At 39.5% G+C, this 288,358-nt stretch overlaps 1 protein-coding gene and 1 pseudogene across 8 annotated transcripts; one reads left to right on the top strand and one right to left on the bottom strand.

Annotated features, from left to right (window-relative positions):
• Window positions 1-135,285: 135,285 nt before the first annotated feature.
• STAG2 (STAG2 cohesin complex component) lies at window positions 135,286-276,068 on the bottom strand. 8 transcript variants are annotated; one of them, XM_058713540.1, is made up of 35 exons: window positions 274,798-274,919; window positions 274,373-274,503; window positions 224,293-224,436; window positions 220,168-220,246; window positions 215,483-215,647; window positions 205,672-205,768; window positions 200,942-201,018; window positions 197,668-197,872; window positions 195,364-195,515; window positions 192,932-193,005; window positions 191,441-191,564; window positions 190,540-190,638; window positions 190,329-190,408; window positions 184,481-184,588; window positions 182,772-182,883; window positions 180,785-180,902; window positions 180,281-180,384; window positions 178,713-178,805; window positions 178,491-178,580; window positions 177,675-177,878; window positions 175,668-175,738; window positions 175,258-175,345; window positions 175,088-175,168; window positions 173,189-173,281; window positions 166,674-166,848; window positions 161,431-161,570; window positions 159,836-159,937; window positions 156,773-156,921; window positions 155,142-155,270; window positions 150,396-150,619; window positions 146,711-146,900; window positions 146,510-146,620; window positions 143,374-143,500; window positions 141,918-141,995; window positions 135,286-137,213 (listed from the first exon to the last, which is right to left on the bottom strand). In XM_058713540.1, exons 3-35 carry the CDS (start codon window positions 224,334-224,336, stop codon window positions 137,190-137,192), a joined length of 3,807 nt encoding a protein of 1,268 aa, XP_058569523.1. In that variant the 5' UTR covers window positions 224,337-224,436; window positions 274,373-274,503; window positions 274,798-274,919; the 3' UTR covers window positions 135,286-137,189. The 8 variants fall into 8 exon arrangements, with proteins under 8 accessions (XP_058569523.1, XP_058569525.1, XP_058569522.1 ...); XM_058713542.1 differs by lacking the exons at window positions 274,373-274,503; window positions 274,798-274,919 and adding an exon at window positions 275,943-276,068; XM_058713539.1 differs by lacking the exons at window positions 274,373-274,503; window positions 274,798-274,919 and adding an exon at window positions 275,368-275,601.
• On the top strand, window positions 224,850-225,601 carry LOC131502135 (large ribosomal subunit protein eL37-like; annotated as a pseudogene).
• Window positions 276,069-288,358: the final 12,290 nt, after the last annotated feature.

Raw genomic sequence — 288,358 nt, 5'->3', positions numbered from 1 at the left:
TGCTAGAAGCCTTCATTATGTCTAGACTTTTCAATTAACAGGAACCAAAATATTTATTTATTTGTTTGTTTGTTTATTTATTTATAAATTATATTTCACTTCAGAGAGTGTTTGCACATGAGCAGGAAAGAGGGGCAGAGAGAGAGAGAGAGAGAGAGAGAGAGAGAATCTCAAGCAGGCTCCACGTTCAGTGCAGAGCCAGATGCAGGGCTTGATCATGACCCTGGGTTCATGACCTGAACTGAAATCAAGAGTTGGACTCTCAATCAACTGAGCCACCCAAGCACCCAAAAAAATTTATTTTTTAAGTCAGTTTTCAATGGTGTTTCTGTTACTTGCCACCAAAAATATCCAAAATGATATAAATACATTATACTAGCATTCAACCTGAACTGCACATTAAATTTACCCAAGGAGCTTCTAAAAATACCTATGCCTGGATCTCTCGCCCAGAGATTGATTCAAATGTTCTGGGTGTGGGATCCTGGCACTGGTATTTTTAAAAACCTCCCCCTAGTGATTTTAATATGCAGTGAAGGTCAAAGACTATGAATATATTGTACAATATATATGTTAGATATACATAAAAGGTTGGAAGAAAAATATGTCAAAGTTTAGAAGGATAATTCCTGGGTATTGAGACTGCACATTTTTTTTTTAGGCATAAAACAATGATCCTGGTTCTGTGAAGCATCATCTGCCTAAAAAGCATGCTATATAGGCTGGAAATGGTCAAGAATATCCAACTTATTGGCATCTTTGTGGAAAAGTTTTACCTAGGGTATTTGATTTTTTTTTAATGTTTATTTATTTTTGAGACAGAGAGAAAGAGTGTGAGCAGGGGAGGGGCAGAGAAAGGGAGACACAGAATGCGAAGCAGACTCCAGGATCTGAGCTGTCAGCACAGAGCCCAGTGTGGGGCTTGAACTCACAAACCGCAAGGTCATGACCTGAACTGAAGTCGGATGCTCAACCGACTGAGCCACTCAGGCGCCCCCCCTAGGGTATTTGATTTCACACAAATGTTTAATATTAAATTGTCATAGCAAGTAATAATTCTTTTTATAGCTAATGCCAAAACACAACTGTTCTTTATTAATATCTAATTCACCCCAGAGTTTATTTGTAAAAATAGAATTTTTTTAGAGAACATAGAAAATTCATATATATATTATCGAACTACGAATCATTTATAAAATGTATATTTTATAAATCTACATTTATTCTTAATTTATAAATTTGTAATTTTTATAAATATGATTTATAATATAAACAGAATTTGTTTATAAAATATTAATTTTGTAAATATACAGTTCCCAATATAGATATCCTGTAGCTTATTTATAGAATAGATTTCTGAATATAACTTCTAAAATCAATTATAAATTGTTACTAGAAGAGGGAGAAAAGAGGCATTCTGAGGCCTTTCTTTCTGGATTCCTGGTTTCCCATTTTGAACTCCAGAAACCAAAGGAAAGATTCAATCCCTAAGCATAGAAGAGCTTCCTTGCTGTGCGTGCTTCCGAGAAGCGCACGCCTGATAAGCTCACAACTGTTTTAAAGGCAGAAGAACTCAATTCATTGTAGGGACTCAATAAATAGCAGATGAACGGGGAACTGAGCCTCCCGCTACTACATTGAACTGCTCCGTTCTCTCCACACTTACAGTTGAGCCTCTTTCCATTTGCGGTAACCGAAAGCAGTAACAGTCAAAATACAGCGGGATAATATATCATCACTTCTCTAAGATTTCGAAGCTCATTAAAAAATATGTTGTCCAAATGATCCAGCAACTGTGTTTTTGTGGTGCATCCACAGAGTGAGAACATATTCTGATAGCATGTCAACAAAGTGTCAGACCCCATGAGGGATACTTGGGAATCATTTACACCATTCTGTTCAGTTGGCTGGGGGGTTTTCTTACAAGGTGTTGTTGTTGTTGTTGTTGTTGTTGTTGTTGTTGTTGTTGTTTTTGAGCGAGAGGGTGGTACAAGTGAGCAGGGGCAGAGAGAGAGGGAGAAAGAGAGAGAGAGACAGAGAATCCCATGAAGGGCTGGGAGACAGAGAGACAAGCGGGGCTCACCCGAAGCAGGGCTCGAAATCATGAACCATGAGATCATGACCTGAGCTGAAGTCAGATTCTTAACTGACTGAGCCACCCAGGTGCCCAGTTTTGTTTTGTTTCTTTTAATATGACTGTAAACCATTGCTATTTCTGAAGGCTCCTCCTGGATCATCAAACCATGTCAGCAGCAGATTTAATGCTTGATTTAATGTGTATTTATTCAATATAGTCAACAATTATCAAGTCATTTAAGTGGGAGGTATGGAGAAGGGCACCTAAGATAAAGCCCTGCTTTACTCCACTTCCAATTATAATTTAAACTGCCAGGTATTTTTTACCCATTCTGATTCTTATAGAATTGTCTCTTTTCAAGAAATTCAAAATGTACATAAAACTTTAGAAGATAACAAATACATATATTTTCATCATACAGAACTGAGGATTGTTAATATTGTCATCAATGCTTCCGGTTTTTAGACACGCACGCACATGCACACACACAGAATGTTGCACTGCAGAAATCCACAAATGCTGTAAATCAGGGTGTTTTTTTTTAAATTCCAGGAGAGCTGGTTGTTAAACATTTATCAGCACACTACTGCTCATATATAAAAGAAAGAAAAGCTTACAGGTAAATTTAGCTCATCATGGACCCACACTCTCAATCCCATAATCCTTCCCCCTCATCGGAAGCAATCGCCGTCATTAATTTGGTGTGCAGTACTCCAGAACATACTCTATACCTTAAATGTATTCACGTGCACCCATGAACAGCAGAGGATAGTCTTGTTATTTTAAAATGCACATATACTGCAACTTGCATTTTTCACTCAACATTTTGTTGCAAATAGATTTAGATTGTTCTTTTTATCTACTATTTAGAAGTCTATCCTATGAACATACCTTATTTTATCCATACATGCTTCTATTGGTGAATACCTAGGTTGTTTCCAATGCTTTGCTATTGGAAACAATGCTAGAATGAATGGTCCTTGTCTATATGTACACAAGTTTATCTGGGTTTATATGTGGAAATATAATTGCTGGGTTATATGCATGTTGTCAGTTTAGTAGAGATTGTCAAATTCCTCTCTCAAGTGTGCAAAAACAATTTTTGCTTCTCCTTAACAGGAGTCATTGAGAATGCTCTTTACTCCATTTTCTAGCCAAGATTTGGTACCGTCAGATTTTGTTTTTAATTTTTTTAAACATTTATTTTTGAGAGACAGAGACAGAGCACGAGCAGGGGAGGAGCAGAGAGAGAGGGGGGACACAGAATCCGAAGCAGGCTCCAGGCTCTGACCTGTCAGCACAGAGCCCAGTGCAAGGTTCGAACTCATGAACCATGAGATCATGACCTGAGCTGAAGGCGGACGCTAAACGGACAGAGCCACTCCGGCACCCCTGTCAGCCTGTTGATTTTCGTCAGCCTGATGGGTGTAAAATGACATCTCATTGTGATTAGTTTTCATTTCCCTGGTTGCTAGCGCAGCTGCACATTTTTTTCTCATATTTATCGGCCATTCATGTTTCCTACTTTATAAATCCCCTCTCCTTTGCTCATTTTTCTTATGGGTTGCTTGCTTTTTCTTCTTGATTTATAGGAGTTCTCAATATACTCTGGATACTAATACTTGTCTTTTCACTTTGTTTACGGTAAGTTTTTGGTTTTTGGTGTAGGACTGGGTGAGAAGCAAGTACATGTAGCCTCTGCGGGCTTTTTCAGGATATAGTCTGCGGGCGCGGTGGTCAGAGGACATGTTTCACTCGCCCGGGGTGATAGCTACCTCAAAAGACAGCTTCTGAGGCCCCAGGCTCTGGCTGGCAGAAGATCTAGAAAGGGTAGACTTCTATCTGCTCCAGCCAAACTGAAGGTTTCTCCAATTGCTCCTTCTTATCTTCTCTCTAGGCCCTCGCACGTGCCGTGGAACGCCCTGCAGCCCCCTGTGTGCCACCCCCCCAGAGCACCTCTGACGTTCTCTCTCTTAGCACTCACCACTCTGCCCGGCGAGAACTTGTTAGCTTATACGTGTCCTCCACTAGACAGCAAATGTGCTGTGAGAAGACAAGGGGTTTTTTCCGCCTGTGTAGGGAGTGCGCGCAGTAAGACAGCGACAGCTATACTGAGGGTCAGAAACGGTTTGAAGTGTCCATCCCACGACAAACCCCTAGCGCTTGCCAGGCACCTGCTAGTGATATAGACCCCGCCCTCGCCAAGGTCACAACCAGTTGGAGAAGACAGACTCCCACCTGCCGAGCACAGTACACGGATCTAAGAGTCTTGACGGGGAGCAGCCGAGTCGTGTGAACATGTGGAGGAGGTACACGTGTTCGGGCAAGCAGTGGGAAGGAGTTTGGAAGATTCTCTCTCTCAAACATGGAGATAAGCCAAGAAGAGATGATTATTTAATTTTTTTCCCAGCATTTATTTTTGAGACACGGGAGAGACAGAGTATGAGCAGGGCAGGGGCAGAGGGAGAGGGAGACACGGAATCCGAAGCAGGCTCCAGGAAAAGATGATTGTTTAATAATCAGGCCCTTAATTAAAGTGTCAATGAAATCCTCCCTAGCAATACCAGGGGCTGCTTTTGGCTTTCTCAGAGTATGTCAATACATGAGTGTGACCACGTGTTTTTTTCCTGGGTTCAAGTTACAGCAGCACCTATTCGTGAATTCCCAGCATGGGCCCAGCCACGTGTCTCAGCTTTGCCTGTTAGCTCACAGAAGAAACACAAGGGTCACCCACTTCCCACATCCTACTTGCTCTACACTACATTCACTCCCTCCAGCTCCAAAAGATCTCCCATCCCCACTTTTATTTTTTTAATGTTTATTTACTTATTTTGAGAGAGAGAACAATAAACAAGCAAGCAGGGGAGGGGCAGAGAGGGGGGGGAGAGAGAGTCCCGGACTCAGCACTGTCCGTGCAGAGCCCAAAGCGGATCTCACGATCCATGAGATCATGACCTGAGCCGAGATCAAGAGTCTGACCCTCCACCACATGAGCCAGCCTGACGTCCCCCTACTTTTATTTTCATCCTCACCCCCAAACCTGGACTCCCTACCAACCTTCAGGAGCCCCTTCCTTCCAGCAAGCTGAAAATAAGACCGTGGCCTCACTACAGTCTGCTCCCATTCAGGGTTTCCTTGGTGTCAAGTACGCACTGGGGACAGGCTGTGCCCTGACAACTGAAGAATGGGTAGGAGCCAGCCATCAGGGATCCTAGGGGAAAGCTTTCCAAGCAGAGAAAGGAGCTATTGCTACATCCTCATGGTGAGGTAAACTCTGGAATGCTCTAAAAACTGACAGAAAGCCAGGAAGACAAGAGCACAGCAAGTGAGGGTACCACCGGAAGGTTTAAAGCAAGGAAATGATAGGTTTTCCACTAGTTTTTTTTTGTAAACCTCCCTGGAATCTGCCAGTTCTCACCATACAGGTGGGATTGAATAAAGTACGTAGTCCAGCCCAGAGAGAGGCTCTGTACGCAATCAGGGATTTCCAGAAGAAGTCCACCAAGGATAAAGTTCCAGGGTATTGTCAAAGGAGGACTTCAGTCCAAGGAAAGCAGTTTAGGAAAGCACAAGCCTGGGAGAGGGAGAAACATGCTACTCAACTCTGTCACCACCCCTTCTCCGGCCATGGTTCATTGGCTCTTCCTGAGTCACACTGCAAAGCTTTTTCCAGTCTCTAGCCCCAGAGTAATCAGCAGCCAAGCATTAAGGCCCAGACGGGGCCAAAATGACGTACGCAGATTGGAGCAAGCTCAAGTTTATATGTGAGTTGCTGTCTGGGACTCAGGTATGTGCACCTGCATGGGAACACTCTTCACTCCCAGAGCAAGGGACAGCCCGCACATCTCTAGTTAGGAGTCATTTCAATTGAGTATTACATCATTGACACAGCATAACAGCCTTCTGGGTCATTTTTCTATTATTCAAACATCTGTTTCCTCTCTTCTCCCCTTGTCGCCTTCTGGGGTCCAGGAGCCCTCTTTTGCACATGGTTCCCTTCCTGAAAAATCATTCTTATTTATTTTGCTGGAACTAGAGAAGAGTTAGAAGCTCTGACCCTTTCCCTTCAGGGCTCTGCCTCTCAACTGTTATGGCCTCTGACACCACAAAGGTGTTGGAAACAGAGAGAGCTTCTCTTCTCTCAGGGACAAGAAGCCCTATCGGAATTTTGCTTATGACTCACTGTTGTGTTCACAATGCCTGCCTGCCGTTTGCTTGAACGGGGCCTGATTTCCTGATCTCTGGTCTATTTAGAGATACAAGAGCATATGTCACTGGTGGCCATGTTTTGTAACCAGCTCAACTCTCCAGTAGACCAGGACAGGCCCAGCGGCAAGGTAGAGTACCCCAGATTGAACAGCCCAAAGAACCAACCCTCCTCTCAAAAGGAGCCAGTGCTTTGCTGCAAAGACATATGCCCAAAAACTCTAGGAGTCCTTCTCCTCAGAACTGAAAAAAGGAAAAACCAATCACTGGGAGTTTATTCTGAGCAGACATCCATCACTGGAATAACAAAGCGCACACTATTTACCGATGAGATGTGATGTTCAACTGGAAACAATAAGAGATGTTTATCTGTATTCAATTTTAGATCTCCTAACAGACGGAATTATATTTTCATCAGGTGATTTTTTAAAGTCTGTGTTCAGCTCCCTCCCACTCTTTCTGAATCTGATACAAAGCCGATACTTTTCAATACCGCTTGGGAGAAGCAAAGAAAGAGGAAGTCTGAGGGACAGCAGTGGGTCAAGTATGCATTTGTGTGTGATTCTATACATCTAAAATCCTACCTGACCTCTCCTTCTAACTACTCAATCTGCTGGGAAGACGGACGGCATTAGAAGGAGAAAAATATAACTCCATCTCCAAAGCAGAAAGCAGCCATTTGCTTTCTGTTTCTTACTTACATAAAATAACTTGGTCTAATACTAATGGAAATGCTACCTGTATGCCAAAGCCTTCTTTGTTCCCTTCAAGAGCTGAAAAGCCACCTAAATTCCAGGCACAGCATATGAGACCACACAGAACACGTTTCATTCCAAAGCCCCTTCAGCTCGTTTTTCTCTTCACAGGCACATTTCTTCATGTCCCTCTATACACCCACACATTCTCCCAGTTCCCTCTAAGAAGTGTGTCATGAGAGAGAAAGGTTATCAAGATTTTGTTTTTCGGGGCGCCTGGATGGCTCAGTCAATCGAGTGTCTGACTTCGGCTCAGGTCATGATCTCGCAGTTCGTGGGCCCCGCGTCAGGCTCTGTGCTGACAGCTCGGAGCCTGGAGCCTTCTTCCGATTCTGTGTCTCCCTCTCTCTCTATACCTCCCACACTCGCACTCTCTCTCTCTCTCTCTTTCAAAATAAACAAAACATTTTTTTTAAAGATCATATTTTTTCAGCTTTATTGAGGTATAATTGACAAATAAAATTATAAGATATTTAAAGTGTACATTGTGGGGGTGCCTGGGCGGTTCGGTCAGTTGAGCATCCGACTCTTGATTTTGGCTCAGGTCGTGATCCCACGGTGGTGGCATCAAGCCCCACATAAGGCTCCACACTGAGGGTCAATCCTGCTTGAGATTCTCTCTCTCTCTCTCTCTCTCTCTCAATCTCTCTCTCTCAATCCCTCTGTCCCTCCCCCCTCTAAAAAATAAAATTAAAAAATATTTTAAAATGTTAAAGTGCACATTGTGACGATTTGATATAGGGGTACATTGTGAAGGATTTCTCCCATCTAGTTAATTAACCTATTACTAATATTTATATATATATATATTTATATACTAATATTATATATATATATATATATAATATATATATACACACACACACATTATATATAAACATTTAATTTCTACCCTCAGAAGATTTCATTTATACAATACAAGGTTATCAGCTATGGTCACCATGTTAAACACTAGATCTTCAGACCTTATTCATCTTACAGCTGAAAATTTGTCCCCTTTGCCCAACGTCTCCCTATTTCCCCTGCTCCCCAGTCCCTGGCAACCACTTTTCTACTCTATTTCTATATATTTGGCTTTTTTTTTTAGACTCCACATATAAGTAATACATGCAGTATTTTGGCATAATTCCCTCTAAGAAACATCTCGTGAAAGGGAAAAGTTGTCAAGATTGTATTACCAAGGAGTGGAGATGGGAGTACTAAGTTTCAGTCTTGAGCTACTTGTGTTTTTCACTTGTTTCCAGGTCCCTTCCAAATCCTCACTAAAAGAGGAACAAGTCTCTTCTTTGAACACCCCTCCCAGGCCCAGGGCACTGAAGCACTTCCTCATTTGACTGGTCACTTCCTCGGTCCAGTTAGTTCCACGCGATTGTGGGTGTCATTGCTCAGGTCTGACCTTCCGCTGGCCTTGAAGGTGAGGCTTTACGTACCACGGTCTGAGGCATGACAGCTTTTGATATAAACCTAAGAACTAAAAATATATTCTAACTTACCCAATGAAAGAAGAGGGGGCATCGCTGGCAGAGCCCAAATGAGCTCCTGTCTTTACGTGGGGGAGGGGGGAGGATCCAATAAGAGAGGAAGATGCCTACCTGTGGAGACCAGAAACTCCAGAACAGCCACCATTTATTAAACCCTTTCTATGTGCTAGCGACTTTGAATGTATTATCTCATCTGAGTTTTCGAACAATTTTGTGAAAGAAATTGTGCTTTTAGCCGCCCATTTGACAGATGGGGGGACTGAGGAACCAAAACATTGAATTATTCACTCAGGTCACACACAGCTACTTTAGTGAGACAAGAACCATGTTTTCTCAGTCTTTGAGCACTCCTCCCAGACCTGCTGCCCAGCCCAAACAGCTCCAAAAGTCTCTAATGATCACTAGTTATAGCTATCTTTGATGAATGCAGGGGAGGATGGGAGAGTAGGGCCCCATGTGCTTTCCATCCCTTGCCCTGTGACCCCAGTGAAGTTCCTCAGAACCCTCAGCACTCTATGAGACACGGTTTTAGAAGCTGGACAATCCCACTTCACCCAGCCTGCTCCCTTCTCCCTTGGTTAAGCCCAGTTGGGTCTGTTTGGCCTCGCTCTTTTTAATTTATTAAGTTAAAATTTATGTAACATATGGGGCGCCCGGGTGGCTCAGTCGGTTAAGCGGCCGACTTCGGCTCAGGTCACGATCCCGCGGTCCGTGAGTTCGAGCCCCGTGTCGGGCTCTGTGCTGACGGCTCGGAGCCTGGAGCCTGGAGCCTGTTTCGGATTCTGTGTCTCCCTCTCTCTGACCCTCCCCCATTCATGCTCTGTCTCTCTCTGTCTCAAAAATAAATAAACATTAAAAAAAAATTTTTTTTAATAAAAAAAAAATTTATGTAACATAAAATTAAACATTTCAAAGTGAACAATTCAGTGGCGTTGAGTACATTCACAATGTTGTACAACCATCTTCTCTATCTAGTTCCAAAACTTTTCCAACACTCCAAAAGGAAACCCCATACCCATTAAACAGTTCCCCGTCTTCCCAGGCCCTGGCAACCGCCAAGCTACTTTCTGTCTCTATGGATTTATCTATTCTAGATATTTCATATAAATGGAATATCCGATATGTGATTTTGTGTCTGGCTTTTTTCACATAGTGTAATGTTTCTGAAATTTATCTACTCTCTAGCATGTATCACTATTTCATTCTTACGGATTAATACCATTTCATTGTATAGATGTATCACATTCACCCATTGATGGACTTTTGGGTGGAGTCCTCTGTAAGGAACTAGAGTCAACTTATAGGAACTCTGGACCTGAGCCTGTACCACCTTTTAAACCAGGGATTTCTCAAGTAGGGGCAATTTCACCACACACCCTCTGCCACCCTGGGGACATTTGGCAATGTCTGGAAGCATTTTTGATCTTTACAACTGGGGGTGCACTACCAGCATCTAGTGGGTAGAGGCCAGAAATGCACTTAAACATTCTACAGTTCAAAGAACAGAACCCACAGTAAAGAATTGTCTGGTCCAAGTGGGAAAAGAAAGAATGAAAAGTATTTTTTTTAATGGAATTATCTAGCCCAAGATGTTAATAATGACAAGGTTAAAAAACTCTGTCAGTTTAATCTGAGATCAGCTGACTTGCCAGAGGTTCCAGAGAGATTTGACAGGATAGACACCTGTTCCTAGGTCGGATCACTTTGACTCTCTTGAAACTGCAGTTGTATAAAACATTCAGGCATTTGACATACGTGTACTGAGCACCTATTTATCGGATAGACTCTGGCCTGTCTCAAAGTATTCACAACCCAAGTTTCAGATAAAACCATTTATTTGTATAATATATATTATACATGAGATGTTATAATGCTAACAAATGTACTTCCTAGGGATGTGAGGTTTTCGATGCTAGCTTTTTAAATTGGGGAAACACTGAGAAACTAGTTACTACATCTGCAGTATATTGTGTCAGTTACCATTTCAACACAATAAACCATGTTATTTAATTTGGCATCCCTAAATTTGTGAACTCACGTTTCTGTGACTTAGTGCTCCAGGCCTCAGCTATTTGTGTAAGAGTTCACAATGGACTTTATAAACCTTAAATCTCATCTTTTTAGACTGATTCTTTCATTTCTTTTAAAAAACTGGAAAAACCATGCCCTTTCTTGTCTTCATCTTGTTGTGGTAGCGGTCTTGTGTTTTGAGTTTTTGTTTGTTTGCTTACTTAATGAAAAGGGGAGAAATTCAGTGGCAATAGAAAACCCAGAAACGGACCCACAACTACACGGTCAACTCATCTTCAACAAAGCAGGAAAAAGAATATGCAATGGAAAAAAGACAGTCTTCAACAAATGGTGCTGGGAAAACTGGACAGCAACATGCAGAAGAATGGAACTGGGCTACCTTCTTAAACCATACACAAAAAAGAAATTCAAAATGGATGAAAGACGGGGAAACATCAAAATCCCAGGAGAACACAGGCAGCAGCCTCTTTGACTTCAGCCGGAACAATTTCTTACTAGACACATCACCAGAGGCAAGGGAAACGAAAGCAAAAATGAACTATTGGGACCTCATCAAGATAAAAATCTTCTGCACAGCAAAGGAAACAATCAACAAAACTAAAAGGCAGTCTACAGAATGGGAAAAGATATTTGCAAATGACATGTCTGATAAAGGGTTAGTACCCAAAATCTATAAAAAAACTTATCAAACTCAACACCCAAAAAACAAATAATCCAGTGAAGAAATGGGCAGAAGACATGAATAGACACTTTCCCAAAGAAGACATCCAGATGGCTAACAGACACCTGAAAAGATGCTCAATATCACTCATCATCAGGGAAATACAAATCAAAACCACAATGAGATACCACCTCACATCTGTCAGAATGGCTAAAATTTATAACACAAGAAAACACAGGTGCTGGTGAGGATGTGGAGAAAGGGAAACCCTCTTGCACTGTTTGTTGGTGGGAATACAGAGTGGTGCAGCCACTCTAGAAAATAGTACAGAGGTTCCTCAGAAAGTTAAAAATCAAACTACCCTATGACCCAGCAATTGCACTACTAGGTATTTACCCAAAGGATACAAAAATATAGATATGAAAGGGTACGTGCACCCCAATGTTAATAGCAGCATTATCAATAGTAGCCAATCTGTGGAAAGAGCCCAAGTGTCCATCAACTGATGAATGAAGAAGAATCGGTATACATATACAATGGAATATTACTCAGCCATAAAAAAGAATAAAATCTTGCCACTTGCAACAATGTAGATGGACATAGAGTATATTATGCTAAGCTAAATAAGTCAAAGAAAGACCAATACCATATGATTTCCCTCATATGTAGAATTTAAGGAGTAAAATAGATGAACATATGGGAAGTGGAAAAGAGAGAAAGAGAGAAACCATAAGAGACTTTCAACGATAGAGAACAAACTGAGGCTGGCTGGAGGGGAGGTTGGCAGGGGGGATGGGCTAGATGGGTGATGAGTATTAGGAGGGCACTTGTTACGATGAGCACTGGGTGTTATAGGTAAGTGATGAATCACTGTATTCTACTCCCGGAACCAATATTGCACTGTATGTTAACTAATTAGAATTTGTTTTTTATTTTTTATTTTTTGAGAGAGAGAGAGAGAGAGAGAGAGAGACAGGGAGAGAGGGAGAGAGGGAGAGAGGGAGGGAGGGAGGGAGGGAGGGAGGGAGGGTACGTGGGGGGGGGAGGGGCAGAGGGAGAGAATTTTAAACAGGCTCCATGCTCAGCACAGAGCCCCACCCAGGGCTGGATCTCAACCATGAGATCACTACCTGAGCTGAAATCAAGAGTCAGATGCTTAACCAACCGAGCCACCCGGGTACTCCAAACTAGAATTTAAATAAAAATGTAAAAAGAAAAAAATTCAATGGCAAGGGAGAAGGTATTATATGAAAACCTAAACTATAGGGGGTGCCTGGCTGGCTCAGTCAGCAGAGCACGTGACTCTTGATCTCAGGGTTGTGAGTTTGAGCCCCACGTTGGGTATAGAAATTGCTTAAGAAATAAGATGTTTAGAAAAAGAAAACCTAAACTCTTAACACAGGACAGGTCAAAACTGCCTCTCCCCTCTCCACCCACTGTGCAAGACAATTACGTAAGCAGGCCCGTAGGAAATGCAAAGTGTCGACATCTACCACCCCCCACTTTGCCAAGCCCCTACCACATTGTTTCATGATTAAGAGGAAATCTTGATTGGGCCATACCCTAAGTGTTATTGTGAAGCAGGTAGTCCGTCCCGTTGAGACTCATATCTTATTTTATTGCTGCCATGGGAGATTAAAAATTAAATCATAATATTAAATATTTTCATAAAGGTTAGATAGGCATGTTTGATTTCTTTATTGCTCTATTGAATGTCAGAGGCCAGAGCATTCACAGAGGACTGACAGTGAAGAATGATGGTATTTATGAAACAAATGTCATTAAGTTTACTTTGCAGAAGATGCATTCTTGACTTTACCTAGAAAATTATGCACAAATTAATGTCTATGATAAACTTGTTTCTTCCCGCGTGAAGATTGTTAGTGTCCACTAACAGATTCTAGATTGTCTACTTGAAAAACCATCACAACAAAGTCTATCTAAAACAATGAATGAGGGGCGCCTGGGTGGCTCGGTCGGTTAAGCGTCCGACTTCGGCTCAGGTCATGATCTCACGGTCCGTGAGTTCGAGCCCCGTGTCAGGTTCTGTGCTGACAGCTCAGAGCCTGGAGCCTGTTTCAGATTCTGTGTCTCCCTCTCTCTCTGCTCCTCCCCTGTTCATGCTCTGTCTCTCTCTGTCTCAAAAATAAATAAACGTTAAAAAAAAAAATTAAAAAAAAAAAAAAAAAACAATGAATGAGTCCCATTATGGGGTTTCTTCTAAGCTGGGCATATATGTAGGCAGGGCCACAAAACCTCAGTGGGCTCCTTGTTCACACAGCTGAGGAAAGCAGTGAGGCCCTCAGCAAGGCTACGAAATTGTTCTTCAGGGCTCAAATCTCAAGTCTCTGTGTTCTTCCCCCACCCCCTGCCTCGGGAGAAGGGTAAAAATAAGCCACTATAGAACTGAGTCCAGTGACAGAGCCAAACCAGCAAGGCTGGTCGTGTGAGGTGAGGGCAGACATCCAAAGGAGAGGTCGTTCAGCTCGAGAGTATGGAGCCTCAAAATGGAAGCACATTAGGGGGAGAGTATGTGGGTACATGTCTTTACTATAGGACTTCTCAGCATCTTTAACATCCTAAGATGCACTGTGACTGTCCAAGAAAGAAGATCGTTTATTCGGCGAACATTATCTGACCATTTATCAAAGTATATTCCTCTCCTGTGGGACCCATTGGTTTCATGGAACACAGTTTAAGAAATGTTGCCACAGGCACATATATGCAGAAATCAGCAAGGCGTCTGATAAAGTTCCCATAATACCCTTGTGAATAATACAGAGCACTGAGAAGTGGATAAAAACATTCCTGTAGGGCTGCCAGATAAAATCCAGGATAGCAAATATTGCATGGAACACACATAGATTAAAAAATTATTCATTGCTTATAAAAAATTCAAAATTCAAATTTAACTAGACATCCTGGGATTTTTGTCTGTTCGTTTCTGTTAAATCTGGCAAGGCTACACTCCTGGTGAGGTTGGTGAGTCTCCTGACAAATATCTTTTCTTCTGTCTTCACAAGATACATTTCATTCCTAACCAGCAACCCATTGTTCTACTACCATGAGCCACAGTCCAAGCCCTTCTCAGCATTATGAATGTGGTCAACTGTTAATTTCCATCTTCTCTGCCCAAGTCATCCCGTTTATCCCATGAAAGAAATTAAAATGCTACATGTACTCCAGGAGCACCTGGCTGGCCCAGTAGTAGAGCACGAGACTCTTGATCTCGGGGCTGTGAGTTTGAGTCCCATGTTGGGTGCAGAGATCACTTAAAAATAAAATCATAAAATGTTACCTGTGCTCCAAGCCTCTCAAGTTTTACGTCCAACTTTAGAATCACTAAAGAGCCAATTCGGTCTCTTTTTGACTATATCATTTATTCCCACATGAATCAGCGGGTACGGATAGAGGTCAGTGAGCTCAGCCAATCCTGGCTGAAGGAATGTTGTGGCAGTCCTACATTGCCCTCTATCCTCCTCATTCATTATTCAACACACAGATCCTGACCACCGAGAATGCACGAGGCACTGTGCTCAGCACTGGCTCTGTACTAAAGCTGCACAAGGCCAATACAGTCGCTGCCTACATAGAGGTTACATTCTAGTGGGGAGAGAAGAGGGGAAAAAGCAAACAAGTAAATAACCTAGATTGTTTCAGAGAGCAGTGAGTTGCTATGAAAGATGGCACAGGACTAGGACACAGACAGTGAATGGCCTGGGGCGATGCTGGCTGCATTAGATGGGATGCTCAAGGTAGGCTTCTCTGAAGAAGTACTATATAAGCTGAAGAATGAAGAACTACCAGTTCAACATACCAAGATGGATCCAGGCGGAACACAGGCCACAAAGAGGCCTAGAGTCAGTAACAGGATCAGTGCTCGCGCGGCCTGGCACAAGTGTCCCATGACCCCCAAGATGTACAAACTCACACATTGCTCTCTTTCCACTGGAGGACAACAGCCTCCAAGGCTGAAGCGATGGAAATGGTTCCAAAAATAGGTCCCGAAGGAACAGAAAAGCAAATGGCACTTGACCTCGACTGCCATTTAATACAAGAGAGAAAACACAGAGGCAATGGCTGGAGAACAGCACTTTTATCACATACAGCCTTTATTTTCAAGGAAGTTCTGGAAGTTCTCACCTCAATCCTACTGTGATCTTTCAGATTCCCTCTCCCTGGCTTGCTCCTTGGGGAAAAAATGCAGCAGTGTTTTTTGGCCTCAGCACACAAACCAGATGATTTGGCTCCAAGGAGTAGAATAAAAATGATTCTCCAATCATTCGGGGAACTTTCCCCTCCCTAGACTGGGCGGCAGAAACAGTGACAGCGATCAGTCCTCAAATTGCTCTTAAGCTCATCTTGAGTTTGAGCCTTTTACATTTACTTTTAAAAAGACTCCCCCAATTACCTGCTTTTTGAGGTAACAGAATGATCAACTGTTTTCTCATAGTTTGGTGTGGTTTACTATGAAGTTGCTAAAAGTGAAGGCGGCGGCCAACTGAAAACTTGAGTGTCAAATACCACAAGTAAGAGATGCAGACTGACTAATGTAGGTTGTTTCAGAGTGGTATTTACAAAATGTAACACAGTGAATGTAGGCCAGATATGGAAAAGAAGATAAACGAAGATCCTGCATGTGAATCATGTATGAAAAATGCATAAAGTTACTTTAGCTTTCAGAGAAGGGGAAAAGGTATCACGACTGCCAAAAGGTGCTTTTACGTAAGTTTTCGAATAGAAAAGGACACATTGGGGGCTCTTCAGAAGGCTGGCTGGGTGTTTTCCAAGAACACTTTTGGGGTAACAGCAAGCAACTTAGTGAACTTACGATCGTCTGACCTTCTGCTGCAGGATTTCAGGAGCCTTACCTTGTCGGCGTACCCAGAGTAAATGCGATCTCCAAAGTCTTCCCAGTATTCATTTAACGGCGTGCATCAAGAACCTTTTGTGTGCCAGACTGTGTTCTAGGCACTGAGATGTGGTGTGAGCAAGACAGATATTAACAAATCCCTTCTGATGGGTACATTCTGTCTTCAATTACGTCAGTACAGCTACAACCTAAATATCTCTGATTTCACAGGTCTTTGACGTCACACAACTTTTTAGTGACCAAATCTGAGCATTCATCCCACATAACCACAGAAAATCTAGTCTTTTACCAAATTCCTCTCCTTGAGAATTTTTGAGAGTCCCTAAAGGATACTTACACATTCCTTAGACCCATCCTAGTTATCCAGCACAGCACATATTCAGTAAATAGGAGTGAATGAATTACGATAATCCCTCGTATTTATGTTTACAAAGCACTTTCATGGTTCTTTCACCTTAATTAATCACTTAATATGTGCAGTGTAGAATACATGACTCTGTGGGGGACTCTTCCCACCTTCAAGTGGTTCAAATCTCATTTGTGGGGGTCAAATATATACATAGGACAGCTAAGACTCCAAATGACCAATATAGTTAGTATTGCAGAAGAATTCAACAGGGCGTTCAGTAGCCAGGCAATGGTAATAGGAGTTCCTAACATAGCAAAAGGAAAAGACAAGATTTGGAGTTGTGCATCATGCTTAGGGCCCAATGGGAAGACCCATCTGACTGGAGCTACCACCGATGGGAAGGTGAAACTTGTTTCAGTATATGAAAAGAGCTATTGCAACAAGATTTGAGGCTAGAACAAAATCAGAATGCCTTTCCAAAATAAGCTATGGCAACAGGGAAGAAGGAAATAAATCAATTTAAAGTATCTAATCTCAGGTTGCAACTAGATTCCTAAATCAACCTTGTCCTGATAGGTCTTTCTCACTATTTATATTCAGTTCAACAAGTATGAACCGAGCATCTAGGATATACTTACCTGTCAGGCACAGCAGGCATAGGAAAGAAGCATCAAGCACCTAGCTCGGTCCCTCCTACCTAGCAGGAGGTAACAGACTGGTAGGTAATGCTATTATTATTGAGTACCTGCCAAATGCTAGATTCCTTGCTAAATGCTTCCCATGAATTTACACGAATTTAATGCTCTCAACCACCCTGAGAGGTAGGTATTAGCATCTTCATTTTGTGGATGAAGGAACTAAAATTCAAAAAAGATTAAATTAACAGAACGATGCTGAAATTACTTGCCCTGGGTTACAGAGTCAGCAAGCAACCAGTGGAACTAAGATTCTAATGAAGGTCTGTCTGATACCTTTGCTTTTAACTACTACCCCATTACCCAGGGCTTACATGCATAAAACAATTAAGGAACAATACCAGACCAAACCACTCAGCACTTCTCATTCCTCTCTGTGATCCTGTGTGTTTTGTGTGACTGAAGGCAGGTTCGTGAGGGGAGTGAAATGTGCTATAGGGTATTATCTTGAAATGATCTCTCTGAGAACTAAAGGTGGGTCAAGTTAGAGATAGAGAGTCTACAAAATTTCAATCCCTCCATACCAGGATTCATTTCTCCCTCTCCAGTTATTGACCTGCACTCATTCTCCAGTGCCTTTCCACCTCTACTCCTTCACCTTGACCTACCTTTAAGACCTCCTAGATGTGTAGCCTTTCGGTGGTCTACCTTGAGCCAAGGGTGTAACATATAATAGTCATAGAAGTTGGGCAAGGGGGATAGCATGTCCCTTACCTAAAATATCCGTTCTCTAAGCCAGGCCCTTGATGAGAGTTGGGACAGATAATTCAAGCTTATGTTCACTATCAAGCATCTGAAGCAAGTAGGTGGTCTAGTTCAGGGGCCTACCAAATTTTTAACTCAATCAGTTAAAGCACAGAAAAGCACATACTCCAAATAAAAGTAAATATAAATTTAAAAATTATATATACATACAACTATACCAATATGTTGCATACATTACGATATCAACATACAAAAACATGAATTTTAAAAGATGAGAAAAATTAAATAGTATTTAAAACAGACTATTGTGTATTAATGGCACAAAAATAATTTTGTCCTCACTTAAAAGTATGCTTCAGCATAATTTATCAAATGAGAATAGTATGACTTAACATGGTTCTTTGATTTTTGAAATCTTATGATACATCCATTTGAAGGACTGGTTCTAAATTCAGGTTATTTCCATACTAGGTATTAATGGATATCTTGGTTGAAAAAAGGGGTCACAAAGACACATAGAACCAAACAGAAGAAGTGTACCATTGTCTATGCTTAATATATACATCATGAGTGCATTTTTAAGAATTTCATACTCCAATCATTCAAAGGTTTTTATTGTAATTTGTCTAGTAAATCTCTGTATTTCCCAGTGTCGACCAGTTATGCCTGCCAACTAATCAGCAGGTGTGATAGCTCAATAGTTTGAAGAAATGGGTTCAAATTTTACTAAAATTCTTCACTTGAAAAAGTTTTAAAGAGGTTAGAAAGATCTTTCCCAATTTTTAAAATTGGAAGTTTGGCAATTCTTAAGTGACAAAGCAATAAAATCACATAAAAAGTAGAAACATTTTCCAGTTTCCATGTATTATTTTTTAACTCATTGAAAGTTTTTAATTCCAGTTAGTTAACTTACAGTATCCATTTTTAAAATACATTTTTTTTGAAAACAGTACTTTTCACTCGTTAAAATTCACCTTGAAGGGATAGATTAAGTCTTTTTTTTTTCTTCTATCTAGTATCTTCTGGGTATCATACAATTGCCAATTACTCAGCAAGTAAAAGTCAGCAAATTTGGAACTCAATCTTTGTTCAAACAAAGAGGTATCTTTAAGTTCAACAACTTCTAAAGTCTTTTCGCCAAGATAACTAGGGAACCCTCTGGGTGGTACAAAAGATTTCCATGGTCACTCTCCTTAGAAAAAAATTCAAACAATTCTATGATTTAGATATAAGCCATCACCTTCTCCCTGCACAGGTAAACCACAGTATGTTGCGATATACTGAAAGCAAAACGAGCGAGGCCACTACCGAGAATCACTCTGAATTGTGAAACATTCTTCCTCCATGGTGTTGATGGACATATGTGACACCTCTAACCCAGAGATCCAAATGAGTAGGCAGGGTCAATCGACAGGTTAAACATTAGTAAGGCTTAATTTCTTTGTTTTTTTAGGTAAAAAATAAGTGTATATTGTAACGTTTTCCCCACACCCAAATAGATCATCCTGCACACCCTCTACGGGTCTATACATCTACCACTTTGGAGACCACTGGCCTCGGTTACTAATTAAGTGTAAGCCATGAACTCTGAAGCCAACTGAGTAGGGGGGTGGTAGGGAAAACATTTCACTAAGAATTCAGAAGCTCCCACAGTGTCTCGACCAGGGGAAGGCCATCCTAGGTCTGCTCAGAAGTGGGCTGAAGGAGCGGCTAAGACAAAATAGGATCAGTGGCTAAACTTGATGCTACAAGTGCTGAAAACAATATTTTCTTTTTTTTTTTTAATTTTTAACATTTTTTTCCTTTTTGAGAGAGAGAAACAGAGTACAAGCAGGCGAGGGGCAAAGAGAGAGGGAGACACAGACTCCAAGGCAGGCTCCAGGGTCCGAGCTGTCAGCACAGAGCCTGACGCGGGACTCGAACGCACGAACCACAAGATCACGACCTGAGCCGACGTCGGACGCTTAACCAAGTGAGCCATCCAGGCGCCCTTTAAAACAATATTTTCAATTCCATACTAAGAGACATACTTGGAAAAGTAACAGACTTATCTCTGAGAAAAGCTAATAAGCAAAAAATTTTATATAGACTACAACACATCTAAAACATATTACTAATTGCTAACATTTCTAATGCTTTCTGTAGACTTAAAACAGTCTCCTGCTTCCTAACCTGTTTACCTATGAGGTAAGTATAGTCTCATCTCCACTTCCTTTTTTTTTTTTAAGCTTATTTATTTATTTTGAGAGAGGGAGGAAGGGGGGGGGGGGAGGGAGGGAGGGGGAGGGGCAGAGAAAGGGAGAGAGAGAATCCCAAGCACATTTCGCACTGTCAGCACAGAGCCCAGTGCGGGCTTGAACTTATGAAGCACGAGATCATGACCTGAGCCGAAGTCAGATACTTAATCCACTGAGCCACCCAGGCACCCCTCATCTCATACTCTTCCTTTCTAAGTGAGGAAACCGAGGCCCAGAGGGAAGACTTCACTTGCCCAAGGTTGAACACCTACAGAGTGGCAAAGCCAGGCTTGGGATACAAGCGTTGCTGCGTCTTCAGCCTCCAGCCTCACAGGGAACAGAGATGTGCCCTCCTGGGACCAGCAGTTCAATTCCGACACAGAACTATTGACTTCCCCTTCAGGAACTCCTCCACTCCTCTTTGGGTCCTGGCCTTCAAATCTTAAACCAAATGCCTTATCCTGGCGCCCTGACTTCCCAGACACTAATAAATCCCCTGAAAATGTATACTTTACTGTCTGCAATCCTCAATCCTCGTGGGACCAGGAGCAACTCTGGAAATGTACTTAGTGCACAACAGCATGTGCAACGTGATGGGTTTTCACCTACGGCGTTTGCTTCTGCTTATTCCTCCTACCAGACCATGAAGGGCTGCAAAGTGGCCTGTGGTCCATGCATTGGGGGCATGCAATGGTTCCTCTTAGTTACCCTCGAATAGCCCCTAGGACTGGGAGGCAATGCACAGAGTAGGAACTACTACAAAATTTTATCATCTATGACATATGTGGATAGAATAAAGGTGAAAATATTAAAATTCCTTTGGCTTTAGCACTTTGAAACTTAATGTAGCATCCTTCATAGAACTAATTTGTTCTTCAAGGCAGCTTATTAATGGAAAAGAGAAATGGAATATTCCTAAGGGAATAATTTCAGTACAGATGAAGGTCAGCTAGTCTTTCCTTTAAAAAAGTGTTAATATCGCAGCGTGGCACAAAGGAACATGGCACACATTTAGCATATTTACCTGCATCATTATCATGTACATGTGTGTACATATATGTATATGTTTATGTGTGCGTGTATATATGTATATGCGTGGATGTATATATATGTATACATATACGTACACACAAATAAATATTTTTGAAAAATAACATGTGAATACCAGAGCAATTGTAATGATTAGAGAAGCTATAGAGCATCACGGAAAAATATGGGTTAAATTAACAGTGCAAACCTGGGCAAATTAACTCTCAGCATCAGTTCCCTAATCTTTAAAATGGCAAAATAATAATTTCTATCCCCACTGGATTATCAGGAAGATAAAATAACTAATGTAAAGTCCTTAGCACACTGCCTGGCAATTACTAGGCACTCAGTAAATGTTAGCTTTTAAAAAAAAAAAACGATTAGCTATTATTATTACCATTGTTATTCTAAAAGCAAGAAAACAAAAAACCCATTTCTTCTGGAGTGAATTGACAAAGGCCTACACTATCACTGCAGAAAGCTATTTTATCTGGAGAAGACTTGAAGAGTATGGTCCAATAGTCCATGAATGGATTTGAGGAGGACAAGGCTGAGAAGTTCTTTTCAATGTAAGTGGAACACTGACCAAGGAGAAATGGGCAAAATTCAAGCAAAAGGGACATAGTTGGAAATAAAGTTTCTTGACCTCCCGGGAAATGGAACGAGTTACTAAGAAAGCTGGTGGGGTCCCCATCCCTAGATACCAGCCAAAAGTTAGAAAATATCCATTTGTCCAGCACAAAGCAGATCTCAGGTCCCAAGTATTCTATTTATGAATCTCCACTACATCATATGCCCACCAGCTGTGATGGGAAATTTCCCTTATCAATCTACAGGGAAACCATACCAGGACTCTGGCTTCTGCCTTTGAGAAGGCTAATTCACACGACCACAATGCTAGCGCTCTGCCCCGGCACCATGAAGATCATGATCCCCAGGTACACCTTCCCAGTACCATTACCACTTTCACCTTTAAATGTCATCATCTGAAGAGATTAATGGGCACATTAAATTTTCCACCTGCAAATGAGCAAATCCAATTTTTTTCAGATGACTCAAGCTGCGAAGTAATCTGAATTTTCCATCCAACACTGAACTCAGAAAAGCCAACACCCACACCCACATGGGGTTTTGTTAATTTTTTTTTTTTTACCCCAAAGCAATCTAAAAAGTACATTTCTTTCTGAATACAAGAGGCCCAGTTGCAGAAATATCAAAGTGAGATGGGATTGTGACATAAAATTAACTATTTTGTGTCAAAGAGGTATCAATGAGCAACACAGCATTAGTTTTGGCCCTAGATTTTGAGTTCTGGGATACTCTGTAGGTCCAATGCTCCTTCTATATTCTGAGGGTTAGATAAGCCTCTGGACCGATTTTACTTCTACATTTCAAATAGTGGAGTCCTACATTTATTGAGATCCCACCCATCTTCACAGCTTCTTAGAGTAGATTGCCCCCAGTTTCACAAGAAAAAAGAACTAAATACTCGGTGAGGGGTTTAGCAGATTGCGAAAGATAGCTTGGAAATAGGACTCAAGAGGCAATTTTGTTTTGAGAAGTAAGGTCCGTTTTCAGGATGCAAGACAGGACCACACCTAGGACACAGAGTACAGAGAACGCGATCAGGAAGCTTTGCTTTCCAGATCACTTTATTCGCTTGCAAAGGATGGTGCTTCCGGCTCTCATCGCACACTAGACCATTCTGCTTCTAACCTACATATCTCGGTTATTTCTAGAGACGTGACAACTTTTCTAACGGCTAATCTCTCCATTCACGTCATACGCTTCACACTCCTGACTTTGCCCCCACTTTCTGTGGGGACCGGCTGGGGTGTTTAAGGAAGCCATTTGAGATGTTCAGGCCAAGGATGCCTCGGAGGATCATCTTCTTGATTGATTCTTAGCAAACCTCTGTGGTCAACCTGTAAATTAGAGGATATGAGAGAGAAGCCAAACAGCACATGTGCACTAAATACGGCCGTGCTAATCTGTATGGGGCCAGCTTTGTGCAAACACACAACTCCCACACACAGATGGACAGATGGGCAGACAGATACACACACACACACACACACACACACACACACATCCCTACCCTATCCCGTGGGTCCTACACTGCCGTCCAGTTCTGCTAGGCCAATTAGATAAACTGCTTTGCAGCAAGGCTCTGATAACTGTTTCCAGCTTAATGTGTCAGTGTCGCTCCCCATCCAGCTCCCTATACTTTAAAGATAGGCTCCAGAACACACACTATTTTGTTTCTTTTTCTAATGGAAGGTTCAGGCCTTGGGGCCTGCCTGTAGGGGAAGAATTTGGCAAAAGCAGATCCTTTCCCCACACCCTACAAATCACGAGGCTTGGGTGAATGCCTACTCCCTCGACATAAAGCTGGCTCCAAGTCTGAACGCACACATATGGTGTCCAGCTGCCTCTCACTTCAGAGTCAGAGACTTGGCCTTCCTCTTGTCTTCCCCAACCTACATTCCATCACCTCCTCATAGATCACTGATGGGAGCCATATGTTCAGAATTTACATGTACTGTATTCACAACGGAAAAATCCAGTCAGACTTCTGCAATAGATATCTGGATGTCAACTTCATTACATTTCTCTGGACACAGCGCAAAGCCATTTGGCAGTCGTGTGTCTCCCCATGTCTTATAAAGAGTAAAATAATAATTTTTGTACTTAGGTAGACTTCCTTCACTGTAGATTCCGAAGACTTTTGTAAATATTCTCACCAGCATGTGACTCCCTTTCATCTGTTTAGACCAATCTATCACTTCCAGAGGTGAAACTTAACTCTTTACAGTTCTAAATACACTCCAGTCTGTCCTCACACAGAAAAATATATACACATACAAGTAGTGTGTCATTTGTCATTCGGTTGCAGAAGCCTACACTCTAGCCCAGACAGATGTTTCCCCATCCCCTGCTCTGTGCCAATTTAGCACTTGCTTGTACCGTGACTTCTCTGGTGCTCTGATTGCTTCTGATGTATTAAGACCATCTTGCCAACCATATTGCAACATCCTTGAAGCCCCTCCTTACACGGCCCATAGAACCTACCACGGTGGGGAGCATACGGTAGGAACACGAGAGTGAGCGGATGAATCAAATTGATCTTCTTAATCTATTCTTTTTAAATATTGGGGAGGACGTTTCAAAATAAAACCAAGGCACACGGGTAGGAGGAGAGTGTGATAGCATCCGGGAGTTTTCTGGGGAGATGATTACACGAATCCACACGTGTTAAATTCAGAGAACTGTACATTTCCCCAAAGACGATTCTACTGCAGCTAATTTTAAAACTTAAAAGAACATATCAAAGCAAATACATGAACAAACTACTTTATGCAGTTCTTTTTCACTAATCTTAAAACTTACTCTAATCCTTGTTTCCTATCCAGAGCTGAGTAAAATGTTTCTTTCCAGTCACCCTGAATGTCTTAGAGTCACGTTACCCAAAACACGGTTTAGAAATCTGGGACAAGCATCACATAGGTTCCAGAGGCCTCTGCTCTGAAATCAAGGCTATCTTCTGAACCCTGCCAGACGTGACAATATCCAAGCTGAGAACACTGAAGGTCTAAGAAGTCTATTAAAATGACAGAGCTTGGACTAGAAGCTATTCCAAAGCCAGCGCTTTTTCACCGTACCACAGAGGTCAAACAATATAGGATTCTTCTATTTATAGGTTTATAGCCTTCCTCATACCACCAAGGATTTGAGACAACTTACAATAATATATACAATAAATTGCATATAGAAGTAGTATTAACTACAAATCAAGACCAGGGGGAAAAAAAAAATCAACAAAGCCAGAGGGAAGAGGAAGACACATATATTCAAGCCAGAGAGTCCTACATGGTTAATAAAGTTGGAGCTGCAAATTTGGCTCTGAACATCCTGGCAGCCAAAGCAAAATGATCATGTTTCCACATGACCGTTTACCAGATTTGTATTGTCCATGAGGAATAAAAGCATACCCGTTCCTCAGGACAAACAAAGTGTTTCCTAGTACTCAATTCTGAAATTTCTCACATGGGGATGTCATAGAGAGGACACTGAACAATAAAATGAATGAAGTCTTCAACAACAGCCTTACAATAGGTTTAATTAGTTCTGCAGGGTTCTAAAAAAAAAAAATCCTGCAAATAAAAATGTTCCTGGGTCAAACAAGTGTGATTTAAGCAAATTAACTGCCTTACTCTGAGACTCAGTTTCCCCATCTGTGAAAAATAGGGGTTGGACTAGTTGATCTCTTAATTCCCTACCAGCACCAACATTCTTTTACCCTGTGACTTAATACATTTTGTTTCTCCCCCCCCCCCCCCCCCCACGTTATGGGATCCTTTCCAATGTGTTTTTATTGTGTGTATGTATGTAGGCTAGATAGGTCTTCTGTGGTCTAGGGCAGGCAGTTTCTATTCTGCGTCCTCAAACAAAGCCAACCTCAAATGTAGACATAACAGCTTGCAATCTGATATAGTTATCTGTGATCAAAAGGGCTCCTCACAGCCTCCTGACACCCGCCTCAAAAAATCAAAAACAATAAAATCTTCTCCGCAGGCCTTGAGGCCAGAAAGCCTGCTATTCCTTGGCCAAAGGGTAGTCGAAAGAAAGATAATATTTGTTGACTATCCACTATGTGCTAGATACTTTACATGGATTTTATCTCATTTATTATTTACAAGAATCCTAGGAGTTGGGTATTATACCCCCATTAAGAAACAGGTTTGTGGTGGATCTGTATTCTGTCAACTTAGCTAAGCTAGAACTAGGGTCTCTAGAATCCCCACCTCTATTCCAAATAGTTGAGATTTAGCATGGGCCAGGAGAGAGATTTTACATGAAATTTGAGAGGTAGAAGTGAAGTAGTGGCCATCATTTTTTTTTTATACCCAGATGATAGGTGAAGGACAACAGGTGCTATTCCAACTTAGTCACATTATCTTAAAAAAAAAACACATCCTGGCTCTTGTTTTTGGCGTTTTGGCAGTGTCTGAGCCCCCAGCAACCACTAAGCTTCCTCCTTCACCTGCTCTGAATTTATGGGCAACACGCACAAGCCACAACTCCTCCCTTCCAATGAGATCTCCTTCTTCAGCTTCTCTGACTCGTGTGTGTTTAGCTCCATAATGAAGGGCACCACCTTCTCCTGCAGGACACTCCCATCTTTGAAGCTGGAGGCGTAGACTTTGTTCTCCTGCATTCCAGCTGGTCCTCATAAGTTCTAGCTCGACCTAGCTCTCTCCTACTTCACGTTCATCTTTCCCAGTATGTCCTGCCGACTTCAAGTCCAAAATCAGACGCAGAAGCAACAGTCTGATGTGAACTGTTTAATCAGCTCCCACAATTGCAAGGTCAAATCCCCAAAATAAATCCTTTGTTTTATATACTCCTAATGGTTCTGCCTCTCTAATGGAATACTGACTGATTCAAGGTTCAGTGAAGTAAGATTATGTGCCCAAGTTCACAAAGCTGGGAGCAGAGCTGTAAATTAAAATAGGTTTACTGACTCCAAAGTCCATGCTTAATTGCCTAGGTAAGGAATTGGCCATTACCTAAGCTCTGATGAGAACTACTACTGATTTTCCCAGGGAGATAGTAAGCAATTGTACTCAGAACTCCAAAACCCCTTCTTGCTTTATTTCCTGCCATTGAATTTATCATCATTTAACATATTATATATGCATTGAACTACGATATTTTTTTTTATTTTTTATACTTATTTTGAGAGGGAGGGGAAGCACAAATAGGGGAGGAGCAGAGAGAGAGGGAGAGAGGGAATCCCAAGCAGGCTCCACGCCATCAGCACAGAGCACCACAGCGGGGCTCAATCCCACGAACCGTGAGATCATGACCTGAGCCAAAACCGAGAGCCTGACACTCAACCAACTGAGCCACCTAGGTGCCCCTGAACTACTATAGTTTGTTCATTGTCTGCCCAGTCCACCAAAATACGATCTCCATGAGGGCAGAAATGCAGATTTCTTTGGTTCATTGATATATCTCCCGTACCTAGAAAAATCTTTTGCACATGGCAGATCCTCAATAAATGTGTGTGGTAGAATGAAGGGAACTGTAGGATCCCAGCCAACAGGGACAGCACTTCAGGGTAACAAACACTAAAAGAATCCAAATTTAATCAAGAAAAAATTATTATAAATGTTCTGAATATCAGTCGTTCTGAAAACAAAAGTTAATGGTGAGAACAAAGTGTGCTAATAGTGTCAAGGACTTATCAACATAATGAAAAACCACCACTAATAATGACAAAACAAATGTATGGTCCATGATAACCTGCTGTCTCTGACATGAGCTCGGTGTTGTGATATGGCTCCATTCGTAAATAGCCCTGCTTGTAAGTCGGTCATCCTGGACTTCTGGCCTTTGTCTCCTTAGGAAGCAACACTTAGAGGACAATGGGAGGAAGCACAGACACAAAATCATAGACTGTCACAGCCAGAAGTCCTTCAAAAATAATCTTTCATGATATAGGTGAGGAAACACAAGCCCAGCAAGAAGGACTTGCCTAAGGTCACAGAGCTAGATCTCGGTCTGGGTCTCCTGCTATCTAGAATCGAATCTCTCTGTGACCTCTCTAAAGCAATAAAAGGAGAATAATAGTACCTACCTCAGAACTGACATGAGAAATAAAGTAACTCATGAAAGACACTTAGCTCAGTGCTGGGCACATAGTAAACATATTAGTTACCTCTCCCTGCCCAAACACACACACACACACACACACACACACACACACACACACCCCATAACCTATCAATATAAATCTTTCCTCTTCTCTCCTCCTTTGTCTACATACACACACACAACTCACTGGTGTGTGTGTGTATATATATATAAATAAGCTTTTCTACCTGCTTTAACTATCTTTTGTGACAATGATTCTGGAATCACTTTAAGAATCTGAGGAACCCCAATGAAAATGCAAACTTCAGAAACAGGGACACTTATTTGCTGAAGAGACATTCAGAGCTGGGTTTCTTTAGCTAGCATATTCCACTGGCACGTTTAAAATTGGAATTGTTTACCAAAAGTGCATTTACTGACTACCATTTCAGGATGAGGAGCAATGGCAGAGTTCCAGGCACACCTGCATTCATTTCAAGCCATCTGGAAAATTCCTGACATCCTCATTTCCCCCAGTGTAAGTTTGATGGTCCCCATGCTGTTGTCTGCCCTCCAAAAGTTGATGAAAAGGAAGTCACTTTTCAGAGGGGAGTTCTACTCTGAAAGGACGTTAGCAGAATCTCTACTAAATACGGTGTTTTTCTAGGAGATTTCTGAAGGCACAAATTAATTGAGAAACGAGGTAATCACTGGCAGTAGAACGTGGTGGGGAAGGGGTAAGTAATGTGCTTCCAGCTCCTCCCCCAAACATCATTCTGTAGATGACCACATCTTCTGCCACTTCTTAAAGCTAACTCTGTTGGGATTACCTTGAAGATGTTGCTAGAAAACTGAATATGCTCTCCACAGCCAGTGAAGTCTGTCCAGAAAACCACGGTGAGAGCAGATACCTGTCTCATACTTTAAAGGCAAGACTGAGTTAATGTTCCTATTTCCAGTCATCAATCACCAGTAGTCAGTCCTAAAAGACTGCCCTTATCCACATCTATCAAATGTAAGGGCATTTCATCTTGTGCTTGCTCCTCGGGTCTTGACAGGCAAGGGGAACTGAAATTCGGAGCAGGTACCACTATACTCCAGTGGCAGGGTAGAAGGAAAAAAGAAAGGGAGGCTCAAGTCTAATTCCTGGGTCATCCCATGATCACATAAGCCCTAAAGCCATCACTAGATCCTCCCAGACACCCCCAGCTGCTGGAATAGGACTCTACGTATTAATTTTCAAGCTTAAAAATTTCTCTTGTCCAACGTCTACTGTAAGGCACAAGAATCCTACGTGTAGGAGGGATGTCACTAGAAACTAGAGGGCTCCTCCCTGAAAGTAACTAATGATTTGGCAAAAACTGCCCGATTCAACTTCTGAAGAACTTTTGAACACAAAAAAAATCAAAAACTGACAGTAACCAGGGGAAGACTTGAAGAAAGAAGAGGCTGTTTTATAGTAACAGAACACTCTGTTATTCTAAATTGCCCACCCACCACCCCCACCCCACAGATTGGCAGTGGCTATGTGAACCACAGCCTGCGCCCTTGATGCAGATTTGCAGCGCCAGGGGAAGCAATATGGACCTTATTCTCAAAAAGTTGGGTCTTAACCTGTCTGGCACTTCCTTCAAGGACCAGAGCAAAGGCTACCCCTTGTTTTGCCCAACTCAGAGTTCCCGGTGCTAGGACTGCTTCCTAGGCAAAAGCACTCCAAAAGGTACAGGTACTGGCTGTAGCAGTCTGGGGAAAGGAGCAACATTTGGGATAAGATATAGACCAAGAAGCCCGGAAAAGAAGAGAGTAGAAAAGGAGCTACATGTGGAAATAAGGGCTTTTAAAAGCTCCTGTGCATACCAGGGACTGGAGGAATGCAGACACATGCCCTATGTGGGATGCATACTCAAAAAATGAGAAGACCCTAAACTTTAACCTCTGGCTAGCCTTCAGGCTCTGCACAAGTAGGAAATAAAGACTAAGAGTTGTAAATAGCTAAGCATTGAAGGAGTCCCTCAGCACAGAACCAGTCTGCAAAGACTAGGAAAATAGTTCTTTTTCTCCTTTTTTTCTCTTCTTTTTATCTTTTGTTGGCTGTAGTCATTTAAGGTAACTGTCAAAATACCGGCTGACCGCTAAGCTAGTAGAACAGAGACTTTAGGAGCCACATGTGATAAAGAATACAGACTTTACAAAAATAGTTTAGAAAAGCCCACACCAGACAACAGCAACCAATTCTGGGTAGGGTGGAGAATCTGATTTCCAGAATTGCCACATGGTAATATTCAAAACATCCAGTTTTCAACAACAAAAAATTACTAAGAAAGTTGGGGCACCTGAATGGCTCAGTTGGTCAAGCGTCCGACTTTAGCTCAAGTCATGATCTCACAGTTTGTGAGTTTAAGCCCCACGTCGGGCTCTGTGCTGACAGCTCGGAGCCTGGAGCCTGCTTCAGATTCTGTGTCTCCCTCACTCTCTGCCCCTCCCCCGCTTGCACACTCTCTCAAACATAAACGTTAAAAAATCTAGGAATGCAAAGATACAGGAAAGTATGATCCATCTATAGGGAAAAAATTAATTGAAACAATTCCTTAGGAAGGCCAAGTGTTCAACTTGTAGACAAAGACCTTAAGCGAACTGCCAAATATGCTCAAAACCTAAAGGAAACGATGGACAGAGAACTAAAGGAAACAGAACAATGCCTCAACAAATAGAGTATATCAATGAAGGGATAGAAAATATTTAAAAATATAGGAACTAAAATGAAAAAATTACTAGAGGGATTTAGCAACTGAGGAAGCAAAAGAATCTGCAGAAGAAAGAATCAGCAAATATAAAGATAGGTCAGTTGAGATTATTCAGTCAGAGGAGAAGAAAGTGGAAAGAGTGAAGAAAACTGAACAGAGCCTAAGACCTATGGGGCACCATCCAATGCGTGACAATGTATATAAACGGATTCCTAGAGGAAGAGGAGAGACAGAAAGAAGTATAAAAAATATTGGAAGAAGTGTTGGCCAAAAACCTCCCAAGTTGGATGAAAATAAGAATCTTCACATCCAAGAAGCACAACAAAACCCAGTCATGATAAATCCAAAAATCTCCACACCAAGACACAATAGCTAAATTGTCAAAAGACAAAAGAATCTTGAGAGAAGAGGGAAGCTCCCCAGAAGATACGAGGGATCCTCAATAAGCTCAACAGCCAACTTCTCTTCGGGAACCATAGAAGGGGTAGAAGAACATATTTAAAATTCTGAAAAAAAGTAACATAAAGTGATAATTCTCTGTCTAGCAAAAATCAGTCCTCAAAAAAAATCAAGGAAAACTTAAGGAATTCCCAGGGAATCAAAAATTGAGGGAGTTCATCACATGCCACATAAGACATGTTAAAGAGAATCCCACAGGATGCAATCAAAGCACCCTAGACAATAACCTGAAGATATATGAAGAAATGAACAACAGTCAAGGTAGCTACATCACCAAGTATAAAAACTGGCAGGGGCGCCTGGGTGGCTCAGTCATAAATGGCCAAAAAGCAAACGAGAAGTCACAAATGCCCAACCAGCACACAAGAAGATGCTCAATGTCATTCGACGTTAGGCAAAGACGATTAAAACCACAATGAGATACCGCTTCATTCCTACTAGGATGGCTATAATAAAAAAGAAAGAAAGAAAATGGCAAGTGTTGGTAAGAATGTGGAGAAATGGAAACCCTCGTATATTGCTGGTGGGCATGTAAAATGTTGCCGTTCAGTGGAAAACAATTCGGCAGTTCCTCAAAACTTAAACAGAATTACCACTGTGACCCAGAAACTCCACTCCTAGGTATATACCCCAAAGAACTGAAAACAGGTACTCGATCAAACACTTGCACATGAATGTTCACAGGAGCACTATTCACAATAGCCAAATGTAGAAACAACCTAAGTGGCCATCAATGGATAAAAAATGTGGCATACCTATACGGTAAAATATTATTCAGCCATAAAAAGGAATGACATATTGATACCTGCTACAACATGGATGAACCTTTAAAACATTATACTAAGAAAAGAAGCCAAGGGCACCTAGGTGGCTCAGTCCATTAAACATCCAACTCTTGATTTTGGCTCAGGTCATAATCTCACAGTTCACGAGCTTGAGCCCCACACTGGGATCTATGCTGACAGCACGGAGCCTGCCTGGGATTCTCCTCCCTCCCTCCCTCTCTCTCTGCCCCTCCCCGACTTGTGCTTGCTCACTCTCAAAATAAAAATTTTTTTAAACGCCAGACACAAGGGGCGCCAGGGTGGCTCAGTCCATTAAGCATCCAACTTCAGCTCACATCATGATCTCACGGTTCATGATTTCAAGCCCTACCTCAGGCTCTGTGCTGACGGCTCAGAGCCTGGAGCCTGCTTCAGATTCTATGTCTCTCTCACTCTCTGCCCCTAACCCACTCGCACTCTGTCTCTCTCAAAAATAAATAAACATTAAAAAAATAAAATAAAATAAAAGCCAGACACAAAAGGTCACATATTCTATTATTCCATTTATATGAATCTTCCAGAATAGGTATAGCCAAAGAGAGTGAAGTAGATTAGTGGATTCCAGGGGCCAAAAGAGCAGATAGGGAGAAAATGAGTGGGGAATGACTGTTTAATGGCTATAAGGTTCTCTTTGAAGGTGATGAAATGTTCTGGAATTAGATAGTAGTGATGCTTACACAGTATTGTAAATGCTCTAAATGCCACCAAATTGTACACTTTAAAATGATTAACGGTCCATTTTATATGAACTTTACCTCAATAAAGAGAATAATTTTTAAAAATTCTGCTACCGAAATGTGGTTGTGCCTTCCTCCTGTGAGCCTATTATAGGCATGTTGTGGTCAAAACCTTTTATTTGTTTACTTATTTATTTATTTACAATAAAGATTGATTTTTTTAAGTTTTATTTGCTTATCATGAGACAGACAGAGTGAAAATGGGGGAGGGGCAGAGAAAGAGGGAGAGAGAAAATCCCAAGCAGGCTCCACAGTCAGCACAGAACCCAATGTGGGGCTCGAACTCACAAACCAGGAGATCATGACCTGAGCTGAGACCAAGAGTCAGACACTTAGCCTACTAAGCCACCCGGGCACCCTGTGGTCAAAACCTTTTAAATGACAGATTGCTGAGATATTATCAAGCTTACAGAGCAGGTCGTGTGAACTCTGTTGTCACTGCCATTAATGAACATTCATTTAATAAATGTTAATGTGTATGACAAAATTCAGTCCAAGACTTGGCTTCATTATAACCCCATAGGGATATTGTGAAAAGGTAAATAAACCGCACCCATCTCCAACTCCTACTTCTTTGCCAGCCACCATTATCTCCAAAGGGGTAAGCACATGGATACAACCAAATTGATTAAGGCCAGTTTATAATACATGGTATGTGCTCAAAGAATGTTATTAAATTTCACAATGAATTTAATTAGGACTCGCTAACGTACACAAGAACAGTGGAATGGGAGGGGGTGATTAGGAGACTTTCCGAATAAATCACATAGGTTTCACCCAGCAGAGGAAAATCATATGGAATACGGGCTTCAGAAGCCCGCCACCACACCTGCAAAGCCACGAACACTGCCAGGAGCGGGATACCTTTAGGCAATAATAGAAGGTTAACGCTTAATCAGAGAAGCAAATTTACTAATTCCCACTGGTGAAAGAATGTTTCCTTGAAGCCAGATTGTGTTTAAATTCCATTTAAAAGGATACATCCTTACATTTGCAAAGGCTTTTCACTTTCCTCAGCACGCTCACCTGGCTAATCATTTATTCCTTCCACACTAATGTGAGATAGGTAAGGCAGGCATTATTCCTATTTCACAGATGGCAAAACTGAGGCACAGTGAAAAGGAATAACTTGGCTAAAGGCACACACAGCCTGAGGTCTTCTAATTCTCTGGCCAAGGCTTTTTTTCGAGTGAATTTCTAGCTATATATATTCAGGTTCAAATGTGTTCCAGCCAATGACAACATCACAACTGAGATAAAGAACCAAACAATTAAACAAAAGAAACCAAAATAGTGTGAAGCCACAGAGAAAAATACATGATACGTTTTTCTCCACTTTTCACACTTTTCTTCATCTCCATTTGCAAAATCTCCGTGCAACAACTTTGGTGGCATTCAGAGAGAACAGCCAAATAGAGATTCAAGTGGAAAAATCATACCTCCACCACTACACAAGCACCCCACCATACCGGAAGCCCAAGCCATTTGGCCTTTACCAGTGTGACGAACAGGCCACTGAATGCAAACCCAGAGCTGCAGCAAGTCAGGCCTCCCCGCCGGCCCCCAGAGTCAAAGCAATAGAAATTGGTGGGGAGAGACTTCTCTCCAAATAAGATCACCTGCACCTCTGCTCCAGGAACCAAGCATGGGAGCTGCTGACTGCCATGGAGTTCCTCTTCATCGACGTTCCAGCTCTTTAAGCTGCAAACAGTTCCTTCCTCCCAGCTCCTGTAGTACAAAATTGGCAAGCATCCATGCAGTGCCTTCTATACTGGCTCAGTGTACAAAAAAATTCAGAAGGGCACAAGAGAAGAAAATGGTAAGTCCAGTGTCTGCACTTAAAAGACCTTTACTATTGGGGCTCCCGGGTGGCTCAGTCGATGGAGTTCGGGTCATGATCTCACGGTTTGGGAGTTCAAGCCCCACGTGGAGCTCTCTGCTGTCAGCACAGAGCCCGTTTCACATCCTCTGTGCCCCCCCCTCTCTGCCCCTCCCCTGCTTTTGCTCTCTCCAAAATTAAAAAAAAAAAAATTAAAAAGAGAGCTTTACTATCAAGTTGGGGAGAAAAGGTACTTATATTCATGAAACAATCAGGCCAGAGTAGAGGGCATTAGATAATAAAAGGCTAAGCTATACCGTAAAAGAGGTGACATAAAAGGCCAGAAAAGAGGCAGGGAGAAAAGGAACTTTTAAAACCCTAAATAACCCTAGGAGTTAGAAACCAGTATTATTCCCACTTTACAGATGAGGAAGCCGAAACTCACAAAGGTTATGCAAACTGCCAAGGAAACATAGGTGGTAAGTGGCAGAGTCAGGAGTTCAACCACGATCTGTCGGAATCCAAGAGCACTGGAGTAAGCAGAAACGCCTCCTTGGAGGCACTAGGGCCTGAACCGGGCCTTCAAAGATGAGAAGAGCTTGAACCTTGAAGGACTTTGAAAAAAACAGATGAGAATGTGGTAGCCATCAAAAGGCACTGTGCAGGGGCACCTGGGTGGCGCAGTCGGTTAAGCGGCCGACTTCAGCCAGGTCACGATCTCGCGGTCCGTGAGTTCGAGCCCCGCGTCGGGCTCTGTGCTGACAGCTCGGAGCCTGGAGCCTGTTTCCAATTCTGTGTCTCCCTCTCTCTGCCCCTCCCCCGTTCATGCTCTGTCTCTCTCTGTCCCAAAAATAAATAAAAAAAAAAAAAAAAAAAAAAAAAAAACGTTGAAAAAAAAAAATTTAAAAAAAAAAAAAAAAAAAAACAAAAGGCACTGTGCAGAGTCACATAATGAAGGCGGCGTGTTAGGAATAGGAGTCTGGCGTGATGTGCAAGAGGATCTAAGAGAGTGAAAGACTGGAATCGGGAAACCAGCTGTGAGCGGTTACAGAAGGCGGGCACGCAAGGCTGCAGGGCAGCCTAACCCAGGAGAGAAGGGAATATAGTGGAGTAGAATTAAAATATCTCAGGAAGAAAAAAAAAAAAAAAACAGGGTGAGGTGACTTTAAAAATAGGGGTAAAGGAGATGGATAAAAAAAGATTCCCAGAATTTGAGCCTGAAATACCCGGAGAATGCTAGTACCACGTGATGGAAATAATGTCATCGGGAAGGGAAGCAGGCTGGAACACTTGGTTTGGAACAAATTGAGATTGAGGTGTGGACCAAAAAAATCCAAGTAGATATGCCAGGAGACAGTTGAAGAAATAGGTCAGGAGCTCAGATGAGGTCAGGGCCAGAAGCGGCCCGTCTCCACACACAAGTGCTAGTTGAAAGCATGCATGTTGATTAGTTACTGTGGCAGGCATTGTGATTTGCCTACCAGAAAGCTATTCCTCACTTCTTCCTTGCTTACAGAATCCCAATTCTTTTCCTAGAACGGACACTCCTGTTCTTAAGGGAGGCTGGGAGCTCTCATGCTCCAGAGGGGAAGATCGGAGGGACTGGTCTAGACCACTGGTTCTCAGCCTTGGTTGCACAGAGGAATCACCTGAGGAACTTTAAAGATACTGGTGCCCGGGTCCCACAGTCGGAGATCCTGATTTAATTGCTCTAGGATGCCCCTGGGTATGGGCTTTTTAAAAGCCCCCTCCAGGTGGTTTTCATGTCCAGCCAAAATTGAGATCCACTGGTCTAGGCCAATCATGGGAATTTCATTCCCCTTGTCAGTGATTGATTTAGGTCATCTTAGCCCATGAGTCCTGAAGAGAAGTTGGGAGAGGGCATAGAAGGTAGGTTTCTCTTACTCATAAATGCACTGCCGGAAACCGTCTTGCAGGAATATGCTAAAGATGGCATGTAAAAAGACGGGAAACACCCAGGTTCTTAATGAGCTTCTCGAACCACTGGATCCCCCTCTCTTTAGATATCTTGTTTTAAGAAATAGTATTTGTCCTCACTGTTTAAATCATCTTGAGTTTTTGGTTACTTGCAGCTGAAAGCATCCCAACTGGAAATACACGTAGATATCTCTGCCATGGGTTTCCATAAAAATATTTCATTTACACTTCAGATATGAATTATTCATTGATTTCATTCATTGATTTCCTGTCTGTCTCTTTCCCTAGCTTTTGAGTTCCCAGAAGACAAGGACTGTGTCTAATACCTTTCTGTATCCCCAGAGTACAGTATAGGTCTCCAAACACAAATATTTAAATGTTAAAAAAAAATGTGTGACGGATGGATGAAAGAGTATACAAAGAAAAGAGGAGAGGGTCAATGACTGTGTCTTCAAGAGAATCCACAGTGAAGGTGAAGAAAAGAGAAAACCAGGAAATACGAGAGAGATGTGGTCAATGGGAGAGAGGAACAAGAAGCATAAGGCTCACATAAGGATCATAGAAGCCAAAATATTTTTTAAAAATTTAATAAGCTAAGGTAGTCAGTGTCCATGGGGAGACGAGAAAAAAATAGGAGGGAAGAAAAGGCTATTGAGGTTTGGTGAGAAAAAGCTACCTGGGGACCTCTGGTACATATTTTCCCAAGCAGCCCCAAAGCCTCAGGAGGAATTACCTCTCAACAATTTAAGTTACTCATCCTCTGCAATGGAATCTTTGGTGCAATCAGGTGCTCGAGCTGAAATTACAATTCTTAATGTAGCATTAATGGAATCTCAGTAACTCTGTCTTCAGTTTGGTTTCTGGTGACGTCATCAGCTTTGGGGACCCCCACACCCAACAGAAACTAGTTCAAAGTCAAGAGTTATTACCATCATCCGTGAAACAAGGTTAAAGTATCCTTAGAGAAAGAAGGTATCAAGTTTTCTCTGCAGGAAAGTGAAGAATTGGGGGTGTCAATTTCTTCAAACACAACATAGCACCTGTCACAAATACATCGGGTACTATGAAAAGGTCAACTGCTTGAAGCCTTACTTTCTTGCTCACCAGTCAACAGGGGGTTTCCCAGGGTAGCAACACTCTCATTTAAGATATTCTGGAGCCCTAATTTCCATTTCAAACAATAGGTTATCTCTACTTTTGATTAAACAAGTAACTAACCCATTGACACGGACTTCTGCATGACTTTGGTGTCTGAGAATAAGATGTTTCTGGGAAGGAGTCTTGAGGAAAGTCCCCTTCTTCAGCACACAAGCCCTTTCTCTTCCTCCATCCAGGAGCTTTTGCCACTGCCCAAGTAGAAAGCAATAGATCTTGTAGGTAATAAGTGGCCTCTGAGAATTCTGTGAGATCTAGAGGAGCCCATTCTAACCTCTAAAAATTTAGCTGAGAAATGTCAGGAACTCCCCAAATCCAATGAAGTTTGACCTCAGCATAGTCTCAGAATAGTAGGATTGTATGAGAATGCTTAATACCATAGTCCAGTGTTTCCCATTGTTCCCTGTGGTAAGTAAAATAATGACCCCCCAAAGATGTCCATATCCTAGTCCCCCAAATCTAGGGAACATGTCACATTACACAGCAAAAAGGACTTTGCAGATGTGATTAAGTTAAATGTCTTGAGAAGATTACCCTGGATTATCTGGGTAGGTCCAGTGTAATCACAAGAGTCCTTATAAGAGTGAGGCAGGAGCATCAGAGTCAGAAGATGTGAGGACAATAGTGGAGAGAAGGAAACGGAGAGAGAGTTAAAGACGCAGGGCACCTGGGTGGCTCAGTCAGCTAAGCACCTGACTCTTGATTTCTGCTCACGTCATGATCTCACGGTTCGTGAGATGGAGCCCTGCATTGGGCTCTGTGCTGACAGCACAGAGCCTGCTTGGGATTCTCGCTCTCCTTCTCTCTTCCCCTCCCCTGCGTGCTGTCTCTCTCTTTCTCAAAATAAAAAAAAATAATAATAAGATGCTTATGATGATGCTGACTTTGAAGAGAGAGGAGGAATATACAGATGGCCTCTAGAAGCTAAAAAAGGCAAGAGGACAGATCCTCCCCTAGAGGAGGAACATGGCCCAGCCGACACCTTGATCTTAGGACTTCTGAACTACAAAACTGTAAGATAACAGATAATTTGCTACAGCAACAAGAGGAAACTAATACACTTGCCATCATGACTTCTTTTGAATAATACAAGTAAGTCATCAGATGAATTTATGGTCTCTAGCCTTCTTTCGGAAATTCACAGGGCACATTGGTTCACTAAAGATTCCAAGAAGTCCTTTGAAAAAGAAACCTATCTAAGTCTAACTCAGTGTTGAAAACATGTTGAGTTGCAACCATCAATTATCATCTTGCAGAACAACGTTCCTTTCTCAGAACACTGGTTTGAGGCAATGCTGTTGATCAGGAATCACGCAGTAACTGGACTGAAGCGGAAGATAAACGTGTTAACCAAAGGAGACTTTAGCGTTGAGATCTAGACAGCACTGAGTCAAAGAACAAGAAACTCTCAACACGTTGCTCAACTGGCCCAGGAAAGCTCATTCTCACATACAAATCAAAGTAGTTAGTACCTGCTCTCTGACCTATCTGTAGGGTGGGGCTATCATAGGTGGATGGCCAATGCCATTCACATAATCCCAGAATGGAATGAATACATCATGGGAATAAAATGCACGGCATGGGGAACATAGACAATGGTATAGTAATGACATTGTATGGGGACAGGTGGTAGCTACCCTTGTGGTCAGCATGGCGTGACATAGAGACTTGTCGAATCACTATGTTATACACCTGACGCTAATGTAACATTGTATGTCAACTAAGAAAAGTTTGTAAAGATAATCCAAGGAATCCCCTACTTCTCATTCCTTGCTCCCCAAACAACCTTCTTCTATTATTAACTTTCCCTTTCAAGTCTGGCCTTACCAGCTGACATGCCAACCCCAGTCTGATTACCAGTTATCTGTACCCCCTGAAAAACAAACCAAATAGAATTCAGGCTTTGTATCGCGATCCCTTGCGGTTTAGATTTGGTTAGCAGGAGTCCGGCCCCATGAGATTACTGACCTCTAGCTCTGACAAAGTTTCTGGGCCTAACTAGTTAGTACCTGACTAAATTGCTAGACAGACAAACTTCCTTTTTTTCTGTTTTTTTTCAGACAAACGTTCTAAATGACTCCTCTACCTTGCCTCACTCCCCTAATTGCCACATCCTCTCAGGGCTAACTTCCTGGTCTGTAACAGCTCTGTCACCATGCCTAGGACAAGGTCACTGGCAGTGTGTTCAGTTGACTGAGCTCACCTGCAGGATGAGGTGAAGCAGTGTTGAATAGGAGCAGGAGAGGGCTACTGGGGCAGGGAACAGGGGGCAATTGGGACAGATGTGAAGATCCTCCCTTCGGACCGCTGCAACGAGTGTCCATGAGGCTATGACATCCATTACCCCATACTGATGGAGGGAACAGGTCAGAGCAGAGACAACAAATAGTACCACGTGCCCGTTCTTATCACTTGGTACAAGACAAGTGCAGAGTGGAGTCAAGGTTCTGCAGACAGCTCTTGTCTTCCCAATGCTTCATTTCTAGGACTTTTCCCTCCCCTTCCTCTATCCACATGATACCAGTGGGGACCCCATGTTCCTGCAATGGGACTTGCTGCCCTCTGTCCGTGGTTTTGTTAAAGCCCTCTTTTATGAATTACATCTGGTTTTTTTTTTTTTTAATTTTTTTTTCAACGTTTTTTATTTATTTTTGGGACAGAGAGAGACAGAGCATGAACGGGGGAGGGGCAGAGAGAGAGGGAGACACAGAATCGGAAACAGGCTCCAGGCTCCGAGCCATCAGCCCAGAGCCCGACGCGGGGCTCGAACTCACAGACCGCAAGATCGTGACCTGGCTGAAGTCGGACGCTTAACCGACTGCGCCACCCAGGCGCCCCATGAATTACATCTGGTTAGCGAAAGTTGACCCCCAGGAGACTGAGTCCAGGACTGGACACCTAACCCAAACTGAGCTAATAAATTCCTTCCAGTGGGATTTTTTTTTTTAAATTCAGAGAGAGATCAGCTTCTCGCTCTGGATGGTTAGTTTCATCACAATGGAAACTTGGGTGGTATTAGACCCCATATTTTCCTCCATATGGTCTAGAAAGAGAAAGCTGATCTAAAGGAAGAAGAATGAAACACAGATACAAAGACGTACAGAAGCAAGTGGTAGAGAATCTACATACGACTTCTCCCATAGTCCCAGTTCATCTCTGAAGATCACTTACATTCAGAAACTTGGGTTTTGTGAGACACCCCTGAATCCATACCAAAAAAAAAAATCTCCTTTTTGTTTAATCTGTAAAATTGGGAGAATAGCACTGCCTTCTACGGTTGATTTAAAAGAGTCTGGGGGCACCTGGGTGGCTCAGTTGGTTGAGTGTCTGACTCTTGATTTCCTCTCAGGTCATGATGTCACAGCATGTGAGTTCAAGACCCATGTAGGGCTCCACACTGGCAGTGCAGAGCCTGCTTGGGATTCTGTCTCTCCCTCTCTCTCTCTGCCACTCCCCTGCTTTTGCTCTCTCTCTCTCTCTCTCTCTCTCTCAAGACAAATAACTTTAAAGAATAAAAATAAAAGAGTCTATAAACTTGTAAATTTATAAAGCCTTTAGAATGCTACCTGGTATAGGGGCGCCTGGGTGGCGCAGTCGGTTAAGCGTATGACTTCAGCCGGGTCACGATCTCGCGGTCCCTGAGTTCGAGCCCCGCGTCAGGCTCTGGGCGGATGGCTCGGAGCCTGGAGCCTGTTTCCGATTCTGTGTCTCCCTCTCTCTCTGCCCCTCCCCCGTTCATGCTCTGTCTCTCTCTGTCCCAAAAATAAATAAAAAACGTTGAAAAAAAAATTAAAAAAAATAAAATTAAAAAAAAAAAAGAATGCTACCTGGTATATAGTAAATGCTACAGAAAGATTTATTTAAAAGTTTCCTTCTGCCACTTGCAACCAAGAATGCCCTAATTCATAACTGAGGGATCCAAAGGCACCCCCGGGCTCAATGAGAAGGAAGGCTGTGATCAAATAAGTATCTACCATGAGACCAAAAGGGGGAGAGCAGAAACATAAAGTATAAGAAGTACATCCCCCTTCATCAACTCAAAATACAAATTTGAATTGCCTTCACTGTTTAAATTCTGGCTGAGGTTTTATACGCCCATGTTGACAGGAAATCCAGCCTTTATCTTGAGGTCCCTTCGAATACACAGTGTCCAATACACTCCCTGAGACCACTGGACAGGCTTGGCTGCTGGACTGGATTATGTGCCACAGGGACAACGGAACCTACTTGCCCCAGAGAAAACCAAGATGAAATAGACCCAGACTCTCCAACTCTTGCACGTCCCACGATCTTTGCTTGTGGCTGAAACTTGCCCCCAAGAGGGGCTGTGTTGAGGCAGATTCTGCATCTGGGGCTTCAAAGACTTGGCAGCAACATCTCCCAACCTCTTCACCGCAGATCCCCCAAGGGCCCAGGCCAGCCACCTGGTCCTGTCTCCTACACTCATGGTGCTTTTTATCTCAGGAGCTTCACTGCCCTTTCCCAATCCCTAGAATGAGCCAGGACCACCCTAGTCCAACCCAACACGTTACACTAACTTTGGGCCTTGAATAGGGGCCTTGGGTCAGGATCTCAGTCAGAAATTCAGGACTTTAACCCCAGTCTCAAATACAAGCCCCTGGAAATGTGCCCTTATGCAAATTCCCCTCGTTCCCTCCTGACAGCTGTAGGTGTCCTAGGTCATAGTGTGCTTTATATTTTTGTAACTCAAAGGCCATTTCTGCAAGCTGCCTAGAAGAAAGGAAGAAAGCCTCAAAGGGAATCAACGTGTTCTCTAAAAACTGCCGGTGACCTCCATATGGTAGCCCCCCTGCTTAGGAAATAAGGGACCCACAACACAGATTTGCCGTCCCTGGTCAGGGGATGGAGAGACACGGGCACCTAGAAGAAGGGAGGAAGCAGAGTAGTGAAAGTTGATGCAAGAACAAGGCTAGAAGCAACAAATCCACACTACAATCTCGTGGATCACCGACCTAAGGCAGTAAGTAATAATAAGAGGGGTTATTATTTCGAGGGATTTCTCCCTAGAAAGCTGAGAGCAACACAGGTTCACACACTCATTGAAGGAGCCCTAGAAGGGAGCCCACAGACCCTGGGGCAAGAGGTCAGGGAGGCTTTCTGCCTGCTTGTTGGCAACAAGAACTTCGCTCCCATCGGATCTATTTATTGAGGTTGCGCCAGTGTGTGGTCCCCAGGCCAGCAGCAGCATCACCTGGGAACCTGTTAGAAATGCAAATTTCCAGGCACCTCCCCAGACTTGCTGAACCGGAAACTCTGGGGGTGGGGACCAGCCATCTGTGTCTTAATCACCTCCAGGTGATCCTGATGCAGGCTCGAATGTGATTACCAATGGCCTAGATCTATTTTAATCAACAAGCTCTGTGCTTCGTGCTGGGGTGGGGCTGCCAGATAAAACACAGAATGCCAAGTTAAATTTGAATTGCAGATAAACAACACTAATTTTAATGGAAGTATGTGCAAAATATTGCCTGTGATACGTGTATAGAAGCAATCGTGTATCTGGAAGTCAAGGCATATCTGGAGTTCAAATTAACTGGGCATCCCGTATTTTTATTTGGCATGGGGGATTCCTTTAGGCCAATTATGTTTAAGAACAGACACAGGGAAAGCTCTGAAAACTGAGAAGTTACCCTTTTGTAAGAGACATTTACATGTATAAGAGAAATCTCCATTTGTAAGGGTGTTTCCCCCTCAGTACCCTGAAGAGAAGGACTCTAAATCTCCAGAAACTCATCAATAGTGGAGGCCAGGACATAGATCTGCATAACAATCATACCCTTGTTTATTGTGCTTTTCCAGATAGCTTCCCATAACTGGCTCCCCTCTCCCTCAACATCTCTCGTCTTTCCCTGGAGATGAGGTGTTGGCTTGAGCCATTGCTGGGAGTTTTCCTGGGTCTCTCCCATGTATACACGAGGTATACGTGTTATTAAATCTGTTTTCTCCTGTTAATCTTTTTGTTGCAGGGGATCTTGGTCAAGAATCTAAAAGGGTAGAGGGAAAACAATTTATCCTCCACTACACCCTCAAGATTCCCCCACCCCCAGATCACTTGGGCGTGCAAAGCTTTGACATAGAGAACAATCACAAAGAGCGTGTACTTGAGAGTGTGAAACTTAGATCTCAGGAGAATTCTAAGCAAGCTCAGAGCACTGTGGGTCGGGCGGGGTGGGGCGGGAAGAGCTGTAGGATAAACCTGAAAAGAATGTGGGAATTGGATTTGAATTCACAGTTCAGACTCCAGGGGTCCTAGCTGCTGTAGTTTCTGGCGATGAGACTTGGTTGTTTTGTTTTGTTTTGTTTTCTTCACTCTCTGACCAAACTCCTGCCTCGTGGCCACAAGTCACATTGGTGTGAATTAGAAAAAGGTGCTCTTTCCGTGGGTCACCTGACTGCAGAACTTGGAGCACGGACCCCAGGCTAGAGTTGAGCCCCCATTCGATGCTTTGTAGCAGCTCTGAGCCATTTTGTCTGCCTATGTGCTGGCTAACTTGGGCCCCTTCCAATTGCTTACACTTGTCTGCTTTGTTTCAGGGTCCTGGCCATCAATGAGGGGGCCCCTACCCCCCACTACCCAAGGCTCGCTTTTCTAAAGCCATGTTTGTCAAAAGCACCCGTGTGCAAATTCCTTTGTTCATAATGGTGGCATTCAAGTTGAATTGCGCATGAAATTGTCTTGCTAAAGAAGCAGCTTTCTCTATATAAAAGGGGGCAAGAGAAATTGAAGGATCTGATTAGTTAATAAGAATTCTGAGTAGTCAAATTCCAAATTAGCATAAAACAATTTCTTGTTCAGAGCACGTGCAGCGCCAGAGTAAAAGAATTCTTTTCCTCCTTTTTTTTTGTGAAAGCGTTTTGTTCTAAAATAGTATAATCACAATAAGACATTCCAATGTGTGAATTATAGTATATTAAGTCATGACTAATTGCATTGATTTGCATTCTGGGTTTTTTAACATCTGTGTGGTAATTATCCTAATCCAATTTGTTATGCAGATACAATCAATGTTATGTATGTTAGTGTTTAGGGCCCCTGACACAATTTCCTGTAATAAAACAGAATGAAATACAAAGGTAGCTCAGGTGGAAAGACAGACACATCTTTTATAGATATCAAGCTCTCTTTCTTGATCTCTAAAATTAGCTGGGGCGGGGCAGTGGATCAAGCAAATTTCATTAGCATTTTCAAAGGAAGCCCAAGAAGAGAGAGAGAGAGAGAGAGAGAGAGAGGACGCACAAGCGTGCTGTGCTCCTGAGAAAGAGCAAGCTGTATTAAACCTTCAGGAAGACTTTTTTCTAACAGGCTGTGGCTTTCAGAAGCTGCCAGAAATAAAGTCCTGACCTCACCTGATAATGAGGCAATGAGACCACGTTCTGCTGACACAGTGCTATTTCAGTAAGGGTTGCGTCTTACCTGAGGGTCCGGGTTTAGCTTTAAACCTTTCATTTTCCTGTCCTTTTAGGAAAAAGATAGGATTCTGCCTAAGATCTCCCAGAAAGTCCTAGGAATCTGGGGCATAGACAATGTATCTGAGCCACTTTTAGGCACAGGCAAAGAAAGCAATTGTGTGTAATTTGTGGGCATACGAGAGAGCCTTTACTCAGAACACCTCCAGACACACACACAGGCACGCACCCTTGCTGCCCCCCTCAGATGTCTGAATCTCCTACTTTGGGAACATCCAGTCCTTTAACTTCTGGATTTGTCCGCTTTTTAAAAATGCCAGTCTGCCTCATCAAAAATATAAACCTAAGAGAGCAGTACCTAACCAGCCTCTTTCAAAATGAAGAAAGTAGAGAGAAGGGGACCAGATGTTTGAAGGGCAATAGAGACCCTGAAAGGGTTTAAAAAAAAAAAAAAAGAAAATCCTGAGAGGGGCAGCTCCTGACTGGCTCAGTCAGCAGAGCTTGCTACTTTTGATCTTGGGGTCGTAGGTTCAAGCCCCATGTTGAGAAAAAGGGCCTGAAAAGCAAAGGTGGCAGATATTACAAACAATATTCGCTTATTCTGCCATTTTGCTGAGTACACAAGTCCTGGCACTCTCCAGGGGTGAAAGGGACCCATGTCTGTGGAAAAGGGAGCAAAGTAGATATCGGATCCCCCCTCTCCAACAACCAGTTCTCACTCCTGTCCACGACGTGGCTGATACTGAGAATCCCCAGGAAAGCTTGTTAAATATACGGGTGCATAATCTCATCAATCCAGATTTAGTAAGTAGGGGATGGGGCCTAGGCAGAGGGTTTTTCTTTTAATCTTTATTTATTTATTTATTTATGAGACAGAGGGAGAGGGAGAGAGAGAATCCCAAGCTGGCTCCACACCATGAGCGCAGAGCCCAACACAGGGCTCGATCCCATGAACCACGAGATCATGACCTGAGCCGAAATCAAGAGTCGGACACTTAACCAACTGAGCCACCCAGGCGCCCCCAGTTTTCACTGTGCTATAAACAGGTGCCCCGGGCAGCCGTATTTTTAAAGCTACTCCCCAGGAAACTGTAGTGGATCGCTGCAGTGGGCAGCCACTGGTCAGCCAGGTTCCCCACCAGGCATAGCTGCCCAGGTAAAGGGAGGCTACAGTGGGGCAGCAAACGGCCAACAGAAGCAAAACTGTGCTCCATCTGATTAAGCCTGAAAAAGACTCCCTCTTTCACTGAAGTTTAGTCAGCCTCTTCTAAGCCCCCTGACCCCCATTCAACTAGGCCCTGACTTTGGCCTGTCTTTAGCAAAGAATCCTGCTAAGTCAGTTTAGCAAACCCCCCTGCCACCGCCAGAGATATCTGATCACACTTGCTATCTGGTCAAGTGCCCCGTCCCCTCGCCTTGACTTCTAAGTCCTTGGCTTGCCTTTAGCAAAAATCCTGTTATCCCAGTTTAGCAAGAATTCCCTCACCCTCCATGTCTGTCTTAGTCAGCTTGGGCTGCTGTAACAAACTACCATAGATTGGATGGCTCAAATAGCATTCATTTCTTACTGTTCTGGAGACTGGCATGTCCAAGATCAGGAAGTTGGCAGATTCAGTCCCTGGTGAGAATCCTGGCTGGCTGCAAGCCACCTTCCCGCTGCATCATCATATAGGAGAGTGCGGGAGAAGGGGAGGGAGAGAATGCTGGTGTCTCTTCCCCTTATAGCGAAACTCATCCCTTCATGGGGGGGGGGGGAGCTCACCCTTATGACCTCATCTAAGTAATCACCTCCCAAAAGCCCCATCTCCAAATACCATCATAAGAGGGTTAAGGCTTCAACATATGAATAAGGAAGCAGACACAAACATTCACTCCAAAATAACGCCTACTCAAATCCCTCGAAGTAATTTTGTATCCACAGACCCCCTCACTCTGCTCATTGGCTATAAATCCCCACTTGTGGTTGTTACATTAGGAGTTGAGTTCAGTCTCTCTGTCTCTCTCTGTCTTTCTCCCCTACTGCAATAGTGTTGAAGAAAGTCTGCTTTACCATTTTAACAGGTGTCAGAATAATTTTTCTTTAACAAGTCCTTAAAGGAAAAAACTGCCTCCACCAGACACCAAGGCTCCATTTAGCCAACTATTCTCTAGTTAGTCAAGACCCGCTTCAGTCCATTAAACAGGACCCCAGTGCCTCCAACCTGGTGCCTCATATATAAGCAGGAAAGAGTCCGCTAAGGATTGGCAGTTCTTGATGGGAATTTGTTGCCAGTATCTGTGAACAAAGGTATGAAATTCCCACCATTCAAACAAGGATTTACTGAGCACTTACTCCAGGTCTTGCCCTGTGCTAGGGGAACTGGGGAATAAGAGTAGATCCCTTTGCTCTCAAAGCTCATAGAAAAGCAGGGAAAGGAGACAGGTAAACAGACAATTACAAGACACCTGAAGGCTGTGACCAGCTTAATGTAACCATTTGCTGGGAGGTGAGGAGCCAGAAATTGGCAATTAATTGGCATGAAGTCTTCCCGGGATCGCATTTCTGAAGTGATCCCTTCACCTCCTTTACCCCTGCAGAGCCGCTTCTGCGCCGCTTGTCCGACAACCTCCCAGAGTAAACCTGTTTCCAAGAGTTGCCTTGTGCCCGCTCCCCAGCACACCGACCCTTCCATGGCTAACCTCTGCCTACAAGACAAAGCCCAAACTTGTTAACCTGCCATTTCAAGTGCTCCGTAGTCCTCAAAGGACGGCTTTATCCCCAGGAGTACTGTCAGTCAGCAAGGCATGCCGGACATCATCTTGTAAAGTTAGAAGACAGAACATTCCTCCGATTCCTGTGTCTGCACTGTCATCACTGGACCTTGGACAGTGGCAAAAAAATCATAATAATGCCGGAGGGGCTTCCCGACTCCAGAAAAATGAAAGAGACTGAGCTCAAAAGGGAAGAGCGGAAGAACAAATGTGAGGCAGAAGAGAGCCCATGAGGCACATCTTGGCAGCTGTGATGCCTGCCCTTCCTAGAAACCGAACTTCTCTACCCTCTCCTAAAGGCCAGGTGTGTGGGATTTCAGTCAGGTGCCACTCAAACACTACCTTGCAGAGAAACCTCGAGGCTTCTCTCGGCCTCCATCTCCTCACCACAAAATGGAGAGGATACTGCCACCCCTCTCTCTTCAGAGACAACAGGTGAGAGTGAAGAGAGACCAAAGAGAATGCTCTATAAGCTGTAGGCAGCCATTCCGGTATGAAGGTTTGTTATTACCATTCTGATGGGCCCTGCAGGGCATGTCGAAGAGGTTTAAAAAAAATTTTTTTTAACGTTTATTTATTTTTGAGACAGAGAGAGACAAAGCATGAACGGGGGAGGGGCAGAGAGAGAAGGAGACACAGAATCGGAAGCAGGCTCCGAGCCATCAGCCCGGAGCCCGACGCGGGGCTCGAACCCACGGACCGCGAGATCGTGACCTGAGCCGAAGTCAGACCCTCAACCGACTGAGCCACCCAGGCGCCCCTCGAAGAGGCTTTAGAGCAATACAAATGAGGGCAATAGGTTGCTTCCAGGCATAGGAGCAAGGAGAGGGGACAATACTGACTCAGACATGGGTTCTCCAAGTCCCCTCTCACCCAGGGCCCGGGTGCTTGGTGGGATAAAAAGCCTCTGCCACCACCCTCGCCACCACCCTCGCCCGACCCTATCAATATGGCAGCAAAGCACCTGCTGTATTGACCACAGATGCCAAGACCTAACCACACATAATCACTCAGCGGCCTCCCCTTTCTTTTTAAAAGCTTGTCAGTATTATTCTCAAAATCCTGGTCCTGGCACGCGCAGAGAACCATCCACTGATGGGAGGCAGTGTGTCGATAGTCTTAGCAAACCTCTCTTCCTTCCTGAGTTTCAACCTACAGAAAGGGCCACGGGCTAAACAGACAACTAAGCGAAGTGTGTCTGGCACGTCTGCGACTTTTCTGCAAATTACTCCCCACCCATCAAAATGTCCCCACCCCACACTCCTTTCGGGACCCTGCCCCGCTGATGTGACATATGGGCCAACAAGTGAACAGCACACTCGCTCTGAAGGGGAGGAGGCATCACAGGCTCGCCGCAAGTTCCAGAGGGAAATTTATTTTAGGGGTGGCAGGGCACGGAGCCTTGTCAATCTCCCTATAGCAGCCATCTGCCAGTAAGGAGGACCCTACTTTGTTAGGCCTCTGAAAACCCGCAACAATCTCCTTTGGTAATCACTGTCAATCACTTGGCAGCTGGCCCCAGCCCTGGGGGATTTTGTGGGAATGCCTGTTAATCAGTATCACAGAGGAGGGCTGCTGCGGAGTCCTATTCTGTGGCTCTTATTTGGAAGCTCCTTTATGTTTTTCTTCCCCTGTAAACAACACATCAGACTGATTTGGTAAGGACCAAGGTCTGGAGACAGAAGCTGCAGGGGGCTACAAGCCAAATACTGCCTTGGCGTCTTTCCTCTCCCTGCCGTGACTCGGGGCTTCCGGAAGGGGTCTGCAGGCCTAACACAAAGTCCTGAGCAGAGTCTGCAGCTCTTGAAACATCAAAGCATCGGTAGGAGCCTGAGGTCAGGTGGGGCTGGAGGAGTGTGGGCGTGGGTGGTAGTCAGCAGAAGAGGCTTAGGTCAGAGTTTAAAGCCAGATTTAAAAAGGGCTGAAAGTGCTATCCTGTTCACCAATCAAGCTAAAAAGGGGAATGGACAGGAAATTGGAGACAAAGATAAATGGAGACCCACCCAGGAACACAGGGGCATGCATTCAGATCGTCCTCTGAGATGGCCGTACCATCTAAATGCCTTTTAACCTATTAAATACACAGACTCTAACCCAGCGGTATACAACGTAACTCTCTGTGATGATGGAAATGTTCTATAAATGCACCATCCCACGGGGTGGCCACCAGCCACACGTGGCTATTAAGCGCTTGAAGTGTGGCTGGTATGACTGAGAAAATTAATTTTTAATTTCATTTCATTTTAATGCATTTAAATTTAAATAACCACATGTGGCTAGTGTCCACCATATGGACCAGCACAGGTCTTGGAGTCACCACACTCTCTGGGTTCGAATCCCAGCTCTACCTCTTGTTGGCGGGGAGACCTTGGAAAATCACCTCACCTCTCTGTGGCTTAGTTTATTCATCTGTGAAATGGCAATAATAAGGGTCCTCACAGAACTGTTGTGAGGATTATATGAGTTAATGTATGGAAAGCGTCTGATGTATAATAAGGGCTATAATTTTTTTTCCCCAGTTCGAGACGCTCCATAGAACACAGTCCCTCAGCTGCTCTGAGGGGTCTGCAACAGAAGAGAGCCCCTTTACTGGTGCAGAGATATCGAGTGGAAGTTCTATGCTCTTCCTACAACAGACTTTAGAAGAGATGCGATTCAAATCATTTCCCTCATCGTGAAAGCCTGAGAACAGTGTGTATGTGCTAAGGTGCTAGAGAAAGTGCTCAACCCTAGTCACTCCCTGGACCTAGTACCTCATCAAAGACACACAGAATATTCCTCCTCTTTCCAAGCGCATCCAGTTACAGATATGTGAGACAATTCTGGCCCACGTTACCGTCCTCGGCAGTGGGAGAGACAGGGAGGTGTAGCCATGGAGATCTGAATTTGAATCTCAGCCTAGCCGTTAACTTACAGGGTGAGATTAGGTCAAGAACTTACCTTCCCTGAGCCTCAGTGTCTCTATCTATAGAATGGGAGTATAGTCATTCCTATCTTCCAAGACTGGTGTGATGATTGAAGAAAATAATGTAAGCAAAGCACTAGATTAGCCCAAACACAAATCTGCTAGGTTTGAGGAGCACAGTGCCTGGAAGCGGCTGTTTTTATCCATACCTGTATGTTGAATGAGAACCAATCCAAAGTAAATAGGTAAGTGAAGTTATTTCACAGTCCATCATCAACAACTCTCTGAGCTCAGCTGGATATAAGGAAGTCTACTTTCTTTTGCCTTCCTATAGCCCAGAGAAGTGGAAATCAATTATGAAGCCCCGACTAAAACCCAGTCCTACTGCCTCCTAGCCCCAGGCCAGGCAGCACCACAGAGTCCCTTCAAAGGGCCTGCTGGCTGCTAATTTCTGATGGGGTTATAGTGTTTATTTTTCATCAATCACTCTCAATGTAGGAAACAGAAGTACAAGTTACTTCATTAGAAGCACACGCACATAACGGGATACATCTACATATTAAGCAGGCAACTGAGAGTCTAATCTTTCTATTTTATGTACAGCTGTAATCATCACTCAGCATCAGAATGCTTGTTAAATACTCAAGATACTACAGAGAACTCTCAAACCTTTGCTAAGTGCAGGTGACAATTTGAAAGTGCTCCCATTCACAAGCTGGATGCATCCCATGTCCTCTGGTGACCACGTGTGCAGGTGCCCCTTGAGTTCATTTGGGTCACCTTAAGCATAGACAGAGGTATGAATACAGGTCTCTTGGGTCCCTGAAGTTCAGTGCGTCTGATTAGGTACCTATTCCATACAGGGAGCAGGTCTCTGTTGTTTTGTGCATTGTGTTGTTAGTTTTGGAAGCGAAGCGGAGAAGGGAGACAGAAAATCTCAGAGCCCTGAGCAGCAGAGGGACTATTTGAGTCCAGTGCCATCTGCAGTTGCGGGAAGAAAGGTCAGCAGTGTGGCTCCGCAGAGTACAGAAAGGCAAAGCGAGTGCCTCGGAGAAACCTGCCCTTCTTTTAACACTGTTGCCTCAGACCAACTCTAAATTCAGCCTTTCTACTTGAAAAATAACTTTAATTCAGAATCCAATAAATACCAAACCAGACAAAGACATTATCAGAAAACTACAGCCCAATATCCCTCATGAAAATAGACCAAAAAAATCCTCAGCAGAATATCAGCAAATCGAATTCAGCAACACATAAAAAGGATAATACCTTACGACGGAGTAAGGTTTATCTCAGGAATGCAAGAGTAGCGAACATTTGTTCGGTAAACGTTTGAACATCAATCAATGTAATTTATCATATCAAAAGGATGAAAAATAAAAACCCTGTGATCATATCAATTCATGCAGAAAGGCATTTGACAAAATGCAGATCCATTCATGATAAAAACTTTCAGGAAACCAGGTATAGAAGGGAACATCCTCAACCCGACAAATGGCATCTACAAAATTTACCCACACCTGACATCACACTTAATGGTAAAAGACTGAATGTTTTCCCCCTAAGAGCAGAAGCAAAACAAAGATGTCTGCTCTTGCCACTTCTATTCAACATTGCACTGGAGGGTCTAGCCAGGGCAATTAAGCAAGAAAAAAGAAATAAAAGACACAAAGATTAAAAAGGAAAAATTAAGGGACGCCTGGCTGACTCAGTCAATTAAGTGTCGGACTTCGGCTCAGGTCGTGATCTCACGGTTCGTGACTTTGAGCCCTGCATTGGGCTGTCTGCTTTCAGCACAGAGCCTGCTTCAGATCCTCTGTCTCCCTCTCTCTCTGCCCTTCCTCCATTCGTGTGTACACGCTCTCTATCAAAAATAAATAAAAACATTTAAAATAGAAAAATTAAGACCCTATTTATTTAGAGACATCATGGTCATCTACCTAGAGAATCCCACACAGTGTACCAAAAAGTTACTAGAACTCACAAGAGTTTAGCAAAATTATAGGACACAAGGTCAATAAACAAAAATCAACTGTATATCAATTGAAAATTGAAATTTAACAAACAGGACAATTTACAATAGCATAATAAAAATGAAGTACTCAGGGATAAATCTAACAAAACAGGTGCAAGATTTCTATGCTGAAAACTACGAAAACACTGATGAAATAAATTAAAGGAGACCTAAATAAATGGAGAGGCATACTGTGTTCATGGATCAGAAGACTCAATAGAGTTAAGATGTCAATTCTCCCCCCAAAGCGGTCTATAGATTCAACACAATCTCAGTCAAAATCCCAGCAGGCTTCTTTGTAGGAACTGACAAGTTGATTCTAAAATTTTTATAGAAAAGCAAAGGAGAAAAAGAAAGACAGAAAGAAAGAAAAGCAAAGGACATCAAAGAGCCAAAACCATATTTTAAAAAGAACAAATTTGGAGGACCTACACTACCTGATTTCAAGACTATGAATCTACAGTAAACAAAACAGTGTGGCATTGGCATAAGGCTGCATATATAAGTCAATAGAACAGATTAGAAAATCTATAAGTAATCCTACACATGTGTAGTCAGTTGATTTTTGACAAAAAGGCAAAGACAATACAGTGAAGAGAGGACAGTGTTTTCAACAAATGGTAGTGGGACAATGTGACATCTATATGTAAAAAAAAAAAAGAACCTCATATCATATATAAAAATTAACTCAAAATGGATCATGGACATAAAGCTGAAATATAAAACTTCTAGAATAAAACACAAGAGAAAACTCTTTGTGACCTCTGGTTAGGCAAAGATTTCTTTTTTTTTTTTTTAATGTTTATTTATTTTTGAGAGGGAGAGAGATACAGAGTGTGAGTGTGTGGGGGGTGGGGAGGGGCAGAGAGAGAGACAAGCACAGAATCCAAAGCAGGCTCCAGGCTCTGAGCTGTCAGCACAGAGCCTGACGTGGGGCTTGAACTCACAGACTGTGAGATCATGACCTGAGCTGAAGTTGGACACTTAAGCAACTGAGCCACCCAGGTGCCCCAGGCAAAGATTTCTTATATATGACCAAAAAAAGAATGAACAGTGTATGAAGAAAACCAATAGATTGAGCTTCATCCAAATTACAAACTTCTGCTCTTCGAAAGACAGGGTTAGAAAATAAAAAGGTAAGCCACAGACTGGGAGAAAATACTTGCAAAGCACATATCTGATAAAGGACTTGTATCCAGACTAGATAGCTCAAAACTCAATCCAGAAAACAAACAACCCAACTAATTATTAAATAAATAAATTATAATAATAATTAAATAAATTATGAAATAAATAACTATTAAGTAAAAATATTTAAATAGACACTTAACCAAAGAAGAGACATAGGTGGCAAATAAGCACACTGAAGGGGAGCAAATTGTATGACCCCAACATACGCCACTTTGGCATGTGGATTATTTCGATCAGAAGGCAATCAAGACCTAGCAGATTCAAGAAAACCTTTTCCTTCTCCTTTAACTATCTAAAAAAAGTTAGATACAGGCTCAGAGAGAGAGCTATTTCCAGAGATAATTTTTATCTGGATGACCTATCTGGATGGCGGGACAAGCATTTAATCACCATACATCTGCTCTAATTATTGTCCTGTGAATCACCCTCCTCCCCTTTGAAGCCCTAGGCGCTTATCCCATCTCTTAGCTCGAGTCGGCGTATAAGCCTCAACTGCCTGTCTTTGAACCTCTTGTGTCTTTGTGGGGTTTCTGTACATATGAAATTAAATTTGTTTTTCTCCTGTTAATCTGTCCTTTGTCAATTTAATTATTAGATCAGCCAAAGAACTTAGAAAGGGAGTAGGAAAATGTTTCCTCCCCAACAACATGAAAGGACACTTGACATTATTAGTCATTAGAAAAATGCAATGTCAACCACAATGAGAAAAAATACACCTCTGTTAGGACCCTTAAATTGAAAAGATTGACCTTTTGCACGTATTTGAAAGGATGCAGAGAAACTAGGACTTTTATGCATTGCTGGTGGAAATTCACAAAGAGACAGCCATTTTGGAAAGAGTTTGGCAGATTCTTTTTTTATAAAGTTAGGTATACTAACACTTACCCTATGAGCCAGCAATCCAACTCCCAGGTATTTACGCAAGAGAAATGAAGATATATGTTCATGCAAAACTGTACATAAATATTCACAGCAGCTTTATTAATTATCACTCAAGGCTGGGAAAAACTCAAATATCTATCAACTGGTGAAAGTGCAAACAAATTATAGTACGTCCATACGATGGACTGTTATGTGGCAATTAAAAAGGGATGAACTAAAACATAGATGAATCTCAAAAGTATTATGCTAACCAAAAGAAATCAAACCCAAAATCCTACATATTGTATGATTCCATTTATATAACCTACTGGAAAAGTAAAAACTATGGGAATAGAAAATAGATCAGTGGTTGCCAGAGGTTGGATATAGGGAGAAAGGACTGACTGCAAAGGGGCACAAGAGAACTTTTTGGGGTAATGAAAATATTCCATATCTTGATTGTGTTGGTGGTAACACAACAATATACCTTTGTTGAAATTCATTGATCTTGTACACTTGAAAAAGGAGAATTTTACTGCATGAAAATTATGCCACAATAAACCTGACTTTAAAAAACACAAATGAGGAGTGCCTGGGTGGCTCAGTCGGTTGTGTCCAACTCTTGATTTCGACTGAGGTCATGATCTCACGGTTCGTGAGGTTGAGCCTCGTGGGGGGCTCCTCACTGACAGTGGGAGCTTGCTTCAGATTCTCTCTCTCTCTCTCTCTCTGCCCCTCCCCCTGCTCACACATGCTCTTGCTCTCTCTCTCGCAAAATAAATAAACATTTTTGAAAAGAACATGAATCATACTAGTGAGCCTGTGGTAGAGAAAGGGTCTATCAGGCTTGCTTGCTTAGCTTTCTAACTGAACCAAATGAGAGTTTGTCCACTCAGTGCGCAGAAAACCAATAAAAACTGACACAGAGCTTTTGCGGTGAAGAAAGATAGGTGATTTATCGGTGTAGCTAATGCTCAGAAGTCCTGACCTCCCCAATGGCTTGCAAATGAGGGTTTTAAGGGCAAAATTTGGGACGGGAGTCTTCTCAGAAGGTGGATGCAGTCGATTGGAGGCCCATGAGGTTATGCAAGCAGGTGTTCTGGCCCTACTTCGTCTGGGCCTCTGGAGGTCTTTTCCCTCTCAAGAGACTTAGACTCTAAACAATAACTTTATTTTTTACATTAGAGATTTCATTAGGTACATGTGATTATATCTCTAGGGTAGTGTTGATTAACTACTTGTCTTACAGTTTCGTTTGAATGATAAGCAAGCATTCCTATCTCTTGAGCCTAGGCCTACATGTTCCTTGGGCAGTCCAGCCATACCTGGGGGTGATGTGACCTGTCGTGTTCCTTCTTCCATCTGAACTGGCAAAATGGATGCCGGCTCCTGCTTGTTTCCATACGGAAGGGTACGCATGGCTAGGGGAAGTGTCTCCCATTCAGAAAAGGCTTCCTTCATTGGCCTGCTTGCCAGAATGCCAGCCCTGGCAATTTTTTAAAGTTTATTTACTTATTTTGAGAGAGAGATAAGTGAGCAGGAGAGGGGCAGAGAGAGGGAGAGAGAGAGAGAGAGAGAGAGAATCCCAAGCAGGCTCCGTGCTATGAGCACAAACCCCATGCGGGGCTTGAACTCACTAACCATGAGATCAGGATCTGAGCCGAAACCAAGAGTTGGAAGCTTAGCATACTGAGCCACCCAGGCACCCCTAACCCTGGCAATTCGGTAACAGCTGGGCAAATACAGTTAGGGAAGAATGGGGGAAGGGAAGAGAGTCAGCATTGCACAGTTGTCTAGGGCACAGGTTTCGGGTGTTTTTTTTTTTTTAATTAAGTTTTTAATTTTAATTCCAGTATAGTTAACATACAGTGTTACATTAGACTTAGGACCCAGGTTTTGACATCAGACTAATGTGAGTTCAAATCCTAGCTTTGCTCTATCCAAGTTGTGTGACCTCGGGTAACCCGCTTAATGTCTGTGATCTTCAGTTTCCTCACTTCTGAGACCGGGGCAACAGGACTCAGTCATCGCCCAGCCTACGTGAGAAGCTCTCGTACACTAACACAAGCGAACGCGCCTGGGACACATGTATAACACAGCGATGAGAGATAACGTAGGAAGTAATGTGTATGAAAGTGCTTGATAAATGATAACCATTCTTATTCCTAAATCAAAAGATTATGTGGGGTAGAAGGAGAGCAGTCTGGCTGGTAGGAAAGATGCGTGGGAGGCATCGGTGGTGCCTCCACCTGCAACCACATTCAACTCTCCACTTGTGGCATTACCCATTCGGTACGTGACCTACATTCCGGAATTTCCAGGACAGCCACTGTTCTAGTCCATCCGTTCAGGGCACCACTTGTCAGAGCCGGGGAAATAGGAGGAGCACTGTAGTTAGAGGACACATTCCAAGCCTCTCCCACACCCACGGTCTTGATTTCTCTTTCCTCCCCACCTCATCATTGGGGATTTGCTCAGACTTCTTTCATATGAAATCAAACAGAACTGGAAGGTTAAGCTCCTGGGTGGGGGTGGGGGGAAGGGCAACAAAACTCCACCACCTCCGTACAACACATTTGAACGCCAAACAGAAATGGTTGAGAGATCACCGTTATTTGTGTTCTGGTTATCTGTGCCACCCCTGCCCTCCCCGCCTCCCGCCTCGTCCTCTCTCTTCTTCTCCCCTCCCCTCCCTTCTCCGGAGGGGGCTCTGGTTGAAAAAACATTTGTCTCCCAGCTGATCGACTGGGACGGAGAGGAAGGCAAATGAATTATTTCGGTTCAGCAGCGAGCGTGAGCGTGAGTTTTTCGGTGCCCCCCCCCCCTTTTTAATTAATGAACAATCTGGCCCGTTGCTGCTCCCATAGGTATGCAAAATAGCTTCTTCATTTGAAATCCCTGTTGTTGAATGCACTCGGTGGGGCACAATCACATTGCCGCCCCCTGTTTTGCATAAGAAACCGCTGTTTCCAAGATAAGAATCTTTTCATTTAGCCGTCGTGAGCTCATCCTTTTTCCTGTGCATTGTGGCTCCTGCTCCTTTGAGTCAATACCCAAACAATGGCTGCCGGCGCTGGCTCGGGCACCCTCCTGCCCCCAGCCCCGGAAGACAGAAGGCAGCGGCCTCCGGAAGCCTGCCTAGGCTGGCAACGCAAGTTCTTTTCAGGCCTCAGATGTCAAGAGGGCAAGAAACAAGAAGATCCGAGACCTCTGAAAACCTTCCGCTGGCTTTGCAGCCGACCCTGGGAAAGAAACCCTGAATGGCACCGGGTGGGTGACGGGAGGCCGGGGGTTGGACGGGCCGTGCCCTAGGATCGTGAACTTAAACAGCCTGGGAAATCTGCGGACAGGGAGTGAGGCACCCCCAGTGTGCAGAGCAGCTCAGCCACTCCTCCTGTGTCCCCGATCAGCCGACTGCATCCTGTCCCTGCCCTTTGGTTTGGAACAGCCCCGCCCACAGCACAAACCACACAATGGCAGCGCGCTCCAATCAGAAAGTGGAAGGAGACGCAGATTCTGTGGAATGCAAACCCTGTCTTCCTCCCGCAGGTGGGTAAATCGAGGCCCAGGCAGGGAGGCAACGTGCTCGATAACACTCAGACAGCTCAGTGAGGAGGTGGGTGCATCAGATTCCAGCCTCCTGCCGTTTATTCCACCACACACTGCTGCCTCTGGAGGGAATCAATAACATTTGTGTACAAAGCACTGAGGAAAGAGACAAGAAAGGAGATTAAATGAGATCACGGTAAACTACAAAGCCTATACAAACAGTAGGGGTTTTATTGTTAGCCTCTTCATTTGTAGGAGATATTTTCAAAAGATCCAGGAGAATAGCAAAATTTAACCTTTACCAGTGTGAAAGGGGTCTGCAGAAAGCCGTGAGTTTCCAGAGGAAATGTGTGTAGTCACTTTACCTCCGGGAACAGGGCTACACGGTTGCATCAACTCGGCGCTCCTTATTTCCCCTTTGGTGAGACGAAATAATGCAACAAAGAAGCTTTAATCAAACCATAGATAAGGAACGTATATCCAGAAGGAGGCCAGATGCACTGAGGCCCACAAGAAATGGGAAGGCAAAGGCCATGCCTTTAGAGAGGTTACAAGCTGGTTGATGAGATGTTTTGTCTCTGCAATTTGATCATAAACCCCTTCAGGGCAAAGGCAGTGTATCCTTGGTAACTTCAGGAACACAAAAGCTCACAGTAGGAGTCTAGTCTCTCCTTGCTGATTGGTTGGTGGCCTAGGATAGACAAGACCTCCCGCACTGACTCTGAAGTGTTCCCAGCATTGCCGTTTTCTCCATGTTTGATATAGAGGGACCTTTATTACATTTCAAACAAACAGTTCCCCTGGAGCCCTAGAAAGCACCAGTGAGGCCCAGTATGTTCAGCCCTCTGTGGCCCTCAAGATGGGAGGGAGGCATTTTCTTCCTACGCACCAGAAAAAGTAATATTTCAATGCCACTGATGATATTTCTGAGTAAAACCACAGCAGGAAAATCAGGACAGATTTCCCTCATCTGCCCGTCAGTTTTAGGGCAGACATCCCAAATCCTAGATCTAAAAGGAGCACTAGAGGGGAAGGCAGGATACCTGGGGTCACAGCCCAACTTGGACCCTCATTAGTTGTGAGATTTTGGCAGCCACCTCTCTTCTCTGAGCTTCAGTCTCCTCACCTGTAAAATGAGGCACCGACTAGACCAAAGTTTCCCAAACTGAGTTTTTGAAGTCTAAATCTTTTCAAATATGGGGATTTGGGGGAGCGGGGGCAATAATACATTCAGACAGTGGATTGTTATTCAGTGCCCCCCAAAATGGGCTTAGGAAACCACGAAAATACATGGAGGAACTTTAAATGCAGGTCACTGAGTGAAAGAAGCCAATCTGAAAAGGCTACATGCTATATAATTCCAACTCTATGACATTCTGGAAAAGGCAAAACTATGGAAACAATAAAAAGATAAGTGGTTCACAGGTGTACGCGTGGGGGAGACAGATGAATAGGCAGAGAACAGAGGATTCTTGGAGCAGCAAAAACGCACTCTACGATCTAATAACGATGATTATATGTGCAACACCAAGAGTGAGCCCTAACGTAAGCTATGGCCTCTGGGTGATGATGCGTCGATGTAGATTCATCCTTTGTAACAAATGAGCCACTCTGGTGGAGGAGATGTTGATAATGGAGGAGTTATACGTGTGTGTCGGAGCAGGGAGTATGTAGGAAATCTCTGTAGCTTCCTCTCAGTTGTGTTGTAAACCTGAAACTGCTCCATTAAACAAAGTCTTTAAAAGAAAAAGACAAGAACCACTGGACTGGATGACTATTTCTAGTTAAAATATTTCATGATTCTATGAAATCCAATTTTTGTTCACAGGAGCTGCTTTAAAAGGAACCAGGGCGTTTCCTATTTTTTTTTTTAATGTTTAGTATTTTGGGGCACCTGAGTGGCTCTGTTGGTTAAAGCGTCTGACTCTTGACTTTGGCTCAGGTCATGATCTCATGGTTTGTGTGTTCGAGCCCCACATCGGGCTCTGCACTGACAGTGCGGAGCCTGCTTGGTATTCTCTCTCTCTCTCTCTCTCTGTCCCTCCCCTGCTTTCTCTCTCTCTCTCTCTCTCTCTCTCAAAATAAATAAACTAAAAAAAATTTTAATAAAAAATACAGTTTATTATTTTGAGAAAGAGAGCATGTGCACCCTGCTGTCAGTGCAAAGCTCGATGCAGGACTCGAACCCACGAACCATGAGATCATGACCTGAGCCGAAATCAAGAGTGGGCCGCCCAACTGACTGCTATTTAAAAGAATCCCACTTCCAGTTAAATCTGGCAAATTGAATACACACACATAGCTCTTTCCTGAGACCCCACAAAAAAGACATTAAGGAATTAAGAGGCCAAACACCATGAGGACAAAGGAAACAGGAGGAAAGCCTACAACAGGCAAGACAACAGACCCCGGCCCACCTCCTACAAAATGTGGAAACTAGCCAATGGATAAATGAGCAGTAACTGACTTAGGAGGCTAGAGAAGGCTTGAAACCTAAGGAAGATGTTTGTACTGCAAACCCTAAAAGGCTCAGGAATTGAAGGTACCAGGTATCTCTGAAAGTGGGAGTTTTGGCATGGAGTTGAAATCGGGATGATTGATTGAACATTTTTACAAGGAACAATTAATCCCCAGACCCCTTCCTTGATCCTGGCAAAAGACTGAACACTTCAGCCAAGCGCAGCTGAGGGCCCACCGATATGCCATGCTGAAAACAGACTAAACTGAAGTCTGCATTCTGAACACTGAGACCTCCAGCCCTTCCCTTGGCTCAGTTCCCGAAATACTGACAGCCAGGTTTACACACTCCAAGCAAGAAATTGGAAGATTCTGCTCTGAATCCGAAACTGACTGAACCCAGAGAAATAAAGCAGAGGTGATACTGGAAAAATAGGCAGAGTGTCAGATGTAGGGTCTTGTAGGGTTTGGCGATTTTAGTGGAAGAGCCAGAGAGTCATCCAAGGGTTTTAAGTAAGAGAAAAACGAGCTCAAGTTTGCATTTCTAAAAAGATGATTATAGGGTGCCTGGGTGGCTCAGTCGGTTCAGCATCTGACTTCAGCTCGGGTCATGATCACATGGTTTGTGAGTTCCAGTCCCGCATTGGGTGAGCTTGTGCCCCGCTGCAGGTAAGCACGAACTCAGCTTTGGGTGAGCCCCATTTCTCTCTCCCTCTCTCTCTCTCTCTCTCTCTCCCCCTCCCTCTCTCTCTGCCCTTCATGGGATTCTATTTCCCTCTCTTTCTCTGTCTTTGTTCACTTACTCCCTCTGTCTCTCTCAAAAAATTAAAAACAAAACGAAAAAGATGATTATAAAGGAACTAGTGTGGATGTTCACAGACAGAGGGCTCTGAACCATGTGTCGGACACTTTTGATCATGCTGAAATACAATTGCTTACCTTCCCTTTCGTCTCCCATTCCAAGCTTGGAGGAGCCAGTGGCAGTGAAGGGGGCTGCCTCACGGAGACACATCAGTGGCATTCCTGCCTGAGGACGTAGACTTCTAGGGAGGGGGACAGGAGGCGCATGCCCATTGACACCAAGACTGCATAGAGACACATTGGGAGTGTGTCTGTTGGTGCCCAAAGACATGGGGTGCTGAAGCAGTGTAAGATGTCACATGGAAGGGCATTGGCAATGTGTCTGCTGCTTTGTGAGAATGCAGAGTGCTGGTGACAAGGTGCAGGGCAGGTGGAGGAGAAAACTAATGTGCTTTGGAGATTGGTCACATTAACTGAGCAAACAAGGGAGGATTATAAGTGCCATGCTTCTCACCGTTGGAGAAGATCGCAGAAACATGGAAAGGAGCCAGACCAGACTGAACCCCAAGATTCTGACTTGAAATTGGAGGTTTTTATATGAACCCATGCTTTTTAAACATACACACTTATACTTAGAGAAATGGAGAAATAGTTATAGGTGTGTGTGTGTGTGTGTGTGTGTGTGTGTGTGTGTGTGTGTGTTGCAGGCACTCTTACAGACTAGCTCTGTTTACAAGAAGGCCTAGAAGCAATGACAGCCCATTGGTAATGAGCACCCAAGTGTCCGGGTCATGGTTTTTCTATACTACCCTCCACTAAAGGAAGTGCTCAAAGAATCATGGGAATATGCCAAAAGAACACAGATGCCACCTGGAAAGGGATTCCCAACTGTCGAGTCTGGGACAATTTGAGCATCAAAATAAATAATGATAACAGTGGATTATAACCAATTATATAAAATAGGAATCCATGAGTCCACATTGGCATAAACAAATAAATGAATAAACAAATGGGGGATGGGCAGACTATATTTCACGAAGATACCCACCACAGTGTATTCTATGCTACATACTGTTCTTACAAAGAAATGTTAACAATGTAATTTTCCCACTGAGGGGTGAGGGTTATGTCCCCTTCCCCCACTGCGGGTTGAGAACTATGTCCCCTTCCCTTGAACCTGGGTGCGTACTTGTGACCACCTCAACCACAGAATACAATGAAAGTGAAGCTACGTGACTTCTGAGAGAGCATCAGAAAAGGGCCGTGTGTTTCCACCTCACTCTCTTGAGATGCCTGCTATTGAGCTTCAGCCACAATCCTAGAATAAAATCAAGCAGCCACATGGAGAGGCCTTATGGAGGGGGTCTGGTTGACGTCCCTAAGCCGGGGTCCCAACTAAAAGCCAGCACCAACTTGTCAGCCATGTGAGTGAACCACATAGGAAGTGGATCCCCCAGCCCCAGCTGACACATCACCTTGCCCAGATGCAGATTCGTGAGCTAGAGAAATGTTGTTGTTTTAACCCACTAAGTTTAATAAAAATGGTTTGATACACAGCAATAGAGAGCTGGAGCATGGGAGAATCCCTTCTCTTCCTTATAGGAGAATGGCAGCTAATAAAATGTCGGCAGACTGATTGATGGAGAGAGAAGATCACTCTGGGCACCATGACAGTAGTGGTTGATTCAGGAGCCTAAGGGTGGTGGCTAGAGGATTGATGAGGAACAGCACGTTGGCAATATCTCCCCATAAAATACTAACTGTAGAGAAAAAACATGGTGTCTTTAGGGTGGAGAAACCAGCAGCCACCAACATGGCCATGTGATCAAGGTTGACATTCCAGTGAGAAGAGAGGTTGGTGTCCTGTGCCCTCGGATGTGAGGTGCTGAGAAGAGCATGGCACTATTTCTGGGGTATTCCTGCCAAGAAAATGTAGCCTGAGTCTAGTCCTGAGGAAACGCACGTGGGTCGTCCTACAAAATGTAAAACCAGTAGTTTCTAAAACTGCCGAGGACGTGAAAGATCGAGAAAGACTACAGAATTATTTCAGGTTGAAGAGCCTGAAGAGATTAAACGACTGCATGTGAACGCACGTTCCTGGATGGAATCCTGGAACAGGGAAAGGGAAAAGAAACACTGTTGGGGCAGTCGGCACCATTTTTAATGAGCTCTGGGGACTGGAAAGAATGGCAGGCAAGCCCACGTGCAGTGATCTGTTAACAGTTAGGAAACTGGGTGAAAGGGACATGGAAGTTCTCTGTGCTGCACTTGGCTTTTCTGCAAGTTTGAAATTATTTCAAAATACACTATTTTTCAAAACCACACAATTGCTTATGTTACCAAACCATTTCAGATCAAAGTCTCATTGCTTAATTTCAACCACTCAACCAAGTCGATTCTTCAAGGCAAAGAGGCAGAGATACAGAATGCCTAACCCCAAACCACAGGTATGCAAATCACACTGCCAGCCAGGCCCTGATTCATACTAATTCATCAACATTTCCATGCCCAGTGCTACATCAGCTCTCTCAAGTCCGACCAAGAAGGCAGGGTTGCAGGCTACCCTTCCAGGGCTGCAGGTGTTCATTGCACAAAACAGCTCCGCCCCTGATGTGATGCGACACAGAGGTACTCCTTTGTGGTGATAGTCTTTATCTGTCATCTGTTAGTCTTTGGCAAAACTCGAACATCTCCCTTCGTTGTCCTTCTAATTCATTTTCTGCCCCATTCTTCCTTCTGTCACCGCGTTCCCTGCTCCTGATGCCCTGATGGCTAAGGCTGGGGGTGGGGGGTGGATTTTGAGTCTTACCCTCCTCAGTTAGCATCCTACATGGAGGGCCTTTCCTGTCTTCCCTCCAAACATGTGAGATGTATGACAGGGATAGCCAAATAGTAAGTAACTATATGAATGAAATTTAACAATACAAATAATTAAAGAATACAAATTAAATCACAATGTGGTAGGCTTATTTTCAATTAGTGCCAGTCTGGGGCACCTGGGTGGCTCAGTCAGTTAAGCATCCGACTTCGGCTCAGGTCACGATCTCACAGTTCATGGGTTCGAGCCCCACGTCGGGCTCTGTGCTGACAGCTCAGAGCCTGGAGCCTGCTTCGGATTCTGTATGTGTGTGTCTCCCTCTCTCTCTCCCCTCCCCTGCTCACACTCTGTCTCTCTCTCTCTCTCTCTCTCTCAAAAATAAACATTAAAAAATAATAAAAAGAATAAATTAGTGCCAGTCTTTATGGCAGCATGATGGCAATATCTATTTAACGATCATGAAAATACTCATGCCTTGTGTCCTACGCTTTGATACAATTGTCTTACTTTTAGAACTTTCCCCAGAAAGTTTATTCAAAAGATAAAGAGTGTTATTTGCAAAATTGAAAAAATGCACATCATATAAATGTGAGATATTCATACATTCTTTCAACAAATATTTCCCGAGAACCGACTATGAACAAAATATATACTAGAACAGAGTGATGTTTAAGTTTTACGATAAATTGACAAAAGGAAATGTTACATAACTGCTAATCCACTGAGTAGAAATACTCATAGGAAAGTGTTTATGAAATTGAACAAACTAGAATATGCAATTTTGTAGACCTTATATAAAAACTGTGTATGAACTGTAAATTATAATAAATCCAGAAACTTCATTAGATGCTTAAGTATCTCATCTGATTGCTCACGGAAACTCTAGTATTACTGCCCCCATGGTAAAGATAAGGGAACCGAGGCTCACAGGGATTATGAAAATACAATATTAGAATGTTAGTTCCCCAAGCTACTGTTTTGTCTGTCTCGTATACTGCTGTATCCCCAGCGTCTAGAACAGGGCATCTAGAACAGGCCCTCACATATAGCAGACACTCAATAAATAGTTCTTGACTGCCTGCAGTGACCGAACAGTGATTTGGACCCAGTTCCCCTATCTGGGAAAATGTCTTCATTCCAATAAGGTAGACCCACCAGGACTAGGGGGAATGGGTTCTAAGATGAGTTTGGGTAGCTTCTGAGTTCTTCATTCTTCGTGTTTTGAGGGCCTCCCAGCCTTTTCTCTCCTTTCCTTTCTCTTTTACTGCCTGCCCTCTGGTGGAGGTTCTAATGAGTAGCAGGAGTCAAGGAAGAAGGCCAGGGTCATTACTGACTGGACAGATTACTTATGTGATTAACATCCAGCTTTGTCAGTTTCTCCATGGTATGGAAATAGCCGCACAGATTTTCATCAGATTTGGAGGCTATGTCTGAGTGGTGTGACTTAGAATACGTTACATCGACACGGTTAACTTCGGACGCGCTACTGGGCACCTTGGTTATTTTTTTTCCTTTCGTATTATGTGTTGTGTGGCCCATCATTTTCAAGATGTGTATGAGTTAAGAGATTTACACTTTATGAAATTTTTTAACTGTCCTGGAGGAAGAGGACCTTCAAAAATTATGAATAAACTGGTTATTTTTCAAAATCGTTAATTCTTATTGTTCCTTGTCTCGGAACACAAAGCGATGAAATGCCCCCCAGTTTACATTTACCTCAAAGGTTTTGAATACATAGGAGTTTCACATCACCAAGAACATTTTTAAATGAGAATTTTGAGAGAGAGGGAACAGTTCGCAAGGCACACCCATGTGAGGGCCAGTCAGAAAGACAGGCTGTTCCAAGGGCAAATGAACGTGCGATGAGAAGAATGTTTGGTGCGAGATCAAGAGACCGATGCTCTTTCACAGGCAGTTGAAACCAAAGTCCAGTTCAAAGAGACATTTGGCTGCGGGTCGGAAGATATGTGAGCTATGAATTCAGATGCTTCTGCAAGAGAAAATAGTGCTTTTAAATTTGAGCTCCAAATCAATGACGCCAAAGAATCTACACCAGTTCTCTGTCTGGAATCTGAAAGGAGAGCCTAAATGTTCCAATGAAAAGGTCATGTTGGAGCCAATTACTAAGCCCCCGAGGTTGCTAAAATCATTATTAATGGAACAGCGTCCAGAATTCCAAGATCTTTAAGATGATATCAGAGCTTAAACTGTATATTTCAGCAGAGTGCAGTAGAGAGGAATCAGTATGTAACTCCCCCAAACCACTTGTTCCCCTCAAACTACCCCTTCATCTTTTAAATGCCTGGAATACCGAGTATCTTCACCACCCCCATGGCTATTAATAAATCACAAGCACAGATGCCTCAAATAATCAGCGTTGCTCTCTGATGGGCTGCTTCTCATATGCGCAACACCATGTACCGTGTTCCTGAGTGATTAGCGACAGGGATCTACTCAAACGTGCTCCAGACCTCTAAAGAAACTTGTTACAAAGTTGAAAATTATTACAGCTCTGAATTAATTATTTCAATTAGAGAAAATTATCACAATTCCAACATTCATGTTTTTATTGTTTCTATTAAACTTTATTTAATGATAGTTAATTATTCTCTTGCAAAGCACTGAGAGCTTCGTAGAGTCTCATTTTTTCTCCTGGCACTTATAATCAAGGCTTGTAGTGTTAACCTCCAGTTTTCCTTCTTATTGACAAAAAGAGACCAGCCTATTTAAGCACTTAGAAACCTCCCCAGTGACTAGCACAGTGCTTGGCAAATAGTAAAGACTTAATAAATATTTGCTGAATGAATGAATAATCTTTATATGAGCTGGGGGCTTTTTGGTTATGAATAATAAAATTCAATTCTCACTAACTTGGGACAAAGAGGAATTATTTGCAGGATACAGGGGATCAAAAAGGTTTAAGAAAAGCCTGGATATCCCAGATCTTCAGAAATTGGACAACTCCAGAAGGTGTCCAGCAAGAACTGCTTGACGCTTCATCCAGTCTTTTTATCATTCCACTCATGAATCAAATTCAAGAGGAAGTTTCTAATTGACCTAGATTGGGGCCACATCACTGCTCCTGAGCTAGGAGAGGACAGGGTGTCTTAATTAAAATTCCTACCAATCTTTATCCAGTATGTATACGGAGAATTTGCCAAAATGAAATTGGGGTGCTATTGCCAACAGAAGGTAGAACGGATGCAGGAAAGGAAGGAAGGAGAAAGGAATGGAGTGTTTTTCTAAAAGCTACGTAAGAAAGTACTTAGGAAGAAAGTACTTAGTATAAAAAAATTACTAATATTTTAAGGTATCGCCTTAGAGGTTGGGCTCGGGATGCCCCACAGGACACAAATCATAGATTCTAGAACATGGACATTACTTTCAAGGGGGTATTAAAGTGAGGGAGCCTTGTCTATTCACTATTAATGTAATGCAAGGACCTGTGAGGAGGTCTAGTTTGTTCAGAAGAGTTGATAAAGTATAAAAAACGGGCAGGTAACAATGAGCCTAACCATGTGCATTCTCAGGAGAGATGGACAGTAGACAAGAGGGCACAATCTGGAAAACCCTGTCATAGTCTGTAACTTACTTAATGATCTTTATTTAGCAATACAAATCACTCTCAGGCTTCAACTTACCCATCAACAAAATGGGATTAATAACACTTGCTTCACCCACTATATTCTGGTGCTCCAGAGAAACAGAATAGAACCAATAGGGTGTGTGTGTGTGTGCAAAGAGTTTTATTATAAGAAATTGGCTTACACAATTAGGGAGGCTAAGAAGTCCCAAGATCTACAGTTGGCCAGCTAGAGACCCAGGAGAGTCAAAGGTGTAGTTTCAGTCTGAATGTCAGTATGCTCAAAACTCAGGAAAAACCAATGTTTCAGTTTGAGTTCAAAGGCAGGAAAAACACAGATGTCCCAGTTCAAAGGCAGTCAAGCAGAAGTTCCACCTTTTACAGAAAAGTCAACCTTTTTGTGCTATGCAAGCCTTCGACTGATTGGGTGAGGGCCACCCACATTCGGGAGGGCAATTTGTTTCTGTTTGTCCAGAGAGCCCTGACCAATACAAATTTTGGTACTGAGAAGAGGAGTGCTACTGTAACAACTAACTAAAAATATGGAAATGGTGTTGCAACTGGGCAATGGGTTTTGAGGAGTTTTGAGTTACAGGCTAGAAAAACCCTAGATTGCCATAAAGGGACTCATGGCAGAAATATGGATGCTAAAGGTGATTCTGGTGAGAGCTCAGAAAGAAAATGAGGAGAGCTGCAGAGAAAGCCTCTCCCTTCTTAGAGAATACGTAAATAACAGTGAACAGAATGTTGGTAGAAATATGGATGTCAAAATCCGTTGTGTTGAGGTCTCAGACAGAAATGAGGAGTGGGTGATTGAAAACTGGAAGACAGGTGATCCCTGTTATAAAGTGGTAAGGAATTTGGCTGAATTGTTCTCTGGTGCTTTGTGACAGAACTTATGAATAATGAAATTGGGTATTTGATGAGATTTCTAAGCAAAATGTTGGAGGGCCTTCCTGATGCTTATAGAAAAATGCAAGAGGAGAGAGTTAAATTGAAGGAGTTGTTAAGCGAAAAGGAAGCAGAACTTGAAGATTTGGAAAATTCACACCCTGTCCATAAGGCAAAAAATGGGGGAGGGGTGGCGCCTGGGTGGCCCAGATGGTTAAGCATCTGACTCCTGATTTCGGCTCAGGTCATGATCCCAGGGTCATGGGATCCTGCTCTGCATTGAGCCCACTTGGGATATTTTCTCTCTCTCTTTCTCTCCACCCCCTCTGCCCCTCTTACCCTCTCTCTCTCTAAAAAATTAAATAAATGAATAAATGAATAAATAAATTCCATTTAGTTAACATATGGTGCAATATTAGTTTCAGGGGTAGAATTTATTGATTCATCACTTACATACAACACCCAGTGCTCACCACAAGTGCCTTCCTTAATGCCCATCACCCATTTAACCCATCCCCTTGCCCACCTCCCCTCCAGCAACCCTCAGTTTGTTCTCTATAGTTAAGAGTCTGTTTTATGGTTTGCCTCTCTTTTTTTCTCACACATTCGTTTGTTTTGTTTCTTGGATTCCACGTATGAGTGAAATCATATGGCATTTGTCTTTCTCTGACTGACTGATTTCTCTTAGCATAATAGACATGTCACTCTTTGTTTCCTTCTGATTTCTCCCTTTCGGAATGGGAATGTCTATCCTATGCCTGTCCCACTGATGTATTTTGGAAGCACATAACTTGTCTGGTTTCACAGGTTCACAGCTGGAGAGGACTTAGCCTCCAGATGAATCATACCTCCAGTCTTACCCATATCTGATTTAGATGAAATTTGGATGAGACTTTGGACTTTTGACTTTAGAGTTGATGCTGGAATAAGCTCAGACTTTTGGCACTGTTGGAGTGGAATGAATGTGTTTTGTATGTGAAAAGGACATGCATTTGGAGGGGGCGGGGACCAGGACTGGAATATTATAGATGGAATGTTTGCATCCTACAAATTCATTTGTTGAAGTCTAACCCACATTGGCTGTATTTGGAAATAGAGTCTCTAAGGAAGTAATTAAGGTTAAATAAGGTTATAAGAGTGGGGCCTTGATCTGATAGGATTAGTGTCCTTATAAGAAGAGGCACCAGAGGGGCACATGGGTGGCTCAGTGGGTTAAGCTTCCAACTCTTGGTTTCAGCTCAGGTCATGATCTCATGGTTCATGGGTTTGAACTCCACATTGGGCTCCACACTGACAGTGCAGAGCCTGCTTTGGATTCTCTGTCTCTCCCTTTCTCTTTGCCCCTCCCTTGCTCTCTTTCTCTCTCACTCTCAACAATAAATAAACAACAAAAAAAAAAAAAAAAAGAGAGAAGAGACACCAGAGTCTCTCCTTCCCCACCCCTCTCTTTCTCTCTCTCCATGCACACACATCAAGGAAAGGCCATGTGAGCACACATCGAGAAGGTAGCCATCTGCAACCCAAAGGAAGAGTCCATACCAGCCGGCAACCTCACGGGCACCTTGATCTTGGATTTCCAGTCTCCATAACTGTGATAAAACAAACTTCTGTTGTTTAAACCATCAAGTCTATGGTATTTTGTTTTGGCAGTCCAAGCAGACAAATATATCCACCATAAAAAACTGTTAAGACAAGCAAATAATTTAAGAGATACAAAAATGCCTTGTGGTGATAAATGGTTAAACTAACTGCATAGGTGTAAATATTATTTTTGTGTGTCTATAATTCAAATAAACTACACTGACCATCAATTGTTACATCGGAATATCTGAAAGACCTAAGTGTGGAAGACTACTACATTTTCAATGTTATTATCAAAATAGGTACAGGGAACACTTCAAATTAGTGGGGAAAGCATGAATTATTCAATGAATTGTATGAAGCCATTTGGAAAAAATAAAGTTAAAATCCACTTTATGCCAAACATAAAAGTTCCAGACTCTTTTGAAACCTACATTTAAAAAATAGCTCAACGGCATTAGAAGGAAATGTTGAAAACATTTTTACAGTTTGGGAATGGAAAATATCTTAAGTTTCAAACTCAGAAGCCATAATGGAAACGGTTCACAATCATACTATGTAAAAATTTTCAAATTCTGTACAGCAAAAGATAACACAAATTTGATAGATGAGTAACAGACTGGGAGAAAATATTTGCAGCATATAAAACGAAGAATTAATAGGCACCAAATATAAAGAGTTTCCACAAATTAATAAAACACCAATTATACAACAGAAATATAAAGAAAGGATATAAACAGGCAATTCATTTTATTAAAGGGTTTTCAACACATTCACAATGTTTTGCCACCATCACCACTATATAAATTTCAGAACATTTCATCATCCTCAAAAGTAAGCTATACATATTAAGCAGTCATTCACATCCCCTCCTCCCTTAAGCCCCTGGTACCCATTAGTCTACATTCTACATAAATCTAAAATCTACATAAATCTATGAATTTACCTATTCTGGACATTTCATGTAAATGGAATCATCTGTGACTTCATGTGTCTGGCTACTTTCACTTAGCATAATATTTTTAAGGTTCATTCACACTGTGTCATGTATCAGTACATCTTTAATTTTTATGGCTGAATAATATTTCAGTGTATGGATATACCACATTTTTTATCCATTCATAACTTGATGGGCATTCGAGTTGTTTCCACTTTTCAGGTACCATGAATAATGCTGCTATTTGTTTTTTTAAAAATTTTTTTTAACATTTATTTATTTTTGGGACAGAGAGAGACAGAGCATGAACAGGGGAGGGGCAGAGAGAGAGGGAGACACAGAATCGGAAGCAGGCTCCAGGCTCTGAGCCATCAGCCCAGAGCCCGACGCGGGGCTCGAACTCATGGACCATGAGATCGTGACCTGAGCTGAAGTCGGATGCTTAACCGGCTGAGCCACCCAGGCGCCCCAAATGCTGCTATTTGTATAAAAGTTTTTATGTGAACATATTTTTCTAATTCTCCTAAATATACATGTACCTAAAAATAGAATTGCTGGGTCATCTGGCAATTCTATGTTTAATTTACTGAAGAACTGACAAACTGTTTTTAAGAGAAGCTGCACCATTTTACATTCCCACCAACAGTGTTTGAGCGTTCCTATTTCTCCACATCGTTGCTACATCTTGTTGTTTTCTATTGTCGTTGTTTATTATAGCCATCCTAGTGGATATGAAGTAGTATCTCATTGTGCTTTTGATTTCCATTCTCCCAGTAACTAATGATGTTTAGCATCTGTTTATGTGCTGATTGGCCATTTGTATATATTCTTTGGAAAACGTCAATTCCTTTGCTCATTTTAATTGGACTGTTCTTTTTGTTGTTGAGTTGCAAGAGGTTTTTTTTTAATGTTTATTTTTGAGAGCGAGAGACAGAGCACGAGCAGTGGAGAGGCAGAGAGAGGGAGACAGAATCCCAAGCAGGCTCCATGTTGTCAGTGCAGAGCCTGATGCGGGGCTTGAACCCATGAACTATGAGATCATGACCTGAGCCAAAACCAACAGTCAGACAACCAACTGAGCCACCCAGGTGCCCCTCAAGAGTTTTTATATATTCTGGATAGTAGACCCTTAACAGATACATGATTTCCAAATATTTTCTCTCCTTCTACTGGTTGTCTTTTCACTTCCTTGATTGTATCCATTGAAGCATGAAAGTTTTTAATTTTTATGAAGTCCAATTTATCTATTTTTTTCCTTTCATTGTTTGTGCTTTTGGTACCATGTTTAAATAATCATTGCCTAATTCAAGGTCACAAAGATCTACACCTATGTTTCTTTCTAAAAGTTTTATAGCTCTTACATTCAGTTCTTTGATCCATTTGAAGTCAATTTTTGTATATGATATAAGGTAGAGAGGTCCAACTTCATCCTTTTGTGTGTGGATGTCCAGTTGTCCCAGCACTATTTATTGAAGACAATTTATTTCCCATTGAATGGTCTTTGTTCACTTGTCAAAAATCAATTGCCCACAATGTACGGGTTTATTTCTGGATTTTCAATTCTATTTCTTTGGTCTGTATGTGTATTTTTATGCCAGTACCACATTGCTATGATTACAGTAGCTTTGTATTAAGTTTTAAAATCAGAACATGTAAGTCCTCCAATATTGGTCTTCTTTTTCAAGATTGTTTTGGCCATTTGGAGTCCCTTGTAATTCCATACAAATTTTAGGACTGATTTCTCTATTTCTGCAAAAAAAAAAAAAATGCCATTGGGATTCTGATAGAGATTGCATTGAACCTGTAAATCACTCTGGGTAGCATTGCTATCCTAACAATATTAAATCGAAAGATTTAATAGTCCATAAACAACGGATGTCTTTTTATGAGGTCTTCTTTAAATTCAGCCACCTTTTTTAGTTTCCAGTACGTCTTGAACCTCCTTGGTTAAATTTATTCCTAAGTATTTTTTTGATCCTATTGTAAGTGGAATTGTTTTCTTAATTTTATTTTCAGATCATTCATTGCTAGTATATAGAAGTAAAGCTGAGTTTTGTACATTGTTCTTGTACTCTGCAAATTTGCTGAAATTTATTAGCTCTAATAATTACTTTGTGGATTCTTCAAGGTTACCACATATAAGATCATGTCATCTACAAATAAGAATACTTTTACTTATTCCTTTCCAATTTGGGTGACTTTTTTCTTGCCTATAGTTTTGGCTAGAACTTCCAGTACAATGTTGAATAGCGATGGAGAAAGCAAACATTCTTGTCTTCTGTCTGATTTTAGGAGCAAGTTTTCAATCTTTCACTATTAACTATGATGTTGGCTATGGGTTTTTCATTGAATACTTATACATTTTATCATATTAAGAAAGTTCCTTGTTATCCTTTGTTTTCTGAGTGTTTTTCTTATGAAAGGATATTGGATTTTGTCAAATGTTTTTACTGTATCATCTGAGATGAATTTGTGGGGTTTTACCCTTCATTCTATTAATATAAGAATATTAATTAAAGAATATTCTCCAGTATGGTATATTACATCGTATAATTTTTTATATGTTAAAACCACCTTTGCATACCTTGCATAGATTCCACATGGTCATGGTATATAATCCTTTTAATATGCTGCAAGGTTCAGTTTGTTAGTATTTTGTTGATGATTTTTGCATCTATATGCCTAAGAGATATTGGTCTGTACTTTTCTTTTCTGAGGGTCTTTGTCTGGCTTTGCTATCAGAGTAATACCAGCCTCATTGAAGGAATTAAGAAGTGTTCCCTACTGTTTTATATTTTGGAAGAGTTTGAGGAGGGTTGTTCCTTTCCTTCTTCAGTGACTTTTCTGAATTAATGTTGTAGGGTCTATATTCCTTGTTGCCACTGAATTCCTCATTCCATACACTCAGTGATCAGCCAGTGATTTAACAGAGAATCCCTTTGATGCCTGGAATGACAACAACAAATCCCCAGTCTCTGAGTCTTTGCTGAGGGGTTGTGTGTGTTGTGGTATGCCATCAACACTTAGGTAGTTAACAGCTCTGCCTGGGCCTTCACTACCTGCTCACATAAGGACTCCACGTGAGCCATACGGAAGAGCTCATGGCCTTCTCAGGGCTTTCCTGGGCATGCACACCATCTCAGCTATACGCATTCACCTTATAGATTCCCCGGAATCTATAGGAGCTTTTTGGAAGTCCTTTTCCCCCAAAGCAATTCATTTTCCAGCCTCTCCTCCCAAGCTTTTCAGTTTTCTATTTGCCACTACTGTTATCTTTCGCCCCAGGTAAGCAGCAGTTAAAACATTTACCTTTCAGTATTTTCAGCAAATAGCCCCACCTCAGCTCTGAGGGAGTTCCAAGTTAGGTAAAATACAGGCAAGTCCTTTGAGCTAATCCTCCTGGGGGATGTCAGACAGGTCCAAAAATTAGCCACAATCCTTTAAGAATAAAGTCTGTTCTACTCCTTCCCTACTGGGTGCTTGTATGAGGAGTGTGGCCTGTTGTCTCCAAGGCCTCTGCCAAGCTTGGGAATGGGGAAGGGTACCAGGGTATGGTTGTTTTTTGTTGTTTTTTTTTAAGTGTATTTATTTATTTTGAGAGATAAACAAATGGGGAAAGGGCAGAGAGAGAAGGAGAAAGACAATCTCAAGCAGGCTCAGCACTGTCAGTGCAGAGCCTGGCCTGGGACTCAGTCCCACGAATCGTGAGATCACGACCCCAGCCAAAACCGAGAATCTGACGCTCAACTGACTGAGCCACCCAGGCGCCCTTGTGAGTGCATTTTAAAAGAACCAGATGGAAACATACAAACTAATAACCATAGCTACTTCTAGAAGAAGAAAGGGGGAATGGGGAAGGAATAAAGAACTCTCACATTTTACTATATGTAACTCTATGTTACTTGAACCTTTACAACAGGAGTGAATCCATCTCACTAAAAGAATCATCTGATTTTAAACCTTACTTAAGATAAGTGTTTAAACAACACTAAAGCAGATTGGCGTGGGGAATCAGTGGTGGTCCCATTTCTCTGGCAACAACAAGCATAGTTAGAGGATGCCAGAGACACGAGTAAACTTACAGATTGCAACCTCAAGAGAGGAGATTTGCCCACGTTGACAGCCAGTTAGTGACAGTCACACATACGACCCAAGTATCCTTAATGCGGTAGGAAGATTGGATTCCCAAACCAGAGAGAAAACCTGAAATGACATTGCAATCAATGAACCACTAAAGGTGAGAAACATGCCAGAGATCAGTTGCAGCTCATGGTGTTCTCCGTCTGAGTGAATGTTATAGACCATGGAGTGTATTGAGTCGGAGGTGTTCAGAAAGAGGCTGTGGCAGTTTTGCCTCCCGTGAGGTCTCCAGTGCTGGTGCCTGTCACTTAGAATTCCCCCAAAAGCTGTGTGACAATCAGAAGAGGAAATTAAGTACTTAATCGGTATCTGTGGAGTCCTTGACTTTTAAAAGAGTCCCATGCCGTGTTCAGCGCTTAGCAGCGGCAGCAGTAACAGGCTGTTCTCTCTCTTCAAGGTGTCCTTTGTCACCAATGGTTTTACGTGGAGAAAGCTAGGGAGAGGGGTAGCAGAATCCAACTTGGGCCAATCTGAGTGAAAGAAGAATTTCCTGACATGGTATGGTCAGTGGTGCCCTGGTACACGTTTAACAACCAGCTGTTCAGAACAGCGACAACGACAAAAAATCTGAGTTGTGGCGTTTACTTATTCCCATCAAATAAATACTCCTACCATGGCCTGCCTATTCCGAGCTACCAGTGGGACATCGTCTGGCTCACAAATTTCCCGAAAAGTTAACGATGGCCCTCAGAGCTGATAGGGAGAAATTCACAGGATGGAAGGGAGGTAGCAGGCCTTCAACTCGGCGATACCGGTCTCCATGGCAAGAACTACTCGAAGATATTGTCATGTCACCACCACATTAGCTTCTCGATGCAGACCTCTTTATCACTTCAACTACTTGTCATAGGCTTTTATGACCCTTAGGGGAATGGTCACTCATTCACCTCAATATGCACAAACCATGCAATCCAAAATTAGTGCCTGTGACCACACTGTTACATTTAGAAATACCCTTAGCTATGGGCCCCAGTTCACACCTGCCAGCCCCAACTTGCAAAGTTTCTTCCTGCTGGCTCCTAAACTACACGAAATGACTTGGTAATAAGAGTGAGGCGATGGTTGCATTCAGGACTTCTTACTTTTTTTTGTCTTTTAAAAAATCCTCGGTATGGAAAATTTACACATATACAGAAGTAGCGAGAAGAGCACAATGAACCCACATTCTCAATAGTCATCAACTTGTGGCCAATTTTTTTCCAGCTATAGTCCCATTCTTTTTTTTTTTTTTTTTTGAGGAAGAAAAGCATCACAAGGAACATCAGATCAGTGGTTAAGGCTGTTATTTGGAATTGGAATGAACTAATAAAACAATTAATAGCCACAAAGTTAAGAGTAACTATGCATTAGGTGCTTTACATAAATTATCTCATCAGATTTTCACAACATCTCTGCTAGATTGGCATTAGCATCTGTTTTTCAGATGAGGAAATTGAAGCCAGGAGAAGTTGAAAACTTGGCCAAAGCCCCAAAGCACTGGAAGGGTCACAATGTTAACTTGGAAGGATACAAACTCTGGTGTGCGGTGTTAACAGTGGTTGCCTCTGGAGAGTGGAATCATGGGTCTTTCTTCTCTTCTTTTTGCTCATTGGTCCTTATTTCTCTATAATTAACATTCCCGGGTAGCATAGCAGTGCAGACGTGCCCATGGGGGCTTTGAATTCTACTCCACAGCTACAACTTGTTTGTTGCCAATGCATCCACCCCCTCCCCCAAGCAGCTTCAAGAAAACTCAGTTGAACAAGCCTCTGGACTTTGTGGTGTCTGTGAGGCTTGGGGTAGAAGTGAACCCAAAGGCCATCATGGAACAATTGCTACCACATTCTCAAATGTGGTCTGAGCTCACCACACTGAACTCAGATAAGCAGTGCATCCAAAGAAGTGATCACCCCCCCCCCCAATCTTCTGCACCAGTCTGTGCACGATTGAAGCCAATGCCAATCTGACTGCATCCAGAAGACTGACCGGGAGAGTCATTAGTGTAAAACCGTGTGAATGAGTCAATTACTACGCACCTACTTTGTGCCAGACCTTAAGGTACAGTTCCTACTCTCAAAAAGATGACTCAAGTGGAACATGGAAGGGCTGAAGGCAGTGGGAAGTATGTTTAGCCTGAAAAAGAGATGACTCCAAGGTTGAGGGGAGGGAAGAGGCCAAGTAGAGTCTAAGGCTTGTTTTAAACGCTTGAAAGGAATGCTATATAGAAGAGAAATTGACTTGTTCTACACTATTCCAAAAGACAGAATAATTCATACCTTGAGAGTGTGGCAAACATGGTCCACAAAGACCTTCACATGGTCCACTGTGAAGGGCTATACAGTAGGGAATTTGCTAGGCCTCCTGTGATGGGATGGAAATGATTGAGGAAAAGTGAACTTCTTGGTGGAGCTGAAGGTACTGGGGACAAGCTAAGCTGGCAGGCTTGTGGTGAACATCTCCCCTTTGTCCACCCAGCACCCGCTTCCCCCGCACCTTTCATGATCCCCTTGTACTGCCAATCACTCGCCCCCACCTCCTTAAACACGAAGGTGGGGGGGTGACCCGAGAACCTGAGCTCAGAGTCGGCTTGGCAACAAAAGTGACCTGACTGAGGAAGAGTCTCAGAAGACCAGCTACAACCACTGACTTCCCTCTGGCCTGTGGTCAGGGTACATCCTTGGAGCCTGGGACAGAGCTGAGGTTGTAGCTGAGCGACTGGATGATTCTCTAGTAAATGGTCCCAACCGGAGGAGTGCAGGAGTCAGGGAAGAAGCAGGACCACTAGGAGTTGCATTAACTTCTCGGAGCCTGTCTATATATGCTATATAGGTTTGTTACAGAGATGTGACATTATAGGCAGACCTCGTTTTATTGAAAATAAAGTGAAGTGGGCTTCACTTTACTGTGCTTTGCAGATACTGCTTTTCTTTTATAAATTGAAGGTTTGTGGCAACCCTGCATGGAGCAATCTATTGGCACCATTCCTCCAACAGAGTATGCTCACTTCATGTCTCCATGTCCCGTTTTGATAATTCTGGCAATATTTCAAAGTTTTTCGGGGGCACCCGGGTGGCTCAGTCGGTTAAGTGTCTGACTTTGGCTCAAGTCATGATCCCATGGTTTGTGGGTTTGGGTCCCGCATCAGGCTCTACGCTGACAGCTTGGAGCCTGCTTGGGACTCTCTCTCTTCCCTATCTCTGCCCCTCCCTGACTCACACTTTCTCTCTCTCAAAAATAAACAAACTTAAAAAAAACTTATATTTGTTACGGTGATTATGAAAGCTCAGATAAAGGTTAGCATTTTTTAGCCATCAAGTATTTTTCAACTAAGGTATGTACATTGTTTTCTTAGACCTAATGCTATTGCACACTTAACAGACTACAATATAGCGTAAACATAACTTTTGTATACACTGGGAAACCAAAACACCCATTCAACTCTTTATTGTGATAATTCACTTTATTGCAGTGGTCTGGAACTGAGCGTGCTCTGCATGTCCGTGAGGCTATTGTCTTTGCGTCTGATGTTACAGCTTGAAGTCCACAGGGCAGGCAAGGGAAGATGAGCGTATGGTGCAGAAGAACAAAGACATGCTGAAACCCGCAAGCACACGCTAGAGCCGACAAGGGTAGACCAAAACTCATGTCGGTTCTTGTTGCCTCTGACTTTGGTAATATGGTGTGCTGCTAGCCACACACAACCGTCGCAGGACTTGGAGAAGCCGAAGGGAGATCCAGGAGCAGGTGGAGCCATCGCCTCACGCGAACGAGGTGAGTTAACGGACCGGCAACAAGTATGAGCTACAACATGGCTGCTGCCTCATTTCTGCCTTTCAGACGTCGCACAAGAATCTCTCCTGTGGCTCACCATCATGGGAAACAGGAAAGGAAATTCTGGGGAATATAGTTCAGCCTAGCCAAGTTAACTGCCCAGAGAGGACAGAGGTAGAGGCTGGGAACCGGGAGCGGCATGATGGGTAGACATAGGCCTAATCGAAGTTATAGGAATAATTCTCAAACAACCTGAGTCAACTAATAATTGCAATCCTGAGTCACACATCATAAACCAGGAAGCTCTTCAGCTCTGGATGTGTTCGCGCAGAGGCTTATGGCCAGCCCGTGGAAGGTCTGAAATACCAGGGAGGATCCACACTGTTTTTAGGACAGTCACTCCAGTAGATGAATTGGAAGAGGTGAGACTGAAGAAATGGAGACTCACTAGAAAGCTTTTTTAGTCACGTGGGGTAAAGATAATGAGAATGGGAATGAGGGCACTGGTGGTGGAGATGGGGGGGGGGGGATGGATTTGGGAGACAGGTGGAGGTAAACCAGCAGCTGATTTGAGGTAGGAGGGTGTATTCATTTCCTATGGTGGCTGTAACAAAGTGCCACCAATTCAGTGGGTGGAAACAACGGAAATGTAGTCTCTTACAGTTCTGGAGGCCAGACGTCCAAAACGAATCTTACATAAATCAAGGCATGGGCAGGGCTGGTTCTTTCTGGAGATTCCAGAGGAGAATCTGTTCCTTGTCTCTTTCCACTTCTGGTGGCTGCTGGCATTCCTTGCCTTGTGTCTGTGTCACCCCAGTCTCTGCCTCCGTGGTCACAATGCCCTCTCCTCTTCCATGTTAAATCTCCCTCAGCCCGTCTCTTAAGGACACTTACGATTATATCAGACTCAACCACATAATCCAGGATAATCTTCCTATTTCAAGATTCTTGTTTTTTTCAATCAAGAAAAAAAGTTTATAAGCATTCAATTGTTAATTTTCTCAACTTTCTTGTGAGGACAACTAATAAACAACTTACTCGTGTTACAGACACCGTCATCCAAGGGCTCCATACCTTCATGAAATAGAAAAGAATAGCAACACTTTTTTTCATTAAATATCAGGCTTGATTAATATTTTTAAAGAATAAAGTTCTTTTGGGGCACCTGGCTGACTCAGTCGGAAGAGCATGCGACTCACGATCTCGGGATCATGAGTTCGAGCCCCATGTTGAGTGTAGAGATTACTTAAATAAACTTTTTAAAAAGTTATTAAAAAAAGAATAAGGTTCTTTTGAAAACTATTTGTAAAACCCATTAGCTACCTATATTTGAATATCAAATATATATATATATATATATATATATATATAATCAAACCTCAAAAAAGTAGGCTGTGCATTGGGGAAGGATTTTTTTTTTCTTTTTAGATGCTTTTTGTTCAAGTAAAATTAACATACAGTGTTATATGAATTTCAGGTGTACAATATAGTGATTCAGTAATTCTATTCATTACTCAGTGCTCATCACAATAAATGTCTTCTTAATCCCCTTCAACTATTTCACCCATCCCCCACCCTCCTCCCCTCTGGCAACTACCAGTTTGTTCTCCGTACTGAAGAGTCTGTTTTTTGTTTCTTTTTTCTTTGTTCATTTGCTTTGTTTCATAAATTCCACATATGAGTGAAATCATATGGTATTTGTCTTTCTCTGTCTGACTTACTTCACTTAGCATGATGCTTCTAGCTCCATCCATGTTGCTGCAAATGACAAGATTCTGTCCTTTCTTATGGCTGAGTATTATTCCATTGTATATCTATACCACATCTTCTCTTTTTTTTTTCTTTTACCTCTTCTTTATCTATTCATCTATGGACAGGCATTTGGGTTCCTTCCATAGCTTGCCTTATTGTAAATAATGCTGCAGTAAACATAGGGGTGCATGTACCTTTTTGGATTAGTGTTATCGTATTCTTTGGGTAAGTACCCAGTAGTGGAATTACTGGATCATATGGTAATTCTAGTTTGAATTTCTTGAGAAACATCCATATTGTTTTCCAGTGGCTGCACCAGTTTGCCTTCCCACCAGCAGCACACAGGTGTTCCCCTTTCTCCACATCCTCACCAACACTTGCTCTTTCTTGTGTTTTTGATTTTAGCCATTCTGACAGGTGTGAGATGATAACTCATTGTGGTTTTGATTTGCATTGCCCTGATGATGAGTGATGTTGAGTGTCTTTTCATGTGTCTGTTGGCTACGTGTATGTCATCTTTGGGAAAACATTTATTCATGTCTTCTGCTCAGTTTTTTTCATGTTTATTTATTTATTTTGAGGGATAGAGTGCACATGACCATGTGTGCGAGTAGGGGAGGGGCAGAGAGAGAGAAGCCCAAGCAGGCTCCATGCACAGACTATGAGATCATGACCTGAGCCAAAATCAAGAGTCAGATGCTCAACCGACTGAGCCATATAGGTGTCCCTCTTCTGCCCAATTTTAATGGGATTTGTTTCGGTGTTGAGTTATCTTATTTCAGTATCTTAATCACATCTGCAAAGTCCCTTTGCCATACAAGGGCATGGGTTGCAGGGATTAGGATGTGGATATCTTGTGGGGAGCCATTATTTGCCTATCACAGATAGCAAAAAGAAGGAAGGCAACTATAATTCAGGCTTCAAGTCTGCATGACTCAGATCATGATAGAAAAACTGACCAAAGTAAGAATATCCACAAGAAGAGAAAACAGTTTGGGGGAGAAGAGTTTATTTTGGGATATGTTCCCTGTGATACGAGAGGCTGGTAGGATGTCCATACGGAGGGTCCCAAAAGAAATTTGGAATATCAGAGTTAGCAGCTTTGGGAAAGTATCCAGGCTGAAGGTAAAGATTTGAGAACACTTACAGAGATACGATAGGGGAAGACTTTAAGCTCTTTGAAAGTACAGATCAGACACTTACAGTTCTATCCTCAGTGACTAGTATGGTGTCTGGCACATAGTAGATGCTCAACAAATGTCTGTTGAACGAACAGATGAAAGTGAGATCCCAGAGAAGAAAGGTAGGGTGGGGTGGAGACTATGGAGGAGTGGGCTTTGGATGAGAGGAGAAAGTTCTCTTCCTTGAAACAAGAGGTGATAGAAGGGAGAAAGGGTGTTTATGCAAAATAATTTTGAAATAATATGCTGCAAGAGTTCACTCTGGACAATTGGTACTATCAAAATGGAAGGTGAAGTTATCAGTGAGACTGAGGTTTGAGGAAAGCAAACCATGACGTGTCAAGAACTGAAAAGGACCTTGGAGAATAGCCCATAGCCGTCATTTTACACATAGGAAGACCAAGGATTTGAGAAAGGAATACATTTGCTCAGGTTACAGAAGCAAATAGTTTGGTTCAAGTCACGCAACGCATATTTATTGAATGCTGACTCTATGCCAGGCAGACCCTGTGCCAGGTGATGGAAGTACAGTGAAAAACAAGGCTGACGTAGGATCCGACCTCGTTGGGTTTTCAGTGCAGTGGCAAAGACACAGAAGTAGATGGAGTGGTGGTGCTGTGGAGGGAAGCGCCCTAATTGCTTAGGCGGGCCTAGAGGAGGAAGAGGTAACAAGAAAGGTAACAAGAAGAGGAAGAGAGGTAACAAGAAACAAATAGCAAGATTGGCGAGCTGATCTACCAGCCCAGCTGAGGGCAGAGACTTGGCTGTTAACCCAGGTAGCAATTTCGTGACCTGCATGGTATTCATAATTCCAGGGAGAAGAAAAGAAGACAACTCCCTGGACCTTGACTCTGGTTCCAACATTCCTTTCTACTTGGCTCTTTTCTTCATGCTCCCCGGGGGGGGGGGCCAGACCAGGGGAGGGAGCACTTCAATAAGCTGAGTGATCAACTGGTAGGTTAAATCCTATAAATGTGAATGACTAAGAAATATGAAAATGCACAAGTTTAGCTCTACTCTTCCAAGGACACCCAGGATTAAAGAAGCTGACAGAACAGGGATTAGTTGCCCTGAAGAAAGTGAGGTTTGTGGGGAGACTTCAAGTCCACAACAGGCATGATTAACAGAGAGGGCAGCCCGCTTGTTCCACTCCTTTAATGTGTCATCACATCCCTCTTAAGACCAGTTGTGCTAGAAGCCAATAATAGCTTAAGGCAATTATGTTTTGAAAAAGAACACATTTAAAGTGTAATATATATATATATATATATACACATATATATATAATGCAATATATATATATATATACATATATATGTATATACATACCGCTTCTCTAGCTTGAAGTAAAATAATTAAATTTCTATTACTTTTCTAATTAAGTTATCCCTAGCCTCTCATCTTACCTATTACTAGAATATGTTTCCTCACTCTCCAGGGTGCCCCCTTCACAAGAGTTCTGTGAAATCTCAGGAGTGTGCACTCATTTCAAAGGGGCAGTACTGGCTTCTGTTGCCTTGAGAAAAGAAAGCTGGAAGCCCGCTCAGTCCACCTAGGAGATGTTTTCTTCAGCTGTTGCCACTGTTGCTAAAACACAGCATTGCTAGGAGTCCAGCAGCCCAACCCCATCCTGGGTGGCATGGTGGTTGAGGCATGCACTGGCACAGAAGCTTCTCTAGGTATCGGGGGTAGTAACGGGAGGCATGTTATACTCAGCTGTGGGCAGGTCACCTCACCCATAGGTCTCTGCCTCAGAGCCCGGCAGACCTGGGTAGCAGCAAGCCTCCATCTGCACTCACGTGAAGAAATCAAAACACGCTGGAACTCTTCCCCTTGAGGAGACGAGTATAGTTTCCCAAGGAAGAGGGTGGGAATGCTGGACGGGCTGTAGAACAAATACTGGGGAGACTTGAGAGAGAGAGAGAGAGGGGTTGAGAGAGAGTGAGTGAGAGTGCCAGCGAGGCATCCCCCTTCTGAGGGCCTACAACGGCGAGACTTCCTGCCATCTCCTTATAGAATTCGAGTGAAAGCGTTAATAGATAAAGCAGAGCTCCCCAAATGATGGGCCCTGACACACTGGAGTGCTGTCCATGGATTAGAAGTGGGCAAAGTATTGATCTTCTCAGTGTTTGGGACAATCAGGCAGAGCTTAGGGGAACCAGAGCCCACAGGCCAGTTGCCACCAGCTGCTAGCAGCTGAGATGCTTTGTTTTTTCTTCAGAAGACAGACCCTGTAGAGCAGAATCTGGAATTTTCCCTGCAGTCTTCACAGGCAGCCAGCACGAAGGGCACTTCCCACACTCACTGTTCCACTGCTTCATGCTGAGCGTATCGAGGAGGTTCTCCACCACCAGGACATCGCTTTAAGGGAGACCAGGGGAGAGAGTGAGATGGGAAACTGCTGGGTACGGGGTGCAGCTCCGGGTACCAGACTCAAGTCTGTATCTTCACATGTCCCATACTTAGAATCCGTTTCCTATGCCCTTTGAGTTGCACCCATGTTAGCCACATGGTGACTACATGTGCGTTCTGCAGATTGTAGCATCACTATTTCAAAATATCAGTAGGCTTGACATGAGAAAGTTTGACTAGATTTGAAATCCATTTGTGTTATCAAAAGATATTTCATCATAGTATTTGTCAATAACAGAAAATGACTCTTCAAATATACTTCAACTCTTATAAATTTTGGAATTATTGTCAAACGAGGTTTAAACCGTCTTTTTTTAGAGGTGCCTGGGTGGCTCAGTTGGTTGAGCATCCAACTCTTGCTTTTGGCTCAGGTCATGATTCCAGGGTCATGAGATCGAGCCTCACATCAGGCTCCATGCTGAGCTTGGAGCCTGCTTGAGATTCTCTCTCCCTCTGCCCCTCCCCATCACATGCATGCATGCGTGTTCTCTCTCTCTCAAATACATTTTAAAATTTTTATTTAAAAAAAATTTTTAGGGGGCGCCTGGGTGGCGCAGTCGGTTAAGCGTCCGACTTCAGCCAGGTCACGATCTCGCAGTCCGTGAGTTCGAGCCCCGCGTCGGGCTCTGGGCCGATGGCTCGGAGCCTGGAGCCTGTTTCCGATTCTGTGTCTCCCTCTCTCTCTGCCCCTCCCCCGTTCATGCTCTGTCTCTCTCTGTCCCAAAAATAAATAAAAACGTTGAAAAAGGAAAAAAAAAAATTTTTAAAAAAATTAAAAAAAAAAAAAATTTTTAGGGGCGCCTAGGTGGCTCAGTCGGTTGGGCGTCCAACTTCGGCTCAGGTCATGATCTCACAGCTTGTGAGTTCGAGCCCCGCGTCAGGCTCTGTGCTGACAGCTCAGAGCTGGAGCCTGATTCAGGTTCTGTGCCTCCCTCTCTCTGTGTCCCTCCCTGCTTGCTCTCTCTCTCTCTCAAAAGTAAATAAAGATTAAAAAACATTTTTTTTAAATCTTTTAAGTAATCTCTATGCCCGACATGGGACTCAACCCCGGGATCTAGAATCACATACTCTATGGGCTGAGCCAGCCAGGCGCCTCAGGTTTAAATTGTCTTTATCATCTACTTCTGGCAACAAAGTTTCTTGTCAGTGGGGACCACGAAGAATTCAAAGACTCATCACCAAAATCTTGATAGGGAATGGTGTACAATCACTTCAAGCACAACACCTGATTTAAAAAGTTATATTGAAGGAAGCAAACTCATGTTTTTCATTAAACATTTTTGAAAATATGTTATGTATAAGTTTGACATACATGTTTAATATTTTCTTTAACATTTTGTTTTTATTTTTCTTATAATTATATGACATGAAAAAGTAATGGATGTTGTCAGTGAGTCTCATAAACACACCCCATAGTTTGTCCCCAGGTGTCATACGAATGTCATCACAAGTGTGTCATGATATAAAAGAGTTGGGAAATCACATTAATATAAGAAGAAAAAGGAAGAGAGTTGCTTAAACCACTTTATTTAATCAAGACTTAGTTGTAAGTGGATCAACTACAACTAGTTGAAGGTGAATAAGCAGTGGGGGTGGACGAGTACATTCATTGACTCAAGAACCAAAAATGTGTCAATGGCAGAGAAGGAGGTAGCTTCGGTGATGACTGGATAAAGGAACGCAAATACCATTAGCTTGCTCTCACTATCTGTAGATTTCCACTTCTATATTTCTCATTGCTGCTCCTCTTGGAATGTTTCCTTTTCTACCTGCTCCCATTGGATTTTCTACATGAGGCGGGGAAAAATGCTTTAAACAGATCTGGGCTTCTATGTTTATAGCTTGTATCCTGTATGAATATAAAAATTCTGGGGGAAAATTCTGATTAGCCCACTTTGGGTCAGGTGGCCACCCTTTGACCAAAGGTACAGGATCTGTTAGGAGCAGAATAGTCACTGAAGAAATCATGACTCTCGATAGCCCTCAAATTTTTGTTTCCCAAATTCTGTATTGTAGTTCAGGGTATCTTTGGTCTGGAAGAGACAAGATTGGAAGGTTTCTGGAAAGGAATGGTATCAACTTACAGGTTACCTTTCAGGACTCCAATTGTTACAGGGCTGAGGGGGCACAAGTCCTTCCCAGTTAGATGATTAGATGAAGCCACAAAATAACCTAAAAGGGGTACTACAGTTGGGCAGATGGCTCCTCTAAGATTAACATCCCTGATGCCACCTCTGTATAGAAGCAAGGCCCATGCTACACCTGGGTGTATCAATCAGGATAGGCTAGGATTTGCTGGAGTAACAATCCTCAAATCTCAGTGGCTTAAAATAACAAATATTCATATCTCATTCATGCTTCGTGTCTGTCACGAGTTGGCAAGGGTCTCCGTTCATTATGATCATGCATGGACTCAGCCTGAAGGAAAGAGAAAGCTCCAGAGAGTCTCCCATTGGTAACTAAGTGCTCTGGTTTAAAAGTGACATGTCACTGCCACTGTCTTATCAGCTTGGGCTGCTATAACAAAATACCATGGACTGTGTGTCTTAACAGGAATTTATTTCTCACTGGGAAGTCCGTGATTAAGGTGCTAGCCAAGATGCATCTCTCTTGTGTCTCTTATTTCCTCCTCCTCCCCCTCCTCCTCCTCCTCCTCCTCCTCCTCCTCCTGGTTATCTTTACTTTATTCCTTATTATTTTTGTGTGTCTCTTCTCATAAGGGCACTAATCCCATTCCTGAAGGCTCTACCTTCATGACCTAATTACCTCCCAAAGACCCCACTTCCAAATGCTATCACATTGGAGATTAGGGCTTTAAGATGAACTTTGAGGGCACGCAAACATCCAGGGTACAGCAATTACTCACAAATCACAGGCCCCACCCAACTTCAAAGAGACCAGGAAGTGAAATCCTACCATATGCCAAAGAGAACCCGAAAAACTTGGTTAATAGCACTGTTTACAACATTGGTTTATAACTGTACATATCAGAGAATGGGTGGTTGAGGCTCACACACACACAAAATGACATAGGTAGGTGATCTCTCAGTATTATTGTACCCGATCTCAGAAGAATACAATATGAAAATGCAAATTATTAAACCAGCTCAAATGTGGGTTATATATTCACAGTGCATGAATTATAGGTAACAAAAGGATTCAGTTCAGAATTTCTCTAACACATCTAAATGTTTATTTATAGATCATTTTCTAAAGAATTCTGTAACCCTTGTGTTGAACCTTAGGTTAACTCTTTTCACATACTTTTGAATTTTTACCGTGTGTTGTGTTGCCTACCTCGGTGTTTCTGACACAACATATAAATTAATCCACAGGTTCTCTGGGGTGAATTGTAAAGGGTCCCTTGTTAACCAAACCCGGGGAGAAGACTAAAAGGCGAAGTGAAATAAAAACTGTGACATCAGTTATACAGAATAAGAAATTCACAAGGGTAGGACAAGAGCAATCTCTACGCCCACATGTAAAGCGCCCCTTTTTCTTTTCAGAAGTGGTTGGTGGGATCTCCAAGGAAACTCAGCGGTTGATATGTTTACACATTAAAATGAATAACAAAGACCTGGGAAGACACTTTATTCCCACAGCAAAGCTGTTATGACAATAACTCGGTATTAGCATATGGCAATGCCTTCACTCAAGAGGATACCTCACACCTCTGTACAACAAGGGCAAGAGCACACTTCTAGTCTGGTTATCTTTGCCGATGACTCTCAAACTCATTAGCAACCAATGCACAGCCAAACTTGGCCACCTCTGGCAAGGTGAGCTAAACAAACCAAAACAAAACATCCACTCTCCCTGCACACAAACTTTCCTGGGGCTCCTGCTCATCAAGGGGTAAGCACTGGGCCAGCAAAGTTGAAGGCCTTCAAAAGTGTTAGAAAACTGGGCACCAGTCCTCACAGAGTTGACATTCCACTTGAAAAAGACAGACCTGATATTAACAAAATTTGTAATTGCAAGCATGAAAACACAGCCTTCAGCGACAAAAGCAACACCACTAACTCACCAGGTACATGAGCACCACCCCTACCCTACTGTCCCATCCTCCAACCCCTTGCACTTGGCTGCTTTGCCCTGAGTGTATCTGGAAGATTGCACTGCATGCCTGGAGCAAATCAAACAAGAAAATTGGTGAGAGCTCCTTCCCAGGAAAACCAGAAATTTACTGAAGGCTGAGACACCAGTAGAATCCTGACACCAGGAGATACAGAATGTCTGACATTCACTCATTCCCTTACTTAGTCCTTCATTTGCAAATGCTTATGAACACCCACCAATTGCTAAGCTGTGTGCTAGCCATTGGACAAGATGGACGTGGTCCCTGCCCGTGTGGAGCTCACACCCTGGTGAGGGAAACTAGCACAGTTGACCTTGAACAATTTGGGGGTTAGGGGCGCCGACCCCCCCCATGCAGTCAAAAATCTACAAATAACTTTTCACTCCCCAGAAACGTAGCTACTAATAGCCTATTGACCAGAGCCTTACATAACCTTAACGGTCGATTAATACATATTTTGTATGTTGTATGCACTATATACTGTATTCTTACAATAAAGTAAGCTAGAGAAGAGAAAATGTTACCAAGAAAATCATAAGGAAGAGAAAATACATTTATAGTACTCTACTGTGGTTATCAAAGAAAAATCCACACATAAGTGGATTTGCACAGTTCAAACCTGTGTTGTTCAAAGGTCAACTGAAAGCTGTTAATTATAATGCTATGAGGGTGGGGAATACAGGGGAACACAGAGAGGGGGCACAGAGGAGGGCCCTCAGCACGACTTAGGTGACTCAGGGAGAGATTCCAGTGATGTCTAAGCTGAGGCCTGAAGGATGAATAGGCGTTTGCCTGATGAAGAGGTGGAGAAAGAGTGGCCCGGGGAAAGTGAACAGTTTGTGCAAAAGCACGGAGGTAAAAGACTCGATTGGAGAGCTAGACCAAGACCGCATAGCGGCATCTCAGAGTGCAAGAGTGCAATGGGAGACTGACAGGAAGTGAAGCTAGAGAAATCATCAAGGAACAGGTACCGCAGAGCCTTGCAAACCGTGGGATCAAAATTTGGACTTTATCCTAATGGCAGTAGGAGTTTTAAGCAGGAGAGTGGCCCGAACAGGTTTGCAGCAGAGAGATAAGCCTGGTTGCATAGAGGAGAAGGGATGGCCAGAGGGCAAGAGGGAAAGGAGGGAGCCCAGTTAGAGGGCAATGTTTGGTGGCCCAAGCAAGAAATGGGATGGTGACCTGGGAGAGGGTAATAGATGTCACAGTGAAGAACAAGAGAAGTTGAATTTGAGAGGTGTTTTCAAAGTAGACTTGACATTGGTCATTGATTAGATAAGGAGAGGGGAAGAAAGGTCACACAGGATTTTCGGGTCTCTGACTTGAGCACTGGGTGCTGCCGTTTACCGGGCGGGGGGAGCGGGGTGTTAGAAATGAGGGAGACCTCAGTGGAAGACAGAGATTCGGGGGTTACCAGCAAAAGTGGTGACTGGAACCATATTCATAGATGAAACCGCCTAGCCTTACTACTCAGAGTGCGGGGCAGTGACCAGCAGTGTAGGCATCGCTTGGGAGCTTATTCGAAATGCAGAATCTCCAACCCGGCTCCAGACCTACTGAACACAAATCCTCACTTTGGCGAGCTCCCCAGCGCTCTCTGTGCACATTAAAGTCTAAGAAGCACTGGTCTAGGGGCATAAACATTTCTCAGAGGGGGCCCTCTGTAAACACTGACTTTGAGGCGCTTCCCCGCCCCCCTCAAATCAAGTTGTTTACTTGCAATAAACAAAAATGTGTGTGTAAGGCAAAATCACTTTCACACATGAACTTATGATAGGCGTTACAGAGAAGAGACTCGGAGGTCATGGAATCACACAAAATATGTGTGCCTTACTAAGAAGACATTCCTTTTTTGTTTAAGTTTTATTTATTCAGGTAATCACACCCAACATGGGGCTCAAACTCACGACCCTGAGACCAAGAATTGCATGTTCTTCCGACTGAGCCAGCCAGGCGCCTTCAGAGATACATTTTGATGAAGAAACAGCCCCCGTGATAGACAGAATTACATGTCACATGATCTATTAGAGAAAGAAAGAAAGTTACAGTCTCAGCAGAGTGGTAGGCCCTTAATCTTTCACTAGACAAACTTTGTGACTCTACTCAAATTCATGTGATCACCGTCCCTTACAAATAGCCTTTTGAAATGTCTTAACAATAATATTCCATTACACTCCGTCTCCCTACCAAGAAATCCCTACCAAGATTTTAAGGGTTTCTTCCCATGAGTCCTGCTGAAGCTATTCCAGAGAACCTTGAGAGGATGTTCGGCTAAGAATGAATTTTAGCAATTTGTTTAATTCCATCAAAGCATGGCTATTCATTACAGGATTCTACCGGGGCCTTCTGTAGATGAAAACGTAATAGATACTGTTTTTATTAGGGTCTTCCCAAGAGACAGAACCAATAGGGTGTGTATACGGGGGTGGTGTATATGTGTGTGTAGAGGGCGAGAAAGGTTTCTTGTAAGGAATTGGTTTAGGTGATTGTGGGTGCCAACAAATTTGAAATTTGTAGGGCTAGCCAACAGTTTGGAAATTGAGGTAAGAGTTGATGTTGCAGCCTTGAGTCTGACATCTCCAGGGCAGGCCAGCAGGCTGGAAACTCTGGCAGAATTCCTATGTTATAGTCTTGAGGCAGAATTCACTTCTTCAGGAAACTTCAGTCTCAGCTCTTAAGGCCTTCAAATGATTGGATGAGGCCTACCCATGGCACATATTATAGAGAGCAATCTGCTTTACTTAAGGTCGACTGATTATAAATGTTATTCACATCTAAAAAATATCTTCATGGCAACATCCAGACTAGCGTTTGATGAAACAGCTAGGTATCATTGTCTAGCCGGGCTCACACATAAAATCAACCATCAAACTGTTTTTCTTTTTTTTTTCTTTTTTTTTTAACGTTTATTTATTTTTGAGACAGAGAGAGACAGAGCATGAACGGGGGAGGGTCAGAGAGAGGGAGACACAGAATCTGAAACAGGCTCCAGGCTCTGAGCGGTCAGCACAGAGCCCGACGCGGGGCTCGAACTCACGGACCGCGAGATCATGACCTGAGCCGAAGTCGGCCGCTGAACCGACTGAGCCACCCAGGCGCCCCATCAAACTGTTTTTCATTTCACCACGTTGTGGTGGTGGTCTGTGAAAACCCAAAAGAATGGAGTGTTATTCTACATGTACTCCCTTCAGGAGTGGGAAGGACTTTTTCTAAAGACAAATGTCTCCTCTCTCTCCACAGTATGCCACAGCCATACATTTGAGGCTTGTATTCTGTGGCTAAGAACCATACAGTTCTGCTTCTTTTTATGACACATAACTTGCCAGGTGGAAAGGCATCAGGCACGCACCTCTGTGGCAGAGACTTCTGTTCGTTAACGTCTGGTTCTCCTCCAGACACACAAGGAAGTGCACTTCTCCATCTGTCATGAAGTTGGTTAGGGCCGTGTGGCAAGTTCGGCCCATGGGTCGTAGGCTGGAGTGGCACATAGAACTTCTGGAACAGAGTACTTAACTGTTTGTGCAACACCCTCAGCCTCTCTTCTCATGCTACATCAGTCAATGTAAAACAGTCATATGTTCAAGATGGGGCAATTATTAGATGGTAAAGCCCCCATCAGCCTGGATGGTCTAGTTGCCATATAGAGGTCCAGTTGTGCTGGAAAGCCCCTCAGACCCACACTGGATATGAGGGACAAACGAACCTTTGTTGCCTTAAAGCACTACTTTGTGACCATTTGCTACTATATCATAACCTGGTATATCCTCCGCTAATTGTCCCTACAAACACGGAAGCACCGGAGAAGGCAGGTGGCCAGCTTTGACCACATCATCCATTCTTCTCCTCTGCCTCAGAAGCCGTGGTCTCCCTCCCTCCCTTCATCCTTCCTTTCCGATGTGCTTTCCATTATATGCAGACCGTCTCAGTCCATCTCCCACCTACACCCAAAATACAAACTTCCTTGGGTTCAAACAAATTGTTCTAAAATGCAGCATCTTAAGATGCCTCTTTGAAACAGCCTCTACTTCTATCAGATAAGAAATAAAAACTTGCTGAACAATGAGCACTAATTTTCAAATTTAAAAACCAAGAGAGAGTCCCCTTCATGTACCAGCTTCTTCCTTATTCATAAAATTCAGCATCACTGTGATGTGTTCAGACACCTCGGCTTGGGGTTCTCAGCCAGTCAAAACACAAGACCAAAAAATGTAAAGCTGCACATTGGCTCCATTGCACTAAGGGCCATCGACCAGAACGATTACGTTTCTGGAACGTACTGGTAGAATGGAAAAAGCATCACTGGAATGAAATATTGCCACAGCGGCGCCTGTTTTTATAAGCGAATGTGTTGACAAGACCTATAGCAGCAGGCGGCTTCTATGAAAGGCAGCATTGTGGGTCACCAACCTTGTTCCCTTTAAACTATCCAAAGATAAGAAGGGGGAAGATGGAGGAAGGAGTCCGGTGGAGTCTGCCTGTTATGATGAATTGTGAGGCCCTAGGAACTTTTAAAACATATTGGTGGGTAAAGGTCGAGGTAGCCGTTATTGAAAAAATACGAGCACATGTGGCACCTGGGTGGCTCAGTCGGTTGAGCGTCGGACTCTGGCTCAGGTCACGACCTCAAGGTTCATGAGTTCAAACCCCACATCGGGCTCACAGAGCCCACTTTGGATTCTCTGTCCCTCTCTCTCTGCCCTTCCCCTGCTCACACTCTCGCTTTCAAAATTAAAAAAAAAAAAAAATTCAAGTACAGAACTTGACGACTAGCAATGTGAATTCGTCTTTAGTTCAAGCTGCTGCTTTTGGGGGAGCAGCTGGGGAGAACCCTTGGATGGGCCCTTCAGTTCCAGATGTGCAGAGTAAGTCATGATGCTTCGTTCTCGAAAGAAACTCTGACGCATCCCAAATGAAGATATTGTTAGACTGATAAACCGAGTTCTGTTTGATAATATAAATGGTTGTAAAAATTGCTGGGTGAACTAGAGTCACCTCATCTGCAGATTTCTTTTGCCCTGGGGGACTGTCCTCGGCCTTATGATCACTGCTCACTCTTGCGGAAATATGTCTTCTCCTGTTTGAATGATCACACGCGGGAGGTGAGGAATCGCGCCTGAAACAACCTACAGGGACGACTTTCACCTTAAGAAGAGAGAGAGAAGATAAGACGGAACTGAATTAAATGCTTCCTGGTTCTGATAATCGATAAATGCTAGCTTCCTGATTCTGATAATCGAGGGCTAGATTGTTTGGACAACCCTCCTGCTGAAAACAAGTGAAAAAGCTAGATAAAATAGAAAAATTACCACCTTAAAAGCATAAAAGACCCAACACGACAGTAGGGAATTACGAGGCCAAAATTAACAGGAAAATATTCACCAGGGAGATGAATAAGAACAAAAGCAACTTTCTTCTCTGAGGGTTCTTGACAATCCTTCCAATTTGTGAATTTTCATTCTGAAGACTCACAGAACAAGTGGCAGCAGGACAGAAGTAAAACCCAGAGGCCTCACAAACAGGAGAACTTCCCACAGGCAGGAGCCAGAAGTCAGGGCCCCAAAGTCCTGAGAGTGCGTCACCCAGAATTGGGACAGTCTTTACATGGGATCACAGCCTAAGTCCAATTCTCTGGGTTATTCAGAGAACCTCAAGCTTTGTTTTTTATTTTATTTTTTACTTTATTTCTTTTGAGAGAGAGAGTGAGCAGGGGAGGGGCAGAGAGAGAGAAAGAGAGAGAGAGAGACAGAGAGAGAATCCCAAGCAGGCTCCACACTGTCAGCACAGAGCCCGATGTGGGGCTCAAACCCACAAACCGTGAGACCATGACCTGAGCCGAAACCAAGAGCCGGACATTTAATTGAGCCACACAGGCCCCCCTCAGAGAACCTCAAGCTTTCAACTACACTTAAAGCACTTGGTGCCCCAAGTGCCTGACAGAAAAAAATACATATCCTTTTTGGAAGAAGATACCTTTATCCCTGATCTCAAATTATTCTTACAAAAAAAATTTAAATACAACAAGGAACACACAAAGATGAGCAAGCATGGAAAGAAACTAGACTCCAGGAGCAAGAATCAGTAGAAATAACCAACAAAGTCAATAGCGCATTGTAAACAGAGAAATTATCAATGAAATACACAATTTATAAAAACGGTATTATTGTTCTTGTTTATATAAGTGTTTCAAATTTTTTTTTTTCAACGTTTTTTATTTATTTTTGGGACAGAGAGAGACATAGCATGAACGGGGGAGGGGCAGAGAGAGAGGGAGACACAGAACCGGAAACAGGCTCCAGGCTCCGAGCCATCAGCCCAGAGCCTGACGCGGGGCTCGAACTCACGGACCGCGAGATCGTGACCTGGCTGAAGTCGGACGCTTAACCGACTGCGCCACCCAGGCGCCCCTATATAGGTGTTTCATATAGTACTTACCTGGATGCACTCACTGTTAACATCTAAACAGGATGATAACAAAAATTCTAATTATCAAGTTTTGTGCGATTTCCCCACCAACGAAATAAAACAGTTGTTGGTATTTTGCCTCATTTGCTCTACATCTTTATTTATATTTTTAATATTTTCTTTGTAAGAATTAAATTTCACACATAAATCCCTTCGCCTGCTTTCCTTCCCTAAGGTAACTACTATCTCGAAATTGTTGTATATCTTTCCCGTGTATGATTTGCACTTTTACTCGAGATAAATGCACTCAGGGGCGCCTGGGTGGCTCAGTCGATTGAGCGTCCGACTTCGGCTCAGGTCATGATCTCACGGTTTGTGAGTTCGAGCCCCGCGTCGGGCTCTGTGCTGACAGCTCGGAGCCTGGAGCCTGGAGCCTGCTTCCGATTCTGTGTCTCCTTCTCTCTCTGCCCTTCCCCAACTTGTTCTATGTTTCTCAAAAACTAAATAAATTTTTAAAAATTAAAAAAAAAAGAAATAAATGTACTCATAAACAATAAAATCTCTGTAATATCATTTTTCTACCTTGTAAAAAATATTGCTTACAGCAAATGTTTTTAGCTTTAAATATTAGGATGAACTGCATTAACTTGCCCATATTGATCATTAGTTTCCCATAAAAAAAGACTATTTTATATACCCCAAACTAATATTTCACATATACATAATCAATGTATGAAAATCAATGAGTTAAAACAAAAACTAAAGTGAAGAAGAAAACAAAAACAAAGAGACTAATTACATAGAAACCATATATAAAGTAAAGAAAATCAACAAATCCAATTTTTTTGAAAAGATTTATTAGTAAAATTGGCAAACTTTTGGTGGGATTATTTAATATGAAAGAAAGACAGAAGACATAAATAACCAAGATAGGATCAGAGACAAAAAGCAGATTTCATGCATATGCTGAAAACATTTTTAAAAAATAAATGACAAAAATTACCGAAACTGACCAAAGAAGAAATAAAAAATCTGACCAGATCGAAAACAAGAGGATGAGTTAGTAATCAGAAAAGCATAGGACCAGATGTCTATACTGGTGAATTCTACCAAACATTTAAAAATAATTAACACTAGGGGCACCTGGCTGGCTCAGTTGGTAGAGCATGCAACTCTTGATCTCAGTGTTGTGGGTTCGAACCCCATGTTGGGTGTGGAGACTACTTAAAATAAAATCTTAATAATAATAAGCACTAACCCTTCTCAAACTCTTCCAAAAAGCATTAGTAGAGAAAATACTTCCTTCCTAACTCATTCTTGAGGCTAGCATTACCCTGACACCAAAGCCAGACAAAGATATAACAAAAAAGAAAAACTACAGACCAATATCCTTTATGAATATAGATACAAAAATCCTTGGGGTGCCTGGGTGGCTCAGTCGGTTGAGCATCTGACTCTTGATTTCAGCTCCGGTCATGATCCCAGGGACATGGGATCGAGCTTAGCATGGAGCCTGCTTCAGATTGTCTCTCTCTCTCTCTCTCCCTCTGCCCCTCTCCTCCATTTGCACACGTTCTCTCTCTTTCTAAAATTAAAAAAGAAATCCTCAAGAAAATACTACCAAACCAAATTCTGCAGCATATTAAAAGGATTATAAACCAGGATCAAGTGGGATTTGTCCCACAAGTGCAAGGGTAGTTCAACATAAGAAAATCAGCCGATGTAATAATACTCCACATTAATAGAATGACAGAAAAAATCCACATGATCATCTTGATTAATGAAGAAAAGGCATTAGACAAAATCTAACACCATTTTAGGATAAAAACATTCAGAAAACTAGGAAAAGAAGGGAATTTTCTCAACCTGATAAAAGGCATTTATGAAAAACCTATAGCTGACATCATATTCAACAGTGAAAGACTGGAAGCTTTCCTCCCACATTCCTAAGTTCAGGAACAACACAAGGATGTCATTTTCTTCACTGCTATTCAACAACGTACTGGATGTTCTAGCCAGGTCAATTAGGCAAGAAAAAGAAAGAAAAGACATCCAAATTGGAGAGGAAGAGCTGAAATTTATTCACAGATGACATGATCTTATAAGCAGAAAATTATAAAGCCTCCAGAAAAATCTACATAAGCTAATAAATGAATGCAGTAAATTTACAGAATACAAGATCAACATACAAAAATCAATTGCATTTCTATACACGAGCAACGAACAATCCAAAAAGGAAATTAAGAAAACATTTGCATTTACCATAGTATCCAAAAGAAGAAAATACCTAAGAATAAATTAAACCAAGGAGGTCAAAGAATTGTGTACTGAAAGCTACAAAACATCAGTGTGCATGAAGCAATGAGAGGGACTGAGCCCCAGCCAGAATCCAGAAACTAGTACACCCTCAGATTTCAGCATACCAGTTTTACATTTCTTTTTGTTCTTACCTTTTAATGTTTATTTTTGTTTCTTTTTTAACTTTTTTAAATGTTTATTTATTTTTGAGAGAGAGAGAGAGAGAGAGAGAGAGAGAGAGAACGAGTGGGGGAGGGGCAGAGAGAGAGGGAGACACAGAATCTGAAGCAGGCTCCACACTGTCAGCATAAAGCCCGACATGGGGCTCAACCCAGGAACCGCGAGACCATGACCTGAGCCAAAGTCGGACACTTAACCGACTGAGCCACTCAGGCACCTCTACATTTCTTTTTAAGTGGTTACAAAGATCTACCCCCATATCTTTTCAGGTATTGTTTTGGGATTCACCAGGAAGGTAAGCTCAAAAATAGACATATTTCAAACGGTTAATATACATTTGAAAAGCAGTTTTCAAGTACACATTTTGAAAACAAGGGCAGTCAAAATAAAGAAGGCAAAATATTCGTCAGTTATACATATTTGAGAAGAAAGAGAGTCAGTCTTTGTCCAAAGAAACAAAGATGAAAGAAATAAGGCATTAAAGAATTTTTAGTTGAATTTTTTAACATTTAGAATACATAATTTAAAGTTACTTTGATTTTGGAGAGACTGATTAGGTTATCAGCATCCATTGGCTATTTTCCTAATTCTGGTGTTGAGGGGTTTTTTTTTTTATTCAAAAAAGCTCTTTATATATTAAGTAAATTTGCCATTTATCATAAATGTAAATCATTTCCACAGTTCATTGTTTTTATTTTCAATGTTCATTTGCTATTTAGGAAGCTATACATTTTTACGTAGTCAAATTTCTCAATCTTTCTGTGATTCCTGAGTTTCGGATCATACTTTAAAATATCTTCCCCACCTTAGGATTATTGAAATGTTTGCCTATATTTTCTCCTAGTATTTTTGTTTTAATATTTAAATCTTTGCTCCATTTGGAATTTATCTGGTATGAGGAACGAGGTAGGGGTCAAGTTGCTTTTTGATGAGGGGAGAATCAAGCTTAATTTTTTTTTCCCCAAGAGGCTAACCAATTGTCCCAACATCATTTCCTGAAAAGCCCACCATTTCTATATTGGTTTGAAATGCTAGTTTTAGCATATAATTAATCTCCAAAGAGAGTTGGGTCTGTTTCTGAATTTTCTGTCTACTTGATTCATCTTAAATGGAGTTCTATTTCTCCACTTACCATTTTATTTCTGCTTAGTGCACTGAGTGTTCCTTTCCTGATCCGAAGGTATCTCTAAGATCCAGCCAGAAAACAACTTAGTAAGCATGAAATGAGAATCAAAAGAAATACAAGGTTTGGGGCCAGTTCATCCAGGCCATATGTACTACCCCCACCCAACAAGAGAGAACGCCTCTCTAACAATCCGTGGTCTACAAAGCCCTTTGCGATCCAGCTCTCGTCCCTTTGCAACACCATCCCTGGCCACTTTCCATCCTCTCCTCCCCTCACCATTTGCTTAGAAGCCCCCAAAACGTCTTGTCATTTCACATCATCTTGCCTTGCCCTTGCTATGCCTTTCGCCCAGAAGCCCTTCTCTTCCTTGCCCACCTGGCAAATTCCTATCCAATCCTTTAAAACCCAGCCACACTGTAAACTGTCACTCCTCCCTCCTCTTTCGAGTGATGTTCTTCACTTAATAGAGTCAGAAACTATCTTATTCATATTTGTGTCTCCAATGCCGGAAACAACCAGTACACCAACGTTCAGCTGTGTTTGTTGCATGAAAAGCTTAATTCAAATCAATCTGGTGTTTCCGTCGTTAAGTGTTCTTACACCATACTGGGGTGGCTGACAGTCAGTGGTTTTTCAAGAAAAAAGTTTACTCTGACCAGTATATCACCCCTTGCCTCCCTATCCCGCTGGCCTAGTGCACTTCACTGAACTGGGCGGGGGTGAGGGTGGAGACAGAAGAGGGACAAGGGGGGAGAGGAAAAGGAGTGTCCTTAAAACAGCAGAACCATATTAGACACAGTGGAGGGTAATAGGATTCTATCTCCATAAGCATTTTCCTGAGTTCATTGTTTGTGTAAAGCAAGACATACCATAAAAGCAGCAGGATATCGATACTGTAATAGAGTATTCAAATTATAATAATGGAATTAGTCAGATATGGTGCTGCTTTGATTGGACAAATATTAAAAAATAATTGAACTATTTTCTTACCCCGATAGGCACTCTATGGCATAGTTTTTAAACTGGAGACAGTTTCTCCCATAGAATAATTTTCATTTGGGTCCAGGAAACCTTTATCTACATGAACTACATTTCTAAAAAGTAAAAATGTTAGTAGCAAATGTGAGCTTTGCAGTGTTCTCGAAATTTTACTAAAAACATAGCTGACATAGAAAAGCACTTATGTATTCAAATCCCTTTTCTCCAGGGACCAGTCATTTTAATCTGTCTTATACACACAGTCCTTGGACTCAATCGTACTATAAATGACACAGGTTGGCTCGAAATCTGTCAAATTGTTCTCCAAGTTCTTGGTGCGATTTTTTTAATCTCTGTTTTTCACTATAAAATTTTTCCTCTTGATTTACCAGCATACTTTTTCACCATTTCCAGCCACTGTCTAATTTTATAGAAACAAAAAGGGTGAGGTGGTTACCGGGTGATGAAGACGCAGCTGATTTGTGTCAAAACCGGCAACAAAAACTCCATAATTCCTTTTGTTCCCCTTAAACATACTTCTTAGAAGCGGAATATATACATTTTCCTTAAAACCCAGTATATTTACTTTGCATGATCTTTTCTGACTGTATTTCCCCAGCATAATGGAGAAAAAAGGAAGGCTTATCTAGATAAATTGCTGTGAACAAAGTCAAACCAGGAAATCTAGTCACTGAGTTATTTTCGCCCTCTGACGATTTGTTTGGAGCAGTTGAGGAGGGATGAGCAGTGGCTTTGTATATTTCACCCTGGCAGAGCAGTTCAGCCCACACGGCCTTATCGGCAGACGTAAATCGGCACGTGGCTAGGATATCATGGAAGAGAGGGGAAGCGGTGTGATGAGGTAGGGGTAAACCTCTCTGTGACATGGTGCTCATAGCCTGTTTGTATTTTCTACCTTGGTCTTCTTAAACGTGCTATGTTGTGCTGTCACAGCATAAATAGAACCATGATTTATATCTTTCCAACCTTCCTCTACCCAACAGCTTTTATATGGGTAAGCTGATCTCATTAAACTGAAAGACATTCATGCTAATCCCTGATGTCATCACCATATCTTAGGACAAATACTATTGAACACCATCTACGTGTCGGGCTTAGTTAATAATATCCAAAGAACCTATATATAAGCAAGGACTCTAATAGGAAATTCCCTGGCATCAGTTCAGCCAGAGAGCTATTTTGGGGCAGGAACAGGAGGCTACACAGAAGACTGGCTCCTCTGATGGAATCAGAGTGTTGAGGCTCCTATTTTCTTCAGTATATTCCCTAACTCTGATCCTTCAGTCAACTGAAGATTTATTCACAGGATTCTGTAAGAATAAGGAAAGTCAGTATGAGTATAAACCTGGTAAGAGTTTGGTTTTTTAATGTTCATTTATTTTTGAGAGGTGGGGAGGACAGAGGATCTGAAGCAGGCTCTGTGCTGACAGCAGAGAGCCTGACGTGGGGCTCGAACTCATGAACCGTGAGATCGTGATCTGAGCTGAAGTCAGATGCTTAACCAACTGAGCCACCTAGGGGCCCCTAAACCTTTCTAGGAGGTTAAAGAGAAAACAGGACACCTAATCCTTGCCATTAAGATTTTTATGGTAGCTTTACCAGGAATGGAAATTTGTAAGGCAGCCTTTGGAATTCTTGGCAGTAACCTGAACTAAGTGACTCAACTTTCCAGTGGCCCCTCACCATCTCGTTCCACATCTCATCATTCACTTCCAAAGTCCCCGAAGGGGCTATTGCCTCTGCTCTGTACTCAAGACCTTTTTGGATTTCTCATCTAAGTTTACCAGTCTCTAAACCAATCATGCTAAGTTACAAATGCTTGATCATACAGTATTGCAAAGCACAGTTTGCACTCAAACAGGGTACTCTAGAAGACTATGGTTTTACAAAAGGAATTTGTGGGGCAGTGTCCACAAAAATGACCAGGAGAGACGACATTGTGTATTTCGGCCCACCTATGGGTGGGGCAGGCCCTGGAGGCGTTGGGCTTAATTAGATCGCTGTTGCACAAGTTTCTTTTTTTTTAATTTTTTTTAAGATTTATTCATTTTTCAGAGACAGAGCATGAGGGGGGGAGGGGCAGAGAGAGAGGGAGACACAGAATCCGAAGCAGGCCCCAGGCTCTGAGCTGTCAGCACAGAGCCCGACACAGGGCTTGAACTCACAGACTGTGAGATCATGACCTGAGCCCAAGTCGGATGCTCAATTGACTGAGCCACCCAGGCGCCCCTGCACAAATTTCTTCAAGCAACTTCCTTGTTGAGACACAGTCATCGGGCTTCTCCACAGTCCCTACGGTCTTCATACAAATATAAAATAAAATGAACACGAGTATGCATTTGTACCATTAGTAAATTGGACCTTAAAAAAGATAAACGATACATTTTCATTATAGACATAAACCCAAATAGAACTTAACATCTGTATTACTTGTTATTTAATATTATACTTTCTTGTACTGTGGGCTTATTTTCTTTTGTTTTAAAGATATAAAATAATCTTATTTTATTTTGTTAATTTAAATTCACATTCGTTAGCATACAGTGGAGTCTTGGCTTCAGAAGTAGAACCCAGTGATTCATCACTTACGTACGATGCCCAGTGCTCATCTCAACAAGTGCCCTCCTTAATGCCCATCGCCCATCTAGCCTATCCCCCACCCTCCTCCCCTCCAGCACCCCTCAGTTTGTTGTCTGTATTTAAGAGTCTCTTATGGTTTGCCTCCCTCAACATGGATGGAACTAGAGTATATTATGCTAAGTGAAATAAGTCAGAGAAAGATATCATGACTTCACTCATATTTGGAATTTGAGAAAGGGAAAGAAGAATAAGGGTTTATTTTCTCATAGACACCTCTCCCTAACTCAACTGAGGACACGAGACCATACCTGATAATTTGTGCCAATGGTACTTAGCCAAACCCATGCGCAAATATTCAATATGTTTTGAGGAATTGAAGCAACACTTGATTCTTGACCCTAAGAGAATAGAATGTTCAATGTCACATAGTTTTTGTAGTTGTACGTGTTTCATACAACTATCAGATCTCCTTTTTCTTCTCTCCATTATGGTTATGCCCATTTCTTATAGTAAACAGCTTCTGGGGTGTCTACATAGCTCACAGTACTTCTTGCTTCTCTCAGTACTACTTTTCTACCTATATGGACAGGAAGTCAGGTTTACAATGTGTGACTCTGCCCCCACGATTGCAGTTGATTAGATTAGGGGTAGTGCCTGCCAAGAAGTTAACGAATAAGAGTCTTCCTCCTGGGAATTTTTCATAGGGCATAGAGTCAGCCAGTCAGTCTCTGTGTTGACAGAGAAGCCCAGAAAGTCATTCTACAAAGAGAGAAAAGCAAAGATGAGAGACCAAAAGAGAATATGCTTTCTGGGCTCCTGTGCTGACTTTCTGGCTCCTAGTTCTGGTTTCCTCTAGAGGTCCAGCTACATTCCGGCCTGCAGATACCACGAGACCTCCACCATTTCCTTTTTGTGAATGACCATTTATATCTTTTTGTTTCAGCTGGCTTGAGATACAGTTTACTACTTAAAAAACCAGAATCTTACCGAATCCACTCCATTATCCAAAAATCGACCAAAGGGGGGTGAAGCTACCAGACTGGTTAGCTGACACAACTTGCATAGCTGGCATTGTAGAGCAGGCTAGGTGGTGGGATGGCCTGTGACTTGTTACACATGTAGTAACAATTCAGAAATCCAAAAAGTGGTGATCTAAGGCCCAGCCACCATATACAGACTCGGGGGACATGAAGAATGCCTAGTAGCATGACCAAAGCATGCCTGTTGTATGACATGGCCAGAAAAGAAAAAGAGGGCTGGGGCACCTGGGGGTCTCAGTCGGTTCAAGGTCTGACTCTCGGTTTAGGCTCAGGTCATGACCTCACAGTCCACGAGATCGAGCCCCATATAGGGCTCTGTGCTGATATCGCGGAGCCTGCTTGGGATTCTCTGTCTCCCCATCTCTCTACCCTCCTCTGTGGCACGCTTGCACTCTCTCTCTCAAAATAAATAAATATTAAAAAAAGATTTTAAGGAACAAAGGTGGATGTGGTTTGTCATAATTTTTGAAGCTGTTTCATTTTTTTAAACGCAGGATTTGACACAATGAAACAACATGCAAAGAAGAACAAAACTGGAGCCGTCTCACTCAAAACCTAGGGTTTAACTGCAGCTCGTGTCTATAAGGGAGAAGGGAAGAAATACCTCTGATTTCCCACGACTCTAACCAAAGGTGGCAAATATTAATTCCATGTGAATTGAACACTGGTTAAAGACTAAAGGATAACCTATGTTAGAGAACGAGCTTGTATTAAACCAACCATTAGCATTTCACTGCAATATGCATCATTACTATTGAGAGATTTTCCTCAAGATTTACACTAAGTACTCTGATGCAAGTCTAGCTGCAGACTTCTTTTCCTTGCTTGTGTTCCATTACCTTACTTTTTACTCCTTATCCGGAGCAGTCCTCACATCCTTCTAATCTGACATTCTCTACTGGGTGTGCCTTGCACCAAGGGCAACACCTCTCTACCAAAATCAGTATCCTACTTTCAAATTAGAGCACTTTTTTGCCCCCCAGCTTTAGTTATTTTAAAATATTTTTGGAGTAATTGTATTTTTATTTCTTTTTGAATGTTTATTTTACTTTTGAGAGACAGCACGCGGGAGAGGGGCAGAAAGGGAGGGGCACAGAGGGTCTGAAGAGGGCTCTGCAATGACAGCAGAGAGCCCAACATGAGGCTCAAACTCACGAACCGTGAGATCATGACCTGAGCCAAAGTCAGATGCTTAACCAACTGATCCACCCAGACGCCCCTGAAGTAATTTTAGATTTACATAAAACTTACAAAGATAGTACAGAAAATTTCCATGTATCTCCCCCCCCCCCATTTTCCCCAGTGTCAACCTCTTATATGACTATGGTACATTTGTCAAAACCAAGAAACCAACATTGATACATGACTATTGACTACACTTCAGAACTCCAGGCTAAGATTTCGACAGTTTTTCCAATGGTAGTTGTTTTTTTTGTTGTTGTTGTTTTGTTTTTTTCTGTTCCAGGATCCAATCCAGGATACTGCATTGCATTTAGCAGTCCTTCCTTTTAATCCTCAATAGACAACCGGGAGCTTGAGGGCAACCCTTCTCTTGGTCAAGACACCCTTTGAGTCTCACTTTGTACAAAACCATAAAGGCATCCAACTGGAAAGTCCACCTAGTGAGCATGTTTGTTGGTTTCAGAGAATATCATCATTCCATTGCTTCTTGTTCCTCCTCATGCCTGACATCCTGCCTCAGCAACTCTGTCCAACATTCAATGTGATTTATTCAGTCAAAGAGCGTTTTCCTTAAAACTTACAATCTTCACACCCATTAGAAACAATGAGTAACTTCCAACAAGCATTCAAATGACGCTCCACTTCTACTCCTATGGCCTTCTCTGAAGAAAACCACTGTCCTCTTTCGTTCCTTTCATAACTCATCTCCTACTCACGGTCTTTTTTTTCACTGGTATCTCTTCCCCACTACAGGTGCACCGTCCACTTACTTGTCCATGCTATTCATCTTTTTTTAAAACAATTTTTATGTTTATTTATATTTGAGAGAGAGAGAGAAAATGAGAGGTGGAGGGGCAGAAGGAAGGAGACACAGAATCCGAAGCAGGCCCCAAGCTCTGAGCTGTCAGCAGAGCCCGACATGGGGCTCGAACCCAGAAACCGTGAGATCATGACCTGAGTCAAAGACGGACACTTAACCGACTGAGTCACCCGGGCGCCCCCATGCTATTCACTGTAAAAGGGCAAATAGAAGAGATTTATGTCTTGTAGGGCAGGTGTGGGCTGTGAGTGAAAACACAAGATGCCACGTGCAAATGAAGCAGAACGAAGCAGGATTTTATGATGTGCCTCTGTGCGCTGCGATGGATTATAATCATCCCAGCACTTTACCAAGTCACATTAGCCACAAAAGTTCTGGAGCAGAGAAATAAATAAGCGTCAACCGTAGGGATGCTCTGAAGTTTTGGGCCAAAAATCTTCTCTCACATATGGCCTCACCCTTTAGAAGGGCGAATGTCTACCTCAACATCATTTCTGCCATCACAGAACGTGGGCAGAATGTAATTATGTATGTTACCATAATATATAATCAGCCTGAAAATGTCAGTAATACGAACAAAGAACATCAGACTTATTTTTAACATCTGAACATTTGTTTTCAAATATAGGTAAGCACTGTAGATGACAATTACACTGGAAATCTCCCTGTGTTCTTTCTTTGTTGAAATCTTCCGGTCATTGACATATAAATACACATTTATTATGGCAGGAGTAAAATCCTGGTTCTTAACGATGATTGTGAAAGCTTTTAACTTTATGTACGAACATAATTTTTAGGAACTTACAGTTAAATAGGGAAATGGATAAAGTCAATACAAACATTAAGAAAACATGCAGTGGGGTGACCGGTTGACTCGGTCAGTAGAGTATGCAACTCTTGATCTCAGGATCCTGAGTTTGGGCTCCACATTGGGCTTAGAGCCTACTTTAAAACATGCAGTGAACAAATAAACTTAAGAGCATTCTTTTGAGCCAATAATTTTTTATTTAAATATAAGGTAAAAATTTTAAAAATATAGAATTCTAATCTTTGTAGAATTGTTTTTTGTATTAGCACTCGAAACAATAAACAAAATCACGTTTAAGAACTGCACTTAATTTTTCGTTTTTAATTACAAAAAGACCATGCATGTTTTAAGAGATCTTATTTAAAAATCTTTCCACAGCTTATGAGGATGAAATAAAAGCTAAATGTCAACTTTTCCACTTTGAAATTTCGTAAGAAGGAAAAACTCCCAAATCATGCACATCTACGATAAATCATGCTCCATCCAAACATAATAATGAATGTAACGAGAATAAAGGGAAGAAAGTCTTCGAGACAAGTGAAATAGCCAAAGTTTGATTCTCACTAAGCAAACTTTAAAACAGACTTTAAGATGGGGCGCCTGGGTGGCGCAGTCGGTTAAGCGTCCGACTTCAGCCAGGTCACGATCTCGCGGTCCATGAGTTCGAGCCCCGCATCAGGCTCTGGGCTGATGGCTCGGAGCCTGGAGCCTGTTTCCGATTCTGTGTCTCCCTCTCTCTCTGCCCCTCCCCCGTTCATGCTCTGTCTCTCTCTGTCCCAAAAATAAAAAAAAAAAAAAAAAAAAAAATTTAATAAAAAAAATAAATAAATAAATAAATAAAACAGACTTTAAGAAATATTTTTAAGGCACTTCCTCCTGTTCTAGGTCTATGGTGTTAAAAAACCTAAACGAAATTTGTTGAAGTGATGCTTATGGACTGCCAACCACTCTCAGTAGTTGAAATTGAAGGATTTTTGAGATTTGCTCAAGCGATAATTCCTCGCTACAAAGTTCCTTCTAGAAATGAAATTACTGGAAAACATTTTCTGTGAATTATATTCCGTGCACAAAATGATTAGTGATACTATGAGATGTACTACTTTTTTATTTTGTGCCTTGTACACTTGGACATGCAGAAACACCCAGAAATCTTTTTTTTTTTACATCAAATACCACAATGGGTTAATGCTTTTGTTTTACTTGCTTACAGTATCACTTAGCTATTGCTACATAAAAACAGCTACCCCAAAACTCCTTGACTTAATATAACAACCAGTTATTTGGCTCACGATTCTTCAGGTTGGCAATTTAGTCTGGGCTCAGCTGGCCAGCTCTGGGTACAGCCTTCATGTGCCTGTGGGCAGCTGTGTGTCAGCTCAGTTAATCTGCTTCTGGGTGTTGACTGGATGTATACGTGCAATAAATACCAAGATAGAGGTGAAAAATCATAGCTAATTTTAAAGTCTGGAGTCCGTTACATTGCTCCATCGTCACATTTCTAGATGCATAATTGAAAGGCACATTTTTCACCAATGATTTTATACAACGGCAAGGGCTTGTTTCTGTCCCTGCTGAGATAGAGAAGCACATTCCATTCTGTCTTCCTCACCGAATGCAGCTGTAAAACCTGGATGGAATGCATGGGGCAGCTATTTGAGGATTCTGCAAACCAAGTGGTAGCAGAGATCTTGGAAAAGAAGGCAAGAATTCAAAGTGGCAACAAATCGGCACCCACGGTAACACAGGCAGCAGCACCGACAGCATCAGGAGCAGGGACCCACAGGGTCTAAAACTCAGAGGCGGGGAAACCTTCCTCTTCAGGAAAATGCAGTACCAAAGGATAGAGCACATCACCATTGCTTTTTTCCTCCCAGACACGAGCACAGTCACCAGAAGTGCACAGCGGAACAGGGTACTGAAGTCCCAGCTTTCTGGCCAGAGGACTGACTAGGGAAGCCCCAGGAATCAGAAAGTAGCAGGGAGATGGCGGAGAGAGAAGAGCTCAGAAAACGACTCTATAAAATAGTTCATGAAGTCCTCATAGAAGTGTACACCAAAAAAAGGTCAATTTTACTGTATGTTAAACTGAGAAATAGAATAAAAATGAGATAAATACAATCTAAAATAAAAACCTAAAGGGGAAAAAAAAACCCACCAAGGTCACACAAGGTATCAGAGGTAAAAGCGTTGAATGGGGGCAACAATCTTAAAACCGCATCTGAAAAAACTTAGAAAATGGGGTTTCCAGTTTCCAGTCCAGCATGAAAGAACCTTGTAAGCACCACTAGGAGAGAAAATAGTTATTTCCCCATATTGGATACTATGCATTTGGGCAAAGAACCTAGGGAGTTCAGGGGGAGTCTCGAAAGCTGTTGGAGGTCTAGCTGAAAACATCTGTAAATTGGTTTGCCAACACTCATTCTTTCAATAACTTATTCTCGCACTTAACAAATATTAGCTAAGCACCTATCATGCACCAGGAATTATGTAAGTTGCTGAATTTATGACAAAGTTCAAGACACAGTTTCTGACCTCCAGGCTTTCAGAGATTACTAAATAATATAGGTCTAGTTTCCAGTCTAGCACGTAAAGAGCTTGGAAGTCGCCTCTCCAGGCTAACAACGAGTAAAAGGCTGAACACACTGAAAAATCAACAACTCTCTTTAGATCTGTAAGAGATGTGAGGTTAAAAAAAATAAAGTGAGGTCAAAGAACAAACCAGTGCTCACAAAAGGGACTGACAGGTGAATATAGAGAATCACAACTTACCCAAGCAGAATCCTCTGAGGAAACCAATGCTGGGTTAGGGAAACCTGAACTGTAATTGATGAATCACTGAAGGCTCAGTGTGGGCAAGTCTGAGAGTCAAAAACTCTAAAGGGACCCAGCCATCAGGGGTTCCCCACGCTTTTGTGAGTTTTACCTCTTGGATTTCTACCAGATTCTCACAGTATCAGAGAACAATCCCCTCCTGCTTCTGGCAAGGAGAGGGGAAAAGGAACTATGTTGAAATACGCCAGAGCATTCTGTTCTCCTTAACAAGGTCTGCCCTCAGGAGAAACTATTTAACCAGAACCCAGCCTGCTGGGGGTTTATCAGAACCTAACTGGCCTGAGGAAGGAAGTACTCAAATCCAGCCAGTTGTAGCCTTCCACTTGGGAGAAGGAAAACACCCAACACAACCCCAGTCAAGCCATCCAATACCACCCGAGGAGGGAGAAAAAAACCTGAGAAGCGCATGTGAAGTTCACATTCCAGAGGGACAGGCTCACTAAAATCTAAGACCTAATTTAAGACTATAGACTGCTTCCCCTTCCCCCACACCTTATTACTATATCACCAAAGACCTATTTACAGCAGTTCCTTTTACCAGTACATCATGCCTACCTGTGAAGAAAAAATTACAAGACGTACTCATGGGCAAAAAACAGTTTGAAGAAATAAAGAATCTGAATCAAACTCTGATATGGCAGGGATATAGGAATTATCAGGCCAGAAATTTAAAACAATCATGATTACTATGCTAAGGGCTCAAATGGACAAAGTAGACAGCATGCAAAAAGAGATAGGCAATGTAAACAATGAGATAGAAATTCTAAGAAAGAACCAAAAAGAAATGCTGCAGATCAAAAACACTGTAACAAGAATGCAGAATGTTTATTAGTAGACTGGACATGGCTGAGAAAAGAACCTCTGAGCTTGAGGACATCTCAATAGGAACCTCCAAAACTGAGAAATAAACAGAAAAAAAGACTGGAAAAAAATTCCACAATATCCAAGAGCTGTGGGACAAGTTCAAAAGGTGTAACATACATAATGGGAACACCAGAAGGAGAACAAAGAAAGTAATGGAAGAAATATTTGAAACAATAATTCCTGAGAATTTCCCCCAAATTAATGTCAGACACCAAACTGACCCAGGAAGCTTAGAGGACACCAACCAAAATAAATGCCCAAAAAACCTACACCTAAGCATATAATTTTCAAATTACAGAAAATTAGAGAAAAGTTCTTGAAAGAAATTAAAGGAAAAAACAACCTTACCCGTAGAGGAGCAAGGATAAGGTTTATACCCAACTTCTCATAAAGCAAAGAGAGAACGGAGTGAAATATTTAGTGTTGAGAGGAAAAAAACCACCACCAATCTAAAATTCTATACTCCACAAAAGAATCCTTCAAAATCAAAATAGAAATCGAATTTCCCAAACAAAAATTGAAGGAATTTGTTGCCAATACACCTGCCTGGCAAGAAATGTTTTTAAAAGTTATTTAAAGGGAAGAAAAAATTATATAGGTCAGAAATTCAGTCAACATGGGGCGCCTGGGTGGCTCAGTCGGTTAAGCATCTGACTCTTGGTTTTGGCTCAGGTCATGACCTCATGGTTTCGTGGGTTTGAGCCTCATGTTGGGCTCTGAGCTGGGAGTGTAAAATTTGCTTGGGATTCTCTCTCTCCCTCCCTCTCTGCCCCTCCCCAACTTGTGCAGTCTCTGTCTCTCTCAAAATAAATAAACTTTAAAAAAGAAAAGAAATTCAGCCTACATAAAGAAAGGAAGAACACTGCAAAAGGAATAGTTGAAGGTAACATTAAATTTTTAATTTTTTATTCTTAATTGATCTCACAGACAAAAGTCTGTTCAAAATATTAATAGCAACGCTGTATTCAACCATGTATGCCCATGTGTGTGTGCTCATGTATGCTTATTGTATAAGTGAAATAAAAGACAGAAAAGATACAAAGGACAGGAGGGATATGTTATGATTGTTTTGTTATTATAAGATAGTTGCACTATCTTTGAAGCTGTATAGTCTTATTTTAAAGTGGGCTTGGATTAGTTGTAAATGTTTATTACAAACTTTAGGGCAACCACTAAAAAAAAGTTAAAAAGGGGGCGCCTGGGTGGCTCGGTCGGTTAAGCGTCCGACTTCGGCTCAGGTCACGATCTCACCGTGAGTTCGAGCCCCGCGTCGGGCTCTGTGCTGACAGCTCAGAGCCTGGAGCCTGTTTCAGATTCTGTGTCTCCCTCTCTCTCTGCCCCTCCCCTGTTCATGCTCTGTCTCTCTCTGTCAAAAATAAATAAACATTAAAAAAAAACAAAAAAAACCCAAAAAACAAAAAAGTTAAAAAAAATATATAACTGACATGCTAATAAAAAAAAAAGCAAAGAAAATGGCATTACATAAAATGCTCAGTTAAAACCACAAAAGGCAGAAAAAGGAGTGGAAAACAAAAATAGGAACAAAGAACAAGGACAACAAATAAAAAACAGTAACAAACATGGTAGTTCAACTATATCTATAATCATTTTGAACATCAAGGGTCCACATACACCAATTAAAAGACAGAGATTGTCAGAGTGGATCAAAAAACAAGGCCCAATTATAGGTTATCTACAAGAAACCCACTTTATATATAAAGATACATATAGTTTAAAAGCAAATGCATAGAGAAGGATATACCATGCTAAAATGAATCAAAAGAAGCAGGAGTAGCTATATTAATTTCAGACAGAGCAGACTTCAGACAAGGACAAGTTACCAGGGATAAAGAAGGGCATTACATAATGATAAAGGGGTCAATTCTCCAAGAAGACAACAATCCTTGATGTGCATGTTCTTAACAGAGCATCAAACCACATGAGGTAAAAACTGATAGAAATGCAAGGAGATATAGATGTATCCACTATTATACTTGGAGACATCAATACTCCTGTATCAGGAATGGATAGATCCAGTAGGCAGAAAATCAGTAAAGACAAAGTTGAACTCAACAACAGCATCAATCAACTGGACATAATGGACAGCTATAGACTATTTCATCCAGCAATAGCAGAATACTCATTCTTCTCAAGCCCACATGGAACATTCACCAAGATAGACCGCATCCTGGGCCAAAAACCACACCTTAACAAATTTAAAAGAACGGAAATCATACAATGTATGCTCTCAGACCACAATAAAATTAAACTAGAAAACAATAACAAAAAGAGAGCTGGAAAATCCCCAAATACTTTGAGATTAAACAACTCATTTCCAAATAACACATGGGCCAAATAAGAAATCTCAAGAGATAGGGGCGCCTGGGTGGCTCAGTCGGTTAAGCGTCCGACTTCGGCTCAGGTCACGATCTCGCGGTCCGTGGGTTCGAGCCCCGCGTCGGGCTCTGTGCTGACAGCTCAGGGCCTGGAGCCTGCTTCGGATTCTGTGCCTCCCTCTCTCTCTGCCCCTCCCCTGCTCATGCTCTCTCTCTGTCTCAAAAATAAATAAAAACATTAAAAATGTTTAATTTTTTAATTTTTTAATTTCTCTTGAGATTTCTTTTTTTTAATTTTTTTAATGTTTTGTTTTTTATTTATTTTATAAATAAAATTTTATAAATTTTTTTATAAAAAATTTTTTATAAAAATTTAATAAAATTTTTATAAAATTTTTTTATAATTTATTTTATAAATTTATATTTTATTTATTTTATAAATAAAATTTTATAAATTTTATTTATTTTTATAAATAAAAACATTAAAAAATTTTTTTTTAATTTCTCTTGAGATTTCTTTTTTTTTAATTTTTTTAATGTTTTGTTTTTTATTTCTTTTTGAGACAGAGAGAGACAGAGCATGAGCAGGGGAGGGGCAGAGAGAGAGGGAGACCCAGAATCGGAAGCAGGCTCCGGGCTCTGAGCCGTCAGCACAGAGCCCGACGCGGGGCTCGAACCCACGGACCGCGAGATCGTGACCGGAGCCGAAGTCGGCCGCTCCACCGACTGAGCCACCCAGGCGCCCCTCAAGAGAAATTTTTAAATATTTGAACTAAATTAAAATGAAAACGCAACTTAATAAACCCAGTGAAATGCAGTGAAAGCAGTGGTTAGAGGGAAAATTCTAGTATTGAATGCATATATTAAAAAGAGAGAAAGATCTCAAATGAGTAATCTAAATGTCCACCTCAGGAAACTCGAAAAAGAAAAGCAAATTAGGTCCAAACTAAGCAGAAGACAAGAAATAATAAAAATTAGAGCTGATATGTGGAATTTAAGAAACAAATGAGCAAAGGGAAGCAGAGAGAGAGAGACAAAGCAAGAAAGAGACTCTAAACCATAGAGAACTTACGGTTACCGGGGAGAAGTGGGTGGAAGGATGCGTGAAATGGGTGAGACTCTAAACCATAGAGAACTTACGGTTACCGGGGAGAAGTGGGTGGAAGGATGCATGAAATGGGTGATGGGGATCAAGGAGTGCATTTGTGATGAGCACAGGATGGAGTACGGAAGGGTTGAATCATCATCTTGTACATCTGAAACTAATATAACACTGTATTTTAACTAACTGGAATTAAAATAAAAACTTAAAAAAAAAGAATTAGAGCAGAAATCAATGAAGTTGAAAAAAGGAAATCAACAGACAAAATCACTGAAACCAAATGCTGATTCTCTGAAAATATCAATGAAAGTGATAGTCTATAAGCAGGCTAATTAAGGAAAAAAAGAGAGAAAACACAATTTACTAATGCAGGCATACCTTGTTTGCTCATTCTCTTCTTTATTGCACTTCACAAATATTACATTTTTTACACATTTAAGGTTTGTGGCAACACTGTGTTGAGCAGGTCTATTGGTGCCATTTTTGCAACAGCATTTGCTCACTCTGTGTCTCTGTGTCACATCTGGGAAATTCTCACAACATTTCAAACCTTTTCATTATTATTATATTTGTCATGATGATCTATGATCAATGATTATGACTTACTGAAAGCTCAGATGATGGTTAGCATTTTTTAGCAATTATGTTAAGTTAAAAAAAATTTTTTTTTTAATTTTAGAGCGACAGCAGGGGAGAGGGGCAGAGGGAGAGAGAGAGAATCTTAAGCAGGCTCCATGCTCAGTGCAGAGCCCAACATGGGGCTGGATCCCATGATTCTGGGATCATGACCTAAGCCAAAATCAAGAGTCAGACGTTCGACCAACTGAGCCAGCCAGGTGCCCAAGCAATTAAGTATTTTTAAATTAAGATACAGAAATTGTTTTCTCAGACATAATGCTATTGCATACTTAACAGACTACAGGACAGTGTAAATACAACTTTTATATGCTCTGGGAAACCAAAAAATTAATTTGACTCACTTTATTGTGATATTTGCTATATTGTAGTGGTCTGGAACCAAACCCTCAATATCTCTAAGATATGCTTGTTTCTAGAATGAAAGAAAAGACATCACTACAGATCCCATAGACATTAAAAGGCTAATAAAGCATACTATTGACAACCCTATGCCCACAAATTTGATAATCTAGATGAAATGGACCAATTCCTTGAAAGATACAATCTGCCAAAGCCCACACAAGTAGCAATAGACAATCTGAATAGGCCCATATCATCAATAAAATTGAACCAATAATTAATAATCTTTTAAAACAAAGCAACAGGCCCAGATGAATTTTACCAAACATTTAAGGAAGAAATTATGGCAATTCTCCACAATCTCTTGGAAGATAGAAGCAGAGGTAACTCATTCTGTGAAGCCAGCATACCCTAATACCAAAACCAAACAAAAGACATTACAAGAAAACTACAGACCAGTATCTCTCATGAGCATAAATGCAAAAATCTTCAACAAAATATTAGCAAATTGAATCTAACAATGCATTAAAAGAATTATACACCACAATCAAGTGGGATTTATCCCAGGTATGTAAAGCTAGCTCAACATTTGAAAACTGATTATTTAATTCATCACATCAATAGGCTAAAGAAGAAAAATAACATGATCATATCAACAGATGCAGAAAAAGCATTTGACAAAATCCAACACTGATGTATGATAAAAACTCTCAGTAAACTAAGAATAGAGGGGAACTTTCTCAACTTAAGAAATAACATCTACAGGGGCACCTATGTGGCTCAGTCGGTTGAGCATCTTGACTTCAGCTCAGTTTATGATCTCACGGTCTGTGAGTTTGAGCCCCTCATCAGGCTCCTTGCTGTCAACACAGAGCCCACTTCGGATCCTCTGTCCCCCTCTCTCTCTGCCCCTCCCCCACTCGCACTCGCTCTCTCAAAAATAAATAAAACCGTTTTAAAAAAGAAATATCTACCAACAAGCAATAGCTAATATCATACTTAATGGTGAGAGGCTCAAAGCTTTCCCACTAAGAACATCAACAAGCACGATGTCCCTTCTCATCTCTGCTAACATCAAAATGGAAGGCCTAAAAATACAGTAAGACAAGAAAAGGAAAAAAATAGTATACAGTGGGAAGGAAGAAATAAAACTGTCTTTGTTTGCAGATGATGTGCTTGTCTATGTAGACTATCCAAAGGAATAAACCAAAAAAAAGATTGGAACTCATAAACAGTGATACAGGTCAACTGCGTTCCTATATTCCAGCAATGAATAAATGAAATTTTACATCAAAAATGTAATGTCACTTATATTAGCACACCAAAAAATGAAAATCTAAGGTATAAATCTAACAGTAAGTATGTGTAGGAGTTCTAACCAGACCGACTCCATCTTTGGGCCCTCAATCTTATTTTTGCCTGTGTGCTTACCTCCCAGGAGGCTGCATGTTCCGGGACTACTGGAGGTTAATGTATGTCCTGACTGGAATGTGAGAAGGCTTGTTCTGATCTACCCTAAAGTGGTGTACAGGTGGCACCACTTTGGTTAATTACCCTTTGACCTCACCACAGTGCCTCTATAAAAGTTATGGATTCATGTTCGAACTGGGCGGAGAACGGCTGGGTAGTGTCTGGATTGTTGGTGTGCCCAACCCCCCCGCTAGTAAGTTACCCCGAACAGAACTCTGTATAAACAATATGGGGTGACTTGCAACATTTTTTGGTCTCAAAGTGCCTTCTCAGTCGGAGAACACTGTCCCTCATCCACATTTTAACATATGAACAAGATATGTAGAAGGAAAACTACAAAATTCTGGTTAAAGGAATCAACTAAATAAATGGAAAGATATGCCATGTTCACGGATAGGAAGACTCAATATTATCAAGATGTCAGTTCTTCCCATCTTGATCTGTAGATTCAATGTAATCCCAATTAAAATTCTAGCAAGTTATTTTGTGGACATCAACAGACTGATTCTAAAGCTTACATGGAGAGGGAAAAGACCCAGAATTGCCAATACGGTATTGAAGGAGAAGAACAAAGTTGGAGGACTGACCTTACCCGACTTCTAGACTTATAAAGTTACAGCAGTCAAGACAGCGTGGTATTGGTGAAAGAATAGACAAATAGATCAATAGAATAGAATAGAGAGCCCAAAATAGATCCACATAAACATAGTCAGCTGGTCTTTGACAAGGGAGCAAAAGCAGTACAATGGAGAAAAAATAGTCTTTTCAACAAATGGTGCAGAAACAAATGGACATCCATGTGCGAAAAATAAATAAATAAATCTAGATATAGACCTTACACGCTTCAAAAAATTAGCTCAAAATGGATCACAGATCTAAATGTAGAATGTAAAACTAGAAAACTCCTATAATGTAACATAGGAGAAAATCTAGGTAACCTTGGATTTGAAGATGGCTTTTTAGATAACAACACTAAAGGCACAATCCATGAAAGGAAGGATTAATAAACTGGACTTCATTAAAATTAAGTTTTCTCTTGTCTGCAAAAGACACTCTTAAAGGAATGAAAACACAAGCCACAGACTGGGAGAAATATTTGCAGACTATCCAAAGACCTCTTAAAACTCGATAATAAGAAAACAAACAACCCGATTAAAAAAATGGGCCAAAGACCTTTACAGTCACCTCACCAAAAAAGATATACGGATGGCAAATAAACATATGAAAAGACGCTCCCCATCACATGTCATCAGGGAAACGCAAGTTAAAATAACAGCGAGATACCACTTCACACCTATTAGAATGACCAAAATCCAGAGCACTGACAACACCAAATACTGGTGAAGATGGGGAGCAACAGGAAATCTTATTCATTGCTGGATGGGGATGCAAAATGGTACAGCTACTTTGGAACACGGTTGGGTGGTTTCTTACAAAATTAAATATACTCTTATAATACAAGTCAGCAATCATGCTCCTTGGTATTTACCTAAAGGAGAGGAAAACTTATGCCCAAACAAAAACCTCCACAGACACGTGGTTTGTTTGTTTGTTTTTTTTTAGTTAGTTTGTTTATTTATTTATTTATTTATTTATTTATTCAGAGACAGAGACAGAAAGCAGAGGAGGGACACAGAGAGAGAGGGAGAGAGAATCCCAAGCAGGCTCCGTGCTGTCAGCACAGAGCCCGATGCGGGGCTTAAACTCACAAACTGCGAGATCGTGACCTGAGCTGAAATCAAGAGTTGGATGCTTAACCCACTGAGCCACACAGGTGCCCCTACACATACGTGTTTATAGCAGCTTTATTCGTAATTGCCAAAGTTGGAAGGAACCAAGATATCCCTTCAGTAGATGAATGAATAAACAAACTGGTACATCTAGACAATTAGGCACTTAAAACTTGAGCTATCCAGGCATGAAAAGATATGGAGGAATCTTAAGTGCATGTTACTAAGTGAAAGAAGCCAATCTGAAAATGCTACCTAGTCAATGTTTCCAACTACATGACATTTCTGGAAAAAAGAAAACTATGGAGACAGCAAAAAGTTCAGTGATTGCCATGGGTTGGGGACAAGGGGGAGGGATGAATGGGAAGGGCACAGAGGAGTTTTAGGGCAATGAAACTACTCTTTATGATAGTATATTGATGAACACGTCATCATATATTTGTTCAAATCCATAGAACGTACAACACCAAGAGTGAACTCTAATGTAAACTACAGACTTCAGATGACAATGATACACTGATATAGGTTCTTTGATTGTAACAAATGTTCCACTGTGGTACGGGGTGTGGATAATGGGGGAGACTATGCATGTGAGGGAACAGGAGGTATATGGAAAATCTCTGTATCTTCCACTCAGTTTTTAAAAAATTGTTTTAACGTTTATTTTTGAGAGAGACAGAGTACGAGCGGGGAAGGGGCAGAGAGAGAGGGAGAGACAGAATCTGAAGCAGGTTTCAGTCTCTGAGCTGTCAGCCCAGAGCCCGATGCAGGGCTTGAACTCACAAACCACAAGATCATGACCTGAGCCAAAGTCCAACGCTTAACTGACTGAGCCACCCAGACGCCCCTTTCCACTCGGTTTTGCTATGAAGCTAAAACTACTCTAAAATACAAAATCTAGGGGCGCCTGGGTGGCTCAGTCGGTGAAGCGTCCGACTTTGGCTCCGGTCACGATCTCGCGGTCCGCGGGTTCGAGCCCCGCGTCGGGCTCTGGGCTGACGGCTCGGAGCCTGGAGCCTGCTTCCGATTCTGTGTCTCCCTCTCTCTCTGCCCCTCCCCTGTTCATGCTGTGTCTCTCTCTGTCTGAAAAATGAATAAACGTTAAAAAAATAAATAAATAAATAAATAAATAAATAAATAATAAAATACAAAATCTATTTTTAAAAGATTCACAAAGCATTTTCTTCAAGCAGTACACAAAACTGGCAGTGCTGAGAAATGAGTGTCCCTGCAATGTAATGTCAATATTTTAAATGTGAAAAAAATCTTTTCAATGTGAAAACCTCATTTTTCACAAAAATCGTGATAATTTTTCAATAGGATTTTGGATTTATTCTTATATTCCAGAACTTTTTTCTATGGTAGTGTTATTTCGTTTTGGCCTTGGCTTCAGGTAAATATTGATTTTAACACCTAGTCACTTAGCAGGATGCTCAAATGTAATTCAGTGCACCGACAGTCACCAATTAAACAAGAACATCAGAACCACGAGGAGTATTTCTTTTTTTTTTTTTAAATTTATTTTTGGGACAGAGAGAGACAGAGCATGAACGGGGGAGGGGCAGAGAGAGAGAGGGAGACACAGAATCGGAAACAGGCTCCAGGCTCCGAGCCGTTGGCCCAGAGCCCGACGCGGGGCTCGAACTCACGGACCGCGAGATCGTGACCTGGCTGAAGTCGGACGCTTAACCGACTGCGCCACCCAGGCGCCCCTCACGAGGAGTATTTCATGTAACCTTCTGTAACTTTTCTGATTCATCCAACAGGCATATGTTCTGGCTCTTCCTCAATTTTAGGTGTACCCTCATAATTTATTGCCAGTTTGAACTAAGAAGAAAGATGCTTTCTGTATTCCCATATGCAGGTTTTATTATCACAAACTAGGAATGACAATAATAAAGAGAGGTTTCAAACATACCCTTAGAAAATCAAAGTCACCATTCTTGGTAGACATTCCTCAACATTTATCAAGTGCAGTGCTAATGATCCTTTTCAGCAAGTCAATTCGTTTGGTTACCTAGGCATACATTTTACAGCTAGTTTCTCTGGTGGCTGGTTCATCAGGAATTATTGTTCGGAGCTAAATCTTTCCTGACATTCATTTTCATGACTGAGATTTGGTTACGGCTTTAGGTTTTTTCCAACCTAAAATTACTACAGTGATGCTGTCTAGTGTAGAATTTGGGGGTCTGGTTCATCTATGTGCTAAAGCAGACCACAACTTCCTTCTCGAGAGTTATATTGGCCCTGACAGTGAGTATTCCCTTGGCCTGTCTCCACGCAGAAGGGCAGTTGCTTTCTATTCCAGGATGGATTCTTGTTTGACTCATATTTCACTTGGGTTGACTTTTTAACACACATAGCTCTGTACTTTGGCAAACACAGACTAGTTGTGCTCTAAGGACTTGCCAGACAGCATACCCTCAAACCCACAGTTGTTGAACTTATCAAAAGCTCAGCTGAGAGAAATCAAATTTATGGAGGATTGCCTGAAGACTACGAAGTCTATCCATTTCTCTCGTCGACAATTTATCCCTGGGGGCACCTAGGTGGCTCAGTCAGTAGAGCATGCGACTCTTGATCTCGGGGTTGTGAGTTCAAGCCCCACGCTGTACATAGACCCTATGAACAAATAGAAAGAAAGAAAGAAAACGTATCCCTGGATAAAAGTGTATCCCTGAATACAAGAAAACTGTATCCTTGGACTGAATTGATTTGGCCCCACATAACTGCTTTTTTAAATTTGAGACATAATTTGCATGCTATAAAATTCACCTATTTAAAACGTACAGTTCAGTGTTTTTGAGTATATTCAGAGTTGTGCAACAGTCACCACTGTTATTCTTTGAAACAAAGAGTTCTGTGGAACTCATTTACTATTTTTATATTTTGCATATAAAAAACAGTTCTGTGTACTGTTTCACTTCACAAAATAGATCCGCTAAAATGTGGGACAACCCCTGGGAGTGAGGAAAATTAGAGACAGGTAGTCAAAAAACTTGGGTTTGCCTTTAACCTGCTTTGTTAGTCCCTGTTTGTTCTTCCGTCCGTGTAGAATGAAGTGAGTTCGATTAGAAATTCCTGAGGTTCTTTCCAGTTCTGCCACTCTATGATAAGTCCCCAGAATTAAATAGCTTTTTGAATGCAGCCACACTACCAATTATCTGACAAGACAAAATCTTATTTAAACGGGTTGCGTCGATTTAAGTTTGAGGAGTTCTGCCGTAGGGGAAGTGAGTAGGCAGCAGTGGTGTTCTTGCTGTTGTTGGCCAAGCTCTTTAATTGCAACTGTACATACTTTTTAAACAATGGTAAATTAAGCTGTCTTCCCAAACCGTGTACTGTCTGTGTATGATCAGTTAACTGTCTCAGAGTCTGTTTATCTGGTACTAGGAACACGTTGTTAGCATTCCCTGTTTCCAAAGACTACATCCCTGTTGCTTAGAAGCTAGGGATAAGTGATTCTTTTCTCTCTCCTCATTCCTTCCTTTTCAACAGTTTGTTCTGGAGATTTTCAAACACAGAAGAAAGTTTTCCAGAGTGAACATTCATATACCCACCACCTGGAGTCTAATATTTTAACTACACGTATCGATTCATCTACCCATCTCATCCATAAATTGATCCTATTTTTGATAACATTTTGAAATAAGTTTAAGATAGCAGTACAGGGGCGCCTGCGTGGCTCAGTCGGTTAAGCGTCCGACTTTGGCTCAGGTCATGATCTCACAGTTCCTGGATTCGAGCCCTGCGTCGGGCTCTTTGCTAACAGCTGGGAGTCTGGAGCCTGCTTTAGATTCTGTGCGGTCTCTCTCAAAAATAAATACACATTTAAAAACGTTTTTAATTTAAAAAAGATAGCAGTATATTTCACACCTAAATACTTCAGTATAAATATTAGAGTTAAATATTTGTTTATGGTGTTTGTTATTAGGTAAAATATAAATAATATGAAATGCACAAATCTTAAATCTAAAGGTTTGGGTTACCCAGGACAAAGCTTGTATCACTTTCCAGTCAATTCTGGAACCTACACACCAAAGGCAAACACGTTAGGATTTTTCCCACTATTCCTTTTTATTGCTGAGTCATATTCCATTGTATAAATATACCTTGGTTTACTTATCCATTCTCCTGTTGATGGAACTTGGGCTCTTTCCAGTTTGGGGCCATCACCCATAAAGCTACTGTGAACATGCTTGGTCAAGTCTTTTTATAGACATTTACTTTCACTACTCTTGGGTGAGTAGCTATGAGTGGAATTGCTGGATCATAAGGTATGTGTATGTTTAGTTTCCTAAGAAACTGCTAGACCTTTACCCACAATGAAATATTAAGAGTTTCACTTCCTCCACATCCTTGCCAATATTTCGTGTCTTCAGCTTTTTTGATTGTAGCCATTCTGGTAGGTGTGTGGTGGTATCTTACTGTTATTTTAATTTGCTTCCCCCTTCTGATGAGTACTATAGAACGCTTTTCATGGCTTTCTTTTCTGTCTACCTATCTTTCATTGTAAAGTGTGTGTTCAAATCTTTTGCCCATTTTCATTAGGTATTTATTTCATTGAGTTGTCAGGAGTTTGGGTTTCTTTTTTTTTTTTTTTAAATAATCTCTACACTCAACATGGGGCTCAAACTCATGACCCCGAGAATAAGAGCTGCGTGCTCCACCAACTGCCAGCCAGGTGCCCCTGGAGTTTACTTATCCTGGGTCCCAGTCTTTTTTCAGATGCACGTTTTATGAATACTTTCTCCCAATCTATGGCTTGCCTACATAGCTCCTCAATGGTGTCATTTCATTAGCAGAAGTTTTACATTTTGATGGTCTATTTTGTCAACTTTGTCTTTGATAGATATTGTTATCTGTGGCTTAAGAAACTTTTGCCTACTGCCAAATCATGAAGATATTCCCCCAATGTTTTCTTATAGAAGCTTTAGATCTAGAATCCATCTCAGATTGATTTTGTACATAGTGTGAGATAGGGGTTGAGGTTAATTTTTTTTCATATGGTCGTCCAGTTGTTCCAACACTATATTTATCCAGTAGGGAAGAGAATATAAAATTACGACACGGAAATCGGGGCGCCTGGGTGGCGCAGTCGGTTAAGCGTCCGACTTCAGCCAGGTCACGATCTCGCGGTCCGTGAGTTCGAGCCCCGCGTCAGGCTCTGGGCCGATGGCTCGGAGCCTGGAGCCTGTTTCCGATTCTGTGTCTCCCTCTCTCTCTGCCCCTCCCCCGTTCATGCTCTGTCTCTCTCTGTCCCAAAAATAAATAAAAAACGTTGAAAAAAAAAAATTAAAAAAAAAAAAAATTACGACACGGAAATCAAGGGCACCTGAGTGCCTCAGTCTGTTTAGCGTCTGACTCTTGATTTTGGCTCCAGTCATGATCTTGCGATTCAGGAGATCGAGCCCCACATCGGGCTCTGGGCAGACAGTGTGGAGTCTGCTTGGGATGCTCTCTCTGCCCCGTGCCCCCCACCCCCCACTCAGTCACACTCTCTCTCAAAATAAACAAACAATTTTAAAAAATAAATGAAATAAAATTAAGATACAGAAACCAATAGCCTTTATATATGCAAGAAATAACCAGGGAAGATAATAGTAGAGAAAAGTTCCATTCAAATCACAATAATGAAGATAAAGATCTTAGAAACAGACCTAACAAAAAATGTGCCAATCCTATGTGAGGGAAATTTTAAATACTCCTGAAAGACACAAAATAGAGATGAACAAATGGGAAGGTATTTCCTGTTCTTGAATAGAACAACTTAGCATCATAAAGATATCAGCTGTCCTCAAGTTAGTCTTTAAATTTAACAGAAGCCCAATAAAAAACTAAAAGGATTTTTTATGGAGCTAGACAAGTTGATACTATCTAAAGGGAAAAATAAACATGCAACAATAGTTAGGAAAACACTGAAAAGGAAACCACATATGGGATGTTAAAGCATACTATAAAGCCTTTATAAATAAAACAGTGTGGTTCTGCACATAAATAGACCAGCGATACAGAATAGGAAGTCCAGAAATATAAACCAAGTACACAGAGAAATGTGGTGTATGATAAAAGTGGCATCTAAAATCACTAGGGAAAAATAAAATAAAATAAAATAAAATAAAATAAAATAAAATACAATCACTAGAGCAAAGATGAACTTTTAATAAACAGTGCAGGATAGCCATTTGGGGAAACATAAAATTAGGGTCACACCTCACACTACACACAAGAATAAATCTCAAATGGATCAGAGAGCGGAATAAATACATTGAATCACATAAGTCCTGGAAGAAAATTTTACTGAATTCCTATACATGCTCTGTGTAGGGAATGGTTTTCTAACTATGACTCAAAATCCAGATGCAATAAAAGATTGATACATTTGACTACATACAAGTTGTAAAAACTTTTGCATGGCAAAAAGAATCAATCCGACGCATAAGCAAAAAGCCAAAGACAAACGACAATGTGCTTGGCTGGCTCAGCTAGTAAAGTATGCCACTCCTGATCACACGGTTGTATGTTCAAGTCCCACACTGGGCATAGAGCTTATGAAAAAAAAAAAAGATAAATGACAAACTGAGAGAAAATACTTGTAACACATATCACTGATAAAGGGCAAATAATTCTAATATCTAAAGACTTCTTTAAAATTAAGTGGAGGGGTGCCTGGGTAGCTCAGTCCGTTAAGGGTCTGACTTCAGCTCAGGTCATGATCTCACGGCTCGTGAGTTCAAGCCCTGCGTCAGGCTCTGTCATGACAGCTCAGAGCCCGGAGCCTGCTTTGGATTTTGTGTGTCCCTCTCTCTGCCCCTCCCTTGTTCGCATTCTCTCTCTCTCAAAAATAAATAAACATCGAAAAAAATTAATTAAGTGAAAAACCCAGAAAAACCTGATAAAACATAAGCAAAAGACATGAACAGACAATTCACAAAAAAGATGTAAAAATGGCCTTTAAACAATAAAACTGTTCAACTTAACTTAAATAATAGAAGTGTACATTGAAACCACACTGTGATACCATTCCTCAGTGATCAGATGGGAAAAACTTAAAAAGTAAGACAAGACAGTCAGTTGGTGAGGTTGTGGAGAAACAGGCACTTGTACATTCAGTACCGTATGCTGGTGGGAATGCAAATTGATACAGCCTTGTGGAGAGGGAATTTGGCAGTATTTAACAAAAATACACAGGCACGCACCATTTGAACCAATATTTCCACTGCTAGGAATTTATTCTGAAGATAAACCTTCAACAGTACAAAAATACATACATACAGTTATTTATTGTACCATATTTCTGTGATTGCAAAACAATGGAAACAACCTGAATGCTCCTACATAGGAAAGTGGTTAAACTATAGTATACCCACACAATGGAGTATTATGTAACCACAAGAAAGAATGAGAATCTATAAATGATTTGGAGTGATTTCTAGGAAATACTGTGGTTTTTTTGGTCTATTTTTTTTTAATTCCAGTATTGTTAATTAACATACAGTGGAAGTATTAAGTAAAAAAAAAAAAAAAAGAATGCAAAAGAGTAATAAAGGAAAATAAAATATCCATGTATCTGCTTATTTTGTAAAAAGAAACATAAGAAATATTAACCCGAAACCAAAGAAACTGGTTATCTACAGGGGGTGAGTGGGAAAAAGATGGAAAGAATGGTGGATGGAAATTAGGATAGAGGGCATCAGGGGTGGGATGCCTGGATGGCTCAGTCAGTAGAGTGTCCAACTTCAGCTCAGGTCATGATCTCACGGTTCATGGCTTCGAGCACCACATCGGGCTCTCTGAGGTCAGCACAGAGCCTGCTTCAGATCCTCTGTCCCCCTGTCTCTGCCCCTCCCTTGCTTATTCTCTCTCAAAAATAAATAAACATTAAAAATTTTTTTAAACAAAAAGAAGGAATCAGGTAGGAGTGATGCTTCTCTAAATATATATTTTTGTATAGTTTTGGCTTTGGGATTTTTTTTTAGTTTATTTTTATTTATTTGGAGAAGGGTGAGTGGGGATAGGGCAGAGAGAGAAGGAGAGAGAGAATCCCAAGCAGGCTCCACACTGTTAGCACAGAGCCTGATGCAGGGCTCAAACCCATGGACCATGAGATCATGACCTAAGCCAAAATCAAGAGTCAGACACTTAATTGACTGAGCCACCCAGGCACCCCTGTTTTGTCTTTCGGAATCATGGAAATAACATTTCACATATTCAAAAATGAATAAAATCAATAAGGATTGAGGAGGACCCAGAAATGCGATATAAACACAAGCAAATGAACCTAGCTGTATGTCAGATGAATAACATAACCCCACTCTGGTGGCAGTGGTGGGGGAGGAGGGTGACACAGAACATTCGTATAGCTATAGAAGTATGCATATGTATGTGTATACATACAGGTATTTCCCAACTCTGTCACCTAAGATGGCCTCTAGAAGCCGTCACAATCCAGTACCAATGAATACATGTAGATCCCATATCCTGGTTTCTAAATACCATTCTCTCTCTCTTTTTAAAATCTATTTATTTAACTTCAAGTTAGTTAATATACAGTGTAGTTTTGGTTTCAGGAGTAAAACCCAGTGATTCATCATTTACATGTAACACCCACTGCTCATCCAACAATGGAAAAAAGATAGCCTCTTCAGCAAATAGTGCTGGAAAAAAAAATGAACAGCAACATGCAGAAGAATGAAACTGGATCACTTTCTTACACCATACATAAAAATAAATTCAAAATAGATGAAAGACCTCAATGTGAGACAGGAAACTGTCAAAATCCTAGAGGAGAAAGCAGGCAGCAACCTCTTTGACCTCCGCCACAGCAACTTCTTACTAGACATGTCTCTGGAGGGAGGAAAATAAAAGCAAAAGTGAACTATTAGGACCTCATCAAGATAAAAAGCTTCTGCACAGCAAGGGAAACAGTCAACAAAACTAAAAGGCAACCGACGGAATGGGAGAAGATGGTGCAAATGACATATTGGATAAATGGTTGGTATCCCAAATCTATAAAAGAACTTAGTGAAATACTATTCTCTAATAAAAGGAACTGGGGATTTTTGTGGAAATGGCTGATTCCAAGGCTTAGCAGGGAAAGTACAAAAGGAGCCTGGAATATCTTGTTATCAAAAAGTAATGAAATAATCAAAGAATGATAAGAATGTATCAAAAGATAAATGAAAAAAAAAAGGAAAAAAAGAACATATCAAAGACACAGGAGCCAGCTTGAAAGGACTCCCACTGGCCAAATCTGTGATAATTTGATCAACAAAATAAATAATGCTATTAATGAGTTACAACCATAGATTAAAAGATATTCCTGAGTCCATACTGATATAAATAAATAGTAATAATTGATTAAGGCAAGAAAGTTGATGAGTTACAGAATGTTTACATAGACTCACAGAGCCTCCCCACAAAATACTTATTAACTACAAAGCAAAAAATAGTAACTTACACTGGTGAAAACCCAGCATCATCTCAACCAAGTAATCAAAGTTAAAATCACCTGTAATGAGACAAATCAACCTCATGTGCCTCCTGATATGATGCGCTGAGGGCACATTATTTCTGTAGAATTCCTACTAAACGTGTATAGCCTGAATCTATCTGATCATGAGGAAATATTAGACAAGCCCAAATTGAGGGACATTCCATAAAATAACTGGCCTGTACTCTTCAAAAATGTCCATGTCATAAAAGACAAAGACTAGGGATGTTTCTGGATAAAAAGAGACTAAAGAGACATTACAATTAAATGCAATATGTCATCATGAATTAGTTCCTGGGTCAGATATTTTTCTTCTCTTGATACAAAGAACATGAGTGGAACAATAGGAAAAAATTGAATAAAGTCTGTAGGTTAAAGCATAGTGTCACGTCAACGTTAGTTTCCTGATTTTGTTAAGTGCATTGTGGTTATGTAAGTGAATATCCTTGTATTTTAAGAAATATACATTACTTAGAGCTAAAGGGGCATCCGTGTTCAACATAATCAAACTTTTCAGAAAAGAAATGTGTGTATGTTGAAAGAGAATGATAAAATATGGCAAAATGCTAACACTTAAGGAATCTGGATAAAGGGCATGCGAGACTTCTTTGTACTGGGGTGCCTGGGTGGCTTGGTGGGTTGAGCGTCTGACTCTTGATTTCAGCTCGGGTCACGATCGCAGTGTTGTGGGATCCAGCCCCACGTTGGGCTCTGCGCTGAGCAGGGAGCCTGTTTAAGCTTCTCGCTCTTCCTCTGCCCCTCTCCCCCACTCACGCTCTCTCTCTCAAAACTAGAAAAAAAAAATTTTTTTTAAATACTTCTTTGTACTAATTCCTGCAACATTTCTTTTTTTTTTTTTAATTTTTTTTTTCAACGTTTTTTATTTATTTTTGGGACAGAGAGAGACAGAGCATGAACGGGGGAGGGGCAGAGAGAGAGGGAGACACAGAATCGGAAACAGGCTCCAGCCTCCGAGCCATCAGCCCAGAGCCTGACGCGGGGCTCGAACTCACGGACCGCGAGATCGTGACCTGGCTGAAGTCGGACGCTTAACCGACTGCGCCACCCAGGCGCCCCTCCTGCAACATTTCTATGAGTCTGACATTACTTCAAAATAAAATATTTAATACACTTCTAAAAAAAGAGCTGTAAATATTGAACTTTAGTAAATGCTATGCTTGTTGAAAAAAAAATAGTTGTAAAAAATTACAGAACTTCCTACAATCAGCACAGATAACCACATAGAAGAGGAGCAACACCCTAACCTAGACCAGCTACCCTGGGCTGTAAAGGGGGAAAAAATCCTCTCTTATGTAGATCACTGCATCTAAGCCACTGTTGGGTCTTGCAACAGCAATGTATTCTACATCAACTAACACAGATCACATACCTGAAAGAGGGATGCTTCCAAACGAAATAAACTATTTGGCATTGCCCAATTCAGAGGTGGCCATGGAGGATGGTGGACAAGAAAAAACTTCCAGAGGAAGGATAAGGAAGACAGAAGATAAGGAAATCCCACTCAGAGAGCAGAACCAGAATCTGACCAAAGGACCTCCACTGCCAGGGTAGGAAGTCTTCACAATTTCTGTCTAGCTGGTTTGCTATGGACCAAATGACTGCTACAGTTTCCATCCTTCTCTTTTCTGAATGTGAATGATTTTGGTCATTCTGTCCATGCTTCACATTTCTATACTGGGTGTTAGAGGATATCTATCTATATGTGGGCTTGATGGAGAAGACTGAGCATAACCCATAGATACTGGACTTTGAACTGCATGTAGTAACTGGGATAGGGCTTTGGGTGGTTTCCCTTGAGGGAGGGGGCAAGTACATCCTAAGAATGGCAAGAAGGATACACATGAATGGCAAAAGGGGGAAGACTGAGGCAGAGACTGCCAGTGGTCTGCTAAACTCCATTCTTCCCTACGTTCTGGGCATATGACTAAGTTACTTTTCCCAGGCTCCTTGCAAGTTAGGTGTGGCCATATAACAGAGTTCTCTCCAATGGAATGTGAACAAAACCAATGGCTGCCACTTTCAGGTCTGGCCCATGGGAAAACTCCCACATGTACTCCTCCATGATCTTTCCCCACCTCCTGTGGGCTAGAATGGTGATGACCAAACAACCTTGAAAGCCATGTGTTAAAGATGGCAGAGTTGTGGGGCGCCTGGGTGGCTCAGTCGGTTAAGCGTCCGACTTCGGCTCAGGTCATGATCTCACGGTTCGTGAGTTCGAGCCCTGCATTGGGCTCTGTGCTGACAGCTCGGAGCCTGGAGCCTGCTTCAGATTCTGTCTCTGTCTCTCTGCCTCTCCCCTACATGCTGTCTCTCTCTCAAATATAAAAAATAAAACATAAAAAAGTTTTAAAGATGGCAGAGTTGCTTTTCATTAGCCTGTGTCTTACAACAACTATATAGAGAAAAGGCACCTGCCAATTTGGAAGGGTCGTTGGAAGAGTCATCCTGAATTGCTACCAGAGGGAGAAATAAATAAATGTATTAAGTCACTGAATTGCTATTAAGTCTTCTTTTACAATAGCTTAGCCTTCTGCCTATAGAGGCCCTGGGGCTCTCAAAGAAGACAATTATTATTTTTTTAATGTTTATTTCTGAGACAGACAGAGACAGAGCATGAGCGGGGCAGGGGCAGAGAAAGAGGGAGACACAGAATCTGAAGCAGGCTCCAGGCTCTGAGCTGTCAGCACAGAGCCTGACACTAGGCTCGAACCCACGAACCGTGAGATCATGACCTGAACCGAAGTCGGACACTTAATTGACTGAGCCACCCAGGCGCCCCCAAAGAAGATAATTCTTAATAAAAGGACTTTGAAGGTGCTAAAATCCTAAGAACATGCCAGATAAACCTTTAAATGCTATGGAAGGGCTGGTTAAATGTGTCTACACTTATACTAAAACTTGTACAAAGGACACTGGTCCCAAGGGATTTAGAATTGGAAAATGTGAATCTGACCCAAACAGGTTTTGGCAGGCATGAAATGGAGTTCCATGCTCTGCTCCAAGCTTAATCCATCCAATCTTCTCTCAACTCACTACCAAAGCCATTTGCAAAGGATGGGAAGATGATGAAATTGGTTGTTCCACTAACACAGAAAGCCAGGAAATCACAGGGAAATTTCCATGTGGCATAAGACAGACCCTGACAGCTATGGAGGCTGGGAACTAAATATAGCAGTTACAAGTTCAATTACTCTTGCACAGGCTTTGGGAAAGTCCCATGGGAACATCCCTCTGTCAGTTCCCGGAGATGGCAGCCAAAAAAACCCAAAAACAAACAAAAAAACCCGGCATCCCCATAACTCCACCAAAATGGCACAAAACTCAACCTGCCATCAATGGGTTAGCCTGGGGCAGAGGACAGACAGTAATTTGGAGGAGGAAACTAGATTCTATAGATAGGTTAGTGAGAACACTGGTAAGAAAACTTGGCAAAATGCAGGTCAATAGGGCACAGAAGAGTTTCAACGGAGTGGGAGGAATGAAGAGAGAACGGGAGAAGAATCCAGAGAGCGAAGAGAGAGAGATGGAGCAGTAGAGGGAGAGGGTTAGTGAAATGAACGTTTTTTCCCCTAGTTTTGAAGATTGGAGATGTTTGTATGTTTCTAGGAATGATCCAGTTGAGGGGAAAATAAAGAATGCAGGGGAGGCAAGAGGGGAATCCAGGGTCTCAAAAACAGGGAGAGCTTATCTCCCTAAGAAAAGGAAACGTAGTGGGGCGCCTGGGTGGCGCAGTCGGTTAAGCGTCCGACTTCAGCCAGGTCACGATCTCGCGGTCCGTGAGTTCGAGCCCCGTGTCAGGCTCTGGGCTGATGGCTCGGAGCCTGGAGCCTGTTTCCGATTCTGTGTCTCCCTCTCTCTCTGCCCCTCCCCCGTTCGTGCTCTGTCTCTCTCTGTCCCAAAAATAAATAAAAAACGTTGGAAAAAAAAAATTAAAAAAAAAAAAAAAAGAAAAGGAAACGTAGTATATACAAATTCAGAGGCAAGTAGGCAGGTGCATTTGGTAGCACAAAGATGAAGGGAGATGGATAAGAGCATGGACAGTGAAGTCAGATGACCTGGGTTCATATCTAGACTCCATCACTTTTGAGTTATGTGCTCTTAGGCAAGTTGATTTAACATGTGCACCAGTCTATTTACCTGTGAAATGCGGATACTATCAACTATAAGTTCACAGCAAGAACTATCACTGAAGCACCGTGAAGTGTTTGGCACACAGTGAACACCCAAAAAATACTGGCTATTTCTTTAAAATTACCTATAATTTGGGGCGCCTGGGTGGCGCAGTCGGTTAAGCGTCCGACTTCAGCCAGGTCACGATCTCGCGGTCCGTGAGTTCGAGCCCCGCGTCAGGCTCTGGGCTGATGGCTCGGAGCCTGGAGCCTGTTTCCGATTCTGTGTCTCCCTCTCTCTCTGCCCCTCCCCCGTTCATGCTCTGTCTCTCTCTGTCCCAAAAATAAATAAAAAACGTTGAAAAAAAAAATTTTAAAAATAAAATTACCTATAATTGGAGCATCTGGGTGGCTCAGTCTGTTGGACGTTCAACTTTGGCTCTGGTCATGATCTCATGGCTCGTGAGTTTGAGCCCCGCATCAGGCTCTGTGCTGACAGCTGGGAGCCTGGGGCCTGCTTCGAATTCAGTGTCTCCTTCTCTCTCTCTCTGCCCCTCCCCTGCTTGTGCTTGCTCTCTCTCAAAAAGAAACATTAAGGGGCGCCTGGGTGGCTCAGTCGGTTAAGCCGCCGACTTCGGCTCAGGTCATGATCTCGCGGTCCGTGAGTTCGAGCCCCGCGTCGGGCTCTGTGCTGACAGCTCAGAGCCTGGAGCCTGTTTCAGATTCTGTGTCTCCCTCTCTCTGACCCTCCCCCGTTAATGCTCTGTCTCTCCCTGTTTCAAAAAAAAAACAAACATTAAAACAAAAAGAAACATTAAAAAAAATTAAAATTACCTATTTACAAGTACTGTAAAATTATTTAAAAGCTAGCTTGCCAAAGACTCACTGGAGCAAACTCCTCACACCTAAGACGGCAGAGGGTAAATGAGGTAAATTAAAAAACAATTAGTAAACTTGGGGTGCCTGGGTGGTTCAGTTGGTTAAGTATCCAACTTCAGCTCAGGTCATGATCTCACGGTTCGTGAGTTCGAGCCCTGCGTCGGGCTCTGTACTGACAGCTTGGATCCCGGAGACTGCTTCGGATTCCGTGTCTCCCTCTCTCTCTGTTCCTCCCCCACTCGCACCCTGTCTCTCTCTCTCTCTCTCTCTCTCTCTCTCTCCCTCTCTCTCTCTCTCTCTCAAAAATAAAAGATTTAAAAAAATAGTAAACTTACCGTAGCTGACCTTTCACTTTTAGTTTGCCCTATCAGTCCCAAACTGACTTCAACTGAGCAACCCACTTTTCAAGAATTCACAGCTCATTTTTAATACAACTACACAAGTGATGAACTGTAGGAAAAGTACTCTATTTCTCAATGGTACAACAAGGCCTAATGTGACTAAAACATATAAAACACCCATATCAATAAACAAATCAATTTATCAAAACTCATTATAAAAGCACCCAACTACAACTACTTGGGATATTTGCCAGTCCTGAGAGCACTGCATGTAATACTTAAGTTACCAAACTTGCTGTGAACACACTTTTTCATTTTTAGAGCTGATGTGAGGTAGCAGATGGCCAAATATCTTCCAGTGTTGTCCCACCTACCCTAAACAGCTACTTAATAGTTCTTACATCCATGACAGTTGTTGATGCTGTTGCCTTTGCCTAGAATTCTCAGCCTTGGTCATGTCATCCCCTTGCACCTAGCTTACCTCTCACCTTTTAAAATTCAACTCAAGTAGTAGCTTTATTCGTAACAGCCAAAAGGTGGAAACAACCCAGATGTCCATCAACTACTGAACAGATAAACTGTTGACACATACAACATGGATAAATCTCAAAAACATACGGAAACTTTGGACAAAAAAAATACATATCGTATGGGGTGCCTGGGTGGCTCAGTCGGTTAAGCGTCTGACTTTGGCTCAGGTCATCATCTTGTGGTCTGTGGGTTCGAGCCCCGCATCGAGCTCTGTGCTGACAGCTCAGATCCTGGAGCCTGCTTCGGATTCTGTGTCTCCCTCTCTCTCTGCCCCTCCCCTGCTTGCACTCTCTCTCTCTCCCTCAAATATAAGCGTTAAAACATTTTTTTAAAGAACACATATTGTATAATTCCATTCATATCAAGTTCTAGAATGACCAAATTTGATCTATGGTGGAAAGAAAACAGTTGTTGCCTCTAGAAGGGATGGAAGCAGGGGTTGATCGATAAGGAGTATAGAGGAACTTTCTGGATTGATGGCCATGTTCATCATCTTTGATAGGGAATTGGGTTAAACGGCTGTTATGCATTTGTTAAAACTCAGCAAATATATACAGTATTTTATCACATATGAATTTTACACAAGAAAAAAGGGTAAACAAATATTAAAGTCCTATGATAAGCATGCTAAATATTTAAAAAGTGGGCCCACGTTTGCAATTTACTTTGAAATATACTTTAAAAATGAGATGTATTGATAGATGGCTTTGTGGTAAAGCAAGTATAGTAAAATACGTTCACTGTAAAGTTCAGCATTGCTTGTGTGAAAATTTGCATTTTAAACATGGGGGAGGGGAAACTCAAGTGACAACTTTATATATAGGAAGACTCCTCCCACAGCACAGCCACAGCTAGTGCCCTTCCTCTGGGGTCCCAGAACACCCAATAAAACCATTGAGTGTGCTTCATTTTATTAGTTTTGCATATGCATCCCAGCCCCCCAGAACTGTAAACAACTTCAAAAGGAAGTCTGTCTTACTGGTCTTTGCTCAGCAACTAACACAAGGCCAGGCACACAGTAGATAGGTAAGATCGGTTGACTTGAAGGGACATTTAGTGAACTTCATCACCTTGTTTCCTCATAACCAAAAACCTTGTACTTGATTAGCTTACTTTCTTCAGCTGAATGATTACAGCTACCAGAATCATCTATATGACCTGGAACTCATCCGTGTGAATCCTTACAAGTTCCCTTTGAGGCAGGATATTGAAGACCTCTCTTCTGGGTTATCCACTTCTTTCCCAGTCTTTCAACTTTAAAGACTATCAACTAGTAAGTATTTATGGGCTCAAGCCTCGATTTATACTCTTTACACAAGTCAGCTGGGTAGCATGTTTAGGACAATGTTTCTTCGCACCACTCAGTTCTATAGCCAGCTGGACCCCTTAAAGATCCTCCATTTCTTCACCATGGCACAATGAATCATGTGCCATTTTACCTTTATGCAATCATCTAGGTTGTCCTTATGTATCAAGTAGTTTCAATGCTCTTGGGACTGAATGCAGCCAGACTGCCTGGACGTGAATGCCAACTCCATCACTTACTAGCCTTATACAGCCTCATATAGCTACATAATAGCCTTGCCCAAGGTATTTTAACTTCTCTGTGCCTCATTTTCTTCCCTGCCTCCTGATTTAGAAAAAGGTGGGGGAAGGGGGAGAAGGAAAGATGGGGGACAACTTGTATCACCTACTGCCACATTTTAAAAAGTTACTGCATGTAAAACCACTTAAAACAGTGCCCCAGCTATTAGCTATCATTTAATATGCTTAGTTCTGAATCACCAATGACAGAAGACTGGTCTTCATAATATCCTCTACAAACCAGGCGAACCAATGTGCTAACGTTAAGAGTACAATGCAGGGGGGGCCTAGGTGGCTCAGTTGGTTAAGCGTCTGACTTCAGCTGGGGTCATGATCTCACAGTTTGTGAGTTTGAGCCCCACATCGGGCTCCGTGCTAACAGCTCGGAGTCTGGAGCCTGCTTTGTATTCTGTCTCCCTCTCTCTGCCCCTCTCCTGCTGGTGCCCTGTGTCCCTCTCTCTCAAAAATAAACTTAAAAAAAAAAAAATTAAAAAAAAAGAGTACAATGCAAATCTTAACATGTTAAAGACCATAGTCTTTTTTTTTTTAAGTCAATTAGTAAATTCTTTTTCAAATGTTGGCTTTCACCCACCTCTAAGCATGAGTCCCTTGTCTAAGAAAGGTTACACACACACACACACACACACTCATTCTCTAGCTCAGCACACACTGGTAATTTCCTTCCTAGCACTCCTTTTAAGTTTAATTATTTTGTTTACCCCACCAGATCTAGGAGGGAGGAACCTTATCTATCTTCTTCACTGTTAAGATCTCTAACACATGCCTAGCACATAGTACTCACTCGAATGTATCCTGGATAAATAATGCAGACATTTTAAAGAGCGTTTAACCCATACCAAATAAAAATTAAAGTAACAACGGTCACAAGTTTCTATTTTAAAGTAATAACCCAATTAGGGATTTAGTCTCATTTAAAAAGACATGATTTATTAAAAATATAAAATGGCAATGTTCTCTATAAATTAACCTCACTGACACATGTTAAAGTCTGTGATCATGGATATGTTTTCTAAGCCATTTATAGCCACCCTCCTCCTTTAATTATAAAAGATAAAACATACAACATACTGTAGGTTTATTTTTATTCAAAAAGTTACTGTCTCAAGACATAAATACAAATCAGAAAACAGTACAATTAGGACAATAGAATGTGGAGGACAACAGGTTAGAGTAATATATAAAACATTTTTAGCTGGTTGAAAACAAAGCTGTAAGAACTGCTTTCACAAAGAAGTACTCCTTTCAAGAGTGAGAAACAAAATCAACTTAGGTTTAAAATCATATATACAGTCCTCTCAGCAGTTCTAGTAAATGCAGTGGTGTGAAAAACAACATAGGCAGTACTTTTTGCACATAACAATATTTGTAGATGGAAAATCTGTTTAGACAAGTCTGGTTTCATTTGTTATTAATCATGATTTAATAAAACAATTGTACTGTATCATGATCTTTTAGCTAACCTATGGTTTTTGGCTACCACAGCCCAATGCTTGTTGATTTCTGACTCTAAGAACTGGAAGCCTTTTGGTATTCACCCATCTGAAGATATTCTCGTATTGCAAGCATATTAAGGCATGGAATGATTAAAATAATATACCTCAAGAACTGAGAGACGACTGACAAAAGATAGATATACATGTAATATAAGTTAATATTTTGTTTTAAACGATGTCTAGCTGCCTAAGCCTCGCAAAATGAGTTGATGTCAAAATGGCAAGTAGCCACTTTCTGTTTTAAACTAATTTATTTGTGAAAGGACATAAAATGAAGTTTAAAGCTTAGCTTTCAAAGAATATTATGGGTTATGAATTCTATTATCCCATCTAATTTACATACAGAGGAAATGTACTGTAACCTGTTAGAAGTATCTTTAACCTGAAGACTGCTTGCAAAGACAGATAGATAAAACAATATAAAATACAAATTTAAAAATCATTTTAAAGCATGAACACTCATGCTTTTCTATTTTTAAACATTGTTAAACTTTCAATATATTTCTGAAACCTCATAATTTTAAGTTGGAATTTAAAAGTAAGAAAAAACTAAACAAACTGCGCAATTATAAAATCAGCACCAATTTATATATATATATAATTTTATTTAAAATTTAGATCCCTATTCCCACACTCTAATAAGCTGTATAATTTTTGTTTAGAATTTTTCTGCAAACATACTACAATAAGCTTCTTTTATTTGGAGACAAAATACAGTGGCACTACTGGAAGGAATATCACAACATTACATTTTTATCTTAAAGGACAAGCAAACTTTCAGGGCTGATAATGGGATAAGCATGTTTGAGACTGGTTACCTTCTGGCAGTTCACTGCATCTGGATATTTCTGAAAAGTATAGAGAAGCTCTTGGATTTTAAAAATATCTTAAAATACATTTTAGATGAAAAAATTGTAAAAGTTCTGCTTATAAGTTTACTTTTCTCCACAATTACAATATTTAAAAGAAAGCTTTGTTGATTGATGTTTTAAGCATTTAAATTTAGAATGCTAAAAACAATTCTATCCTATAATTTCAGGGCAGGGGAATAAATTCATCCTTAACTTTGTTTCTTGGATGTAAACAGAAATCCAGCAGAGGTCATCATTACTTAGTACACCCAGTAAATAAATGTGAGAGGATTCATGTCTGTACCAAATGCCTCTTTAGATTGTTATATTTTCTTTAAAAAAAGCATGAAATAATTGATTCAAAAGCCAACTAACAGCACATAAATAAAATATTTACTTTCTAAGAAAAACTGTAGCTTATCATCAAATTGTTTACTTGTCCTTTACTTTTTTCAGGCAAACAAAACTGCCCCTCAATGCACTTGATCTTGGTAAGCGTAAGCATGTCATATTCTCCTTAGAGAAAAATCTGTACAGAATTTCACTGTATCTACCACACTTTATTTTAAAACTTCCTCTTCCACTTAGAAAATGACTTCACCACAGATTTAATTGTGTACTGGTATTAAAACATTGACACCCCAAGAACCTAATGAGAGAGAAGAAAAAAAAATCTTGTTAAAATTGTCATTCATTTCTTTGTAAAACAGATCTGTATATGTTACATTAATAAATGATAATACTAAATTTAATAATATGCTAATAAAACCACTTTGAAAAATTCCCCTCCCTTCAGATCTTTAATTCTAAAATTGAAACGACCATAAATATGTAATGAAGTAACAACATCAGGCCTACTCAAGATGCTACTTACCTCACACATATAACTAAGAGCAGGGACCATGTCTCATTTATAGGTTTATTCACACCGTTGATGCCTAGATAATGCCCTGAACACAGGCACTCAACATTTGTTGAATGGACAAATGAATGTGCTTCTTTACATATACTTCTGGCACAGGCTCATTGGAAAGAGCTTAAGAATGTCTTGCAGACTTGGTATTTGCACTGTGAAGTGGGTATTGCTTTTAAAAAGGCATCTGAACACACAGACTAAAAATATCCAAGAAGAATACAAGTATGTAGAAAATCTAGTCCGAGTCAATGAACAGAACTACAAATTTTAATAAGTAATGTGAAATTTGGGCAAAGTAACTTACACTGATGCTTTTTTTATACCATTCCAGTTGGGAAAAGAAAGGTAAAATCTAATCATTACTTGTCACTAACTGAAAAAAGTAAAAGCATATGATGAATGGAGCCAACTCTCTCTTGTTCATCAAACAAAAACAAGACATAACTTTTTAGCTACATATACTAAAAGTTAGGCTATTCTACTAAAATTCCAGCATTTACTAGGACAATTAAGGAGTATTTTTAAATACTATAACGAGCTAAGATTGGGATTACAGGGTTCTTACTTGTAAATGAAAAATCATTTTTAAAAAAGTTACTGAACTCAGTACTTGTTCAGTACTCACTTGAAGGAAGTGAGTGTTTCCAGACCGGGAAACAAGTATCTATCTGACTGCAGCCTCCTTATAACGAATTATCAAGTAAAGTATTTGGAATTCCCAGTAACGTGAACAAAGAGGATAAAATGCACCCCACTTCTTACCTGTCATTCACCAAAACCACCACCACTGCTCACCCCTTATTCCCCCCGACCATCCAATAAAGTTTAGGATTCTCCTTTTTTGGCTAGAGTCAGAGTTCGGGTGGTTAGAGTATTTCCACCAAAGAAGCCTACATGATGTTTAAAGGTCCCTTCTAGCCATAATACTCTGTGACTTTGGGTAAGGAAATGTCTGATGAATTGAAGGATAAATCTTACTAGCAACTCTTAGTGTAGAGTATGGCATGAAGATGAACTCACGTTCTTTCCAGAACGCCTAACTAGATATCATGTGAACATTTATTTTTTTGCTTTTGCACAGATTAGGTTGTAAGTAGATTCTTCTATAAGAACACAAAGTTAGCTCCATTAGACTGAACACTTCTTTTACCAATTTTGTACTACAGATAATTCTAATATGAGAATCTTAACATAGAAGAATGACACCAATGACACTTATTCTCTTTTTGTGCTAACAAACATCTGTTTCTGATGTTAACATTAATAAACACTTAAGCATATATTTTAAAAGTATAAACAGCAAGCTTTAGTGTGTCGTGGCAATAATGACCCACTAGTAGCAGAGAGCGACTACTGGCACAATGAAATAAACCAACACTGCTTCCAGACATACAACTCACTAAACCATAAGTGCAAAAATTTGTGTATATGCAACCCAAACCGAGCTGCTCAGTTCTGATGTTACCACTTCTGAATCTTGTGAATATCATGGTACAAAAGACTGTTTAGGATGTATTTAGTAATAAAGCATCTATGTAGGATATTTTCATTATTTTACGTAGAAGAAGAGAATCTTAGAACTGGGTATAAGGATTTAAGTCTCAATTTTACTATTGTTTTGATGACTCACTTATCACAGGCTTGAGTTAAAAACAGATGTAAGCTATTGTATAAAGGCAAACACAGATTTTTACATTTAAAAATTTCTATTATTCTATTTCTTAAGTTATTGTTGAGACAATATGAGGTAAAGTTTAATGTATTTTTTAAAATAAATTAGTATCAACTTAATACATATATTAACTTAAACATATATATAAATATACATACATTTATATGGTCAAAGATAACTGAACCTTGAAAGATTACTGGCCACTCAGTTATGTGACTGCTGCCATCATGTGGTAACACTATAAAACTACAGAAACAGATGCATGTGCTCATTTTCCTAATTTTAGTGGAAACAGCTCAACTACTATCCTCTTAGTTATAACATTACCTATTCAACAAGACATGAGAATGCCAAAAAAAATCCTATAAGTAACAAGTAATTATTAGGTTCCTATCTGGCTTCACTCAGCTTGTAGTTTCTCTATAAGTTGCAAAAAATATATACGTATGGTTTACATTGCTGTTTCATTATTTTAGTAATCTCAAGTGAAGAACACCTTTTTGCAAACCTTTAGGCTCACTTTAGGTGAACACATGAAAAAATAAGAGATCTCTAACTGCCCTTATCGACTACACTTAATCATTCCAATTTCTAAATTATGTTCTTGGTGTTTCTTCTAAATGATGTCTGATTTTAGTTCTAGAAAGTACAACAGCAGAGACAGCATGAGATTTTTTAAATCAAAAGGAACTCTCATCAAATTACTACTCTGGCACTAGAGTTGTAAAACTGAACAAGCCGATGAACCATTTCTTCAGTCCCAAATTTGCTTGAGTGTAAAAATGAGGTCCTACCACCTTTCTCACACGGTAGCTGAGAGAATCCATCTAAATCATGCCTAGCACAGCATCAGGCACATTATGCTCTCAAATACTAGCTTCTGTCCCTTTCACTTCAAAGGGATAGTCACTGTGAACTAGAATACAAACTCCTGGAGGGCAGGTGAGAACATCGAACTCATTTTAGCACCAAAGTCCAGCCCAATAAATTGTTAGGTTAATACATTTCATTGTAACTGCTTGCAAAGATTCTTTTAGTCCTCATCACAGTCACCACCTTCACATTTTATTTAACAAACTGAAGATACATATCCCTGGATTATCAGGGAACCGTACACTTCAAAATGCACTTGAAACTACAGACTTATAGGTAGGCCTAGCTCACTTGTGCTATCGAAAGTATGGTCAGCAGAAGCATCAACAGCACTTGTGAGATGCAGAATCTCAGGCCACACTGCAGACCAACTGAAGCAGATCTACAGGTGAATAAGATCTCCAGATGATTCATATGTGCACCAGAGACAAGAAACACTGATTTAAAGGACATTGAGGTGGCTTATCCAAAGATTCCTATACCTGCTGCTCTGTGACGGTGTGTCCTGACTCAGGTAACTGGCCTTATTAATCTACTATGTTGGTGTGAGTTAGTTTGTTAAAATTTTCCCAAGAACTATCTGAAGCAGATTATCAGGTGAGGAAGGGCTAGGAGAGAACAGCAGAAATTGGGGCACAGAAGGCAGGACTCAGAGGACGGTCGCCTGCGGTAGTAAGGGTTAGGAGGAAGGAGCACAAATGGGTAGACGATAAAAAATGAGATGGAAGGGGACTTAACAGATGTATTCATTTGACAAAACTAAACACCTATTATGCTGGGCAGGACTCAAAATGAATAAAATCATCACTGCCTGGCGTTAGGCCTACTGAGTGAAATGTAATATCCTATTTCACTACACAGGTGTGGTAATTACCAAATTAAAAATGTACACAAAGTGGTACAAGAGCCAAAAAAAAAAAAGGCATTTATCTGGAGGGGTCAGCAAAAACTTCATAGGTAATGTCAGAACTATTAAAGGATGAATTCACTAGGAGAAAAAGGACAGGGGCAATTCTGGCAGAGAGAAAAGTTTATACAAAGTCATGGTGTCATGAAAGAGCATGGCGTGTATGGGAGGAACTATAAGACTTGGTATGGCTGGAGAGCAGGATACGTGTAAGGAAAAAGTCAAGGTTAAGTTGTTGAGGGAGCAAGAACCCCAAAATTTTTGTTTGTCATGCTGAGGATCCAAAATTTTTTCTTAATGGGGGGAAAAAAATCAATGAAAGCCCTGAAGTTATGAGGGGGAGAACCAGATTTGCATTTTAGGAAGGTGACCACAAAAGAAATATAAAGGAGTGCAGTGGCAGCAAGATCAGTCTAAAGGCTACTTGCAATAGGCCAAGTAAAAACTGAAGTAGACTTGTACCAAGGCACTGTTGGGGACGATATGGCAGTGGGGACAAATATGAGAGGTACTTAAGACACAGTGAGAATACCTAACAATAACCAGTCTCTTTCCCCTTCTCTTTATTATCAAAGTTTATTCAAGTTCTATGTCTTACTATGTCTTCATATTATGATTATGGTTTCTCATTCATCCTATCCATCCATAAATGCCAAGGAAATATTTCTGAAACACAATTCTGATCATGCCATTCCCTCATTCAACATCCTTGGATGGGTAACTCAAGCCTACAGAAAGAGTCCAAATTCCTGAACATAATACTTAAGTCCCAGCTGGCCAAGGATTCAAGGATACTTTCAAATCTGTCCCACCACTGTATCACCAACCCCCCTTCCTCCTGAAATCCCTTCTGTCTGCCTCTATTTCTCCTGTCCAACTGTTTTTATCCATTTTCAACGTGCTGTCCCAGCTCTTCAATCTCAAACTTAGGGATTGCCTGTACTTTTGATTTTGCAATCCTGGGGTACATTTAAATTGAACGTACTGATTCATCCATAATTGAAGCTGGATCAAAGAAATCAGGTTTGAGTTCTGTTCTTTCTCGTCTGTTCTTTGATGGTGGCTAAGGAAAAAAAGAAAAGGAAGAGAGTTGACAATCACTCTATAAACCAGATAGCAGCTGAAAATATTGAAATTATCGTTAAGTGCTCACATGACATATATAATTGCAAGTGTACGTTACAATATTTTAACTACTGTATGTTAAAACTACAGAATGCATAAAAATACAAAAGCAAATCATTCACAATTATTCTGAAAGATGAAAGCTAGAAAACTTACTTTTTTTGTTTTACTTTTATTTTTTTTTTAATTTTTTTTTAACGTTTATTTATTTTTGAGACAGAGAGAGACAGAGCATGAACGCGGGAGGGTCAGAGAGAGCGGGAGACACAGGATCCAGGCTCTGAGCTGTCAGCACAGAGCCCGACGCGGGGCTCGAACTCACAGACGGCGAGACTGTGACCTGAGCCGAAGTCGGACGCTTAACTGACGGAGCCACCCAGGCGCCCCTTGTTTTACTTTTAAAAAATGCCTCTCTCAAATCATTTTCCTTTACTATTATTTTTTATTATTTATTTAGAAGAGAGAGAGAGAGCGGGGGAAGGGCAGAGAGCGAGGGAGAGGGAGAAAATCCCAAGCACCCTCTGCACTGACAGTGCAGACTCTATCTCACAAACTGTGAGATCATGACCTGAGCTGAAATCAAGAGTCGGATGCTTAACCATCAGAACCACCCAGGCACCCCTCAAATCATTTTCCTTTAAAGACGCCGCATTACCCAACTCTGAAGAGAACCCGTGTTAACTGATTTCTTCCTTTGAAGGAGAACACAGCATAGTATACTAAGAAATAGAATCAGAAGACCTAGTTTATTAAGTCTCAGCATTATTGTTTCTTAGTTTCGTCTCCTTGGATGGGCTAATTGCCTTAAGTTTCAATATCCTCAATCCTCCCAGCCTACCTCACAAAGCTGAATGAGGTATGTGGCAAGATGAAATATGCAGAAGCATTTTATGTATGATAAAGCCCTAATCACATATGATATAATAAAGAATATATCCTTATATATGTATTTAATTTCCAAATTTAAGTCTCAATACCAGGGTAGTATCAAATTACTAATGTATTGTTTTGATAATGGCAAGTAAGTGGAAAATGATAAGGTGATATGATACTTAGTATAATAGTAAGCAAAATGTAGTCTTTAAATCGATACATTCTTAAATTAATCTGAAAATCTGCCATCTTAAACTAAGAGTTAACAGCCTCATCAACCTCACCCTCTCCCCAGTCCCTTCTCATACACCTAAACACCTAGCAACTATTTTATTTAATCTTTCTCCAAAACTTACTTTTCATGGCAGGCATTTCCTCTAATTCCAACTTAATTTCCAAAGGATATTAAATGAAAATCATACAGAAATCATTAAGTTTCTTACCAAGTCTATATCCATGGTGTCAAAATCCATTCCCTCGTTAAGATCTTCAATCCTCCCTTCTGAGGACATCATAACATCTTCAACAATTGGCTCTTCATCATCTTCCATTAGGCTTGTACCACGCCGACTAGAGAAATATAAAACAAGGTCAAGATCTGAACCAATGTTGTGACTATTAATATGCTGGCAGCAACTATGTAGCTCTCTATATTGAAGTGTAATGGAAAATGATGGAATTAAAGGTCAGGGAAAATGATTAGGCATTGATCATGTCATCAATGATGTCAAAACCCCAATGTTCACTGGTCTAAAAATGCTAAGGAGTTGTTTATTCTACATTACTTCAATACATTTAGCTTGATAGTTCTGATATCCCATATAAAAGTCCAATGAGAATTTCCCACATGGGAACAGACAAGATACCTCAAATCCTTTGTGAAAGTAGGCAGGGTACAAATTAATAAACAAATATAAAACAGAGACCATAGAAATGACATTTTCAGAACACAGATATTTTCACTAATATACAGTAACTTTACCCATCACTCACTCGAATTCACTCAGTACTTAATTTGTACCAGGCACTCACTCATTCATTCACATAGTGCCTACTACATGTCAGGCTTCTTTTATAGCCTATGGATGCAAGCAAAACAAAAAAGGAGAAATAAGACATGGTTCCTGCCCTCAAGGAGCTCACAGTCTACTATAGGAAAACAGAAATAATTAATTGTAACAAAATGTGGCAAATATTGCAAGAGAATCATGTACCAAGGGCTATAAAAGATTACTGAAAGAAGAGATTAATTCTGCTTCAGGAAGAAATAAGTAACATTTATGCCAAAACTTGGATTCTCTGTCCTACAAAAATCAAAACTAAGACATATATAGAAAAGTAAAATAAAAACTTAAGACCAAAAATTCTGTATGTTATCACATAATCACAAGGAATAAACTCAAATGTCAAGTTCACAAATTAGCCCAGACCAACATAGAGGAGTCAACATAATAGCAAAACTGAAGGCAAGTAGTTCCCCACTTTGGCCAGTATTTCCTTCTTTTCTCACTCATTTAAAAATTCCCACCACCACCAAAATCAATTATTCACTTACAATTTACACAACTTATGTTGAGTCTTTAAAAATAATATAAAGATAGCAAAGAATGATGTCTCATCCAGGCTACCTGGACAAATATGTTGACAATGGTTCCTATTTTCTAAGAGTTCTGGACAGTTAAATGACAATTTTATTTTATCTGGTAAAGGCGACTGTGAAGGAAATATGTGAACCATATTATAGAAAACCAGAAATCCATTGTGCATCTCATTTGGAGTATAAGGAAGATACATGTGATATAAACTATAAAAAAAAACAAAGAGATAATTTGGAAGTATTTCCAATTGTAGAGCAGATGCCATTACAGAGAAATCATTGTAAAACAAAAATATTTTAAAGTTTCAGGCAACAGACTACTTATGGCACAACAACGAAAAGACTCCTATGGTAATAATTATTTAAATGAGATAATCTCTTACAGTCAGCTGGGGAAGCTCAACAGGAATTAAAACAAACTTCAAATAGAAGAATAATGATAAATGGCACTGAGTAATGAGCTGCTACGGAAGATCTTAGAGACTGGCAGAAAACTTTCAGGGGGAGAGATAAGGACCAAATGACTGTACGGTAGAATTCCAGAATGTCTGAACTGGTGACTGGTTGGAAGCTAGGAAATTAGCTGTTGAATCCAGCATGAAACAAGAACATATTAAGGGGAATGTGGCCAAGGGAAAAGAGAACAGAGGGCAGAACCAAGTCATAGTATAGATGATGACCCTATCAGCCAAGTCAGGATCAGAATCTATACATGTGATAGAGTGTACGTAACTGTAGAGGTTCCTAAGGCCATAACTAAGGTGAATTCTAATAGGTTACCAAGCATGTGATAAGTGATCACTTCTCAAGAAAAACAGGTGAAGTTCTCATCATTTAAAAACAAAATGAAATGAAACATGAATTTTAAAAAGAAGGTAACAATTACTGTCTCCCAGTATTAAAACATATACCACATTATGTTACAAATACAAAACTTTCAAACTCAAAACTTAAATAATCAGAATCATCAGATCTTCCCTTTGTACCAATCATCTAAAGACTGATTTTCTGCCATTTCTTCTGGAGCCAAAGCTAATAAAGATTCATAAAACCCTCATACAGATTCCAGTAAAAACAAAGTATTTAAAAGTTATACTATAATTTTTTTTTTGCATTGGACATTTATTCATTCAACGAACATTTGCTTAGCACTTTTTATGTGCCAAGCACCAACAGGCAATGAAAGTGGTCCCTGCCCTTAAGGAGCTCACAGTCTAGAGAAAGGGACAAATTCGTAAACAATTACAGTACAATGTGGTAAGTGCTGTAAGAAATATGAATACACAGAGTGCTATGGGAGCACAGATGACCACAGCTTCACTTAAGGTGACACCCGAGCTTATTCTTTCACAGTGCTTTTACCACCTGCCAAGGAATGGGGGGTATCATACTAGTATGTAGGCAGGGGGCATATGTTTTGAAAGATCTTGCATGCCATGAGCTAAGGAGTTTGGACTTTATCCTGTAGGCAATGGGGAGCCATGGAAAGGTTTTAAGTCAAAGAGTTACATGACCAGATTCTTATTCTACAATAGTCATTTTTGATGGTAGTTGAATGATGGAGTGGTGGGGGGGAGTGAGGGGAGGAGTCTGGTGAGAGGATAAATGGGAGATTTGAGGGAAAGAAACAAGTCAGAAAGCTAATACAATGGTTCAGATGAGGGATGAGGGCCTGAACTAAGCTGGGGAATCAATTAAGATGTAACAAAATTGAATTTTTAAGCTATAATTCTGTGTACCAAAATAAACAAGGATTCAAATTTAACCTTTTCCAACAGATCAACCTAAGATTGGTCCTTTAGCTAACTAGTGAATATTTAACTTTGGAAGTTTTCTTCTGTTGGAAAGACCAATTTTTAGTTCCTTGATTATTTCAGCTTACTCTAGAGTTTGCTGAAATTTTTAGGTAAGGCACACATTAAAATATGTGAAAATGAATTAGTGAACTTCCTAGACTCAGACAATAAGGCACTCTCACTTACATGGCATGCTGGAGATTAGTTCGCAGTTTAACATAGCTCATTGCTGCTCTCTCCTGCTGTTGCCTTGCTTCCTCGTGTTGTCTTTGAGCTAACATCCATGTTACCTGCGTGCTTCAAGGAGAATTTTATTCTTCTTTTAACTTAACTTTTTTCTATATAATTAATAAAGTTATAGTACAGAAAATAATCAAATGTACTTACTTATAATCAAGAGGAGTTTGATGATGTTCAGTCTGCATTGGATAGACGCTCATGAAGCTATCCTCAGGTCGTAATCTTTTGGGCTCTCTCATAATCGTTGAGGTGAGTTGTGGTGTCTGCATCATAACTGGGGTGTGCAGTGTTTGTTCTCTGCTTAACCACATACTGTCACTACTACTGCTTTCTTCAGCTAAATGAGAAAATTGATGGCAATAAAGTTCAGTAACTAATTTTGACGAACGAAATGCCTCACATAACCTGTTCAGTTCAACAAATAACTGGCTGTTTTCCCCATGCTAGTGCTTGAAACAGGGGGATACACCAAGGTATGTAAAGTGCAGTCCCTGTCCTTGGAGACAAAGAAAACACACACAATGACAACACGGTGTAAGTGCTACAAGAGAGGGGAGCACAGGTGGAATGGGAGCAATGAAAAGGATCAGAGCCAACTACCCAAAAGTGACTTCTAACTATAGTAGATACTGCGTCGACCGTGACATTTGCCAGGCAGGGGGAAGAACATAAACAAAAACACAAAAACACTGAGGCACGAAACTACAATGACTGAACCATACTAACTTGCTGACACTCAGCAGGTTTTGACCTGCAAAAACGGCAATTTCATATGGTTCAGACTAAGAGTTTGGTACTCCTAGGGCAAGTGCCAAAAGGTAAGGCTGGATAAAGAGGCAGGAACAAATTTGCAGCAAGTCTTACAAGCTGTGCTAAGGTGACAGGAATGACCACTGAAGTTTTATGGAAGGGAAGCAATGTGGTTCAGTTACGTGTCTTAATCAAAGTATGTGGTAGCAGTGTAGAAGGCAGACTGAGGAACATGAGGACTAGTGAGCACACGAGCTAGTTAGGAGGCTAGGTGGGAAGAGAAACGGAGACAATGGAAGAATGATTCCTAGTTTATAGGATGCTCGCCAACTCCAAGGGGAGCACAAATCCATATACTGGACTAACAACACCAGATTTCACACCTGCAAAAGCTATTTGATTTCAAATCTGTAGATGCTGCCATGATTAATAAAAGACAAATTCACATGCAAGTGTTACTGAATTCATAGTAATTTTTTTTTAAATCACTGATTTGGGAGGTGAAATTGTAGCACTTGAGGACGGACTGAACAGGAATTTGCAGGAAAACGGTTTTATTAGAAAATTACAGGGGCGCCTGGGTGGCGCAGTCGGTTAAGCGTCCGACTTCAGCCAGGTCACGATCTCGCGGTCCGTGAGTTCGAGCCCCGCGTCAGGCTCCGGGCTGATGGCTCGGAGCCTGGAGCCTGTTTCCGATTCTGTGTCTCCCTCTCTCTCTGCCCCTCCCCCGTTCATGCTCTGTCTCTCTCTGTCCCAAAAATAAATAAAAAACGTTGAAAAAATAAATAAATAAAAAAAAAAAAAGAAAATTACACATGTGCATACAGAGGTGTTTTTAAGAAAAGAGTGGAAAGAAAAATGTACTAGTAGCTAATGCCCGAGTAACAGATAGATTAGATGTAAAATTTCACAATCTGCAATATAATTACATGACACCTTAAGTTCTACTGTGTCAGGCTCCAATTCTCTCTTCAAAATTGCACTGATCTGGACAATCTATCAGTAGTCATCCTTCCAAACTACTAATGCCCCAATTTCTATGGCTTTCTCCAAAAATCTGTTAAAGAGTATTGACTCTTTCTGTAAAAGTTGAACTATCTGGTTTGATCATCTACCCTCAAGATGTTATATAAATACCAATTCATTTGTGCTCCATGTAGTCTATAGAAAAGGAGACATCTGGGGCGCCTGGGTGGCGCAGTCGGTTAAGCGTCCGACTTCAGCCAGGTCACGATCTCGCGGTCTGTGAATTCGAGCCCCGCGTCGGGCTCTGGGCTGACGGCTCGGAGCCTGGAGCCTGCTTCCGATTCTGTGTCTCCCTCTCTCTCTGCCCCTCCCCCGTTCATGCTCTGTCTCTCTCTGTCCCAAAAATAAATAAAAAACGTTGAAAAAAAAAAAATTAAAAAAAAAAAAAAAAGAAAAGGAGACATCTGATGGCTTGGCATTAAGCTGTTAACTACTATTTGTTCAGATGAGAAAAACTTGTAGTGATATGCAGGATATATCATCTTTTAATTGGATAATTTTTCTACTTAAAAAAATTATTTTAACTTCCTATAAACCACTAACCCTATTTTAACTGGTCAGGAACGCTGTACAAGAGATTTTCCCACAGACCAAGACATCGGAACTATATAACCAACCAAAGTCTAGATCTAAGGGTACCAGTTGTAAGTTCATGCGTTTCTATTACTGGACAAAAGATACAACCATTAATCCACAGACAATCAAGTACTGAACACTATATACCTGACGATGGCTGAAGAATTATGTGGCAATTAGAAAATATGGCCCCCAAATCTTTGACACTCCTCACATTAAGAGGTGGAAGATTTATGTTCCATCCCCTTGAAGCTGGGCTCTGACTGCTTGGTCAAGAGAATATGGTGGAATATGCCTGGTCAACAGAATATGCTATGCCAGTCTCTGGCCTTAAAAAACTGGCAGCTTCTACCTCCTGTGTCTCCTCAGACACTTGCTCTTAGAGCCCAGTCACATACTGTGAGAAAGCCAAACAGCCACATGGAGAGGTCACACGTAGGTGTTCTGGCAGACAAGACAGTTGAAGTCCAAGGTGGTAGCTAGCACCAGATACTATCTATAAGTGACGGTGCCTCCACAGGATTTGTCACCAGTCTTTGAGTCTTCCTAGCTGAAGCATCAGACAGACACCATGTCCCTTATATGTCCTAAGTTTTGGGGTAGTTTGTTATTCAGCAATAACTGGAACAAACTTTGGCAACTCCACTAATTTGTTTAAAGGTTACGAAGGAGAGGGAAAAAGTCCCCAGGCCCATTATGAACCAGCCCTACAGTGCTAGGAGTCCAAGAGATTCAAGCATCATAATGTATTCTTATTTCTAAGATTCCAGATGGAAATTTGTATCTCTACCAAGTTCCTCATGATAAATGACCTCTTCACAGAAACTCAAAGTCAGAACCTCTCTGAATTTGTTGCTCCACACTTAAATAATCTGGTTTCTTAGGTAACATTAGCTCTGTAATACTTAGTCCATATCCCTATGCATATACAGTATAGCATAGTGATTAAAAAGCATGGGGTCTAGGGGCGCCTGGGTGGCTCAGTCAGTTGAGCATCCAACTCTCGATTTCGGCTCAGGTCATGATCCCAGGGTCGTGGCTTAAGCCCCATGTCAGGCTCCACGCTGAGCGTGGAGTCTGCTTAGGATTTTCTCTCTTTCTTCCTCTGCCCATCCCCCCAGTTTGTGCTCTATCTCCAAAATTAAAAAAACATTTTTTTAATTACAAAAAAAAGCAGGGGTTCTGGAGTAAGATTGCTTGGGTACTAAATAATTGTGTGACCTCAGGTTAAGTTACTTAACCAAGCCACTCTACTAGTTTTCTCATCTGAAAAATGAGGATGTACCTAAAGAGTTATGAGAACTGAATTTATGTATATTAAATGCTTAAAACACTAAATTTACACATAACTAGACACACTGTACTGTACAAGGTATTATTTAACAACACATAGCTCAAATTTAACACTAAGGTGAACCTAATGACAATTCTGCTGGTAAACATAAGGGATACGTATAAAGAGAATCAACTATATTCTTACTGAGTGAAAGTTGCATGCCTTCAACCACTTTCCGTTTTCCTGTAGATGGTTTTGATTTTTTACTCCGCACAGTTGACCCTCGACTGCTGATACCACTAATGACTGACATGGTGTCATCATCACCACCAGCTAGCAAAGAATTTCGGTAAGACATCAGTGGAAGCCACACATCTTCTCTTCGGAGTGACATCTGAAAGGTCATGAACTTTTCCAAGTAAACATACCTTAAAAAGAAGTAGAAACCATTAGTTCTGATACATAAAACTGCCATAGTTTCCCCACCCCCCCCCCCCCGCCAATTTTTATTTATTCCTACTAATCTTAAGGCTCACATACCATATGGAACAATGATTTAAATTAGACTTAAACAAAATTAGAATGAAACAAACATTTTCTCAAAACACACAGTAACAACTCAAGGATTTTAGTGTTTTCTTTTCCATTATGTTTCTTTCTGTTCTATCCTAACTTTACAGGTCTTCTGCTAGGAGAACCAAATAATATTTCTGGAAAGAGAACTGGATTGAAAATCACACAAATTTGGGTTCTAGTCCCAGTTCCACCAAGCCCTAGCTGTACATGCAGGGGACACATTACTTCATGATTCAATCTCAGCCTCATTGGTACAGTGACAAGGTATTTTGTCTCTATCAAGATTCTTCATTAAATGAAATAATCCAGAGCATTTCAGCTTAGTATTTGCCAAGCATCCACTATGTCACTATGTCCTCAGCACTGGGGATTGGTACAAAGATGAAAAAGCTATGGCCTCTATCTGCAGCCTGATGGAAGTCATACATTTATCCATGGATCCAAGTATCATGAGGATTCCATGGCTTATATGTAATATAGCAATAACAATTCAACTAACATTTGTGTGACTACATTATGTATTAGGCATTTTATTCTTAGGTTCTTTAACTTTAGTCTCATAGTCCTGTGAGGGAGATATTCTCCTTACTTGACAGATGAGGAAGCAAAGGATAAGAATGAGAAAGCAACAGAACCAGGATTCAAATCCCAGACTTTTTAAAGTGTTTATTTATTTTTGAGAGAAAGAGAGACAAAGCGTGAGCAGAGGAGGGGCAGAGACAGGGAGACACAGAATCAGAAGCAGGCTCCAGGCTCTGAGCTGTCAGCACAGAGCCCGATGCGGGGCTCCAACTCACGAACCACAAGATCACGACCTGAGCCGAAGTCAGATGCTTAACCGACTGAGCCACCCAGGTGCCCCTCAAATTCCCAGACTTTTGACACTAAGAGTTCAGTGCTTTATTGTCTAAATTATGTTTCAAATACATGAACACAATTTTTGTCAACTAACTATAATGTGTAACCCAAATAATCTGTTGTCACAATAATGACTAATTCGAATCAATTCAAAATCACCAGTTTTAAACACCATTAAAGACAAAGGATAGGAGGAATCAGTTACAAAGATACTGCTTGGGGTTAGTTCACTATTTATTAATTATATTCCAGGTATACAGAGTAGTACAATACTCCTCAAAGTGTAGACTATCAACTGGCCATCATTCTGAAAACTGTTACCAATCTGCAGCAAGATATGGAGCTTGGGCCAAAATATACTCACTGGTAGAAAGATTTACAGCTACGTATCCACCACATAGCTTAAATGAACATTCCAGATAAGGGGCCCTCCTTGATGCTATTTCCCTTTGTCCTCTTCCCTGCCACAAAGGCTTACTACTAACCTGAATTTGCTATTTAACATCCCCATGCATATTTTTAATATTTTTAATAAATATTTTTCTCAAGTTTTTATTTCAATTCCAGTTAGTTAACATACAGTATAATATTAGTTTCGGGTTTAGAATTTAGGGATTCAACAACACCTGGTGCTCATCATAACAAGTACCATCGTAACAAGTACCTTCCTTAATCCCCATCCCCTATAAATCCCCTTACTCACCTACCCTCTGGAAACTGTCAGTTTGTTCTCTCTAGTTAAGAGTCTGTTTCTTGGTTTGCCTTTCCCCATCATTTTTGTTTGTTTCATTTCTTAAATTCCACATGAGTGAAATCATAATATATTTTTAATATATATTTGTCTATAACTATTATAGCAGTTTTGTACTTTGACTTTTACACTCAAAATTATATTTCAAAAATCTAACCATTTTTGGAAGAGTGGTGTCAGCTAATCCTATGGTGTTAATAATTTTCCAATATATAGTGTATCAAATCAAAATGTACACCTTAAAATTGTTCAATGTTGTATGTCAACAATATCTCAGTAAAGTTGAGAAAAGAGCTTTTATTTTTTTTTTAATTTTTTTTTAACGTTTATTTATTTTTGATACAGAGAGACAGAGCATGAACGGGGAGGGTCAGAGAGAGGGAGACACAGAATCTGAAACAGGCTCCAGGCTCTGAGCTGTCAGCACAGAGCCCGACGCGGGGCTCGAACTCACGGACCGCGAGATCATGACCTGAGCTGAAGTCGGCCGCCCAACCGACTGAGCCACCCAGGCGCCCCGAGAAAAGAGTTTTTTGTTTTTTTTTTTTTTTTAATTTTTTTTTTCAACGTTTTTTATTTATTTTTGGGACAGAGAGAGACAGAGCATGAACGGGGGAGGGGCAGAGAGAGAGGGAGACACAGAATCGGAAACAGGCTCCAGGCTCCGAGCCATCAGCCCAGAGCCTGACGCGGGGCTCGAACTCACGGACCGTGAGATCGTGACCTGGCTGAAGTCGGACGCTTAACCGACTGCGCCATCCAGGCGCCCCGAAAAGAGCTTTTAAAGATGACATCTGAGTAACATATAACATGGTGATTATAGTTGATGATGGTGTATTTGGTGTATTATTATTACACTGTATAATTGGAATTTGCTAAAAGAGGAGCATCTAAGTATTCTCAAAAAAAACCAACAGGGTAAATATGTGAGGTGACAGACGTGTTAATTAACTTGATCAGAGGAATCTTCTCAAAATATACAAAATCATCATACTGCACACTTTAAATATATTACAATTTGGGGGCGCTTGTGTGGCTCAGTTGCTTGAGTGTCCAACTCTTGGTTTTGGCTCAGATCATGATCTCACGATTTGGGAGTTCAAGCCCCGCATCAGGCTCTGCACTGACAGCGTGGAGCCTACTTGGGATTCTCTCCCTCTCTCTCTGCCCCTAACTCATGCTTGCTCGCTCTTTCTCTCTCTCTCTCTCTCAAATAAAAGTAATTTATGGCATGAGACTACTAGAAATTTGAACAATGACTGGGTGTTTAATGAAATTAAGAAATTATGTTTACTTTGGAAAAGATCTAACCATTTTGACTGCTTATGACATCCTATTGTATAACAATCAATTGATCTCATTTTCTAATTATAGATATTGTTTTGACCTTTCCTCTATTCAAAACCTGCAATGGTCAAATTATTTTATGGTTCTCCATGTACACATGTGTAAGTTTCTCTAGGGTATCTACCTATGAACAGAATTACTGGATCATAAGATAGGGAGAATATTAAACGTTACTAGACACTGCCAAACAGCTTCACAAAGTGGTCTTGTATCAATTTACGCTATCACCAACAAGGATAAAAGTCTCCTTCTCCACATCTTTGACAATACTTTGCACTATCAGACTTTTTAATTTTTGCTAATCTGCTATGTGAGAAATGATTTTTCATTGTTTTATAATTTCGATTTCTCTGGTTAATAATGCTAATGTAATTTTTAAATGAGATAAATTTATATATAATAAAGTGCAGAGAACTTAAGAATACAGTTGGATCAGTTTTGCAAATTAATGCAGTCATGTAACCTACACATCTATGAAGATAAAGAACATTCCCATGATCCTACAAATTACTTTATGTCCCTTTTCCCATTCAACACCCCCAACCCTAAAAGTAACCACTACAGGGATTTCTACCACAAGAGAGTAGTTTTGTCTGCTTCAGAAAATCATGTAAAACCTACACAATCTTTCAGTGCAAAATACTGGTAGACTTTCAGAAGAGGTACTATGAGTTACTCATATTCCTCTGCCCTTTTATACCTCAAAGAGGGGAGTAAATTTTGAGAATTTTCACTTGGGCTCTCTTAGAATATAAGTCACCATTTTAGGAGACCACACTAGAAAAGAATTCTGTCTAACTGGTCTGCTGAGGATAGGACTAGTCGGTTAAAGCAAAAAAGATAAAAAGGAAACTTCTACTTTCCAGTGTAGTCACAGCTCAACACAGAGACTAACATGAGCCTGGATGAATTACTGATATTATTATCTATTAGGTTAAGGTGAAGAATGCAGATAAGAATACATAAAGCATTCAAGTAAACAACTCTAAAGCCACAACTACACTGAAGGGCAACATAGGAATTAAAATGGAGTATTACGCATAAAATACAGTTATAATCCTTAAATTATAGAATTTTTTGATGCATAAAGTATTTTGTGTGTTAATGTAATCCTACAACTGTGCAGAAGGGAGAAAAACCAAGTGTAACAATTCATCTTTAAGAATTTCAAAACAGAGATGCGTGGGTAGCTCAGTTGGTTGAGCATCTCTTGGTTCTGACTCTTGGTTTTGGCTCAGGTCATGATCCCAGGGTTGTGGGACAGAGCCCCCCATCGGGCTCCATGCTAGGCTTAAGATTCTCTCTCTCCCTCTCTCTCTGCCCCACTTTCCCATTCGCACACACTCTCTCCAAAACAAAACAAAACACACAGGAATTTCAACACAAACATAAATAGAATATTTTTAGCAAATACATACACCGTTCTTTTGTCTTGTCGGAGTAGTTTAGAAGAAAATTCGCTCAAGATATCAAGAAATGCCAAATTTAAAGGTGGATGGCTCTCTCCTTGTGGGTTAGGCTCTTTAAAAGCAAATTCTATGCCATCTCTGCAACAACAAAAAAACAAAACATTTAAGGGTCACAATACGAAATTTAGTAACACAGAAAGGAAATTTCTCTCTATATATAGTTTTGTTCCACTATTAAGATGTTTCCTCTGCCATGCATTTAATCTGAGGAATAAAGAGAATAAGGAGCCTATAGTGTGAGAATGAGCAAGTACATGTATATTTTATGTCACTGTTATTTTAAAACTAAAACACACAGAGGAATACACACACACCAGCTAGCATTACTTTGAATGTGGTTTGGTATATCTACATTCTTGGATCTCTTCTCCAAAGAAAACAGACCAAATTCTCTCATGTAATGATCAATATATAGTCTGTATTTTTCAAGACATAAGGAGACCTACTATGACGCTTAAAACTAATTTAAATATTATTAAAAAAATACTTCTAACATTGCATTTAAGAGTCAATTTCAAAATTTAATTTCACTTAGGGCCCATTTTAAATATATTTATTTAGTGACAAATACCTCTAATCAAGACAACAACCCAATGTTATATTCTTACAGTCTATCAAAAATGTAACTGTGTAAAAAACAATCCGATGAAATTGGGGAGGAAGGAATGGAAGGCTACTACAAGAAGAAAATAATATATTACTTTCTCAAAATAATCACTACATGTGTGGTCCTTAAATAATACCTAAAATTATCATCCAATGTATTACAGAAAGGCATAAAATGGAATTTGAGATGTTCAGAACAAAGTAAAAGGAGAGAGGGAGTTAAAACTGGGGTATGGGACTAACTTAAAGAAGAAAAATACCTGTAGGGAGATATTTAACACATTTATAACTAAGTAAGCAAGGAGTAAAAGAGACACAAATGAAACAAAGAGCTTTCGTGAAAGAGAGTCCAAGCCTCTTGATATTCCCAAAGGCCAGGCTCTTCATCCAGAATTAAGAAGTAAAGCGTATTACTATCCACGTGCTGGTTATGTTAAAACTCTAAAATATACTCCTATTTAAAAGCATGATTGAATGCTAAAATATATGACCAAAATAAAGTCAGATAATTTTCAATTTTGATAAGGGCAAAGAATAAATGCAGGCAGAAAGAAGGCTGTGGCTCAAAACAAGGGAAAAGAGCACTACAAAATAGAAAACAGAACCACAGAAAGAGAAAAATTGAATCAAATCTCAAAAATTTCTCTACCTAGCAGTGAGATTATAATAAAAGCTATTAAAAGAGATTTTATAATACCTGATGAATATGTGTTGCTTTTCTTCACATAATTTATAAGGATTTTTGTATTGTTTTAATTAAAGCAAAGACTTTCTATAAAAGAAGTTTTAGTCCCAATACATGTGTTAATGGAGATAGCATTATTACTGGTTCTCAAGAAAGGAGATATGCCACAGATTTGAAAAAAAAATAATAAAGCATCAACTGAATTTGGTCATTCTAAACAAAAGAAGTAAATACAAAAAAATTTCATGATTAAAAAACAGGAGAGCTGAATAAAATATTTGGAGATTACTTGTGTAGCATAGCAATGGCCTCCCTTGTTTTCAACTGATCGAGTCCAAAAGTTAAAGCAAAACGTCGAGCAAGTTCTTTTATGCCGCTAAATGTTGAGGATGATCTATCAAAATTATAGCCGTTTTCCTGTATCATTTCATTAAAAAGCTGTTTGGGAAAAAAGAAAGCATGTTAGAGTTTTGTAATAAGTATAGATTACTAACATCTTTTAAGATCTCATATTCTTTAGGTGATCCATAAATGGGGCATTGTATTTTATACTAAAACATGGATTTTTAAGAACATGATAGAAATGACCAAAATTACAGTACTTCATACATTCAGACTAGAGGGAGTTACTGACATTAAGAACTCTTTAGGTTAATTATGGTATAATTCTATTCTGCTGGAATTAACTGGATATTAAAACAGCATATAAAAATATAAAGAAAAAGGAAACCCACTCCATTATTAGGCAACTATGTGTTACTTCCCATTTAAATAATGAATCTTCACATCAAGAACTTCCATAAGTAAGCACAACAAAATATAATTTTCAACTACCAAATGGCCAAGGTTTTCAACAAATAATGGCTACTACTGATAAGACTATCATGCAACAAGCACTGTGACCTGCTAGAAACATAATTGAAAGATAACCTTTCTATAGAGCAATCTGTATTGAAAACTGTAAAAGTCTGATGTCCTTTATCTAAACAATTCTAATTACTGGACTTTACTCAAAGGAATAATAGTATCTGTGCACGATACATAGGTACAAAAATGTTTTGGTGTTATTTATAATGGCAAGGATAGTAAAAGACCTCAATGCTAAACAAGGAGAGATACTGATTAAATTATGGTCCTTGTATAAAATGGAATACTATATAGTCATTTAAAATGCTCAAAAAAGGGGCGCCTGGGTGCCTCAGGCGGTTGAGTGTCAGACTTTGGCTCAGGTCATGATCGTGCGGTTTGTGAGTTCAAGCCCCACATCAGGCTCACTGCCGTCAGCACAGAGCCTGCTTCAGATCCTCTGTCCCTCTCCCACTTGCACTTTCTCAAAAATAAATAAAACATTACAGGAAAGTAATGGCATGAAAGTGTTATGCTTTATTAACATGAAAAATTCAGGCTTAGAAAATAGAATGCATAATATGGCTTAATTTTTTATAAAACTTAAGGTTTCATATAGGCATAAAAGACTAAGAAGGCTATTAAAAACTAAAAATGTATTTGTTAGGTGAAAAACAAGGATGTTGTATTTTTTCTAGTTCCTATATTTTCTTTTCTTTTTTTTTTTTTTTAAATTTTTTTTTTCAACTTTTTTTTTTTTTTTTTAGTTCCTATATTTTCTAAACTTTCTACAGGGAGAAGCTATTGGTTTATAAGAGAAGAAAAGTTACTTAAATGTCAACCTTAAATCCTTTTAAATTCCATTAACGTTTTTTCAGTGTTTATTTTTGAGAAACAGAGGAAGAGAGAGAGCACACACGTGAGCAGGAGATTGGGGGGAGGTGGGAGGGAAAGAAAATATCCCAACAGGCTCCACACTGTCAGCACAGACATGACATAGGGCTCAAACTCACAAACTGTGAGATCATGACCCGAGCCAAAATCAAGAGTCGGACGCTTAACCAAATGAGCCACCCAGGGACCCCTCTATTGACTTTAATGAAGAATATCCAGGGGCGCCTGGGTGGCTCAGTCGGTTGAGCGTCCAACTTCGGCTCAGGTCATGATCTCATGGGTCGTGAGTTTGAGCGCCACGTCGAACTCTGTGCTGACAGCTCGGAGCCTGGAGCCTGCTTCAGATTCTGTGTCTCCCTCTCTCTCTGCCCTTCCCCCACTCATGCTCTCTGCCAAAAATAAATAAACATTAAAATAAAAAAATTTTTTTAAATAAAAGAATATCCAGGGGCACCTGGGCGGCTCAACTGGTTAAGCATCTGAATTCGGCTCAGGTCATGATCGCATAGTTTGTGGGTTCGAGCCCCACGTTGGGCTTTGTGCTGACAGCTCAGAGCCTGACGCCCGCTTTGAATTCTGTGTCTCCCTCTCTCTCTCTGCCCCTCCTCTACTTGTGCTCTAGTAAACATTAAAGAATATCCAAATATGCAAATGGGATTAAGAAATTCAATACCTAGATTTCTTAAAAGGAAATTTATCAAACTGAAATAGGTTGGGTTATGTTCTATACGCATTCGGTCTCCAGAGACAAACGCATATTAAGCAAATGATTTTTACGAAGTTAAACTTGCCTCACCACTGTCAAAATGAAAATGAGTATTGTGGTTTGATTATAAAACTGATAAATGCTCATTAAGGTAAATGTGAAAATGAAAAAAAAAAAAAAAACAGTAAAATTCACTTGAAAACTACCAAAGCAAGTTAACCACAGCTAAAATTTTGGTGAGGATTTCTCCAGATATACAGAGAAGTTCAATTTTACAGGGATGCTGTACTATACTCTTTTTCATTTTATTCTCAAACTATATATTTGGTCTTTACACATTAGTGAAAGTGAATACAGATCTACACGACTTTTAAGTGCTACACCAAAAAGGAAAAAAACAATTTTAAGTACTACACAATAGTCATTGCAAGAGATGCATTGCACAATATAGTCATCTAATATCTTATTGATAGACATTTGGATTATTTCTAATTTCTTGCTATTCTAAACAACCCTGCCATGTGTGATATTATATACCTCTTTTTGCAAACTTGTCCTATTACCACTTTGGATAAAATTTTAAAAGCAGAATTGAAGCGTGGCCAAAAATGGCATACACGTTATGCATTTTGATATACATTGCCAAACAACTGCCTACCAGGAAGCTTGTACCAACACATACTGCTGACCGTACCTATTTCTCCCACATCTTAGATAGCTCTAAGTGTTGCCAGTCTGAAAGCAAAAAATGATCTCACTTGCACAATGTCTACTAGTGAGACTCAAAATCATGTATTTCTACCTTCATGAACTGTGTATTGCATCCTTTGTCCAGTTTTCTACTTGTTACCTTGAAAACTCTTAGATGTTAATTATGTTTAACCAAGTTGATACTTTGTATCTTACCTGTTGCAAACTGAGAATAAGGGTCTTTGCACACTGAATTTTGTCTATCTGCCTTGTTTTACTCATCGTTTCTTTTATGATGTCTCCATAGTCATTATAATACTAGAAAAGAAATTTGTACAAATTAGAGCCTTATCTCCTAAAACTTTTGGACAATAAGGCTAATTTTATGTTAGCCATGTGAGTATGCCACAAAATATGTATTTGGCTGAACTTACACATTCAGAGGCAGAATAAAAATGTTACTAAACTTTAAAATAATTTCTAAGTATATAATCCCTAACACCAGTAAATTCTAAAACAGTTGAGATCCAATCACATTAAGCTCCAGACCTGGTTTTAAGGAGGTGCGGAGTAAAACACTAAGTAATCAGGTTATGCACATTGTCTGAAATAGCACAAAGGATATAAACAAAGTTCTTGTGCTCTTTGTGAACTATCAAGACAATGAATATAATCCCAGTTACATTTAGAACTTATTCATTGTTACAACAGGCCCACAGGTCACATGTAGTTTCCAACTTTATTAATTTGGCTTATGGAAACTAACAGCCTGTTAACATTTAAAAGAAAACTCATTGTGTGTGACATTTGTATTATACATTCATCGCACATGAATTTTTTTCTTCTAATTTAAGACCTTGTTTCAAAATGAATACAGAACTATCAGAGATAACAGGATAACCATACCCTTATGACTAATAAAACTGACTTTACAATACCTAAGTCAAAAAGTTTAAACTTGCAAAATGACTTCACAACCTTAGTTTTTTTTAAAAAACCTAAAAACAATAATGCCAAATAACTTAAATTCCAAATTTACAATGGTTCTAAGAGAGTTCTATCATGTAGCAAAATATTTCAAAGAGAGAACTAATTAATTAGGTTTTGACAAATTTATTGCATATTTAGTGACAGCAAAGTCTTAAAAAGTTCACATTTATAATTAGATTTTACTTGAGAAAGGATTAAAGAAAAACTATCCTACCACATTTAGTCATATTTCATTAGTACCGCTAATAATATCCTTTCTACTACCACTTAAAAATTAGAGAATCTCACAGGTACTTATGAAAATTGTGAATAACCCACTGTGAATCAAATCAGATTTTCAAAGCCTAAAGGAACCTTAGTTATCACAGTGGAACAGATGAAGAAAGACAGGACACAAAAGGTATTGAATTACTCAAGGTCACGAGCTGCATAGTAACCAAGCCAGAACTATAGCAGCTAGGTCTCCTGACTCCTGGAACAATACCCTTTTTATGCTACATCAAGCAGAGGAGGAACATCATCCTGTTGTCTTAAACCAAATCACAAAGGTAATTTCTAACAGTGCTAGTTAACCTAAGACAAAATGTTTCCAATACTGTAAAAGATGTGAACCAACAAATCCAAAATGTCCATTAATGGAAGAGTAGAAGTATGAGGTCATGTTACCGAAAAAATTAGATTTTAAAAGAAATTTTACTTTATGCTAGAAAAGTAATTTACTGTTTAAAAAATTCAATGGCAATCAGGCATAAAAGCCAGTGTTACACTCATTTTCTTTTAAGCATTATAAAAATAAGTTGCTATCCATTTTTCAACTTTACCTTCATATACTGCTTGAAGATATCTGCAGCTGTATTCATCTCCACCACAGTATATACAATTAGCTTACAAAATGCTGCAAGTAAATTTCTTCTCTTGTGCAAAGCTTCAATTTTGCTGGCTTCATCCTCCTGTTGACCGTCTGAGAAAAAAAATTACAAACATTAAGCCATCTTGTATTTTACTTCTGCCATATGTATTTTTTAATTCTTACTATAAAATACCTTTATTTTGGAGAATTTGAAAAAATAAGGAAAAAGCATTTAAATGAAATGCAAATTATAGTCACTCTTAATATCTCAGTGAATGATCAGTTCCTTAATCCCAAGAGAGAAAATTTTTGTGAACTCAAACAGTAATCATAAGGCTGCCTGTTGAAGACATAACAGGAACAAGTGGAATGAGTCAGAGGAACTGATGTTTAGTGAAGTCAGGCTGAGCCTGCCTAACCCATTCATTCACTTGCCTAAAGGATAGTTTGCCAATGAGATCTGCAGACTCCGTGTCTTTGGTTAAGGCTCTTCACAGGGGACAGCCAAGCTCAGAAACCTTCCTATCCCTTCAAGGATGATTCGACCCTACCCTACCCTCAACATACTTATGTTATGCATATTACATATATTCGGTAAGTCTGGCCTAGGAACCATTCTTTTTAAGGTAACTTCACACATTTCTACTCAGATCCATTGTGTGAGATGTTGACATTCAGAGTTATCAAGGAGTAAGACTTACTTCCAACTGAATAGTCAAGGAAGCTGGACTATAGCCTCCAAGTACTGCCAAAAGACTCTTTCTAATTATTTGATACTGCAAATGAAATTGTGATGATACCTTTTATATATAAAGCTACGTATTTTCTTCTGGATAAATTTTACAAACGAAATTCCTTATAAAAACTATCTAATTTTGATTTACATTTCTTTGGTTAGCAGTGAAGTTAAAGTTTTTCATGCATTGATTAGACATTTATATTTCCTCTTTTGTGAACAGTAGGTGCATATCCTGTCAGCTCTTCAATATAACATCACCAATATCAAACAACTAATTTGTGTAAAGTAAGAATGTTCTTTAAAACAAATATTTTACCCGGTCTCTGATGATCCTTGATAACTGCTAGTAAGTCAAAACCAAATTTTGAGAATAGGAATTTCAGACAGAGCATCAGAAAAAGTTATCATGAGTGCATACTCCAGAATCCCAAAGCCATTTGATTAGAAACCTAAAATGTATTGTTTACTCTTTTAAAAGATTGCACTGAATATACCAGCTTTGTCTAAACATCTCTGTGATTGTAATGGATTTCTATACGATACTGTTTCCAATCACTGTTTAGTACTACTCTTAGGAAGTACATGTATTCAGATGTTTTCCCCCTACAGACTAAATTGCCCAGATATTAAGAGTTTTTGGGGGCGCCTGGGTGGCGCAGTCGGTTAAGCGTCCGACTTCAGCCAGGTCACGATCTCGCGGTCCGTGAGTTCGAGCCCCGCGTCAGGCTCTGGGCTGATGGCTCGGAGCCTGGAGCCTGTTTCCAATTCTGTGTCTCCCTCTCTCTCTGCCCCTCCCCGTTCATGCTCTGTCTCTCTCTGTCCCAAAAATAAATAAAAAAACGTTGAAAAAAAAATTAAAAAAAAAAAAAAAAAAAAGAGTTTTTGGGGCGCCTGGGTGGCGCAGTCGGTTAAGCGTCCGACTTCAGCCAGGTCACGATCTCGCGGTCCGTGAGTTCGAGCCCCGCGTCGGGCTCTGGGCTGATGGCTCGGAGCCTGGAGCCTGTTTCCGATTCTGTGTCTCCCTCTCTCTCTGCCCCTCCCCCGTTCATGCTCTGTCTCTCTCTGTCCCAAAAATAAATAAAAAATGTTGAAAAAAAAAAAATTAAAAAAAAAAAAAAAAAAGAGTTTTTGAGCTCTGATTTTGGGTTTGTTTTTAAAGTTAATTTATTTTTTTGGTAGTCTCTACACCCAAAGTGGGGCTTGAACTCATGACCCTGAATAAAGAATCACATACACTTCTGAGTCAGCCAGGCACCCTGGTTTTTTTCCACTTCTTACTGAAAACCAGCCACTTGTAGGGATTAAACAATGTTAGAGATTTATCTCACCCACTGGGCCTCTCATAGATGTTAGCTGCCATTGTTATTTTGTGTTGTCATTGCCTCTAGAAGCACTCTCTGTTTTACGCTCCCCTTCTCATGAGATGTAGACAAACAAATCAAATAAATAACCATGGGTCTACAACATCAGGGGTTAGATGAAAACGAAAAGCAATGGAAACTCATGTTCCTGGTGGGAAAATAAAACAATACAACAACTTGGAAGAATAATTTCACAACACGTGGTCAAGTTAAGACACACACAGACTATATAATCTGGCAATTCCATTCTTAGATATGCACTAGAAAAGCATTTGCACGTGTGCTCAAGGGGAAAAGTGTAAGAAAACATTTGTTGTAGCACTACAATAGGGAAAAAATTGATAACAACCTAAATGTTCCTCAATATAAAAATGGATAGGGGTGCCTGGGTGGCTCAGTCAGTTAAGCGTCCGACTCTTGATTTCAGCACGGGTCATGATCTCACAGTCATGGGATCAAGCCCCATATCAGGCTCCGTGCTGAGTGTGGATCCTGTTTTGGATTCATTCATTCATTCATTCATTCATTCTCTCTGTCTCCTCCCCCCCAAAATAAAAAAAAGGAAATAACATAAAAATGGATAAAGTAGAGTTAATTCATATTATGTAACAGCAGTCAAGATGAATAAGCTATAACCATGACAACACTGACAGATTTCAAAAATGTTAATGCAAAAAAACAAGATGCAAAATAAAATGTTCAACATAATACCATTTATGTGGAAACTAGTAACATAAAATAAACTATATATTATCAGACATATAAACTTCTAATAACAAAATTAAAATCAAAGAATGGGGGCGCCTGGGTGGCGCAGTCGGTTAAGCGTCCGACTTCAGCCAGGTCACGATCTCGCGGTCCCGGTCCGTGAGTTCGAGCCCCGCGTCAGGCTCTGGGCTGATGGCTCGGAGCCTGGAGCCTGTTTCCGATTCTGCGTCTCCCTCTCTCTCTGCCCCTCCCCCATTCATGCTCTGTCTCTCTCTGTCCCAAAAATAAATAAAAAAATAAAAAATAAAAAAAAAGCAAAGAATGATAACAGCAAATTCAGAATAGCAGTTATCTCCAGGGAAAAAGAGTAATAGGACTGGGCAGGGATAAAAACAAGGATTTCTTTTGTATCTACCCTTTATTCCTTCAAAAATAAAAATCAGTAACAAATAAGGCAAAATTTGACAAGTGCTAGTGGTAGATATGGACAAATGTGTTATATTTTATATTTTTCAAAAAAACTGGAATACATTTCATTTTTAAGGTTTAAATAGGAAAAAAAAGTCCAATAAGACTGAGTATAATTTCAACAAGCTCCTAGATAACTCAGGAGTATTGGCAAGCTTATTCTCTTCTAGTTTCATGGTATAAATGTAGTAGAGGCAGTCACCCAATTAACAAAAAGGGTGGTAAACCAAAACCGATTTTCTATCAGTTTTTGGAATGCAACTATGCTTTCCCATAGAAGTTTTAAAAAACTCCTACTCATCTCTTTTAGGATCTGATTCAAATGTTAGCTTATTTCAATGGTTTGACTCCCAGGCCAGTTAAAACTTTCTCTACAAGCCCACAACAATGTGAACATGCCTCTATTAGTTATCAAATTGCAGTGAAATTATTTGTGTTTAGATACGTCTTTTCAGGGCACCTGGATAGTTGGTTAAGCATTTGACTTGATTTCGACCCAGGTTATGATTTCGTGGTTCAGGAATTCGAGCCTCAAGTCAGGCTCTGTGTTGACAGCTTGGAGCCTGCTTGGGATTCTCTCTCTCCCTCTCTCTCTGCCTCTCCCCTGAATGTGCTCTCTCTCAAAATAAATAAATAAACGTTTTTAAAAAAATAGGTATGGCTTTTCCACTTGAATTCTCAAAGGAAAAGCCACTGTTTCATTTTTTTTATATCCATAGCATCTAGTATACTGCCTGCTGACCAATAAATGTCAAATAAATGTTAAAAAAATAAAAGTCTAGGGGCGCCTGGGTGGCGCAGTCGGTTAAGCGTCCGACTTCAGCCAGGTCACGATCTCGCGGTCCGTGAGTTCGAGCCCCGCGTCAGGCTCTGGGCTGATGGCTCGGAGCCTGGAGCCTGTTTCCGATTCTGTGTCTCCCTCTCTCTCTGCCCCTCCCCCGTTCATGCTCTGTCTCTCTCTGTCCCAAAAATAAATAAAAAATGTTAAAAAAAAAAAAATAAAAATAAAAATAAAAGTCTAACTAAACCAACAGCTCAAAGTAAGAGGTAAAAAATTTTTAATGTTTATTTATTTTTGACAGAGACAGAGCAGGAGCAGGGGAAAGGCAGAGAGAGAGGGAGACACAGAATCCGAAGCAGGCTCCAGGCTCTGAGCTGTCAGCACAGAGCCCGACATGGGGCTCGAACTCACAGACCACGAGAGCATGACCTGAGCCAAAGTCGGACGCTCAACCGACTGAGCCACCCAGGCGCCCAAAGGTAAAAAGTTTTAAGTAAATAAACTTCAATACATGGACTCTTAACCAATGTTTCTGCTACTCTAGGTTTCTTAATTCTGTTTTAGCTAAATTTTAATACTTGAGAAACAAAGCTGGTTATTGATAAAAATAAGCTATAAGCCATGTCTAAAATTGTAGGCGTTTAGAAGCTGATTTGCAGTGATGTGTCATTATATGTATGGAGATTCATATATATTGATGTTATACTGCACTTCAAATTAAAAACAAACCGAGAAAGAAGCCACCCAACACTGTTTTTCCATGACCTCTTGTTCAAGTAAGGCATCTGTGTATGTAATTAGGGTAGGAAGAGTAATTTAACACTAGGCAAGGCTGGTGCAATTATTTTCCTGTGAACATTCTGTACTGCCCCAGACATTTACAGAACAGTTTCAAACATTTTCTAACATTGAGAAATCATACAGTTTAATACAACAAAAAGGTCACTTAAAGAAACACTTTATTCTGTTCAAACTACCTGAAAACTGGTAAGAAGATATCACATTATCTTTACAATATTACAAAAAATTAATAGAAATGTGCCGGAACATGAACCTGTGTTTAAAGTTTTCAGAGTAAAATATCAAATAGTATTCTACCATTTCCTTAAATTTCTGCTGGATACAAAGATTTAACAAAAAGATATCAATAAAATTACCTGCGCTGTTATTATCATCATCCTGTTCAATGAAGACATGATCCAGAATAAAGCTGAGCAACTCAGACTGCAATGAAGAATCAGGGGTGTAAACTAATGGCTCTAACATGTCCCGTCCTCCAGACATAATTTGATGGCTGAAGATCATCAGAATATCACACAGAATAGTGAAGGCCTATTAAAAAGAAGTACAGCATGCTATAATTCAAGGTTTCTCACCAACTACCACAAGAGACATATTTAACACAAAAACAGAATCTAACTTTTGCTTAAAAACATTAGTTTATTATTTTACTGAATTTTTAAAGCTGAAGAATGTAATTTTCATAATAATGATTACTAATATGTGCAATCATGTTTTACTAACTGCAAGGTAACTTCACAAATATTGTTCCTTTTCAGCAACCTTTAAGTGACTTGAACATATTAACACTGCCAAAACATGCAGTCAGGAATCAACCATAGGTTTTCTGACTCCAAATCCCATTTTACACTATATGACCGTATCTCATGTTATACATTCCTAAAGAGGAAATAACATATAAACTGGGAATGTCCTAGAATATCTCTTAGAAGAGAGATCACAAAGTCTCTGGTACTTTTTAAGCATGCTCATTCTCATTATGTGTGGTAATTAAGTAGAGAAAAAACACAACCAATTATGTGCCTCCTTATTACTCATCAGGCAAACCTGATAATATCATAATAAACATAAAGCTAATGCTGTATCTTAAGGAGCTTTATAAAAACTTGGCCAGGAGTTTTAAATGGACTCAAACACTAGTAAAAATAGAAGGAAACCAGAAAATTTTAATTACCTATTGGGAAAGGATTGTAATCAACATAGAATCTCGGGGTCACAAAGTCAACAGTAAAATACATTTGAAGGAAGACTACTGCTAGACAGATTCTAAGAGTATACTACAGAGCATAAAGCAGATCTCATTAATGGTTTTACCTTTTTGGAACTAACTACATTAACTTTTTTCTCTTTCACTTTATGCTTTCATCTCTTCTTTCAGTCTCTTCTCATTTTGCTATTATAGTAGCCATTTATACCCATCAGGATATCTGAGTTTATGAAAACTTTTGCAACATATACAGTAAGAACACAAAGTGATAAGCATGTTGGTATTTACTAATTAGGTGAACTAGCAGGTCAAGTGAACTAACCAGGAACTATTTCTGGAAGCTGTTAGAAGACTGACACACAAGATAATTCATGACCAATATTTCATGACCAAATAATTGCCAAGGCCTGAACAACAGGTTATATAGATTACATATGATAACCCATAAGGAACTGTGTGAACACTATAAGAAATAGGGAATATTAAGCTCAGTATCTTGGTGGCATATGAAAATATATCAAGTAATATTTCATGTATTAAATTTGGATCCATGTATACCTCCATTAAAATCATATCCTAAGAGTTTAAACTCAATTTACTACCTACAGAAACGCTTCTTCCTTTCATGTGAAATGTAGAGATGAAAACTGAATTTCCAAATCCTTTATTGCTATAATTCAAAACTATATATTTAAAACCGGGAAATTCAGCAATTTAATAATTACAAGAATATACTTCATATTTTTGCATGAAAAACATGAAATTCAGTAACTGGATCTTGGCCATTTAATATTTTCTAATGTATTTATGCCCAAGCATGTATGTATGGGAGGGACAAAAGGGAGTTGGAAATAAGAAAATTAAGATTAACAGTTGGAAACTGACTGTAAATTTTTCACTATATAACTCCAAATACTTCCCTGAAATCAGTTTTGATATTCTAAAATAAAATAAAATAAAATAAAGACAAGTAACACAAAGGTGGAACAACTTTACTGATCGCTTTATAGTCGGATGACTATATCTAAAATACTTTCATTGTAGCTTTAAGAATGCACTATATTCTAGGGGCGCCTGGGTGGCTCAGTCGATTAAGCGTCCGACTTCAGCTCGGGTCACGATCTCACGGTCCGTGAGTTCAAGCCCTGCGTTGGGCTCTGTGCTGACGGCTCGGAGCCCGGAGCCTGGAGCCTGCTTCGCATTCTGCGTCTCCCTCTCTCTCTCTGCCCCTCCCCAGTTCATGCTCTGTCTCTCTCTGTCTCAAAAGTAAATAAAAACATCAAAAAAAAAAAAAAAAAAGAATGCACTATATTCCACTAGGATACAGCAAAGACAGTCATAAGAGGAAAGTATATATCAATCCAGGCCTTCCTAAAGAAGGAAGAAAGGTCTCAAATACACAATGTAACCTTACACTTTAAAGAGCTGGAAAAAGAACAGCAAATAAAACCCAAAACCAGCAGGACACAGGAAATAATGAAGATTAGAGCAGAAAGCAATGCTATTGAAACAAACAAAAAAACAGATCAATGAAACCAGAAGCTGGTTCTTTGAAAGAATTAACAAAATTGATAAACCACTAGCCAGTTTGGTAAAAAGAAAAAGGAAAGGACCCAAATAAATAAAATCCAGAATGAAAGAGGAGAGATCACAACCAACACAGCAGAAATACAAACAATAATAAGAGAATATCATGAGCAATATTATACGCCAATATTATACGCCAATAAAATGGGCAATCTGGAAGAAATGGACAAATTCCCAGAAACATATATACAACCAAAACTGAAACAGGAAGAAATAGAAAATCCAAACAGACCCATAACCAGTAAAGAAATCGAATTAGTAATCAAAAATCTCCCAAAAAATAGAGGAGTCCAGGGCCAGATGGCTTTCCAGGGGAATTCTACCAAACATTTAAGGAAGAGTTAACACCTGTTCTCTTGAAGTTGTTCCTAAAAATAGAAATGGAAGAAAAACTTCCAAACCCTTTCTATGAAGCCAGCATTACCTTGATTTCAAAGCCAGACAAAGTCCCTACTAAAAAGGAGGACTATAGACCAATTTCCCTGATGAACATGGATGCAAAAATCCTCAACAAGATATTAGCCAAATGGATCCAACGGTACATTACAAAAATTATCCACTACGACCAAGTGGGATTTATTCCTGGGATCCAGGCCTGGTTCAATATCCGGAAAACAATCAATGTGATTCATCATATCAATAAGAGAGGACAAAAACCATATGATCCTCTCAACAGATGCAGAGAAAGCATTTGACAAAATACAGCATCCTTTCTTCATAAAAACCCTCAGAAATTAGGGACAGAAGGATCATACCACGAGATATCATAAAAGCCATATACGAAAGACCCAACGCTAATATCATCTTCAATGGGGGCAAACTAAGCGCTTTCCCCCTAAGGTCAGGAACAAGACAAGGATGTCCACTCTCACCACCGTTATTCAACATAGTATTGGAAGTCTTAGCCTCAGCAATCAGACAACACAAAGGAATAAAAGGCATCCAAATTGGCCAGGAGGAGGTCAAACTTTCACTCTTCATAGATGACATGATACTCTATATGGGAAACCCAAAAGGTTCCACAAAAAAACTGCTAGAACTGATTGATGAAATTCAGCAAAGTCGCAGGATATAAAATCAATGCACAGAAATCGGTTGCATTCTGATACACCAACAATGAGGCAACAGAAAGAGAAATCAAGGAATCAATCCCATTTACAATTGCACCAAAACCCATAAAATACTTAGGAACAAATCTAACCAAAGAAGTGAAAAATCTATACACTAAAACTATAGAAAGCTCATGAAAGAAATTGAAGAAGACACACAAAAAAAATGGAAAAAGATTCCATGCTCCTGGAGAGGAAGAACAAATATTGTTACAATGTCAACACTACCCAAAGGAATCTACATATTCAATGCAATCCGTATCAAAATATCACCAGCATTCTTCACAGAGCTGGAAGAAATAATCCTAAAATTTGTATGGAACCAGAAAAGACCCCGAATAGCCAAAGCAATCTTGAAAAAGAAAACCAAAGCAGGAGGCATCACAATCCCAGATCTCAAGCTGTATTACAAAGCCGTAATCATCAAGACAGTATGGTATTGACACAAAAACAGACACTCAGATAAATGGAACAGAACAGAGAACCCAGAAATGGACCCACAAACATATGGCCAACTAATCTGTGACAAAGCAGGGAAGAATATCCAAAGGAATAAAGACAGTCACTTCAGCAAGTGGTGCTGGGAAAAGTGGACAGCAACATGTAGAAGAATGAATCTGGACCACTTTCTTACACCATACACAAAAATAAACTCAAAATGGATGAAAGACCTCAATGTAAGACAGGAAGCCATCAAAATCCTCTAGGAGAAAGCAGGCAAAAACCTCTTTGACCTTGGCCGCAGCAACTTCTTAACACGTCTCCGGAGGTAAGGGAAATAAAAGCAAAAGTGAACTACTGGGACCTCATCAAAATAAAAAGCTTCTGCACAGCAAAGGAAACAATCAGCAAAACTAAAAGGCAATCGACAGAATGGGAGAAGATATTTGCAAATGACATATCAGATAAAGGGTTAGTATCCAAAATCTATAAGGAACTTAGCAAACTCAACACCCAAAAAACAAATAATCCAGTGAAGAAATGGGCAAAAGACATGAATAGACACTTCTCCAAAGAAGACATCCAGATGGCCGACCGCCACATGAAAAAGTGCTCCACGTCACTCATCATCAGGGAAATACAAATCAAAACCACAATAAGATACTACCTCACACCTGCCAGAATGGCTAACATTCACAACTCAGGCAACAACAGATGTTGGCAAGGATGCGGAGAAAGAGGAACCCTTTTGCACTGTTGGTGGGAATGCAAACTGGTGCAGCCACTTTGGAAATCAGTATGAGGGGTCCTCAAAAAATTAAAACTAGAACTACCCTACGACCCAGCAATAGCACTACTAGGTATTTACCCAAGGGATACAGGTATGCTGTTTCCAAGAGGCACATGCACCTCAAGTGTTTATAGCAGCACTATCGACAATAGCAAAAGTATGGAAAGAGCCCAAATGTCCATCGATAGACGCATAAAGATGATGTGTACACACACACACACATACATACACACACACACACACACGCACGCACGCACAATGGAGTATTACTCAGCAATCAAAAAGAATGAAATCTTGCCATTCACAACTATGTGGATGGAACTAGAGTGTATTATGCTAAGTGAAATTGGTCAGAGAAAGACAAATATCATATGACTTCACTCATATGAGGACTTTAAGACACAGAACAGATGAACACAAGGGAAGGGAAGCAAAAATATACAAACAGGGAGGGGGACAAAATATTAGAGACTCTTAAATATGGAGAACAAACAGAGGGTTACGGGGGGGGGGGGGGGGATGGGCTAAACGGGTAAGGGGCACTAAGGAATCTACTCCTGAAATCATTGTTGCACTATATGCTAACTAACTTGGGTGTAAATTTTAAAAAATGAAAAAATAAAAAAATAAAAAATACACTATAAATTAAATGAACAGTATACCCCAAAATGAAAAAATAAATAAAGAGTACCCAACAGAACACAAACTGCTGAAAATAGCACTTGTGATGACTGCTAGGGATCTATCCCAATGTGCAAAGGTTAAGGAGAATGAAATGGCTAAAAAAAAAAACCCCTTGATATCACAATGACCATTTTCACTGTATCATCATTAATATTTCTTATAACAGGATTATGAAAATGTCTTCCTCACAGAAGCATTTAAAAAGCGTATGTCCAAAAAACCTTAATCCTCTATTAGGGAATTAAAACTAAACAGGCTCTTAGTCCAAGGATCAGAATTCATTTTACAGATGGGAAAATTACCTATGGCAGCATTTAACAATATATTAATTTCCAGAATGAGGAGGTAAATAGTAGTAATGAAATCATGAGGGCATATGAAGTGCGAAGGTAACTCTTTGAAAGCAGGGAAATGATTAAAATTTTTATTTCAAAGCCCACAAAAGGAAAAATAATGTACACAATCAGGATGAACAGGAATATCAGTCTCTATCTGATAATATTCTCAGAGATGACAAAAACCGTATGGACCCATTCTCCTCCGAGGCACACTTGTACTTGGTTCATTTCAATGGGGAGCCTGCGTGGCTCAGTCGGATAGGTGTCCAAACACTTCATTTTGGCTCAGGTCATGATCTCACACTTCGTGAGATCAAACCCCATTTCAGGCTCTGTGCTGACAGCACGGGAAGGGAGGCTCTCCCTCTCCCTCTCTCTCTGACCCTCACCCACTCACATGAACTCTCCCGAAATAAAGTTTTTTAAAAAAGAATAACTTACGTAATTTCATGCATCTAATTTGTATACATGGGTCTGTTTACCATGTGAGCCATAAAGAAACAGTAACAGAATAACTACAATATGAGGGTAATCTACAATACAACTTACAGATTCCACATGAAATACATTAATCTATTTTCTGAGCATCATATACATGGACAGATACAAGTCATTTCTACTTTGCTCAACCTCAGTATTACTTTAATTTTCTGTATTAGTTCAGACATTTGTAAAGGTTGCTTACAAAAGATGGCTATCTACAGTAATTACTAACCTGCTCCTTAACAGTAGTATTCACGTTGGTCAGGTAATGCTGACATATCTGACAGAATACCCTCATCTGTTTCTTTAAACGCAGCAAATCCTCCTTGAAAAATCCAACATAAAAAATTGAAGATATTGTATACAAACCTCATGTATTAAGATACTTCAAATTACATAAAATATATCATATGTTTAACTATATTAACTTTGTACATTAGAGTTACTTATTTATTATTCATCAGAACGAAAAAGACAAATTAGACCATTTTTCTTAAAATCTGCAACAAATTGCAGCTTTAAAAATACCAGGTATATTAATGGGTAATATCCTAAGTGGTCTGGGTCCTTTAAAAGTAGAAAACCTATATGACTATATATGGCTATCTTTATAAACCTACTAACTCAGAATGTGTAAAGAGTAAAGATTTATGCTCCATCATCGTTTTGTAATTTGAAGGGTAGCCAATTGATGACGAAATTAATTAATAATAAAAGAGACAGTATCTTTTATTTCTTACTTGAAGTATACCAGTTGTACTTTTTAAAAACAGAGATGGACAAAAATCAGTTTCGTGGTATTACTCCAATTAAAAAAAAATTAAGGTCTTATAAACATACAATAAAAATAATCTTTTCCTTACATTTTTTTCCTAATTATTTACCAATTACCTTAAAATATTAAACTATTCTACAAAGATCATCCTCACTAATTTAAGGTATAACCTTGACCCATCACCTAATACTGGATCCCAAATGATAGAATATGAATATATATTGCAATAGACCATAAAGTTAAAGAAAAACAAGTTTAACTTGGAGATTGATTTGGTAAAGAAAATTCAACCAAGCTTCAGAACAAGTTTGTATTCAGTAACATTCATTTTTATCCTTTTCCTCTACTCAAAATATAATCTCCTTTCCCATTTTAATTTTTAATTCAATGCTTTTGACTTAGACGAGCAGTCATATTTGCTAATATGGCTACTGTTCCTACTAGAAGCTTGGCATTGAGTTAAATAAATTTCTTGGGTGTTTGACAAAAGTACACTGACAACAATACCCAATTGTTTTTTTCAAGGGGGAAATATCCATTTGTGGATATAACAGCATCTTGTGCATTATCAACTCAGAGAAATTCTAAGCATTTAAAATTATTCTGTGATTATATGCAAAAGAAATTTATTATCAAGACTATGGTTTTTGAGGGAAAAGCTATGAACAACTAAGTATCTTCTAGAAAGTGCCTAATATTTATACAGATATTATATAATACTTAAGGCAACATCTACTACACGTACAATGCTTAAGCTTCCAGTTTACAAATCAAAGAGGCAGTACTGCTTAGTTCAATTACTGAACACATCAAAGATTGCCATTATGGATAAAATTCTGAAAGTTCTACTACCTTGTAGCTGCCACATTATACTCAACCAGAAAGTGATTTATCATGAATTTGGAACATCAATAAAAAGATCTAGGTATGAACAAAGTGATCCCAAAACAATACTGAGGCCTATGAAGATCTAGGGGCAACTGGCTTGTTATCATCAATTTATATAGTCCAATAGCTATACGCTGGTTTCAAAGGCTCTTGGTCATAATTTACAAAATCTGTATTTCTATATGTTCTCAATACTATTGAGAATATGGACGTACATAAACTATGCCACCTTAAAATGTGAAAGAATTTTTCATTTAAAACCATGCCTTGAATCATAACATATTAATGTTCTTTCACTGAATATATATCAAACTACAAAAAAATCTTTCTAATGGTATACATGCCTAAATGGTACTTTAGAAATAAGCAACACTTTACTGAAATAACTGATCTTACTAAATGTGTACATGTGCTGAAAACAGTTAATGACACTGAGCGTAATAAGACCCTCACAGGACCACCACAAACCTTTGTAGAGCTGCTTTCAGTTATCTTTGCAAGCTGCCAAAGGATCACATAGTGAGTACACTGCAGGGCATGAATAACAATCTGTAAAAAGAAAAGAATACAGTTAAAATTAAAAAGTCACAAGTTTTCATTCTCGAAGTTAAATATGTAACTTGAAAATAAATAAAAACCTGTTCAGGCATGTCTCCATTTTCAATTCCGGTTTTCAATAGTTTGTAATTACAAGCAAACAAATCCCACTTTGAAAGATCATGAGCACTGTAAAAGACAAGTTATATTTAAAAGTTAAGCTTAATCACTTTGAGTGATTTGGGACTTGAATGTTAACAAAAATGCTGTTAAAGTAAATAAAGCAAACTTTTTAACATGCACCCGCAACAAAAACGAAATATGTTTTAAAAAGTATGGTATTTGACAATTTGTCAATTATTCCCCAATTCAAAACATGATTCTACCAACTACTTTTTATATAAAAGTGCAAGAAATCTAGCAGAATGTGATAACATTATAACCCTAAAACACACAAACTGGTTTTGATTTTGCTAGTTTTAAGGCATCAGAATATTAAAATTCAACTTACTTATGAAAAGCAGTGATTCTCTTCAATGTTGACAATACCTGATATGCATCATCTTCATCAGGCTCTTCCCCCTACAAATATTAATTAGACAGCATTAAACCTTAATAACTACCCACATGAAAAACTTTAGGCTATCACATTGGTGATACCACCTTGAGAAAAATAACCTAACACCACAAACTAAGTTTCTCATTCAATACCTAGTCTGCTCAAATTTAAAGCAGTATGGCTGGAGTAATGAGTCAATAGAGTTGTTATCACAGGTACATTATACTCACGAAAGAAAAACTGAATGACACTCTCCCCTTTCCCTTAACGTAACCTTGACACAAAACTAGGAAGTAATTTACTCTTTCACAGTAAAAGATGTATTAGGACAATAAAGAAAAATATAGTAAAGGACAAACAAGAGATCATAAAGACAACAACCTAAAAGATAAAACCTAAATGAACGAAACACAGTGCTCAAGAAAGACATATCGACCTTTTTGAGTATCAATTTTCCAATTTAGAGTAACTTAAGTTTTTGAAAATTTTATGAGTCTTACTGCCATGAAACTTATAATTTTTTTTAAATACTATCAAACTTACTATACTGAACCCTGTGTCTCTCAAAAAACACTTTGTTTCTAAACTTGAATTTTTCTACACAAGTAATTAAACTTAATTAATCCACTGCTTGGGGCGCCTGGATGGCTCCATCAGTTAAGCGTCCGACTTCAGCACAGGTCATGATCTCAAGACTCATAAGTTAGAGACCTGCATTGGGCTTTGCGCTGACAGCTCGGAGCCTGGAGCCTGGAGCCCGCTTCAGATTCTGTGTCTCCCTCTCTCTCTGCCTGTCCCCCACTCGGGCTCTCTCTCTCTCTCTCTCCTTCCAAAATAAATAAACTTTTTTTTTTATTTTAAAAAATAATAAAATAAACTTAATTAATCCATTGCTCGATTTTGACTTAACTTGCCCTAGTCACAATCACATCTAGCCAACAGTACAGCCATTAAATTTTTTAACTAAAGGGGTGCCTGGGTGGCTCAATCAGTTGAATGTCTGACTTTGGCTCAGGTCATGATCTCATGGTTCGTTGAGTTCAAGTCCCACATCGGGCTTGCTGCTGTCAGCCTGTCAGCGCAGAGCCTGCTTCAAATCCTCTGTCCCCCTCTGTCCCTCCCCTGCTTGCACTCTCCCAAAAAATAAATATTAAAAAATAAATTTTTTAACTAAGAAATGTCATCATTGTACATTAACATATTTGCACAGACCTCCAATTAAGCAAAACTTAGTAAGCATGGAATGTTACACACACCCAAAATAAGAAAGTTAAAGAAGTAACAAACAAGAAAACTGAAAATTACAAAGTCCATTATGATTTTTGTAACATTAGTGACAAAAGTTAGGTAGAAAAGGCTAAATGCATTCATTTGAGAATTATGACATTTTATTTTACGCACGTCAATTACTGTTAGGTATGTATTTCCAGAAAATACAAAACTCAAAAAATACAAGTACATTTGAGTGTCACAATTTAAGTCTCTTTAGGAATATAATAGAACAAAGGAAACCTCCAAATGAACAGTGGCTATAACAGCAATTTATCAAGGCTTTACAATATCAAAGATCATTAATTGCCTTTCCTTAGTAACACTGTCAAAACACTAAGAAATAGCCTTCTTTTATGAGGCTACATGGCCATAGTTTAGTTCTACTTTTCTGTTCCATTTATACCCTAATTGCCTAATAGCCTCTGGTTCAGCTAAACCCTGGTAACTTCTGAGATTTTTTTTTTTTAATTAACAAAAGGGGAGGGAGTATCAGTTTTGCTTCCACCTTCTCCCAGTCACAGATTCTTACCACCTTCCCATTTTCGTGGAGTAACAGTAACATGATGAATCAAAGAACAAAAAGTCTGAACATTTTAAACATACTGCTAGGGACTATGACCAGGACACATGAATAATTCAGTTACTGAAGGGGAGGAACCCAACTGACAAAATACTTGTAATATATACCTCTTGCAGAAAATCTTCAAGAAGCCGGTTAAATTTATCTGCCAACTCATCTATCAGTTGACTTCTTGAAATATCTACCCTGTTGAAGATTGTGAACTCTTCATTACAGAGTGCATGGTAAGTTTTAGAACATGCTTCCAAAACATCTGTATCTGTGTGCTTCTCTACAATATTCCGGATCTGTCGTAATAAGGCATCCAAATGCTGCAAAATCAAAGGTTTGTTTTTTTTTTTTTTTTTCCAGTAAAACTAAGGGAACATATAAATAAAAAAACCACTAAGGTACATATGATAGGCACAGAAAGACTACACCTCTGCGACAAAAAGCTTCAAATATGGTAACTCTACAACAAATAGGGCATACATTTTGATGTTTTTCCAGTTGTGGAAAATAAATACAATAACCCACCCATACGTATTTCCTCAGATTTAATGGGAATAATATTACCAATCTCATAGGGCTTTGGTGAAAATACAAAGAAGTTACAATAGTTCCTGGAACACAGTAAAGGTATTCAATGAATATTAACTGCTCTCATTTTACAGTTACTATTATCCAGTTATCTAACCCCAATTTCCACAAATGATCAGATATATTCTCATAATGGGTAGGAATGAGGGTATGGCTATGGGCATGAATCAAAAGGAAGCCTCATTAATGCCATTCTTTAAATCCAACTTAGAGAAAATAAAGAAGATATATAAAATGTAGATTTCCTTTAGCATTAGAAATTTCAAAAATATAAACAATATGATGAGATGAACTAAACCAATAACTTTTGTTCAAGGTGTCTTTACACAGAGAAAACACTGTACCTTTTCTAATCGTCCAGTGGTATATATTTCCAAATCAAAATACTGAGGCAACTGCAACAAGTTAGTCACCTTTTCTGCATCTATAGAATACTTTGAAATAAAAAGAAAATCATGACAAAACATCACAAAAATGTTAGGTAGACATTATGATAAAAATCTGCATGGCATTTCCAAACAAATCCTGTAATTTCTCAGAAATACTCTGACATTACACAAATGTACCTTAGCTAATAACTGAGGAAGAGCCACAGCAAAAAGTTCAGTGATTTTTGTCCTGTCATCCAACTGGGTCTTCTTCTCCTTCGCTGTCAGCACCTGAATGAACACAACAATGCTTTTAAGTATTTACTAAACCTATTAACATTGTTAGGTGCTCAAGTTCAAGTTAAGACATACAAAATAAGTGATGAAACTATATTTTAAATGATGGATACTAAAATTTCTACTATAAAATATGAAACCCAAAAGTAACAGAGAATAACCTGCACAATTATTTTAAAAGCTACCTAAAATAACAACAATAAAAAACTTTGAAGGATTCCAAAGGCAAAATCAATACCCAATTAGACTAACCAACTCTACCATTAGATGAATAAAGAAGCAGTTAGGAATAGAAAATGTAGTTTAGAATCTTCTATAATAACGAGATTGAGTAGCATTTCAGCCTACTCTAAGCTATGGGCCATGATCCATGGATTATGAATTCAACATAGTAAGTTATTATCATCAATTAGAAAAACAAGAAAAAATGGAAAATGAAGTAAGTTACATACTGTAAGTTTCAGTATTGTTTGATGAAGTTTTGTTTCAGTTACACATAAACACACATATATAGGTGTATACCAGGTGATAAACCATGTATTTTTATGCCTCATAATCAAAATGTTTAAAAGGCTGGTGAATTATTGGTCTACAATGCAAATATATGTGAACTTTGCAGTGATACGTTAAAAAATAATCCAAGGAAATAGGTATTTCTCCATTTTAATGAATAAACATGTTTTAATTTCTAATTTTTATTAAAAGAAAGAGAAAGCAAGTCTACAAATAAACCAAAACACAAAAATGGACCATTCTAGGGGCACCTGGGTGGCTCACTTGGTTAAGCATTCGACTCTGGATTTCTGCTCAGATCAGGATCTCGCAGCTCAGGAGATGGAGCCCCATGTCGGGCTCTTCACGCACAGTGCAGAGCCTGCTTGGGATTCTCTGTTTCCCTCTGTCTCTGCTCCTCTCCTGTTCTGTCTAGTCTCTCTCTCCCTCTCTCAAAAATACATATATATTTTTTAAAAATGCCCTTGTGAGTTATATTTAGTCTTGAGCAGAGACTATCACTGTATCTCCTGAAGTAACTGACAAAGTATCTTATGGAAGGAACTCAAATTTTCCAAATTGCTAATGCTTTAAAATTTACTTCTAACACATATTAGCAAAGATCATCTGAAAAATAAAATTTAAGATTCAAAAATATGGCTCTATAGTTACAAACAAGAATTTTTTTAGGGGTGCCTGGGTGGCTCAGTCGGTTGGGCGTCCCTTCAGCTCAGGTCATGATCTCACAGTCTGTGAGTTTGAGCCCCGCATCGGGCTCTGTGCTGACAGCTCAGAGCCTGGAGCCTGCTTCGGATTCTGTGTCTCCCTCTCTCTCTACCCCTCCCCCACTCACACTCTACCTCTCTCTCTCAAAACTAAAATACAAACATTAAAAAAAAATTTAAAAACAAGAATTTTTTTAATGATATTGAAAAGGCAGAAATATACTTTAAAATACTGAAACGATACTGACATACCCTTTTTCCTGTCCCTCTTCCCACAGGAGGATGACATTCAGCTGCTTGTCTAATGGTACAAAGCATTATTTCAATCAGAGCACTCTCCTGTCTGTCTGTTAATGCTGAAAAAAAAGAATCAGAAAGAGTTAACCTGTTTCTTTTTCCTATATGCCACTTATAAGTATTACATAACAATTCCTTCTGCCTGTGACAGAATCTGACCTAATGTACTAAAGAATATCCCATTACTGTATCACAAAAAGGATGAGAACAAGGCAAACGATCCTGAACAGTACAAATCTGTGCATCACTGGTCCACAATTTGACCAAGGATATGAACACAGATACCAGGAGGAAAAAAAATCAACAATATTGACAGCAACTACATCTTTTTACATAGTATTCGTGTATATGAAAACACGATTATTCACAAAGATTTTCAGTTACGTTTTAATATTAAATACAAATGGAATAAGTATAATCTATTTTCAAAACTGTCTAGACAAGAAAACAACCACTTACCTTCTTCTCCACTAAGTGGCTCCTCCAGCAACAAGCTATTCATACATTCCCAGTCTTTCAGTAGCTCGGTAGCACAGTCCCACATGCTGTCCACAAGGTATGCTGCATGCTCATGTAACTAAAATTTAAAAAGAGCAACGTGCTCTTAGACAAATAGTACACTAGCCTTAACTCAAAGGAATGGAAGCTTTGTTGGCACCACATACAAACTCAAACAGCATATCTGTTTGTTGAGGTCAAATGGAAAAAAGGACAAAGAAGACACTTGCCTCAGCTTGCTGTGTATAAGTTAACCTAGTTAGGTAGTATCATTAAATATTCCTCACAATAGTCATTAAACAGTTTACAAGAAAATTAATTCTGAAAAGATTATATACATTTAAGTTTAGTGCCTATTTTGACTCAATACTACATGAATTAACTACAATTATACTGGGATTTTAATTTAATGGGGGTGATAATGGTTACTTAAAACATAAAATACGTGTTTAACTTATCAATTCAATATATAAGCATATTATTTCTCTTCATTCTGTGAAGCTTAAAAGGTCCTATAGCTTCCCAACTCATTTTAGGGAAACATTACAATAACACCAAAAGCTGCCAGAGACATTACAAATAAAACAATGTATGGACCAACATCTTACATGAATACAGAGGGAATAGAAACCAGCAATATATAAAAAGGATAACAGATCACACTAAGTAGGTTTTGCCCTAAGAATGCAAGGTTGGTTCAAAATTCAAAAAACCAATCAACATAATTCAATTATTAACATAATGAAGGATACAATAAAACAATCTTAAGGGACACAGAAAAAGCATTGGACAGAATTCGACATCCATTCAAGATAAAACTCAGCAAAAGGGATAGAAGGAAACATCCTCAAATAAACAGTTACACAATACCCATAACTAATAAGAGAACAGAGAGATATTGGACACTTTTCCACGAAGATCAACAACAATCCAAAGATGTCTACTCTCACCTATTCTATTCAACATTCTACTGGATGTCCTAACCAGTGCAATAATGCCAGGGAAGGGGTACCTGGGTGACTCAGTCTCTTGATTTTGACCCAGGTCATGATCTCACAGGTTTGTGAGTAAGAGCCCCGCATCAGGCTTGCGTTGACAGTGCAGAGCCTGCTTGGGATTCTCTGTCTCCCTCTCTGTCCACCCTGCTCCCAACTTGAATGTGCACAGTCGGTGTGTCTCTCTCTCAAAAAATAAACAAACAGTGACCAAAAAAGTAACACCAAGGAAAAATGGCATAAATGAAATGAAATAAACCTATCGTTATTCGCAATGACTTGATTGTATTATTAGAGAAAAACTCAACAGATCTATTAAAAACTTACCAAACTAAGTGAATTTAGCAAAGTTACAGTTAAGAGGTCCATATGCAAAAAACAACTGTATTTCTATATGCAGAAACAATTAGAAAATTTAAAGACTCTAAAAGTGATTAAGTAATACAGAATATGGACACCAAAAATGTATGTTGGATTCTCTCAAATTCTTGTCAGCAGGTTTTCAACCTGAAGGAGACCTAAGAGCTGATGTTAAATGTAAATCCCTATCTCCTTCTTTACAACAAAAGTAATAAAGCAGGTACCAAATACTGAGAACGAAATGCAGGGTCTGTGTTAAGAGTTAATTTCTTAGGTAACAAATTATTACCCATATTTTTACAAGGGAAATGGGGCATAGAAAAACTAAGTAACTAAAACAAAGTTATACAAATAATAATCAGAGGACCCCAATTGGTCTTTCTGATTCCAAAGCTCATACTCTAAGCTCTGTACATAAATCCTATTATTTGAACATCTTAAGAAAAGTCAAAAGTTTTTTTAAACTTTGTGTAATGGGTACAACTACTCTATCCAAGATTTTCTGTGATATGTGGAAGATTTTAAAATATACATTATTTCAACCTTTTCTCCAAATTGTTTTGAACACACGCATAAAATGAACATTAACTAACCTCACTTTCCAGAAAGAAAAAAACCAATGTCTTCACAAGGTTGGCATTTGGACCTTGTCGTCCCCTTCTTTTCATCATTCCGTCCTCCTCTGGATCTCTACGACTGAAGAGCCTACAATCAACACAAAAGATTTACTTTTAAAACAAAAAAACCGTTATTTCCTAATAAAAAAAAAAACTGTCTGGATTCCATATTTTAAGCATCTAACTAAGGAGAGTAAATGAAACCTGGGTAGGTAGAGTACTCTACAACATGATACCCAAGTAAATAACTGCTATAAACCTTTTTAATTTCAAACTTGATAGTACTTCTAAGTCCTCTTAAATTAACTTCTCAAGTTAATTGTATGGAGTTACGAATTATTTCTTTTTAAAAACATTACTGCATTTTATGCAACCATTCCTTTTCATGAAAATATTATACTAGCCTATATCATTTATGCCCTAAATCTATGACACTCATCTCTTTAAAACTAAACATGTATTTTCTTTCTATCCTTCTTGCAATTATCCCAAAGTCTGAATTTAGTGGCCTCTTTCTATGGACATCATGGTGGTTTTTCCTTATATATAACAAAAGAGAACCATCACTGGCAGCAACCAATAGAAAAATGGAATATGAACATTTTATGTCATGTAGAACTTTCTAATAAAATTGCTTCTGCCAGGGGCGCCTGGGTGGCTCGGTCAGTGAAGCGTCCGACTTCAGCTCAGGTCATGATCTCACGGTCCGTGAGTTCGAGCCCTGCGTCAGGCTCTGTGCTGACAGCCCAGAGCCTGGAGCCTGTTTCAGATTCTGTGTTTCCCTCTCTCTCTGCTCCTCCCCTGTTCATGCTCTGTCTCTCTCTGTCTCAAAAATAAATAAACGTTAAAAAAAAAATTTAAAAAAAATTGCTTCTGCCAAATAGGCATTTTAATAAAATCTCAAAGATACATAGTTTAGTCCATGTGGTTCAAATTGTTCTCTTTAAAAGCCATTACATAACATTTGCTGAATGTTTTCTGTGGCCAAGATATTCACACTGCTATCCATACTACCTGATCTGAGGTGTTATAGCAACATGAAAAAGATTGTAGGATTCTTGGGATTCTTATGTCACACTATATCAAACACTTGAGGCAAAACCTTTTAATATTTTCTAAAGCAAAACAATTACAGGCTTAAGACTAAATATTATATTATGGGGTACCTGGGTGGCTCAGTCCGACTTCAGCTCAGGTCATGACCTCACAGTTTGTAAGTTCAAGCCCCGCTTCAGGCTCTGTGCTGATAGCTCAGAGCCTGGAGCCTGCTTCAGATTCTGTGTCTCCTTCTCTCTCTGACCCTTGCCCACTCACACTCTGTCTCTGTCTCTCTCTCGAGAATAAATAAACATTAAAAAAAATTTTTTTTTAAGACTAAATATTACATTAGGAAGGGCAATATTTGGAAGCTGACATGGGAGAAAAGAATGAAAAATTAGGAAGAGGTCAGTCTTAACATGATGATATAGATATATTTTTGTATATTTTATCCACTAAAAGGCATTTCCCTTTAAAGATTTAACTTCTACAAATCAAGTGAATTGGAGGAAGGTTTAAATGTGAAAGTTACGCCATGTACTGAATAATTTTTTAAATGAGTTATATACATCTTTAGTATCAATTATAGCACAAGGAATTACTGTCATAAAAGTATACTTTACAAAATAACAAAAATATAGGTTTACTTTTTGTAGAGAAATTCCCCAGCTGCTACTGCTACTGGCCGGTGAGCTGAATAAACCAGATGGTAGACATTTTCACAATCTTCTGCAGTAAGAACTTCTTCACTACTCCTAAAAAAATAAATGAGCAGGAGCAGTTTCAACAATGACTTAATTTTAAAGACACTGAGAGTACAACAATCCGTGCTCATACATTAAAAAACAGTACACTTTTACTAACTTCTGTTTAAAAAAAAAAAGAAAAAAAATCAACCTTATTTGAGTATCATCTGTCAGTAAAAGCTTACACTGACAAAAGAGCTGCATATTTTTTAACATCTAAGATCAATGGGAGGAAAAATTAGAGTGAATACCAAATGTACTGAAATATATGATGAAGAGAAGTGATAATGTGACAAGGATGCAGAAGAGAAATGAAGACAGAATGAAAACTAATGTAAAAAATTAAGGGGTGGCATTCTAAGAGCTTAGAGTTAATCACAGAAAATACTCTGTACTTCATAGTGATATTAAGAATATCACAACATTAAAATATACCAACACCCCAATTCTCTCACAATGATGAATACTTCATTCACCATGTACTGAACACCATAAGGCAATGCAAATAGATTTTTGAAATAGTTAAAATTCAAGTGCCAAAGACCTTTAATTGCAATCTATATTGGAAAAATCTTACTAAAATGTACTGCTCATTTCCCTGATCTCATTTTTAAAAAACAAAATAAACCTTGGGATGCCTGGGTGGCTCAGTCGGTTAAGTGGCTGACTTCAGCTCAGGTCATGATCTCATGGTTTTTGAGTTAGAGCCCCACATCAGGCTCTGTGCTGACAGCTGAGAGCCTGGAGCCTGCTTCGGATTCTGTGTCTCCCTCTCTCTCTGCCTCTCCCCCACTTGTGCTATGTCTCTGTCTCTCTCTCTGTCTCTCTCAAAAATAAAATGTAAAAAAAATTTTTAAAAACACACAAAATAAACCTAATAAAATCTTTTTGGTAAATAAAAGTCATTATTAGGCCCATCAACCACAGTACCTCAGGGTAAACCTTGTTAAGTTCTTCCCTTATGGACTCTGTATTCAGGGTCCTGGCCTCTGGTACCTCTTTCACCCCTAATATGCAATCTAGGTTTTTAGCATTATATGTAAATTGAGAATCACAGGACCACCAACACAGAAAGAAGTCTAAGTGTGTTAGATGGTTAGTTGAGGAGCTCAGATCCTTTTTGGTTTTCTGCTGTGCCCAAGGATTCCAGAAGTCTGATGTCTAAGGAAATAGTACTTCTCTTTAAGAGAAACAAAACCAAAATGTTACAATTCAAGTTTCAAAAGCATTTTGACTTACTCTATGTATAATACTGAATCGTTATTGGAAAAACCATTTGGGTCATTTTCTTTAATTTTTTAATGTTTATTTATTTTTGAGAAAGAGAGACAGAATGCGAGCAGGGGAAGGGCAGAGAAAGATGAAGACACAGAATCTGAAACAGGCTCCAGGCTCTGAGCTGTCAGCACAGACCCCGACACGGGGTTTGAACTCACTAACTGCGAGATCATGACCTGAACAAAGTCGGATGCTCAACCCACTGAGCCACCCAGGCGCCCCCACTTGGGTCATTTTATAATTAAAAACTATATATATACTGACTCAAATCAATGTGCAGTAGTTCACTCATTTTAACTGTTTGAGAAGGAATGCTCCTGACAAGTTCCAGTGATGAAGTATGTAATAGCTGAATCAACTAAATGGCTATTATCCTTTAAAAAAATATTGAAAGATATCCATAAGGTATTAGAGAGGAAGGGAGAAGCTACGGAAATACATGTAGAGTACTATTACTTTCTTATTTATTTCAGAATTGTTTCAACACTTTCATAACGTATACAATATTTATAATTTTTAAGTTGAACTAAAAAAGAAAATGCAATAGTTAAGAATGCTCAAAACAGCTATTATCTTACATATTAATTTAATTCTTCCTCTATTGATAATCATTTAGGCCATACAAAAATTCTATTCTGGGGCGCCTGGGTGGCTCAGTCAGTTATGCATCCTACTCTTTGATTTCAGCTTAGGTCATGAGCTCACTGTTCGTGAGATCCAGGCTCATGTCAGGCTCATGTCAGGCTAGCTCATGTGCTGCCTGCTTGGGACTCTCTCTCTCCCTCCCCTTGCCCCTGTTCGCACGCTCTCTCTCCCTCTCAATAATAAACGTTTTTTAAAATTCTATTATAAACAATGCTATGTTATAGAATGTGAGCAACTAAAGTTTTGAACATAGATACTGTCAAGTTTCTTCCCAAAAAGGTTGTATCAATTTATAGTCACATCAATAATGTTTAAGGACCTGTTTTTGCACAGCTTTAACAAAATAGTGTATTAGCAAACACTTTTGTGTATCTGTCAAATGACAGGTTAAAAAAAATGATCTCATTTTAATATACTTGTCTCTATGTGTGGCTCAACATCTTTTCATATGTTTAAATTTTTATTTTCTTTTCTGCCCATGATTTGGTTTCCTGACTCTGGACTATTCTTGGGTTTCTATTCTTTAAATTGATTTACTGAAATTAACTCCTCTGATAAAAAAATATTTTGCCCAATCTGTCATTGGTTCTCTGAGTTTGTGGTATTTTATGTCATACAGACATTTTAAATTTTTTATGTAATTAATTCAATGATTTTTGTTATGTCTAGGTTTTATGTCAAGCTCTGAAAGATCTTGCTCAGTCATTTTACATATCAAATAAAAATGTTTAATCTCCCCCAGGTTTTCATCTAGTACTTGAATGGTTTCATTTATTTGCATTTAAACATTTCATCCATGTGGAAATTACTTTTGTATAAGGAATGGGATGGGAATCCGATTTTATTTTTCCCCAAATAGAAACTAGTTGTCACAAAACCATTTCTTTTTTTTTTAACCATTTATTTTCTTATAGGAAAATGTCACCCTCACCCTATACTAGGTTCCCTGATTCATTTGTGCTTGTCTCTATTCTTTATTCTCTGCTACTAATCACAGTCTATTCACACACCAGTACCGAAATCTAAAAATTACTATGGTTCTACAATATGACTTAAAATGATACTGCGCAGGGGTGCCTGGGTGGTTCAGTCGGTTATATGCCAATAAAAGAGTTTAAAAAGAGGAGGGCGAGAATTTTATTGGGAGTCCTAGGCAATGCTAATTTTAACCAAGTCACTTCCAGCCATTTGCGGACACAGGTAAAAAATAATTTATTTTGGGGGGGCGCCTGGGTGGCTCAATTGGTTAAGCATCCAACTCCTGATTTCAGCTCAGGTCGTGATCTCAGGGTCGTGAGATCTGGGCATGGAACCTGCGTAAAATTCTCACCTTTTCCCTCAGCCCCTCCCCCATGCTCACTCGCTCTGTCTCAAAAAAAATATTAAAAAAAAAAAAGAACATAATCTTAGAATGAACAAAGAATATCCTTTTTTAAAAATAATACTGGGCTTGGGGCGCCTGGGTGGCGCAGTCGGTTAAGCGTCCGACTTCGGCCAGGTCACGATCTCGCGGTCCGTGAGTTCGAGCCCCGCGTCAGGCTCTGGGCCGATGGCTCGGAGCCTGGAGCCTGTTTCCGATTCTGTGTCTCCCTCTCTCTCTGCCCCTCCCCCGTTCATGCTCTGTCTCTCTCTGTCCCAAAAATAAATAAAAAACGTTGAAAAAAAAAATTAAAAAAAAAAATAATAATACTGGGCAGTCATCACTCACTAAATGTTTTTTATCACAGCTTCACTGGCTACCATTACATGATGAATTTTCCATATGAGTGTCAGAATTAGCATGGTATGTTAAAAAAATCATTTTGCAATTATTATTTGGATCATGCTAACAAACTAAATGTCCACTGACAGATGAATGGGTAAACAAAATGTGGCATAAACATACAATGGAATATTACTAAGCCTCAAAAGTAAATGAAATCCTGATACATGCTATAACATGAATAAACTCAAGACATTATGCTAAGTGAAATAAGCCAGATACAAAATTACAAATACTATGTGATTCCAGTTATAGGAGTTTCCTAAAATAGTCTAATTTATAGAGATAGAAAGTAGAACAGTGGTCACCAGGGGCTGGGGGGAATGAAGGAATAGGGCGTTAGTGTTTAATGGGTAGAGAGTTTCAGTATGGGATGATAAAAATAGTTCTGGAGATGGATAATGGTGATGGCTTCACAACAAAATAAACATACTAAAGGCCTCTAAACCATACACTTAAAAAATGTTTAAAATTGTAAATTTTTATTGGCTGAGTAATATTCCTGTGTGTGTGTGTGTGTGTGTGTGTGTGTGTGTACATGTGTACACTGTATCTTATCCTTCATCTGTTGATGGGACAGATTACCTGCTTCTTAAACTTGGCTATTGTAAATAATACTCCAATAAACACAGAGGGACATATATCTGTTTGAATTAGTGTTTCCATTTTCTTTAGGTAAATACCCAGTAGTGGAATTACTGGATCCTATGGTACTTCTATTTTTAGTTTTTTGAGGAACCACCATACTGTTTTCATCTATAAAGAACTCATACAACTCAATACCAAAAACATCTGATTAAAAACTGGGCAGAGGACCTGAGCAGACATTTTTACAAAGACATACAGATGACCAACAAACAAATGAAAAGACGGTCAACATCACTAATCATTAGGCAAATGCAAATCAAAACCACAATGAGGTATTACTTCACAACAGTCAGAATGGCTAGTATCAAAAAGACAAATAACAGTGTTGGTGAGGTTGTGGAGAAAATGAACCCTTGTGCCAAAGGGGAGGGGAGTGGGGCAAATGGGCAAAAATGGATGAAGGGATTAAGAGGAACAAATTTTCAGTAATAAAGTAAGTGACAAGGATGAAAAGTATATCATAGGGAATATAGTTAATAATACTATGATACACATATTGTGGTGAGCGATATATATTATTTTTGAAATACTATGTTGTATACCTGAAACTAATTTAATATTATGTCAACTACACTTCAATTAAACATTTTAGGGGCACGAGGGTGGCTCAGTCGGTTAAGTATCCGACCTCGGCTCGGGTCATGATCTCACGGTTCGGGAGTTCAAGCCCTGCGTCGGGCTCTGTGCTAACAGCTCAGAGCATGGAGACTGCTTCGGATTCTGTTTCTCCCTCTCCCTGCCCCTGCCCTGCTCATGTGCATGCTCTCTCTCTCTCAAATATAAACAAACATTAAAAAACAAATTTTTTAAAATACGATGGCAAATTTTTCTAAAAAGGAAAAAATGTTGCATCACTATTACATTTGAACATAATAGAATTTTCTTTTTTAGTCTTTCTCTTTCTCCCTTTTTTTTAACTCTCAAGTTAGTCAACATAGCCATAGTCTTGGCTTCAGAGGTAGAACCCAGTGCTCATCCGAAAAAGTGCCCTCCTTAATGCCCCCCACCTGGGGGGGTGGGGGGGAGGTTAAATGCATAAGAGAATGTTTTAAATTCAGATTGTTTACAGAGAAATTTCAGTAAATACTATTTTCTAAAAGAGTGACAAAATATAATAGGCATATTTAATATACTCAAGTGTTTAACTTTATTTCAAGGGCACCTAAGACAGTGAAATGGAAAGGAAACTGGCCATCGGAATGGGAACACATGAATTCCTAGCTCAGTTAAAATATTCTACTCTAATGGTTTCCTCTTCCTATTTCTACAACCTTACGTGAGAAAATTAAACCTCTAGCTGTAAAAATTCTGTGACTTAAGTAATTAAAATTTAAAACCAGATAAATTTAAACTATATACTCTAATGTTTTATTTAAACATCTGAACATTAATAATATGCAATAAATACATACTTACTGTAAAACAAGAGTAAGTAATTTTATTGCTTGTACTGCAACATCATATTCTTTGTCAAGGGTCATAGACACAATTCTATCCTAAGGACAAAAAAATTAAGATATTTTTAAAGTAAAAATTAGAAAAAAAATTTTTAAAAAAATAAAGTAAAAATTATAGAAAAATATTTTCAAACAACAGGTAATTTTTAAAAATTTAAAGTTATACTAACCTTGAACCGACTGGTAAAAAGCTCCAGTTTGGAATTAAGCTCTTTGTTATAATAAAGCCCTTGTAGAGCAGTGAGACATTTGAGTCTTACCTCACCTTGCTAAATGAAACAAGAGGAGAAAATGCATTAAAACTCTGCATATCTTCAACGTGAATATTCAAGACATAAACAGTATTTTCTACTTTAAATATTTAAGTATCTTCCATACAATTCTCCAAAACTTTCATTTTCAAAACCTCTCATCCCTGATAATGCAAAAATAGAAATCAATACATACATTTAAGACTAAAGACCTTTTGGGTTACTATTTCTGTAGGTCAAATGAAAATTTTTTGAAAACTTATTCAGAGCAATACTACCGTGAAAGACAATAGAACATTTGACAGTAAGTTTTCCTTCAAAAAAAGTATTTGTAAAGGATGTATGCTAAGAGCTTCAAGGCTAGTGAAAAGGTAGCCTGAGAGAAAGGTAGATTAACAAAAAAACAGAAAATAAAAAAGGTCAAAGGCAAAGTAATTTATAATCTGGCAAAGATATGTGTTTATCAAAGAGAGAAGAAAAGTTAGAAAAATTTTAAAAGTATTTAGCACTCACATATTAAGAATAAGGACTCTTCTGACTGCTCTAAGAAATGCCTGACCACCACCTCATACATGATTCTAATGTTTCGCTACAAAAAGTAATTCAAGATTGATGTCCAAATCAGTGGCCAAGATTTAAAAGTCTAGGGGACTTTTATACAGGAGACCATGTTCTCATGTAAAAGATAGAAAAGAATAAAAGAGAGGGGCCTACAGGAATGTGGTCCCAGGCATACCTATACGCAGATACTCCTCACGAATGAGAGCTGTAGATAGCTATGCCTATATGTACACAAATATTCTATAAGAGCATATCTTACCTTATCATGCATAGTCCAACCAACATACTTTAAATAACTGTCATTTAGAAAGGCATCACTATACATTTTCATCCAAATGCCAATTTCTTCAATACAAATAGCTCGGATTTCAGCTATTGCATCACTAAATGAAGGAAAGAAAAATTACATATATTATAGTGCCACTACAGCAACAGGATTTGTGATTTAGTCAAGAGATGCCAGATACCTTTATGGATTACTGGGGATTTAAAAGTAGAACTGATGCATGATACCTGAATGCTTACAGTCTATTTGGTAAAGCATAATAGTCATCGCATGAATATTTAAAATTAAATAAAACTACGAACAAAATCGAATCCCTCACCTTTTATATCATGCCATATCCCAGCCTCTGCTCACACCTGCTGGGCACAGTGTGTTCAGAAAACAGCAGGCACACTAGTATAGTTAGAGCATAATTTTCCAGGAGAGAATTAGGTACACATAACATTGAGGCCAAGCTAAATTTGGATTTGAATGTCAGACTAAATTTATTTTGAATTCAGCCTATAGATACTGGTGAGTTACTGAAGGCTTCTGAGCAGAGGAATAACAACAAAAAAATGTTTTAGGAAAACTTCAATAATCTCTAGGTATGAGAAATGGTGGGAGAATAGACTAAGATAATGGTGACACCAGAAACAAAAAGGAAAAAATGGACAAAGGGACATTACAAAGGAAGTGATTCAATAATTGACAAGTTGAGGAAGTGAGGGAGAAGTTGAATAAAAATGCGACCAACATTTAAAGAATAGGTTAGAGGAGAAATGGTGATAAGATTACCTATTTCTTTCCTCTGCTCATTCAAAACAGCAAAACAAAACAAAACAAAATGAACCAAAAAAACCCTTAAATCTATCCAAACTTTCCCACTGACACGCAAAACAGTAGAGCCCAGAATTGTCATGCATAGTTTCTATTAACATAGTACATCCAAAGGCAATGAAGTATTCTGTGCTCTGAGTCCTAATCATAGAAGTAGCTTCCATCTGCTGGGCAGCTATAAGTCAAGCACATTACCCCATTTTTCAGAGAGAAAACATCAACTTCAGAGCAGTTAAATAACTTGACTGTCGAGTAGCTCAATCAGTGGAAGACCTTACCTTCTAACACTGATCTTGTTCCAGTGCTCCTTCCACTAATTTATACTGCCTAAACCACTAAATACCCAAACTTGAATAGGAAAAAAGAATTACATAGAGGGCGCCTGGGTGGCTCAGTCAGTTAAACATCTGACTCTTGATTTCTTGATATTGGCTCAGGTCATGATCTGGCGGTTCATGAGATCAAGCCCTGCATCAGGCTGCACGCTGACAGCACAGAGCCTACTTGGGATTCTCTCCCTCTCTCTCTCTCTGCCACTAGCTCCCATGTGCATTTGTGTGCTCTCTCTCTCTCTCTCTTAGAATAAGTGAATAAATTTAAACTATATAAAAAAAAGAATTACATAGAAAAAATGTCCTGACTTACCGGTATCTATGTACAAACACTCCCTTAAATATTGCATTCATCATATTTTCTATCTCGTCTTGATTTTCCTGAAGCTGAAAAGAATACATCATTTCTTTTCAATTGTAAGGAAGGACAATGAAAAGAACTTCTAGAAGTTGTTACAAGTACAAATGCAGGTCTCCCCAGTGTTTTGGTAATTAAATCTAATTTTTAATTCTACTAGACAACAGTAACCACACACAAAAATTAACAGCTGCTGTAGATCAGGTAGCCAAAGTCCCTTGATACCTAGAATATTTGACATGGCTTTTAATGTTTACCTGGTAGATTAGCCTTTTCTAAGGGTCACAAATTTCCACTGTAAAAAGGCACATAAGAATCTGTGAAGTAATTTATTATCACACGTATCACCTATTATATAACATGTATGTTCATATCAAAAAAGCCTAACATTATTTCATTATCTTGGTCATAATCATCAGAAAAAGAAATGTTACAGTGCCTGTTCAAAGAACAAAAGATATTTGAGTAAAATAACTTAGTAAAAATGAATCTCCCTGCTAAATTCTTTTGAAGGAAACAAATCGCACCTTAAATAATCAAGTAAACATTTTAAAATCTTAGTTTACTTATCTACTCCCATTATTTTTCAATTCAGAGTTTGAGAATGAAGACAAAATTGTTTCAGAGCTTGAGGAGAAAAATCTTTCACAGTTTAAGTATCAATGAGCTTTTAGATTATGTTCTGTGCTTTTGTAAAATGTATTTTTTTCTTTTATAAATACATTCTTGCATTTCCAAATAATGCTAATAAGGGCATGTGCTTCTTATATTCATTAGCACAGATAAATAGTCAAATGTACAAGGTGGTCAAAAACTTAACCCTAACCTAGAAGTATTAATATCTTATACCTGTACAGGAATTTTAATCTCAAAATCCTTTTACCTATATCCACTCGTTCTATGCTCACAATCTTAAAATAAATGTCCAAGAATTGGACCATAATTTCAAGGCCTAAGACATGCATTATGTTTACCTAATAAATCTGATGAACGTTATTATCTAAATTAAGGGGCAAAAAGGTCAATTCTCCCATTTCAAACTATACAAAAAAGATGACGAATTTAGGTAGGGGGAAAATATGGACAAGATTTTGAGGCTTTTGTTGAGTCAGGACATTTTAAAGTTATTGACTATCCCAAAAATAATCAACTAAAATTGTAGCTACTACCAACCCCAAATATGTCAAAATCAAGTAGGAATTTATGGATTACCATGGCAAATATTAACTCAACTGCATTACTAACACTTCTAAAACATCAGATCTTGCATATTAGAAATGAGCACAAACATCACAAATATCAGACAGCAAAATATGTATCACTAATGAAGGAGGAATTTAAAATCACAAACACAACATTAAAATATTTTATTTAGGGGGTGCCTGGGTGGCTCAGTCAGTTATGTGTTCAACTTCGGCGCAGGTCAAGATCTTGCGGCTTGTGAGTTCGAGCCCCACGTCAAGCTCTGTGCTGACAGCGCCAAGCCTGGAGCCTGCTTCGGATTCTGTGTCTCCCTCTCTCTCTGTGCCCCTCCCCTGCTCACCCTCTGTGTCTTTCACACAAAAATAAACATTAAAAAAAATTTTTAAGGCTGAAAAATAGTCTCCTCATTCAAAGTTAAATTTGGCGGTCAGTTGTTAATGCTAACTGCCCTCCTATACTACCAAAAAAAAAAAAAAAAAAAAAAAAAAAAAAAAAAAAAAGGGCAGCAATTGAGACACCATGAATAGCCCATAAGTAATTTTTCACAGTGATGTCACAGAAGTAAAACCTGAATTCATCCTGACAACAAGCTTGGGGAAGAAGTTAACAGAGACATTTTCATGGCAGAGATAAATACTAAGGCTTAAAACAACTTGTCTGAATGGCCAGGACTCCTTACTTAAACCTTGAACTCTTAATCCTAGTCCACACAGAAAAGAAAATGCATGCAAAAGGTACTGCTGGCTTGCACAGTCAACCGAACTGGACATTTAAACAACCTGAAATGTTATTTAAGTTTAAATCATTCCCAAAACTTTGATGAACTTGCAAAGTTATATGATAATTCACGGTGGCCACGTTGGTCATGGATTAACAGATTAAATATTTAATACAGGTGCATCTGGGTGCTCAATCAATAAAGCATCTAACTCTTGACTTTAGCTCACGTCATGGCTTCACAGTTCATGAGCTCCAGCTCTGTGTAGCGCTGCACGCTACAGTGCAGAGACTGCTTAGGATTCACTCTCTCCCTCTCTCTGACCCTCCTCGCTCAAGCTCACACATGTGCATGTGCGCATTCTCTCTCTCGCTCTCACTCTTGATAGATAAATAAATAAATAAATAAATAAATAAATAAATAAATAAAGAGCTAGCATTTAAAAAAACTCAACACAAAAGTTTACCTCCTTCCGCTTCTGTAGCAGGAGTTCTAGCCTCTCATTGGCTCGTTTTCCAATCATTTTATTCCGTTCTGCCTCATACTGTCTTTGTGTGTTATCCATATTAATGCTAAGATTTAGTGCCACATTCACCAAAGCTGTCATCAACTTCATAGCTATTTTTAAATGTAAAATGTTGAAATTAGTTTCACAGATGCAAAATTTTACAATTTAATATCCAGTTAAGAGAAATTAAGGACAAAATGGGCTGTTCTGCTTCTAACAGAAAAGAAAAATACAGCTGCTACAAATGACAACAAGAAAATAAACAACAGCTAATGTGTACTGAATACTTACTATGTCAGTTACCTATGTTACAGTACTTTTCATGGATTATCTCCTAAACCTCACAACAGCTCTCAAAGTCAAGTATTATCCCCATTTCATTCACGAGGAAACTGAAGGCCAGGGAGATTAAGGAATATGCCTGATATTATACAGTTCATATAAGTAGTTAAACCAGTATCCAAAACTAGGGAATCTGGGGCACCCGGGTGGCTCAGTCCGTTACACATCTGACTTTGGCTCAGGTCATGATCTTACAGTCCAGGAGTTCGAGCCCCGGTGCTGACAGCTCAGAGCCTGAGGGGGCCTGCTTCAGATTCTGTGTTTCCCTTTCTCTATCTGCCCCTCCCCCACTCGTGCTCTGTCTCTGTGTCTCTCTCAGTCAAAAATAAACTTTTAAAAAACCAGGTAATCTGACTTTAGACTATGCTCATATCCCACTACTCTAAACTGTGTCCCCTATGATCTTTTTCAGAGATATTTCACCTTCTAAGTAAATTTTGGCTCATATAGCAGTCATTTAGCTATCTCCATAACCAAAGGGAGAAGGAATCTGAGTGCTCATGTCAAACTATAGTGTGTAAAACTGTGTCTCCCTCTTTCTCCGCCCCTCTCCATCTTGTACTCTCTCTCTCAAAAATAAACAAACATTTAAAAAAAATTTTTTTAATAAAGTGCTTTTTATTACACTTCCTCCAGATTCCCACCTTCTGTTACCGAACCCTGGCTCCTGAGACCAGACTTACTGTGATTTAAAACTACTATCTCACCATTTTACGCGTTTTTTAGTTTACTCCAGACTACTTCTCATTGTATAATAGAACAGCACAAAACTAAATCTTAATTTGTGGCTACTGGGTGTCTTTAAAAGGGATCCTCAACTTTCTCTTCAGAGCTATTTCATTCCCTCAGATTGTTATTCTGATCTAAAATTATCCACCTTGGTCATCATACTTATTTTCATTTACTTTAGCCATCAAGTTCTTAATATTAAACACTACCTAAATTCATAGAGCAAGAACACATTCGTATTTTGTGACTTCCAATCTAAAAACAAAAATCCTATAGAAAGATTGCCTGCATTTTTTTCCTCTACTCCCTTCCCTCAGATTATCTGCATTTTTTGAAAATGGAAGACTTAGCAAAAGTACGTTTTTAATTGTACCTTTAATTCTTTAGGAAAATAAAGGATAAAAATATCCCCACACTTAAAGAACGAAAAATTTTTGCAGAAATCATATATTCTAGCATTAAGGCTTATAATACTATAGTAACAATGAAAGCCTAGTTGATTTTTTTCCAACTCAAACCAAGAAGTACATATTCAGTGATAGCGTATCAACAATTTTACTTTTAGCACAAAGGAGGAACCAAAAGATTTTATAAACACCAACACCAAAAATCACTGTTCTAGAATTATGTAAGGCTTAAAAATATAACTCATTTCAAAAAATCAAAGAATTTAGCTCAGTCTAAAGTTACTCTGAAACATAAAAAAAAATAAAATAAAATAAACTTTTATGGCGTGATTAAAGAATAAACATGATCCTGCCAGGACCATCAAACCAGGAGGGACAGTGCATAATCAGAGACAAAATAAGGGTCATTAGGACTACATATCCAAAGTGACTGACAGTCTCCCCAAATTTGCTGTCAATATTCTCCCTGATAAAACGTCTTTCAAAAACATGACACATTCCTATCCACTTCTTTTCCCCTTCTGTGGCATAGCAATCAAGTAGGTTTAACACAAGAAAATCACAATATATACTAACTATAATATACCTTTAAAAATCAAAACTGAAAATATCATTGCATTCCCAGTAATTCATGGGGCAAGGGGGGCAAGTGGAGGAAGAGTGTCCTGTTGATGGTTACTCTACAAGCAAAATTAATTTGTGTGATTATTATTTCATTTCTATTAATGAAAACGATTTTCATCTCTAACCTAAAGAAATAGGCAAAAAAATTTTAAATACTGACCTGCCAGGGTGCTTGTATGTCGAAATGCTCTGACTTGCGAGTCAGACAATCCTGTAAGAAGTGAAATGACTGTATCCATCATGTACTCATCATATATGATGCTATACTGACACTGCCGTACTAATACGCCAATGAATTCACAAAAACTGGATTTGAACTTCTTCCACTGAGGCCCAGCCATGGTAAGTGGATAGTCTCCACTATCCTAAAACAAAAATTTTAAACAGGAATTTCACTTAAAACACACGATTTAACAAAATTTCGCTTGTCTTTGAAATTCCCTAGGCAAAAACTGAAAATAGACTCCTTTACCTCACCCTTCTTCTCCATTAAATCCTCAAAGTAGGCAGGAGAATATGCAAAGGTGGAGGTACCTTTGAACACTTCTCTTTAAGACCAAAATGGATATTCTGAATTCACTTTAACTAATAAAAATATATACCATTACTCAACGTTAAAAATATAAAGGTTCTCCCATCAAAGCAAAACATTATTCTGATTAACAAAGATAAACTGATTAAATTTCTTTAAAACAAAAGCATAGCAAAAATCAAACCAATGTTCTATTTTTAATGGATTAAAAATGATGAAATCATATTCTCAGCCAGTCTAAATGATGTATGATTTATAAATAATCAAAAGATTACAATGTATATTTTCATTAGCTTCAAGGACATAAGTCAAAAGACATAAACAATGACATAGTTATTTTTTTTTAATGATATAATTTTTAAAAGAAATGTATAAAGATAGCTAGTATAGCCTGGAAAGACTGGTACTTGAGTTTTCTTCTACATAAAGATGGGGCATTCTCCAGTGCAGTTACATTGAGAATCCCCATAAATCATTAAAAACAAGTCCTTAAAAAATAAAAACGAAGGCCAATACTCCACAGAACATCCAAAAGTAAGAGTTGCTTTCAAGAGTATCCTAGAGACTTAAGATCATTTTATTGGTACAGTTTAGTACATTTTTTAACCATGATATATTTTTTTTCTTAAGTAGCCCAACGAGGGGGCTTGAACTCACAAGTCTAAGATCAAAAGTTGCATGCTCTACCAACTGAGCCAAGCAGGCACCCCTATATTTTGTCATCAGAGAAACATTTTTTTTAAATTTTAGGTCATGGCATATAGAAGTTGAACTATTATTTCTCATCTGAGAATAAGATCCTAATACTCCAGAAAAAACCTTTCTTCCATATTATCTGATTAAATCATTTAGTGGCTACAATGAACTGTATCATCTTAATTGTTGTTAGTTTGCAGATACTTTCAAATCAGATTTCAGGATTCTTATCTCAAATAGCTATTTCCCTTTAAGAAGAAGGTTCTCACTAAAACATTTTGATATTAGTAAGTTAAAATAAAGTAGTCCCTCCCACCATTATCCAGTTTCATTTTCCACCTTTCAGTTACCCACAGTCAACCTCCATCCAAAAGCAGATGATCTTTTTTCTGAGGTATTGTCAGAAGGTCAATAGTAGCCTAACACTATGTCACAACACCTATGTCACTCACCCCACTTCACCTCATCATGTAGGTAATTTTGTCATCTCACATCATCATAAGGGTGAGTACAGCACAAGATATTTTGAGAGAGACAGACTACAATCACGTAACTTTTATTACAGTATAGTGTTAGAACTGTTCTGTTTTATTATTAGTTATTGTTAATCTCTTATTGTGTCTAATTAATAAATTAAACTTTATCACAGGCATGTATACATAGAAAAAATATAGAATATATAGGGTCTGGTACTATTTGTGGCTTCAGGCATCCACTGGAGAGCTTGGAATGTATCCCCCGGGGATAAAGGAAGGGGTGGGGGGCGGGGAGGGACTGCTGTAATACCATTACTCATAATTACCTCTCAACTACTTGGAGACTGATTAATAGCACTTAGTGATCATCAAAGCCTTTTTAAGCAAATCTTGTCTATCTTTTAGAATGATAGTTGAAAGCTCCTTCATCAGAGTAAGCAAAAAAAAAAAAAAAATGATCAAGTAAAACTCAAATTAGACCAGACTTTCTGCTTGAAAATCCACAGCGACAAGTTTTGAAGAGTAAACCTGCTGGTCCTGGAATGCAGCTGTGAACCCTGCCCTGAAGGAGCTTACATTATAGTAAATCTGTCTTTATTGGTAACAATACTTCAAAGACATCACTGTGATAAAGAATTCACTCAAGTCTAAGCTAGTATTTTTTTATTTGTATTGTTCTTATTACTCATATTTGAAACATAAAAGATATTCTAAGTAATAACGTATAGAGAATTGACCCTTAAACAACATGGGTTTGAACTGTACGGGTCCACTTATACATGGATTTTCTTCAATAAACATATGTATAGTACTGTAAATTTATTTTCTTAGTAACATTTTTTTTTCTCTAGCTTACTTTATTATAAGAATATGGTATAGGGGCGCCTGGGTGGCGCAGTCGGTTAAGCGTCCGACTTCAGCCAGGTCACGATCTCGCGGTCCGTGAGTTTGAGCCCCGCGTCAGGCTCTGGGCCGATGGCTCGGAGCCTGGAGTCTGTTTCCGATTCTGTGTTTCCCTCTCTCTCTGCCCCTCCCCCGTTCATGCTCTGTCTCTCTCTGTCCCAAAAATAAATAAAAAACGTGGGGAAAAAAAAAAAAAAAAGAATATGGTATATAACATACAAATGTTTGTTAATCGACCGTTCACTGGTAAAGCTTCCAGGAAAGACTAGGCTATTATAATAGTAAAGGGCGGGGGGGGGGGGGGGGAGTTACATGCCTATTTTTGACCGTGGCGGGGGGGGGGGGGGGGGGGGGAGGGGAGGATTAACATCCTTCATCCCCCCGCTGTTCAAGGGTCAACTGTATAGTCTTTTGCCTCAGCTACCTGTTCCCCAAATACTGACCAATCTCTAACAATATTCCAAGACGTGTTCTTAGGCACTACATTTTATTCTTTCTTGAAGTTTTAATTTTTTGACAATAATAAAAGCTACCATTTATTAAGTTCTTACTATATACCAGGCATTGTAAAATGCTAAGAAATTTTGCAAACATTACTGAGTTAAATCTTTACAACAGCCTTATGAAAGAAGTATTATTGGCCCCATTTTACAGATCATGAAACTGATGCCAAGATAACAACTTGCCCAAGATCACATCTCATCATCTGATTAAATCTGATGCCAAAGCTGTTATCCATAACACTAACACTCAGAATTTAAGAATACTTTCAAGGGTAAATCAAGATCAACATGCATAAAATTATCAAAACATTTAGGATAAGTTACCTCATCAAACTCTTCAGTCATTTTTCGAATTATTTCAGAGTTCTGCATATGTCTAAACATTTCTGCTGTGACAACTCCTGAAATGTGCAAGTGTAAGAAGTTAATATACATTGCAGAATGAATAAAATAAAGAGAACTTCTAAGTCAGCCTCTAACACTGTCAGTCTCTATAACATTTCTAACTGACTTAATCTAGTCTTACCTATAATGTGTACACTAGCTTAACCCCTTTTAATATAAAACATGTCATCAAGGGTGTGGCAACACCCAGAGTAACAATTAAAACTTCAAGTATAAAACTGAATAAGGAAGAGAGTGATAGGTAAAGTTCACTTTAGCCAAGTTTCCTTATTAAACACCACTATATATAAGGCAATAACTCGTTATCCTCCAAAAGGTTTCAAATAGACAGTAAGTTGTAGTTCCTGCTCATCTTGTAATCTAGCTGGAAGTTTTAATAAAGAATAACAGAAACAGGAAGGAGGCGTCCGGGTGGCTCAGTCAGTTAAACGTCCGACTCTTGATTTTGGCTCAAGTCATGATCTCACAGTTACAAGATCGAGCCCTGAGAAGGGCTCTGCGCTGACGGTGCAGAGACTGCTTGGGATTCTCTCACTCTCCCTCTCCCCAGCTCCTGCTCTCTCTTGGAAGGAGGAAGGAAAAAATAAAAACTATTAAATGCAACATATAAGAAATGCCCTAATGAGTGGCAATGCCAACAAAAGCTATAGGTTAGACAAAAAATAAATAAATTAGCATAAGTCGGGTGTTTCACAGAGAAGGAATCTGATAAGGACATTCAGAATTTCAAAGGAATATGGGAAAGGGGAGGAGAAACGGGGTACATTACAAGTAGTACAAGGTAGCCAGTAGAGAGATCAAGTATCAGAAAAGGGATTTCTAGAAAAAAGACAAGACAGGAAGAAGATGCACATGAACTTCCACTGATGGGGTATCAGATTATTTTTTTAAAAATCATGTAAAAACTAGATTCTCAAATTCCTATTTCTATTGCTGGATTACTTATTCCTTGCCAGTCATAGCACTATGAACACCATAAATATAGTACCATCTAAAAAAAAAAAGAATGTCTTGGTATGAGAAGATGAGATATATTATAAAAATTAGATATAGGGGCGTATGGGTGGCTCAGTCAGTTAAGCTTCCAACTCTGGATTTCGGCTCAAGTCATGATCTCAGCATTCCTGAGTTTGAGCCCTGCATCAGGCTCTGTACTGACAGCATGGAGCCTGCTTGGGATTCTCTACCTCTCCCTCTCTGCCCGCCCCTCAACCTACCGTCCCCCCCCCCGCTCCCACCAGCTCACATGCACACACTCTCTCTAAACATTTTTTTAAATTAGATACAATTAGACTTCTTTCAATTAACCATGATATATTTTGTATATGCACATACTTGTGTGTGTATATATAAATTTAAAAACAACAATAAAATACCATACTCTCTTTCCAACCCCAAACCAGAAAAGAACAACTGATACCTGAGCTCCTTCTCTATGGGCATGCAATTTAACACTTCCCAGTAGCGTAACAATGCCAGCAAGGCTACAAGAGGAACTAGCATCCAATGAGCCTCCTATACACCAGCCATGTGACATATGTGCAGCTCTGGGAACAAGCCTATGAGGCAGGCACTGTAACCCTAGCTTTACAGATGAGGAAGCTAAAGGCTAAGGCGAACAGAAGCTAAATACTTTGTCTGCCATGATTCATCTTCATCATGCTGCCACCCCCAGGTAAGATCAATTTCTAGTGGTGCTGTGAAGAGCCTTTACTTACCACAACACTAAAGAACTACATGATGGTTTTAAAATATTAACAAATCTGGAAGGAAGCACCATTTTCCTTGCTAAAGAAGGACATTCTCAAAAACATTCCAAAGGTTTTTATTTTAATCTAGAATCATGGATATACCATCTTCAGAACCTTCCTACACTTTACACCCAGGTGCTATAAACTTGGCAATGCTATAGAAAGACATGTTACTCAATCCCTGAAACAATTTCTACAAAATAAACATGCATATAATAAATAAATCTCAAAGCAAACATGCTGCATACATTTTGACAAGTGTCCCATTTCTAAAGCTCCTCTCTGATCTCACTGACCATATAACAGCCAGAAACCCAAAAATAAGCAGAAAAAAAATAGCTGTCACAAACTCCGTGCATGTATCCCCTGGGGCAGGTGTGAAGGTGCCATTAAGACACCAGGCCTAAGGCACTGCCTAGAAATTGTAGAAGAGATGAAGACAGACTGCTAAAAGCTGATAAACTGAAAAGTGACAGCTGACCAGGAAAGAAAGAAGGAAACACTGGCCACATTCAGCCACCACAAAGCACCCTGAAGCCTTCAGTGTAGCACCAAATATCCCACCACACCTCAATACTGCTAAAGGCAAAACTACAGTAAAATAACTGATGTTCATGATGACAATCAGGACTCCAAAAGCAAAAGGTTAAAGTACAATACATATACATAACGATGTTTCTAACTCGTTTATAAAAGAATTCAATTTAAATTATGCTGAGTATGTTTTGAAAGCATTTAATGAGCTTAACTTTGGATTATATGATAAATTCTCCTTGGTGGAACTTTCTTGGTTCTAAAATAGATATTATGGCAGTGTTTAAATATACCTGATAATTTAAGTTTTCAACACCTTCAATTTTTAAAAATCTGGACAACCTAGTTTATGACCAAGTGTATCCAAACGCTCAACTGGCAGGCTCCTGATTCATAAAACACGCTGGTGCCAGAAAAGGAATGAATCTGCTAAAGGAAAATGCTCTGGCTACGGCCTTGCTTTAAAACTACAATAAGGAGCCTAACTAAGGAAACTAAAACTAACCAAACTACCGTATAACAGGGAAGACTAAACATAAAAATCAGAATTTTAGCTCATCAAGTTATTTCTGGCACCTGTTCAGTTGTTCTGCAATCAACCTTCCACTGTCAAAGAATCTAAAGAAAAAGGACAGGGCCCTCGATTACACACCACCACAAACAGGTACCTGATTTCTTCTACTCCAGAAAAATAGACTGGACGTAGACAAAATAAAAATAATATTGATATATCTCATTTATGAAAAGTGTTATTCTGATTCATCACTCTGTCATTACTAAACACTCTTGAGCAGAGTCTGTAGAATTTTGTAATACTGATTTGTGGCTACCTATAGCTAAGAAGTAAACTAGGCAACTCTGTACTCTAAAGTTTTAAAGTCTCTAAAAAGACAATTTTTAAAATCTCAAAACTGACCACATTAATGAGATTCTGCAGGTAAGACTCAAGTTAATTTTTTATCCGTCTGGACTCTCATACATAATATCTAGTATGCATGCTGCACTGAATGTTGTGATCAACCTCAAATAAAATGTATCATTTCTTAAAAGGTTACTTGTTCATAGGAACTGCTGAATTACTATACTGTACACCTGAAAATAACAGAATACTACATGTTAACAACCCTGAAATTCAAATAAATATTTTAAAAACTTAACTAAAAACAAAGTCTTTATATAAACAGATTATTTAAATTTTACACTGAGCAGTGTAATTTTGAGAATTAGGATTTTACTCCTATGCTACTTGGAAGAGAAAGTAATGTGAGAAGAATGTAAACTCCATTTTCAATAAAATGTCACTTTCAAAGTTAAAAAATAAAAATAAAAAAGTAAAAACTCATTTAAAAAACGTGACTTGTTTTACAACTTCAATAATAGTACTTTTAAAGTATTATTATAGAATTAAAGGAGTAGACATAAATGATTTGCTTCTTTGGATTCTCTTTACAGATTTACTTAAATCTGTCATTAACATCTTAACGTCTCAGATCTATTTTTAAGCAAACATCCCTCCTCCTGACTTATTACTAATGCCTGTTTTTGGTACCACTTTCATTAAAAAAAAAATGTAATACTCTTGGAAAACTCTGTAACATTTATTTTCCTGAACATCTTCTAGAATTTCAAGGATGGACCAAGTATTACAGAGAAACAAAATAGGTCCTAACCTGCCCAGGATTTTGTCTGAATCATTTACTGATCCAGATCAGGATGTATGACACCCCCCAACTTACATAATTTTGTCTCCCTGCCAAATGTCTGCACTCAGTATTTTTGCCCCAGGGAAGACACTACTGTATTTTATATTTACCTCACTCCTACTTCAAAATCTTTTTAAATAAAGTGAAAAAACATTTTCAACAAAACCCCACTCCGAAACTTCTCTACTCTTTAGAGAAAAAAAAAAAAAAAAACTAGAAAGTTCACCAAAACCTTACTTAACTTAGTTACTTACTTACCTACTTACTTACTCTTATTCATGGCACTTTTAAACTCCCTACACTTTACAATTCCCTGCCACTTGAACCTGTATCTCTTCATTATCTTCCTCCTCCCTTCTTAATCCATTTCTTTGTTCCTAAAACCAGATGCTGAAAGTGGGAAATATATCTAATAAAAGTAATATAATAATTATAAATTGCCAAGTTTTTAGTTAACTTTCACATATGAATACAATGGTCTCAACAGAGTTTCTTTCTTATTTTGTTCTTTGCTCTTTTTTCCTTTAACATTTTGTATGATTATAATGCAAACAATTCAATATCTTGGCATTATTTTCCATGTAAAGCACTAATGTATATTTAGGTGGAACAGAAAGAGATCATTTGAGAACATTCTGCTTCCAAAATAAATGTATCTTACCTTTACAGCCTGAACACTGAATAAAAAAGTTGATGAGGTCAAGAAGTGCTATATCTCGGTCATGCTTGTAGGATTCTATCCAATCATCTACCACCGACTACAGCAGAGGAGGAAATTAAAGAAAAATTAACTTTTGCTAATGCAAAAAAAAAATTAGCTTTTGCAATGTTCTAAGAATTGTGATTAAAGTCATTAAGATTCAACATTAAATGGTATCCCATTACTTCAAATTAATATATACATACTTGTGTACTAAAATTTAAAATTAAATTTTAACTGAATTAAATAAAATAATCACCTGATGCCACAAAATGATGATCGATCTTCTGTTTAATCTGCATTAAAAGGAATCTGAAAACTATGGGACCCAACTCTATAAAGTGTAATTACTTACTTCTTAGTGACATTAAGGATATCCTAGAAAATATTAAACATCACACCCATATTTTTTCACTAAAATATGGTAGTAAATATAAATAACACTTGAATATTAACATTTCAATGAAATGAAAACAAAAATCTTTTAAAAGATGTGAATGGCTGGGTCAATGAGAAAATGCACCACCAAACAATTTTTTTTCAACACTGAGCACTAATAGTCCCATGTTAGTAACAAAAGCAAACTGATGGCTAAATAAACATCATAAGAAAGTAGGACAGTTCATGGATCTGGAGACTTAATATTATTAGATGACAATACTTTCCAAATAGATCTACAGACTCAACACAATCCCTATTAAATGGGGGCACCTGGGTGGCTCAGTCGGTTAAGCGTCCGACTTCGTCTCAGGTCATGATCTCAGTTCCTGAGTTCGAGCCCTGCACTGGGCTCAGTGCTGACAGCTCAGAGCCTGGAGCCTGCTTAGGATTCTGTGTGTGTGTGTGGGTAGGTGGGTGGGTATGTGTGTGTGTCCCTCCCCCACTTGTGCACTCTCTCTCTCAAACGTAAACAACATTAAAAAAAAAAAAACTTTTTTAAAGCCTAGCTGTCTTCTTAGTAGAAATTGGAAAGCTGATCCTAAAATCCTTATGGTAATTCAAGAGACCTAGAATAGTCCAACAATCTTGAAAAAGAAACACAAAGTTGGAGGACTCACACACTTCATGATTTTTAAAACCTGCTCCAAAGTTACAGTAATCAAGATAATACTGGCTTAAGGATAAATGTGTCGATCAATGGAATAAAAATGAGAATCTAAAAATGAGAATCTAAAAATTTATTTTTTTTATATTGATGGTTACTTGATTTTTTTGATGCCAAGACAATTCAATGAAGACTAGCTTTTCAACAAATGGTGCTGGCAAAACTGGGTATCTGTATGCAGAAGAATGAAGTTGGGCCCTACCTCATACCATACACAAACCTTAACTCAAAATGATCAAAGACCAAAATGTAACAGCTAAAACAATAAAGCAACTAAGTAAATCTTTAACTGTGTGTTAAGCAAACTATTCCTAGATATTAGACTAAAAGCATGAGAGACAAACGACGAATTTCACTTAATCACATTGAAAACTTTTGTATTTCAAAAGACTCCATCAAGGATGAGAAAAGACAATCCACAGAATAGGGCAAAATATTTGCAAGTCATGTATCTGGTAAGGCATTTGTACTCAAAATATAGAAGCATATATTGTTTTATTGCACTTCAGAGATACCGCGGGTTGTTTTGTTTGCGGGTTGTATTGTTTTTACAAACTAAAAGTTTGTGGCAACCATGTGTCAAGCAAGTCTATTGGAGCCATTTATCCAACAGCACATGCTCACTTTGGGTCTCTGTCACATTTTGGTAATGCTCTCAATATTTTAAACTTTTTCATTATTATATTTGTTATGGGAATCTGAGATCTTTGATGTCAGTAGTGTAGTTGTTATGGGGCACCATAAACCGTGCCCATATAAGACTGCCAACTTAATAAATGCTGTGTGTGCTCTGATTCCCTCACCTCTCTCTCTCCTCAGACCTGCGTAGTCCTTGAGACATACTAGTATTAAAAGTAGGCCAATTAATAACCCTACAATGACCTCCAAGTGTTTAAGCGAAACAAAGAGTTGCACATCTCTCCCTTTAAATTAAAAGCTAAAAATGATTAGCTTAACAAGGAAGGCGTGCCAAAAGCAGAGATGGGCCAAAAGACAGGCAGGCCTCTTGAGCCAAATAGCCAAGTTATAAATGAAAAGGAAAAATTCTTGCAGAAAATGATATGTTGTTCACTGAACACATGATGACAACAAAATGAAACGGTCTTATTGCTGATATGGCGAAAGTTTTACAGGTCTGGATAAGAGAATCAAACCAGCCACAAAAGTGCCTTAAGCCAAAGCCTAATCCAGGGTAAGGCCTCACAACTCTCTTCGATTTTACAAAGGCTGGCAAAGGTGAAGAAAATGCAGAAGGAAAACTGAAGCTAGGAGAGGTTGGTTCATGAAGTTTAAGGAAAGAAGGTGTCTCCTTCACATCAAAGTGCAAGGTGAGGCAGTAAATGCTGATGTAGAAGCTGCAATAAATTATCCAGAAAACTAGCTAAGATAATTAACCAGGGCAGCTACTCAACAATAAATTTCCAATGTAAACAAAATAGCCTTATCGTGGAAGTAGACGCCATCTTAGACTTTCATAGCTAGCTAGAGAGAAGTCAATGCTGGTCTTCAAAGCTTCAAAGGACAGACTGACCCTCCTGTCAGGGACTAATGCAGCTGGTGACTTTAAGTTGAAGGCAATGTTCATTTACCATTCCAAAAATCCTAGGGCCCTTAAGAATTATGCTGAATCTACTATGTCTGTGCTCTATAAATGGAACACCAAAGCCTGTTGTCAACATGGTTTACTGAATATATGAAGCCCACGTTTGAGGCCTACTGCTCAGGAAAAAAAATTCCTTTCAAAATATTACTGCTTATTGACAAAGCACCTGGTCACCCACGAACTCTGATGGAAATGTACAATAGGAGATTCATGTTATTTTCATGCCTACTAACACAAAATCCATTCTGCAGCCCATGGATCAGGAAAATTTCAACTTTCAAATCTTCTTATTTAAGAAATACGTTTCACAAGGCTATAGCTGCCATAGTTGGTGATTCCTCTGATGTATATGAGCAAAGTCAATTGAAAACCTTCTGTAAATGATTCATCATTCTATATGCCATTTAGAATATTTGTGATCCATGGGAAGAAGTCAAAATATCAACATTAACAGGAGTTTAGAAGTTGTTGATTGTAACCCTCATAGCTGACTTTGAGGGCTTCAACACTTCCGGTAGATGTGGTAGAAATTTCACTACAGATGTGGTAGAAATAGCAAAAGAACTAAAATTAGAAATGGAGCCTGAAGGGGCCCCTGGATGGCTCAGTCAGTTAAACATATGACTCTTCATTTCAGCTCAGATTGTGATCTCATAGTTTGTGAGATCTAGCCGCACGTCAGCCTCTGTGCTGACAGTGTGGAGCCTACTTGGGATATTTTCTCTCTCTCTCTCTCTGCCCCTTCCCCCACCTTAAACATTTAAAAAAAAAAAAAAGGAGAAGGAGGAGGAAATGGAGCCTAAAGATGTGACTGAATTGCTGAAATCCTATGACAAAATTTCTAACGAATGAGGAATGCTTCTTATAGACGATCAAAGAAAGTGGTTTCTTGAAATGGAATCTACTCCAGGTGAAGATGCTGTGAAGATTGTTGAAATGACAACAAAGGATTTAGAATATTATACCAACTTAGATGATAAAACAGCAGCAGGTTTTGAGAAGACTGACTTCATTTTTGAAAGTTCTACTGTGGGTAAAATGCTATCAAACCGTATTGCATGCTACAAATAAATCATTTGTGAAAGGAACAGTCTATTGATGTGGCAAATTTCATTGTTGTCTTATTCTAAGAAATTGTCACAGTCACCCAAAACTTCAGCAACCACCATCTCAATCCATGAGCAGCCATCAATCAACACTGAAGCAAGATCCTCTACCAGCGAAAAGATGGCAACTCACCAGAAGCTCAGATAATGATTACCATTTTTCAGCAATAAAGTATTTTTTTTTAATTTTTTTAACGTTTATTTTTGAGACAGAGAGAGACAGAGCGTGAACAGGGGAGGGGCAGAGAGAGAGGGAGACACAGAATCTGAAACAGGCTCCAGGCTCTGAGCAGTCAGCACAGAGCCCGACGCGGGGCTCAAACTCACAGACCGTGAGATCATGACCTGAGCCAAAGTCGGACATTTAACCGACCGAGCCACCCAGGCGCCCCAATAAAGTATTTTTTAACTAAGGTATATACAGTTAAGGGGTGCCTGGGTGGCTCAGGCAACTGAGCATCCGACTCTTGATTTCAGCTCAGTTCATGATCCCAGGGTTTTGAGTCCAAGCCCGCGTCAGACTCCACACTGAGCACAGAGACTACTTAAGATTCCATCTCCCTCTGCCCATCTTCCTGAATCGCACTCTCTCTAAAAACACTTAAATATTTTTTAAAATTCTGAAAAAAGTATATACAGTTTAGACATAATGCTGTTGCACACTTAACAGAGCACAGTACTGTATAAACATAACTTTTATACATACTGGGAAACCAAAAAATTCATCTGACTTGCTTTATTGTGTTATTTGTTTTACTATGGTGGTTTAGAACCAAACCAACAATATCTCTGAGGTATGCCTATCTGAATAACTCTTACGGGGCATCTGAGTGGCTCAGTCGGTTAAGCGGCCGACTCCAGCTCAGGTCATGATCTCACAGTTTGTGAGCCCCCCGCGTCAGGCTCTGTGCTGCCAGCCCAGAGCCTGGAGCCTACTTCAGATTCTGTCTCCCTCTTTCCCTGATCCTTCCCCACTCACACTCTGTGTGTGTGTGTGTGTCTCTCTCAAAAATAAATGAACATTAAAAAATTTTTCTTACAATTTAATAATTTTTAAACATCAAATAATCTAATTAAAAATACAGAGAGGGGCACCTGGATGGCTCAGTGGGTTAAGCATCCAACTCTTGATTTTCGGTTCAGGTCATGATCTCACATTCATAAGATCAAGCCCCACATCAGGCTCCATGTTCAGGGTGGAGCCTGCTTGGGATATTCGTATTTTCTCTTTCTCTCCCTCTCTCTCTCTCTCTACCCTCCACTCCCCCCCCAAAAAATAAACATTAAAAAATAGACAACGATTCTGAATACAGTTCTATACAGAAGATAAACAAATGGCCGTTAGCTCATCAAAAGATGCTCAATGTAACTAGCCATCGAGGAAATGGAAATAAAAAGTATAAGATACCACTTCACACCCACTAGGATGGCTATAATAAAAAATACAGTGACAAGTATTGGCAAGGATGTGAGAAACTGAATGCTAAAACACTGCTGGTGAAGAACATATAACGGTGCTGCCACTTTGGAAAAACAGTTTGGCAGCTCTTCAAATGGTTAAAAAGTTACTATATGATCCTGCAACTCAACTCCTAGGTATGTATTACCCAAGCAAAATGAAGATGTATGTTCAAACAAAAACCTGTACAATACTTGTAACAGCATTATTCACAACAGCCAAAAAGTGGAAACAAACAAAATGCGCATCAAAAGATGAATGGATAAACAAAATGGAAATATTTGGCAATAAAAAAGAATGAGGTTATGATACATACAATATGGATGAGCCTTGAAAACATTATGTTAAGTCAAAGAAAAAACTCAAAAAGGACCAAATATTGAACGATCATATATATGAAATGTTCTGAATAGGCAAATTTATAAAAAGCCAATTAGTGGTTGCCTAGATGTGGGGCAGATGAAGAGAAAGTGATTGCTAAGAGGCACAAGGTTTCTTTCTTTAAAAACATCTTAAAATTAGGGGCGCCTGGGTGGCTCAAGTGGTTGAGCCTCTGACTTCAGTGCAGGTCATGATCCTGAGGTTCATGGGTTCCACCCATGCATTTGGCTCACTGCAGTCACCACAGAGCCTGCTTCCGATCCTCTGCCCACCTCGCCTTCTGCCCCTCCCCGGCTCATGCTCTCTCAAAAACAAAAAAAATTAAATTATTGTAAAATTAGATTGTGGTGATGGCTACACAACTCGGTGAATATACTAAAAACCACTGAATTTACATTGTAAAGGGTAAATTTTATGGTATGTGAAGTATGTTTCAACATTATATTTTCTGTAAATAGGACAGAGCTAAAAAAAATAAAGCAGCACTTTATTCTTTGGGGGACAGAAGAGGAAACCACAAAGCTGATGAAAATTATTTTTAAATAAACCAAGCTTTAAAAATTAGGATGAAAAATAAGAGCTACTAAAAAACCCAAAATGTCAAGAGGGGAAAACACTGAACTTCTGTACCAACAAATATAAAACCTGGGTACAAACTAAATGAATAAAATATGTACAATTTGATATACATTAAAGAAAATAAAAAGGAAGTATTATCTAAGAACTACCTGGCTCAGAGAATGAGAAGAAATCTTCTACAATTTTACCTAATTTCTAGATTTCAGTCCTTTTCTGTACTTTACAACAGCTTAGGTATGTTAACTAAATCAATTTAACACACTTAGGATTATTCCCAAATATGATACAGTTAATAAATGCCAAAAGAATATATTACAGGACTGTAGGAGTTTTAAAATATGGCCCAAAATGTTGGACACTGTTCTTCAGTAAGAAGTGGGGTCTATCTATGTTCCCTTATCTAGGACTGAAGGCAGTAAAAATGATGCTTCCAAAGGTAAGTCACTGAACACCATTCAACTGCATTGGGTTCTTGGAGCACTAGAGAACTAGATGCTCCTGCTCAGGACACTATCCAAACACAGAAGCCATAATGTAAGAAACCCAAGCCACATGCAAGAGCCATTTGTGCACACTCCAGGTAACAGTTCCAGCTGTGCCCAGCCTTCAAGTCACTCCAGACTAGACACCAAACATCAATAAAGAAGCCTCCAGATGATTATAGTCCCTAACTGTTTATGTAACCTCCAAGCATTAAAGCTGTGTCAGGTAAGGCCCCAGCCATCATGGATAGGAGCATAGACAATTTCATCCCTATTTAGTTCCATCTGAATTCTAGACCAACACAGAATCATTAAGCCTAATAAAATGATTGTTCTCTTAAATCATTAAGCTTGGAGTGATTTGTTATGCAGCAACAGACAAGTGAACAAGGGCTATTTTCATTAATAAAGATACAAAAATATTTAATGAAATCTTACAAAAAGATCACATCACATTAAAAGGTTACTGAGAAAGATCAAATAAAATTTGTACTAGGAATACAAGGATGGTGTAATAAATACAAGCTAACACATTAAAATATTTTAAAATTTTCATCAAGTAACTTGCTAAAAATTCATTCAGTAAGATTCAAAATATATTATCTACTAGAACTAAGGGCATAGGCATGCAGGATCCCTCCTTTTTTAAAATAAAAACTATTTGATGGGGCGCCTGGGTGGCTCAGTCGGCTGAGCGTCCGACTTTGGCTCAGGTCACGATCTCGCGGTCCGTGAGTTCGAGCCCCGTGTCGGGCTCTGGGCTGATGGCTCAGAGCCTGGAGCCTGCTTCCGATTCTGTGTCTCCCTCTCTCTCTGCCCCTCCCCCGTTCATGCTCTGTCTCTCTCTGTCCCAAAAATAAATAAACGTTAAAAAAAAATAAAAAAAATAATAATAAAATAAAATAAAATAAAATAAAAACTATTTGAAAACCAATGGCCAGTCTTGTACTTACTTTCATGTATTAAATAATACACAGTCCCTGGTCAAGAAATTAATAACCCAGAAGCATTTTCAGACATATGCATACCTATAATACAATATACTAAGTGCTATAATGGAAAGAGGAGAGTAAGAAATCTATTCAAGGAAAGAAAGAGACAGAGCCTGTGAATGCTTCTCAAAAGAGTGACATATGATTTAAGTCAATCTTATGTGATACAGAAAGAAAGAAAGAAAGAAAGAAAGAAAGAAAGAAAGAAAGAAAGAAAGAAAAGAAGAGAAAAGAAAACAAAAAAGAAAAGGAGAAAAGAAAAGAAAGAAGGCTATTCCAGGCAAAGGGAAAAAACGACAAGAAAGGTGTGGGAGTGCTGGGTAGGGTGGAAGCAGAGTACATACTTGGCTGGGGAAGAGCAAGCACACCATAAAAAAAATCTGGGCTGGAACTTTCAGATAAGGAAGAACTGTTGCAAGCTTGTAAACAGGAGACTTCCTTGATCAAATTTTGTATTACCAAGATAACACAAGTAAGAGTACACAAAACAAACTAGAGGTAGAAGACAATTCAGGGAAATCAACGGAGAGATACTGTGGACATTCCACTTTTAAGGGTGAAAACACTTTTAGAAATAGAAAAGCAAGTAGCCTAGAGGTACAATCTTCATATGTGACAAACCATAATCACAAAAATAAAGAAAATGTTCATTCTTTAAACACTGAGATACCATTAACAAAAAAATTAAATATAAAGTGAAATCCTCACATTTTCTATTAAAAATTTTTGATGAGCCAAAAAGTTAAACAAAAACCCTACAGACCAGACAAAATTAGAACAGTCTAATTAGCTGTGGATGTAAGTTGAGACTTCTGATGTTAACAAAAATGAAAGATACCAGAAAAAAGATTAATGCATTTAACAGCTTAAAATAAAATATTATAGAAAAAAAGTAGAATATAAAAATAAAAAAGAAAGTAATGAAATACTATATATGACGTAACTGAGACAATTTATTTCTTTGATAAAATTAAACCATGGGAACAACAGAGAGGGGGATAACTTTTTAAATTAGGGAACGACTAAGTAAACCATAGCACCATAATATAATTAAGATGTTATTTTTTAAAATATCAAATGTATATATGAAATAGTCATTTAAAACATTAAAGAAATAAAATCCATACCCTCATCACAACTATATAAAAAGCAAACCATAGATGAATAAGTGAAGGCAAATTCAAATTTAAAAAATCATGTTCCTCTGTACAACTGGTAACAGCTCACACAATTTTTATTGTACATGTAAAAATGCTGTTTATTAGTCCTAATTGATACTTAAAATTTACAAAACCATACATATTAAGTCCATATTTATAAACAAGAATTATATTTACTTTTTAATAACACAAAGCTTAAATGGCTAGTTCTCCAAAATCAATCCATGTGTACTTTTTTTATTAAAATTAATTCTCTGAAAATGATTCCTTGTAGCTTTTATAAAGTAAATAATAACCTTATTAAGCATGTATTTTCTTTGAGTATAGTGTTTATTCAATTTTTTAAAACAGTACAGGTTTAGTCTCCAATGTAAAGCCTAAATTCTTCTCTTGTCACAAAATCATGCAGAAGAAACAAAATTAGGATGACTTGACATGGATATGACTCTCACTTTTTACTCTTCTGCTGAGAAACAGCACAAGTAATAAAATGTGTAATAGACAACAGTGATCAACATAATTCAATTCACTAAAGTGGATGGTGATTATATTAGGTCACTCAACCAAGAATTCTATATGGGCAAAGGACTTCATATTTTAATGGTAGACATATAAATTCAGGGGAAATTAAAACCTCATAGTTTACATCAGCATATTTTTTGAGCAAAGAATTTTTTATTATATACCATGAAAACAAAATAATGCAGTAGAAAATGACTCAAGACACAGCTTAAAGGTCTTATGTCTGAATGGACAGATCCCTAGTTTTCTGATGACTTTATTGCTTTTTTCTAATAAGCAGTGTTAGAAATTTTTTAAATGCAATTCAAAATCTCCAGCATTTCATATAACTCACTAAAGTTTAAAATGTACAAATGAACTGGGAAGAATACGATAAACATTACCTGCATAGCACTCTTGCCCATTTTAACAACTTCAAACAACATCATGTTTTCCACTCCATTCTGTTGGTGATGACCATTCATTCGGTTTGGACCAGAAGGAGGTTTTCCTCCTCCATTTCCACTTTTGCCCTTTTCTCCTGGGCCCTTTTTGCCTTTTTTACAAGTCTGCATAAAAATACAAGTTGGGTAAGTTATATCATTATCCTTGAAAATTCAAAACAAAGCCACGGCAGAAGCAGTTGAAAGGGTACATTATTATAACATGCCTAAACCTGAGCTAAAGAGGAGTGCCATACACATATGTTGAGACAGCCTCTTTGTGGTATCATTTTGTTTACTTATCCTATCGGACACCTCACATGAGGTTGCAGTTAGGAGCACAGTCTCTGCAGACTGACAGACTGCATGGGTCCAAATTCTTACTCCTATCAGCTGAGTGATATTGGGCAAGTTACTTAACCACACTGCGCTGCAGACTTTCTCATTGGTAAAGTGAGGATAAAACTGTGCCTACTCATAGGGTTGCATACTTTAGGGTGCAGACTAGAGTGGGCAGCAAGAATAACAAAACACCTCATCAAGTAAGTAGCTCATATTTAGTTCAAACTTTTAAATTCTATTGTTAGTCTTACAAATTATTGTGGCGGACTGACAAAGGAATTCTAAAAAGGATGAACAGGTGTATCAACCTGATTCTCATTCTGGATAAGTGAAGGCAAATTCAAATTTAAAAAATCATGTTCCTCTGTACAACTGGTGATAGCTCAACACTTATTTATCATGAAAATTCAGTTAATGAACACTAGGGAAACAAAGGACCTTTATAAGGAAGCTGTCAATATTGGGGGTTTGGGGGCTTTATAAATCAGTGAAAAAGGTTGCCTACATGCCTCAGTTATAAAATACCTCCCACGGCCTTTATACCTTGTTATAGAAAAGCAAGTCATTCCCTAACTCAGAGTCCTCATTTCTAAAATGTCAGAGTTGTATTAAATCTTTACAGATTAGAATAGATGATTTCTAGGTCTCTTTTCAACCTACACGTTTCTATGATCTAGAGCAAGGATCGGCAAACTTTCTGTACAATACCAGACAGTAAATATTTCAAGCTTTGCAAGCCACATTCCATCTCTGTCACATGTTCTTTGTTTATTTTTATAACCCTTTAAAAATATAAAAGCCATTCTTAGCTCATGGGCAGTATAAAAACAGGTCATAGTTTACAAACCCCCAATCTACCGCCAGGTCTACAAATGTATTTCTGCTGACAGCCCGTATGGGTCTATACTTTGTTCGATCGAGGGTCCTTCCTCAAGAGTCCAAAACCACCCTACTCATAATAACTACTTCAAACTCCTTCCTAACAACTGAAATATATTACTTGTTAACTTACATTACTTTCTTAATGAGACGCAGCCTTTGCGAAACTAAGTCATTAATTACTAATTGTAGAATGAAAGGTTATTGTCCCCAGTAGAAGGATTTCAGATAAGGGTGAAAGAAAAAATCAACTACTGGGAGTACACTAGAAAAGTATAAAATGTTAATGTTAATTAAACGGAACTATATATTTGCAATCTATCTATCACATGCTTCAATACTCCCTGTTGGTATGGAAAACTAATTAGTACAATTAAAATGGTTCAATGAATATGCTATGCTAGAAAACAACATGCAAGGAATGATAACACAGGAAGTACAAAAGTAAACATGCTAACCTGGGTACAATCTTCTAGATGAAAAACATCTCTAAAGAAAGACTATGAGCTAGCATACTACAGCGGATTAAGAGCACCATCTTTCAACATGTGGGCTCAAATCCTTTAAGCACCGGGCTCCTCTGGACCACAGTTTCCTATCTATAAAAATAAGGAAGATTTCTAATCCACAGGGTGGTTCAAATATTAAATTAGTTAAACAAACAATATTATTAGCACAGTGCTTGGGATATACATAGTATAGTGTCAAAACGTAGTTACCAGGGCGACTGGGTGGCTCAGTCAGTTAAGCATCTGACTCTTGATTTCAGCTCAGGTCATCATCTCACAGTTCGAGATCGAGCCCCACATCAGACTCTGTGCTGACAGAATCTGAGGGATTCTCTCCCCACCTCTCTGCCCCTCCCTCCCTCGCATGTATGCTCTCTCTCAAAATAAATAAACTTAAAAAAAAAAAAAACAAAAAAACCGCCAAGTTACTATTATAATAAATCCTTGACCTGACCCCTAACACCTCACTCATAGCAGTGGCTTATATAAAGTTAACCTGTGGCACAGTAACTTTGGGGAGTCCTCTATTCAGATGCCACTGTTAGTCTTATCCCACCTTGTAAATGAAATCAAAGTCAAAAGCAGATTTTTAGTTTTGCAAGATATTTGTGGAACAAGAAAACATGGATTTATAATGAATAAACCATAAACTACCCACTAGAATTATAGTTGTCTTTGGATAGTTCTGAGTTAACATTTTATTCATTCACACTTTTTCTGTCTCAAAACTTCCACTTTTTAACAGACTAAAAAAGCATATGAAATTATGAAACATGGATTATGTGAACTCTAAAAATATATTCCAAGGACTAGTTAAATAAATTATATTCCATACATAAAATGTGATGCCTTGACAACATTAGAAATTACAGCAAAAATTCACTGATAGGAAAGCTGCTGACAACATACTATTGAGTTTTAAAAGCAAATTAAGCAGTCTGCATAGTATAAACCCACTTAAGTAAAATTCTACGTGCATGTTTATAGACAGGTATATGTATAAAAAAAGTATGTTCATCAAAATGTTTAAATAATACATTACCTCTGTATGATAGGTTTATAGGGAAATTTTACTTTGTTCATTTTACATTTCTGTTATTTAGACTTTAAGTAAATATGTCATAAGAAAATATAAATCCAAAATTCATTTTGGGAAAGAAAATGGTTAACAAAAATGAATCAGCTTTTGTACAATGTATTCACACACATGCACAGGGTCAAGTGTACTTTCCAAATCATCAAAATAATTCACCCATTCACCAAGTTGTCCAGAGCTCTCAGGCTAACTACTCATATTCTAAACTTGCATTCTATTGACTCAGAACCTTACTTTGTTAGTTTTTATCCTTGGCATTATTTATAAAAAGTGAAACTCTTGTCAACTGTAACCTATTAGACTTGAACTGGTTATAGGTTACATCTTTAGAATAGGACATCTTATTATTGCTTTGCTTTATATTTGACTACTCATGTGTAAAGCCAACAAAATATTACATTGTGTTTAGCATACTGTGCTTTACAAAAGAATCTATTAGAAATGGAAACAAGTGTTGGCAAGGATGTACAGAAAAAGGAGCCCTCGTGTACTGTTGGTGGGAAGGCAAACTGGTGCAGCCACTGTGGAAAACAGTATGTAAGTTTCTCAAAAAACTAAAGCTAGATCTACCCTATGATCCAGTAATCACACTAACGATTTGGGTACTTACCCAAAGAACACAAAAACACTAATTCAAAACAATATATGCACCTCTATGTTTACTACAGTATTATTTGCAATAGCCAAATTATGGAAGCAGCACATCAACAGATGTCCATCAATAGACGAATGGATAAAGAAGATGTAGCGTGTACATACAATGGAATATTACTCAGCCATAAAAAAGAATGAAATCTTGCATTTGCAACAACATAGACGGAGCTAGAGAGTATAATGCTAAGTGAAATAAGTCTGTCAGAGAAAGACAAATACCATATGATTTGACTCCTATACGGAATTTAAGAAACAAGTGAACAAATGAAAAAGAGAGACAAACCAAGAAACTGACTCTTCGTAACTATAGAGAACAAACTGATGGTTACCACAGGGGAGGTATGTGGAGGGATGGGTGAAATAGGCAATGGGGTTTAAAGAGTACATTTACCACGACAAGCACTGAGTAATGTATAAAATTACTGAATCACTATACTGACACCTAAAACTAATGTAATACTGTATGTTAACTATACTAGAATTAAAATTAAAAACTTAATAAATTTTTTTAAAAAAAAGAAACAATGATGTGTTATTAATTTCAACTTTACAGTAGTGGAAATAGATAATCAAAAGATATTTGACCCAGGGGCACCTCGGTGACTAAGTCAGTTAAGCATTCAACTCTTGATTTTAAGCGTCCAACTCTTGCTCCATGGTTCATGGATCAGGTCCTGCATCGGGCTCTGCGTTGATGGCACAGAGCCTGTTTGGGATTCTCATTCTCTCTCTCTGCCCCTTCCCTGCTTGTGCTGCCCTTTTTATTTTCTCTCTCAAAAAAGATATTTGACCTAGAAGCCAAAGAAACCATATGTGTTCAGAAGGTTTACCACACCAATCCAGGAAAAAAGCATTTTTAAAAGAGAGTATCTATCTGACTGGGGCTGCAAGAGTCAGTCAGTCTGACTCTTGAGTTGGACTCAGGTCATGATCTCATGGCTCATGAGTTCAAGCCCTGCATCATACTCCACACTGACAGTGCAGATCCTCCTTGAGATTCTCTCTCCCTGCCTTTCTCTCTTTCAAAATAAATAAATTTAAAAAAAAAACAAAATAGAATATCTGAGATACAACTAAAACTATATTTGTGTGTGTGTGTGTGTGTGTGTGTGTGTGTGTACACAAATGACCTTAAGAACCAAAATAAAGTTATAGTCTGTACATACCTTTCCTTTGCCTTGCTTTTGGTTTTTTCCTTCAATGTCTTCAAAATCTGTGTCAGAAGAAAAATGTGTTTCTGACTCCCTGTGACAGAAAGATAAGCAATTATTTAAAACTTTCCTTATAGGGGCATCTAGGTGGCTCAGTTGGTTAAGTATCTGATCTCTTGATCTCGGCTCAGGTCATGATCTCATGGTTCGTTGGATCGAGTCCCACATCAGGCTCTGTGCTGACAGCAGGGAGCCTGTTTGGGATTCTCTCCTTCCCTCCATCTCTGCCCCTCCAGCACGCATGTTCTCTCTCTCTCAAAAGAAATAAATAAACTTTAAAAAAAACAACAAAAACATTTCCTTAGAAATAAAGGTGGAATTTAGGGCACCTAGGTGGCTAGGTCAGTTGAGCATCTGACTTCAGCTCAAGACATGATCTCACAGCTTGTGAGTTGGAGGCCCACCTCAGGCTCAATGTTCTCAGTGCAGAGCCCACTTCAGATCCTGTGTTCCACTCTCTCCCTGCCCCTCCCTCACTTGCGCACTGTCTCTCAAAAATAAATACAACTTTTTAAAAAAACATTGGTGGAGTTAATAATTTTTGCCATATTTTCTAACAGAAAGGTTTGATTTATTCTTTTCAATTAATTATTTTCAATTAATTCTTATTCATTAAATATAATGAAGATGCTTCCCCAAAGCATCATACCACAGCACATTCCCAAACATAAAATTACATAACTACAAAAACAATAATCTAAAACACAAATATCTAAACATTTTTATTTTGTTAATTTTAACCAAAATACAAAAACAAAACCAATGGTTCTCAAAATTTTAACCCTAGGAATTGTGTTCTATTGTAATTGCTGGTTTCATTTTCTGATTGAAACACCACTGTGCTCAGAAAACTGTATTTTAACACTAACTAGATGAACTTAATATTAGGGAATTTTAGCAATATTAAGGATTCTCTGACCACTCCTCTCTCACTCAAAAAATATTTGTATATCTAAATATAACTATACAAAACATGTATTTCTGAAAGGTATATATAAAACATTTTTACAAACTAAGCCATTTGAAATACAGGTGTGCTAATTGATCAAAATCCTTTTTGAAATAAAGAGGTGGTAAGCTATAGTCAGGAGAACTGATTCTAGTACTAAGAAACTGTGTGATCTTAAGTGACAATCTCTCAATCTTCTCATCTACAAACAATGTATATGCAAGAAAGAATGAAATCTCTCAAGTCTCTTCATTCTCGTACAAGAAGTAAAGTCCTTTATTTTGGAGAAGGTGGGGTGTTTTGTATTATCTGGATTTTCATACACATGAGGAAGAAGACTAATTTAAATACATATGTGTAATGCTTCATATATATGTAAATATGGGTCTCTGTATCTAAATAGTAGTAACATAATCTCATTTAAATGCTTAAGCCAAGGCATACTTGGAATTTGGGTCATAATGGATTTTAGGATTGAGCCACACCCATACAAGATAAAAGTTTGCCACTCCAAATATGTAAACCTCATACCAGTTTTGCTTAAAATAAATGCAATCAAAATTTAAAGCTATCTTTCTAAAGCTAGTCTTCTCTAACTAGATTTCTTTTATTTCCATTTTTATTGCCACAATAACCAGTTGTCCGGAGGCTATGAGGTAGGAATACTTTACATACGTATAATAATGGTTAAGGTGCTAGCAGGGAAAAAAGTTACTATTTATAGCACTCAGATACAAAGTAATTTAAACAATGTACTGAAGATAGTGGCAATCTTAACTATCTCCTATAATGCTGTGAGGAAAGGGCTTATAATAAATACCATTTCCCAGAGTTAATGCACCAAAACCTAAACGACTACTATAATATTAACCCTGAAAACCTCATGCCTGTTACATCTTAGGAAGATTGTTGTCATCAATATTCTCCCCACATACCTATATGGTCTTGCAAAAAAAAAAAAAATGTTTTTAAGGATCTGCTGAATATAAATAATACTTCTTCCTTCCCAAGACATCTGTGGGACACCATCTCTCTTAGAGCTCAGGAACTGCAGTAAATCTGCAAACAATAACTAGTCTTCACAATATTCCAATGGCCACAGAGTAATCACAGGCTCAATTACACTCCTAATCCTCATCTCCAGGCTATCCCAACTAAAAGAATGAGCCACTAGAGGTTTGATTACAAACTGGAGAACCTTATGAAGAAATCTGGAGTAATCAGGATAAGAGTCTAAAATATCCCCAACCAGAGAAGAAATATTCTTGAAAGTCTGTCTTCCTCCAGTGTTTTCTTCTGCTTTTAAGATCAAAAGAACACCACCACCTATCCTAGGTAAAATAGCCTATGCTAGTATGTTTATGGAGCATACGAGGTTAACCTTTTAGTGGCTTGAAATTTCATGAGTCATCTATCATATGACTGAACCACCCACTCCTTTCTCTTTACCCTGGCTCCCATCTCATCCCCCACCAAATAGTGCTATTCTACCTCCACAACAATTCCCACTTATCCATTATCCTATTTCAGTCCTTAATTACTTGAGATATTCTAATAGTAGTCTAGTTTATAATATGAACAGTCTTTTTTAATTTTTTTTTACGTTTACTCATTTTTGAGAGAGAGTGTGAGTGGGAGAGGGGCAGAGAGAGGGAGGCACAGAATCCGAAGCAGGCTCCAGGCTCTGAGCTGTCAGCACAGAGCCCGACCCGGGGCTTGAACTTTAAAGACTGCGAGATCATGACCTGAGCCGAAGTCGGATGCTCAACCGACTGAGTTACTCAGATGCCCCTATACTATATACAGTCTTAACTGGCTCCAATATTAATTAACAATTTAAGAAATTTCCTAATTTTACAATAGTCAAACCAAAAATTATTTTTTCCTAAGACTATCCCATATCCTCCCTCAAACAAAAATAAGAAATGTCCCTCAAGAATCTTAAAATAGAATTAATAAACACTGGGATTGAAGTCACATTAAAAAACATACTTTGAAATATTGGCAACATCCCAGTAGACCCCCCATAGTCTCCACTGAAAATAATAAAGTTATTTCAAAAATGAAAACCTAGGAGCGCCTGGGTGGCTCAGTCGGTTGAGCATCCAACTCTTGATTTCAGCTCAGGTCATGATCCCACGGTTGTGGGATGAAGCTCTGAGTCTGGCTCCATGCAGAACATGGAGCCTGCTTAAGAGTCTCTCTCCTTCCCTCTGCCCCTCTCCCCTGCTTGTGATCCCCCTTTCTCTCTCTAAAATAAAATTAAAATTAAAAATTTGTAATTTTTATAAATAAACATGAAAATCTATACAGCATCAAAAGTAGACACTGGCAACCATTATGTACAAAGGTATCTATCTAATGTTTTCACAATTTTTAGCAACCAAACTATTTTCAAATCAAGTCTTACAAAAATTCCAACAGCAAATATACTATGGTGTATATGTGTGTAAAGTTAAGGGGATCCAAAGGCAGTTTAAAGTTTCACTTTTCACTGAGGCACCTCAGGAAACTGCAGCTTAGTGTGAAAACTACTATTACATACAGTAGCTCAAATTCCTTCCTACATCAAATACTAAAAAGTAGTTAGAATAGAAGTTGAATAAGGAGTATAGGTAGCTTTTAGAACAAGGGTAAAAGAAAATACCTACGTTGAAGTTACTTTATGGACCACTAAGCGTGTAATTTGTTTCTGGAAAAAAATATGAAGAGTATATCCTACCCTCCCAGATTTGTTTTATCCTATTATCATTGGATTTTATAACAAAAATCTGATATTACATCCTAAATGCTACTATGTGGTACATATTCCTTACTAATGAGAACACTGTACATTTTAAGAATTTCACAGCACTCCCTCAAACAGTTTGCTACTGTAAAACCAAGTACAGATTCAAAGAATCGCACGGCAAAATAATAAATTAAAAAATAAATTTAACACATAGTACAGAAAACCATGGAATTGCTGTTACAGAGACAAACCAGCACTCATATAAACTGTTTCAAAGTTACATGCTTATCTTCTATCTTATATGTTAGATCTTCTGAACTAACTTTAACTGAAATTAATATACTATATTTCCCATTTCGTGGAAAAAGCAAGTATTTAAAAATTTTCATAATATACTTACTGTAGTAGATTAAAATCAGTTGGTATTTCTGGAGCTGCTATCATTTCTTTATCATCTTCTGGAACACCCCAATGTCAGAAATATATTCATATATTTACGTGGGTAAAATGATGGTTTGCTTCTTTCTTCTAAGACAAACAATTCCTTTAAGGGAAGGGATGCCATATTTATTACAAACAAATGAAAAATATTGGGAAGGCTATCCATACTCAAAAACTAAATTTCCAGGGCACCTGGCTGGCTCAGTTGGTAGAGCATGCAACTCTTGATCTCCAGGTTGTAAGTTCTGGTATAGAGATTACTTAAAATCTTAAAACAAACAAAAACAAAACAAAACAAAACAAAAACTAAATTTCCCAGTGCCTGCTACTGTCCTTTAGTAAATAAGGATTTTTTTCCCCTTGCATTTGACTGCTTTTTCTAGATGTGGATTTGTTATAAACAGATGTAGCCCCACCGTAGCAACAACAGTTACAAAGAAAAAACACTGTATTACAGACAATTATTCTTAAATTTTGTTATGATTCTCTCTCTTTGGTCTCAGCCACAGAAACGAGATGATGAAGGGGATGTAATCATTTGGAAAGCGTGGCAATAAGACGCCCCCATTGTGCCGCCACCGTGGCTCCACGGCCCACCACCTTCAGAAGTCAACCTGTGGTGGGGCACCTGGGTGGCTCAGTAGGTTAAGCGTCCGACTTGGGCCCAGGTCATGATCCCATGCTTCATGGGTTTGAGCCTAACGTCAGGCTCTATGCCTCCCTCTCTCTCTGCTCCTCCCCTGCCTGCACTCTGTCTCTCTGTCTCCCAAAAATAAATATATATTTTTAAGAAATTTAAATTAAAGGGGCGCCTGGGTGGCGCAGTCGGTTAAGCGTCCGACTTCAGCCAGGTCACGATCTCGCGGTCCGTGAGTTCGAGCCCCGCGTCAGGCTCTGGGCTGATGGCTCGGAGCCTGGAGCCTGTTTCCGATTCTGTGTCTCCCTCTCTCTCTGCCCCTGCCCCGTTCATGCTTTGTCTCTCTCTGTCCCAAAAATAAATAAAAAAAAAAAAAACGTTGAAAAAAAAATTTTAAAAAAAAAAAAAAAGAAATTTAAATTAAAAAAAAAAAAGCCAACCTGTAGTAAATAATCCTGCCAAGGGGAAGAGAAAGTATAACTGGAGTGCCAAGGCTAAAAGATGAAACACCACTGGGACTGATCAAATGAGGCACCTAAAAATTGTATACTGCAGATTCCAGCATGGATTCCGTGAAAGAACAACACTTAAACCCAAGAGGGCAGATGCTGCAGCATCTGTTTCATCTTAAGGATTTCAATAATTAGTTACAAATAAATGTTCTGGTTTAAATAACTAAAATTTGTTATGATTCTCTAGCCTGGCTTAAAGAGATGTATGCCCTAACTAGGAACAGGATATGACTCTTTTACTGGTCCTAAAATCTTTAGGACAAGTTTAAAACCATAATACAAGACGCCTAAAAATTCTGCAGCTTTTTGCTGATGATGTACCGTACAGTTAAAAGGAGCTAGCCAGGGGTGCTGGACTGGCCTAGTCTGTAGAGCATGCAACTCTTGATCTCAGGGTCATGAGTTCAAGCCCCATGTTAGGCAGAGAGCCTACCTTAAAAAAAAAAAAAAAAAAGGCAGGTTCTTCTATAATAAAAGAAGCAGCCCAAAGTCTTGCTTATTAATAAATAATGTCATGATAATACCACACTGTGTTGAAAAGAGAAGGGGAAAAAATGTTAGCTCTGATCTATTCCCTCAAGGAACTTACAATCAATTTAAATACCAATAATGTCATGTAGACAACAGATGATGCCATTTGTGACCAAAATAAGATTAGTTTGGCCATAGGAAGGATATTATTTCTAATTCTGAAGGTCAAAGATGCAGATCCTAAATGAGAAAATGATCTAAAAGTAAATGATAAGTCTGTCTGTAACAAGAAAGAAAAAATAGGCTGGGTCTGAAGCTCTTAATCTTGTGTGTAACTTTCTTTTATAATTTTCTTATGGTTTTCTTTTATTTCCATGTGAATCTAGTACTTGATGGCCACCTAAAGAAAAAGCAGATAAGACTAAATATATCTAATTAATAATAAACATTATGGGGCACCTGGATGACTCAGTCTAAGTGTCCACCTGTGGGTTTTGGCTCAGGTCACCATCCCACGGTTGTGAGATTCAGTCCCGCATTGAGCTCTGTGTTGAGCATGAAGCCTGCTTGGGATTTTCTCTCTCCTCTCTCTGCCCTTCCCCCGCTCGCACGCACACATGCACTCTCTATGCTCCCCCAAAATAATAATGCTAAAATATTGCATACTGATTAACTTCTAATGATCTCTCCCAATAAATACATTATACAAGAAACTGATAATTCAATTTTTCCATTAATTTTAAGATTTTTTTAAAGTAATCTCTACACCCAAAGTGGGGCTGAAACCCTGAGATCAACAGTCGCATGTTCTGCCAACCGAGCCAGCCAGGTGCCCCATTTTTTTCCATTAATTTTAAGTCTCTAAAAATCATAAATAGCTAGTAATATGCAATTAATAGAAATTCAAAACACTACATTTCCTAGCTCACTCTAATGAAGCTACTATGAACAGCAAAATAATGAGGTAATAAGAGAAACAAGAAGAATGAGTAATCCACAAATCAAGCCCTGAATAATCAGGGGTTGTCTATACTGCCACTTTGAGTTGATCTTTTTTTCTGAAGAGTACTCATATTGTAAAATCTTTATTTGGGTATGACCGTTAGTATGGTCTTCTCATTGCACTAAATCATGGTCCCAGGATTGTTCTCCTCTAAAACCACTAAATTGTTAATCTGGTTTTATTCTTATTGTAACCTAAGGAATTATCTAAGTAGCACACCAGAACTCTGATGCTTGCCATCACACGTAGGATGCACTCTAGCCTCCTAAAAATCCCAACTTATTAAAAAAAAAAAAATTACTTCTTAAGAAACAATTTTGTTTTTTATAAAGGAGTCGGAGAAGTATAGAGCTAATAAGTTCCAACCAACACTAACCAGGCAATCTAGATGGCAAGATGGAAATGAAGTGCTTGTTCTGTCTGCCTACCTGCAATGTCCTCAGCCCTCCCCCAAGCACTTTATAAAACCAAACTTGCTGCATTCCTTAAATACACAGTTTTTAAAAGTAGTTCATAAATATATTCTCCTAAGGGACATAAAGAATGCATCAGCTCTGAAAAGCAGAGAACACTAAATAAAATAAGCATTATATGATACACTTACCACATTCCTCTAAATAGCACAAATTTCTAGTGTACAAGTTTTGCCAGGTCAAATTAATTTGTTCAGTATACAGGGCTATACTAACATGGATTTGGTAATTAGAAACCACAGCAAACACTAAGGAAAAACGGAATTTATGAAGATGTTAAGTCTCTCAGACAAGTTGTATTTAAAAAATTTTTTAATGTTTATTTTTGAGAGAGAGAGAGAGAGAGAGAGAGAGGGAGGGAGGGAAGGAAGGAGGGAGAGAGAGCGCACGGAGCAGGGAAGGGGCAGAGAGAGAGAGAGAGAGAGACAGACAGACAGACAGACAGACACAAAATCTGAAGCAGGCTCCAGGCTCTGAGCTGTCAACACAGCACAGAGCCAGATGCGAGGCTCGAACTTCCAAACCATGAGATCATGACCTGAGCTGAAGTTGGATGCTAAACCGACTAAGCCACCCAGGCGCCCCTACAAGTTGTATTTTAAAAAGAAATACCATGACACGGTCTAATAGATTTAGAAAAAAAATTATTAAACTAGCCAACTCCCTATCCTGGTTAAATATTTGTTCTAATAAGTTTCTAATTATTAAAAATCCATCCAACCAATTAAAGGTATCTATACCATGTGCCAAATGCAGTGCTGCGCACTGGGGCGCACAGTGGTGAACAGGAGAGATCCTTACCCTTATGGAACTACCTGTACCAATAAACATGAAAATATATTTCTACAAGAAGGCACCTATCTATACTGCCACCTAATATTATTAAGCATAAATACCAAATTGCCTGTATCTGAGTTTTTGCTATTTTAATCACTATCTAAATAACCAATTTGCCACCAAAACAGTTCTTCATAGCTCAAAACATTATATATATTAAAGCTGCTTTGTACTTCTTTAAGGGGAGGGGGAATCAAGGGGTAAATTAGCACTGGGTTTTTTTAAGAATATAAACTTTTATCTGTAGAAAGCGCTATAAATTTTTTTATTTTAAATGTCTACAGCTGTATATAAATACAGTTGCTTCCCCCAAAGACTTACATTAAAAAACTTATAAACAAAGTCTTTAAATATACTTAATAACATTTGTCCCAGGTTGGAAAACCCAAAACTGTAAGAATATGTAATGCTCAAATAAAAGTAAGAGTCTGATGATCAAACGTATCACACCATTTCTGGACTACTATAGGTTACTAATTTTTTAAAAAATATGCTCAAAGATCACAAGGTGGAGCTCTCACCTAGTGTCAAGGAAAAACTGATTCTTAGCACATGTACAAATTCTCTGCAACTACTATAAAAGAGTTAACATTCCAAAAGCTTTGGAAGATAATGCACAGAAATGAAATTTGCTTTAGCTCTTAATCACTATGTTCCTTTTAAGAAAAAAATACATATAACAATTAGTTTCTGTTTCTCCTTACTGTAGAAAACTAAGTAACACATTTGTAGACAGTTTGAATATACTCTAAAGTAAAACCATTTCCTTAAGCTCAAGTGTATTAGTATACTGCCATTAAAGGTTTGTTAAATACATTCACACATAATTATTAGAATAAAAGGTAATAGGTGATTATATATTTTCAATTCCATACATTAAATTCAAGTAAATGCTCTCAGCAACACTTCTTTTGATATAAACAAAGATCTAAAAGCTAAAACTTGATCACCATAGCGTTTTCAAGTTATCTATAATAAATACATGTTTATGGCCTATTATTCAAAATTTACATTCCATGTTAAATTCACTCAATAACAAAATCTTCCCTCACTTGTGAAAACCTGTTAGACTCCTATAACTAGAACATACAAACACAAATATATAAAAAATGTCATTATGTTTGCATAATTAACTTTGAATCACCTGCTAATAAATTCATTAAAATTACCCCCCAAAAAAGTAAAAATATACAAAAAACATGTTTTCCTAGGATATTGTTTAAAAATCTTAGAGTAATTTTGATTTTTTGGTAAAAGAATTGTTTCAAAGTTCTTTTAACTCAAATCCCAAGTGGTCTCAAAACAAAGTAAAAAGCTCCAAAACAGAGAGCCATCACTAACAAGGTCCCTCAGAATCCACATATTGTTAGGGAGTGAGGGGAGCATTTAAAATGACTACGTGTGTTATGTCCCTAAAAATAGAGAAATATTCAGCTGCTAAAGGCCAGCAAATTCAGCACATACAAACATGCTAATCTATTATCTTAACACTCTTCTCAAAAGGATTACATCCTTCTCTAAGAATCACAACTAAGAAATACATATAACCCTCTGAAATGCCACCATCACTATAATATAAACACTTAAAAGTAGGAACAACCTAAATGTCCAGCCATTTATTAACTTACGGTACAGAAACACAAATAATATACCATTCATTTTCTACAACTATTTATGATGACTGTGTAGCAACATGGGTAAAGTTTGATACATCAAAGCCCTCTATCAATGGATGCAACATTAACAACAAAAAAGCAGCAGCAAAGGAGAACAGTTAACATAGGGTGGTGGGATGCCTGTGGTTCAGTTGGTTAAGCATCCCACTCTTGATTCTGGCTCAGGTCATGATCTCACAGTTCGTGAGCTTGAGCCCTGTGTCAGGCTCTGCACTGACAGCTCTGGGCTCTGCCCCAACAGTGGGGAACCTGCTTGGGATTCTCTCTCCATGTTCTGCTACTCCCTTGCCTGTGCTGTGCAGGTGTGCAGGCACACACCCGCTCTCAAAATAAATAAACATTCAAAAAAACCATCAGGATGGTGACAATATAGGTGATTTTCACATTTTTAACTCACAATTTTATTGTTAGTATGGAAAAAGTAAATTATGTAGGTGGAGATGTATTTTCTTAATGTCATCTTTTAAAATCTGAACTATCTGAGGAATTACAAAACTATCTCTGCTGATTTATTCATATTTCGGGTCCATAATCTCAAAGTATTTACAAAAATCCGAGTTCTATCACAAAATGATCTTTTTTAAAAAGTAATCTCTACTCCCGATGTGGGGCTCAAATTCACGACCCCTGAGATCAAGAGTCGCATGCTCCACCAACCGAGCCATCCAAGCGCTCACATAAAATGATCATTACCATGTTCATCTACTCAAGGTTAGCAGGGAACAAAAACTTTTTGTACATTTTTTTAAAGTTTATGTATTTATTTTGAGGGGGGATGGGGCAAAGAGAGAGGCAGAAAGATGATCCCAAGCCGGGTCCGAACTGCCAGGGCGGAGCCCCCACACAGGGCTGAAACTCAAACCATGAGATCATGGCCCGAGCCAAAATCAAGAGTCCGACGCTTAACCAACTGAGCCACCCAGGCACCCCCAAAAACTTTATGAACATAGGTATGCTTTTATTGGCCTATCTACTTTCTTAGAAGCCAACTGGCAGGAGTCTATCATTTAGGTTGAGGTCATGAATGTTAAAAGGTAAACTAGTTCCTGCAGCAGAACACTTAATCAAAATAGGAAAGTTATTATCATTCCTTATTTCAAATGATACGTGGCAACTTTGAGTACATAGGGCAAGAAATGAAAAGCTCACCAAAAAACTGCTAATCGTAAATACTTACCTTCAAAAGAAGAAAATCTACTGTCCCTTTAATGATTAATAACCTTCTTAAAAAAAGATTTCTCCTTGCCCAAAAAGATGTTTTTCTTCCCTCTGTTTATCTCCCCAATTTCTGCTATAGTCTTCTAAGGAGATGACAAGGTGTAAAGAATGACAAATCAAGCAATGATCGATATGCACACCCAGACCAGTAACAAAACTTCAACCAAAACATTTCTTGATAGCATACTCATATCGTAGCTACCACGTGTATCATTTGCAAATATATTTTCGTTTCCATAAACCTGGATGGAGTCCTTAAGAATTTCTAGTGAAAGCACCTGCTTTAGCACAGGAAAAGGTAATCTGGAAATGGTAGGACTAGAAGAAATCTGGGCACTTCAGAGAATTAATGACCCCACCTACATTTCCTAATTAACTGTACGATAGGTCAAGTATCTGCCCTTACAAACTTAAAAAACAACATACAGAAGGAAAGAAGGAGGCCAGAAGTAAAAGGACTTTCTCAAATAAGTAGACAAACTGAACACAATGCCACGACACTTCAGAAACAACTTCTACTTCAGGAAGAGGGGAAGGAGCAAGCTGGGGCACAGTCTACACAGATATGCTATCACTACACATTGCCAGAAACTAAAGCCAGACAGAACTGGAAACATCCACCTGTTCCCCTCCTATTTTTAAGTATGTGATAGTAGGTGCTCAGCAATCTTGCTAGTTTCCTTGTCTACCCACATTCCCCAATACCTTCCAAATACGACTCCAGTGCTAAACACAATTAGAATCACCTGGCCCAACCTACATATTCTGCTTGCCCCAGATCTTGGCCATCAATTCTGATTTCTGTAGAAAATCTAGCATGCCACTCCTCAACTTTGCAACAAATGAGTACTACCAGTTGGGGGAGGGGGGGTGTTGGCAGGGGAAGGGGAGGAAGATAAGAAAAAGCTTCTGCTTTATTCCTGCAGACCCACTACTCTTTCACCCTGTACTCAGTTGTACCCTGTGTCTGAGTCATCCCAGGATCAATACCCTGCTTTGTTCTTGCTATAAATTATCTACCAACCCCATCCCATGAACTGGATTCCTGCCCAAAACCCACCCTAAAAACAGCATCTCTGTGTCTCTCCAGATGCCCTAATCTGAATGCCACATCGTCCTCCCATCTGTCTACCATACCGGCACTGGCTGCTGCTAGACACTGGATATCATATCATACCTGATATACTGGACATGTATCAACTATCTAATTCCAAGTCTGCTGATTCCCCAGTGTGTCCTAACAAGCTGCAGTTGACTTTTATAAATAAATATCAAAACAGATAAATATCAAAATAAATATCAAGCTAAACATCAAAACAGACAGAATATTTGTTTTACCATAAACTATCACCTTAAACTCTTATCTCAGTCTGCCAAGGTCAATAGCTAAATCATGAGTAATTTTTAAAAATACTATCGATGCTCACTCTTCATCTAACTTATACCAGAATACCATACCTACCTTTCGACACTGAGTTAATTTAAAAATATATACATGCCCCCACTGACAGAACTTTCTGTATGTTAAGACATCATGAATAAACAGAGATAATTACAACTGGGTGCAGTGGCTATCAACATTTCAAAGGTGAGACCCAATTAGCTGATATAAATGAATATCTAGATCTGAAAGCCAAATTTACAACCATGAGCTAAATTCATGTGTAAATACTTATAAATGGTATACAGTATAAGCACAGTATTATCACCATCAAACCCACTTCACATTGGGCACCACTAAGCAACAGATAGCAAAGCAGATGTGATAGCAAAGTAAATGAAAATAAGGATAATCCTACCTGGATTTCAAGGGAAATCCACATTTTTATCTCACATATTCTCGGATTATATCAAAACTTTCATTTATTTATTCAAGGTAGTACAAAAAGTATCTAAATGAAATACTGAGTGTTTATTAATAAGTCACAGGAATAGGGAGATACAACTGTCACTAAGATAACAATTCAGTTAACAAACAACAATAAAAGCAAAGTGTAAACAAGCAAAACCACTTTATAGAGGATAATGGGAAATTTTAATCTAAAGTGTATATTTTCAGTTACTACTAGTAAGCACAAAAATATTGTCATTTTAGTATGACCAGGAAACACAACATACAAGCTACATATTTAATATTTTTTGTGCCTTCTATTTCTGGTTAGATAACAACCTGTTAAAATACCTAGCATTAGCATCCACTTGATATAAACTGCTAACCTTTCTACTAACACCCACAGTATACAATTCATAGGCTTGAATTATATTTATATTGGAAGTTCAGAAATCAAATATGCTTTCACAATGAAGTTTATAAACCAGTATGGATACTCTCCATTTCTTTTTTTTTTTTTTTTTTTTTTTTTTTTTGGATACTCTCCATTTCTTATTTCAGATTTAAGAGGTTGGTTCTTCATTTGTTAATTCTACACAATGACAATAACAGAAGAGTCATACATATGTAAACTAAATTTATTTAAATTCTAACCTTAAACTTTCCTAAAGATTAAAACATGTAAATGACATTTTAAAAGTTAAATTAAGCCAGACAGACACTACGAAAACCCTCAGACCAACATCTCTGATGAACACCAATACAGAAATCCTTAAAAATATACTAGCAAACCAAATTCAATAGCACCTTAAACATAGTATACACCATAACCAAATGGGATTTATTCCTAGAATGCAAGGCTGGTGCAACATATGAAAATCAATCATTGCAATGCACCAAACTGAATGAAGGACAAAAAAATTCATAATCATCTCAACTGATGCAGAAAAAGCATTTGATAAAATTCAACACATTTTCATGATAAAAACACTCAACAAACTAGGAATAGAAGGAAAGTCAACAAAACAAAGGCCACTAATGAAAAGCCCACAGCTAATATCCTACTGTTAAAGACTGAAACTTTCCCTTTAAGATCAGGAATGAGGCGGGGGGGGGTGGGGGGGCCTGAGTGGCTCAATCAGATAAGCGTCAAACTTCGACTCAGGTCATGATCTCACGGTTCGAGCCTCCTGTCGAGCTCTGTGCCAACAGCTCGGAGCCTGGAGCCTGCTTCAGATTCTTCAGATTCTGTGTCTCCCTCTCTCTCTGCCCCTCCCCCACTCATGCTCTGTCTCTGTCTCTCAAAAATAAACATTGGAAAAAAAGAAAAAGATCAGGAATGAAGCAAGGATGCCCACTCTCCCCACTTCTATGCAACACAGTATCAGCAGTCCTACCCAAAACAATTAAGCAAGAGGGGTGTGTGTCTGGGTGGCTCCGACTGTTAAAATGTCAGACCTGGGCTCAGGTCATAATCTCACAGTTCATGAGTTCTAGCCCCACATCGGACTGTCTGCGGTCAGTGTGCAACCTGCTTCAGATTCTGTCCTCCTCTCTTTGCCCCTTCCCCACTTGTTTTCTTTCTCTCAAAAATAAACATTTTTTAAAAAGCAATTAAGGGCACCTGGGTGGCTCAGTCGGTTAAAGACAGCATCGGACATTGGCTCAGGTCATGATCTCACGGTTCGTGGGTTCAAGCCCCACACTGGACTCTGTGCTGACAGCTCAGAGCCTGGAGCCTGCTACAGATTCTGTGTCTCCTTCTCTCTCTGCCCCTCCTCTGCTATTTCTCCATCTTTCTCAAAAATAAATAAACATTAAAAAATTTCAATGAAAATGAAAAACAAGAAAAATAAAAGACACCCAAATTATAAAAGTAAAATTATCTGTTTTCAGATATGATCCTGGATGTAGAAAACTCGAAAAATTTCACAAACACACACACACACACACACACACACACACACACACACACACCTGTTAGAATGAACAAATTCAGCAAAGCTGCAGGATACAAAGTCAACACACAAAATCAGCTGTGCTTCGGCATGCCTGGGTGTCTCAGTGGTTAAGGGTCAGACTCTTGATCTCGGATCAGGTCATGATCTCACGGTTCACGCGTTTGAGCCCCACATCTAGCCCTGCGCTGGTGGTGCAGAGCCTGCTTGGGATTCTGTCTCTCCTTCCCTCTGCCCCCTCCCGCTTGTGTGCACACACACGGTCTCTCTATCTCAAAATAAATAAAAACTAAAAAAAATCAGTTGTTGCTTCTATACACCAACAATGAACAATCCAATAAGGGAAACTAAGAAAATAAGTTTATTTACAATTGCATCAAAAGAAAAAAATTCTTAGGAATAAACCTAACCAAGGAGGTAGAATACTTATACACTGAAAATTACAAAATATTGCTGGATGAAATTAAAGAGGACACTTGGGGCACCTGACTGGATCAGTCGGTGGAGCATGTGGCTTTTGGTCTCATGGATATGAGTTCAAGCCCCACATTGGGTGTAGAAATTACTTAAGGTCTTAGAGAAAATAAAAAGAAATTAAAGAAGGCACAAATAAGTCACAAGATACCTATGTAAATTGATTGGAAGACATATTATCATTTAAGATGTCCATACTACCCAAAACAATCCACAGATTCAATGAAATTGCTATCAAAATCCCAAGAGCATTTTTTTTTCCAGAAAACAGAAAAAATCATCATAAAATTCAAGGGACTCCAAATAACCGAAACAATTTAGAATAAAAGAAAGTTGGAGGAATCACACTTCCTGCTTTCAAAACATATCACAAAGCTACAGTAATCAAAACAGTGTTGTACTACCATAAACACAGACAGACATAAAGACCAACAGAATAGAACGGAGAGGTCAGAAATAAACCCTTGCATACACGTTCAAATTATTTTTGACAGAAGTATGAAGACCACTCAATAGGGAAATGACAGTCTCTTCAACAAATGGTGCTGGGGAAACTGGATATCCACACGCAAAAGATGTGAAGTTGAACCATTCATTATCTCACACCATATAAAAAAATTTCATTAAAAACAGGTTAAAGACCTAAATGTAGGACCTAAAACTATAAAATTCCTACAAGAAAATGTAGAGGAAAAGCTTCATAACACCGAACTTGGCAATGATTTCTTGGATAGGAGACCAAAAACAGGTAACGAAAGCAAAAACAGACAAATGAGACAATATCAAAAATTTTACACATCAAAGGACACAACCAACAGAGTGAAAAACTACAGAATGGGAGAAAATATTTGCAAATCATGTATCTGGTAAAAGGTTAATATCCAGAATATATAAAGAATTCCTGCAACTCAACAACAAAAATTCAAATACCCAAATAAAAAATGGGCAAAGGATCTAAATCAAAATCAAATCAAAACCACAATGAGATACCACTTCATACTCACTGGGATGGCTAGAACCAAAATACACATGCAAGCAAGTGTCCACAAAGATGTGTAAAACACTGAACACTTGTGCACTGTTGGTAAGATTGTACAACCGTGCATGTGCTATGCAAAACACTGTGGAGGTTCCCCCCAAATTTTTAACTGAACTGCCATATGATCCAGCAATCCCCACTTTCGGGTATATATCCAAAACAACTGAAAGCTGGTTCTCAGGTATTTGCATACCCACATTCATAGCAGCAATATTCCCAATAGCCAAGAGATGGAAGCAGCCCACGTCTATCAACAGCTGAACAGATAAATAAAATATGGTATATACATACAATAGAATATTATCCATCCTTAACAAGGATGGAAATCTTGTCACATGCTACAACATGCATGAGCCTCCAAGACACTATGCTAAATGAAATAAGCCGGTCAGTCACAAAAAGACAAATACTGTATGATTCTACTGACATGATGAGGTATCTAACGTAGTCAAATCCAAAGAAACAAAAAGTAGAATGGTGTTTACCAGGAGGTGGAGGGAGTGGGAAAAGGAGAGTTGTTTAATGGGTATCATTAAATCAGAGTTTCAAGATGAAAAAGTTCTAGAAATCTGTTACACAACAATGTCAATTTAACTGAACTGTCTGCTTAAAAATGGTAAAGATGGCGGGGGCCGGGGCTAGGTGGCTCAGTCAGTTGAGTGTCTGAGTCTTGATTTCTGCTCAGGTCATGATCCCACGGCTGTGAGACAGAGCTCCATATGGGGCTCTGCGCTGAGTATGGAGCCTTGCCTAGGATTCTTTCCCTCTCTCTCCCTCTGCCTCTCCCCTGCTCACAATCACGCACGCATGTGCACTTGCGCTCTCTCTCAAAAAATAAAAATAAATTTTAAAAAGATTATCTCTCTCGCCCTCTGGCCCTCTCTCTTGCTTGCACTCTCTATAAAACTTTAAAAAAAAATTTTGAATTAAACAAAAAAAAATGGTGAAGATGGTACATTTTAAGTTTTTTACCACAATAAAATTAAATTTTAACCTTTTATCAAGTAAGCATCTCTTGTATCATACAGTCTCATAAGATTGTATCACCAGACACTTGAGAACACCTTTCTACTGAATAAGCATACTACAGACCTTAACTATTGACATCTTTTGAAATGTAGTTTTATAAATAAGACACTAACAATTTATATCTACACTCAAAGTATCTGGCTTTAGCAAACAGATTTTTTTGTCTCTTTAATATGGTAAAAAATGAACCAAAGCTTGTGTAACTTTATGGCAAAAGACCCAAAGAAACATCCAGATTTAAAAAAAAAAAAAAAAAAATGGAAGCACTTTTTTGCTTAGACTGAACAAGGTAAGCTAGGCCTAAGCTATATTTTTAAAGTTACAAACCAGAGCATAAAAATGATCATTGAAACCCATTTAATAAATGTTCAATGTTTCTCTCCTTTGCTCAAAATTTGAGGGGCGCCTGGGTGGCTCAGTCGGTTGAGCGTCCGACTTCAGCTCAGGTCACGATCTCACGGTCCGTGAGTTCGAGCCCCGCGTCGGGCTCTGGGCTGATGGCTCAGAGCCTGGAGTCTGCTTCCAATTCTGTGTCTCCCTCTCTCTCTGCCCCTCCCCCGTTCATGCTGTGTCTCTGTCTCAAAAATAAATAAATATTAAAAAAAAATTTAATTATAAAATTTGATGGTACAAGTTTCATAGTTTCCCACAAGAAAACAGCACACAACTTAAAGCTGGAAAAAAGCGACAAGAACCTTCTAGCAGCAATCAAGCAGGCTGCAGTCAAGGGCTAAACATGCTAGAATTGCATCATGTGATGATACTAGGAATTAGAGGAGTTACTACTGATCCCTAAAATGTAGCATGTGGTTCCATTAAATTTGGTGGGGGGAGCTAATCATTAGCATACCTCATGAAGATGATCAGTAAGAAGAGATATTAAAATGTTAAACATATACAGATTACTGATACTAGATATTACAAAGGGCCCCCACATTTTGCCCTGTAACCTATTCCATTTTTAGTGCCTTTATATCCCATATCCCTGTAAGTGTATTTCATCCACCTGAGTATGCCATCCAATGGTGAAAAAGAGGGAAACAAAACCAACTCTCAATGTGAGCTCTAAGATGGTGGAAATTTTTTAAACTCATAGAGCAACTGAGACCAAAAGACCACCTTATTTCTAAGCCACCACAAATATATTAAAGCATCCTACAAAATTTCCCCTAAAAGGATTATCTAAATGCTAAAAAAGGAAGCAAAATAATGACTCAGTACACATTTAATATTAAGAATGATATGTTATTAAAGGAAAATATATCTTAGAAGTAATGTTTTAAGTATTAGGTATACTTGAAAGTATACTATATTGCAGAGAACTTGAAACTACTATCTTAAATTGGGAGAGGTTTATAGTTATTGCACCCTTACTTTTAAGATGGAATTTGTTGCACTGATGATTTATCTGTGAAGTCATTAGTAAGGAAAGAAATTTTTCAATTAAAAAACTCTTTTGGGGTGCCTGGGTGGCTTAGTCGGTTGAGTGTCCGACTTCAGCTCAGGTCATGATCTCGCAGTTCGTGGGTTCAAGCCTCGCGTCGGGTGCTGTGCTGACAGCTCAGAGCCCGGAGCCTGCTTCGGATTCTGTGTCTCCTCTCTCTCTGCCCCTCCCCTGCTCACACTCTGTCTGTCTGTCTGTCTGTCTCTCTCTCTCTCTCTCAAAAATAAATAAAAACAATTAAAAAAAAGAAAACTTTCAATAGAAAAATGTGTGTGTAACGATCCACTTTATAAAAAAAAAAAAAGTGCCAAATAATTTAGCAAAATCTGAGAACAACATGCCTAAGGAGATTCTTCATATTCAAGTATCTCCCATTTTATTCTATTATTACTACTTTGGCAAAAGTGCTCAAAGTACTCTTTTCATCATGAAAAGCAATCTCTCTACCATCCGAGATTATGCTCAGCTTTTCTGATTAATAAGTTTCAAACAAGAAAAAGATTTCTTCAACTGCTTCTTGCAAATTATTCTGCCAATGTTTGCCAAATATCCCACTCATTGTGCACCCCCACACACATAGGTTACTCCTGTTACCACTTGCTTTGGCTAGCAATAACCACTTACTAGGTATTCAACTATATTTCATCTGTCTATCATTTTCTTTCTAAAATTACATAGTAACAAGCAGATTTCTCCAATGTTGTATTAATCATTAGCACAGTTACTAGTGAAACTATCTCACTACTTCATGTTGATCATAACTTGCAGACAGATCATGAAATGGTTCAGGTCAGTATGGCAGATTCAACTCTCACACCATGGAAGACATCATCAACACAACTCTTCTGTTAGGTCTGGCACCTAATATCAATGTCTGTAACAAATTATTTTATTTTTTGTTTTTTAAAATTTACATCCAAATTATTTAGCATATAGTGAAACAATAATTTCAGGAGTAGATTCCTTAGTGCCCCTTACACATTTAGCCCATCCCCCCTCCCACAATCCCTCCCGTAACCCTCAGTTTGTTCTCCATATTTATGAGTCTCTTCTGTTTTGTCCCCCTTCCTGTTTTTGTATTATTTTTGTTTCCCTTCCCTTATGTTCATCTGTTTTGTCTCTTAAAGCCCTCATATGAGTGAAGTCATGATTTTTGTCTTTCTCTAATTTCACTTAGAATGATACCCTCCAGTTCCATCCATGTAGTTGCAAATGGCAACATTTCATTCTTTTTGATTGCCGAGTAATACCCCATTGTGTGTGTGTGTGTGTGTGTGTGTGTGTGTGTATACACACACATACATACATACATACATACCACACCTTCTTTATCCGTTCATCCATTGATGGACATTTGGGCTCTTTCCATACTTTGGCTACTGTTGATAGTGCTGCTATAAACATGGGGGTGCATGTGTCCCTTTGAAACAGCACACCTGTATCCCGTGGATAAATGCCGAGTAGTGCAATTGCTGGGTCATAGGGTAGTTCTATTTTTAGTTTTTTGAGGACCCTCCATACTGTTTTCTACCATGGCTGCACCAGCTTGCATTCCCATGTAACAAATTATTTTGACTAGTATACTACTTTCAAGATAGTATAGTAAAATAAGAACGTATACATGGATGTGTTTGTCTGCCCAGAAGGAAGTACTGGAAGGATTGACAAGAAACATTTTTTAAGTTGCCTGTGAGGGGAAGGGGATGAAAGAAAGAATAGAGGAGCACCAACTCCTCAGTTAAGCGTCTAACTCTTGATTTTGGCTCAGGTCATGATCATGGGATCAAGCCCCACACCAGGCTCCACACTGTCAGCTTGATATACGCTCTCTGCCCCTCCCCCACTTGTGCTCGCCCTCTCTCTCAAAAAAAAAAAACAAATAATATTTACCAAAGGAAAAGAAAAAGAAAAAGAAAAAGAAAAAACAAAGAATAGAGAAGGCAGGAGTCTCTGGAGACTTCTATGTATACCCTTCTATGTTGAATTTTAACTTCTGATTTAGGAAAATGAATTATCTATTGGAGACATGAAACTGAATTTCTGAAATGCCTGAAGTTGAAAAAATTTAGAAAAATAAACTTAATCCTGTACACTGAATAAATAACACAAATATACAGAGAAAGCGCTTATACTAAGATTCCAAAACACAACACAACATCCTTAGTGTGATGAATTCCAAAGACAAAATGAAATCTAAGGAAAATTTAAACTTTGCTTAATAGTTTTATCATTTGTGGAGCGCCTGGGTGGCTCAGTCAGTTAAGCATCCGACTTTGGCTCAGGTCATGATCTTGTGGTCCGTGAGTTTGAGCCCCATGTGAGGCTCTGTGCTGACAGCTCAGAGCCTGGAGCCTGCTTCGGATTCTGTGTCCCTCCTCTCTCTCTGCCCCTCCCCCCCACTTGTGCTCTGTCAAAAATAAATAAATGTTAATGTTAAGGAAAAAAATTTTTAAATAGTTTTATCATTTGTTAGAATACTGATCATGTTCGTCCAAAGCTATTTTCTTTTTCCTGTAGGATAGCAAATAAGTAATCAGGTTAATGGTATTAAAAATCAAAAGTTTAAGTGTAATGGTATTAAAAATTAAGAGTTTAAGTGTAAGAGAAAAAATTATCTGCTTCGGACTCTGAACTGATGGTGTGGAGCCTGCTTGGGATTCTCTCTCCCTCTCGCTCTCTGCCCCTCCCCCACTTATGTTTTTTCTCAAAATAAATAAGTAAACATTTAAAAATAAAGAAAATTTAAAAAAATTAAACAATAGGGAAGGGAATTGAGACAGACATGCACACAGTGAGAACATCATGTAAAAGATGAAAGAGGAGACCAAGGTGATGCTTTTATAAACCAAGAAACACCAAAGATTGCCAGCAAGCTATGAGAAGTTTGGGAAGAGGCATGGAACAGACTCTCTTCCACAGCCCTCAGAAGGAACCAACCCTGCTGACACCATGCTCTGGGATATCTAGCCTCCAGAACTGCAAAACAATAGATTATCATTGTTTAAGCCACCCACTTTCTGGTACTGGGAGCCCTAGCAAGCTAATACAAATTAACATGAACACTAATTTCAAATTTCCTTCAATGAGTCGATGGTTAACCTGTGGTACATCTGTACCATGGAATATGACTCAGCAATATAAAGGACTTAACTATTGGAATGCAACAACTTGGACAGAACTCAAGACAATTATGTTGAGCAAAAAAAGCTAATTTCAACAGGTTATTTACTATATCATTTCCATTTATAATAGTCTCCAAAATGACACAATTATGGAAAACAAATTAGTGGTTGCCAGGGATTAGGGACAGAATTGAGGAAGGTGAGGGAGGGGGATGAAAGTACCTATAAACAAGTAGTATGAGGGATCTTTGTGATGATGGAACAGTTCTGTTATCTTGGTGGTGATGGTTACATTCATCTACACATGTGATAAAACTGGACAGAATTATAAACACACTGTCACACAAATGGATGCACATATAACTGTAAAAATCTAAATAAATAGACTCTATGGGTTGCACCAATGCCAATTTCCTGGTCTTGATATTGTATTATCACTCTGCAAGACGTTTCCACTGGTTAAAACTGAGTGAAAAATACATGGGACTTCTCTCCTGTTTTGGCAACTTCTTATGACTCCAGTATTACACCAAAATAAAACTTTAAAAAGTCTAATCAAAAATCCTAGTATGGGGGGTGGTGCACCTGGGTGGCTCTGTCCTTAAGTGTCTGACTCTTGATTTCGGCTCAGGTCATTGTCTCATGGTTTGTGTTAGGTGAAAAGGCAAAGGAATTACAACAGCCAAAACAATTTTTTTCTAATGTTTATTCATCTTTGAGAGACAGAGACAGAGTGCAAACAGGGGTGGGGCAGAGAGAGAGGGAGACACAGAATCCAAAGCAGGTTCCAGGCTCTGAGCTGTCAGCACAGAGCCCGAAGCAGGGCTCAAACTCACGAACCGTGAGATCGTGACCTGAGCTGAAGTCAGACACTTAACTGACTGAGCCACCCAGGCGCCCCTACAACAGCCAAAACAATTTTGAAACAACAAATTTGGAGGACTCCCACTATACATTATATCACTGCTTCATATAAAGCTACAATAATCAAGGCAGTGCAAATGGTGATCAAGATAGACCAACAGAACTACAAACTTAAAACAGACCCACACCACAAATGGTCACTTGGCTTTTGAAAAAGTTACCAAGGAATTTCAATGAAGAAAGGTCCTTTTCAAAGGTTGGGTACCCATATACCAAAAGAAGTTACTTAATCCATTACCTTGTACCATATGCAAAAATTAACTCAAAATGAATGCTAGAGGCAGTGTAAAAACCTAAAAGTATAAAACTTCAAAGTGATTCATTAATCACTAAACAATAGAAAAACAATCCAAAATATCCTAATGGTGAATGGATAAGCAAATTATGTTACACCCATACAATGGAATACTACCCAGTAGTAAAAAGGAACAAACTTGATACACAGGACTCCACTGAATCTCAAATGCATTATGTTAACTGAAAGGAGCCAGGTTCAATAGACTACTTATTAATTGTAGGATTCCATTTACATGACAGTCTAGAAAAGTAAAAACTATGGACAGAAAACAGATCACTGCTTGCCAGGGGCACAGGATGTGGAGAAAGACTGACTACACCAGGTTAATGACCTCTTTCTTGCCAACTTCAAAAATCTCTTTAAGTGTCAGGATAGTCTTTCAGGCTTGAGAAGCCACAGATTCTCTCCACTGCTTCCATAGACAGATCACTTCCTGCTAATATGGCAACCTCATGCAATGCCACAGTTGTTATATACAGCCCTTTTTCAGGCAATGCAATAGTTGTTATATACAACCCTATCATCTCTCCTAGTCTGACTAAACCTTGTCTACCAAAGCTTTATCTTCTACCCTGCTCACCATTGCCACCCACAAAGGACATTATCTTTTGCACTTGAGATTTTTGAGATCAGCCATCCCCTCTTAAGCTAGCTCACGACTCTCCATGCTTCTTGGATGCACTACAGACCCTCCTTACATACTTTCTTTTGTGATGTGCACATTTTATCTGTCACCAAATATGCTAAAAAAAGTTTGCAAAGGGTTTTTTCCTGTTCACCTCGTTATTTCTGTATCATACCCAAAACATCCCTCACATCATGGTAAAACCAAAAGTCTTATCAAAATATTTAAGCAATGTCATAACATGGTTCCTACAACACATCATCAACTCTCTGTAAACATTCATCAACACTGAATATTTTTTAAAAGGTTAAGAGTCTTGCCCAAGGTTATACAGATAGTAAGAGGCAAAAATCTGGGGCTTGAACCTGTCTTTGCACATTTGCTTCACAAACAGATGGGACAGATGGGTATCTTGTTAGGCTAATTCACATACCATATCTTCAGAACATAAATGAGATTATGCTCTTCAAGTCTTCTGAATCAGTCCATTTCAAATATAAGAGAGGTGTTGGTTTCCTTCCTCTGTATTTAAATGTTTAAAACAATTACATAGAAAAACGCCGAAATATCTTACAAACCATGATCAATACATGCAATAAAAACGATTGTTTCCTTACAATCGTGTACACAAAATGATCTCTAGCAAAATCTAGAGCAGCAGAAAATCAAGAACAGCTGCATTTTACCATCAATCATATTATAAAGCAAATAGGCATTTGCCACCTATAATTGTACTTTTCTGAAGGGGAGCAGTAGCCCCACCATAGTATCTACAGGTGATCACTTAATAAATAAATAATGGAAAAGTCTATGTATAAGAGTGATTCTCTTAAATTCCAACTGCGTAAGAATCATATAAAATGCTTATCAAAATGCAATGTCACAGGACCCACACCAAGAGACTTCTTCAGTAAATCTGTATTAAAGTCTCAGGTATCTGTATTATTCATAAATCCCCTACACAGATGGGTCCATATCACACTTTAAGAAAAGCTGCTGTAAGCCATAGAATCTGCAACCTCTAATATACAAAACGACCCAGTTTTAGAGACTGAGAAGGCATGAGTAGTTGGGAAGAGAAACAAACACACTTCCCCTTTCCTGCCTTGGGCCACTTAATCATCTGAACCTTACTCACTCAAATGCCAGAAACCCACACCTCAATGCACTTCCCCAAAATGTCCTTAAGAAGCTTCCCAGAGTCGAAGCCACCGGTGGTCACCACACCACTCTTCTTTCCACAAGAAGGAAATAGGTCTTTTCTATAAGATATTGCCCAAATTTAAGTTAATCAAGATTGTAAATCTCCAGAAGTTTATTCCATATAGGCTTCATTTGCCACTGAGATCTTCCTCCTTCCAATTTCTATATTCTACGGAAATACCAGACGCTGCCTGTTTTTTGAAGTCTGAACAACCCAAGACAGAAGCTTACTTAGTTGAAAAAAAGTATCAGATAAAAAGAGTTTATTTTTTAAGCTGTGAGTTTAAGAAAAATACAAGATAATCTCTGAGCACTTGTTACACAAGCCACTTCCCAATCTTGAGAAGATCCTGCAAAGACCAGAAACTAATGTTTTTATTATTGAAAACAAACCTATAATCCCAATTACAATGCTGGTCTCATTATTCCATGAAAGTTATTCATTCCCATCTCTGTTTCTCCAGTCTGTAACCATAACCACCCTCTTCTGCTCAACCTAGAACCATTCTGTAAAGCCCAATTAAAACCCTAGCTTCTAACATCAGCTCCTGGCATCCTCTCAAACCTCGCTATTCCTCCCCACTCTATCCCCAAATCCATTTCCTAATTACCCTTTTCTATTTACCTAGCATTTATTTCAGCCTTTAAATTATAAATTATTCTAATAATCATAATAATTACCCTTGTTCTATGAAATTCTCTCTACTCCAGCCCTTAATAAATCGCTCCTTTCAAGTGCAATATACTTATAGTTAAATGCACAAAATTAAGGATTTCAATTCAAATACTAAGCACCTCTATACTAACACTGTGACAGCCCTGATAAAAATAACAGGTACAATTTTCAAAATGTAAAAAAAGGATGAAAATAAAACACGAACTCCATTTAATGACCATAATGCTGAAGTCTTTAGGGGTAGAAAGGTACTAATGTCTACAACTTACTTTGATGTTTATTTTTTAGAGAGAGAGAGAGAGCGAGTGAGCGAGCAGGGGAGGGGCAGAGAGAGGGGGGGACACAGAATCTGAAGCAGGCTCCAGGCTCTGAGCTGTCAGCACAGAGCCCCATGCAGGGCTCGAACCCACGAACCATGAGATCATGACCTGAGCTGAAGTCGGACGCTTAACTGACTGAGCCACTCAGGTGCGCCTACAACTTACTTTGAAATCCCACCAAAAAAAAGGTCATCAATGGATAGAAGGGAGCAGTGGCTAGATGGATGGTATCTGACAAAGCAATTATAGCAAAATGTTAAAGACAGAATCTAAGTGATGGATATACGGGTGATCACTGTACAATTATGTATATTGTAAATTTTTCATAATAAAATATGGGGGGATGCATAAAACAGTCACACACACACACACACACACACACACCCGTGCAAATGAGTTTTACAGTACAGTGAAGGTGTCACCCAAGCAATTACACAATTGAGTATACTGAAAGTACTCTGGCATCATGCCAGGAAGCCCATACATACCATCATGCATAGGAAGCCCCAGGGCACAGAGAAGTGGCTCTTAACTAGGAAAAAGGAGCTCAGATATGGTTCCCATGTGACCCCAATCTAAATCTGGAAGGACATATACAGTTATGCTGGCAAGTGGGTGCAGGAATATTCTAGGCATTAGAAAGCTCAAGCAAAGAAACATGTAGGCATCAAACGGCGTGGTATGTTTAAGGGAACTAAGAGCAGTTGGATACTACTACAATGTGTAAGGAGAAGGGAAGAGGGGGAGAGGGGGAGAGGGGGAGAGGGGGATGGCTGGCTGGTTTGGAATGCCCTGATAAACTTCTACTGAATCTCAATCACTATGGTAAGGCACACTCCCTGAACTTTTCCAGATAATCACTACCTCTTTCTACTCCTAAACTTTACACAAGTTTCCATCATTACAATAATGATTCTATATTTTAATGTTTTTGTTTCCTTAGCTACCTTCTGTATTCAGACTGTGGACTCTTTGAGGACAAAAACTGCATCTTATACACAATTCACACTGAAAAGACACCATTATAATAAAGTTCTTTTTTGGGAATAAGGTATGCCCTAAATCACATCCCCATGAACTTCCCACACAACAAAAATTGTTTAGGCGAACTTAGTATAGAGAATAATACAATACCACTTTTTCTGGAAGAAAAAAAAACACTAAATTACATGTACTCCCAGAAAAAAATGTGCATTTTTAAGAGCCATGATGGATAATTAGATTCATAAAGCATATACTGCTAAAAAATGTGCTGATATTATTAAATGTTAGGATAGTGTCATCAAGTAGAAAGAACAAATTACAGACCAATACATATGTTTCCTTTTAAGACTTTTTTTTTTAACATTATTTTAATGTTTAGTTATTTTTGAGGGGGGGAGGGGCAGAAGGAGATGGAGACACAGAATCTGAAGCAGGGTCCGGGCTCTGAGCTGTCAGCACAGAACCTAACGTGGGGCTCGAACTCATGAGGCATGAGATTGTGACCTGAGCTGAAGTCAGACGCTTAACTGACTGAGCCACCCAGGACCCCCCAAGATTTTATTTTTAAATAATCTCTACACCCAATGTGGGGCTTGAACTCACAACCCTGAGATCAAGAGTTGCATGCTCCACCGACTGAGCCACCCATTGATCAAATATGATCCAATTTGTTTATGCTTAACAAAATTTCTAGAAGGATCCAAAGAAACTATTAGCAGTGGTTACTTCTGAAACTGGGAATGGTGACACTGGAATTTTTCACGTTACACCTCTCTTGTACTGAATTTTTACCATGGGTAGATATCATTATTTTTATACAACAGTTACTCCTTCTTTCAAAGTAATTTGCTCTAAACATTTTAAAAATCCTTCTTAAATCCTTGGAAGACATGAAGACCATGCAACACAACCTGTAAATTTTCCAAACAATGGTTGTGTAAAATACACGATACAAGAAATATGAACATTCCAAAGAATCACAGTACAGAGGACTCTCAATGATTTCACTCCCTGAATATTTTTTAAAATGTTTATTTATTTATTTTGAGAAAGAGTATGTACCCATGTGTAGGGGAGGGGCAGAGAGAGAGGGAGAGAGAGATTCCCAAGCAGGCTCCATGCTGTCAGCACAGATCCCAATGCAGGGCTGGAACTTAGGAAGTGAGATCATGACCTGAGTTGAAATCAAGAGTTGGATGCTTAACCCACTGAGCCACCCAGGCACCGCTCCCTGAATATTAATTTAAAACAAATCCACCCTGAGAGCTTGGAATTGGTTTGGGATTCTCTCTCCCCCTCTCTCTCTGCCCCTCCCCTGCACGCAGGCACACACACACACTCTCTCTCTCCCTCAAAATAAATAAATCAACTTAAAATTTAAAATCAATCAGAGGGATGCATGCACAAGCATACACATTGGGGGAAGGCAGGGGATATCAATTTAACAGTAATACCCTTAACTGGAACATAAGTGCAAACAACTGAAAAAGGATTCTGGTAAGTTCTCAAACCGCCACGACCATCATACTATTTACACAAGTAAAATCTTTTTATTTTTTTATTTTTTTTTTTACATTTATTTATTTTTGATAGAGAGAGAGCACAAGTTGGCGGGGGGGGGGGGGGTGCAGAGAGAGAAGGAGACACAGAATCAGAAGCAGGCTCCAGGCTCCAACTTCTGAGCTGTCAGCACAGAGCCCAACGCAGGGCTCGAACTCACAAATCGTGAGATCATGACCTGAGCTGAAGTCGAACACTCAACTGACTAAGCCACCCAGGCGCCCCTTACACAAGTAAATTCTAACAAGCTTCTTTTAAAATCAGTATATAAATGAGAAATACCAGAATCAATGGTGCATTGTGTCTTGTAGTACAGATGAATGGAAAAAGAGAAGGAATCAAAACTAACACCTCAACCAGTCTTTTTTACAGAAGCAATGAAACAGAAAAGAACACACATACCATAAAATATATCAACCATAAAATATATGAAGTAATTTGGGAGGCAGAGAGCAGTGAAGTTATTTGCTTTGCTGATTGACAAGACAAGCTCCACAAAAGGCAATGGGCATAGAAGATTACAATGGATGGTTTCCCTCAGAATACTGCAGTGGGACAGACATATATCTGGGGCTTAAATAAGCATGCTTCTTTCATCTCACCAAGAAGTTGAAGAATCTCAAACCCATTAAGGGAAAAAATAGTCATATAATATATGTAGGTCTACTTATTGTAGCTATGATTTTCAAGAAGAATAACACTGAAACTCCACAGTAAACTACAATAGGTTGACTGATAATGTGTGCTGAAAGTCTACTGGAAGAAAAACGTAAAACACCAGTAGTTGAGAGTATTAAAGTCCCCCGAAGGTAGAAGATACAGTATATTGGACCATGTCATCGAGGTCAAGTCCCCTGATAGTTTAAGGGCAATGTTCTTCAATGTACACTACACAGGAAGCATTATTACCTTGGTTTCCACAAAATTACACACAAAATTACCTTTAAGAAACTCAGAACAATCACACAGCATCCATTACCCTGATAAATCACTTATTTTCATTTTTCTTTCCAGGCTTTGTCTATATATGTGTGCATAAATGCCTAGATGTAAATCTTTTCAAAACTGTAAACACAGAGTGGATTAATAGTGCATAATTTTCCATCTATATATGCACTTCTACCACCTCTGTGATATTCATAATAAAAACTAATGTTTTCATGAAATTCCACCAGATATGATTTCCTATAACCTATTTATTTATTGTTAGACATTAAGATTGACTCCACTGTTTCATTATAACACTGCTTCCTATATACATATAGATTTTATGCTGAATTATTCCTGATTTTCTCATTATTAGATCCAAGTAGATCAACATTTATTCCAGGGCTCTTGATTAGAGACAAGGTACATTTTTACGATTTTTGGCTATCTGTAAAATGGGAGATTTGCACCTATTCTTTGCATGGTTACTGCCTAAGGATTTAAAGTGACAGCTGTCAAGCACTTCACTAAGTAAGACTCAGTAAATGGTAGTAATATTATTAAAACCTTCAAGTCCACTAACATTTAAGATGACAATAGTTGTTTATATCAATTTGTATGAATTCTAATATAAAACCTTTGGGTGTATTTGCTATAAATGCATTCCCAAATTTTGTTTTACTTAAGTAATCTCTATACCCAATGTGGGGCTCAACCTCACAACCTCAAGATCAAGCGTCACATGCTCTCCCAACTCAGTCAGCCAGGTGCCCCCAAATTTGTTTTTTCATCTTAGCTGTTCCTTTCTATACTGTAAAAAAGTTTTGTATGTGACATTTTGTAAAATAATGTTAACAGAGTATAGCCCATGTGTCAGAAACTTAACATAATACACTATCTTTAATTATTTTAAGGTAGGTGATATCCTGTCCATTTTACAGATGAAAAAACAAAGAAGTCAGGTAATTTCCACAAGGTCAAACAGTTGAGGAAAGGAGTCCTAAGATTCCAACAAGTTTGCTTTGCTCGAAGGCTTATGTTCTTTCCACTATTCCAAGATGCCTCAAAATACATTCAAATATTTTTGGAAGCCTTTCACCATTACAAGTATACACATGAACCAGAAAACTATTAAGAAACCCAAATACCTTTGCTATCAGCTAGTCAATTCATTCAGTAGCATACATATCTCCAAGATCAAAGACATGGAAGATTAGAAACAATACAGAACCAATCTGAGGATGAGAGCTGGATTGGAATACTGGCACATTAGCTTTGTAATGCTAAATTATTTCATAATTTATATATATATATGAGATTAAGAGCCCTTAAAACTTCTTCCTGATCTAAAATTCTATGGTTCTAAAGAACACGAAACCAGGAAACAAGATGTATATTCTAGAGTTTATTTTACCAATTTTAGTTGTGTGACCTTGGGCCATGTTTGGCACCTGTGAAAAGCTAACTCCTCATGTGTAAAGTATTTGCATAAATACCACAAGACTTCCCCCCCTCTAAAGAATTATTATGAGGACATACTGAAAATGCTATAATAAACTCTACAATGCACTGAAACTATGGTGGCATCATCGCTACTGTTACACTTGATTAACACACATAATGAGCAGTACATTTGGAATTTGATATTAGGTAATATGTTCAACACTGGAAAATAAAGTGCAAGCAAACATAACTCCCCTCCCCTGATCCTCCTCCAAGATGGTGGCAAAAAAGCAATACAGTTTCTAACTACTCTTTTCTCACCTTTTTCACATTTCTTTTCTGCAACTTGCAAAAGAAGCTAAGTTTGGAAATGTACCAAATCAGATGCTTAACAGTAAAAGCTTACCTTAACTTGAAGATAAAACTGATCAGAAGAAAATATGCTAATAGTCATAACTCAGATAATGAGCTCAGACATAGTTACATACAGCACAACATTTATTTAATGGACTTTGGAGACTAGAGTCTTTTTTTAGCCTCACCTCTAATTTCTTGTATTTTATAGTAATACTGACAAGGCTCCTCAGATCTCAAAACTTTTTCCACTTCTCAGATTTAAAACAAAAAGCAAAACACCCTGAGTGATTTCTGAAAGTTCAGAAGTTTAGTTACATTCACAACTAGGACTGAATTTACTTCTAAATACTTTATCAGTATCCAGATAAAGTAATATTATTCTTCTAAGTAGGCTCCACGCCCAATGGGACTCAAACTCACAACCCCAAGATCAAGAGTAGCGTGCTCAGGGTACCTGCGTGGCTGTCAGCTGAGCATCTTACTCGTGATTTCAGTTTGGGTCATAATCTCACTGTTCATGGGATCAAGCCAAGTCGGGCTCTGCGTTGACAGTGCAGAGCCTGCTTGAGACTCTCTCCCTCCTTCTCTGCCTCTCTGCTTCAAGCACGCGCACATGCTCTCATGCTCACTTGCGCGCTCGCTCTCTCTCAAGATAAATAAACATCTAAAAAGAAAAGGAAGCGTATGCTCTACCAACTTAGAGCCACAAAGGTTACAGCATTAAACCACAAAGTCCCTGCTCTCACAGTGCTTAAATTCTAGTGGGGGAAGAAAGACCACAAAGAAACAAGAACAAGAAAATACCAAGCAGTGGTAAAAGCTACCATGAAAATAAAACAAGGTGATTGTGTTGAGAGGGGATCATTTTAACTAAAGCTACAAATACATTTTATGTATCTAACTAAAATAAGTCAATCTATAGAGTATCTGAAAATTAACTATTCTGTATTTCCATTTGCTCCAAAATTCTCTCCCCAGACCTGCAAACTGTTTCACTAGAAAATTGCTAGTGCAGGCATGGCCTGGCTGGCTCAGTGGGTAGAGCAAGCAATTCTTGATTTCAGGGTCATGAGTTCAAGCCCCGCACTGGACGTAGAGCTTACTTTAAAAAAGTTGATGGGGCGCCTGGATGGCTCAGTGGGTTAAGCGTCCAACATCAGCTCAGGTCATGATCTCACAGTTCGTGGATTCGAACCCTGCGTCAGGCTCTCTACTGACAGCTCACAGCCAGGAGCCTGCTCCAGATTCTATATCTCCCACTCTCTCTACCCATCCCCTGCTCATATTCTGTCTCTCTCAGTCTCTCAAAAATAAATAAATGTTAAAAACATTTTTTTAAGCTACTAGTGCATCTTTATTTACTCAAAAGTTAGGGGTGCCTGGGTGGCTCAGTTGGTTAAGTATCTGACTCTTGATCTCAGCTCAGGTCTGGATCTCAGGGTCCTTAGTTCAAGCCCCATGCCCACTGTGGAGCCTATTTAACAATAATAATAATAATAATAATAATAGTAATAATAATAACTCAAAAGTTAAATAGTCCAGGGGGCAGCTGGGTGGCTCAGTCAGTTTAGCATTTCTTTATCCCAGCTCTGGTTGTGATCTCAAGGTTTGTGAGTTTGAGCCTCGAGCCCCACACTGAGCCTGCCTCGGGCTCTGCACTGACAGTGTGGGGCCTGCCTGGGATTCTCTCTCTCTCTCTCTCTCTCTCTCTCTCTCTGTGCCCCTCTGCCAGTCTCTCTCGCTCTCTCTCAAAATAGATAAACTTTAAAAAAAAATAGTAAAGGGTGAAACTATTTTTTAAAAAAAAGTTAAATAGTCAAGAACATTCTCAGATATCCTAAAGAAAGAAGAGTATCTTTTCCCATAGGTTTCACCAGGCCATGGCACTGACAAATTCTCAATAGGGAAGCCTATGGACTTTCTTCCTGAAAGTAGAATATGGACCACCATCTGACATAACCATAAATGCAATCATATAATTATTTTTTAAAAAGAATGTCTAACAGCCAGTTTTAATTTATCTACCCTGCTCATAACTAAAAATGATCATTACTATCAAGAAACAGGCTTGAATGTGGGGCACCTGGGTGGCTCAGTCGGTTGACTGTCCGACCTCGGCTCAGGTCAAGATCTCACAGTTCATGAGCTCAAGCCCCATATCAGGCTCTGTGCTGACAGCTCAGAGCCTGGAGCCTGCTTCAGATTCTGTGTCTCCATCTCTCTCTGACTCTTTCCTGCTCACACACGCTCTCTCTCTCTAAAAAATAAACATTAAAAAATTTTTAAAAAAAGACGAAAGTGGGGCACCTGGATGGCTCAGTCAGTTAAGTGTCCAACTCTCGGTTTTGGCTCAGGTCATGATCTCAGGGTTCATGTAATCAAGACTCTGTGCTGACGGTGTGGAACCTGCTTGGGATTCTCTTTCACCTCTCTGCCCCTCCCCTGCTCTCTCTCAAAATAAACATTTAAATTAAAAAAATAAAAATAAAAAATAGGGGTGCCTGGGTGGCTCACTCGGTTAAGCATCCAACTTCAGCTCAGGTCATGATCTCGTGGTCCATGAGTTCGAGCCCCGTGTCAGGCTCTGTGTTGATGGCTCGGAGCCTGGAGCCTGTTTCAGATTGTGTCTCCCTCTCTCTCTCTCTGCCCCCACTCGTGCTTCTATCTCAAAAAGTAAATAAACATTTAAAAAATAAAATAAATTAAAAATAAACATAAAAAAGACAAAAGTATATATACATAAGTTGGTTCTGAGACCCAATTCCAATGTGTTTTTCTTCTCACAGAGCACCCAGTAATTCTCCAGACACCAGTTGGGTGTCATACAATGCAACTCAATTCTGACACTAATCTACTGCAAGATAGCATCAAATTCCACAGGTTCAGGGTTCAGTCCTACAGGACTGCCCCTCCCCCCGCCCCACCAGCATCTTCTGCTCCCAGTTGCAAACCCAGGTTACCTGTGCTTCTGACAATGGGCTACAGACTGGGCATTCCCATCACCACGTCCTTAGACTTCAGAGGACAGCTCCAAGTCCAGGTTGTTACCGGTACTGCTAACTAACTGGCTATAAATCAGAGGTTCCTAAGACCCTCTCCCTGGGTTCGGTTAATTTGCTAGAGGAACTCACAGAACTCAGAGAGATCCTGTACTTACTAGATCACCGGTTTATTATAAAAGGATATAATTCCCAGGAACAGCTAGATGGAAGAGACACATAAAACAAGGTACAGAGAAAGGACATATTTCCCTGCCCACTCAGAGCTCACCATTCCCTGAAATTCCACATATTCACCAGCCTGAAAGCTCTTGGAGCCCTGTCCTTTTGGGTTTTTATGAAGGCCTCATTACAGAGGCAGGAGACTGATTAAATCATTGGCCAGCTGGTGATGGATTCCATCTCCAGCCCCTTTCCCCACTCCGTGGAGGTGGGAGGCAGGAGGTGGGGGGCGTGGGGGAGGCGGAGCTGAAGGCTCCAGACGTCAAAACACAAGGTTGGCACCACTGGCAACCAACTAGTCCCATCCCCAAGTGCTTTCCAAAAGTAACCTCATTAACATAATGAAAAACACGTTACTCTTTCTCAACACTTAGGAAATTCCAAGGATTTCAGGAGCTTTGTGCCAGGAATGGGGTCAAAGACCAAACATACATACACACACTTCTTATAAATCACAATATCACAACAGCCCTACTTCACATCATAGTAAAAAACTCCAGGCATTAACTTTTTTTTAATGTTTATTTATTTTTTTAAAGAGAAAGCATGCACACAAGGGGCAGAGACAGAGGGAAACAGAGGATCCAAAGTGGGCTCTGCACTGACAGCAGAGAGCCCAACATGGGGCTTGAACTCACAAACGATGAGATCATGACCTGAGCAAAAGTCGGATGCTTAACAGACTGAGCCACCTAGGCGCCCCCAGGCATTAACTTTTTACACGTGAAAAAATGAAGTTTCCCAGGTGGTGGTAGGTGGGGGAGTGGGGGAGTGGAGTGCTACAGGGATTATACTGGAATATGGAAAAGCATTTGATATTATGTATTCTTCTCACTAATAATATATACATTACTACAACCGTATAAAACATACACATGGCACTCTGTACTTGTCCTTTTGTAACACTTAATATACTTAATTTTAACTGCTGATTTAATATCTTTTACCAACAGTAGACTAAATTCTTTGAGGGCAGAGACCAGGGTCACTGCTTTATCTCCAGTGCTTAGCACAGTGCCTGCCACATACTGGACACTCAAATATTTGTGGAGCAATTGTACTTCTGGGTATATAAGCCAAGGAACTGAAAGTAAGGATTCAAACAGGTATCTGTACACCCATATTCACAGGAGCATTATTCCCAATAGTCAAAAGGTGGAAGCAACCCAAATGTCCATCATGGATGAATGAACAAAATGTGCTATATACACACAATGGAATATTATTCAGCCTTCAATTGGGAAGGAAATTCTGACACATCTTACAAAATAAGATGGAAGCTTGAAAACATTATGACAAGTGAAAGAAGTCAGTCACAAAAGGACATATATTCCGTTTCCCTTTACATGAGGTACCTAGAATAGTCAAATACATAGACACAAAGGAGAGCACTGGTTTATCAGGGACTGTCTGAGGGAGTTGTTTCATGGGTACAGAGTTTCATTACGGGATGATGAAATAACATTGGCGCTGGATGGTGGTAATACCTGCACAACAATGTGAATGTACTTAATGCCACTGAACTGTACACTTAAAATGGTAAAATGTAAGTTCACCAAGAAAAAGTATTTTTGGAATGAAATAATAAGTATTAGAATTTGGGTAGTTTTTCAGATCAATAATTTTTCTTTGAAATGTTATCCCAAGAAGCAGAAAAGTGAGAAGATCCTACAAGATACTCAGCCTGGTGTTATTTCTACCCAAAATAGCTTTTCCAAAAACTTGAAGAAAACTGAGGTGATTATCTACAAACTTTATTTCACATAGAAGTACAGAGGGAACAAAGAAAAAAAGGCTTTCCTTTTAAATAGACTCTAACAGTGGTGCCTGGGTGGCTCAGTCGGTTGAGTGTCTGACTTTGGCTCAGGTCATGATCTCGCGGTGAGTTCAAGCCCCGCGTCGGGCTCTGTGCTGACGGCTCAGAGCCTGGAGCCTGCATTGGATTCTGTGTCTCCCTGTCTCTCTGCCCCCCCATGCTCATGCTGTCTCTGTCTCTCAATAAACATTTAAAATTTTTTTAAAAATCGACTCCAACATATCCAATCGTAACTATCATACCTCACATACAAGAACAATCAATTCTTTGATTATCCACATTAACATAAATGTTTCATACAAAATAATTCCAAGAGGTGCTCAGGTGGCTTAGTCGGTTGAACATCGGGCTCTTAATTTCAGCTCAGGTCATGATCTCACGGTTCGTGAGATCAAGCCCCATGTCAGGCTCTGTGCTGACAGTGCAGAGCCTGCTTTGAGATTCTCTCTCTCTACCCCTCCTCCACTCTCCCTCTCTCAAAAATAAACATTTTTTTTAAAAAGACAAAATAATTCCACTGAATTTTTAGAAAGAAGTAAGCCAGGTATGCCCTCCCTTCTTGTCCCAGACCACTTCACAGCTTAGTGTTATTCTTGGTAACCTGGGACCCAGTGTACAAGAAGAACCCAACTCCCAAGAGATGCCACAAAGAAAACAATCTACATGAGGATAACCATTGATTATATCAGCTTTAAAGAGAATTTCAACTTGACACAATTGGAACAAGTTTTTATACTGTATACAATTTAAAAGCATCTCCCAGATGAGAAATGGATTCTTTTCAAATTTCAGATATTTACGGATTTTATTCTACATTTTCCTAGATTTTCTCCTATCTCCCTGACCACTCTGTATCAATGGTCCTACTTCTTGTTCCTGTCCAATTAACAATGAAATTTTCACCCCTGACCCTCTGCTCCTGTTTATAAGGTCTCCCCTCTAAAAGCCAATGTACTCTATGCATAGGAATCCCTAACATATATTTCCTGCTCTTCTATCTACTGAACTCCAGTTGCATAATATCAGCCTAAGGTTGAAGTATCTAAAATATAATTCATCTCTTTCTCTCCAAAATCAGCTACCATTTAAATGCAAGAGCACAGTACAATATTATCACTACTGTGTTCCAACTACATAAATTATTGCAAGAAATTTTTCAAGAAGTAGAAACAAAGAAAGAGGTATGCATTCCAGAACATCATAAAATAATGACTGATGTGCTATCAAAATATTAACTAAAATATCATTATTGAAAGTTTCAATACATGGCGGTTTTTTAAACATACACTCATATGTACGTATGTGTGTATGTATGTTATCTCCTACTAAATTGTAAGTGGCAAAGCTAGGAATCCTCCTCTCTGAAGCCAACTCCTTACTTCATATCTAGCTCCATACTGCATTCATTACAAATGCACTATAAAAGCTCAATGAACAAATCTTTAGGCAAAATGAGGGATTGAAAGTTAAGACCGTAAGAAGAAGCTGGAAGGCAGACCTCTACTAAGAGATAAAAGGCTTCACAGAACCTAGAAACTGAGCTGAGTGCACATACTCCTCCTGGAATTGAAGGCAATTCATGAGAAAAGGCTTCTAAAACTACTAAAGACTCTGCTATCTCCCTACTCCCACCCCAGAACAGGCCCAAGCACATGCCACTGCACTTCTTTACTCCAGGGAATGGGCATCTTGGCCCATTAAGATTAAATCAGTTTAATTTAGGATCAGCTCACAAATGCAGTCTATAATCTCACGATACCACATAATGCATCCACTCAAATATTTATACAACCTACTATGTATGTCCCAAGCACTGTTCTAAGTGCTGGAGTGAAGGCAGGAAAGGGACAAATCATGTAAAGTTGTGTTTGATGGTGAAAAGAGCCACACAGAGAAAGAAAGCAGAGTAAGGAGGAAAGTGAATGCTGGGGGCAAAGAATATTACTTTACAGAACATGACCAAGGAATGCTACACCGAAAGGCTAATTACTTGAGCAAAATGTGTCCTGATGAAATGAACCAAGCCAGGCAAAGGGACCAGCAAATACAAAGGCCTTGAGGTAAGAACCAAATTATTTGGGCAAATTACTTAATTTCTTTAGGCCTCAGTTTTCCAATCTCTATACTGGGTATATAACATCCCCTACACCATAGAAGTAAAGGTAGTATATTACATCAAATATCTGACCCATGGAATGTACTCAATACATGAAATTATTACATACCAGCAAAACCCTCAGCATATTGTCAGGCACACAGAAACACTCAGAAAAAGTACTGTTATATAATCCCCATAATAACATAAATCAGATAGCATTACTTCTTTTACAGCTGGGAAACCTGAGAATCAGAAATTTGTCCAATCCTCTGGACACCTAAAATTCCTATGAGGATGAAGAAACACTCTACAACTAAAGAAATGACTTAAAATAATACACAGCCAAGGGGTGCCTGGGTGGCTCAGTCAGTTAAGCTTCTCACTCTTGATTTTGGCTCAGGTTATGATCTCACCAGTTTCATGAGTTCAAGCCCTGTGTCAGGCTCTACACTAGAGGCACGGAGCCTGCTTGGGATTCTCTCTCTCTCTCTTTGCCCCTCCCCTACTTGTGCTATCTCCATCTCCAAATAAATAAATAAATAAATCGCAGCCAAGATGAGGAAACCTTTCACATTACTGTCAACCAATCAGCAGTATGGTGCTTAAGAACATGGACTCTATAGCCCGACTGCCTGGGTTCACATCAAAGCTCCACCACTTCCTAGGTAAGTGCCCTTGGGCAATTTACATTTTTGCTTTGCACCTCTGTTTCCTCAACTGTAAACAGGAAATAATAATAGTACCTACTTCACAGGGTTGTTGGGAGAATTAAATGGGTTACTTTCTGATATCATTTCTATCTCAGTGCGCAGCATTTGGTTATGTAGTGTTAGTAGTAGTAATAGTATAAATTTTTTTTTTAAAAATCATCAAAATGTTTCCACTTCCCATGCTGAATTTTAGAAATCATAAAGACACCAGAAGTGGAAAAGCAGCAGAAAATGGAGACAGGAAAAAATGAAGAAAAAAAAAAAAACCACCACACACACACACACACACACACACACACACACTACCACAAAGTGGCATTATAATGCTGCCTGGACTTAAACCAATTTACCTGAACAGATTTTTCCTATTAGTATTATTGTCCTTTAGTAGGAACACTAGTAGTAAGATATGTGCCAACAATGCTTTAGATAACATTTTATTTCATAGTTTATAGCAAGTTTAATTTCTTAAAATTAATTCAGATGTCATTTTACTGAGGATTAAAACAAATACAATATAATAAACTTTATCATCTTCCCCCCCATCCAATGCTCTTCTAGGTACTATTCAACACTTATTATAAAATATGAAACATCACATGTAACTTCAGACTAAGAATGATTTATCCTCTATCAACTACTGGTAGAAAATAAGCCTTTCTCCAAAATCAAAAATACAAGAAACGGCGTGCCTGGCTGGCTCAGTCGGTAGAGCAGGTAACTCTTGATCTTAGGGGTCATGAGTTCAAGCCCCACATCAGGAGTAGAGTTTAGTTTAAAAAACACAAGAAACAGCAAGTGTTAGCAAGGATGTAGAGAAAAAGGCATCCTTGATCATTGGTGGTAGGAATGCAAACTGGTGCAGCCACTGTGCAAAATAGTATAGAGGTTCCTCAAAAAAAAAGAATAGAATTGCCATATGATCCAATAATTCTACTACTGAGTATTTACCCAAAGATTACAAAAAAACTAATCAGAGGGGTGGCTGGGTGGCTCAGTCAGTTGAGCATCCATCCAACTTCGGCTCAGGTCATATCTCACAGCTCCTGAGTTTGAACCCCACATTGGGCTTGCTGCTGTCAAGCATGGAGTCTGCTCTGGATCCTCTGTCCCTGTCTCTCTCTGCCCCTCCCGCACTTGTGCATGTGCACACATGCTCTCTTTCTCTCTCTCTCTCTCAAAAAGAAACAAAAAAAAAAAAAACCTCTCTTTCAAAAATAAACATTTTAAAAAAACACTAATTGGAATATGCACCCCTATGTTTATTGCAGTCTTATTTAAAATAGCCAACATATGGGGGCGCCTGGGTGGCGCAGTCGGTTAAGCGTCCGACTTCAGCCAGGTCACAATCTCGCGGTCCGTGAGTTCGAGCCCCGCGTCAGGCTCTGGGCTGATGGCTCAGAGCCTGGAGCCTGTTTCCGATTCTGTGTCTCCCTCTCTCTCTGCCCCTCCCCCGTTCATGCTCTGTCTCTCTCTGTCCCAAAAATAAATAAAAAACGTTGAAAAAAAAAAATTTAAAAAAATAGCCAACATATGGAAGCACCCAAGTGTCCATCGATAGATGAACAGATTAAGATGTGATAGAGGGGCACCTGGCTGGCTCAATCAGTGGAGCATGTGATTCTTCATCTCGGGGTTAAGTTTGAGCCCCATATTGGGTGTAGAGATTACTTTAAATATTAAGTAAATTCTTAAAAAAAAAAAGACGTGGTGTGTACACACACACAATGAAATACTAATCATAAAGAATGAAATCTTGCCATTTGCAACAACATGGATCTAGAGAATATAATGCTAAGTGAAGTCAGTCAGAAAAGACAAATACCATGATTTCACGCATACGTGAAATTTCAGAAACAAAACAAAGAAAAAAAGAGACAGACAAACAAAAAAAATCCAGACTCTTAGGGGCACCTAGCTGGCTCAGTCCATTAAGCGTCCAACTCCCGATTTCAGCTCAAGTCATGATCTCACAGTTTGTGAGACTGAACCCCTCGTTGGGCTCTGCACTGACAGCCCAGAGCCTGCTTGGGATTCTCTCTCTCTCCCTCTCTCTACCCTCCCTGCATTCACGTTCTCACTTTCTCAAAAATAAAAGTTTTATTTTATTTTTTTTTAATTTTTTTTTAACGTTTATTTATTTTTGAGACAGAGAGAGACAGAGCATGAGCAGGTGAGGGTCAGAGAGAGAGGAAGACACAGAATCTGAAATGGGCTCCAGGCTCTGAGCTGTCAGCACAGAGCCCGATGCGGGGCTCGAACTCACAGACCGTGAGATCACGACCTGAGCCGAAGTCGGACACTTAACCGACTGAGCCACCCAGGCACCCCTCAAAAATAAAAGTTTTAAAAAATTGACTCTTAAATATAGAGAACAGATGGTTACCAGAGGGGAGGTTGATAGGGGGATGGGTGAAATAGGTAAAGGGGATTAAGAGTACACTTACTGTGGGGCACCTGGGTGGCTCAGTCGGTTAAGCATCCGACTTCGGCTCAGGTCATGATCTCACGGTTCGTGAGGTCAAGGTCCATGTCAGGCTCTGTGCTGACAGCTGGGAGCCTGGAGCCTGCTTCAGATTCTGCGTCTCCTCCTCTCCCTACCCTTCCCCTGCTCACACTCTGTCAACCTCTCTCTCTCAAAAATGAATAAACATTAAAAAAAAAAAAAAAGAGTACACTTATTGTGATGGGCACCAGGTAATGTATAGATTGTTGAGTCAATATATTATACACCTGAAACTAATAGAACACTGTTAATTATACTGGAATTTTAAAAAATTTCATGCATTTTTAATTCTCAAAGCAGAAAAAAAAGCCTTGCTCCTACTGTATTTCCAAAAGTTCCCTAGCTACTTTGAGAAATTTAACTTCCTCCTCAGTCTCAACAATTCAGGATTACCGTCTCTTTAAAAAAAAAATTATTTATTTTAAGTAGGCTCCATGCCCAACGTGGGGCTTGAACTCATGACCTCAAGATGAAGAGTTGCATGCTCTACCAATTGGGCCAGCCAGGCACCCCAATTATTGTCTCCTTTTATTCTCTTTCCCCCCAAAAAATTATCACTATGAAATCTATAAATCAGCCCACTGGGAGGCAGTGTATCACCATGTAAAGAAGTACTGTATGCTGGAATCAGGCAGAAAGAACTGTATTCAAAAGTAGGCTCTGCCACTTACTGGCTGAGTGAACTTAGGTAAGTCACTTAACCATTCTGGAACCTCAGTAAATGAAAATACCACCAACTGCCTCACAGGATGTTGTAAGAAATAAAAAAAGTCAATGTTAGGGAATGTACAACTTGCCACGTAGTAGATGTGGTAATGATATCCTATACAAACTTAAGATTTCTCATTAAGGCAAAGCCAACTACAGGAAATTAACTACTTCTCTTCCAACATACAGCCCCTTAATGTGAATATTCATAATGTAATTATAATGCAGGGTTAAATTTCTAGAAAACCTAAGGTTTAATTCAATTTTCACTTGAGAATCTGTATAACATATAGTACATGACACAAGGATTCAAAATTAGATAAAAACACAATTCATAATCAGAAGAAATTAACAATCTACTTATAAGAGATAATGAAAAAGTTAACAATCTACTTATAAGAGATAAATGAATATTCACCAATATTGTACATTTAAACACTATATATTTATACACACACATATAATTAGCTCTCATGTTAGATTTGCTATTTTTCTGCAGCAACCTAGATACCTGTTTCAATCTAACTTCAAAAGTTTAGGAACTAATTTCCTACTAAAGAATCTTTTCTAATATAATGCCATATTGTCCAAATAATCCCTCTGAAATTTTTCAAGTATATTTAGAACACCGTAATATGAATGCAACTACTGAATATTCCTCAATGAATGGTAGCACTTTATGCATTGATATTTAATCAAAACTCAAAAAAGTACATATACACAGAGCTGGAAAAATCCATTTATCATTGACAAATTTGCTTTTCAAAAACATACCTTCATGCTTCTGCTTCCCTGCCAACCATGGCTACCACCACTTCCTCAATTCTCCTGCCAGGAATAAAGTCTGAGGAATGCCTTTTGGCCTGAATGAGTAGTGGAAACAGGGAGGGATATATCCCAAAGGAAAAATATTATGGCTTTGCTAATATTTCCTACATTTTCGTTATTTCTTTAGTGTAAAAGAGAAATTCTCAAAGGTTCATGTTCCTATCTTTAATACTATTTCTTTAAACCACAAAAAAAGGCATTTTTTAGGAAGAGGATATTAAACATGTTCTTTGTAATTAATATTCTAGTTGCCACAAAGTTTGCAAATTAGGTACAAGGCAGTGGACACACTGGTAAGTGTGGAAAAATTCTCCTTGCTTTTGAAAAAGGGAAAATGATTAGAAATGCAAGAAAAGAGGGTATCATACATCCCAATCCTGTAATGGAAATACTTCAAATACACCAAACCTAAATCATCATGTATATCATATTCAGAGAATGAATTTAATGAGTATCATATAGTGCTATGAAGACATTTCAAGCTAACATTCTAACAAAGAATTCAAAGTCAAAAAGTTAAACACAGGGGTGCCTGAGTGGTTCAGTCGGTTAAGCGGCCGACTTCGACTCAGGTCATGACCTCGCGGTCCGTGAGTTCGAGCCCGAGTCCCGCGTCGGGCTCTGTGCTGACAGCTCAGAGCCTGGAACCTGTTTCAGATTCTGTGTCTCCCTCTCTCTGACCCTCCCCCGTTCCTGCTCTGTCTCTCTCTGTCTCAAAAATAAATAAATGTTAAAAAAAATTAAAAAAAAAGATAAACACAAACATGCATAACTTTAAATCCCTTTTTTTAAGTTTATTTTTAAGTAATCTCTACACCCAACATGGGACTCAAACACACGACCCTGAAAGACCCTGGAAGAGTCACATGCTCTTCCACCTGAGCCAGTCAGGCACCCCAAAATTCCTATTTAAAAGCAAGCATTTACAACATGAAATAAAGACACAAAAGAATGCCATATAACAGTGACTACTGATTGCCTCTTTTGCTTTTACACAACACCATAACATCATTTAGGTCTCAACTTTTGGATAACAGTAACTAGTTATAGGAGATGATCGTGGTCTCTTTTAATTTAGTTTTGTTTTTTAACTTTTTTGAACATTTATTTATTTTTGAGAGACAGAGACAGCATGAGCAGGGGAGGAGCAAAGAGAGAGGGAGACACAGAATCTGAAGCAGGCTCCAGGCTCCGAGCTGTCAGCACAGAGCCTGACATGGGGCTCGAACTCACAAATTGCAAGATCATGACCTAGGCCAAAGTCGGATGCCCAACCGACTGAGCCATCCAGGTGCCCCTAATTTAGTTTATTAACCACCACCAAAAACTGAAGCATTCTAAGGCTACACTTACAAGTCCTCAGTTGTTGAGGTGCCTGAGTGGCTCAGTAGGTTGAGCATCTGGCTTCGGCTCAGGTAGTGATCTCACAGTTTGTGAGTTCAAGTCCCACATCAGGCTCTGTGCCGACAGCTCAGAGCCTGGAACCTACTTTGGGTCCTGTGTGTGTGTGTGTCTCTGCTTCTCCCCCAGTCACTCTCTGTCTCTCTCTCTCTCTCTTTCAAAAATAAATAAACATTTAAAAAAATGTTTTTAAAGTCAATTGTTTTTTCTCCAAAAACTTTTCAAAGTAGTCCTTAAAAATACTTGTCACCAGGGGTGCCTGGCTGGCTCAGCTGGTAGAGCAAGCAACTCTTGATCTTGCAGTTGGGAGTTTGAATACCACTTTAGGTGCAGAGATTACTTAAAAATAAAGTCTTAAAAAAATACTTGTCACTATCTCAAATAAAGAGCACTGTATCAAAAAAAAATAAAACCTGCATTGATGACTATTGGTTTTGGCCTAATAATATTCTTTTATATATAGTAATCCCAGTACACAGTGGTTTGTATTTGTTGTTGTTGTTTTTTCAGAAGGAGCATGAGGGGGGGGAAGAAGGGGAGGGGGAAGAGGGGTGGAGAGGGGGAGGGGGAGAGGGAGAGGGGAGGGAGAGGGAGAGAGAGAGAGAGGGAGACAGAGAATCTTAAGCAGGCTCCACATTCAGCACAGAGCTGGATGCAGAGCTCCTCAATCCTACGATGCTGGGATCATGACCTGAGCCAAAATGAAGAGTCAGATCCTCAACCATCTGAGCCACCCAGGCGATCCCCCCACTTCCAATTTCATGATAGCTTTTAATGAATTAAAGAAAAGATTTACAAAACTAAACAGACCTACTTACTAACCATGCAGTTGTTTATAAGATATTGACACCCACAAAACCTCCAAAAGTAAACTAGCCAAGGGATAAAAAACACACAAATTCCTCAACAAAATATCAAAATAGCCAAATATGAAAAAACCTAAAGTCCTCTTAAGATCAGCTCTCTGCCACTCACCCCCACTAAAAAGGGTGGGGAGGGAATTTTCGTTTACAATAGAGTATAATCTGCAATTATGCTGAATTCATTTCTCCAAATGTTTGAATTCACCTACAATAATCATTTTTTGGGGGGGGGGATGTACCACAAATATAAACAGGCGGGAATATAAGGCAACTACAAAAGTCATCAAAATAAAAGAGAACTATTAATTTTATGAAATGACACTTCAAACTCTACAAGACAACTCTCAAATTATGTTACAGAATCAATTTAACTTCAAATAAGTCTCTAACCTGTAAGTTTTTCTTTCTTTTCTAACACCACTTCTCCCTAGTCACAAAATTATTTCTCTCTCACTTTTCTTCTAGGAAATTTCCCACATAAAAACCTCCATGAAAAAGCATACAATTAACATTTCCTCCCTAGAAAACAGTAAAGGAAGTCTGAATAAAATGTAAGAAAATCTGTTTACAGATTTCAAACAGTAAAAGTAGTTATCTTGGTTTTTTCCTTTTATTTCAGTGGACCTCAGAAGCTATTTTTTTTTTTAACAGTGACTCAAAAGTCCAATAGTCACTTGAAAAAAGCCAACTGGAAATTCTCCTGGGTAGAATTTTAAAAACACTGTCTCTCATCTTTTACTGTCAACCCCACACCAACAGAAATTCCTCCAAGTAAAAATAACAAACTCTCAGAATATGGCCGTTTAAAGTAATTAAATCACTTTCATGCCCAAATAAATTGTAGAGGCTGTGAATCCCTTCCTACCACTTACTAATTAGGCAAGGTTTCCTCTTGAAAAATGGGGTATTCATTAGGGATGTCATATATCCTAGCTTCTCTGGGACAGTTCCCATTTATACTATTATCGCAGAATGCCATCTAGTTAGAGTCCCCTTTCATTCTCCTAAGTACGCTGGGGTGGCTCAATCAAGTTAGGTGTCTGACTCTTGATTTCAGCTCAGGTCATGATCTCCTGGTTTGTGGGTTTGAGCCCTGCCTCAGGCTCAGCACTCACAGTGCAGAGCATGCTTGGGATTCTCTCCCCCTCTCTCTCTGCCCCTTCCCCACTTGCATTCTCTCTCTCAAAATAATAAACTTTTTTAAAAAGTATCCTGATTTGAGCAATAAATTACAGGATAATGGATAACAGGGTTATGAAGATTAAGAGAGGTAATGCAATGTAAAGCATTTATAACAGTGTCTGACACAGAGTTAAGAATTCAGTTTAGTGTTAACTATTCCTAATGTTAGTCACCATCAAATACTTTATAAGAAGTTTTGAATTGAGGGGCGCCTGGATGGCCCAGTTGGTTAAGCGTTTGACTCTTGATTTTAGCTCAGGTCATAGTCTCACAGTTTGTGACATAGAGCCCCACGTCGAGCTCTGCATTGACAGCACGGGACCTGCTTGGGATTCTCTCTCTCCTTCTCTCCCCCCTTCCCCCGCTCTCACATGCACACGCTCTCTCTCAAAATAAATAAACTTAAAAAACAAGTTTTGAGGGGCACTGCCACGCCTGGGTGGCTCAGTCGGTTAAGTGTCCAACTTTGGCTCAGATCATTATCTCACGTCTGGTGGGTTTGAGCCCCGCATCGGGGTCTGTGCTGACAGCTCAGAGCCTGGAGCCTGCTTCAGATTCTGTGTCTCCCTCTCTCTCTGCCCCTCCCCTGCTCACGTCTCTCTCTCTCCCTCCCTCTCTCAAAAGTAAACAAACATTAAAAAAAAAAACTTTAAGTTTTGACTTGTATAAGGAACAGTGCTCCTACAATATTCCTTTTTACAAATAAAATTATTCAACTTCCCACATTCAATTCTTTGAAACAACTAAGTAGCACTAACTGCTTGAAATCAACACTAACCAATTTATCCAACTTATGCCACAGAGATGACAATATTATCAATTACATTCACATTTTATCATACAAAAGTTTTAGTAGAGCTATATTAGGGTTACTGACAGGAAAGTTAACTGTGAAAAGTAAAACTGCTTAGCACCAAACCAAGTCCCTTAATATTCTAGCAGCCCTTCTCATCCAGGGTTCCACAAGGTTAACCACAGAACTCAGAAAATTATGTGAGTGACAATTTCCTGAATTCTCCCAAGAATGGTACAAAACTAGTATCTTCCTAGATACACAGGAGAGAAACTAATTCATTGTGTACAATGGATGTCTTGGGGCATAATTCCGTTGTAGAACACCAGGGTCTTGGTATTCTTGGAGTACAAAAGGGGAAAATATGGATGAAAAGACTCAATACTGAACAAAGAAATCTGGATAGAAGACTGCATCACTCCCACAAAATAAGGGAATAATTAACATAAAACATATAAATTGCACTCATGGCTATGAAAAACATTATACATTGTTTTACCTCATCTCCACTAATTTATCTTAGGCCAGATATCCAACATCTAGCAGTCCTTCAGATAAGAAAAGTTCTAGTTGTAGTTTATGAAAAGCAAGAAGGAAAAAGCAAAGAAAGCTGAGACTAATGAACCTACTAATAATCCAGGTCACCAATATTAACTATTACCTGATACAAATTAGAACAAGAAAATTTAATAAAGTGAAAAGATGAACTAGAAATTAGAAGCAAACAGAGAAGATATTAACACTCAGGAGGAAAGAGTATTTTTAAGGTACCATTAAATAACAACAAAATCCCCTTACAGAATCAATCAGAGCAGTGAACTACAAAAGTTGCATAAATTTTTATTTCAAATCTAAACCACTCAATAAACAAGCTGAATGACTGGGGAACTATTCTCAGACACACTTAGCTTCCATTCTGTATAGAACATAAATGACATAAGGGAAAAATTTTTCAGTGAAACCATTCTATCTACCATAGTATGACCCCTACCCCCAAAAAGTCAAAACTATAACTCAACATGTTATCACATTAACTTTTGTATAATGAGCACACACAAACAAAACCAAGGCTCAGATTTCTTTCAACTATCTTTTAGCGTAAAACACAATTTAGACCCTTCATCGGGCAACAACTCATCTAACCCTGTGTAAAAATCTGTATTTCCCTTGCACTGTATGTGAAAAAAAAATCTTCATTTTGTAATATTAAAATGAGGCATGCTTTCTGGTGATAAATAACCCAAGACCTAAACCAGTTAAGGGAAACTACTGAACTTAAAAAAAATACACACACAAAGGTTTTCAGGCCAAATTACTTTGGGTGTAAATTCAGGCTGTCAATTATTATGTGACAAGTCATTTATTCTTTGAGAGCCTCAATTTTCCCATCTGTGAAATGATAATAACCACCTATCATGCAAGGCAGCTGAGAAGATAAAACAATAAATGTTAAAACAGTTATTGGCATTCAAAAGGAACTTAAAAGTACACTAAATTAAGTTTCTTTCTTAGAATATCTCAAGATTCAACAAGTTAGAGGTCAAATCCAATTACAACAAATGTTGTGCATGCAAAATTTTAGTGTAAACAAGACTTACTTCTTCCCCCTCTAACATTCTGACATTATAAAAGAGTTTTACTTTGAGTTTACATTAGATTATTCAGAACTTACACATATCTCTCTAGTTGGTCTCATCAATCCTAGTAATGCATTTTCCAATCAAATAATAAAAAAGAACAGAGCACTGACATTACTCACCCTCCCTTCCTTTGGAGGAATGAGGAGTGTAAAACAAGTTCAATAATCTCTTGACTAACCATATGTAAAGACTTCTTGTTTTTTTCTGGTTAGTATCAAAGATGGAACTATAGCAAGCATACATTAAGAACACAGTTCAGGGAGCAGATCACCACAGCTGCTAGAGATGTAGGGGTTTTTTTAATGCACATATTCAAAAATTAAGACTCCACAAGCAACACCACTTACACAGAAGGAATATAAAATTTGGTTCAATTAAATGCAAAGCAGGCAACCCAGGATATGTTAAAAAAAAATCTGACAATTTTTTCTCACATTATCTTTACCAAACAGAAACATGCAATAACCAACCACTGCTCATGATAGCCAGAGACACAGAGAATTATTATACAGGGACAGTATTGAGCCACAAATTAAAAGTTCAATGCATGTATCAGATGTAGAAAACTGCAAAAGGAAAATGTAAAGAACTTTTAAATTTGCCTGTATCTTTAAAGTTTCTTTATTCTCCAATGATTAATCACATTTCAGGATATACTGATACCCATAGCTAACTGGGACTATCCCTTTCCTTTGCTAAGCTCCCCCAATTTCCAAAATGGGTATACAATAGTGCTCCATTGTACAATGAGCTGTCATTTCAAATATCTGAATAACCTACGAATAGCAATTTCAAAGTGCTAATAATATAAGACCCGGTTGTTGTTTTTAAACATGTGAGACACAAAAGTCACAATATTAAAGAGATATGAATCTTATCCCGCTAGGATGTAATGAACAGATCATGGTGTCCATTTAACATAAATTTTCTTCTCAAAGTTTATTTATTTTTGAGAGAGACAGTGTGCACAAGCAGAGAAAGGGCAGAGAGAGGGGGATAGAGGATCTGAAGCAGGCTCTGTGTTGACAGCAGCCAAGTCCTATGTGGGGCTTGAACTCATGATGAGATCATGGCCTGAGCCCACGTTGGCCACTTAACCAAGTGAGCCACCCAAGTGTCCAGGTGTCCATTTAATGTAAATTCTAAATTAAAAGTTAACTTACAGCATCAAAAACTGAAGTCTTCCATCTATTATAGAGCCCAAAGCAAAAAGAATACACTATTCACTGTTTACTCTCTTCCCACACATGACTGTGGGTGGCATCAGTTAAACATGCAGAATATTAAGCACTACTAAACCGTCCAAGGCATATTTTCACATCTAATGCTATATTCCCAAAAGATAATTTATTTGAGCCTGAGCCTACTCCCCACTTCTCCCCACCCATTTTAATACATAGGTCCTCAGACAACCACCAAAGTCAATAATGTAAGATCGATAAAGAAAATTATGAAAAAGAAATGCAAGACTTAATTTCATTCAAATCTTTAGTGTTTGGGCTTTAAAAAATATCCTAACTGGGCACCTGGCTGGTTCAGTCAGAAGAGCATGCGACTCTAGATCTTGTGAGTTCAAGCCCCATGTTGGGTGTAGAGATTATTTATTTTAAAAAATAAATAAAATTTTAAAAATTAATAATCCTTACTAAATACACTTCAAAGTTACAAAACTCGTAATTTGTTGGCTTAGTAGTTTAGCTGTGGCCTTCCACAATAAATCTGAAGCCACAATCTTCATCATCTACTTAAGATTATTTGCATACAAGAATTCAAAAAATGTCATCTGTCTTCTCATAACATTCTTAAAGCTAAAATTTGCATATGAATACACAGACTAATATTAACAGTTATGAAATATCTTCCTAGACTAGCGTGGAATTTTGTTTTAATAATGATGAGGGAACACACTTCACCCAACATAAAACTTAAATTTCCATTATTTTGGATTTCCTTTAGAACTTTGACATATTCAAAAATACATCCGGAGCACCTGGCTGGCTCAGTTGGTGAAGCATGTGACTCGATCTTGGGGTTGTGGGTTCAAGCCCCATGTTGGATGTAGAGATTACTTAAAAATAAAATCTTAAAAAAAATACATCTCATAGGGGTAAAAAGCCTGACACTGAACAACACAAAATTGCAGAAAATAAGGCACTTACCTTCAAAGAATGTAGAAGCAATTCACAAATATATTAATTAAGGAAACTGAGGATTTTAATTGCAATGCACTTTTACTGTTGATGGGTAATGGTCAGAATGGCCTTAATAGAAAAACATTAGAATATTTTACATATCGACTTTTAACTACAACACTAAATCCTTAAAGTGAGGAGTGCGATTTAAGTCACTTTATAAGTAAATGTTCATTTTCATACCAGTTTTTTTTTTTAAGAACCCACCCCACCCCCACTGCCAGTCTCTGATAACCTTAGAATGCTATAGTTATTTCACAGCAGGAAAGAATGGCTAATAAGTACATTTCCTTTCCAATCCTAGTCTCTACCCATTCATTAAACACCAAATACTGAAACTGAATTCAACTCCTACCTCTATGTTCCTACCAGGAATGAGCCCTAGGGCACCCGAATCCCTTCCACTGTCACTTACTGCAACTGCCAAAGCCCCTCCTATTAATAGTAAATCCCTTTCATACTGACTCACTGTAACCCCAACTTAATGAAATAGACAACAAGCAAAATTTACAAAATCTGAGAATGGAATTTTCCCGTTTTCAAAGGATTAAAAAAGAAACTAAAAGTAGAATACATTCAGACTAAGTTACAAACATATAGAGTTCAACCGATTTGTAAGTATTTATACTGCTTATTCTATACTGGTTCAAATTAAATATTTTTTTGAAAGTTTGTATATCAGGCATTGTGTAATTACTTATGCAAAAGGCCAAGTTTTCCACGCAGATAACTGATAGGTAAATACAAACGTATGCCATCACATCAAAATTGCAGGCCAATTTGAAATTTTTTCTTCCAATTTTTTTAATTGTGGAAATTTTCAAGTACGCACAAAAAAGTAGAGAGAATAATAGTACAATAAGCTCCCCTGTACTCATCCAGCTACGATCAACTCAAGACCACTCTTGTTTCATCTGTACCTCCCACCACTCTCTCTTCCAATTATTATCTTCAGAAAAGAATTAAGAAGACACTGTGCTCGGTAAGTACCCTGAAAAAACCCCAAAGATGCTAAAGTATCAAAGACTAGTAAGAAGAATTTAACAGTGACTGTCACCCTAAAACAACTACTTGCAAATTTAAGAATTCAGTTAAAAACAAAGAAATAGCCATCTTTAAGAATTTTAATAAAGCCCATAAATCCAAAAGGCATATTTAAAATTATACCTAAAAGGAGAAATAGGAATAGGTGGTGAAAATGAACTTAAATATCTGCAATTAGCTTACATTCATATAGCACCTCGGCTCAAAACGAAAAAAAAAAAAAAAACCAGACTATTTAACATAATGTGTCATAAAATTACAATTCAACCACTTGAAAAACCACTGAATGCTTATGCCTTAACTGGTCCTTCTGATCCCTAATTACAGATTGATATCAATGTAAAAAGAAAACCAGGCATTTTAACGTAAGCGTTTTAAAATGTTCAAAATTAACCCCACCGTTCATTGGAAAATATATGAAAGCAAGTCTAAACTACCTGAATTGTATGTCATTAAACAGAAATGTATATCCACTTTCCAGGGCCCAGGTTTTTTTTTTTTTTTAATAAGTTCACATATACCCTGAAACGCAACGCGCTAGGCTACAGATAGAATTAGAAGACCGCCTCCTGCTCTTGCTCCTAACCAATACGCAGAGAGAGAAGGTTGGCAGGAAAGTGCTGCGAGGACAGTAACAAACACCAGCAGCTCCCGAGCAGGCCCTGCTAGAGCCAGGAATGACGCACTTCGGTAACCCGACTCTTTCTCCCCTCCACCCCCGCCCCCAGCAGCGGTGCTGACACCGCCAACAGCCCGGAGTAGGAAAAAAGACAACAGAAAAAAGGCAGAGGTTGGACCGCACCAGGTTTCATCAAGAAACCTCGATTATTCCTCTTTCGACACTAACCACTAGGACTAAACAGGAAAAGAAGCTTCGTGCTTAAGCAAGTCCCATCATGGTGGTTTAAGAGTCACTAAATTAAGCTGATAATGAGTCCAATCCACAGAGACAAATACAGGGTGTGGCTGCCGTGAAATACGGCGGTCCGTGGGAGAAAAGGGGTATGGAATTTACACTCCAGTATGAGGGGAAGATGGGGCTTTACCAAGGGGAGGGGGGGGCGGCCCGCGCATTTTAAGGAACCATTTCAAAGCAACACAAGCTTTTCGTTTACTTAAACCTAATCCCACAGATCAAAAGTTTCTAATAGATATATCGTGTAAACTGTAAATAACCATTTAATCAAACACCATGACCCTCAATTAAGAAACCATCCGAGAGAAAGGAGGGAGACGGTAGGAAAGGGTGGTAGGCAACAAGATATAAAACATTTCTAGGCCACGCAGGAGAAAGTCTCACAAACCGGATGAAACTACTAATGCAATATTAAAAATTAAAGCTGAACACTGCAGCATGAAAAATCTCACGATAAAACCCATTATAGTTCAGGATTAAAAATAAAATGACATACACACCAAGGGAGAGCGGAAACTAAATGTCGAAAGTACAGCGGTTTATAAAAAACTAAAGGCAAAACAAGACCTTCTCGCGACGAGGAAAAAAAAAAAAGGCAGAAATCAACAATACGTTTACGAATGTAGGCCAGAAGAAAATGGGAACGGGGCTCAAAGTTTTGCGGAACTACTTGATGCTGTTTCCCACACCTTCTCTCTCCTATGGCCCATCAGACCCTTTTCGTGCTAAAATCGCCGGCCACAGATCACCGGGTACGCGACAGAAGAAAAAAGAAAGTCAACCCCAAGCAAGAATAAAAGTGTAGAGAGGAAAAAACAGAAGCTGCCTACCTGGGGCAAGGATCAGCTCAGTTCGTGCCTTGAGAAAGACAGTGCGGGTGGGGGTGGGAACGAAAAGCAGCACTAAAACTAAAACAAAAGTGGCGCCAAAACCCCCCAACAAACAGCCTTCCACTCCCGCCCTTCCCCCCTCCTCCCATGCCAGGCAGGCAGGGCCCCCTTCGGGGCAAGGTCTGCACGCAGGGGCCAACACTGCCAGACCCCAGCCTATTTATAAAATTGTTGCCCGAAGAAAACTGACCGAAGTCGGGCCTCGGAAGGGATGGAGAGATCGATGCCAATCGCTTTCCCAAGCAGTTCCCCCACCACGCGCTGGAGATGATGGGGCGGGGGAGAAGCAGAGGGGCCCGTCACATGAATGTTGTTCCCTCTCTAGGAAGGGAGGAAGAGAGGGAGGGAGCGGAGGGAGGGAGGAAAGGAAAGAGGGGAAGGGAGAAGGGAGGGGGCACGAGGGAGGGGTGTGATCAGAGTAGATTTTCCCTCGCCTCCCTCGGTCCGAGGCCCAAATATACACAACTGAGCCTCCGCTTCTCCCCTCCCCCCTAGGTTCCCAGCACCACCATTTTGCTCTCTTCCTTCCCCTCTCCACGATACCGCGCTCTCCCCCACCCCAGCCACAGCCTCCCCGGCTTTCCTCCCCCGACTATGGCTCGCACCCCACCCCACCTCCAGTTTGGGCTCTCCCAGGCTTAAGAGCCTGCCGGAGAAAAGGCACCTAAATCTAATGCAACACAGAGAAGCGGAGCCTCCATCTTGCGCTGCTCCGCGTTCTCCATTTTGGGCCACCCATGGGGGGGGGGGGTCTCCGTGGAGGCCCCGAGGGAGAGTTGGGCGAGGGAAGGAAGAGAAAATCTTCAGCGAGGGTAGTCGAAAAGAAGAGTCGTGCAGTAGAAAGCCACTCTAGGAGTAGGAGGTAGGGAGGAAGGGGGGCTGGAAGTTCCTTGGTAGTGTTGAGGTGGCCACTTGGGGGGAGAAGGCAGAAAGAAGGGTTGGGGGTTACGCGGGGACGGGGAGGCTTCTCCCCGTCTTGACTTGGCCACCCGCTCCATGGCTGGCCCCGCTGGGGGCAAAGGGAGTAGAGGGGAAATTAAGTGGCAAGAGAGTGCCCATTCTCTTTCCCTCCCAACTCTTCTCTCGCGCCCTGCTTCAACCATACACACCTCACGGTGGGCCCCGCGCCCTCCGGGTGCCCCTCCAAACTTCTAGAAGCTTCGCCTCCGCCATTTTATAACTTACCTCCCCCCTCAGCGTACACAGAGGCAGCAACGAGACTGTTCGCCTCCCCCAACTCCTCCTTCCTTCTTTCTCAGGCCGGGGGCTTCTTCACCCCTGGGCTGGTACAAGATATTTTCCCCTTCCTCTTCTTTACACCCTCGAATTCTACTCAGGGACGGAAGCTCCCGCGGTTCTAGAGCGGTGGGGGGTTTTGAAAGTGGCGGTCGGATCCGGCGGGTTTTTTTTTTTTCTTTTTTTTTTCTTTTTTTTTTTTTTTTTCTTTTTTTTTTTTTTTGGTGGCGCTTCGGGATTGTTTGGGGTGTTCGCTCTTCGGCGACTTGGAGGCGAATGGAACGCGCAGGCGCCATCTGTCGGCCACGAACCCGCGCTCGGCTCCTGTTGGGAGGGAGCGGCATCTAGCGGCAGCGAGCTGGCACTGCAACGCTTGTCTCCCAGCGTCCTCCTCCCTATCAACGACCAATCGTGGCCGACTGCCTCCCGGGTTCAGCGTCTCCGACGCCGCCTGCAAACGAGGCGCCCGCAGGGGCGCGCCGCCGAGTGGGGTAAACAAGGTTCCGTGCCCGCGCCTGACTTACTCATTCGTTTGGCCGCGCTTCCGCCGCGGACCCGGTCGCGCCGCGTTTCCTCTCTCTTTAATTTGGGGGGTCGAAAGGAGGTCGTTAGGAATGTCCGGCAGGGCCCCGGGCCGTGGGAAATCGGAAACCGGGGTCGCGCGGGACTCGTCCCCCGGACTCCTGCGCCCCGAGCGCAGCCCGAGGTTGGCAGCCCAGCCGGGCATCACCCTTCCCTGTCCCCTCCTCTGGCACGCCCCAGCGAGGGGCCTTCCGCCCTAGTTCCGGGACCTTCTTTTCCCCCGCGGTCCCTACCCCTTCCCACCGAAAGAAGTCTACTCGCGGAACTCTGGCACCTGATCCTAAGTGATTCAGGGGCTTCGCTTTTTGAGTTTCTGTTTTTGCTTTTTTGCTTCGGCTGTGGAGAGAAAGCGAGCCGATTTTTCACCGGGAAGACTTGACACTGGAGAAAAAAAAAAAAATTTTTTTTTCTTTGCAGCCCACTATTCCCGTCTCCCAGAAAATGTGGTCTCTCCCCCTCTAGGGTCTAAGAGATTTAAGGAACTGGGCTACTAGGCTAGGCCGGGCGCTCGACCAATTTATTCTCGACTCTTGGGGCGGGGGTGGGGGGAGGAAACGGGACGGAGCGAAGTGGAGGGAAATCAAAAATTTGGGCTAAAGGAGTCGAGAGGGACCTGCCCGGTCTTTCCCCGTCCTCCCCCGCCTTCCCCGCTGATCCACTGTCTTCCTGGAAACGTGGGACAGGGCTGCCTCACGACTTTGTTAAGAATTTTGGTTCCTCCTTGTCCTGTCCCCTCCCCCCTATCCCAAGGTGTTTGAAATGCGAAAGGAACCCTTACGTTCCTTTGACCCCCCCCTGTTAACTCCAGTCTTTATCACCCTTTTTATTTTTTTGTTTCGAATCCAGCGTCCCGGACCTTTGACCACCTAGAACTCTCTACGCGGAGGAGAAAAACTCAGGGAGGCCCTGTCCCCTCCGAAGCGCCGCTTTTCCTAGGACAGGAAGAAGTGACCTATTACCGTGTCTCCATTGCTGTTATAGAAGTTCCCAGGTTCCCACAATAGTGTGTAGTTAAAGGCACGTCGTTCCTCTTTCTTTTTAAAAAATTTTGGTTAGAGTATTCCTTTGATACTGAATTACCTTTTAGTTACAAGAAAAGGAATAAATGTAAATGTTACTGACAAATTTTCCAAATGAGAAATGACGAAAGCCCCGTGTAAATCGAGGAGATTTCACCCGATATCACCTTCAAAGCATTCCTAATGGAATATAATGATTAATTTCAGTCCTCAAAATATATTCCAACAGGCCTTAGTTTCTCTCCCGTTCTGTGTGCTTACTGTTTTTTTTCTGCAACTTTAAAAAAGAGTTATGGTATATTTAATCAACTGAACAATAAAAGTTAAACAGAAACGTCTAAATATCAATAACAAATAAAATCCGAGACGTTTTTACTTACCTCTAAAGCTTTGGAGAGTGGAATACTATTCAAAATAAATTTCCATTTCATTTATAGACCATCTTTGGTAGAATGTTATACAGTTTTTAATAGATTCAAGTTACGGAATGATGCAGCTAGAACATTAAATAGGGAGTAGTGGAAAATTTACAGTTACATAAGTTAATGCAAAATTCCACTTAAAGTAATAGAAAAATTGGGCTCTGTACCAAATCATTTTACATTAATTTAGTTCAATTGTGCCAATTTACTATCAATTGATATTAAATTATTTCCTGTCTTAGTATTAGCTGAAAACTACTGATTTTCTGCTCCAAACGTCACATTTATAGTACATGGTGCAAACAGTTTTTCACCTATTTTGTAAATTCATATTCTTATTGTCTGTGTAGCAACTGAGACTTTAAACAATTTTATACCTTGAAAAAACATTGAAAACTTCCTCTGTTTAGTAAACGTTCTTTCATCTTGTGAAAAATACCATCGAAGAAAACCAGTAACTAACTGGTATAGCATCTGAAGAAAATTTTATAGCGAATTTGTACTGATGTTTGAGTGTTTCACAGTAGCCTCTTTTTTTCTAGAGCTTATTCACAAGAATATTTATTGAGCTTTCAATATGTACAGATTACAGTGCTGTGTGCCCCAGTCCTGTCCTAAGAAGTGAAATGTATTTCATAGGGTACCGAGAGACCAAAAAGGGAACCCTTTGAATTTGAGGACAAAGTGAGAAAATGCCACCAAATGAAATATGTAACTGATGTAAAATAAGCTTTAGGGGCGCCTGGGTGGCTCAGTCGGTTGAGCGCTGACTTCGGCTCGGGTCACGATCTCGCGGTCCGTGAGTTCGAGCCCCGCATCGGGCCCCTGTGCTGACAGCTCAGAGCCCGGAGCCTGTTTCGGATTCTGTGTCTCCCTCTCTCTGACCCTCCCCCATTCATGCTCTGTCTCTCTCTGTCTCAAAAATAAATAAACGTTAAAAAAAAAAAAAATTTAAAAAAAAATAAGCTTTAATTATTTGTAACATAGCCTTCATTAAAAAAAAAAAAAGCTTTCCTCCATGAGATAATATTGTAATAGCAGAAACTTTCAGTGCTTGATGAAAAATAAGAAAAAGGAAAGTTGAATACTTAGAACATTTGATGCTATTTAAGGGACAAGACACTATTTGATGCAAAAATATTCTGGTCACTAGAAATGCATACCCCACGGGGTAGCAGAGATAATCTTCCTATCTTACCACAATCTAAATAAAGCATTCCACAGCTCTCTTTAACTCCATCTATACCAATGGAACAAGCTTCTGTTTATAATTTAAATTTTCTAGATAGTCTCCTACTCTAGGCAGCATGTATATATACTCTGTATTTTCTAACACCATTCTAAATGTGAACTAAAATCCAGAAGCCTGAAGGTGAATAAATTTGAGCCCACAGAAATTTAAAATTATGTATAGCAAGGTACAATAAACAAAGTCAAAAGATAAAGTATGAGCAGACTATATTTGCTACATGAATGAGAAAGTCATGACACATATGAAGAACTTGCACAAATCAACAAGATAAAAATGGTCCAATAGAAAAGTGGAGAAAGGCGGCGCCTGGGTGGCTCGGCCAGTTGAGCATCCAGTTTCGGCTCAGCTCATGATCTCATGGTTCCTCGTGAGTTTGAGCCCCGCATCAGGCTTGCCGTCAGCGCAGAGCCTGCTTTGGATCCTCTGTTCCCCTCTCTCTCTGCCCCTCCCCGCGTGCGTGCTCTCTGTCTCAGAAAAAATTCTTTTTTAATTTTGAAAAAATTTTTTAAAAAACGGGGAAAGAATATAAAGAGTCAACTTGCTGGAAAAGAAATGCAGATGACTGATAAATACATAAAACGGTGCCGAACTTCATCTGCCACTAAGACATGCAAACTAAATACCTACCAGGTTGGCAAAGATTAAAATTTTTTCAATTTTTTTAATGTCTATTTTTGAGAGAGACGGAGTGTGAATGGGGGAGGGGAGAGAGAGAGAAAGAGAGACACAAAATCTCAAACAGGCTCCAGGCTCTGAGCTGTCAGCACAGAGGCTGATGAGGGGCTCGAAGTCGGGAATGGCGAGATCATGACCTAGGTTGAAGTCGGACGCTTAACCGACTGAGTCACCCGGGTGCCCCAGAGATTAAAAGTTTTTGATAGTACTCAGTATTGGTGAAGCACTAAGAATTCTCACGTACCATTGGTGGGAATTGTTTAAAAACAAAATATCTCAGGGGCACCTGGGTGGCTCAGTCTGTTAAGCATCCGACTACAGCTCAGGTCATGATCTCACGGTTCTTGAGTTCCAGCCCAGAGTGGGACTCCGTGCTGACAGCTCAGAGCCTGGAGCCTGCTTCAGATTCTGGGTCTCCCTCTCTCTCTACCCCTCCCCCGCTCGTTCTCTCTCTCTCTCTCTCTCTCTCTCTCTCTCTCTCTCCCCCTCTCCCCCTCCCTCCCTCTCAAAAATAAATAAGCATTAAAAAAGAAAGTATCCCAGGGGTGCCTGGGTGGCTCTGTGAGTTAAGCTTTCAACTCTGGATTGAGCCCCTCTTTGGGCTTTGTGCTGACAGCTGGAGCCTACTTGGGATTCTCTGTCTCCAGCTCTCTCTGCCGCTCCCCCGCTCACGCTCGCTCTCGCTCTCTCTCTTTCAAAATAAATAAACATTTTTTTAAAAAGTATCTCATAGCATACAAGATGTAAAATTAACCTGCCATTTCTATTTCTAGGAATCTATCATACATAGATGCTTGTACAAATTACACAAAGATCTGTGTAGCTTTGTAATAAAGAGAAACTGAAAATAGAAATGGCATCATTTAAGGAAATTGGTTAAAGAAATTGTAATACACCTAGGGGCACCTGGCTGGCCCAGTCGGTGGAGCATGGGACTCTTGATCTCAGGGTCATGAGTTCAAGCCCCACGTTGAATGTAGAGATCACGTAAATGAATAAATAAATTAAAACTTTTAAAAATTTTAATGCTGGTAATAAAAGAAAGTTCTGGCTAGTGGAAAGGTAATTACTCCATTGTAAATTAATAAATTGAGCTTCTAGGGGTGCCTGCGTGGCTCAGTTGGTTAAGCTTCCAACGTCCGCTCAGGTCATGATCTTGCAGTTGGTAGGTTTGAGCCCGGAGTTGGGCTCTGTGGTGACAGCTCAGAGCCTGGAGCCTGCCTCAGATTCTGTGTCTCCCTCTCTCTCTGCTCCTCCTCTCTCTCTCTCTCTCTCTCTCTCTCTGTCTTTCTCTCAAAAATAAACAAACATTTAAAAATGTTTTTTAAGAATTTATATCAATTGAATTTCTCGTTTATAAATCAGCTTTTTGTGAACTTTGATATAGTGATTTAATTTCTGAATTGCTTATCATAATCCCTGTATGAACTTGTATAAGATTAAGGGCCTGATACTTTGACACTCAGGAGTACACTATGGACCTGTGGTGTCAACAGGAAGTAGACATACCAATAAGCCTTTTCTAAAACGAATAGCTGGCACCTTCTAAGACATCTCAGATACCATATTATTGAATTTGCTGATTTTTTTTCACTTTGAATAACAGACAATATTTCCAGTATGAGTTCATGGAGCGGAAGCTGCGCCTGTATACAAAAGATTGATTGTCTCTCACATCCAACCCCTCCCATTTCTCATCTCATTCTACAGTAATAGGCCCACGTCCAGCTTCTTTTGCTTTCAACCCAATACTGATTAGAATACCACCTCACTTCCTACTTTTATGCTTACTTCCTTCCTACATCCTTACTCCTTTACTTTAATTCATTCACTTGCATACTCTCTTATTGGCTCAGTTGGCCTACAACAATGCTCCTCAAACGTTAACGTGCTTGAGGATAATCTGGAGATCTTGCTAAAGTGCAAATTCTGATTCAGTAGGTTTGAGGTTAGGGTGGGACCCGAGATTCTGCATTTCTAACAAACTCGCAGGTCATGCCCAGCCCATGCTGCTGGTCTAAAGTCCGCACTTTGAGTGTGAGGGCCAGAGGAGCAAAGTACAAACTCTTTAGGGTAGTTTTCAGTGCCTTCCATAGTTTTATCCAAATCTCATCACTCATAACTGTGAACTCTGCTGGGGCGATGTCTGTATAGTCTCTGTTTATCCCCAGCACTCAGTATGTATGTGTGTATGTGTGTGATATATATATATACATTTTTTTTCTTTTTAAAAATAGGCTCCACTCCCAACATGGGCTTGAATTCACGACCCTGAGATCAAGTTCTGTGCTGTAGGAACTGAGCCAGCCAGGCACCCCTCCAGGACCTAGTATAGAGCCTGAAACAGGATAGGTGCTCAAAAACTATTTGTTGAATGATTCGAGGAATGAATTAATAAACTAAACGACTACTCCCAACTCATATACCATATATTCTAAGGGAACTAAATTACTTCCCATTTTCCTAGTACTTTCCCACCTCTGTACATTTGCTCACACTATTTTCTCTCCTTTCCTAAGATTTGCCCTACTCAAATACTCTCCATCCTTAAATGCCCAGTTTAAATGAGAAAATCTCCATGAAGCCTTCCCTGATGTCCCAATATGGAAATAATCTCTCTCATTTTACAAGGCTTCCTCCTACCAGATTTCAAACGCCTTGCAAATAATCATAATAGTATTCACATTTTGTTCACATTTGCGATAACCACCACGCCTAGCACAAATGTTAGCCTATAGCAGAAAATCAATGTTTATTAAATTGAAACAGGAAAATAAAGAATTTTCCAGATCAGCACTATGTATTAGGACCTTTTGCGATGATGGAAATTTCTGTTATCTGGGCTGTCCAGTATGATACACACAAGTAGCTACTGAGCACTTGAAATGTGGCCAGTGTGACTGAAGAACCTCATTTTTCATTTTAATTAAAATATAAATGTAAATACCTATATGTGGCGAGTGGCTACGTACGGGACAGTAGCTATCTAGACAATTTTAGTTACAACTGTTCTTCATTCAACAGTATTTACTGAGTACCTCCCATGTGCCAGACACAGAATAGGCTAGGGGCTGGAGACACAAAGATGAATAATTCATGGTGCTTGACCTCAAAGAGCTTGCAACCTGTTAAGAAAAGATAGTCAGGATCAAATAAATCCAATCAAGTGTTATAGGTGCTACTACAGAAGATTGATGAAATAGAATGTGTGTACAAAGGTGAATGTGGGCATGAGTTAGAAAAGGCTTTATAAGGAAGGTAAGAGTTGAACTTACATAGTGTTCATTAGGCAAACAAAAGATAAAGAGCTTTACTCTGGGAGGAGTGTGAACAAAGGCACAGAAAGTCACAAGAGAGAGCCCCTCTCCTCCTGGAACTACAAATCGTTTGGCTAACGACTAGGAAGTGGAGGGCAGAGAGCTCTGTTAAAAGGAGAGCTGGAGAAGTTTATGCTGGAGATGTATGCAGGATCCCGATCACAGGGGCCCCTTGGAATGCCCATGTAAAGGAGGGAGCTTGGTACCTATAGGCAACGGTGTGCCATAGACGCAACATGCTCAGTTTGACATTTTAGAAAGACGTCTCTGGATGACGGATCGGAAAGGGATAGACAATCTAAAAGGTTGTAGCCAGGGTGCATGGGCACAAGGGCAACTGGCGCTGAGGATCCCAAACAGACCAAGTTCAACACTTGCCTCTAACAAAATCCGAAGGCACTGGCGATGAAACTAGAAAGGAATCCATCTCAGTGAGGCCAACACCGGGAAGACAGTGGACTAATGTCTCCAAGACTGTCTCCAGTGCTGAAAATCCTTCCAGGTTCATATAAGGAAAATGTGAGACAAAGGTCAGTGGGTACGTGCAGGTGGGCAGGAAAGGTCAGGTCGATTGTTGTCTTGGGATTTAAGGGGTCTTGCTGGCGTCAGGGCAGTCCTTATTGCTTTAGGGGGTAATTTCAGTTCCCATCACGGGATGCTTTGCCCACCGGGTCTTTTGCCTGAGTTAAGAGATAAGCTGGAAAGAATTTAATCAATTAGAAAGTTTAAGGTCAAAATGGAGGTAGTTGAAGTCCTCTTTCAAGGTGATGAGGCTTAGACTAAGCAGTGGAAGTAAAAATGTATTCAGGGTTTAGGGCACATGTGCTGCTTTTTGGCCTGAAAGAAGGTAATTACAGTGAACGTCTTTGTTTTGTCTTTATTTGATCGTCCATTCAACTTTTTTTTTTTTTTTTTTTTTTGCATATAAAGACATAGCTTTCACTGAATGTCCAGATCTCCATGGAAGCAAAGTAGAAATTTAGTCTGAATATCTGGAAATTTCAAGGAAAAAACGACCTTCTGCCTTCTGCTTCAATCATTTGAGAAATACTAGCCAAAATAATCCATTCCTATCAGCAGCTAATTCTTTCATCACTTAATGCTGGCACTGGTCCTAGTTATTTGTATTAAGTAGTTAAACATGTCATAGGATTTGTTGTGCAGACAGATGACATTTGCATTATTTTTTGAGTGCCAGCATTTAAAAAACAACAACAGAAAAGACATCAAGGCACAGGCAAACCTATCACTTCAGGCCTATGGATTATTTTAAAGGCCCTGTTGTGATGCAGGATTTTTCAATATGTTCCAGAGACATTTATCAGTTGAAACCTATACACATTTGGGGCACCTCGGTGGCTCATTTGGTTAAGCGACTGACTTCGGCTCAGGTCATAATCTCACGGTTCGGTTCATGGGTTTGAGCCCCACGTCCTGCTCAGTGCTGACAGTTTAGAGCCTGGAGCCTGCTTCAGATTCTGTGTCTCCCTCTCTCTGCCCCTCCCCCACTCAAGCTCTGTCTGTCTCTGTCTCTGTCTCTCTCTCTCAAAAATAAACATTAAAAGAATGTTTTAAGGGGCGCCTGCGTGGCTCAGTTGGTTGAGCTTCGGCTCAGGTCATGATCTCAGGGTTCATGGGTTCCAGCCCCGCATAGGGCTCTGTGCTGACAGCTTGGAGCCTGAAGCCTGCTTCGGATTCTGTGTCTCCCTCTCTCTCTCTGCCCCTCCCCCAATCATGCTCTGTCTCTCTCTCTCTCTCTCTCTCTCTCAAAAATACACATTAAAAATTTTTTTAAAAATTTTTAATAAAAAAATAAACCTATACACATTAATTGATTACATTATTCATTTTGTTTGTTGTTCTGTGGAACTCCTTGGTGGATACTACTTTTTATAGAAATAGTACTGTAAGCAGAAGCATTCTTGTTAGCAGAATAACAGACACGCACCCAAGAATAAATATTTTTTAAAGTTCTTTTAAATGTTTATTTTTGAGAGAGAAAAGAGAGAGGCAGGGGGTGGGAGGAGGCAGAGAGAGGGAGAGACAGAGAACCCTAGCAGGCTCCACGTGGTCAGCACAGAGCACAACTCAGGACTCGAACTCATGAACCATGAGATCATGGCCTGAGCTGAAACCAAAAGTCGGAGGCTTAACCGACTGAGACACCCAGGTGCCCCCAAAATAAATATATTTTTTACCTATTTCCATATATAGCTGGAAGTCATTTGGTTAAAATTAGCATTGCCCAGGACCTCCAATAAGACTGTCTCTTTTTTAAGACTCTCTTTTATTGGCACGCATGCAGGCTCATAAAGCTAAGACCATATTAATGACTAGGAAGGACACTACCATTAATAACAACAAAGACTATTCCTTGAATTTAAGTGCATTTGTTATTACTAACTACCAACATTAAGTAAAATTCAAACACCAGAACCACTGTAAGCACTTGATGTGTATCATTGGTAGCAAGTTTACTGTTGTTATATGTTGATAGCACTTCTAATGTTAGACACTAGAAATTAATGCTAGAACTCCTCGTGGAAAGATTAAGAGGTGTGAAGAAAAGATGAAGGGAGAATTGCAAAGTGGAAGGAGAAACTTCTGAAAAAATACATCTTACCCCCAAAATGTAGACAACCCTGGATTAGATGGACCACACCCTTTTTTTAAACTATAATGGGTATTATTGGGACAACTGGCAAAATTTGAATAAGGTCTATTTAGATTATATAATAATATCGTAACAATATTAATTTACCGATTTTGATAATTATACTGTAGTTATTGGGAGGTTGTCTTCATTTTTTTTTCTTTTTAAGTAATCTCCACACCCAATGTGGGGCTCAAACTCACAACCCCAAGATCAAGAGTTGCATGCTTCACCGATGGAGGTGAAGAGGTGCCACAAGATGTCTTTATTCTTGAGAGATACACACTGCACTATGTAAGGGTAAAAGGGGCATTGTGTCAGCAACTTATACTCAAATGGGTCAGAAAGAAAGGTAAATATATTCCTTATATCCATGTTACATACTATGGTGGTGTGCTAGAGCCTGCTAGCACTGGCTCACAAGAGCTGAGTGTGCACATGTCTTCCCGACTTCAGTTCGTGACCTCACATTGGGATCTTGAAATCAGACACGGTGAGGGCATTTACGCCATGCAAATCAGCAAATGCGAGAGATCAGGGCTATTTTTCCCCCACGGAGAGCCAGTTGTTAAAACGTATTTGCCATGGATCAAAGTCAAAGATAATGTCCAGAGTCATGACTTTTTTGTGTGTTATAACTGATAGAATTAATTTAATTCTATTTTCCTTTTAACCTGAGTTGATACATTCAAAAAACCTAATGATGTTAAATCTCAACAATTATAGTAATGATAATAATATATTTTCATATGCCATCCTCTAATCATCTGAAAATACATTTCAAACATATCTACCCAGGAAAGTAGGTAAATATGTACATTATTCTAGTTTTGCAATTATTTATTGTACACTGTAAACTAAAAGCAATCACATCTCGCAGTAAAAACCGATTTAGTTATGCCCGAACACTGCCTCCCAAGCATCTGAATCCTTCACAGGACTTTGTGAAGCTTCGTGTTCTCCATACTGTCTCTCTTGAATACTACATTCCACATTGGTCCCTTCCTTACGGTTCATAGAGTTGTCTAGAAGATACGTAGAAGAGCATCCAGACTGACTCCTTCATTTTTCAGAGGGGGAACTGAAGAGTCAAGAGATCAATGTCCTCAGTATAACACAGGGTCCAGTGACAGATCTAGAAGCAACACCCCAGTCCTCTCATTCTCCAAACCCTAGGCTATTTCTCTACACCACTGGGAACACACTTTCCAGACCACTTTTAGATACTGGATCATAGCCTTCTACTTGCTGGCCAAACTTAGTGTGCTTACTCATTTTGAGAATAGGGACATCTATCCAGCACAGTAGATAAGTCAAACTTGGTGCTCAATAGACATTTGATATATCCATTAGTTTGGAATGCCTTTCACACAGACTTTTTCTTTTTTTCAAAGATGCTTTTAGATTTATTTACGAAGCCATAAAACCTGACATATTTTCTTAGAGCTGTAAATGAAGAGCTGGCTACCAACAATGAAAGTAGACGGCTTGTTTCACAGAGGGTGGGACATCCAAATGTCTAGGAGCCAAATCATAAAATGAGATCAGCTTTGGAATCTCTACTGAGGTTTTATTCTTTCAGATTTAAATACGGTTTATAGAACACTTTGAGAATCCATTTAAAGTCACTTCACAAGGCAAAACATTATAGCCATTTAGATATTCTTAAAAGAGAAGCATATCAATTACTGGCACAAGAAAATGCAAGAAATAATGACTATCAGAAGTTGTTTAAAAAAAAAAAGGAAGTTGTCCCTATTTTTAAAAAAATAACACTTCCCTACAATCTTCAGGATGAGAAAATGATAAAATTTGAATGAATTTTCAAAGGGACTACCAGATGAAACTTAATGAGGTTAGCAGTCTAAGATCCCAATCATCAGAGACATTTCAACTGGGGTCTTTATCCCTTTATGAGTTGTCGAAACATTCTTAAGGTTTACAGCCTACCATTCAGCAAGTTAAGGCCAATATAACACCCACTTGACCAATTCAGTCTCTTCCCAAAAAGAAATAACAAAATGGAGTTTGAAAAGACATTCATTAGTTACAACTGTTGTGACACAGACCTCAAAAACCTTTGAAGTATAATGACCTTTCAAGTACAATGATCAATCACTTTGCATGAAAAAATCGGATTTTATACAAAGCATAAGAAATGGCATGCTCTTTGATTGGAGGTCGGGTTCTACACTTTCAGTTTGCAGATTGCAGTGTGTGAAAATTAAAAGGCAATGAAAAAAACCAATAAGACCAGTATTTGCTGTCATGACATCATCACTTTAACCAGACTGTGATTTTGATGCTCAACAGGGCAGCTGCAAATGGTTAGAAAGTCACAAAGACTACTGGTTTTTTAAATCTATACATATATTTTATTCAAGTGTAATTAATATACACTTATATTAGTTATATTAGTTTCAGGTGTACAATATGACTATTGATTTTGGAGACATTGAAATGGATGAGACACATTGTTCCTTTGCCTGTGAAAAAGAAATCAAAGCCATATTTTCTAAAAATGTATCTTTCTAGAAAGTTAAAGATGAGGGGTGCCTGGCTGGCTCACTCAGAAGAGTTCTTGATCTTGGGGTCATGAGTTTGAGCCCCATGTTGGGTGTAGAGATTACTAAAAAAATAAAAACTTAAAAAAAAAAGAAAGTTAAAGATGAAGAACTCTAGAGAAACTCTTGTATATATGCGCACAAAAAACATCTACAAGAATGCTCATTGCAGCACTTTTTCTAATGGAATCGACCTACGTGTGTATCACAGAAGAGGAGATATATTGCAATATGTTCATGTGACAATACTTTGTAGTAGTGGAAATGAACTAATGCTACATGAATCAACATGGGTGAATCTGAAAAATGTTAGGTAAAAAAAAATCAAGGTGCAGAGTAATGGCTAACATGCTTAGTTTATTATGTTCTAAGTGTTACACGTATCAACTCGTTTAATCCTTAAAACAACCTTATAAGTTAAATATTTTTTATGAATTTCCATTTTATAGATGAGAA

Source organism: Neofelis nebulosa, chromosome X, assembly GCF_028018385.1.
Source record: "Neofelis nebulosa isolate mNeoNeb1 chromosome X, mNeoNeb1.pri, whole genome shotgun sequence".
Classification (NCBI taxonomy): Eukaryota; Metazoa; Chordata; class Mammalia; order Carnivora; family Felidae; genus Neofelis; species Neofelis nebulosa.
Note: the sequence above shows the minus strand (reverse complement) of the source record. Positions and strands in the feature narration are given on the sequence as shown.

What these genes read in the sequence shown, in the direction of transcription:
- STAG2 (XM_058713542.1), bottom strand. Translation starts at nt 224,336, where the DNA reads ATGATAGCAGCTCCAGAAATACCAACTGATTTTAATCTACTACA. An exon ending in CCACTGGACGATTAGAAAAG is followed by an intron (nt 177,879 to 178,490) that starts GTACAGTGTTTT and finishes TTGATTTTGCAG; the next exon opens with CATTTGGATGCCTTATTACG. An exon ending in TGATGATAATAACAGCGCAG is followed by an intron (nt 161,571 to 166,673) that starts GTAATTTTATTG and finishes TTTTTTTCTCAG; the next exon opens with ACGGTCAACAGGAGGATGAA.